The sequence below is a fragment of the Typha angustifolia genome, chromosome 10, assembly GCF_048772165.1.
Source record: "Typha angustifolia cultivar Huaian chromosome 10, ASM4877216v1, whole genome shotgun sequence".
Lineage (NCBI taxonomy): Eukaryota > Viridiplantae > Streptophyta > Magnoliopsida > Poales > Typhaceae > Typha > Typha angustifolia.
In genome coordinates, this window is record NC_133248.1 from 88842 (window position 1) to 345203 (window position 256362).

General features: G+C 37.2%; 31 protein-coding genes, 4 non-coding genes and 2 pseudogenes across 56 annotated transcripts; 19 read left to right on the plus strand and 18 right to left on the minus strand.

Moving 5' to 3' along the window:
- Positions 1–2663: 2663 nt before the first annotated feature.
- Positions 2664–8376, minus strand: LOC140768467 (U-box domain-containing protein 5-like). Of its 2 annotated transcripts, none has more exons than XM_073108746.1 (6): positions 8059–8376; positions 7541–7628; positions 6822–7020; positions 6217–6324; positions 4377–5578; positions 2664–3807 (listed from the first exon to the last, which is right to left on the minus strand). In XM_073108746.1, the coding sequence occupies exons 3-6, from the start codon at positions 6993–6995 to the stop codon at positions 3024–3026; spliced, it is 2268 nt and encodes a 755-aa protein (XP_072964847.1). In that variant the 5' UTR covers positions 6996–7020; positions 7541–7628; positions 8059–8376; the 3' UTR covers positions 2664–3023. The 2 variants fall into 2 exon arrangements, with proteins under 2 accessions (XP_072964847.1, XP_072964846.1); XM_073108745.1 differs by having other exon boundaries at positions 6822–7007; positions 8059–8375.
- A 6427-nt stretch (positions 8377–14803) lies between these two features.
- On the plus strand, positions 14804–16343 carry LOC140768749 (protein RADIALIS-like 3). Its single transcript, XM_073109140.1, has 2 exons — positions 14804–15731; positions 16071–16343. Exons 1-2 carry the CDS (start codon positions 15463–15465, stop codon positions 16093–16095), a joined length of 294 nt encoding a protein of 97 aa, XP_072965241.1. The 5' UTR covers positions 14804–15462; the 3' UTR covers positions 16096–16343.
- A 273-nt stretch (positions 16344–16616) lies between these two features.
- LOC140768330 (peroxiredoxin-2E-1, chloroplastic-like) lies at positions 16617–17351 on the minus strand. The gene has a single exon (XM_073108586.1). The coding sequence runs from the start codon at positions 17349–17351 to the stop codon at positions 16617–16619; it is 735 nt and encodes a 244-aa protein (XP_072964687.1).
- A 1195-nt stretch (positions 17352–18546) lies between these two features.
- LOC140768019 (zinc-finger homeodomain protein 5-like) lies at positions 18547–21866 on the minus strand. Of its 2 annotated transcripts, none has more exons than XM_073108089.1 (2): positions 19146–21866; positions 18547–19066 (listed from the first exon to the last, which is right to left on the minus strand). In XM_073108089.1, exon 1 carries the CDS (start codon positions 21493–21495, stop codon positions 20515–20517), a length of 981 nt encoding a protein of 326 aa, XP_072964190.1. In that variant the 5' UTR covers positions 21496–21866; the 3' UTR covers positions 18547–19066; positions 19146–20514. The 2 variants fall into 2 exon arrangements, with proteins under 2 accessions (XP_072964190.1, XP_072964189.1); XM_073108088.1 differs by having other exon boundaries at positions 18548–18733; positions 18936–21866.
- A 5422-nt stretch (positions 21867–27288) lies between these two features.
- On the plus strand, positions 27289–39174 carry LOC140768785 (phosphatidylinositol 3-kinase, root isoform). The gene is made up of 19 exons (XM_073109195.1): positions 27289–27438; positions 27536–27632; positions 27736–27832; positions 27921–28079; positions 28233–28442; positions 29415–29593; positions 30636–30783; positions 31468–31563; positions 32237–32372; positions 33627–33748; positions 34444–34635; positions 34792–34962; positions 35057–35194; positions 36352–36506; positions 37246–37389; positions 37711–37858; positions 37949–38139; positions 38225–38300; positions 38895–39174. The coding sequence occupies exons 1-17, from the start codon at positions 27330–27332 to the stop codon at positions 38084–38086; spliced, it is 2439 nt and encodes an 812-aa protein (XP_072965296.1). The 5' UTR covers positions 27289–27329; the 3' UTR covers positions 38087–38139; positions 38225–38300; positions 38895–39174.
- A 778-nt stretch (positions 39175–39952) lies between these two features.
- On the minus strand, positions 39953–41151 carry LOC140768832 (dof zinc finger protein DOF2.4-like). Its single transcript, XM_073109259.1, has 2 exons — positions 40954–41151; positions 39953–40791 (listed from the first exon to the last, which is right to left on the minus strand). Exons 1-2 carry the CDS (start codon positions 41011–41013, stop codon positions 40129–40131), a joined length of 723 nt encoding a protein of 240 aa, XP_072965360.1. The 5' UTR covers positions 41014–41151; the 3' UTR covers positions 39953–40128.
- A 2492-nt stretch (positions 41152–43643) lies between these two features.
- LOC140769008 (serine/threonine-protein kinase ATM) lies at positions 43644–105313 on the plus strand. Of its 4 annotated transcripts, XM_073109512.1 has the most exons (80): positions 43644–43933; positions 44023–44131; positions 45168–45311; positions 46086–46247; positions 46336–46531; positions 46682–46838; positions 46926–47065; positions 47145–47232; positions 47325–47428; positions 47539–47637; positions 48500–48556; positions 48790–48868; positions 51132–51215; positions 52247–52288; positions 52358–52428; positions 53645–53693; positions 55198–55269; positions 56284–56418; positions 56538–56636; positions 56742–56929; positions 57796–58411; positions 58489–58557; positions 58673–58837; positions 59226–59312; positions 60224–60349; positions 60436–60563; positions 61934–62090; positions 63871–63917; positions 64017–64080; positions 64413–64487; positions 65153–65275; positions 67476–67661; positions 68827–68948; positions 69032–69101; positions 69190–69317; positions 71141–71282; positions 71378–71518; positions 71675–71773; positions 71853–71899; positions 72010–72205; positions 72286–72507; positions 74831–74902; positions 75037–75106; positions 76599–76707; positions 76792–76912; positions 77017–77145; positions 77233–77331; positions 77430–77477; positions 78498–78602; positions 78690–78776; positions 83057–83359; positions 83534–83649; positions 86473–86539; positions 86639–86713; positions 86799–86921; positions 87937–88101; positions 88186–88287; positions 89068–89219; positions 89297–89498; positions 89575–89622; positions 89786–89869; positions 90207–90290; positions 92621–92701; positions 92841–92930; positions 93011–93073; positions 94081–94221; positions 94350–94406; positions 94527–94586; positions 96122–96216; positions 96294–96402; positions 96854–96943; positions 98424–98503; positions 98587–98665; positions 99070–99116; positions 99199–99298; positions 99504–99635; positions 99736–99870; positions 99952–100017; positions 101759–101902; positions 104939–105313. In XM_073109512.1, the coding sequence occupies exons 1-80, from the start codon at positions 43865–43867 to the stop codon at positions 105014–105016; spliced, it is 9162 nt and encodes a 3053-aa protein (XP_072965613.1). In that variant the 5' UTR covers positions 43644–43864; the 3' UTR covers positions 105017–105313. The 4 variants fall into 4 exon arrangements, 3 of the variants coding, with proteins under 3 accessions (XP_072965613.1, XP_072965614.1, XP_072965616.1); XM_073109513.1 differs by lacking the exon at positions 59226–59312; XR_012105830.1 differs by lacking the exons at positions 96854–96943; positions 98424–98503; positions 98587–98665; ... (5 more) ...; positions 101759–101902; positions 104939–105313 and adding an exon at positions 95971–96034 and having other exon boundaries at positions 96294–96336.
- Positions 105314–106072: 759 nt separating this feature from the next.
- Positions 106073–107966, plus strand: LOC140768715 (small ribosomal subunit protein uS12). Its single transcript, XM_073109093.1, has 4 exons — positions 106073–106209; positions 107051–107206; positions 107314–107440; positions 107684–107966. The coding sequence occupies exons 1-4, from the start codon at positions 106205–106207 to the stop codon at positions 107822–107824; spliced, it is 429 nt and encodes a 142-aa protein (XP_072965194.1). The 5' UTR covers positions 106073–106204; the 3' UTR covers positions 107825–107966.
- Positions 107967–108755: 789 nt separating this feature from the next.
- Positions 108756–109993, minus strand: LOC140768809 (glucan endo-1,3-beta-glucosidase-like). Its single transcript, XM_073109230.1, has one exon. It carries the CDS (start codon positions 109938–109940, stop codon positions 108915–108917), a length of 1026 nt encoding a protein of 341 aa, XP_072965331.1. The 5' UTR covers positions 109941–109993; the 3' UTR covers positions 108756–108914.
- A 728-nt stretch (positions 109994–110721) lies between these two features.
- Positions 110722–115279, plus strand: LOC140768509 (large ribosomal subunit protein uL5-like; annotated as a pseudogene).
- Positions 112593–112686, plus strand: LOC140769420 (small nucleolar RNA snoR1). The gene has a single exon (XR_012105903.1). It is a non-coding gene; the product is annotated as a small nucleolar RNA snoR1 (small nucleolar RNA).
- Positions 113129–113222, plus strand: LOC140769424 (small nucleolar RNA snoR1). The gene has a single exon (XR_012105907.1). It is a non-coding gene; the product is annotated as a small nucleolar RNA snoR1 (small nucleolar RNA).
- LOC140769423 (small nucleolar RNA snoR1) lies at positions 113669–113762 on the plus strand. The gene has a single exon (XR_012105906.1). It is a non-coding gene; the product is annotated as a small nucleolar RNA snoR1 (small nucleolar RNA).
- On the plus strand, positions 114222–114315 carry LOC140769422 (small nucleolar RNA snoR1). Its single transcript, XR_012105905.1, has one exon. It is a non-coding gene; the product is annotated as a small nucleolar RNA snoR1 (small nucleolar RNA).
- Positions 115280–115415: 136 nt separating the features above from the next.
- Positions 115416–118503, plus strand: LOC140768510 (universal stress protein A-like protein). Its single transcript, XM_073108804.1, has 4 exons — positions 115416–115697; positions 115977–116098; positions 116232–116350; positions 118202–118503. The coding sequence occupies exons 1-4, from the start codon at positions 115514–115516 to the stop codon at positions 118308–118310; spliced, it is 534 nt and encodes a 177-aa protein (XP_072964905.1). The 5' UTR covers positions 115416–115513; the 3' UTR covers positions 118311–118503.
- Positions 118504–119811: 1308 nt separating this feature from the next.
- On the plus strand, positions 119812–121921 carry LOC140768331 (UDP-glucose flavonoid 3-O-glucosyltransferase 7-like). Its single transcript, XM_073108587.1, has 2 exons — positions 119812–119931; positions 120788–121921. The coding sequence occupies exons 1-2, from the start codon at positions 119812–119814 to the stop codon at positions 121919–121921; spliced, it is 1254 nt and encodes a 417-aa protein (XP_072964688.1).
- Positions 121922–123881: 1960 nt separating this feature from the next.
- Positions 123882–125849, plus strand: LOC140768012 (scopoletin glucosyltransferase-like). Its single transcript, XM_073108081.1, has 2 exons — positions 123882–124378; positions 124567–125849. Exons 1-2 carry the CDS (start codon positions 124007–124009, stop codon positions 125665–125667), a joined length of 1473 nt encoding a protein of 490 aa, XP_072964182.1. The 5' UTR covers positions 123882–124006; the 3' UTR covers positions 125668–125849.
- Positions 125850–129178: 3329 nt separating this feature from the next.
- Positions 129179–131052, minus strand: LOC140768166 (scopoletin glucosyltransferase-like). The gene is made up of 2 exons (XM_073108326.1): positions 130558–131052; positions 129179–130369 (listed from the first exon to the last, which is right to left on the minus strand). The coding sequence occupies exons 1-2, from the start codon at positions 130927–130929 to the stop codon at positions 129260–129262; spliced, it is 1482 nt and encodes a 493-aa protein (XP_072964427.1). The 5' UTR covers positions 130930–131052; the 3' UTR covers positions 129179–129259.
- Positions 131053–131785: 733 nt separating this feature from the next.
- Positions 131786–133832, minus strand: LOC140768168 (probable UDP-glucosyl transferase 73B6). The gene is made up of 2 exons (XM_073108328.1): positions 133317–133832; positions 131786–133027 (listed from the first exon to the last, which is right to left on the minus strand). Exons 1-2 carry the CDS (start codon positions 133632–133634, stop codon positions 131891–131893), a joined length of 1455 nt encoding a protein of 484 aa, XP_072964429.1. The 5' UTR covers positions 133635–133832; the 3' UTR covers positions 131786–131890.
- A 990-nt stretch (positions 133833–134822) lies between these two features.
- LOC140768167 (UDP-glucose flavonoid 3-O-glucosyltransferase 7-like) lies at positions 134823–136555 on the minus strand. The gene has a single exon (XM_073108327.1). It carries the CDS (start codon positions 136396–136398, stop codon positions 134935–134937), a length of 1464 nt encoding a protein of 487 aa, XP_072964428.1. The 5' UTR covers positions 136399–136555; the 3' UTR covers positions 134823–134934.
- A 790-nt stretch (positions 136556–137345) lies between these two features.
- On the plus strand, positions 137346–144418 carry LOC140768232 (inorganic pyrophosphatase TTM2-like). Of its 2 annotated transcripts, none has more exons than XM_073108433.1 (12): positions 137346–137493; positions 138531–138891; positions 139049–139163; positions 139321–139516; positions 139701–139814; positions 139897–140070; positions 140572–140766; positions 141522–141644; positions 141733–141854; positions 143072–143189; positions 143353–143613; positions 143999–144418. In XM_073108433.1, the coding sequence occupies exons 2-12, from the start codon at positions 138555–138557 to the stop codon at positions 144212–144214; spliced, it is 1971 nt and encodes a 656-aa protein (XP_072964534.1). In that variant the 5' UTR covers positions 137346–137493; positions 138531–138554; the 3' UTR covers positions 144215–144418. The 2 variants fall into 2 exon arrangements, with proteins under 2 accessions (XP_072964534.1, XP_072964535.1); XM_073108434.1 differs by lacking the exon at positions 137346–137493 and adding an exon at positions 137566–137945.
- Positions 144419–145117: 699 nt separating this feature from the next.
- Positions 145118–150579, plus strand: LOC140768233 (RING-box protein 1a-like). Its single transcript, XM_073108435.1, has 5 exons — positions 145118–145408; positions 145564–145614; positions 145732–145791; positions 150182–150253; positions 150345–150579. Exons 1-5 carry the CDS (start codon positions 145273–145275, stop codon positions 150380–150382), a joined length of 357 nt encoding a protein of 118 aa, XP_072964536.1. The 5' UTR covers positions 145118–145272; the 3' UTR covers positions 150383–150579.
- Positions 150580–150801: 222 nt separating this feature from the next.
- Positions 150802–162148, minus strand: LOC140768231 (uncharacterized). 6 transcript variants are annotated; one of them, XM_073108427.1, is made up of 22 exons: positions 161815–162146; positions 159337–159572; positions 158881–159087; positions 157177–157431; positions 156317–156441; positions 156168–156212; positions 155975–156056; positions 155811–155879; positions 155565–155735; positions 155421–155486; positions 154812–154880; positions 154548–154691; positions 154368–154444; positions 153625–153891; positions 152373–152464; positions 152164–152249; positions 151914–152036; positions 151791–151833; positions 151661–151701; positions 151275–151336; positions 151134–151185; positions 150802–151014 (listed from the first exon to the last, which is right to left on the minus strand). In XM_073108427.1, the coding sequence occupies exons 3-22, from the start codon at positions 159049–159051 to the stop codon at positions 150964–150966; spliced, it is 2091 nt and encodes a 696-aa protein (XP_072964528.1). In that variant the 5' UTR covers positions 159052–159087; positions 159337–159572; positions 161815–162146; the 3' UTR covers positions 150802–150963. The 6 variants fall into 6 exon arrangements, 5 of the variants coding, with proteins under 5 accessions (XP_072964528.1, XP_072964529.1, XP_072964531.1 ...); XM_073108428.1 differs by having other exon boundaries at positions 161800–162146; XM_073108430.1 differs by lacking the exon at positions 159337–159572.
- Positions 162149–165424: 3276 nt separating this feature from the next.
- On the minus strand, positions 165425–170370 carry LOC140768872 (disease resistance protein RGA2-like). Its single transcript, XM_073109322.1, has 2 exons — positions 166110–170370; positions 165425–165683 (listed from the first exon to the last, which is right to left on the minus strand). Exon 1 carries the CDS (start codon positions 170297–170299, stop codon positions 166202–166204), a length of 4098 nt encoding a protein of 1365 aa, XP_072965423.1. The 5' UTR covers positions 170300–170370; the 3' UTR covers positions 165425–165683; positions 166110–166201.
- Positions 170371–171084: 714 nt separating this feature from the next.
- LOC140768332 (putative disease resistance protein RGA4) lies at positions 171085–179309 on the minus strand (annotated as a pseudogene).
- On the plus strand, positions 179306–180369 carry LOC140769077 (uncharacterized). The gene has a single exon (XM_073109628.1). It carries the CDS (start codon positions 179321–179323, stop codon positions 180176–180178), a length of 858 nt encoding a protein of 285 aa, XP_072965729.1. The 5' UTR covers positions 179306–179320; the 3' UTR covers positions 180179–180369.
- A 1239-nt stretch (positions 180370–181608) lies between these two features.
- On the minus strand, positions 181609–186622 carry LOC140769118 (1-deoxy-D-xylulose 5-phosphate reductoisomerase, chloroplastic). The gene is made up of 12 exons (XM_073109681.1): positions 186361–186622; positions 185675–185856; positions 185045–185131; positions 184820–184945; positions 184678–184740; positions 184412–184561; positions 184193–184260; positions 183750–183861; positions 183558–183662; positions 183292–183413; positions 182254–182400; positions 181609–182032 (listed from the first exon to the last, which is right to left on the minus strand). Exons 1-12 carry the CDS (start codon positions 186452–186454, stop codon positions 181858–181860), a joined length of 1431 nt encoding a protein of 476 aa, XP_072965782.1. The 5' UTR covers positions 186455–186622; the 3' UTR covers positions 181609–181857.
- A 1832-nt stretch (positions 186623–188454) lies between these two features.
- Positions 188455–193430, minus strand: LOC140768496 (peroxisomal membrane protein PEX14). 2 transcript variants are annotated; one of them, XM_073108783.1, is made up of 9 exons: positions 193271–193430; positions 192281–192501; positions 192134–192182; positions 191731–191921; positions 191404–191590; positions 191150–191308; positions 190035–190066; positions 189328–189372; positions 188455–189126 (listed from the first exon to the last, which is right to left on the minus strand). In XM_073108783.1, exons 1-9 carry the CDS (start codon positions 193317–193319, stop codon positions 188641–188643), a joined length of 1419 nt encoding a protein of 472 aa, XP_072964884.1. In that variant the 5' UTR covers positions 193320–193430; the 3' UTR covers positions 188455–188640. The 2 variants fall into 2 exon arrangements, with proteins under 2 accessions (XP_072964884.1, XP_072964883.1); XM_073108782.1 differs by having other exon boundaries at positions 188455–189132.
- A 1409-nt stretch (positions 193431–194839) lies between these two features.
- Positions 194840–199436, minus strand: LOC140768492 (protein KINESIN LIGHT CHAIN-RELATED 3-like). 2 transcript variants are annotated; one of them, XM_073108775.1, is made up of 3 exons: positions 199349–199436; positions 196764–198802; positions 194840–195383 (listed from the first exon to the last, which is right to left on the minus strand). In XM_073108775.1, exons 2-3 carry the CDS (start codon positions 198737–198739, stop codon positions 195173–195175), a joined length of 2187 nt encoding a protein of 728 aa, XP_072964876.1. In that variant the 5' UTR covers positions 198740–198802; positions 199349–199436; the 3' UTR covers positions 194840–195172. The 2 variants fall into 2 exon arrangements, with proteins under 2 accessions (XP_072964876.1, XP_072964877.1); XM_073108776.1 differs by lacking the exon at positions 199349–199436 and having other exon boundaries at positions 196764–199341.
- A 2831-nt stretch (positions 199437–202267) lies between these two features.
- On the minus strand, positions 202268–206531 carry LOC140768498 (serine/threonine/tyrosine-protein kinase HT1-like). Its single transcript, XM_073108787.1, has 3 exons — positions 205724–206531; positions 203135–203590; positions 202268–202782 (listed from the first exon to the last, which is right to left on the minus strand). Exons 1-3 carry the CDS (start codon positions 206084–206086, stop codon positions 202534–202536), a joined length of 1068 nt encoding a protein of 355 aa, XP_072964888.1. The 5' UTR covers positions 206087–206531; the 3' UTR covers positions 202268–202533.
- Positions 206532–211015: 4484 nt separating this feature from the next.
- Positions 211016–213266, plus strand: LOC140768334 (RNA exonuclease 4-like). Its single transcript, XM_073108588.1, has 7 exons — positions 211016–211041; positions 211729–211880; positions 211961–212091; positions 212218–212435; positions 212525–212731; positions 212824–212904; positions 212988–213266. The coding sequence occupies exons 1-7, from the start codon at positions 211016–211018 to the stop codon at positions 213220–213222; spliced, it is 1050 nt and encodes a 349-aa protein (XP_072964689.1). The 3' UTR covers positions 213223–213266.
- A 1077-nt stretch (positions 213267–214343) lies between these two features.
- Positions 214344–219310, plus strand: LOC140768494 (probable glycosyltransferase At5g03795). Of its 4 annotated transcripts, XM_073108781.1 has the most exons (9): positions 214344–214728; positions 214814–214858; positions 214946–215038; positions 215115–215245; positions 216309–216657; positions 217465–218179; positions 218361–218447; positions 218888–219018; positions 219096–219310. In XM_073108781.1, exons 1-6 carry the CDS (start codon positions 214384–214386, stop codon positions 218146–218148), a joined length of 1647 nt encoding a protein of 548 aa, XP_072964882.1. In that variant the 5' UTR covers positions 214344–214383; the 3' UTR covers positions 218149–218179; positions 218361–218447; positions 218888–219018; positions 219096–219310. The 4 variants fall into 4 exon arrangements, with proteins under 4 accessions (XP_072964882.1, XP_072964881.1, XP_072964879.1 ...); XM_073108780.1 differs by having other exon boundaries at positions 218888–219310; XM_073108778.1 differs by lacking the exon at positions 218888–219018 and having other exon boundaries at positions 219061–219309.
- A 580-nt stretch (positions 219311–219890) lies between these two features.
- LOC140768493 (protein EXECUTER 2, chloroplastic) lies at positions 219891–224182 on the minus strand. The gene is made up of 11 exons (XM_073108777.1): positions 223749–224182; positions 223417–223533; positions 223268–223333; positions 223022–223128; positions 222856–222937; positions 222017–222757; positions 221235–221361; positions 220998–221161; positions 220846–220920; positions 220551–220643; positions 219891–220336 (listed from the first exon to the last, which is right to left on the minus strand). The coding sequence occupies exons 1-11, from the start codon at positions 224067–224069 to the stop codon at positions 220235–220237; spliced, it is 1995 nt and encodes a 664-aa protein (XP_072964878.1). The 5' UTR covers positions 224070–224182; the 3' UTR covers positions 219891–220234.
- Positions 224183–225101: 919 nt separating this feature from the next.
- Positions 225102–229577, minus strand: LOC140768497 (E3 ubiquitin-protein ligase SIS3). 3 transcript variants are annotated; one of them, XR_012105771.1, is made up of 11 exons: positions 229345–229577; positions 229226–229264; positions 229079–229145; positions 228920–228993; positions 228400–228538; positions 228200–228292; positions 226937–227002; positions 226162–226278; positions 225976–226089; positions 225284–225739; positions 225102–225183 (listed from the first exon to the last, which is right to left on the minus strand). XR_012105771.1 is itself a non-coding variant. In XM_073108785.1 (10 exons), the coding sequence occupies exons 1-10, from the start codon at positions 229371–229373 to the stop codon at positions 225350–225352; spliced, it is 1128 nt and encodes a 375-aa protein (XP_072964886.1). In that variant the 5' UTR covers positions 229374–229577; the 3' UTR covers positions 225138–225349. The 3 variants fall into 3 exon arrangements, 2 of the variants coding, with proteins under 2 accessions (XP_072964886.1, XP_072964887.1); XM_073108785.1 differs by having other exon boundaries at positions 225138–225739; XM_073108786.1 differs by lacking the exons at positions 229226–229264; positions 229345–229577 and having other exon boundaries at positions 225138–225739; positions 229060–229145.
- A 3208-nt stretch (positions 229578–232785) lies between these two features.
- Positions 232786–245418, plus strand: LOC140768216 (uncharacterized). Of its 4 annotated transcripts, XM_073108396.1 has the most exons (22): positions 232786–232920; positions 233011–233271; positions 234176–234238; positions 234983–235329; positions 235429–235525; positions 235599–235676; positions 235757–235816; positions 235895–235999; positions 237080–237190; positions 238866–238907; positions 239081–239197; positions 239277–239461; positions 240165–240439; positions 240574–240695; positions 240786–240828; positions 240921–241012; positions 241552–241600; positions 243199–243269; positions 243384–243503; positions 244246–244334; positions 244816–244861; positions 245057–245418. In XM_073108396.1, exons 2-22 carry the CDS (start codon positions 233029–233031, stop codon positions 245102–245104), a joined length of 2403 nt encoding a protein of 800 aa, XP_072964497.1. In that variant the 5' UTR covers positions 232786–232920; positions 233011–233028; the 3' UTR covers positions 245105–245418. The 4 variants fall into 4 exon arrangements, with proteins under 4 accessions (XP_072964497.1, XP_072964498.1, XP_072964501.1 ...); XM_073108397.1 differs by having other exon boundaries at positions 232788–233271; positions 243199–243257; XM_073108400.1 differs by having other exon boundaries at positions 232788–233226.
- Positions 245419–245954: 536 nt separating this feature from the next.
- On the plus strand, positions 245955–248736 carry LOC140768774 (uncharacterized). The gene is made up of 5 exons (XM_073109175.1): positions 245955–246342; positions 246516–247126; positions 247210–247344; positions 247549–247640; positions 247735–248736. Exons 2-5 carry the CDS (start codon positions 246521–246523, stop codon positions 248381–248383), a joined length of 1482 nt encoding a protein of 493 aa, XP_072965276.1. The 5' UTR covers positions 245955–246342; positions 246516–246520; the 3' UTR covers positions 248384–248736.
- Positions 248737–249497: 761 nt separating this feature from the next.
- Positions 249498–255009, minus strand: LOC140769007 (histidinol-phosphate aminotransferase, chloroplastic-like). Its single transcript, XM_073109511.1, has 9 exons — positions 254711–255009; positions 254032–254115; positions 253148–253302; positions 252944–253041; positions 252628–252736; positions 252191–252348; positions 251280–251422; positions 250924–251064; positions 249498–249943 (listed from the first exon to the last, which is right to left on the minus strand). The coding sequence occupies exons 1-9, from the start codon at positions 254918–254920 to the stop codon at positions 249815–249817; spliced, it is 1227 nt and encodes a 408-aa protein (XP_072965612.1). The 5' UTR covers positions 254921–255009; the 3' UTR covers positions 249498–249814.
- Between the last annotated feature and the right edge of the window lie 1353 nt (positions 255010–256362).

The following is a 256362-nucleotide window of genomic DNA, read 5'->3' on the forward strand; positions in this document are numbered from 1 at the left end:
TGCTTATATCTTGATACTAGGCTTCCTTTATCGTTCGGTCTATGTTTCATCCAAATGGAAAGCTTATTGAAGGGGCATCGTTTATCCCTCACTTCTTTTAGTGTATTATGGATTATTAATTTACAGACTTTCTCCGTCAAAAATAACTTTTGCATAACTGAGGAGGTAAATGTGGCACAAAAATAAATTATAGGTACTAAAAATGGGCAATAGTTCTACCTGTAATATCTCTGAAAATTTTTGTATAGTTAGTGCTGCAGGGAATCTGCTCATTTGGGTAAATCAAACAGACAGTTGACCTAGTCGAGATGATAAGGTTGATCTACTCTCAAGAGAAAGTGGATACTTTGTTGATTAGCTTTTCCTTACCCAATTACTCTTTTAAGATTTTTGGACTTGTATGAACAATAGGATGCAAGTTAGAACATAAATGGTAGTGGTAGATGCTAATGATGACAATATAATTGATATAATATCCTTGAATCTTTGGTTCATATCAAAATCTTGCATTAGTTTAGATCCTCTCAAATGGTACCACATTAGTGGAAAACATGCCTTCTAGATTACTGGTGTATTGAAGAGATTCAAACTTTTTTTTTTAATATTTATATATAATCTAGTTCTAAAACCATAATATATAATAACTTGGTAATGGGACAGTGAATTCACAATGTAAAGAATTCAGGAGGCCCCCACCATAATGACTGTTGCAATTTGTAAAGCTGCTTTCAATCACCTTCACAACTCCTGGTTTGATTTTTATTCTAAACATCTCAACCTATTAATCCATTCTTGGTAGTGCTACAGTTATGGCTTTTGTCTGGGCTCCCTTTGTCCTTACTTGTCTTTGCTGCAAAGAAGGTGGGCAAAGAGGATCCCTGCTGATATATAGAATAGAGTGCTGAAAACCACTGTTTTTAACTTTCTTTTTTAATGTAACAGAAGACCCACTAAAATCAAACATACCACATGACTCTACCATTTGGTGGATCACCTTCTCTCTTATCCCTCTCACAGAGGTGCAGGTACAGATCAATGGAGTTTGGAAAGTAGTAGATAAAGAACAAACTTGGTAGTGGGACAGTGAATTCATGTTGGATGACAAGGCACTGAAATGTAGAGCAACAGATGAAAAGTTTTGGAGTTGGATTAGACTTTCTTCTTTGGATTTCATTTGCAAGATAGAAGCATTTCTCTCTTAGATGGAAGAATGATTAAGAAATTTGTTTCTCTGATAGCAGTGAAGAGAAGCAATGCAGAAGGACAGAGGTTTGGAGATTGTTGGGAAGGGTGTTAGCAATCCATCTTGGCATGTGAGTTTGTCCCTATTTCCTATTGCCATGGAGGCCACTCTGCAACACACCCACTCAACCAACTGCACTCAGGTTGATCACCCCCCACCTGGCCCTTGTCCCCTTGGCCACCATTCTCAACTAGTACCAGCTTCAGCAAGAGTTGCTCACCTACCAACCTGTGAAATGATAGCTGAGGGTCATAACTTTTGCCATCTCAAGTTCCAATTCTATGCCTTTTTAATATCACCAATTGGCCACTGGGTCACTGTACAAGAAAAATTAAAACAACAAGAAGCATGTCTTGTGCAAAAAGATTTAAGCAAACCTTAACTAGAAAACTAATGAAATATAAAATTATTTTGAATGCCATGCTTCTGTCTTGTAGACTTGTACATCAGACTGAAATAATTCCATCTTCCATATACTCAATACTTTCACCTAGAAATGAGCTGTTTATCACAATTGATAGCTACACCCTATCATCCCGCAAGAATAATTATGTGAAAGCTATCTTTATGTCTCTTATCTAGTTTGCTGGGTTCCAAATTCCTGTTCTTCTCCATCAATTATCCTTATGGATGGGATGCCTCTGGGCCCTTCACTAGAGCTTTCTACAACTGTAAAGATGGCTGAGATGCAAAAGTTGATGCTGAAATGGGGTTTTGTGGGCTGGCTTTCCAGCTGGTTTTGGCTTTAGCAACTTTCAATCTGCATTCTGCTACTGCTGTCTGTGCTTTGATTGTGACTAAGAGCTTAGATACTCCCCCCCACAAACAAATATTACTACCAGTCTCAGTACTAGAAATAGGAGTGAGAAGTGATACAAATTGAATTCAGTTGACATACCAACTTATCCATAAAGGACAGCTATCATAATAGGCTGCATAGTTTATGGATAAAGACCAAGAGGTACTCTCCACTATTGACATCTTGGAGTGAACTGCAACCTAAAATGACTGACATCAGTAATTTGATCCATTAAGATATTTGAATACAAAGTATGTTTCATCATTCTTTAGTACAGCAGCAGGGATATCTGTTGTTAAAATTTAGACCAATATAGAGCCTCAAAGGGAAAAAAAGAAAAAGAAAATTTGAATGTAAAAATGCATTTGATCATTTTCTAACAAAAATCTAAGCGGAAAAGTGAGGTTAATAATCTGTTCAAAAGGATTTTTTTTTTTAAAAAATGTCTTCTGAGGTTACCTGAAGCAAAGCTGTCGATTTCATTGGAAGAACCATTTGGGTGTAGGATCCCATGTCCATATTATGTAGTATCTGAAACAGGTGTTCTGTATAATACTAAGCAAAGCACAAGTTCCAAATTTCTCTCAATGAAATAGATGTCATCGAATAGAAACGCATTGCCGTACCTATGCTGCTATGCACTCTGATTCAGAAATAAATAAATAAACAAACTATTACATGATTTATTTTTTCGAACAAGTGGAAATACATGTGGATGAACAAAACATCACACCAAGTATTCCATGAAAAGAAATCATTAGCTGAAAATATATATATGTATACATTCATATTGGTCACAAACTAAACAAAATAGCTACATCAAATATCAAACAAATGGAAATACATGTGGATGAGTAAAACATCTCACCAAGTATTCCTTCAAAATAAATCATGAGCTAAACATATCTTCACCTTTTTCCTAACGAGTGTACTACCTGGTCAGGCTAGGAAATATATACACGAAATCTGCAACCAGAGATCTCACCGACTGCTCAGAAAAGAGCCAATGATCCTATGTTTTGAGAAGAACCTCCTTTTTCTTGAGAAGAAGCCAGAAGATTTTGAAATTGGCTGTTCATTTACAGTGTGATTTCGAGAATCCACTGCGAGTTCAGAAATGGGTTCAGATTGGGAACACGAGTCATTGAAGCATTCACTATTTCTCAAATCCCTCAAAAGACGGAGCAGCTTATTCGAGGTCTCTCTTCCTTCGTCATTTCCATTTACTGATATGTCAACTAGAGCTGGAATGACACCTTCTTTCATGACAAGTAAGCAATTGTCAAAACTATGGGAACAGACAGAGTAAAGAATAGATACAGCATGTTCTTGTTCATCATGGCTACCAGTGTCAAGCAGTTCCACAATTGAAGAAAGACACCCGTTGGTTTCAACCATTAATACAGTAGCTTCTTTGTCACAGCTTAGATTCTGCAAAATCTTTAAGCAACACTCTACCAGTCTTTCATCAGTTAAAATGGAACCCAGCTTTGCTATGCACCCAGAGGAAATAATAAGAGATCTCATATCATCCTGAGATGAAAGTTCGCAAAGAATATTCATAGCCAATTCGAGTAATTCTGCATCTTCAGAATCTAGAAATTTTATTATTGAAAGAGAAACACCGGAAGCCACAATCTTAGGTTTGCTATCTAAGTAACATGACAGTTTCTGAAGTATCATCAAAGCTTCCATCGCAATCTCTGAATTCAGAAAAGATGTCAACAGCTGAAACACATCTTCACGCAAAGACGGAATTTCGACTCTGCATAGTATTCAAGAATGAAGTTTCAGAAAATTGCAGATGGAAGGAAAAGTGTTAGAATATTTAACGCCGAATAAAAAATGTTAGCAGTATGAAATGGAAAGAACAGTTCCTAGCTAAGCCTTTTGACACCTTTGTGATCTTGAAAATAATTAGCAATACATCATGTTATAAATTAGAATATGACATACTAAAATTATCTTTCTCAAACAACTTATGCTATTCGAAAACATGGTGAGCTAACACAATATCATTGCAGAAAATCTTGAGTTTGAATCTCATCAAATCTATCTATTGTTAAAATCCATCAAAATGTCTCTAGCCCAGACATGAGGATTGTCAAAATATAAGAGATTAAAGCCAACTTCTCTAATAGCTTAAGCTTTTAAGAAGATGGTATTTTAACACATCCATATAACACTCAAAAGTACACAATCCTTCGCAATTCTTGCTTCTTTAACTAATCAATCACGGCAATAGAACATCATGTGCCCCCTTTCCAAATTACTCAGAGCATCAGTATCTGAAAAATAAAACAAGAGAAGGAAAAGAAAATTATAAGGGTTTACCTGTTTTTATTAAGAAAAGCGAGAAATAATTGAGCGCCAGTTTTCAGTTCTTGAACATTGGATGAATTGCTAGAGTTCTTCAAAAAGCTTATCAATGCTTCTACAAAACCATTAGAAAAAACAACATAGCAAGTCTCATCATCCTCTTCAAGAAGAGTTTTCACATCTTCTATGGCTTCGCCTTGGAGCTCTGGTGGAAGCTCAGAGAGGGTACAAAAGAACCTCAGGAACATATCATGGTCAAAGTTAGAGAATGATTGATGTTTCTGGTAATCGACACTCCACGGGAATAAATGGGAAAAGTTATCCTTTGGATACTCAATGCCTCTGACATGGGATGAATCTGAAAGGTAACTAGTATCAGAAGATATAAAAGACACATTACTATGGTCACTCTGAAGTAAAAAATCTCCAGCCTTCGCATCTAATAGAGGTGCAGAAACATTCTTTAGACTTGATATGGAGTGGAAATGTGAAGGTTCCCATGCGCGAAAGGCTCCAGAATAAGATTCCACACATGGCTCGGAAATTTCAAAGCCATGCTCTCTGCTCCAATTTGATATAAGATCCTTCATGCAAGTATTTGGAACCAGAGAAAAGTTTGCCAACTTTTTCTCTGTCTTAGGGCAGGAGTCATGTCCCTCAGAAAACCATTTCTCTATGCATGCCCTTTCATAGGTCTGCCCAGAAGCAATAACCACAGGATCGTACATTAGGCTCAATGAAATAGGGCAACAGAATTCCTCAGGAGGTACAACAGCTCCAGACATATCAATTTGTTCCTCACCTTTATCAGCAGGCTCATCATTTTTTTCAGGCTTTATGATGCTGGTTGCAGAACATAAATTTGGGGTTGAACATTTGCTATGTGCATTCAGATTCTTTGTGTGATTACCAACATCAGGTTTGATGTCCTTTCCATACTTTTGCAGGAGATACAAAAGAAGGTTCAGAATCCCTTCTTTTTTTGGATCAGTACCATGTATCTTATCGAGTAGTTTTTTTACCGACCGTCTTTCTACTAAAATAGCTTTTGGAGACAACAGATCCAACATTGAAGCTGCAATCCTAAAGGTCTCAAATTCAAGTTCTTCAGTTGAGTCGGTTTGCCGTAGCAGTCCCCGAATAGCTTTTCCAGCTTCCTCTTCGGTAGAATCAATAATAAATTTTGCATTTGTAAGATATTCAATAGCTTCCGCAACCTGTAAGTCACATACAACCCCTATAAGACAGCTTACAAGGAAGCATTCGGATATGGTAAAAGCTAATTATGTCTTTGCAGCACATAAAATAAGTCCATAGCCTTCTAAAGAATCTAAACAAAAAGACACAATAAGAGAAGGACAAAATGGATAAAAGTAATGGAAACCAGAAAAGCCAATATGCAGCATTCAAGAAAACATGAAATACAAGCATAGGTTGGCCATAAACAATGATAAAAATTTTAATGGGAACTAATGAATGGTAAACATACAAGAAGTTGGTGTGTTCAAAGATTAATTAGGATGGCACAACAAAGCAGGACAAAAATGTACACAGAAGATCCCAAACTAGATCGGAAGGATGAAAAAGGAGAGGACCTAAGGGCACAAAGGTGAAGCGATATTTATCAGGTAAGCAGGGTGATCTTGTGCCAACGTGGCCTTAGTATCTTTTACTTGAGACAAGCAAATGTAAAGATATATCCAATTTAAGTCAAAAGTGGAAAGTTCTTTGACTTCTTTCTACTTGAATATAGAAAAGAAAAGCACCATATATTAGAGCTCCAGTTGTCTCCATTACAAATAATCACATTCCATGCAGAACTGTAGAAGTTTGTCATATATAAAGATTGATTAACCTGAGCAGCTAATTGCAGCGGAACCAAATTTTGAATCTGATATAAGCTTTGATTCAATGAGCTTCTTATCCTTTCACATCTTAGTAAAATTGCTTCTCCAGTAATTGCCTGAAATTTGTATACCAACAAGACAGGAAACATTAAGAGAGCAGCCTGAAATGTGAATGTAAAAGATGACCCAAAATTTAGGACGAACTAAGACATTCAACTTGAGTGCATAAAATAAACAGAACTGATGAGCAAAGGCTTGCAGGAGAGGATGGCAACAGCAATCTTCAGAAAGATCTTAAAGAAAGAGAAAGTCTAAAAACATATAACAGCAATCATTCATTTATTCAAACACTTCTGCAAGTAGAGGGCATCACCCTTTGTGAGGCAATCAGTCTTGCCTCTTTGCACCAAAGCGGTCATGGTTTCAAGCTAAGAAACTACCTCTCCAGGAAAGGAGGTAAGTTTAATGTTGCTTATACCTTGTCCTTCCCAGGAGGCCTTTTCTTAAGGATTAGTGCATGCAGTATCTCTGTGTATTCACTTTGAGGAAAAGAACGTCCAAAAGTTATTCTGAGAAAACTTCCTAAGATCATGAATCCAGAGGAATTTCTTACCAAGTAGAGCTTGCTACCTTCAGCACAGTACTGAATGAGTAGCCTGCCTTTCTCAACTGAATTGTTTAAAGAACATAGCTCTTGTATCCCTAATTTGCTTCCCGGTCGTGCTGATTCTATTGCAGGAAGAATAGATGTGATTCTCTCCAATATCTTTTTAAGCTCCAAACACATTGAGCCATGCACCTAATAATGGACACTGGTTAGGAGAAAAAATTAAGTACAAAACTTCAGAAAAGCAATAAATAACATGAAGTGGCAGACCCAAAGAAGCAAACATATGTGAGCCAGAAAACTATGTATTGTATCGCAGACAAATTTCTAGCTTGAAATATTATATGTTTTTCCTTTCCCATGATATATCACAAGAATTGTCCTGGACATACACATTTACAATCTCAGAGACAATCTCAAAAGAATCTAAAATTACAAAGTGTCTGAAAAAAGAAAACAGTAAAGAATTATAAAGAGTTCAAATAATTTTGATAACAGCATGTTCTACAAATTATGTTTTGCCATTCTCCTACAGATACCGAAAAGTTTGAACTAAAATCAGAAATCGGCAACAAAATTCTAACTCTATGTGTCATCAGCTCAAATATAACAATCTTACTGCAAAATCTTCACAGAGGAGGCTAAAACATTGACTGAAAGAAAAAGAAAAATTGAAAACAATGATGGCTTCTTATCCATGACTACATCAAGGCAAGCATATGTACCTTTACAGAAGAAGAATTCTTCACTGCATGCCTAACTTCAGCAACATCGCTCTCCATCACACGAAAAGAAAAGCTCAGTGATCTTGATCTGCAAAAAAGGAAAAAAAAAAATACTTATAATTCATTAATAAATGAAACTTGAATATCTGAACAAAGCGATAACTGAAGGGAAAATGAAAAGAAAAATTTAGTAAGTCAAAGCAATCAAGAACGCTCATGATTTAGAATCGTAAAGGTACCATCCATCCAGTGTTAGAATTTCATCTGTCAAATATAACAGCCCTTCATCGAGTTACAACAGTTAAAACATTCATAGCCAGAATCCCCAAATACACACCAGAAGAACAGTCAAAAAAAAAAAAGACAGGAAACTCTAAGGAGGAAAACAAAATTCACCAGACCCAAATAGGAAACTAATCCCGCGCTCATAAAAACCAATAAAGATCGAATTTTGAGCAGTATAACCAATAGAGCACCAACAAAACCAGCCAAAGATTCAATTTTGAACTAAAACCCACCTCTCAAATCACGAACAGGGCTAACTCCTCTTCTTTCTCGATGAAGAGCGAAGGGAAGAAAGGATTCTCCAAAGGAACCAGTATGTACCGAGAGACAGAGAGACAGAGAGATGAAAGGTATAATAAGCTCGATCCTAGCAGCCCACTAGTAGCGACGGACAGAGGAGACAGAGAGGGCTGGGTTGGGTTGGGTTGGGTTGGGTTGAGGAGGCGACGAGGAAGAAGCGAAAAAAGGGCAAGAGAGGAGAGAGTGGCACCTAACCCGCGGAGCTGACACTAGCAAAAGAAATGAAAGCTCGGTCTTCTTCTCCAGCGGTTAAATGGGACCCATCCACCCATCGAAGGGGGAATTCGAAGGAGTAAACAACATCTTCTTCATACCATTTATTTGACTACCCAATTAACTTCCCCAAACTTTGACACACATCTAGCACCACTTATTTTAACCCCTGTTATCATCCATGTTTTACTTCACACATTCTTCTCATCTTATCTGACCCATTTATGTTACACATAATTCTCCAAAAAAAGAAAAGAAAAACACACTCTTACTATATTTGATATATTAACGAAAGCCCAAACCATTAAGCATACAGTGCCCATATAAACCTTTTATCAAGATCTTTATGGATTTGCTGGCGAATTTGTTTGTTGCCAAAATCTTTTCTTTTTCTCCTAAAGTAGGTGCACACCATTTGCAAACCAACCACCACCAAACACAGAAAGGAAAGGAGCTCGGCAAGGTTCATTTTTTCATGCTTGTTGTTATCTAAGCATGAGAGGGGGAAAAAAAACAAGAGATTTTTCTTACTCTACTTAATTAATATATATATATATAAGATTGTACCATACCATAAAGGAGAGATCAAGACTGTTCATGAAAGGCATGGGCCCATTGATGACTGACTTTAAGAAGTGGATAGGAGAAGATGGCATTAATATAAACTATTTATCAAAATAATTTTCCATCAAGAATGCTCATCTACCAGGTTTTGACTAATCTAATGACTGCATTATTGCTAGATTAAGTTAAGGAAAATTAGTAGATTGAGTTGAAATTACTCTTGTTTCTTCTTTTTTTCTAATGTCAAATTTCAGTGCATGCACTCGAGAGCCCATGGAAAGAATAAGTTTTTCTTTTCTTTTTCTTTTTTTTAAATAGCATGGAAAGAATAAGTCAAGTACGCATCTATGTCTTTATTCACTTCGCCGGGTCCTACGCCCCCTATGTACCCCAAATAATATTATGAATAAATTTTTTGGTGTTTGTTAGCTTGACAATGCGGTTAGCTTGGAAAAACAGCTTGGCAACGCAACGGTTTGGAACAGGTCTTGACAGTGTATTCGACGACGCATATGGCTTGAAGCCTAAACTAGACAACTAAAAGCTCGATGAGGCCTAAAGTGTCTCTGTACTTAGTGAGGGTTAGCCATTTATTCGGTCCATATCTATCCTTAGGACTCATGAATAAAAATTAAAAAAAAAGCTAATGAGTAATAAGAAAAAAAAAACTTTTATAATAGTCTCCACAGTGTTACGTGGAACTTAATTAAGCTCAAACGGAGGTGAATTAAGGAGAGACTCCGATGATAATAATAATAATAATAATAATAATAATAATAATAATAATAATAAATATAATAATATTTTTCATATCACCACTAATATTTTGGTCTTATTGTCAAAAAAAATCTTTTCTTTTTTATTTTTCGCAATGCTTAACATGCAAAATTATTTCCAGAAGGAAAATATAGAAGATCTGGAGTACCTTAAGAGGTAATTATCAGACCAACATCATTATCCTTTAATAGACTTGCCAACTACCAAATCTATTAGGAGAAAAAGAAGGGAGAACTAATGTCATTAATGCAACAGGAGCAGAGCTCATTGTCAAAGAATGTATATATATATATATAGATAGGTGTCATTTATTTTAAAGGGAATATTTTGAATCATTTATAATATCTTCTATGTAACTTGATTAGACCAGTAACTATTCTTCAATAATTATCTACTACCTTTTACTTATGAGTTTATAATGCTTAAAATCTCAATAGCTTCGATTTAATTAGGATACTATTAAATTCTCATTTCTATCTAAAAGTTATTATAATAATAAAAACTATTGTGGATATTATCACCATATTATTTTATTTTCGAAAAAGAAAGTGGTAGGTCTAATCATTTATTAATGGAGCCTTAATATCATGGGGGAGAGAGAAAAAAATATGATAATTAACCCAGTCAAAGGGTCAACGGGACCAAATGATTGACCAGATAAGGCGGCGGAGACCAAATCTGAAGTGATTAGCTGTTCTCTGACCTACAGCAAACACCATAGTTAGAGAACTTTGGCCTGAGATAAAAAGGTTGAATATTTGAATTTTGACTTCACAATTTAATTGAATATATAAAAAAAAATTCAAAAAAAATTAAGTGCTCCTATGAGTGCCAAGTTCATAATTAATAACCATCATCATCTCCATCTATTATATAATGTTTGAATTAAATAAGTCTTGTTATGTTCAACCTATCCTCCTCTTTTTTGTTACATTTCTGAAATATAGTGTAATAAGTTATCCCATTTGGTTAATGCCCATAATTTTGTATCTTCTTCCCCACATAATATGAATGATAATAATAATAGTACTCCTAGCTATTTGACAAATGGTTCTGTGGTCAAGTCTTAGGGTGCATGTTCTCATCTTTGTTAAATAATGTGGTCAGATGGATGGCCACATATGTTCATATTCCTTTCCTTCATTGCTTGTCTTGATTACAATCTACAATGGAAGCCAAATGGTCACATATGTCCCAAAGGATCATCACTTGCCTTACATTTATGATTATATTATAGGGCAATCTTGGAGGTTTACCTTCTTCTATCTTAGAGAGAGAGAGAGTGTGTCCTTATATGAATAGGTCCAAGTAGCATTCCATGGATAGAACATTCTTGGAACTTTATTTGATGAAAGAAACTAAATATTAGAATACTTTTTCTCAAAGACCCAGTTTGGTTATTTCTATTTCAAACCTCTGAGTTGAGGCAAAGGAATGTTGTAGAGGTAGGTCATTGACTTCCACAATAGATTATCCTCAAGCCAAGCAAAGTGATGTTGTAGAGATCTAGAAGAAGCTTCGCTCTCCCCTTGAACAAAGTATTTTTTGTGTGAGAAACCATAGCCCCCAAGTGGATGTTGTTAGGTAAGAGTATGAATCGTGCGTATATATGAAAGATGTAACCACATGTGATCACAAAGGCATCTACTTTATAAAGCACCAAGGACTTTTTTGAAAGAGAAGAAAGTAAAATAAAATATTGCTTTCTGAGGGGGGTGATGGCATAGTTTCCACCAAATAAAATGGTCCTTTTTCTACCACCACTATCATTTAGGGCTGTCAAAACAATAAAGCCGACTCGAGCTCAAGTTGAAAAGATTTGATCAAGCTCGGCACGAAAATAAGTGAGCTCAAGAATGATCTACTTTATAAAGCACTAAGAACTTTTTTGAAAGAGAAGAAAGCAAAATAAAATATTGCTTTATGAAGGATGATGACATAGTTTCCACCAAATAAAAGTCTTTTTTCTACTACCGCTATCATTTAAAGCTGTCAAAACAATAAAGCCGGCTTGAGCTCAGCATGAAAAGATTTGATCAAGCTCGGCTCGAAAATGAGTGAACTCGAGATTGATCTTTTAAATAGGTTCAAAAATAATTATATATAATACGAGTAATATTTTTTATACTACACTATATTTATGTTATGTTTTAAAATTTACTTAAATGGATTGTTATATATTCTTACATTGTAAAGTTTAGTTTTAAATTATGAGCCTACCATTTTATAAAAATATACGGAGATTTTCTATTAGTTTACATTTTTGTAATGTTTATATTTTTATAGTTAAATGAGATTTTATTTTAAACTTAATTAAGCATGAAATTATACTTGAATTGCTTATTAATCGGTTCGTTTAAAAAAAAACATAAATTTAGCTTGAACCCATGCTTCATATGGGCAATTTGTGAAAGATCTGTGATTTCCAAGTGATGGAAGTCCTGTCTCAATTATTTGTTAATATTTTGATCTCGTTGGCGTTAATGTTTACATTTAATTATATCTCACTGCTTGTACTATGACCTAATATTATATAATTTACTCTTAATACTATCTAAAATGTAACACCTGTTGCACCTTTATATAATGATGGTTATTGAAACATTTTAAATAGTTGAGGAGGAGCAAACTATACACTTGTAATTGAACCTAACGTTTACTCCACTGCCCAAATATTTCTTGTGATTGCATCATTTAACCTTCTATATTATATTGTAGACATTTCAACTTTTTCTACCACTCCTACCAATATTTCTTCTTTTATGTGACAATCTTTGATGAAGGTGAAAGGTTGCAGTCAGAGAGAGAGAGAGAGGTGTTAGATTAGTTAATCCTATCAAGTTACCAAATAGAGAGAGAAATTGAATGATTAAACTATTATCACCTAATAAAGTTTCATATCTTCTTAATCTTTCTCCATTTCTTTATCACCTTAGAAAGAGAATAGAACACAAAAGAAAAGAAACAAGATGAGAAAAATATATATATAGAAAAAGCCCACTATGTTAATTGGAATGACTTGACTCATTCCATGAATCATGATCACCAACACTAGTAGATTAAACGGAAAAAGGGCAAAAAAAAAGGTCACCTAGCTTAAATGGACCAAGTCAGCAAATCTATGTCGTATTGTCTTGTAGAACATTATACTTGGTCGTTTCAAAGTAGTGTTGACTTCTTACAAAATAGTTCATTTTGCTATTATGACCCAGTTGTCCAAATACAGTGGGCTCGGAGTAACAGCTCAAGCCCAACCCACAGCCCTTATTCCATTTAAGACCCTAAATATTATTGAGTTTTTATATAAGGCTCCTAAAGTGGTAGAAATTTTTTTAGTGAAATCACTTCGAGTAAATAATTATGAGTTATTAGAGCTTGATAGAAATTAAAATCACTATAAACACTAGCCGTAACCCTAATTCAACCTTCTTCGGCAGGAGATTAGTGACGGCACGGCCAATTATAGTCTGATGAGTTGCTTTTGATTCTCTTTTGCTATAAATTTTGCAATAGAAGTTGTCCATCTTTGTTAATTCCTTAGATTCGAGTTGTTTCTTAGTTTGTTTTGAAATAGTGGATTATATCTACCCCTGATGAGATTATTTATCAAAATCTGAATCCATTCTTCATGTTGTATTTTGGTAGCATTGACCAGAATATCTATCTGAATCCATGCTTGTGGTTTATTAATATAGTTTTGTTCATCTTCAAAGATTAATTATTGTCCCCTCCTTTACACACAAGAATTGCACCATATCTTATCCAACTGACTGTAGGCCAGAGATCCTCTGCGAGTGCATATCTCCTCTACTAAAAGGGAAAATACCTCTCTTTAATTCTAATAGTGCTTCTTTATTATACAGCCATAGAAAGATCCTTGAGCCTTCTCCCCTTTCTTCGAAGAATCAAAGTATAGGAAAATTAGCATCATGCTCTTTGTCTCAAGGATGATTCCTTGTTAATTTTATCTGGCTCTCTTCTTTCTCTTCTTGTGTGTGTGTGAGAGAGATAGATAGATAGATAGATAGATAGATAGATAGATAGATAGATAGATAGATAGATAGATAGATAGATAGATAGAGAGAGAGATAGAGAGATAGATAGGTGGATAGATGCTGTGGGATTCTTCCAAGTTGCTTGGAAAGACCAATAATTGAGAGATGTCCTCCTGGAGACTGAAAGGAGGAGAATCCAGAGTCATTGCTTTACTGGAAATGGACATGAGATGATAAGGATTCTCAATAAATTTCAGCAAGATGGTGCATCTCAGGAGCCACTTTGATATAGAGATTCGTAGTAAAGTTGATGGGTATTCCAGGTCGACGAGTCCTGCCTCTCAACTTGTTTAATGAGGTTGGTCGACAGGTCTTCTTTTCAGTGATCATACTCCAGTTGCGTATTTAGAAGATTCCTATTATTATTATTATACTCTCTATTCTCAAATCAAAGTCTCTGCATTTGATGGTATATCTATCATTGCTTATTCTTGATCAGCTTCTTGTATGGAACCTTCAACTGTTGCTGCAATTATACATTTGATTCAACTCGAGCTCAAGCCGGAAAACGAGCTCTAAGCAAGTTTGAATTAAGGAGTAATTCTTTAGATCAAGCTTGAATCAACTCAGTTTCAAGCTTAGGGTTGAGGACAAATGCTAGTTGGATCACATTATTAAAATTCGTTGAGATCCGAATCAAAGTACATGCCAGCTACATAGGAATTTGGAACATAGCATATTACTTTTGTATTACAGGCTCTCAGAGTCACAGTACAAAGGGAGGAGTAGAAGCCCCACCCATAATTGAGGAATCTTATAGGAAAACCCCTCCCCCAAACCCCCAGATTTGAATAGGTTCTTAAAGGGCGGGCCTTGCCTCCATTAAGTGTGGAAAAAAAAGAAGAAAAAATTGGAGGATAGATTGGTCCATTCCATGAGATGTTTTGTAATAGGACCTATAGATTAACATTAACCTTAGATGTCCATTTCATGCCTAGGACTCTCAAAAAAAGGAAGAAGAGAGAATTGTGGCATAAAGAGCTCTTATCTAGTTGAGTTAAAAAGAGAGGACAATAGCCCATATCTTGATGTTTGATTGGATTACATTGTAGTGCAATTGTTGTGGAGTTCGAAAACTACTGTCATAGTAGATTTCAAAAGATTCCTTTTGAGACAAGAATAGTGTTCCGATATGGCAAGTGAATCTTAATCTCGCTCATATAATAATCTTGAGATATTGTAATCATCCAACTTTGAATGAGATGTAAACAAGTAGTAAAACTTAGTTGTGACAATGGATATGCTAGACACATGCTTACAAGTGGAAGAGGAGAGAGAGAGAGAGAGAGAGAGAGAGAGAGAGCATATGTAAGATAGGGAGGCAAAAAGAGATGACAGCTCTCTCTCTCCCTCTTTCTCTCTAATATTAAGTAGATGTGGTGATTGATTCCCCTCCTCCCCCTAAGTAGATAATGATTCTCCCCTACTTCACACATGCAAAAGAGCTCCTCCTCTTGCTCATTGTTCTCAGCTCCATCTTGTGGTTCTCATGCAAAGCAGTCACCATTTTTTATTCTAACCCCCTTCTTTTCCTAGTAGTAGTATTCACAACCAAGTGGTTCTCTTGGCCTCTCCACACCCCCGGCTTCCCTTCCCCTTATAAGGAGCCAGCCACCCTTTGGCTAACTCCACACTCAAAACGTAACCTCCATAACTTCCTCTTTCTCTCTCTGTCTCTCTCTCTCTCTCCCTCTCTATCCTCCGGTCTTCTTTGAGATCGTAGCTATAATGGCATCAGGCTCGCTCTCTCGCAATTCGAGCTCCTCGTGGACCGCAAAGCAGAACAAGTTATTCGAGCGGGCGCTTGCGGTCTACGACAAGGACACGCCCGACCGGTGGCAGAATGTCGCCCGTGCTGTCGGAGGGAAGTCCGCTGACGAGGTTAAGCGACACTACGAGCTTCTTGTTGAGGACCTCAAGCACATCGAGTCCAGCCAGGTGGCTTACAACCACTACAACCCCGGCGGCAGAGGTGCCACTGCTCAAGAGGAGCAGAGGTAGTAGTTAAATGTTCCATCCAACATCATTGCAGCTGCATCCTCTATACAAACTTTCTTCTGTATTGGGATCATCATCACCATCACCATCACCTTCTCTTCTTCTCTACTGTTAGAAGTTAATATTCAGATCATGAGAGTAAAGATGGAGCAGGTGTTTCCATTTGGCAAAAGGCCAAAAAGAACACAATCTAAGTTCTTGTTTTGTATGACAATAAGGACAACAACTGCACTTATCTTTGTCCCCCCCCGCCCACCAAAGCTCTATCTCATACCTTCTGAAATAAAATTTTGTGAGATTTCTTGAAATTTTTTGTTTTTGTTTTTCTTTGTTTACAGGCTCAGGTACATGAAGCTCCAGTGATGCAAGAAGTGTAAGGCAACATCCTTGTACGTAATTAAGTGATTGGGCCACTGTACTTCTGTGGATGGTTTCACAATATTTGAATATATATATATATATCTTCATGTAAATATTGATCATGGATTATCCAAATAGATATGATTGGCTAAGCCATTTTCTATGTATTAAAGGAAAGCCTATTTGGTGTATCTTTGTTAACTATTTGTTTAAACTCTTTTGGAGATATTTTTTGAACAATATAATTATAGTCAACTCACACCTTTCTTTTGCACTATTTTTAATCAACCCATTTCGTTTTTTATTTTATTATATAACAAATAAAAACACCCAAGTAGAATTCAGGAAAATAGAAACCTTTAATTTTTTTTAAGTTTTTTTTTATGGTGTTCTTCATGTAAACAAAAGGGGTACCCCATTATTTCCCCCTCTCCTTGCCAAAAATTAAAGAACACCAAAGTTAATGCGAGAAAAAGAACCAAAAACAGGGGAGGAGAAGTCATCCCCTTCCTTACTACTCCTCCTCAAAGCAACAATTTGATCACCTCGTCGAATCGAACACCCTCACTTCGACCGTCGTCATCGACGAAGAGGGCTTTGACGACTCCATTGTTGGCCACCATAAGGTAACCCCTCGACCTCACCCCGAACCCCTCGACCCCGCCCCTGAGATCGACGGCGAGGCCTAACGCCCTCGCGAGCTCCGCCTCGGGATCCGAGAGCATTAAGACGCCGCCTTCCTCCGCCCCCAACGACTCCCCCCACGCCCTCATCACGTGCACATCGTTCGCCGCCACGCACGCCACCGTGGCCGCTCCGCCGGCCCTGGCCCTGATCTCGGGGGACCTTCTGATGAGCTCCTCTGGCGAGAGCTTCCATCGGCGCGGGGGCAAGAAGGCACCGGGGACGGCCAAGATGACGACTTTGCGGCGGGTGAGGTCGTGTAGGGAGAGGGTGCGGATGGCGCCGGGGGAATCGAGGTAGGAGAGAGTGGCGGCAGGGAGGCGGTAGCCCGAGGCGGCGGAGGTGGGGAGAGGGGGATGACGGCGGCGGCGGAGGGGGAGAGGAGAAGGGCGGAGGGGAGCGGGGAGGCCGTAGAGGGAGAGGAGAGAGGAACGGTGGGAGCGGAGGATGGAAGAGCGGTGGGGATTCCACGAGGCGGAGACACTGGGCGAGAAGGCGGCGGTGGAAGGAGGAGCGTCGGATATGGAGACACTGGCGGCGAAGGTAGCGGCGATGTTGTTGACGGAGGCAGCCATTCTCTATCTCTAACGGAGCTCAAACCGGGAGGGTTTTGAAAGGTGAGGAGGAGGGTTTAAGAGATATGGATATTGTCTAAAAAAAAAAATAGTACTTTTTTGCGTTAAAAAAATACTTAAGCAATTTAAATATCGTTTCATTTAAAACTATTTCAACATCTCTCTCATTTTCTAATTCGCAATATCCGATTAAAATTAATAGAATTATTAGGTTACAAGTCTTTTATTGAAAAAAAAAAAGGAGGCATGAATATGATTGATTAATAGTAGCAATTTATGTGGAACCACAGGACCTCCAGTGACTTGGAGAACAAGCGAAGGGAAACCCGAGAACAGAGGACATAGTTTGGTATCCACTGGATTCCATATCGTCCCAGGCGTATGAAAGATTACGACGCAAACAGCAGCACAAACGACAAATCATTACGTGGCCGCCTCTAATAGGCCGGAGTCTTCTCTCATGGCTCCATAAAAAGAAAGAAGAATCTGTCTCCTTTTACTAATTTAAGCATGTCTTAAATACTTGTCCCTTCCCCAATTAGCACCCCCCAAAAAATAATAATTAATTAATAAAATATATAAGACGTTCTCCCCACGCTCCTCTCGCTTGTAAATTAAAAAAGCCACAGATTCTTGCCACGTGGCTCCATGCCAACGGATAGCTTTTGTGGGTCTCCCTTTTAGTTTTAAGGCCCAAACCCAAGAAGTCCACTTAAACTTAACGAGTTGGTAGTTTAGAACTATATATATCATATAATCTTTCAATAACCTTAATACCAATCAAAGCAGTCTCAAGTCTCAAAAAGGGTAATGGATTTAATAAAAATAAATAAATTAACGATTAACGTGTTTAAAAACACAACGTGGCTCCTAATCATTGTATTGGAAGGGCAAGGGCAAGGGCAAAGGCAACAAATCTAGGACTCATGCATAAAAAGTAAAAGCTGCAAAGAAAACAAAATATGCAGTAGTGGCCAGTTACTCCACTTGTCGAAAAGGGTGAAGCCAAGTCTGCTGCTTAAGGAGTGTGTTCTTTAATCAGGTCTACTTATAAAAAAGAAGTTGGCAATTAAGTAAGCCAATTAATTAAAGTCTACCTACCAAAAGAAGCAAGTCTAGAAGGCGTCAGAGATCATTTCACTTCACACCAATCTGGATAATTAGCTAAGAGGCAGCTGCATGCATGATGTTTGTTATATATTTATACTTTAAAAGTACAGGAGAGAAAAGCAACAATATGCTGTGTCTCCTGGAAGCTAGCTACCTCATCTGCTCAAATAAACTAATCTTCTATCATTGATAACTAGTTAGTTTAATCTTCCTCTCTTCCTCTCTCTCTCTCTCTTGACACAGTCTACCTTCTCTCTGGCAGTTTCTGAAACCTGTCAGCAGATGAGCAGCACTGTTTACACATCTCACTCCCATGGTGTAATGCATTACAAATTTACAACTTACAAAAGGCTGCAGGGTCTAGAATGGAACACGGAGCAGACGAGAGAGAGAGAGAAAGAGAGAGAAACTTAAAAGAGAGGGGGGGCTTGAGAACTTTAATGGCATACTAATTGTACTAGATGTAGATCTTACCCCCTTAAGTACAAGCACAGCAAGAAAGTGCATCACCAACTTCAATGCACCAAGAAAAGCAGAAGGCATACAGATGCATCAAATGCAGCTTTGTTGCTTGACCCAGATACACTACTTGCAAACCATCAGACCTAAAAAGTGGTAAAAGATTGTAAACAATTTTGAGATATATTAGTAGCAAATAATATTTCTTGGGAGCAGGACTGGTACCTCTCACTGCTAAAGGAGAAACTTCCAAAAAAAGCACCATGATAACAATTATAAGTCCACACCCCTAGCAGTACTCTTCCATAATAGAGATTAGTGTAATATTAGAACAAAGTATTCATGCCTGTACTCAAACCTACAAGATTATTCAGGGACAAGAAGGGATTGCATGCCAAAGGACCATGATTCAGCTCAAACGAGCAGTCTTGGGAGGCAAACAAAGTTGAGTGCGAGATGTTTCGCTCTCACTCCATTCTTATGTCCTCACAGACATCCTCTCGAAGCAGCCGCATGATCTCATGCTATTAATGGACAAATATATGGAATAAATATTACTAGCAAACAACATTTGTTGGGAGCAGCAGTGGTGCTTATCCTTGCTAAAGGAAAAACTTCCAAAACAAAAGACATTATGGCAAAGTCCACATCCCAACACACTCTTTCCACAATAGAGTTTACTCTCAGAGCAAGCAAGTGAACATAGAGATAATGCCCAAGATAACAACAGCCACTCTCATCAAACCCACAAGATAGTAATGTGTGGAAAGAAATGCTTGAGCATGCCATAATGCAATGATGCAGCTCTGACAAGCAATACTGGAAGCAAAAGGAAATTAAAGAAAAGATCTTGTGTGCCCATCTAAGCTGCAAACAACTACTTAATCTCATGCTATTCATGGCCAAATACATGCTCATAGACATTATTAACAAATAATACTTGTACCTCTCACTGGTAATGGAGATAACAGCTTCCAAAACAAAAGCAACCATGATAAGTCGACATCCCAACAGTCTCCCATAATAGAGTTTGGAGTACTGGTATAGTTCTTTGTTCAGAGCTATCCTACAATATAATTAATAATGCAGGAGACAAGATTGCACCATAACACTATGACCATGCATATTTCTAAGCGAAGGGAAAGAATTTTTTTTTGGCTCTCATGGAATTCTTAGCAAGACACCTAAAGACATCCAATATCAGCTCAAAACACCCACTTATTCTCCTGCCATTAATGAACAAACTTCTTGGGAGCAGCAGCGGTACCTCCCACTGCTAAAGGTAGAAACTTCCAAGAGAAAAGCACCACACCAACCCCACATCCCAAAACTTCCATAATAGAGCTTAGAACACAATTAGAGCTAAAACCTAACATGATCTAATGGAGGAGAAGAAGATCATGCAGCCAAAAACAAGCAAATCTTATGGGGGTTAAAAACAAAGTGAAGTGAAAGATCTTCCGGGCCTAGAACACAATTCCACATAATAGAGATTACAACAAGAGAGGAGAGTTAAAAGCCCAAAGATGACCTAGGAACAGAATTTTCATGATGAGAATGGAGTAGAAAGACATTGCATACCATTTCTAGTTACTTAGTCCTCACAAACATCCTCCTCCACTTCTTGGTGGTGTACCTCTTGATGGTGCAGCTGTTGATATAGTTGTTGTTCTTGTTGTGGTTGTGGCTGCTGCTTTCTCAAGGTGTGCTTGTTGTTGTGCATCCACACCTTCAGGACTTGGCGGCTGACGGCGGCCTCGGCGCAGAAAGCCTCGACGGCAGCCTCGTCCTGCTTCTGGATCCGCCACCCGACCCTCTCGGCGAAGCCGAGGAGTTTGTTCTTCTGCTCCGGGGTGAATTTTGTGCGGTGCCGCTTCTTCGGCGCGGAGGCGAATTGCCGCTGGGGAGGCGCCCCCGCCGGCCCTAGATTGCGCTCCTCGCTGGACGACTCCGTCGTCGTGCCGCCGCCGCTGTTGGCGGTGAAGCCAACGAATCCCGGGGGGATCAATTGCGGCGGATGCTGCTGATGCTTTTGGCGGTGGCGGTGGGTGAGTAGCTGGGGAGTAATTGAGTGGTGGTGGGGGTGGGGCGGGGGGAGTAGTAGGGGGACGTTGCTGGGGGAGCCATTGGGCACGACGCGGCCGTGGTAGAAGGACGAGGAGTTCGAGTTGGGGGTAAGGTTACCGCCGTCGGGGCACTCCTTCCGGTGGAAGCTGCGGTGGCATCCGCACGCGGCGCACTTCAGCGCGTCGTCGGCGGAGCTGCCACCCGGCATGAACTCGCAGCACCCGTCGAGCACGTGACCCCCGAGGCTAGCCGCATGGTTCCTAAGGCATTCGCGGTACCTCGTCGCCGAAGCTGCAGCTGCCGCTGCCACTGGGGAGGAGGACGAGTCGGCGGCGTTCTGATTCCCGTCCCCGATTCCTCCATCCCCGCTGCTGCTACTGATAATACCGTTTCCGACTTCAGCTAATTTGCTTACTCCCCCTCTATTAGGCAGGAGAGAGGATGTAGGGGGAAGCAAAGGCCGTGAAAAAGCGGAGCTGTCATCATGATCTTTCCTTCTAAACTCCATGGACTCTAATTTTGCTCTCTTACATCACCAAAACCGACCAAGATCACAAAGGTTTTAGGTGAAGGTCTCAAAGACCCATGTCCCAAATTCCTACTAAAATTTGGAGAAGGTGGGGTGGGGATGGACTATGGAGTGGAGGGAGAGTGAGAGGGACTAAACAAGGAAGTGCAGCACTAAAGGGAGGGAGCAACCAAGAGGGGCATAATGCATGTAAAGGATACCCTACAACTATACCAAGGGCTTGTAAAGGAGGAGAGAGAGAGAGAGGAGAGAGATGGGTCTTGGGGAGAGGTGATGAGGTGGGAGATTAAGGGTTGAGAGGGAAGCCCATATCTACCGACAGGGTCATGTTTCACCCCTCCCACACCCTGCACCTGGCCCCAGCAACCATTATTGTTGCTGCTTTGTTATCAGTTTTTACTCCTCTCACTTTTTGTTAACACTCCTTTGTTTTCTTCTTACTCCCATTAATGCATCCTCTCTTACCTTTTTACCACCGTAGTGGTAGCTGAGTGGTGGAGAACTCTTCATACATAAGCACTTTTGTCTTAAATATATATATTAAATAATAGTTATGACAATTAGGTCACTCGTCTTATTAAACAGTAGCACACAGATTTATTTTAGGAAGCGAAACACCGGCAAGAAATACTCAAAGCTATTATATACCGTCAAGCTAGTTCTTCAAACTAATACGGTGTTCATAGTTAACCATGTAATAGACATCTTTAGATGATGAGTTAAAAAATACTTAAAATACTTAAAATATATAATTAAATAATAATTTGGACAATTAGGTCGTAGAGAGGGATGCTCAAAGCCATTATATAATGTCGAGCTAATTCTTCAAACTAATACAGTATTCGAAGTTAATCATGTGATAAATTTTTTTGGTGGATGAGTTTAATTTCTTTATTATAAGTATATTGAAGTTAATTGTATTTTTATATACTCTTCATTAGTAGTAAGTATATTAAAGTTACTATATACTTGATGTAAACATAAATATTTTTTATACGCTCTTCAACATACTTGTTGTAAAATAAAAAATAAATTGTATGTGCTCTTCCTTTTCTTTTATTCAGAAAATATACTCTTCAATATACTTGCAGTAAAGAGAAATTAATCGAGTATGTTGAAGAGTATATAAAAATTATTTCTCTTCACATGACTTAAATGTTCTTAATTACGTGCTCTTGAGCAAAGTGTGGGAGATAAAGAGCTAACTAGAACACTTCATTCTTCATGATCTAATATTAAGTGGTTTCTTTTTTGTTAATATGGCTGACTAATTACTATGGGCATAGCAACTATGCATCATTTCAACTTTAATTATATAATTATACCTTTACATCAACTCTTTGGAATCCTCTATTCCAACATCTTTTAGAAGGTACTATCGTCATTCTAAAATTTGTTCAACAGGTAGAAAGATGTGCCATGTAAGCATATCATCAACTTATAATAAGGCAAGAACATAGGTGATCATATTGAAAAAAAAATTATATAAAGAAAAAATGTAGGAAACTTTATAAGGCAAGAACATAGGTGATCATATTGAAAAAAAAAAAGAATTTATATAAAGAACAAGTGTAGGAAACTTTATAAAGACAGCATTTTACCTTTATTATCATTCGCTCTATCTTAAAAAGATGTTTATACTCTTCTATTTTACTTTAATATGTAAAAAATATTCAGTATTAAACAATTACTTTCAAAAAATAAATAATTAAATATCTAAAATACCTTAAATTGATAGTATAATTAGTTTTTTGTTTTATTTTTACCTTAATCTTAATAGATTAACTCAAGAGTTTAACTAAGAATATCTATGAGAAATTAAAAGTAAAATACAGTGATCGAATAATGAATGATAATAAAGACAAAATATAAATTAAAAAAAAAATCCTAAAATTGTTTAATATTTTACTCCATGGATAGTAGACTAGTGGGTAAAGTTGCACCCATCTATCTATCTCCTCTTTGATGAGTGTTTCCTTTTCCCTGCCATTGGCACAGCCCATGGCAAGGGTTGGCTAGCCAAAAGGGTATCAAAGGAAGGGCTTTTGTGGGAATTGAAATGATGGACCCATCTCTCCCTCCTCTCCTCCTCCAATACAACCACACCCTTGCCACTCTTGTTGGTGTGTCAGAGTCTCCCACTAAAGAGAAGAAGGGGGGACCCACCCACCTCTCTTCTCCTCTCCTCTCATCTCCTCTCCCTCTTCCTTTCCCTCCTCCTTCTCATGGCTAAATTTCCTATTCAGAAAGCTCCATGGAGGGATATTGGTATCCTATGAACAATAATGTGTGTGTATTTGGTGTGTCTTCTTTACTTTCTGACATGGTAGGTGTAGACTCTCGGCAATTTCAGTTTTTGTTGGGATAACTTTGACTGTTTTAATGCTCATCATCCAACCATGGGTGGTGGATACCCACTATTGACTTTGGTTGTAGTAATAGTGGTGGTGGTGGAGATTAGCTATTAGGACATCATTTTTCCTTAAACTTAATCAACAGAGGATGACCACCATAAGGTAATATATAGATATTTATCTATTGACACCCCCATGTATTTTGCTTATTTAAAAAATACTATGTTTTTAAATTTTCTTAATGATCAGTTACTGTAACTTTGAATAGAGTTTTCTAGATCAAGGGAGGAAAAATAAAAAAATAAAGAACTAGATTTTAGAAATAAATAAGATGTATTTTAGGGAATTTAATTTTTATTTCACTTTTAAAAATAATAACTCATGATGTTTTTGAGCCATTAATGATAAATATTCATATCTTAGGAGGTAGAGTGTTTTTGATAAATTTCTCTAAATTATCTGTATTAAATTTAATCACTAGCAATCTTTATTTTTTTATTAAAATTTTAAAATAATTAATGAGTTATTATGGTATCGGAACACAAGATTATGAGTCTAATTACACAATGATAGGTACTTTTCATGAAAGAAGTAATTAAAAAAGTACTTCAATCAAACTAGAGATAATATAAATAAGTTAGAGGAAACTAATTACTAATTAGATTTTAGATTTAACATTTGGTTGTTTAGGTTGCATGCATCAATCTTATCTTCTACTACATACCTTGTATTGGAAAACTCACTTTCTTTTCGGTTATAGGTGTGACATAAGAACGCAAAGTAGATGCTCTCTCCTTGCATATATTTTCTTAGCCTTTGTCATATTTTGGATGGATAAGATTAATTCTTAGTGTGAACAAATTAGATCATCATTCAGATTCTATGCATCATTTATGGCACAAGTGATAAGGATATAGTTTTTATGGATTTGTCAATAGATGCATAAAATATTGAATTCACGACTCAAAAATAAGTATAGTAATACAAAATACTATCTTTACATCTAGTGGATATACTTTAGTCCATAAAGAGTTTGAAATTTTTATCAAAAATACTTTACTTTTAGTTATATTTATTATTCAAATCCTTATATGTTTCAAAAACACTCTAAGCTAGCTTTAATTCACATAATAGTATATTCTATTATCTTTATTAATATGTCTCTTATTTGACTTTAAAAGCTACTTCTCCTTTCATTTTTTATTTTAGCCTTAAAAGCTTACTCAAGAATATTAATATTATTTTACATCTATAGTTAGTTTGATGCATTAAATGCAGCAGTGGACCATTTAAAAAAACTATTTTAGAGTACTTTTTGGGTATTAAAAGTAAAATATAGAAGTCCAATAATAAATATCTATACAACAATGTGTGAATGGCAATAAAGACAAATTGTAAAATATTTTTGATAAATTTTCTAAATGGGAATTTAATTATATTTTAGCCTATGTCCTCACAAATTAGTTATAATTGGACTATAGGTGAGAAATAAAGACAAAATGGCTAATAGTATTATTATATTATACAAGTCTATGTCCCTAAAAGTCTCCCTTACTATTATTCAAATTCACATTAAAAAAAAAAAACTAACATTGAGTTGACCAATTCTAAACCATTCATTGATTTTGAGAGAAGCCCCATGTTTCCTTGTCTATATTTCTTCTTCTCCTCTTCCTTATTAACAATGATCTCATGGCTTAATTGAACTGGCTAATATGGCCCCCATTCCTCACCTATCCACTCATCTAATTTGACTAGCTAATATTAACAAATTAAAGTATGAAAAGAACTTAGCAACCTTAATTATTCATATCACATGAATTGGCTTAGTTTTTAGGCCACCAATACTTATTAAAAGTTTGAAAAACTTACCTGCTTTAAAATAAATTTAAATATTTTTGGGTAAAAAAAAGTTGCTTCTTTAGATCATAACACTATAATTGATTTAAGATATAAACCTAATATTTATAAAAAAATTAAATTCATGAACTCCTTAATGAGTTGACTGGATCCAATTAAAAGAAATAATAATAATAATAATAATAATTATAATAATAATTATTATTATTTGTATGAGGAGAGGAGACCAAAATGAGCGGTTTCAAAGCGCTACAATTTCCCAGCAATCATATCGTATCGCATTAATTAATGCTTATGAATTAAATTGATCCGATTTGAACATTAAACTAATTACAGATGGGTGTCATTACAGTGGTTAATGAGGTTTTATATAATGTGGTCCGAAAGCCGGGGAAGTGACACGACGTGACAGTAAATCGCACTACGTGGCGCGCCCCCAGCCGTTCAAACCAGCGGCCCCATTAGATTTTGCCGCGCGGAGTCGTCAGAGATTTATGCGGACGTTGCATGGTGAGGTACAGTATAAATATTTATAGGAGATCTCGCATAATTCTCCTCGTGGAAGCAGAGATGTCCTGCAACTCTGACTGCAGTAATTCCCTGCATCCAGGGTACTTGACAGTCCTTAATCACTGCAATATAATTTTTCTACGTAAAATCTTTTCCTTTTTTCAATTTTTCTCAATAAATATGGGCCGAGCTAGATCGAGCTCTCGGACCTTTAACCGGGCTTAGGTCCGGCTTATGGGCTTATTATCATCACATAAACATTATTATTATCATTATTACTATTTAAAAGTTTACGAGTAAAATTTGATTTTGAGAAAAAAGAGAGTATATTTTAGAGTGTCTTAGCCAAGTATACAAGTGACTGCTCCCTCTAACCTCAGCAACCTCAAAAGCTATGAACAGGGAGTACAAAACAGTTACTCTCTCTCTCTCTCTCTCCAATATAGGTTGGTTCTCTATGTACTAAGAGAAATAATTGAAGAGTAGAAGTAAGACAACAATACATGTGGGTTGCTACTTTGTACCAATAATTTATGAAGAAGGTTGAGGCCTTGAGGGAACCCAACATGCAAGCAACAAAGACAGCAAGTACTAGGAGCACTCCCTTTATAACAAGAGGGGTGTTTGTGTTTGTGTTTGTGTTTGTGTTTGTTGGCCCTCCTCATCTCCCCCTTTGCATCCAATGCTTGCCTATAAAGTGTAACTATCCTAGGTCACTTGCCAAGGGATCAGAGTTGATGCTAACTTAACTATAACATGGATTCACTTGTTATTTTTTAAATCTTATAATAAGTAAAGCTTAATCACTAACACGAGTAGTGCTAACCCTATTGTCTAATCTATATATATTCTACGCACGATCTTAAATTATTATAAAGAAAAGGAAAAAGAATTTTTAATTAACTGATGAATTATATTTAATATTTTATTCTGGTAAAGATATATCTTGGGCCCGTTTTATTATTTTAGTTTTTAATATTTTATGGGCTATATGAGTCGGCCCGGTTAACGAAGCGCTTTAAATGGAAGAGCACGGCCCACGTATTCCTCGATCTTCTCTCTCCCATTTCAACTGCTCTTTTCCCAGCCATGGGCAGCAACGAGTTCCGCTTCTTCTTCTCCTGCGATATCAACCTCCCCGTCACCTTCCGAATCGAGAAGCTCGATGGTGTTCTCCCCAAATCTCCGACCCCGGATGGTGAGATCCTCGGCTGCTTTCTTGATCCATCTCCCCTGATATAGGGTTTCCGTTTGTAGTTCGTGAGTTCCTAATCATGGTTGTTGTTGGCTCGTAGATCTCGATTTGTCGGCTAAGAATCGAGTTCCGGAGCTTTTCGTTGAGTGCAAACTGTACATCGATGGGGCGCCCTTTGGATTGTCCACGAAGACGAGGTTTTGTCTTTCATGATCCCAATTGGCGTGGGAAGCAGACCCTAGTCGCGTAATCCTGTTAATTTCTGTTGTTTTTTCTTTTCTTGTTGGTATGGAATTATAGGCTGGAATCTTCTGGACATCCGTATTGCTGGAATGAGCTTATAACGTTGAGTTCCAAGTACCGGGACCTAACTTCTCAAGCGCAGCTTGCTTTCACGGTAAAATTCTTGAATACTTAACACCTTTTGTTTTGTTCCCGATAAGGATACTTAGAATCTTGTTTCAAATTATTCAATCTTCTTGTAGGTGTGGGATGTATCATGTGGTAATGGTGATGGTTTAGTCGGCGGAGCAACTGTTTTCCTTTTCAATCGAAAAAAGCAACTTAAAACAGGGAGACAAAAACTTCGGCTTTGGCTGGGAAAAGAAGCCGATGGAACGATTCCTACTAGTACCCCTGGCAAGGTTATTGGGAAAAGTTGTTTGTACATTTTGGTTTATTTACTTTTCTGTAATTTTTGTGCGACTGATTTAAACTTGCTATCTGATGTTTGCCTAGGTGTAAAATTATATTGCAGCTGTAACCTTCAGTTATTTCTTTGGATGTTAATTTGCTAGGTTCCTAAGCATGAGAGGGGGGAGATAGAGCGTTTGGAAAGGCTTGTGAACAAGTATGAGAGAGGGCAGATACAACGTATTGATTGGCTTGACCGTCTCACTTTCAAGGCAGTGGAAAAAATTAAGGAGAAGGGAAGTAGCCGGAGTGAAAATTCATTCCTTACTCTGGTTGTCGACTTCTGTAGTTTTGACCACAGAGTTGTTTTTCAGGTTTGCATTAACTTTTTCACAAAATATCTTCATATTTCATCGTAGAAATTTCATTTATTTTGCAGTTCTTATTTTTTTAATGATTATTTACTCATGTCAGACAGTTGTAGTTTCCACTTTGCTAATAGCCTAATACTATTTGTTAAAGCTAAAAGTTCTATTGAAGTGATGCTTATAAGTAGTAGATATAGAAACTATTTTGTCGACATAGAAAAGATCTTAGTTATACATTCTTAGATTACTTCCCTAGTATTTTCTTCATGCAGCAGTATTCATGACTCATGAGGACATTAATACATGCAATATCTGCTTAGTGAGTGGACTGTGATAAAATTCAGCCCTATCTCTCTCATTATTTTGTATCGGATTTGAATATTAATTTTCATTTCATTCCCGAGAAACTTTACTTCGTCATTTATTTCTGACAGAAATGAAAAACCTTGTTTTGGTGTACAACTTATGAACGTCGAGGACAAAGGAGCTTATCAGTAGGCTATAAATTTCTTTGACACTATTTTTGTATTAATTTTCAGCATAACTCATTATCCTGCATCAATTATCAATTTTGTTGTTGGTTGCAGTCGTCATTTTTTATTGCTCCAGTTGAATTGATATATTTAAGCTTCTGCTGGTTCCATCTTGATCCATGTTTCATCTGAATATGGCAATTTTATAGTATTGAGTTTTAGTGTTTAGAAATTACTCAATCAGAATGATCCATCAATGTGACTCTGAGTAGTAACTTTTATATTGTGAGGCTATGGTTTTCAATTTCCATTAAAATTGGCTAGTTTGACTTTCATTAGGTTGTGACATCTGACTTATTTCATGTGGTACTTTATCTATGAAGACGAAGTTCTTTTCTGTCTCCTAATCTTAAGCATCTAAGCTGCCAGCTCATATATTATATTTATCCATTAAATATATATTGCCAAGTTTGGAAACTAACGATCTCTATCTTTTGACTTGCAGGAGTCTGGAGCAAATTCTTTCGCACCAATTCCTGTATCATCGACGAATGAACTTGTTACTATATGGGATCCTGAAGTTGGAAGAATAAACCCATCAGAGCACAAGCAACTAAAGCTTGCTAGGAGCCTGACTCGTGGAATAATTGATAGAGATCTAAAACCAAGTTCCAATGAAAGGAGGTGAATTGAAATTGCACTTATTTTCTTTTATCATATTGAGTAGATGTTGTACACTTTCAGCTGTTCTTTTCATGTATTTATGATCCTATGTTGTTTTTGTTTATCTGTTTCCTTCTCTATCTTATTAATTTGTTTTCCTGTCAGTGATCAGTCTAAAAAATCTAGAGAATTTAGGCACTTTTTATTGTCATAAAATTAGTGGAGAAAGAGGAATTAACTAGCAAAAGTAATGTGAGAGATATTTTTTGTGTATACTTTCATATGCCTAATTGTGTTTAAATAGGTCAATTCATGAGTAGGAAGCTGATTAGCTGAGTATTTAGAGTATCCGGCTTAGACTTTTTTGCAACCAGAGCTTCATTGGTAGGTTCGGGAACTGAACCTTAATGGGAATGGTCTGACGAAGCAGTTGTGCAAACTTTTTTTGGAGGATTCCATCTTTAAAGAACTATAACTCAACCTTCAAATAACCAAGGTCCACCCTCCAGCACTTGATCACAGTCATTTGGTTCATTTGAATGTTCTATCATAATTTTCAAGTATCAGCACTGTGTCACCGTGTCAGTAAGAAGTATAGATAGTATCAGTTCATGTCGTTGGACCATTGAAATAAATGTACCCAAGCTAATATAAAATTTTCAATTTTCATATTGTTGTCAAGATACCCATTCTTCTCTTAGACTGATTTTACTGCAGGATAGATTTGCATTTAAATTTAACAATTTAATAATTACGGATAAACTATGAACATCTTTGGCAAAACAATTCAAAGTGAACATCTAGTGATGAATTGGGGCCACTTTATATCTCACATATCAAGTGTAAAAAATAAAAAGAAGTGTTTGTGTTACTAATTTTGCGGGGTTAAATTTGCAAAAAGCTTTTCTCCTTTTGTTCTTTAGGACCAACTGTTTTATATATAACTGGTTAACGTGGTCATACTCTAGGCTATTGTTTCCCCCGTTTTAGTCTGGATAACCCAAGTAATTCTATGTTCCCTCTAATTGGTATATGACATGTAGCTGTGGCTTATCTGTCATAGGTCAATACAAATAATTCTTAAGTACCCTCCAACACGCACTTTGAATGGTGATGAGAGACAACTACTATGGAAATTTCGTTTCTCTTTGATGTCCGAGAAGAAGGCCCTGACTAAGTTTTTGCGCTGTGTGGAATGGAGTGATGTTCAGGTCAGTGGCATTCTATTTTATGTCTTTTCAGGGATATAAACTCCTTTTAAATATGTACATTATCTTGTATTTCTCATGTTTCCGCTACTGGCAAACCTATGTTTAGTATATGTGCCACATGTTACTCCTATATGCACCGCATGTTACTCCTATATTGTAGTTTACTCTTTTTAGCATGCATGAACTTACAGTTTTGTTATTTTGTAAGAGTATTATAGCCTAAAACTAACTAGTATTCCCTTCAAACTTGTAAATGATCAAGAAAAGGAGTAGTGGAGAAGCACTAAAACATGCTATTTTTTTAACACTGAACTGCTAAATTTTTTCTTTGTACTCAAACGATTGTATGGAATGTGGTAACAAAAAATAAAGGGATGTATACTAAAGTGTAAACACATACTAATGCAGCATATTTCAAAGAGCCAATAGAGGGTTGTTCAATACAATGGACTTGAACAGCTCTCCAATTTCCTGAAGGAATGCTCCCTTGACCTAAAAGGAGAAAATGAGAGGGTAAAACGGACCTAAAATTGTGAGGATCATTTCTGCCCTGCAATATTCATATATTATGAATTTATGATATCATTCTTTACATGCTAGCATGATTTAGCAATACCAAAGCATTCTATGTAAGTTTGCATAGGTTTCACATTGTGCCAATAAGTTCATGATGGTTTTGTACAGGAAGCAAAACAAGCTGTTGATTTGATGGGGAGGTGGGAAACCATTGATGTGACTGACGCGTTGGAACTTCTTTCTCCTGTATTTGAGAGTGAAGATGTGAGTCTACTGGATATCTTCTAGTAGTTTCTTTATGTGTTGACTATTTTAGGGTTTTATGTACTTGGATCATATATACAATCATCTTAGTATGTCTGTGTGATCTTTTTTTTTTTTTTTTGGCCTAATCAACTATTGCACTCCTCCCATCATCATGCAAACCTTTTCATAACAAAATTTGCTTCATGATTCCTCAAAATTAGGAAATTGGGACAAAAGAACTTTTTTATGACTGGCTATCGTTTCTTAGGTTGAATTTTTGAAACTCAGTTAAGTTTGGTAGTATGTTAGAGCTATATGTTAATTCATACAAGCTTTTTATTGGCTTTTCATGTCAACCATAACTAGAAAACCCGAGCTTAAATTTTAATCTTCGGGGAGTAAGAATCCTCTTTAGTTTTTTTTTTTTTTTCATTTTACATTTAAGCAGCTTTCTTTTTAGTCAATTCAGGGTTTTGTACTTTTCTGTAATGTAGGCATGATAATATTTCGGGATGAATGTCCTTTTGTTTACACCCATCAAGGTCACATCTTTTAATAGACAGTCAAGAGCACTAATATTTCATATTTGGATATGTAACCTTGCAGCATCTCGATTTGCACATCTCCTGGAAAATCACATATTTTATCTCTACATTTTCTTTTCCATTTTTCACATGTATTTTCTGCACAGGTTCGCGCATATGCAGTAACTGTACTTGAAAGGGCTGATGATGAAGAGTTGCAATGTTATTTACTCCAGCTGGTGCAAGCTCTTCGGTTTGAGAGAACTGATAAATCTCGCTTATCACTATTTCTTGTGCAACGCTGTATGTTTCTTTACTAGTGGTATCTTTAAATACATGTCTAATTTGATATTTTCTTGCATCATTCATATACTTGTTTGACTGTTTAATACATAGTGGTAAATGCTCGCTCCAGATTTTCCCATGTCAAAATACATAATTATGGTTTTATATTCTAAAGTTTAAAGTAATGAGTGCCCTTACAAGGTGCCAAGGACAGTATCATAACTAAATCAAATGCTTAGTGTACACGTAACAGCAATGGTGATAATTCAAGCCTCTTATGGTTGTTACTAATTGATAATAGGGTTTTACTCTGCATCTTATCTGGATTTACATTTCCATCTGTTGATGTATAAACTATAAAGTCTATGTATCATTTGTCAGTACATTAATGAAGGCCTCTTTTGGGGTACCTTTTCTTTATAATCTTATCCCATGCCTGAAGATTCCTTCCTATGACTTTCATTTTATGTTTATTTGGCATGCCAAGGATCTTCAATCTCACAATCTCCACATAAATTCGATTCAGCACATTATCCATGCACCAAAAAAAGTGTTCTTGAAATACTCAATTAAATAATTTATTATGATCCAAAAAAGAATTGCTTACATATCATTAAGAATTTAATGGTTCGTCTTGGAAACCTTAATATGAATATGCAATTACATTGCATCAGTGCTCAAATATTATGCAGAACTTCAACTAAACCTAGTAGAAGGGTATACAAGCAATTGAACATGTTAGTCCTATCAAAATAGGGCCATAACACTCCAACATAACAAGAGAGAATGAAGTAGTTATATAGCCATCTAATACTTACCTATTGCGAGCACTAACGTTGCGACAGGAACTGGATGGCTGTCCTTTGAGCAAACAAAATCACCAGCAATTTAGCTGAAGAATCAGAATTTTGACGCATGGCTACAAAAGAACCCAAGCAACAGACTAGTGAGAGAGAAAAGGCAGCACAACCCCCTATGAGTTGGTTTTTTGTTTGTTTTTGGTAGATGATTCAGTTCCGTATATCAGGAGATATAGTTTTATGTCAGAAAAGATGAAGCTGTCAGTCTCCTTTAGCTTCTATTTTCCTTATCTTGGATGATTATCCATCAGTTGCTTGAATTCAGTACATGTGAATATGTGATGCCTAACTACTTTAAAGACTATATTGGAGCTGGATATTCACTTCCTTTTTTTCCTTTTAGATACACCTATCTTCAATGATTTATGAAGATATTGCAATAACAGTTTGCACCGCTTTCATAAATTTGCAGCATTATCAAATATTGAGATAGCTAGCTTCCTTCGCTGGTATGTGTCAGTGGAGCTTCATGATCCTGCATATGCTAGGCGGTTCTATTGTACCTATGATATGCTAGAAGATGGCATGATGAAAGTATGGTACTCCTACTTCCTATCATCATGAATTTGACTCTCTTATTTCGATTGCTATTTGTGATTTAATTGTTTGAACTACCACATTGACTGTGATTAAATGCAATTGCGACATGTAAAGGCCTTGTGAGCTGTGATGATAAAATATAGGTCTTGTTGGTAGACTGCCCTAGTATTTCCCTTTATTTCTGTGCTAGGGGTTACCTAATTGCAAACTTTTAATCTTAACAGGATGGTTTAGTATAATTAAAGAAAGCAGTAAATTCATTTTCAAAATAAACGTGAATTTGGAATGAATCAGATGTCTAATCAAATCTTCCTTGCTTAAAATTAGGAAAAATTTATACCAAGATATTCCAGCGCAATAATGTATGTAACATTGTCCGAGCCCTAGAGACTAGTAAAGTGCAACAAGTGGGCAAAATAGAATAGGATCTGATTTGTTGTTCATGCATTCAAGATTGTATCACACCTGTTCATCTTCTTTCTTATGTAATAACTGAGCGGGCATCCGTTCTATGATCAAAATGGGGATTTCAAGTAGCATAAATTTCACTCTTTTAACCCTGCTCAATAAAGAATTTGGGGGGATTCTTGCACAAGTTGGTTCACTGCTTAGTTGAACCTTAAAATTTGTAAGCGCACTGTTTTAGTGTAATATCTGGAATTTTATTGGCATTGCTGTTCTTTTTACAGTTGGAGGCTGGCACAAGTGGAGAAGATGGGTTTAAGTTGTGGCAGAGTTTGGTGCGTCAGACAGAACTGACAGCTCAGTTGTGTAAAATCATGAGGGATGTAAGAAATGTACGTGGTGGAACACAAAAGAAAATTGAAAAATTAAGGCAACTTCTCTCTGGGCTTCTTAGTGAGCTTACCTATTTTGATGAGGTAAGTTTCACTCAGTGTTCATCTTTCATGATCAATGCTTAAGCTAGTTTTAGCTGGTGGCTGTCTTGAGTTCCCACCTAGCATTCCACCATCTGACGTATTTGGTTTTCTAATGTTCTCTCCATGTTGAATGGTTTTAATTAAATATTTTTTCAGCCAATTCGATCACCTTTAGTACCTGGTGTACTCATATCTGGAATCGTGCCTCAAGAATCATCTCTTTTTAAAAGTGCATTGCATCCTTTGCGTCTGACATTTCGTACTGCAAATGGTGGTACTTGCAAAGTTATCTTTAAGAAAGGAGATGACCTCCGCCAAGATCAATTGGTATGTGCCTGAGAAATATTTTTATTAGCAATGGTGGCATGATAGGTACTTGGTTTGTTCTATTTGGATTTAGTTCCTCTGTTTTTGTCTGTAGGTTATTCAGATGCTCTCTCTCATGGATCGCTTGCTTAAATTGGAGAACCTTGACTTACATTTAACTCCATATAGAGTTCTTGCTACTGGGCAAGATGAAGGGATGTTAGAATTTATTCCCTCCAGCTCACTGGCGCAGGTGATTTAAATTTCTGATGATAGTTCGACTATCTATTGCATCTTGCCAGTTAAATGGGCATTGGAATACTATGATTAATCTTTTTATAATTAATAAAAATAATATGTGGATTGATTATATTTCTTCCAATCAACACTGTTGCATGTTTTGGTAGGCAGAGTTCAAAATTTTCAATTGTAATGTTAGGGAGAATGGCCGAACTTGATTTCCACTAAGGTAACCATCGAAAGATCTGCCTAAAGTAGTTATCTCATCAATGCCCTTAGTCAACTCTCAAACATGTGACTCGAGTCAGAAACTTCAACACATAAAATGATCACATGCATCAATGAGGCAACCCAAGTCATCAGTAATCTAATTGGCACCTAGAGACACCTGAGGTTAGAGGCACCTAGAATTTGACCTCTTATTACTCTTCTATGTTTTTGTAATAATATTCTTAGCTTTTTGTAGTGTGCTTCAAACTTCAAATTGCCATCTAGAAATAGCCTGTAGCTCATCCACCTTGCACCTGCACTCTGTGACGGTGTTTCCTTCTTCCATCAGATTGTGGAATAGTAATTCCTTATCTATTCTGTTCCTTCCTATAATCTAACACCCTATGGTAATATAATATGGGTAGCTACTGAGATGACAGATGATATTGGTCATCGTGGGTACTGATTAATTATACGATCGAAGATCACCCTCACCTGAATCATTCAATATATCAAGTTTTAGTGACTCTTTTGCAGTCACTAATTAGGATTTTTTTCCACATATTAGAATCAAGAAAGAGCTATTATGATTGTGTTTCTGGAATAGTTTGGAAAAATACAGATATAAAATGATTGTTATATTATTCTTGCAAAATGTTTGGACTGTAAAATGCATGAATGATGCTATTGTTATATTTTTCTTGCTAAATGTTTGGAGTTTGGACTGTAAAATGCATGAATGATGCTTGATATATATTATGAAGTACTTATTTTGTGAATCTGCTTTAAATTTTTTATGAAGGATACTATATGTTGCTGCTGTTTGTTCTTTGTAGTAAGGAGTGAGCCTGCTTCTATTAGTGGGATGTTATCTATATTAATATATTCATGCTTCTATCTTCATGTTCCCACAAAACTGATATCAAGTTCAAGTTCTTTTCCTGAAAATTCGCTTGGCAGATTCTATCGGAACACCGCAGTATTACAAATTATCTGCAGAAGTTTCACCCGGATGAGGATGGCCCTTTTGGAATAACAGCTCAATGCCTTGAAACATTTATAAAGAGCTGTGCTGGCTACTCTGTTATTACGTACATTCTGGGAATTGGCGATAGGTAGGCTGCTTTCCGTTCTCTGCACGTTTACCTTTACTATAACATTCAATTGCCATGCATTTGTTTATGAGGTAACCACTAAAAACGATATTATTCATCTGCCCATATTTGTAATCACAAAAAAGAAATTGCAGTTTTTTCGACTGATAACTAAAGTAATTTGATCATTTCTCTCATGTCATTTTGACTACAAGGAACTTCAACTTGCAATAATAGTGCAAGAACATTACCAAACAAATGGGTACATATATTGTCAGCAACAAATTATTAGCCCTGCCCATTTTATGTTCTCAATTTACTTTTCTTTAAATTTGGGATTTCTCATTATTTTTTGTGCACATCATCTATTTTTAAGCTGGTCTTCTCCCATGTGTAATCCCTACCTTCCATTCTGTTAAACTTGCATCTGGTCACTTGATAATATTTAAGTTTGAGATCTCATTTGCTAAGCTAGTCTACCAGGCTATCTCAATTTTTACTATGCTAATTCGCTTCTTAGTATGTTCATTGACTTTCTTTATTCATTTCTTAACTGGTGGAACATCAGATGAACTTCCATTATGTTATTCATAAGCATTGATTTTCCTGGAAATTTGATTTTTTATTTGCACCAAGAAAGTAATATAATAGAGTTTCTGGATTATAGTAAGTTCTTTTTTGAATTTCTGCTTTGTAACATCAGTTACATGTTGGTTAGTTTCAAAAGATACAGAAGCAAACTGATACTTGTGCGTTGCAGGCATCTTGATAACCTTCTTCTTAGAGATGATGGACGCCTCTTCCATGTGGATTTTGCCTTTATTTTGGGTCGTGATCCTAAGCCATTTCCACCACCTATGAAACTTTGCAAAGAAATGGTTGAGGCCATGGGTGGAGCAGAAAGGTAACACATTTTGGTCAAGTGTCCTACATGTAAATTGTGCATCTCTTTCTCGCACAGATATGCCTGTGAATAATATCATAATATACAGTTTACGAATAAAATAGAGAAATATCACGATACGGCAGGGAGATATTGATTTTCTGTTTTGTAATTGAAAAATGCACCAGGGAACTGGAAATGCATTGTTCCCTTAGCTTTTTTTTCTTTTTTTCTTGAAAGAAAGTCCATAGGCTGTTCCCTTATGTAATATGATTCACTCCTGTTCATCTGTACCAGATGCCAATCTTTGAATGATAATCTGTTTTTTTGCTTGGGCTGCAGCCAATATTATACCAGATTCAAATCATACTGTTGTGAAGCATACAACATTCTACGAAAATCCAGCAATCTTATCTTGAATCTGTTTTATTTAATGGCCGGTTCAAACATTCCTGACATAGCTTCTGACCCTGAAAAAGGCATTCTCAAGGTAATTTTTTTTTCTTATTCAGTTTTGAAATTTCAGAATATATCTGATATGTCCATGTAATAATCAGGAAATATCTGTCTCTTTTTTTAGCTTCAGGAGAAATTCCGGCTAGATTTGGACGATGAGGCGGCAATACATTTTTTCCAGGATCTCATTAATGACAGTGTCAGCGCATTGTTCCCTCAGATGGTTGAAACCATTCATCGATGGGCTCAATATTGGCGTTGATTACAGTTTTTTTGTTGTTGGTTAGACTACTAATTTAGAGGCATAGATAGATAGTAAGTTCAATCAATTTTTCCTACTTGAGATATTCCCTCACTGCAAACTCATCATTTTTTAACTTTATTTTGGTCTTAATAACAGCTGATCTCCTAGTTGACTGCCAGATGTTTTGTCCATCGGTTCTGTTAATTATCACCAACACGGAAAATCTGGCCAGGTAAGTTGAACCATGTTTCCAGCTTATAGTTGATGGTATAACTATAAATCACTGAGCAAATATATTGTCTTGCTGGAAGCATTATTCAGTCATTTATTACATGGCATTTAGAATATTGTCAATTGATTAGATTTATTGGATATAACCATTAACCATTTCAGTGCTTGAAGTCTGAAAAAAGAATCTGGTATTGCAGATTGATCACCGGAGACATCTACATAGTAATAGGATTATTATCATGCTCTCAGCATATGCATTTTATGACTACAAGTATTTAACTAATATTGGCTATACTAACTTAGAAGCATATGAAAGGAATAATTTATTTTTCACTCTAGGAGAATCTCGACTATGCACTGATTTTTCAACAATAGAAGTGTACAAGGGCCCTCAATTTCTTGTGAATGAAATATAGACAGTCTGAGCTCTCAAAGACTTCCCGGTTGTTTTTCTTGCTGCATATATTCTTTATGTGTGTCGTGACTTTAACAGAAGTAGCCAGCTTTTATGTCTATCAAGACTTTCTTTTTTTAGAACATAATTATTGCTTAAAGGTAGTTCTGACATTGTAAGAATTTTCAACTCTTTTGTCAGATCTAAAGTTTGCTGGAGCTGTAAGGCACCTTAATACTGTGACATCTTCTTCTTTTTTTCCTATACTCAAAATTGTAATTAATGTCTAAAAGATGTATACAACATTCTTATTGATATATAGCTAGGAAGAAAGTGGTGTGATAATTATATCATTGTAAACGTCCTATTATTCGTTATAATGTATATATTTCACTGTTCTTTCTCGAACAAAGGAGAGATTATCAGCTTGTTTGGTTGAGCTACTATTAGATGAATACAGTCGTCAGTTTGGAACTCCAAATTATTTTGTTTCTATATATTACCATCTTATCAGTCTGGAGCATGCATGTAAAAGTTTCAAAATTCAAAAAGCATAATAACCTTGAAGTTCTCACTGAGATAGGGACGTTGTGAAAGAGTAGCCTATTATTCTTCTTGTGTGAATCTTTATAATGGGCCCCTCTAGGTGTTTCTTGCCATTTTTTCTTGTCCTTCCTGCTATCTAATCAAGGATCAAATGCATCTAACCCTCTCGAGTGCTTCAGTCTTACCTTAATTTGCATCATAAGTATGGCAAAAATAAGAGACGTCAATTTACTGTCCTTTTCCAGTTGTCTGCTCAGTCAACTACAAATCTCGCATGGAGATCTGCCCATGTTTTTCTTAGCTATCAGCCTCGCTTGGTCAAGTGTCTTATCACGGAAGAATGTCTATTAGTTTTTGACACGAAACAAGTTGCTAGATCTGCTTCTGATTTTATTGTCTGTGACGAGGATAGGATGATCTTATGGTTGAACTGTGCTTCTTTATTGCCTTAATTCACTCCCTAACACGTGTTTGATTGCAAGATGAAGCATTATGGTATAGGTATCCATTCTTCCTCCCCGTTTGAGTTTTAACCTCTCCATGCCTCTTGCGATGAACATGATCAATAAATCCAACGCCAGGTACTTGTATGTGAATTAATGAGTACATAATGAACTAATTAGCTTGTGCAGAGATAACATCATCTTTGGCTCTCAGGAATCTCAGATGTACAAGGAGATGTTTGCTTGCAAAATATTAAACACACGGATGACTTCGATCAACAAAAGGTCATACATATGCTCAGTACTTACTAAAAATTATACCTCACAATAAAAAAAGACTCTCTGCTTCTTTGGTTGATATCACTTGGAGCAAAAACACATGCATTCAAAAGAAACCAAAGAGGTGGGGGAAAAAACTTTCCACTAGTAAGTAGTACTAGTCCATTTTAGTAGGAATTAGTGCCATAAGCTCCATGCCCATCTATCATCCCAGCCCACAAACCGAGGCCATTCGAGTAACCGGTTGATTCTTGGCATTCTAGTGGGGAGAATGAGATCCTCTCTCCTGACTTCACCTCCACCGCATTGGCGAACAACAGCGCGCTGTTATTGCTGTCGGCTGGGAAGCCGTGACATGTATCACCTATGCCCATGTAGTCTTCTAACATTGCACTAGATTTATTAGGATCCATGACACTCTCATCCATCATCAAATTGTACTTGTAATATTCCATGAAATTGATATTAAGAGGAGTGGCTTCGGATGGCGTGAACTGCGGCAGTTGCACCTCAGAGAAGGAGAGGCGGAGATCGGTGACGTCGTCTACCGCCGGCTTCTTCGACACGGGGCGCTTGTTCCTGCGGCAGCCGCCGCCGACGGGGACGTTGCGGAGGGAGCCGCCTTTGGTCCAATACCTCCTGCAGGTCTTGCAGAAGTATCTCGGCTGGGAGAGGCTGTAGTTGTTGTAGTAACAGAACTTGGTGTTGGTTGACTCGCATCTCGGGCACTTCAAGGCCTGCTCGTGTGGCGGCCGCAGCCTTCTCTCGAAGACAGGCGGCGGCGCTAAGCACGACATTGGATCAGCTGCAGTCTCCTCGGGATTGAGGCCCTACGTCGACGGAATTGAGGAAAAAGAAAGATAATATGATCATTAATGGAAGGGAAGATGCTCATTATGATGCACACAAGCTTCAGATGTGTGTTCATGTTATCGATTATATCAGATTGATGATTTTTATAGATGGCCATGGAGATCTCTAGTAGGCTTTACCTTTAGCCAGCGATCGGTGGAGTCCATGCAGGTACCCATTGAAGGAGTAGGAGTAGCCATTTGTGAAAGGAAACAAGAAAACCTAGATATATTACTTGAACTGAGGCAGATCTATATCTTTACTCGATCCACTCATGTGAAGGGAATGATTAATTAGTTTGAGAGGTAGAGCAAGACGAAGAAGCCAGTTTCGGAATGGCTTGGAGGGTAGTGAGATATATATATATATATATATTTTTATATACATAATGGGGAGCATTTTGATTTGGTTGGTGAGTGTTATGACTTTATGACGATGCGAGTATGAAATCTATGGAGGAAAAGGTGGCGGACGTCAAATGAAGAATCATGCTCTCATTTGTAGCAAAGTGGGGCTCACCGTGCCGGATTTGCAAAGAAGACCCCAATGCCTTTCACATTTGAATTGATGATCTTCTGCACCTCCGAATTCATGAATTCGCTGCACCCCCAACTTGGGGGCATGTGATTGGCTGGCAAACCAACTCCATCTTCCTGTGAAATGAGGATTTTTGGGACAAATTAGTATATATATAATTTATTATTATTATTCATGAGTTTAATAGCTATATATGGGCTGGACAAAGGGTCTAATCCTCCCTAGATACAGAGACACTTAGACCATACTGAGCTTTTATTTGTTTAGTCTAGACTTTAAGTCATATACATTGCCGAACAATTACTCCAAATCAAAAACCGTAAAATCTGCTCCAAGCCGTTGCGTTATCGAGTTATTTCTTCAAACTAAATATACTATCGAGTCATCAACCGAATCGAATTAAGCCACGGAACCACCGAATCTATCTACAAGATATGGGAAATTATAAAATTTCCGGTTGATGCAGTGAAACGGGAGTAGGATCAAATTCTTGCAACTTGAGATGTAGAGTAGAGTATCTCAGTGCAGGTGGACCCCACCCAATTCCATTGCTTGTCTTTCTTGGAGTCCTTTCTTATTATTATTCCTTTCGCCTTCCACAAGTAAAGGATCGATTCCAACTGCGCAGAGAAGACCAAAATGCCGCCACCCTCACGTGACACGAATTTTTGCCGTTGAGCGCTTCAAGGGCACAAGTGGACGTTTGTCGCGTAGTGATTCGTCGTCCTCGTCCTCGTCCTCCTCTTACCGTGTTTGCTGTGTGAGGCCAAGGACAGCCTCATTTTCTTGACGACCATTGTCGGCAATATACGGTCCACGTGGCAGTGTGCGAGTTTTTTTACTTATTAATCTTAAAATACTAGTTTTAATATATCCTATACGGGTCCACGTAATTTGGCATAATATTATAACTAATAGTCTATGTTTATATATATATATATATCATATGTCGGGAAGATGAAAAAGAAACCGAAAGTAACGGTTATTACCGGAGCTTAATCGGAAATATAAAAATATAGTTTAAATTATCATAATTTTATAATTTATTTATCTTTTTATCATTAATAATACTGTTTAAAAAATATAGAAAATGATCTATAAGCCAGATTAAGCTTGCATATTCTCTAATAATAAATGTCCTCCAAATTTAAATTCAAAATTGTTTGTCTAACAAGCTTTTTTTTTTTCCGCTATGCATTTCAGCTATTTTGACCATATGACATATAATACCATCCTAACAATAAGAATTATTGCTTAGTTTTGCATTCTTCTGGGCCCGAAACATATCTAAGCTTTGTAAGAGGCCTCTCTTATTGGGCCTGGCCGTGTGAATCGATTTGGGCATTTCGGATGCTATATTCAAAAGGCCTGTTCGCTGACCACAATCTTATTATCACATTAGGGTTATATACTTATAGTTTCTTCTTTATGACTAATATACCCTCCTCATATTAGTCATATACAGCGACGGTCTTCTTTCTCGTATAGGGCTCTATCAATATAAACGAGTGGCTCGGGCTCGGCTAAAGCTCAATTCCAGCTTGGCTCAGTTAGAGATGAGCCGAGCTGCCAAAACTAGCTCGAAATTAATATCGAGCTGAGCCTGAGCTGGAGCCAACTCGCTCGGCTCAATAGGTTCAGTATAAAAGGGGTGAAAAAAACACCGATCGCCAAATCCATTTCCATATCCCTGCCACGGTGCGTTGGTGTCGTCTCGTCGTTCTTCACCAAGCCACCACCATTTGTGCTGCCTCAGTGTATCGGTGTCACCTCATCTTCCTTTGCCAAGCTACCACCACTGTGCCGCCTCGTGCCCTTGTCCTTCTTTGCTAAGTCACTGTTACAGTGCCTTCTCCTCCTCCTCCTTTGGTAATAGCAAGTCGTTGCAATGATGCCTCACCAAGCTACTGCGATGCTAGCCGATCTCTAGTGAATCGAGCTGGATCAGCACCTCCACCACACAGCTCTTTAGTATTTCCTCGGCATTGTCCCACGAGTCCCCATCTTCTTCTTCTTCTTTAGCTCAGCTTGGGCTCAATTTGGTTCGGCTTGAATGAGGTTTGACGATAGACTCATTTTAAGCTTAAGCTCGAGCTCAGCTCGAGTTGAGGTTAAGCCTAATTTTAAAGTCCGAAATTAATTTCGAACCGAGCTGGATTCACTCAAACTCGCTGTTACACGGCTGTTCTTGCATTTGACTTTGTAGGGAAACATAGTAATTACACCAGTAGATGGCCCCACCGCCTCTTGTAAATTGAAATCTTAGTCAGTCGTAGCACACGTTTGGGGAGCTCACACGCGCTCCGTTGGCTTTCTTCAAAGCCCCTCCAAAACCCCCCACTGGCCTCCTCCTCTTCCCTCCGTCTCCATTTCCTCCTCCTCCTTGAAGCCAGTAGCCATTCTTCTCCTCAGCCTCACAAACGCTAACCCTAAACTCCGATTCCAAACCCGAAACCTTCCATGCCGTGATTGTCACAGGCGGAGAGACGTCTGGGACTCGGCTGGGGTGGAATCATGGCGACCTCCCGAGACGTCCAAGAAGTCATCGCCAAGCTCTCTTCAGACAGAGCCAGAGTCCGAGAGGTGATCTCCTCTCCGAAGCCCTATCCTCGGGTGATCTCGTCCTTTCTATTTTAATCCGTTTGCCTTTTTGATCTCTTGATTCATCGCAGGAAGGGGTGAGACTCCTGAGTACGTGGCTGGAAGGCGAGAGATCGATCGGTTTCTGCAAGATTCTCGGTCGGAATACTGCCAAGATCAAGCCTGGAGAAATTCCAAGCGGTGAGATATTTCTTCGCTGACTATCTTTGAGTTTTTTTCCCGAAGTAAGGTACAGGCAAAAAATATTTTCCAAAGTACAGCACTGTTTATACTATTTTCTGAACGACTACAACTTTTGCTAGCTTGGTCACATGTCGGTATGTCACATGGAAAATCTGTCTGGCACCACAATTCTTAGGTGATTAATTGAAACCATTCCTTTCTGGCAAACGTTTTCTTGTATATAAAACCCTCTCCCGAAAGCAATTAATAAATCGCTCTCCCAGAAAGCTACTAATAAATTGCTATACAATAAGGCGATTTACTTGTTAATATACCTATACGCTACAAAACAGTTGTTTTCTATATAATACTCTTTTAGGGAAAGCGACATATAAGTTCCTTATATAAAATATTTGGAAACTGAAATTTGGAGGAGCTATCGTCATGTTTGATGATTTTAAGCCCACCTTCTTGTAAGAAATGGTTGGGCTATTCCAACTTATAGATTTTTGTCATATCTTCACACTGATATATTTCGTGACTAAAACAGATAATTCAGTGATTAGAATGGATAAGTCAGTGCAAAATTGCGACACTCGAAGTTTTTTCTTTATATTTTTGCCTATATCTTTTTCGTATGAGGTTTGATCAAACTCTGGTCAGAATCATTGTATTCGTTTTCCTTTCATCTTCACGACGACATATCATATGTTCAAAACAACTTTTGTTTACAATATTATGCCTTTTCAAAGGTTGATTTTTAAATATATTAGTATTTTGATAAGTAAATCATCTTTTCAGAGAGTGATTTATAAATCACTTTTGGGAGAGTGTTTTACATAGAAAATGATGGTTTGATAGATCCAGTACAACGATTTCCTATGACACTAAGTTGGTAAAAGTTGTAGTCTGGAAAATAGTTTGAACAATATTGTATTTTAAGAAATATTTTCCCCTTGTAGCAGTACTTTGTAAACAAAACTCGCTACTTTTATTCTTGGAGGACATCTTGACTTGGATGGGTTGTGATCTCATACTTGTTGTCTTCTTGCAGTTGAGACGTGGCCTTTCATTCTTAAGTTGCTTGCCAAATGCATAGAGATGGAGATATCTGCAAGCAAGAAACGGCAGCCGAAAATTATAATGGCAAAGACTCTTCGAGCAGCAGTGCAATCTGCAGAGGATCCGAAGCTCTCAGGTTAGTCATAAAATTGTTCCAAATTATGGTCTATATTATGGTCAAGTTTGGGTAAGGGCATATCTTGGCCGAGGAACTGAAAATAGTGACTGCCCAAGTAAGTAAACACGGATAAAATATACCAATTATGTTCATGACATAGTACTATGCCATGATTGCTGACTGTAGACTATGCTGTTCTATCTTGACTGGTAAACTCATATTGAAGAGGAGGGTTTACTTACCTGTGAACTCACTTTAAGTACAATTTCATGCCAAAAGAATAGTTTCCCTAAAAAAAATGGTACTACTGATTGATTTAGCAGCTGCCCTTCAAATGCCTAATCCATATGTTAGTACATAATGTAGTTTTCAGAGTTTATTGTGTGCCATGAGTACCGTACTACCATTTTTTTGGGTGAAACATCTGAGTCAGTTTATTATCTACCCAATGATTCATTTTCTTGTTAAAAAGCCTTCATCAAATGCTTCCTTTATTTTGGTTGCATATAGCCATTTCTGGTTATTAGGAAACAATGTAACATTTGCCAAATGAAATATCATTTTTTTGAATAATTTTGTTGTCATCGATCGAGTATCTTGTCACAAACTTGTATGGCCATGCTCATTCATGTGTAAGGGCCATGTTCAAGTATCTTGTCATAAAACTTGTTATTCTTCAAACTTCCAATCAGTACAGAAGTTTTAGATATGTTGAGAAGTAACATTAACTTTTATGTGCTTATGTGGTTTTTATTGGCATATTGTAATAGAAGAAACTTCCATATCTTGCAGGAAAATCTTTGCATCTGCTTTCTGTCGCTAAAATGCTCTTCAATCACATATGGGAAGTTATAAAAGATGTTTCTAGTTTCCAGTCAGAATATAGTAGCATTCTTCGGCATCTTGCAATGGTCAAAGAGTACCGCTATCAGATGAGGAAGATGATTTATTGTAGTGGGTGTTTCCTTGATATCAATTCTCCTGCTTTAGCTAGATAATGCCAGTCAATTCATACTAATTTGTTTTATGTTACTATAAGCAGGTCTAGTAGTTCTTTATTTAAAAAAGGTTGGAATAAGCATTGATATAAAAACCAATAGTCTGTCCAGCTCTAAAGAGGAGGTCTTCCGTTATATCTTGACACTTCATATTTTATTGGAGAATCCACCGGGTGATTTTCCTGATAATATCAGAGAGGATGTGGTCAAGGGATTTACTGAAATTTTTGCACAAGTTAGGTAAGTAATTTGGGCTAAATGTATTCTTTTGTCTTAATTTTACTTACGAAGAAGATTATATCATGTCAAATCCCTCTCCTATTTGTATTGGTACTTTCTGGCATCTGTGAGTGTTGCTGATTAAATTATATTTTAATCATGCAACAACAGGGATGAGGGTAAGGTTTCCCGCAAGCTTATGGATTGCATTAATACATACTTGTTGAAAGATGGTCCAAATCTTGGATCTGAAGCTATGGAAATCCACTCTGCAGTAAAGGATTTTATGTTTCGTTGTTGGCTAACTACTCATGATCGGGGATTGAAGGTCACTACTGTAGACAATCTCTTTTTGACTTGTCGCCTTTGTAATTTGTAGTGTATTTATTTTCTATATAAATGTTCTTTTTGGCAGTACTCGTTTATTGTTTATGCAAGAATTATGCTGAAGCTCAATATGGATAGGGCAGAAGGAAGCCAGCTTGTGGCTCAACTACTTGATGTAATCGTTAAGGAATTGGATCAGAGTATTAGTGCTGGATCTGGTTTTTTATGGTGATTCTCTTACTTTTTAGAACCACTGCTCTGAACTTTTCAAGCTCTTGGTTCACTTATTGAAAATCAAGCAACTCAGGGCCGAGATTTCTAGAGATGAGAAGGCTGGATCAGCAGGAAGAATTTATGAAGGTCTAATGGAGCTTGCAGCCACTGTATTTTATCAGGTTCTGAATTCTGAAACTTACTGTCCATAATTTGCACCTTGGACTATGGTATCAGTAGATCCGTTACTGATAGAAAGTGAACTAATATTCAGGCTTGCAAGAAGACATCCAAATCATCACACAAAGATAAACGGTTGAAGATGGAGAATGCATCTGTTCTAATCAAAGATGGTCTTATGAAAGGTTCTTGGTTCTGGTGAGAAACATTTACTGAACCAAAATATTATTTGTCATCTTTCAAATTCACCCTTTATGGTGTTAATTTATGGCCTTCGTATTGTTATTTGACTGTGTTATCTATGACAGGAATGGTGCTGTTTCTTTTCTAGTTCGTAACTATGGACATCGTATAGACAAGACTCTGTTGATTTATTGGTTTGAAGCCACTTGTGAAAGTTTAGAAAGGTATTTATTTTTCAGGGACTTTGATTGAATCTGATTGAATGCCTTTATATAGTCATCCATTGCATGTTTGCTACCATCAACTTGTAGAATTGTAAGTTCAAATCTGACTTGATAATCGATATTGTGATTAAATAACCTTGATCGGCATAGATGGTATATTTGATTACTTGAATGTTATTATAGTATTTTATCAGAATTATCAAGGTTTGTTTCATGTGATTTAGTAGTCCCTAAAGTGTGTTAGTTGTCTTGGGATATATATATTTGAATATAGGAAAATTTTCAAATCACACATTACATCCGTCTTTGAAAATTTTGTAACTTGATCTCTTTTTTTTATTCTCTATACTTCTCATTTAATACCTTGAGTTAAACAGTACTAGAAAAAAAATATTTCGTTATAATATATAAAATAATTTATAAATACCTAAATTACCTTTGTCTTCTTTATCTTCGTTTTCTCTTCCTAAAGAAGAAGAAGAAGAAGAAGAAGAAGAAGAAGGAGGAGGAGGAGGAGGAGGAGGAGGAGGAGGAGAGGGGAGGGGGAGGGAGGAAGATGATGAAAGGTGGTGATGGCAGCGGCAACAACAGTGGAGAAGGTAGGTGAGGAAGATGATGGAGGGATATAGAAAATGAGAGGGAATGATGGGAGTATTTTATTAACTTGGTTGACGTTTATTAGTCAAAATAACGTCAGAATGTTAAATGAGAATTATAGGAAAAAAAGAGAGGTCGAGTTACAAAATCTTTACAGACGGGGTGTGAATCAAACCCCATAGAAACTTATGAAATAAATTTAAGATTTAAAGTTGCCAGTGGACTCTAATTAGGTCTAATTTCTTCCTGTCCTTTCCTAATTCAGGATTTTAAATAATGCAAATGCTGCTCAATCTCAAGATGCGCTTTTGTGGCTCTTGCGGTATGTTAGACCTTTACTAAGTTTATTGTATTATATTGCCTAAATTATCATGGTAAACCATCAAGGCATCAATATAATGACCAGCCTTGTCCCCAAGTATTTGGTGATATAATCTTTGAGGTGCTAATTTATTTTATCTTAATGTGGTATTGATTTGTTTTTCTCTTCTGGGCATTTATTTCAATCATCATGGTACTAATTTGAAATAAAATTTCGTTAATTTCACTTTGAAGGGCACTGCACGAATTTTCTGCTGTGCTTCCTGTTTGCGTAAGGGATACTTCTCAATGCTTACCATTGACATTAAGTGAGGTACTCTTTCCACATCTGACACTTGTGTAGTTAATTTTGCTTTATGGCTATCTAAAACTACAGTGAGCATCCTTTTCTTGTAAAGCCTTCTATTAGAAATTGTCATCTTTCTCCTTTGTCTATGGGTCTTTCCATGTAGAGAATGATATTTGGTCCTTTGTTGCTTGAGCCCGAACCATGAGATATACCTCTTGTCTAGTTTCCTTTGGCTGGAAATTTGGCACCGGTTTTTAGAGGGCAGACTTTTAAGGGGAGCTGACATTATATAGACCTTCTCACCTTTTGCCTTGCTTGTGCCTACCACCAGCTTTTTGGAAAATATCTAAACTTTCTAGCCACCATAGACCTTTTTGTGGAACCCTAGTGTACATTTTCTATATATTTAATCATCAGCAACTCAGCATGTCATGGGGATTTAAGAAGATATTCCAATTCAGTAGAAACTTGCATTTTTGCAAAAAGCCAAACAATGGACATTTTAGATCTACATATCGTTGTCATTCTTTTGCTTTCATACGTAGTGCTGTGTGAAGCAGTTCAGAACTTTAGTAGAAGTACATGAATGATAGTTTGCTGCTGGGGAAATTTCAGATGATACAAGAACCTATTACTTGTTTCAGTATACTTTGTGTGACCCACTTGTTGGAATTTGTTACTTTTCCAAGTCTTCATGACATAAGTTTTAACTCACTAAAATCAAGGTTTGAAAAATTGGGATTGGGATCGGGATCGGCCTTCCGAAAAAATGATAAGTATCGGCCGTATCGGTTGCTTGGATTGGATCGGACTTTTTAATTACATAAAATTCTAAATATTTTTTAAGATGCAGAAAAACTTCTAAAAATATATAACAAAGTTTACCAAAAATAAGAAAATAAAAAAAAGAAAAACTATGGTGTAATAAAAATTGAAAAGAAGAAGAGATTAGAAAGAATGTGAGTGAAAGAAAATCAAACAAAAGAAAGAAAAACCATGATGCAGTGAAGAAGAAGAAAAAAAAGAAAAAGAAAAGAGAAGAAAAAAGGAGAGAGTGGAAGAAATAAAAAAAAACTAAAAGACAAATCAAAAAATTAATTAAAAATTATATACCGGAGTTCATCGGAGTTTATTAGAGTTCACTGGAGCTAAATTTCTTTGTAAGAGAAATAATGATTATATATACGGAGAGAAAAAACAGAAAGAAAGAGTAAAAGAAAAAGTAACAGAAAAAGAGAGAGAGAGAGAGTGAAAAGAAGAGAGAGAGAAAGAGAGAAATAGTTCAGATCGGGCTTGGATCGAGATCGGGTTCAGCCGATCCGGCGAACCATGATTGAAATATATCTGACCTAATTATCTCGCAGTTGGGTCAGTAATATAGGTTGTGCAAGTAATTTTTCACTGCTTCCAATTTTATTTAGGTGCACTTCCCCTTTTCTCTTCTAAAAGTTAGATTCCCTAAGCTGTAAGCACTCCTTTTTTCCGCCCAACTACTGTCTGCTGTTTCTCTTTAGTAATTCACATTATTGGGTTCTTTTATTTTCTTCTACAAGCAATTTTTATTGCAGTCTTTCGGCCAACATTTTTTGAATTGTAATATAGTCAGTCTTAGAATTAAGAAATATCAAATGGCATACGCTAATCATGTATCTGTTAATCCTAGACTCACAGGCTCACTGTAATCTCATTATGCATCATTTTGTATCCTGCCCTCTCTCTTCATTTATTCTTATGTAGAAATCATATGTCAAAACTTTTCACTTTAAATTTCAATGAACTGTTCTGACATCCTTCCTCTTCAGTGCAACTTCTCTTCGTCTTTTGAGTCGGTTGGACTTTTTCCAGAAGGGACTATGCTAGCTCTTTCTTTCTTTTCCTCTTAGTTTTGATTATTTGATAAAACTTGTAATAATTATATAGAGGAGCTTGTGCATGGTCTTCACTCTTCAGTGACATTAATAAACAGTGGCTACAGCCTACAGCAGCTTTCTCTGCTGAACTTTGAAAAAATATACAGGGTCATACTATCTTTTCTATATTAAGGATATGAAAAACAAGAATTATATGTGCCTTAAGTATTATAACTTTTTGTCCTTTCTCAGATGTATTTCAATTCATAGCTTCCTTCTCTTGACGTTTCTTTATCAAATTTTAAGATGCTTCTGTCCTGTACTTGTTTTTCAGGAAAATTTTATTGCCTTTTCTTTTCAGTTTTCGCTCCAAAAGTTGATTCTTGATTTTCTATTTTGGTTCATAATTGTTATTGTTAGATGCCTTATATTTGTAGGTGTCACTGGTTAGAAACCATTGGCGAGATATCTGGAGCTCCTTGATGCATGGGTTAGCGGTATTTAGGACAGTAACTTCAATTGTGAGTTTTCTTACTAGTGAATATTGTGATGAATATATTCTGATTTATCTGCTTGCTTTTGTGGATTTCTCTGCAATAAGGTCTATGTTCTATCACATAGAATCTCATAGAACTGTGGTTGCCTATAGGAATCATGTAAATTATTGTATTTGTCCTTGAATGACACTAATATGCAAGAAAATGGCATACTTCACATCCTAACCAGAAAAATTGGTTGTTAACGTGAGATCACTGGATAATGACGGTATTTGGACTTCTAGTCTCTAGTTGGATGAGAGTTCCCATGGAGAGCAACTATTTCTTTCTTGGTCAGAGAAATGCGGCAGCAGACTTCAAAGTTTTGAAGTACATTCAAGAGCTACCATTATAGTTCTTAAGCCAATAACCTACTATAAATTTTGTAGGATCACCAATATCTTTAGTTGTGATAAGATAAATATTTTATCCATTCTTATCCAAGGATGGCCGTGCTGACCACTGTCGGTACGACACGTGTCGCAAAGGAGGGAGAGAAAAAGATAAGGGGCTACTCACCTTTACCCTTCATTGCTCGTTGTTGCTGCTCGCCGATTGTTGCTCGCCGAGTTGCAGTCTTGCTTGCACCTTCGTTGGGTGCCCTAGCCTAAGAAGGAAGAAAAAGCAAAAGAGAGGGATAGGTAGTTTTTAATCAGCCGACCTAACTCGACCCTCTCTCTTGCTCTTTTTTGCTCCTCGGGCTAGGGTGCCAACGGTGAGAGGTGACGACAACTTGGTCAACGACGATCGGCGACGACAAGCTCGATGAGAAAGTCGATTATGAGTGGTAAAGTTGCCATGAGGGGTGCACCCCGCGTGCCATATGTCGGTACACCACTGACACAGTAAGTGTTGATTGGCACGCCCATCATTGTTTTTATCTATATATGGATTTTCTACTAATTTAATTTTTCTTGGATTAAGATTCCTCTCCTAGACAGTTGATGTGCAACTTGATTGCCTACATATTTGCTAGGTTTTCTATGTTTGATCAGGTATTCTGTGTAATTGTGCAGGTCGATTTGGCTTTGATTTTGTTAGGAAATATGATCTTGCAGGTGAATACCTTCTCTCTAGTTCTATTTCCTTTTCTATATATTTATATGCAACTTATCCTTTACTTTCAGGACCAAATAGGTGTAGCTTTTGTGCCCCAAGACGTGTGGGACTTGCGGATATTTAAGCATACACCCTCATTGTATGTCTTCTCTTTTGGTGACATGTTCCTAAATACAATTAAATAATATTCCTGCAATAATTGTTGTGACTTGTTATTTGACCAAGTATCCTGGCCATTCATTCTGCTAGATTTGTAGAGGGATTCTAGGTACCATCTCTCATTGAGTAAAGTACTGAACTACAATAGTATAATTTTCAGCAAATGAATGCGTAAGGCTACTTGAATACTCATAGGTTTGTTGGCAAAAGCCTTTAGTTCTTCACTTCTTTGACTATTGACTGTTAGTACCACAACTTCTCTTTCTCCTATAATGCATCCTAAGTGAGTTAAGACATGTAAGTGGATAGAGTTTCTTCATCTTTCTCAGGAAAAATGCATATAAGTCTAATATCTGTTGGAGTCTTCGATGATTAGTTATCATTTGCATGCTGAAGTTGCCACAATCAGTTACTAGTTTGCCTTTTTGTTAGTGTATTTAATCATAACAATGAAATCCATCATTTAGTATCTACCTAACCAAGAGTAACACATGGTACTATGATTCTCGACACTTATCAAATTATGATAGTAATTTGCTGCCATTTGTATTTTGTTTGGTATCTAATGATGTATTGATGCTTATGGTTGGGATGTTGTTTAATTTCAATAATGGAATTAAACATCGGGGGGAATTCTTTCTTATTAATGGCATCATTTGTGTTAAATTTCCCAATTCAAAGTTCAAACAATGGCGGTACGAAAACGTCAGACATGAGAAGTTTGGATTTGCTTGAAATTGTAGTTAACTATTTATTGACCTAGAAATTAAAATAAGATTGAAAATTTGCTAGTGCTAAATACTTGTATGGACACTGCATACTTCTTTTCTGGGTTGATGAACGACCCTTCATATAAGTTGAAACCACATGAATCATGTTTATTAGAATGTTTTACCTTGCATAAGTGTATGCACCACGGTCATATTAGCTTGATTTTTTGTTAAATATCTTGTTTTGATCCATACCATTTGAGGTTTGTTATCTACGAGGTAGTTGGTCTTTTTTCTTTGGTTGTCTTCCATGATTATTACTTGATCTTTCAACACCAAGATTCCCATAGCATGTCATCTGCAATGCATTGTTTTCTGTTACATATTATGATGCAGCAAGCAATGTATCCATCCCATCTCTTGTAGTTCAAATTTCAAGTGTTCACTACTTTGTAATATTTCTTTTATGTTAAAATCTTGTTATAGGCCTGCTTTGTACTTCATCGCTTGTTATTTCTCAAGGACAGGAATACAGGTATTCTTTTCAATTATCAATTTATTCCTGTATTTTCATTTGTAGTTCATTTTTTCTGTTAGACTTTAATGGGCCTTGAAGTATTCGTTCTTGGTAATTAAGAATCTCTGTGTTCTTTTTTTTAAATTTTTTTTCTAATAACCCAACTGTCTGTCTAAATGATGTAACACAATTTAGATCATTACAATTGGCTCATTTTGATTTGTTTAGGCTTTGTTTAAATTTTGGAGGTGTTGCTACATTTGGTGATATTAACAATGATTTCTCAGTAGCACGGGATGACCCTATAGCCTGTGAAGTGTGTGAACAATGGCTTTTGGTTAGCCCCTGCTGGCCTGCTTGGTTCTAGACTTTTACTATGTCTATATTAAGGTCTTTCCTTATGCTTTTCATCCTATCTCTATATAGTTCATTCTCATCATGCATTGGGTCAACCAAACCACCCCATTATGGTGGCTTGTGCTGGAGAAAGACCCCTTTCCCATAGCTTTTACTGGGTTTTCCTCTATCTTTTGCTCGCTAAAAATGGTCATGTTGAAAAGACCCTTTCTATCTTCAAATTGTTCTTGGTTGCAAGCTTTCCTACTGCTTGTCCTACTGTGACAAAGATTTCTTTTATGTAGAAAATAGAAATCCTTATCAGCAATTATGATCTTACATATGGACAATTGCTTAATGTCTTGTTCATTTGCCACATGATATTTTCTCTGTGCATTGGTAAAAAGAACACATTTTCTTTGTGGGGGTGTGCAATGAACTGGTTTTCAGAAAAGGTTGGAAGATTTGTCCGAATAAGGTGATAAGTGATAACCTTGTTCAATTGTTCCCATGGTTAATCCTTCCCTATAAAATGTGTCATGTTCGAATGATGATCGCTTCTACAAGGGCGTATTTTGATGGAATTTAATTTTCTAATCATAGTATGCTATTGGAGTTTCCTTTGTTTATCCTTTTGTTCAGTTTTATTTAGGTTTATTTGTAACATAGAATTTCAATTTTTCTTATTTTTCTGGTGGTATATAACTGTGAAGTATTTTAAAGGACGTGCATGCAACCATGTGTCTCTCCATTATATGTGCACCTGTCCTTTGACCAGATGCATACCCTGGCCGCTTTTTGAATGGTAGATGTTAAGAAAGCTCTCAATATTGTTTTTTGATATGTGAGTAACCTTTTCAGTATGAGCATTATTGACATAGTTCTTGCTGAGTAATGAATTGATACAGCTTGAGACCTATATAAATTAACAGTGCTTAGGTACTTTGATATTTTTCTTATGATGGTCTCTTTTCTATCGATGGTTACTATTTCAGTTACTCGTACTCGTATTCCCTTTGATGCTTTTTTTTTTTTCTTTTGAATTCATCACGTATTAGTAAACTTTTTCCCTTGCTATTATCTTTTTATGTTCATTCCATTTTGGAGACAGTCAGTTATGTGTTGGGATTCACATATCAAACTTGTGTTTCATTACAACCCTATGCCTTTTCTTTCATTTCTGCAGGGTGATACTCGTGATGTTTTATTCATTAGGAAGAATCTACTAAGATCAGCTCTGGAATTAGTTAACCTAAAGGTTGCCTTTCTGAACTTGCATGGAAATTCATTTCTCTTTATATTTTCTACATGCATGTTAGGCTGCTCAATATCATGTCTAGAATCTGCAATATTTATCATTTAGGACATTTCAAATGTATTGATTCATTTGTTAGAATTCTTTCCTTTGCCTTTCTGCATAAATATTAAGCCTCGTTTACGTGTGGAATAAGAAATTAAGGATAGCCTTATTCTAGAATAAGCCTCTTTATTTTAGTGTAGTAACTAAACAACAACATAGCTTTTTCTGGTATACTAATTCATCACTCTCTCCTTTTATTCCGTAAAACTTTTAAATATCAATTCAATAATAATTTGAATTACTATTTTGCTCCTAGATTATACAACACTTAATTAATACTACTACTACTACTACTACTACTACTACTTTACATCTAATCAAGGATATTTTCGTCATTTAGTTTAAAATGTCACTAATTTACAATACAAATTCACTATCATTTATCACTTTAATATGAACTTTATGTTATATAAAATACAATTAGCTTTCCATTTTGTCGAGAACTGGGAGATGTATCAATGATCTGCACAAATTTCTTTCTCACAAGTTGTAATAGACTAATAGTTTAACTTGTTCCTTTGATTTTAGTATTCTAGTGTTTTTTACTAGCACAATTTGGGTAATTATATGTCTTTTTCTTGTCAATTTTGTTTAGTGTTTTTGTCATTTTTCTACAATTTTGTTGCTATGTGTAAATGATGTGATAAAGTTCTCCTGTTGTTCAGTAGCTACACTTATGATTTCATGTTCTGATTTTAGCACATATCATTTTTGCATATCTGTTATGGAGTTATACAAGGCAAACATTGTTTGGGTGGACATATTGATTGGTTTGACTTAAAATTTGCTTCTCTGGAACGTTTTGTGTGTTCAACCTGATTTTCACATTGATTAATTCTAACCTAATTTTCTGTTATGTAGCGTCCCATGATACTGCCGCTTGCTTTGCAACTGATATATATTTACCTGTAGGACCCACTCCTTTTGAATGAACAGAGTGTCGTTCTCATTCCTAGAGCCATTTTTTCTCTTTCTGCTGGTTCTGCTTTTATGACTTTGTCAGAAGGTACATCAGCACTGTTAAGTTCAAATGATGACCGTGAAAAGGTATGTTTCTAATTAGAAGATTAAAGGCTTCTTACTGGACATGATTAGTTGATTTGATGCTTTACCAAATTGTAGTCCCTGTGGTCTGTGCTAAATACTAGTATAATAATTTTTGGTAGTTGTTGTTGATGGAGGAAGGAGGCCAGGGACTCGGAAGTGAAATTCTAGAATGTTCTGTGGAAGCTTTAGCTGAAATTAAACCAGGAACATCCATTAAGGTGGGTATAATTTTCTTAAATTTGGTTAACATTAGTTTATCACTTTGAATTTATCTGTAATACTCCTGAGTTCTGAGGTCTGAGTACTTGGTGGTCTTTTTGTAGATGAAGGCTGAGAAGTATCATGGGATACACCTTCCCAAGCTGATCAGCAAACCATTAGTTCATGAAATTATGGAGTATATCTCTGGTTTTGTGATTTCAAATAAAGAGTTCGATAAAATAGATCTTTCGGTTCTTATCTATATCTGCTCCCTCTTCTGCAATATCATATGCTCTGCAATATTAGCAAGGTAAGTTAACTGTTGGTGTCTTAGCTCTCAATTTTTATTGTTGTTTTTGAGTTTTTTCTTTCTTTTGTCTTTATGTTAATCATACACTGGTTGAACATTGAGACAGCAACCACTTTTGATGCTACGAGTTACTTTTCAACTGTATTATATATTGTATATTTGACAATCAATTTTACTTTGTATGCGGAAGTAAAGGATCACTTCATGTATAATTTATCTTTAATTTTTTTCTAGCCTTTTTTCCTTATATTTGAATGATTGTGACTCTTGAAATTGGCTAAACTTCCAAATGAATTCATTAGTAAAGAAGAAATACAAGACTTGACTGTATAGTTTTACTCCTCTTCTGTTTCAACTCATCTCTTGGCTGTAATATCATTTTCTAAACATAGTCTAATGAATCAACAGACAATTATTTGTCCTTTCTTCAGAAAGAGTGATATAGTTTCTTGCTTGTGGTTTTTGTTTTACAATAACTCTTGCTTTTCTTTCTACTATCCTCGAGCACCATTTTCATAGGACTTCCACATCTTCTCAATGACTGTTTTGACTGAATATCTAATTTCGGTATGCTTACCAAAATTATCTTCCTTCTATAAGGTGTTTTCTGTGGGACCTGCATTTTTTCAATTCTCGTCTTGCACTATCAATTATCTATCTTATTTTTATGCCCTCTCTTGTTATTGTTCTTTTTTGAAGTGGTCAATTTAGTAGAGTGTGATGTATTCATGTTTCTATATTTTTCATGATTTAAATTATTTTGTCCCCTGTAATCATGCTTAACTTGAGGAAGAAATGTGGCGTAATTCTAAAGTCACATGTTTGTTTAGATGACATGTTTATTTCTTAAATTTCCTTTTATGCAGGCAAAGAGAAGAAACATCTTCCTTCTTCATTATTGTGCTCAATTATGTTTCAGATGTTCTCAATCATATTGTTTCAGTACTCGAGGACAAGTGTAGTGAAATCCAGTGTCATGGATTTTCTAGTATAAGTTCAATGTTTGATTCATCAGGATCTATTTTATCCTCACTTCGCAGTTTGATGTCTTCTCCACTTTTTGGTCTCTTGAAAGTCAATGATGGTATTGATTATGAGATGCTTCACAGAGTCATTCAGTTACTTGAGGAACTTTTGGTGGTTCTTTCTAAACTGTTTGCTGTACTTTCCACTTGTGCAAATAACCTAGATGGAGAGACGGATACAGAGATGTTACCTATGTCTTCTGTAAAATTGATGGAAGAATCCAATTCATTGGTTAAATGCAGGATGCGAATTGTTGATATAGATTTAGATGCAAATGATGGTTCAAGGGATATTGATGCTTCAACTGCTAGTGGAAGTGCTAATATAGTTATCTTTTCCTCTCCTTTGCAGTGGAAGTTAGAATTAGTTTCAATGATAACCACTTTTTTCTCTGTGTCACCTAACCATGTGTGGGAAACCTTGTTTAGTCTGATGGAAAAAGAAAATGATTATAAGGTACTTAACACAGGTTGATGTCTATCTAGTTTCTCGTGTAGATATGTTTCTTCTGTACTAATTTCTTTGCAAACCAGGTTCATGAGAGTATCTTACTGAACCTGTGCAAATATTTTTCTGGGCCTGCTGAAAGTCTCTCTGCTCTGGTATGGTTATTCTAGATATTTCATTCAGTTTCACATTAGTTTAAGAAAAATATAGTTTTGAATATTTCTTGCCTCTAGTTTTCTTATAGTTCCTTTTCTTTTTCTAATTGAGCAGATATGTGTAATGAAGAATACGTTGGTGAAAAGCCCATGTCCGAAGTTTTGCTGTTTTCATATTTTAACAGCAATCCACACTTTATTAGGAACCTTATTGTCTATCTGCTCTGATGGAGGAAATGCCATTAATAAGCAAAGTGTTGGTGAAGTAATGTCAGGCGAGGTATGCCAACTTCACATCCATGCAATCATTTTATATATCAAAGATAGAAATAACTGAACACATACTGCATTGTTAGCTTTTCATGTTATTTTTATTTCTCTTTGTTTCGATTGTTAATGTTTATATTACTACAGAAATTTTATTAGGATACAAACCTTGATTCTCCTACACATTAGTGTCTTACCGTTATAAATATATAATACAAATATACAATATTTTGGTCTGTTGTTACAACGTATTGGAACTTTTGGGCTATGCCTATTCTCCTGCAGACTAGATTGATGCTCCTAGATTGCTTTTTCTAAAGCAAGTATAGTAGTTGAAAAAGATGTTATAATATTTCTTTTGGAAACCTCATTGACTAGCTAGACCCTTGTCTTTCATGCAGCAACATACCATAACATGTGAATTGTATGCAAGCAATCCAACAGATGCTATGGCTGGATATAATGCTCATGGAGGGCAGCATATTATGGTACGGAATAGGGATGAATAATGCCAATGTAATGTAATATATAGGCTAGTTGAGTGGCGTCGCCCTTGTACCATGTCACCATGAGTAACGGGAAGAGATAACTCAATGCATGAACTAGTAGAGCTAGTCAAGGATGGCAATGTAGGGATTTTTTTTTTTCTGCCATGTGAATCTGAGGCCTTTAAGTAGGTTTTGGTTGACTACAAGTGGACTCATAATGGGTTGACTCATCTACCAGGAATACTAATTGGGTTGTGTTTGTGTTTCTAACATCGACATTCTTAACCACTTCAGCCTGTTTAAGTTAAACAAATTGTGTTGGTGGCAGTCTAATAATATAGTCAACCCGGCCCAATTGCCACCCATACCTTCGGTTTCTTTATTCTGTAAATTTGGTATATACGGATGTCCCTGAACTTCCATAAAAATCGGAACTAATAGTTAACATTTTGTTAGCACTCTTAACACATTGTTTTTTACTTGTTCTTCCTTATTTTGGTATACGAGCTACCTGAAATTAGGGTGGTCGAAGTGTTATAGCTTTCTGAGCATAATATTCTGTGGATGTCTTGTTCTTTGATGCTTCAAGTCTCCAATAATGATCATTCTTTAGGCGTGAATTGCACACTTTATATTTTATTGATAACAGTTATCTTTTTTATCTGTATTAAGTAGTCTAACAGGCAACTTAGATCTGTTGCAATGGATGGGTCTTATCTTGTTTGTAATGATTTTGGTCTACATAAGTTCAGCATAGGGATCTTTTTTTGGTGGTGTCAGAACATATATGGTTCCTTTATTTTTCTCTTTATTCATATTCATGGAATTCATTGTATATATCTTCTTTAACTTGCATATAATTATATAGGTGAAAACATGGTTTATTAAGATACCTGCTATCATATATGCAGAACCTGAATGTTCTATCTGATTTGTTGGACAAAGTCAGTGAGATTGGTCTCCCAGATTGGTTCCTTCGTATCGAGCTGATTGATTGCATTTCGTCTTTTATTTCACTTGAACCTTGCAGCGCACAGGTGATTCACCTTGTTGTTTATGGCTATCAGGCCCTGTTCTATTCTTATTAATTGCATTGTTTTGTTCTCTGTCTGGATCATATCAGGTGATGATTGAACGGCTTCTTGCAATGCTTCAAGATACTGATTATCGTGTTAGACTCTTTTTGGCGAGAAAAGTTGGTATTCTTTTCCAAACATGGGATGGGCATAATGAGTTGTTCCATGATATTTGGTGGGTATATCACTTGTTCCATGATATTTGATGAGTATATCACTTGCAACTGATATGAGTATCTCCATTTATATTTTGTTTTGAAAGTTCCTTCATGCTAATCACTATTTGTTTGAACTACGATTATTCGACCCTGTCTGTTTAATGGCTATAGGCAGTAGAAACTAAAAAATCACTAGATGAACTGGAATACTTCAAGTCTTCTAGAATATTCTTGTCATTCCCCTAGCTGATTTCTTGGACACAGATTGTCATGTAATCTAGGCTTTTGCCGTTGTAATATGTTATCGTATAAGATCTTATTTGTGCTACCCAAGGATGGTCGTGCTGGTCTCTGTGTTGATGTGGAGGTATTTTAAATTTTTTTTCTTATTTTTGTCAAATCAAATTAATTTTAATCATTTTCTTAACAAAGATAATATGACATGTGAAGTCCATTTTTTAAAAACTTTTTCTTAATTCCATCAATCATCATTAATCAACTCTAATAATATGTGTTGAGTGTTATTATATGTTCAATTATATTATGTAACATTTAATCATATTATAGTGTTCATTTATTAATATTAGTTTTAATGAATATATTCAATCATATTATGTATTGAATAATATTTGTATTTGGGCTATTGCTTTATCTTTAATAAATAAAATAGGTCATTTACAAAAATAATCTAAAGATAAAACACTATAATATAAATTTTAATACATATATAAGCCAAAAACTAAAGATTGATATACTGAAGACTTGAAAACATCTGTAGGTATTCTAAATTTTTTTATTAAAATTATGTTAAATGTGTGTCGGTCAGCATGCCTCGTGCCGTTATTAACTCTGTCCTTTTCTGCTTGGTTTCCTTGCTTCAATTTAAAGCACAAAATTTGTTCTTATGTTGTCAGGACACATGCAAAGTTTGTCCTGCTTTTCTGCTGTTTCATGAGAATGAGTTCCATATATGGGTAATTGGGTAATAGCTGCATAGCCTTTGTAAGGGCCAGGAAATCTTTGAGTTTGGTTTGGTGCAAATAACTTTTCTTAATGCTCCGTTCTCATCTCAAATTCTCAACTACAACAGGTAAAGCTTGAGCATGGCTTAACATTTCACTTGTTGAATTCCTATTTCTTTGCAAGCTGACGATTCATTAGTGTGTAGATCACTAATACTTTAACGTTTTTCTTCTTCTGATTCATCCCTTGTCCATTTCCTTGGTCTTCTCTAGTACCTTTTGATCACAACTTCCAAGCTAAATTCTAGTCCATTCTTTGTCATTACACGAGTATTATATATTGTTTAGCTATATTTCTGCTAAAATTTCTCGAATATTTCTGAAGGATATAAATCAGCTGTCCTTTCATCCTTTGTCATTTGCAGTTCAAACTTTGGTGTTGAGATGGTACGGTTCTCAAGGGAGAAGTCAATTAAAGCTGGAGAAGTCTTATCTGCTGGCCATCAGTCTGAGTTACTTATGGAGACTGCCCTTATTACTCTAGCACATCTTGCATTGCATAGCGAAGATATTGAAGTTGAGGTATGCACATAGATTTTCCTTTTATATTGTGATAAAATAGAAGTTCTTAACTTCCTATGTTGACCGTTTTGTGTGCCAGTCCTCTTCTGTATAGATGAATATCGTAATGAGTTCATGCATCAAAGTTTCTTGATCAAATATTGGGGATTCTGATGAATGTTTTTGTTTTGATACATATTAGTATGATAAATTGTGTGTGATGTTTTTTTAAATGAGTTTATTGAAAGAGTCTGTAATGTATTTTTTAAATGAGTTTCTCAAGTTGTTACTTCAATTGGCTTTGGCTGCAGACTTGTATAGGACAAGTAGTCGGGGTCTCGCGTTGGACTGTCCAGTAGAGGTGAATAAAGAGTAGAAAAGGTAGAAGATGATGCATGAATAATATTCTAGAAAGAAAGAGACAAGAGAGAGAAATAAACCAGCCAACCTGCTTAAGAAAGCTTCTCTTTTAATAGGTCAATTCATCAGTCATTCAATTTTCCCGTTTTTATGACTTTTATAGGATATCTCTTACTTGCGATTTTTGAATAATAATAGGACCCTTTAAGACTCAGTGTCATTGTAGCTTATTGTTCACATGAACGGTGCTGCTATGTTATAAGAGAGTGCTTTGCTTTGGTACTGTCCTTTATAGTAAAATGTGAAAATAATTGTCAGATGAAAAATCTAACGCTATTAAAAGGCCTGTCTAGGTTTATATATGGAGTTCTATTCCTCATCAGTTACCACTAACATCACGATTCGTAAAGCATGATCGATCTGTTAGTCACTGTAGAGTTCTTTGATATAAGTAGTATATACATCAATGCTTATCACCATTTTAAACAATCTGCTGTAGTTCTTTGAATAATGATGTCATCAAATTGAAGGATAATTTCTCCATCATTGTGCCTCGGTTTAGTAAAATTGAATTTGATCTACTCATGTACTCATCCTTATACCTACCTCCCTGTTCTGCAAATTTCAGATTCTCAGATTCTTGTCCATTCTTCTAATTTAAAAGCTGCCAGGAAACAATGGACACCACAAATTTTTTTTTAGATTTCTTTATTTAAGTCATCTATCTACAACCAACCAAACAAATACAGATGCAATGATGAACTTTGATACAAACCTTTCATCATAGGAGATACTCTCGTTTCTCCCATAAGTATTCTCCCTTGATTCATACATGTGAAATTGGAATGGGAAGAGTAGGCGAACTAGGAAGCTTCTTCATTTCTGGGCTGTTGTTGACTGTTGAGTATTATCCACTCTCCATGTCAATGTTTCTAGTGAATTCCTTTCTGTCTCTTTATTCCAGATTAAAGACAGTGAATTCCTTGGTAATAATAGGACATGCTTTCTATGGTCTAATGAAATTCTATAAAATGTGTACTCCCGTATCAATAAAGAATGATCTTTCATGATGATGCTATGACTTTGTTTCTTACTTAGAGTGTTGAAGCCTCAAGTCAGTTGAAAAGATTATACACTAACTTAATATTGTTTAGCATCTAATGTTGAAGAACAGGCAGAAGGACATCTATGATGATATGCATGTATCCAAAGAAAATGTAATGTTGATGCTTATATTTTTATACATTGGGAAATGCAGCATTAGTTTGCTTTCACTAATTGCATGTGCTTTTGACCTATAGTTTATAAAGAAAATGTGAAACCTTTCTCTTGCCAGAAAATTGACCTATAGTTATATATATATATTTCCTCTTTGTTTTGTCCTTCCCTGCTCCTTATTTTTGTTTTCTCGTGGTTTTTGACTTTTGGTGTCACTGTGCAGTCTGTTTTTATGATGTGTACTGTTGCTGCTACAGAACCTTGTCAGAGGTATGCTAACAAGCAATGGATTCTGTATATCAGATTAGTCTTCAGGACTTCAATGAATGCTCAACTTCTCTTTTATTTTATTACCTTTTTTTTTTTCAGGGAACTGACGTGCGCTTTATTTGATAGTCTTTCAAGACAGCTTAATTATGATTCTAGGAGTAAGGTGACAAACTGATGCCTTTCTTAGAGTTACTTCAGAAAATTAAGAATCTGCCAGAGAAGGTTGAAACTTGAAAGTAGAATTAGGTTGTAAGGCATACGATTAGATCATTAGTAACATTCAGAGAGAGTCTATATATGCATGTATATCATTTGACATACCCTCTTAGGGAAGATAGAGTAATGTTATTTACTTTTTTTTTGTAGTACTCTTTACTGTGAATCTGATGCAGTGCGACCATGTTTATCATTGTTAGATGATGTCTGTCGTTGAAACTTGGGAGTGCCCTATCCTTTATCATGTGTAATATATTAAATTTGGACATCTTTTGGCAGTATTTAGAGCAGCTAATGGCATCAATTCTCGCTCGCTGGGTTGCTTGTGAAGTAAGCTTAGTGACACTAGTTGAGGTAAGTTATCATATACATTCTAAGGCCAATAAAAGTTCATTTGATTAAAGCTTCATCTAATATATGAATTTTCTTTCATTGTATAAAAAATATTCATTCTTCATGAAGCCAGCTGCCAGAGTTTCCTTTTTAGAATTTTATGAGATTATTGGAGAACAAAGAGGGCTCTATGTAAAATTTCAACTCCATTTTGATGAGTTGTAGTGTCTATATTTGATATGGTTTTGGTCATTAAAATATCAAACCCTTGAATACAGATTGCTTAGAATCAGTATATTTTTCTATGTTGATATCGTCATTCTAGAATCTAAGTATATCTTTTGTGCTATCTAGTTTGTGATACCACATTCAGTAATTAGAGAATAAACATTCTTGGAGTCCCTTGTGAAGCGATGATATGATGTATTGAAATGTTGACATTAGTTCAACGGGGAGAAGCCCTTTTCCTTTACTTACAAACTTAGTGCTAACTAGTAAGATTCATATGAAATGTGCAGGGTCCAGTTAGTTAGGATCTGTCATTAAGAATGATTTCATATTCATTCCGTGGTGTACAAGTCGATAGTCATTAAATTTTCTGTTACACATTGCATTGAATAATTCATCTAGCTTTCTTTAGATATATTTCCGTAGATTCTATATTTTTTAATGTGAAAGTATTGCAGGTGCGAAATATCTTTAATCTTAACTCATCGGATGCTAAACATTTTGTGCAATATTGCTGCCCCTGGCTACTTCCTCCCCTTGTTTTGAGAGGAGATGTGACAAATCTTAATTGGTTATCTAAGGTGAGCTTTGTTACAAGTTCTTTAGATGATGTACTTGGTGAACTATCTATGATATTAACAAATAGGTACTTTGTTTGGTGATATTGTAGTGATCTAAATGTCTTCTACCTCTTTTGTCTTAATGTTCTATACTTGTGTTCAACTATTTTGTATGTTACCCTTTCATTATGTTAACTGGCATCTCTTACTGTTTAGTACTATCCTTTTATACTTGTCTTGCATTTTCTTACTGTGCAGGCAGACTTGAGTCAAATGCTTTCTCTGCATAATCGTCTTGTTCATGAATTCTCTAATATTGTCCATCCCACTCTTCTTTCCATAACTCTTATACCCCCAATATTCTTGGTATTTAATTGCTTGATGTGTGCATTATGTGGAACTGACTCTGGTATATTTCCAATTTGCTATCATGAGATTTTCTGTGCTCTAGTTATATAAGTGGTGGATTCTCTTCTGTATTTTTCCTTCTTTGCCTAGGTTAGAACAGGTCATGTCCACTGTCCACCAATGCCTTGTTTATTATTCCACATTGGGAAGTTTATGTCTTACCAAATAAAACTTTTTACAGTAAAACTATATTCACTGATCTCTTATGACATCTTTTTATATGATTCTAGTCAATAACATGCAGTTTGTTCTTCTCTGACAAATGCAAACACTTGTTTTAATTGTGGTCAGCTACTTATATCTTTTTATTTCAAGTTATTTCGCCACCAATACATATTCACAAATTTGAAATGTCATCTATCCAAGTTTAACATATGTGTTAAAAACTTAAAATCACAGTCAAATGCACAAAGAGTATCAGTTGCTTACATGTTGATTTTTGTTTCATATAATGGTGAAGTTGGAAGACTTGTTCCTTCTGTCTTATGTCTAAGCAAGGATGCAATTGTCTTCCAGAATTTTTCACAAATCTGATATTGGGGTGGGGGTTTGGCTAAGAATCTCGACTAAAAACACAACTGCTTACATTTATTTCATTTTTCACAAAATGTCCTTACTTTGTTGAACACAATTTTAAGTTGTTTTGTTTATGTTGTTTATCTGAATCTTGGAGAAGCTTGGTTTTGTTTGAGGTGCATTGATAACATGGATTTTGCCTTTCTGGTCTATTATATTAAGGTCTCTCTGAACTTAGTTGATAAACCTGTAAACTATTATCTGAAAATATTTGCTTTTTTTGCTTTTGCTTCTTGTGATGAAAATGAAATCCTTCATGTAACTCTTTGTTACTCCTGGTTCATGTCCCAGATTAGCAAAACAAAATATCATGTAAGTTCTGAGGTTTCTTTTCTTTATTGTTTAATTTTTTATGGAGTCTTTGTTGGATAAGGTTCTTCTAGCTTGGTGGAACACAGAGGAACATGGTGTTTGGGAAACTGACATTATTACTTAATCTGCTCGAATTTTGTTCTCTTTATCTGAATCCTTAGAGTATAACATATTTCATGTGTTATAAGGTGCTTTCTTATCTCACTTTAATTGATATTTTTCTTTATTATAGATAATCCACACCTGGAATCTGTATATTACCAATTCAATCATAATTGTGGAACTCTTGAGGTTAATAGGTACTGACATAGTTTAGGACTTTCAAACCATGTTGTTACCTAAGGTCTTGTTTGCTTTGAGTTTAGAAACCCCCTCAACTGGTCTTGAGACTCATAAACTGGTTCAATAACCAAACATCTTTTTATCTTTTTTATATCTAATTTAGTTTACTCTCTACAAAATCAAAACTAAGAAATGAGACTAACTAATCGAGTTCGGACTTAGTCCCAAATCAAACAAGGTCTAATAAAATGGAGTTTAGATTTTACAAAAATTTAAGGTAGGATGTGCTGAAATGCAGATTTGTTTTCATATCTTACCGATAGGTTTCTATAGAAAGCATGTTTAGTGCTGGAAAGAAACTTCTTTTGCTGAACAAGCCCTTTGTGTTTTCATACATATAAGTCCTATGTTATGATAGCATATACTAGGACATGTTATATGCTTATATAGTGCACTTTATTGCAATGGTGGTAAAATATGTGTGCTAATCAGCATTTGTTTTCATGGATGGTTTGTTTTCTCTTTTGGTGGGTTGGTTTGCTTTATTATCTGTTTCTTCTATCATATTACAATATAAATTTCTCTTTCGTTCCTTGCTTCTCTGTCTATTCTTAGATACTTGATTCCTATACAATTTGTGCAGGTTTCTTGTCAGCATTTGTCTATTCTCGTGAAGGATTACTTTGTTCCTATTTTTGCAACGTGCATGGCAGTGCATTGCAGTGGAAGTCCAGATAAGGAAATTGCTGGAACTGCGCTTTGTGAATCACTTTTGCTTTTTGCTGAAATTACAGAGCTTGAGCGAGATGATCTTATAAAGAAGCATATGGTATAATTTTAGGGTCATCTAATAAACAACCTATGCAGTATTCTTTTTGCTTGATAGATTACATTTTGATAATGCATAAATTGTCATACCGATTAGCTTGGATGACACAAATCGATATGGATCATGCCAGTGAATTAGTAGTACCAATACTGAGGAAGAGCATTGATAGTTGGTACAAAACTACCACCCCATGCATACCATGCCAATTTTTGTCTGTCCCTATGCCTATCCCCTTGTTGACCTAAAACCTTTTGTACTTTCTCCTTTATTTTTGTCACTTTTCCTCTACTTTCTTATTCCCTCATTGCTCATTTTTTTTCTTTATTCCCTCCTTGGTTGTTGGAGCTTGTACTTGGGTGAGGATTAAAGCTCGTCGCCACCAAAATTGCCACTATTGATGGAGGTGGTTGGTTTTGGGCTTCCTTAATAGAGTTAGTGGCTGGGAAATAGCTCGATGTTCCCAAGTTATCACAGTCATTATATCAGTTTGATGGATAAACTATCAGTATTGCCATAGCTATGCTGGTTGCCTGGTACTGTTACTCCAATGTCTGAGTTGGAAGCCACTTCCTCCTGGAAAGACCTTTTGTCTCTTCTCTACTTTTGTTGCTTGTCAGTGTCCTTCGTCACTTATTCCAGGAGTTTCGATCAATTGCTCAGCTATCTTTTCAATTCTTTGTATTTTAGCTTGATCGCTGGTGGTCTAGCCTTCTATCAGTTTGGGCTTGCTAGAGAAGGAAAGGCTAGATTAGGCTATGGAGACATAGGGCCAAGCTTGCCTTCTTTCAGTACATCTTGGTTGAGCAGTTGAGCTCGCCATGAACCTTTAGTAGCTCTTAACGCGACCTAAAGTAGAGAAACTTTTGCAAGAGTAAAGTGCAACTTTATAGTTTCAGAGATATTTAAGTTTTAAACTTTAAGGAACTTAATTAAGAAAGATTGCTTCCAAAGAATGACGTTGAACTCAAAAGTCAAAATAAATACTAGGTTAGTTGATCAAGAATATATCATGTTTATCAATTATTGATGATATTTTCATTATATAATTGGACACCTTCAACAGGAATAAATAATCAGCTCATCTAGAAATAGATAGTAAATATTCTTTATTCCTAGACTCTGCTATCATTTTGATATCTAATATATATTTATTTTCCTTTTCTAGGTAGCAATAGTCGGCTTTCTTCTCTCTCTATCCTCAGCTTCTCCTGACCCAGAAGTGCCTTATTTTACCAAGGATGTCGTTGTGCTTTCAGTAAAAACAGTTGTTGATGGTTTTGTGGAAATGTATGAACTTCCTTGAGCCTTTTATCTTTTCAATGGCTTATACAAGTATTAATACATTACGTATACTTCGACTGGTGTTTCAGGTACGACAATTCTTACGGTATATGCATAGCGGATAAAGTCAACATCTTCCGGCCTGATAGAGTTTTTAAGGTATCTATTTTTGTTAAAATGTCTCCAGAGCCTTGTAGTTCTGTATTGATTTCAAGAAATTGCATAAGTAGTTCAAATTATACTGCAGTTTCTAGTAGAAATGCATTACCAGATTACAGCTGCTAGTCATCCCCGGCATATGTTCCAACGACTATCTGCATTTGAAGTTCTTATCCACATAATTGGGCACAGAGCTCTTGTTCCTAGCACTTCCTAGTAAGCATTTAATTTCAATTCTTCTGTAATTTGTTCATTTTTCTCTCTATTTTTTCATGCTGCCTCATTCTGGTATTCAAGGATGTGGACTTGCAATATTGTGCAAATAGAGTGTCTGATTGCATCACTCCAATTTTTTTGCCCCTACATCTAGTGAGGACTATCTCTCACAGTCTAACATTTCTTCCCAACAATGTGCTCATGCATCAGTATTTATTGGATATTTAGGTAATTCTTTTGATGAGGATTTCCATATTGTTGTGTTACAAACTGACTAGACTCTACGCAACAAGGGTTTTCTCTTATACCAAATTGTTATGGATTGATTGAGTTGAACCGCAAAAAGGGAATTTAGGCTTCAGTTAGGTGAATGATGGTTGATGGAGATGATAGAAGGTGGTGGATTTCAATTATAGGAGGGATGAGGGCTGTGGTGATGGTGGAGGAAGAAGACGGGTGGCGATGGTGGTGATGAAGACATATTAATTTACTTCTACTGTTAAGTTATTTTACTCTTATTACTAAGATAAACTCAAGATTAAAATAAATTTTCAATGCTTGGATGATTAAACAAAGGAGTTTAACCCCTCTATATATAGAAGTCGAATATAAAAAGTCTTACAAGAACTAGCTCTAAATGCTTATATGACTTAACTGGATTTGCCTTGGAAACTTATTTGACTTAATTAGACTTACCTTAGGGGCATATGATTTAATTGGACTTATCTTAAGTGTTAACATGATTTAACTGGACTTAACTTCATGGATTACATTACTTAACTAGACTTTTTTTTAAAAGCTTATATCATAAATTAATTAAAAATAAATAAATTTGATCCATCGAGCTCAATGTCCCCATTAGTCGATCCGATCGGACCCGGATGACATCATGTTGTGACAAGAGAAGGTCAAAATTTGATCACAGAAAGTGGATGGCAGCTTTGTATTAGAGCGATGAAGGGTTCAGTTTTTATCAGATATTCTTCTTAGGCGGAGCATAAATAAAACAAAATAAAAAAGAGGAGCTAGTTTGATGTGTTGTTGGAGTGTGACCCTTTATCATTGTCTAGGTCTTCAAAAAAAAGTATTGCCTCGTCTATCAAGGTTGAGGCCTATGAAAATTGTGTATGTTTACTGCTGCTTGTTAACCTGAAATCGGTTCAGAATTTGTAGATAATATCCTGCTAGTAACTTCAAGAGATGGCCTTGGGATGAAATAGGTTATCCACTATCCTCATTTTTTTTTTTTGGATAATGCATTGTAGGGACTGAGATAAATTCATCTGGAAAGATATTTGGATTATCCAGATTAACTGACAAAGTAGAAAGATGTGAACTTTTAATTTGGGCACAAATAGCCACTGAACTAAGTGAAGCTTGGCTTTCCATAAATGTTTTATGATTAACTGACAAAGTAGAAAGATACATACACTACTCTACTTTGTCCTCACAAAAATGTTTTATGATCTCATGCGCAAAGATGTGCAGCTAGCAGCAAAACATTGAGTGACCTTAATATTACCTGTTTAAGATTCGTCATGCCACATGACATAATGAGTGGTTCACTGTTCTTGGTTTACAAATATTATCAAGTTTTCTACAGTAGATTGCTTCATCTAGATCTGCAGGACATTTGTTAATGGAAATTTGAATGACAGATTGCAAATCATGATGTACTATGTACTGTTTCTGTTTCTTGATTATTGCAGAAATTGCTTCTGCATCTTCTTGATTTTGTCTTAATTGAGGCATATTGATTGTTGCATACATTACTTCTGCATCCTCTAGATTTTGTATTTATTGAGTCATGTTTCCTCTTTCAGCTATATAATGAGTATTGTGGGACACTTTCTCCTGAGTCGACCTTTGCAAGAGCAGTGTTGCGTTATTCTATCTAAACTGATTGATACATATAAAACAAATCCTCCTAAAGAAATTGCTAGCGTTCTTGGAGAACAGCTTCAGGTGCTTTACCCCATCCTCTAATCTATTTTTCATACTTTATGGAACTTCCATTTTCTACCTTTCCTCTTTATTCTTTTCGTCATGCATCTCTGCAGTTTTTGGTTTCCAAGTTGGTTGCTTGTCTCATACCTCCCAAACACCAAGATGAAACAGCTATTGAACATTCAGCAGGAATTGTATCTCTGCTTCATCAGCTGATTGTGGATGCTGATCCATCACTTTATGACTACATAAAGGTATGACCAAGTTTTTTCAGTGTATATCCTGATCACAAGAGTTCCTTGTTCTTGCCATTTATTTTTGTAAACAGTATTATTTACTGTATTTGTATTCCATCACCAATTGCTCCTCTTTCTAGATATGTTATTTTTGTGACTTTAATGCGATTACAGGACTTGGAGCCATTTCCTAAACTTGATTGTTTGAAGAGCATACGTAGTTTTCAAAGTGACCTTTGCATTTCCTACTCTCCCAGAGATCACTTTCTGAAGGCAAAATTATTTCTCTTAAGTTTTTTTATTGTTATGTTTTTTATCCTACTCAGCTCACACCTTGCCTTTGATCTTTTAGTTTGTTATGAGAGCTCCGTACCTTCCACAAAGACTGCGGTTGTTGAGGTAGTCTTTTTGGCTTTAAGTCAAGTGTTCATGCATGCTTCTGTTCTTATTTTTATCATATTCTAATCAATGAAGGTGACTGTTTTCTGAATTATTTGAACTATATTTAGTCTAGAAACACTGCGAGCGAAGTTAGTCTCGGGAGAAATCATCCTTAGAGAAACAAATACTGTGGAGGGGACACGGGAGAGCAGCTGTTCGGGTGGCGATCCTGATGTTGTTTCTGCTATCTGGACCCTTGTTGGCCTTTGTAACTCAACTGAAGCAAATGATATGAGTGCAGTACTTGCTGATTTTATATCTAGGGTTGGTCTCAACTCTCAACTATTCACCTTGAGACACAATGATGCTATTATATTTATTTTATTTATTTGTGATTTTCACAGGTTGGCATTTGCAATCCTTATCAAGTCGTGTTTCATTTGCCCGAGAGGTTTTACCAAAAGTATCCTGTCCAGTCTTCAAACAATGTTTGCTTGAAGGAACCTAAATTTTACACAGATAATGGTGTTACTGAAGAGCTTTTGGTTGATCTCATAAAACTGCTAAGATCTTATTTGTTGGATGTTTCTGTGAAGATAGTGGATGTGACTTCACAAACGCTAAGAGTAAGTGTTTCAGATTATGCTATCTCTAGCAACGTAGATCTTATTATCTGTCAATATTCGACAATATTAAAGCTTCTAGCATTGAAAATAAAATATATTAGTTTCTTGCATATGTTTTTACTGGACCTTCATATCCATGTACTCATGGCATAGACCAAAAATGCTAGTCACATTAATCTTTGCCTTTTAATGATGTCAAGTGATCCATCCATGTAGAAGTAGAAATTGTTACATTGTTAGAACTTAGAACTTATACTCGCACTTTTTGGGACTCTTGTATCATCTGAAAGTTAGGGCAGATATGGTGATCCTTAACTACAACCATACTTGGAGGTTGCAGCCTCTAACTGCATTATACGGACCCTGGATTGTCAATATTTGGGTTTAGTTGGCCACACCAGTTGCTAAGAAGCCTAGGCATTGTGAGTTCATTACTGTAAGAAGCGTGTGACATGTGGTGTTGGCTTAGTGTGGTTCATCACATAACATCTCCCACTGTGTTTCTGGCTGAATTACATGTGGTTAGGAATGTGTCCGTGCTGTGCTGTTTGATTCCTGGATTTACACTTCAGAATCCAGATTATGTCCCATCTTTGTTAAGCTGATTGAAAAAGGGGTCCTCCTCCAGGTTCATTTGGGCATTAACCATGGGTTGGTAATTAAATGAAGACCTTAGGAATTAATTTCTCGTTCAACTCATTCATGACTTGATATTCAACCATTATTACGTTGGTTTCATGTCCTTATGAGCGTGTAATCACCTTATGGAATTGCGGCTGTTCAGTATGTTGACTAGACATTTTTGACTTCTTCAAACCTGCTGAGTATTTAAACCAGAACATCGTTGCTTCCATTTCTCAATAGGTTACCTTGTGAGTTGTGACATTCCTGGCACACTCATTTCCTCCTCTCATACTTTCATTTGTTCATTCTTCTCTTCCAACGGAAATGAGGGATAAGATAGCTTCAGTTTCATGGCTGATGAACTTTGCTGAATTATTTTCTACTTAGTGATATACTAATAGATCAGAAGCAAAAGTTTGCTATATCACTAATTTTCTAGTTTATGCATTATGATAATTTCGGTATGTTCATACTTCATAGTATTTCTGCTAATATCATTATAGAATTCACATTCATAAGCATATTTACCTTTTATCATAAATTCATAATAGTGATCAGAGACATTTCTCTGCCATTTTCTTTTCTTTTCTTTCTTATATACTGGTGCTTCCTGTATAAATAATAGAAACTTTAGGAACCGTATATTATTCGTAGGTATGCATTAGTATGCTTGTTATGCTCAATGGATTTAGATAAAGAGTATGCACTTCCATTTAACATATGCATATTTAACTTGGAACACATTAAATTTCAGAACTCATTGGGGCCATAGATGTGTATCGTATGTAGCGTGTATTATTCAAATTTCAGTGAAGTGATCATTAGTATCCCTTTCTCAGGAATATGGGGAAAGACTAGTCTACAAATTTCAATTAAGAAGGTTACATGAAAGAATGAACAAACACTTTTGACCACATAAATGTGTAACAGCTTTTAAAAGTTGATAGTTTGATACCAACTCCCTAGCAAGAGACAAGTCTATTTAGGTTTGGTTTGCCATGAAACACACTGAACAGTTAATGAGTTGAATTGTGTTCAGCAGTGGTTCAATTCAAATTCAGATTAATATTATGTGGGAGAAGTTTGAGCTTTTTGCACCGTAAATCCAGTTGATTATCCTTTGGAAACCGGCCCACTTTTGACTTTTGACTTTTTTGGGACAAAATGTATCCCCTCACTATTTTTTTTTCCGTTTGTCACGTCGTCAATAACCTCCTTCCCTACCATCATCAGAACTTTCTTGATAGCCTATTCCCCCTTACTCCTTTCTTCCTTCTCTTCTCTTCTCTTCCCTTTCCTCTCTCCCCACCTCCCCTTGTCTTCCCCAAAGCTAACTAATTTGTTTTTAGCAAATGCTTTGCTTAAGAGTAACTTTGTCTTGAAAAGTATTATTCATCAAGGACAAGAATTAGATATAAAGGACAAAATTAACGGTCTGTTTCTAGTTTTTATTAGTATGATACTATGATGTAAATCATCAGTCTTAGCCTCTCAGGGGACAGGGACACTTAATTATAGCTAGCTTAACAGGAAGTTAATCATAGCTTGGCACCATGGTACATGACCTTCTTACTCTTCATTTAAGTTTAAAGGCTGGTTGGAAATTTTAATTATTTTATGCTTCCTGATTCTCTTATGCTTCTTAGCTTACATTCATGAATCAGTCAATTATATGTGTACTTCTGTTGGTCATGCTCAGGGGATTCTTTCGACGGAGAAGGGTCAGAATGTGCTGCAGTGCCTTGATTCTCATGAGAGGTCCTTAATTGCGGTAATTTTGCTATCTGCAACTGATTGTGGTGTTGTGTGCAGATTTTCTCTATCTCCTGCTCAATTGGTTGCCTTTTCTGGCATAAATTTTGTTTCCACTTTTTGGCACATGTTTCCTTTTGCTTTGATATGCAGATTCACTCCAAAGGTGTTAACTTGGCAATTGTTGAAAAGTTAGTTTTGGATTCTGGAAATAACTCTAGTGGTAAGTTATTTCTTAAATATGAATTTCCTCATCCTTTTTTCTTACCTTGATGCCTTCTATATTTTCTCGGAAATTGTTGTCAGCATTGCATCAGCAGTAATTTGGAGCTTGCTATTTTATTTGTTTTGATAATTAGGATACTGCGCACTACACTTTAACTTTCTGTGTTCCTTTCATTTCCAATTGGTTGTTACAACTAATCAGAAGTAATTCATTTATAATTGTAATCTTGTTATCCAGTATTTGGTTTCACAAATCATGCAGCTGTATGCTCTGTCTTATGATTCTGTTGCATTATTTTTACTTTGACCAAGACAAGTAGTCTAAGAATAACTAATCTGAGATTTTTAAGGCTTAAAATGAAATAAGGAACAAAGAGAATCCAATCAGTTTGCCCGGTAGCAATTTAGAAGGTTTCAGGCTAGAGATGGGAAAGCTGGTCAAGATCATGATCAGAGCTCCAAAATCTAGATGCATAATTGATGAGTTCTTTCTACTGATAGTTACGCCCTAGGATGGCTGTGCCGTAAAAGAGAAAAAGGAAAAGATGAGGGAGACTACCCTTTGGTTGCTTGCCGTCGACCTCGTTGTCGCTGCTATTCGCTGATTGTCTGAGCTCGAGCCGTTCACACCCATCACGGTGTCCTAGCTCGAGGAGGAAGAAAGGTAGGTGGGTCAGGTCAGGTTTGAATAAAAACTTATGTTTCGGATCCATTGGGTCCAAGCAGCTGGAGTGTGGATGATCGGCGAAGAGCGGCGACGTCGACGGCGAGCGGGTTGCTGCTACGAGAGGTGCCGTGCGACACCGTTCATGCCACATGCCGGTCATGCCCCGTGCCGATTGGCACGGCCATCATTGAATATACTGTCAGTCTTGTAAGGGTGTTGTCGAATATCTTGTGTGAAGATGTTATAGAAAATTTGCCATTATTGTGGTGACTTCACCTAGATAGTGATGTAGTTACTAATTTGGTGACACTTAAGTAGTCTGAATTCTGGTCGATGTACTAATTAGTTGTGACAGACACAATTCGAAGATTATGTAACTTTAGGGTTAGTTTCTTTGGTTTACTAGTTTAGCTGTTATTTAAGTCTTATAAGTCTTTTTTTATTATTTATGATCTTTGGTGTGTTTGTACTTTGTATATGTATCCTATTAAGCTTGGAATATTTCGGTTGGGAATGCTTTTGGATCCTGTGATTTATTGCTGGATAGTTTCAGGAGTTCGTCTTTGTTTTACTGTGTACTTCTTAGGAAAGTTTGGAGAGTAAATTAGGAGCCCACCCTGAAGTAGATTATTGATACTTTGAGGCTGACACTGTGCCAGGTGGCACGAGTGAGTTTGTTCAACATGGCATTTTACACAGCATGTCCCCTGCACGTTCTAAGCTTGTCCACAGCCTCAATATGGCAATCCTTGGTTATGACAACTTAAGGTATATATCTTATGGTAAAATTAGAAAATGATTTTGATGTCTTTGGTGTATGCAGTTTCGCTGGAAGATTCTTCCTTGTGGCGCACAGAACATAAATCCTATGATACTTGGGTGTGCTCTCTTGTGCATGCACTTATTAGTCACTGTGATGATACAATTTTACGGTAAATGTTTTGCTGCAATAACTTAGGCAACTAAATATTATTCTAGATGGGATGCTAATGTACTGTTTTTTATTGGATTTCTAGACTCTGTCAAAATATAGTTCTGTTGAAAGCCGAGGCAGCTGAGCTTTTGCTTGCTAGTGTGCTGGTGAACCTAGCAAAGACTGACTGTAGTGCTGTCCTTTGTGATTTAATTTCAACAAAGGTTTTCTGATTGACTTTCAGTATCTCTTATCAAATGATGTCATCTTTTTGAATGTATTTTGATCTATTCATGTGATACTCTAACTCTACTTATCCTTTTGGCAGGTCCAGGAAAACATTTTTCTTGAATCCAATGATTCGTTGAAGTCAATCCAGGTGCTATTGGATGCATTAAATAAGCTCAGATCCTTTTATGTTGCTGAAAGGGCTGGCTTAGTTGCAACTCCACTTAAGGTAATGATGTGTTAATATGAGGAAATTATAATATCATATATTCTATAATTTGGAACATTATATGCATATTTTTTGAACATTTTGCAGAAAAGCAGATCCTCTACTTCTATAGAAGCTCGATGCACATCCGAAAGATCAAAAGGTCAAAAAATTAATGTTCTCCTATCAACTTCCTTTTGGAAAAAGGTATTACCATCATTAATTTTTATGTCATTTCAGCCTAGTTTAGTACATTATTGACAGCAACATATTTCACATCCTCTTAACAAGTTTCTTTTTTAAAGGTTTACTGGCTTTCGGTTGATTATCTTGTGGTAGCTAAAGCGGCACTTGTGAGTATAGCTCCTAGTATTTTATGTACCTCTATTTTCTACTGGTTAAAATTGAGAGTTTATATATCTAAAATCTAAATTAAATGTTTCTCTTTTTTTGTTGAAACTAAGGGTAAAGGAGAATGGTATTGAATCCGATGGTAGCAACTGGAAACACGATCAATTTTTTTCTAATTCATCTTCACGATATTAAATTTAATCCAACCTAGTCTATCTTGAATTTATAAACTTCCCTCTGTCTTCTTATTTGATCTTTGAAACCTTAATCTCCTCTTCAACCATTTCTTATCATAATGGTGAATGGCAAAGGGTAGAATGCCGATGAGGGAGAGCAGATGCGATGAGTGACAACCATCTGCATGGTTCATGTTGGATGCCGCAAAAGTTCTTGATCAGGAAACTTTAGAAGCAAACAGTGAATACTAAAGTTAATAGCCAAATTATTAAGATTTTGTGTGAGAGATTGGCTTTTCTCTTTAGGGTTCTTACATGTATACCTAAGAGTTTCCTTATTTGCAAGTACACCATTTTATATGTATGTGTGCCTGTGTGTGTGCATGTGTGTGTGTATCATATTTTGCATGTGTTACATCAAATACTTGGTTCTTGTAATAGGTTACCTTCATGTTACTTCTTTGGCAATTTAGAGTTAATTTCTGAGTAAGAGTAAAATTGAACTATTTAAGAGGAAAAAGACAAATACTTTTAGCTATAAGATGTATACATGTAAAATGAATAAGGGCATTGCATTAAATGGTTCATGCTTTCATTTCTTATCGGTTAGTTAGCTTTGACGGGTATCATAAATTTTGAGGGGCATCCACACAAAACACAATGTTATGAGGATATGGTTGTGTACATGAGGGGGAAAATAACTTGCCCCTTATATGAACTGGACGCGGAACAGCCTTACCATATACAAGCAGATAAAAAAATTGTGTATATATGCAAAAAACATTCTTTCTATTTTTTGCTTGAAATTTTACTTTGTTCCTTTGACATTTGTTGCTATCTTTGCAGCGTTGCTCATCATACTTCAGTACAGTAATGTATGTAGAACTTTGGTGCGAGGAACATTTTAATTGTCTAGCACTAGGATCCCCTGATTTCTCGCATCGAGAGTTGGTTAGTTTATCATTTATCTCTTTTTCTAGAATAAATATTGTTGCATTTTAAAATGCCATGACCAATCCTTTCCTCTTTCTTTGCCAGTTGCCTCAACATGTCGATCTACTGCTTGCAGCATTTACCCAAATTAATGAACCTGATGGCATATATGGGATCATTCAGTCCAATAAGGTTATCTACTTGTAACAATGTCTACTCATTATATAGTCTAGTCTTCTTAGATAATGTTTTGAGTAATTTATTTTCTCTCCTTATCTCTTGTACTTTGTGCATATGTTGTACTGGTTACTTGTAGGAGATCTCAGTGTCTAGTTAGAATAGCACAAAAAATTTTCTGTATGTTAACAAAGTTATAATATAATGGAAACATGTCATTTTTTTCTTGTGATAAAGCTTCCTCAACCAATATATTTCTGTCCTACCATATGAATTACATGATTAATGGGAACTTTCTTGTGGTAACAACAAACCCTTAGCTGTTTGTTCTTGGTTTGATGAATCCTTGTCCATTGTTCATATTTTATCTCGAGCCATTTTAGAAGTCTACATAGCAACTTTGTCTGTTACCAATTCTTCTACTTCAGTTTGTTTTTTTTTTGCTTGTCTCTTACTTCAACCCCACTTGTGATAAAATGCAATTTATACATGAAAATATTTCTGGTTATGAAGAACTCAAGAACCACAATCATGGACAACCATAGTCACTATTTAAGTATACATCCTATGCATCCTTAGGATATTGCATCCTTGTTTTTAGGATTTGTTCTAACTGCGTATTTGTATTGTGTCGTATTGGTATCAGTATTTGTATTCAAACTTCATAGAATTTAATGACCTTAGTTTTTTCCTTCACTAAACTAGGTTTCTTCACAAACTATTATACCTAAATAGGCTGTCTTCCAAACTTAATTCCAAAGTATGGTCATGTAAACTACGTACCACAATCTCAATAGTGGTTCCAAAAGACCATCACCCACATGTGGTCTATCTGATAGTACAAAAATCAATCGTCATGTGATTTTCATATACCAATCAATAAATGAATCATTATATTCAATTGCTATGTCCACCAACGTCTCATCTATTAATATGTCAATGTAAAATACATGGTGATTGTAAAGCCCTCGCTCGACGGTCACGTGCTTGTCCACGCACCCACGCGTCACGCGGGACACACGTGACAGGATAATTGGGTTTGTTACACATAAATAAACTTGTACTCATATAATTCATCCTAGTGGTAAATCCTGCTACAATTCAAATAAATTAGCATGAGTATTTAAATCCACAATAATTATACTAGACTACTACATAGTATAGTAGGATCACACAGATCATGATAAATTATCAAGTTATGACTAATATACAAATAAAATAAAATTCAATTTGTATTTTACGAATCACAGTCTAATATAGTGGAAGATATAATTATACATCATCTGTATAACCCAATTTTCACATAAACTATCTTCTATACTACTTCTAGCTTATTTTATTTTTGCTCTAAATGTCTCGTCAATAATATCAAGTTGCTATCAGTACTACCTATTTGAGTGTGAAAAAAAATAAATAAAGGGTCATGAGTTAAAGGCCCAATGAATAGATTTATCTTTTGTGATATAATCATACTATAATCTCCTCAAATATAATAACATGATGTATGACAACCATGACCATATTTTGGCAATTTTCAATGCAACCACATATGACGCATGATAACCACTCGATAATCATTTATATTAAATGATAATTAAATCAATGCATTTTTTAATATCTCAGTCATTATTGTCAACTCTAAATAACACAATCATATTAGGCCAATGAGCATAGCCACACCCAGTATTTGGTTTATTATTCTATACAATTGCTCAAGTCATATTCTGTCATTTATTAAAGGTTTCAACATTCATCCAGGCAAGGTACCCATTTAGCTGATAGAAATCATATGATGATAACTCGATATGTCTTAGCGAATGACGTGTGTCTAATCGTCTGTGCGCATTAGACTCAATTAACCTCGAATATAAGTCATAATGCAGCCCTAATCTTGCCGTCTACTCGGATATCTTCAAGGTTTTACTATTAACTACTTATATAATTTCCAAGGTTCCGAAACTCAATATCGAGATCGGTCGTCCGAAAAAACGATACGATTCGGCCTTATCGGCTATCCGTATCGGATTAGACTATATTTTAATTAAATAAAATTTTAAATATTATTTTAAATATTAATAAATTTTTAAAAATTTTAAAAATATATATAAGAAAATAAGAATAACAATTACTAACATATAAAGTCAAAATCTCTCTTCTTCTCTATCCCTCTTATTGCTAGTATGTTGTATCCATTACTCTCGCCCTCACTCTCTTTCTCTCTCCTTCTTCCTACTCTCTCTGTCCCTGCTGTAGAACACCTCTGTCTCATTCACTCTCTTTCTCTTTCCCTCTTTCTTTCACTCTCTCTCTCTCTCTCTCTCTCTCTCTCTCTCTCTCTCTCTTTCTCTCTCTTCCTGCTCTCTCTCTCCCTCTGCTGCAGCAGACCTCCGTCTCTTTCTCCGCACTCTCACTCTCTTTTCCTTTCTTTTTCCATCTCTCTCTCTCGCAACGACCCGCAGCAAGCCTGTAGTTGCAACAGAGTTGCTGTAGTTTCAAGTGGGATCGGCTGATCCTAACCTGAAACAGATTGGGTATCAACCGATACAGTCAATGCCCTAGTCGAAACTAGCCAATTGGCTGGTTTCGCCCCGAATCGGTATTGACCAAAACTGGAATCCATGATGATTTCATAAATTTCTTTTTAAATGATAAATCATATGTATTTATTTAGTATTGTAATAAATCATGCATATCAGGAATTCACATGGTAAAGAGATGTTACGTTCTTGGATTACGAGGAAGATTATGTTAGGTGTTTGGATTGAAAGTAGCTTGGTTGGTGATGGAAAGGAGTGAAGGAGAACCCGTGGCTCTGATACCATTGTTATGTTCTTGGATTATGGGGAGGATTAGGTTAGGTGTTTGGATTGAAGGTAGCTCAGTTAATGGTGGTGGAAGAGAGTGAAGGTGGGGTGCAAAGGATGGTGATGAATGCGGCTTAGGAGAGAGATAGGACGAGGAGGGAGAAGGGGTCGCTCCTAGGAGAGTTAGGGTCGCGACAGAGGAAGGGAAAGGTCTAGCTTGCATCGGCCAGGGGTCGACGGGAAGGCTAGGGCACGAGGAAGAGAGAAGAGAAGAGAGAGGTAGAAAGAAAGAAGATCAATCAACCCTCCTCCAACTCAGGTGCACTCCATAGTACCTAGAGGCTATCCAATTGACCAAATGACTCGGGTGACCTCGTCTGATTTGGCTTTGTCTAACCTATTGGCAATAAGTAAACAAATCTAACTAGCTAATAAACCAAGCAACTAACATGAACCAAACTCCTAGATTGGATTCGTAATAAGAAGTCAAAGGAAATATAATGCATTGCAATCTGCAATCATATATCTATCACATGCCTACTTATACTAGAGATCAATTCGATAATAAAGTATGAATAATATATCCATCTCCAATCATATTTATATATTTTTGCATATTTATTTTCGAGATCAATCTAACAAATAGATCATTAAAATATGTTTATCTTTAATCATCTCTATATAGGATTATATAAGCATGTTGAAAACCAAAACAATATGTGTATATGTAAATATGTAATATATCCTAGTTTGGAAAAGTTGACTAACAAATAAGACTATTTACTATCTAATCAGAATACACAAAATGCATATTCTCACGTTCGTCAACCAAACATCAGCTCATTGCTAACAAGATCCTCAAGGTCTCAAATAAGGAGTTCGGGATTGGCAATGATAGTCTGGCATGATAGAGGCAGCAATTGTCTGAGATGGTCAACATTGACAACAGAGAGAGAGAGAGAGAGAGAGAGAGGTGCTGGGACGTCGACGACTAGGCCTACTGCGTCCAACTAGCCCGACCTTGTTGGCTGGACCATCAGCCACACGCTCCCTCGGTTGCATGCCACAAGGTTAGCCACATTGCCGCGCCATGCAAACAATTCTTTTTTTGTTTTAATTTTTAGGAATTTGTTTTTATAGTGACTTTGCAGGTCAATACCTAATACTTGGAAGTACGGTCCTTAAATAATGTTCTCATGTTAACTAAAAGGATATATGGAAGCCATGGAATACATCTTCCATATCTGGATCACTGTTAACCATCACTATGACCACCAGTTTGCATGGCTTCACGTTGATCCCATATGGCAATGTACTCATAACTCAAAGGATATACGGAAACTATGGAATGTCTTCCTTTTAAATATATCAATGATCTTCCAATTGTTTTGGAGAACTTTGCTATTAGTTTTATAATTTTATCTTTTATTTATCTAATAACTTCCTCAGCTGGCTTATCTTAATTCCTGTGCTTTTTTACGTTTTCATCAGATGACATCTCAGATTATCAGATTTGAGCATGAAGGGAACTGGAGTAAGGCTCTTGAGTATTATGACTTACTCGTAAGATCTGCTCCAATGAAATGTATAGAAAACATATCAGTAAATTGGTCTAGAGATGGCTCTTCAAATTCTTTCCAAACAGAGGAAAGAACGGTAAATTGGGAACTACACAAAGGGCTAATGAGGTCTTTGCAGAAAACTGGTTGCACCCATGTACTTGATGTGTATTGCCAAAGTTTAACCAACCGCAAAAGCTATCTTCAACATGACTCACAACTTACAGATATACAGGTCTTCATTTCTTCCAGATATTACCTATGTCCTTTATTTCTTTGATTGTATCAATCAATTTATATCTCGCCTTTTTGTACTTTCGAAATAAAATCATGTTTTGAGACTGATGTAGTTTAGTTGTTCTGAGTTCTGACTATTTATTTTTCTTACGAAATATGGTGCATGCTGAAGTATGAAGCTGCATGGAGGACTGGAAACTGGGATTTTTCGTTTTGCACTCCGGATGCAAGTATTCCATGTTCAACACTAGATACAAATTGCTGTCTGTTCAATGAAAATTTATACAGGTTTCTGTCTTTAGAACATTCTTGATGCCATTGTGTTGCTATAAATTCTGGCTGCACTTCATAAATTCATTATTGCTAGCAGATCTTCATCCCAACAACGGTTGTGCCTATCAGCATGCCCCTACGTGCTATTGGCATGCATTGACATGCCTAACACACTTTTAATAAAAAAAGTTTAGTGTATATAGATATGCTTTTGAGTCGGTCGTCAATCCTTAGTTTTTTGTTAGGAATATATATATTAAGAAGTACACATTAGAGTCGTTCATCTTTAGATTATTTTTTGTGAATGACCTATTTTATTAAATATATAATAAGAGTTAAATAGAAATATTATTCAACACATAATATGATTGATTATATTTATTAATTGATAATAGTTTAATAATAAAAACTAATACCTAATTAAACGTAGAATAGTGGGGGGGATCAAAGACTTTATTTGTCAGTTCAAAAATAATAAAAGAATGTTGCGTCAAATACTGTCGATAATCTTCAAAACTAATTCACTGATAGTATTGCTCTTTGTAATATCTCATGTAGTCTTCATACAAATATATATTTTGTAATTGTAATCTGATGTGATATGCATATTAAACATGTGCATAAATGACTAGTATCGGCATAGGCACATCATAGGGATTTGCAATTTGTGGATATGGGTGTGATTGATATGATAACAATGATGATGATAAACTCATATCATCTTATGAGCGCACATTCTCTAATGTCCTGTTACCTATAAACTCAAGTCTTTCGTTCATTTCTTCCATCTTTTATTAATTGCATGTCGTGCGTGTCTAGGTTTGATCCTATGTAAACACAATGCCTCTCTAAAAAGATTTGTGTAGCAACGATGCATGTCCCATCCCCTATCATCACCGCTATAATTTTTAAATTGAGTCATCATCATCATCTCTGGTCTCATCATCATTAATTGTATTTTAACCTTCTAAGGGATTCATTGGTCGTGAAGATGATCCGGCTTAGTAACCGATCGTGAAAATCTAGGTCAGCTAATAGATCATCACCCTCGTTCACTACCTAAATGGCCACTCTTTGTCTAGCTTTGATGAGCTCGACCTAACATGAGTTGGTCAAACTCCTAATCTGAGTCTTCTTAGTATTCCACCTTAGTATCCCTATGACCATCCTATACTTCCTAGCAATCTAAGTTCCTCATGGGTGCTCTATAGCCCATCCTCTACACCTATAACTCTCAACAATAAATCTAAGGTCAAGGGGGATCTCCCTCCTCATTAAGCAATAGGTCTTACTGATTATCAGCAGTCTGCATTCACCTCATCATAGGATTCTCCTCATATTGAGGAAAACCAGCATCCAAGGGGGGAAAATCTACCTCATCTCTATCTTAAACATCTGTTATTATTATAGATATAACCTCATATTGTGGTGACATATACCAATTTCTCCAAGCGTGCATATGAAAGATGATTTCTGATTTTGGTACAACTTAGTGCAATAGTTGACTTATTACGTTCACATTCATTAGATGAGGTTGTCTAGGAAAAGATGCGAAAAACAAACTTCTTAAGATTGACAGCCCCACATGATATATAATATTTGTCACATGATAAAAAAAGAGGGTCACATAGAATATTTTAGATTTGCCATGGATCTGTTATGGATTAATAAAACTCATTTCAAGTCAATAAAATCTGTTTCGGGCCTCACGTGACTTATGTCAATCAGCACAGGTCAACACACACTCATGCCGATGGGCACAACTCAGCATGGCAAGCAATTTAGAGAATCAAATGGCTCTCATTTATTTTGACTTCCATCGTTCACAATTTTCCTTCCAAAACTACTACTTTCATTTGTTTTTAATTCTTTTGTTCTTGACCTTAATTTTGTTTTGAGTACTTTTCAACATGGATGGCCGTGTAGAGAAAAAGAGAAGAGACTAGTAGTGCTTCGTTGTCGCTTGTCGTCGTCGTCGACCTCGCCATCGTATGTCGTGCCTAAGGTCGCTGATCGCGACGCGGATGCCTTAGCCCTTGCTGGCTTGAGGAGGAAGATGACCCGAGTGGGTCGGGTCGTCGAGATCCGCAACTTAGGTTTTTATTTGAATTTGACCTGACCTATGTAGGTCATCTTCCTCCTCGAGCCAGCAAGGGCTAGGGCATCCGCGTCGCGACCGGCGACCTCTGGCACAATGGGTGACGACGAGCGGCAAATGACAACAAAGAGTCTTTAGTGAAGCGCTGCTAGGAGGCAGCCCTCGTGCCACGTGTTGGTACGCCGCTGGCACGACCATCGTTATTTTCAAGCTATGCATCTAACGCCATGTTTAGCAGGGTTGTAATGTCCTCCTTATTCTCCTCTATTTATTCTCTTTCTTCTTTCACTTCAACTTTTTTCATTTGGTAAAGTGACTCCTATACTTGATCTGAGCTAGGTGACATGTGGTTGGTATGCAGTCAGGCAGCACACGTGTGTGCCGAATGGCACGGGGCAGTGCTAGTGGCACACCACACCCCATGCTGGGTGCCATTTCCTCATCGGCAAGGCCAACCTTGATATCCACTAATATCTTTAACAAGTTTCAGTTATAGCATCCTTTGTAACTAATAAACAAGCATGACTAGGTCCATAAACAAGTATTTGCCATTTTGATGAACTAAGTAGGACTCTTTATTTCCTGAAGGTCGATGTTCTCATCTGTTCTGTTGATTTAAACTTTTGGTCAGTTTTTCTGAATGCTGCTGATATTTTATTAAGTGTTTTCTTCTTATAGTTATTGACATCTTGATTTGTTTTTTTATATCCAATCTTCTTATTACTTAAATTACTGTTTAGTTGCCTGAAATCTTTGCAAGAGGGTGATGCTGGTGAGTTCCATTTGAAACTGACAGATGCCAAGAAGGTACTAGAAGACTATTTTATTAGCTTTCTCTTACGAAAAATTTATCATGTCATATTGCTCCTTTTTTGTCAATTCATTGTACTGAGATTTTTCCTTCAGGATCTTGTGTTATCTATCTCTAATGCAAGCAAAGAGAGTACTACATATATCCATTCTACTATTATCAGACTACAGGTATTGCTTTTTTTCCCTAAACAATAATCTGCACGATTTTAATTGATTTATAGCCATAAGTTCTTACCAATTTCTTTATCGGCAGATGTTAGACCACCTTAATGTGGCTTGGAAATTACGTTGGAAAGCCCATCCACATCAAGAATCAAAACCTTACCACAGAATCAATGATGTTTTTCCTGAAGCTGTTGTTCCTGCAATGAGCCAGGTTCACAAACTTCCTTTTCTTATCATCAGTAGGCTTTCAACAGGGTCATGCATACCAAGTACTTCCTCTTTACCTTGTATCGTACTTGATTTTGTGGTTATTTGTTTGCCAGTACGCTATGACAGACAACTAATTTGAACATCAACCCTTTCTTTTTCTTGTATTTTACATGCTTTCAATTTCTCGATCTTTCTGTGCACCAAATTGTTTTTCCTTTTGACAGTCAATAATCCTTTCTTAAAGAATATTTCTGCTAAATATACTTTTGTATGCATTGGGTCTTACCAAGAGATTACATTGGAGTGCTGCGATTGGCACAATATGTTCCAGATAGAACAACTGGTGCTTGACAGACCATCTTGTCAACTGCATGAAACTAATTTAGGTCCGATGGAGCAGAAGTGTGAGCAGCTAGTCAGTATCTTCTGCGTTTCACTCAGAAATAGGATGACCTTTTCTGTGTCACATTTCAGGTGTAAAAGGAGATTCATTGTACAGCCCAACCTGACAATTTATACACAATATTTTGCTCTGATTTGATCTGTTCCATTTGATGGTTCGCCTCTTTGATATTCAGAGTTACGTTTGAAACTGTAATTCCCTTTTCTTTTCTACCATCTTGTCTAGGAAGACTTTCCTATCTTCCCTTCAGCAGTCGTGGTGAATGGTGGACCCAATCAAACGACAAAATAGAGGCACATCCTTACATGTGTTCCACTCCAACAATATGTCAAAAGGATAGGTGGCATGGGATGCTAATTTAGCACTTAAATTCTTGCATTCGAGATCTCTCTTTCTATGCTTGCTGAGGTGTCATAGAGATGAATATTTAATCTAATTTTAGAACTCATGCTCTACAAAAGCTGCAATTTGTTAAGTGGGATATGTCAGCCCTCTTTGTGAATGTGCACTTTTATCAAATTAATTATGCTCAAACTTGGAGACTATTTGCTCATTGCTAAAAGTTCGTCGTTATCTGTTCTGGTTACCTGATTTCTTCAGTCTTCTATTGTAGCTGGAGTCTTTGAATGCGGAATGGAGCTTCATTTTAAAGCAATCCCAACTACACCTTGATTTATTGGAACCATTCATTACCTTCAGACGTGTGCTTCTTCAAATTCTAGATTGCAAAGAATGTACAGAAGAACATCTGCTGCAATCTGCTTCCACACTCCGTAAGGTCATTGTCATCTTTGAATTCCTCCTCAGAAGCCTTTTTCAGATGGTCTTCTGATATTTATTACCTACATTTTTATGAATCCAGGGTACTAGGTTTTCGTTGGCTGCTGCAGCATTGTATGAGCTGAAGGAACTATGTACACAGACAGAACAGCAAACTACTTCTCATACTTATTTTCTTGCAAGGGTACATAATTAGACATTCCACCTTCCAGCAAATTAGTGCAATTTAACTTAATAACTGAGTTGCATAGATTAGAATAAATATTTTATGTCAGATCTTGCTTCTCCTTCCAGTCAATCTACTACATAAATAGTATGAATGATTTCCGTTAGTTCTTCTCTGGAATTATTATACCATGGCTTGGGTAGTGTTCTTCACCAAAAGCAAATTTTTTTGTCTTCAGCTAAGATCACTTGTTATATCTGGCTACTGCTTTTTCTGTTATAATAGGAGATTGTTGCATAAATCAATATTTGTAAGAATCTGGTTTTTGTTTGCAGGTTTCTTTTTCAATTTCTATCAAGTACTAAGTCGTAGTATTAATCTGGAAAGTGCAATATCATCAGTCCCTCCATCTTCTCTTCTTTTGCTCAGTATTAGTAAAATCCAATATTAGGGGTGACACCATGACAGGAACTAGTATACATTATGCAATGCCTTGAGTTCACAGTAATGTTTCACATTACGCAATGCCTTGATTTCACATTAATGTTTCGCGTTACGCAATGCCTTGATTTCACATTAATGTACTGTGTACATTAATGTTAATAGTTCTTCACACAAGCAGCAAAATGAAACTTAATTTGATTTTCCTTCAGCAGATTTAGTCCTTTTAATCTTTATGCTTCTCCTCTTTAATGTGTTTCTCTTCTGATTGATTGCATATATAGTATTATTCTCCATGTTTTGTATCTTTCATCGTAATTCTTGTTGAGTGTCCATCTATCCAAATACTTCTCCCAGCTTGAAGAAGCTAAACTATTGCGGGCTCAAGGTCTGCATGATATGGCTATAAATCTTGGAAGATATATACTAGAGAAATATCCGAAGGAAGAGGAGATCTCAAATGTTTACCGATTAGTTGGAAAGTGGTTGGCTGAAACTAGATCTAGCAAGTAATATATAGTTACTATTTTCTACAGAATGCATTTATACAGTGCATTGGCTGAATCACATTTTCTCTATTATGTAGTTCAAGAACTATTTTGGAGCAGTATCTGAAACATGCAGTAGAACTTACCGAAGTAAGCAAGAGTGTGGATAAAAACTTTATATCCAGACGGTGTCAGACATACTTCCATCTAGCACATTACACAGATGGTCTGTTTAAAAGCTATGAGGAAAGACTAGCATCTAGTGAATGGCAAGCAGCTTTGCGGTTGAGGAAGCACAAGGTAAAGAAAAACTAACTTGCCATTTGGAAGTTAATTTACTCTTTCCTTTTTAATCTTAAACCATTATTGGATGCAGACCAGGGAGCTGGATGCACTGATTAAAAGGCTAAAAAGTTCCTCCAAGGCAAGTAATATTATTATTTACCTATATTATAGTATTTTCTTTCCATAGTCTGTCATATGGTTTGTTTGCCTTATCTGATACTGATATTAAGCGGTTGCTTTCTCTCCAAAAGTCCAAATTACTTCTTTCTTATTTAAGTTATTGCCTGTTGGAGTCCTTTTAGGGTGAAAAGACAGACTATTCAGTAAAAATTCAAGAGCTGCAAAAACAACTTACAATGGACAGGGAAGAGGCAGAAAAGCTACAGGTATAAGGTGTTACACATGCAGTTTTGCATGACAAAACGGTAGATCTACTTGAGCCATAAATTGATTTGATTTAAAATTGATCATTTTTCCCAACATTTATTTATAAAATTTGAAGTGTAATTTATATAGACCAACCATCAATTCATATCAGCAAGTCTGGGCAGTGTTGATATTTCACTTGCATAATACATTTCCTCCATGTATTTCATCATCAAGTAGTTTATCATGACCATTCAGTTCATGTCTCATTTCCTAATTTTTTTTCCTATGAATTTTAGAGCTGTATGACTTCATTTGATGATATTTTTGTTTCTTTTTCTTTTTCCCTCTTGTTAGGATGATAGGGATAATTTCCTCTGTTTAGCTCTGGAAGGATACCAGCAGTCTCTTGTCATAGGTGGAAAATATGATCTAAGAGTGGTATGTATGTGCTTCTGTAAGCATGAAGTATTAGCAATCTTTACCTCTTGCATAAAACAAATTTCTTGTTTTCAGCGGAAAGGATTTATGCTTTATTCTCTTTTCAAGTACTATTTATAGATTAAAATTTCCTGAGAAGAGGTTTTGCTTTAGTTTAGACTGCTGATTTTCATTATATATAATATTTAGCTGTGAATACTTCACATTCCTAAGTCTAAGTGCAAATATAAATATCACAGAATATTATATCGAAGGAGAAAGGACGGAGATGGTGTAACTGAAGATCCTTGATCTAGGAAACTGTGTCCTAAATAATCTTTGACCATTTTGATTGTAAGCTGTTAAATATATAGTCTCTCTTGGAAAACATGACTAAGCAGTTAAATACTCTCTCTCTCTCTCTCTCTCTCTCTCTCTCTCTCTCTCTCTCTCTAGGAAAGGAAATTGTGAAAAGTGATGATGAGACTCCTGTTGCTTCAATCGTTGGATCAAAACCTACGGAGTATGTTCAAGTTTACTTTGCCGACAATGGCTTATCAAAAATCAATGTGGTATCAGTTCAACTGCTTCAATCAGTTGATTTAGTCTAATTTAGTCTACGGTTAGAGTAAGAGCAAAAGTTATGTCTGGGCATGTAGACATGTGATAACTTCATCTTTCAAGAATTCTGTTCTTTTTGACTGTGCAAGAGCTTTTTAGCTCAATATGTCTTGAAGTGTGGACAAGCTTTCAGAATTAACCGTTATTAATCTTTGATAGTATAAAATATAAAAGAAATTGTAAGGAAACATCATGCTCACAGTTCAGAGTTCAAATTTAATGAGTAGCACGAAGGAGTCTATCTTAAGGATGTTTGGGTTGGTCCATGTTTCATAGTGGCTTGCTCTTTTCACACACCCTCCCTGAGATAAAGAAATCTAGAGAAGCAGTAAAGTAGGACAGCAGATTTATCTTTTTTTTTTTGTGTTGATTTTACATTTCCAGGCTGCTGTTCTCGATTTTCATTCATTTAGGAAGTAGATGAAAAAATGTAACTTATTTCCGTGTCTGTGGCAACATTTGCAAATCATTCAGTTAAAAAAAGTTCTGGTTTTAACCATGTTAGCTTGGCTTTAAGAGTATAAAAGGAAATACCAACTCATTATTTTTGGTTGATATCACTATTATGGATATTGCATTACTTGGAAAAAAATGAATATTTGATTATAGTGTTGTATCTAACGATGGCCGTGCCACAGACATGGACCATGCCGACCACCGGCCGGCACGACACATGCCACGCACTTGTCGGCCGTGTTGTAAGAGAAGGAGAGAAAAAAGTAAGGGATACTCACCTTCGCCTTTGCAGTTGCCGTCGCCATCACTCACCGTTCGTCGTTGCTATCGCTTCGTCGGGCTCCCTAGCCCGAAAGAGAAGAGAGATCGAGAGAGAGAGAGGGGGGATTAAAAACTTAAGTTGTGAATCCGGATTCGGTATAATTCTCCTATGATATGATATAAATATTAAATATGCACGGGAATAAACGGCACCAGCATAAGCACAGACACACTATAAGCATATACAGATTGTAAATATAAAGTATAATAATTGTGTTCTAGTTTTGGTGGGTGTGATTGATTTGATGGTAATTATAATGAATTCATATTATCCTGTGGGTTCACCTCTCCTAATGTCCTACTACCTACAAACTCAAGTCTTTTGTAAAAAGATTACTTATCTGAGAAAGTTGTGACAGGGACACATGTCTCATTTTCATTATCACCGCCACCAGATTGAGTCTCGTTATTATCACTATCACCATCATTATTATCATCATTATCATCAATTTTATTTAAGCTTTCTAAATGATCACTTGATTAGTTGATTTGATAATGACCGATAAAAATAAAAAAAAATAAAAAAAGGGCTTCATATGGCACAATAACTGGCACAGGGCTGTGCCGAACGGTGCACAGCCGTGCCAGCCCGGCACAGGTCGGCACGAGGTGTACCGACCAACACGGCCATCCATAGTTAGTGCGAACCAACATTTTGTCATCTTGTCTAGAATATTAACCGTGTTGACATAGATAGACAATAGAGTGGTTCGTGCAATGAAGTAGCACACAGCAATGGCATTAGAATTTCAGCTTTTGTATTCTGTTCATATATTAACAATCCAATATCCCTATATCTCTTCCATTTCTCTTTATTCTTCTGAAAGAACCATTAGGAGCTTGCTTTAGATCAAAGTGATTTGATACTATGATGTTTCTTTAGTGTGTTTTGTTAGACCAGTAGATGCATCGGTTATTAGTAGTGACGGCCAGAAAAAATCAATGTGCTTCAGGTGTTTCGGCTTGTCTTCTTGTGGTTCAGCCTTTCTTCAAGAGACCATGTTGTGAAAGCTATGATTAGGACAATAAAGGAGGTGACTCTCTTGCTTTGGTTTTTTCCTGCATTTTCCTGTTAATAGTTTTAAAGTAATTTTGAAATTTTCCCCATGTACACTTCATTCAATTCCATATTCCACCGATTTGCTGAAGGGTAACTAGTTATTGAATATGCAGGTTCAATCATACAAATTCATACCACTTGTTTATCAGATTGCTTCGAGGCTTGGTAGCTCAAAAGATGCTCATGGATCAACTAACTTCCAGGTTTGTATTCTACGATCCCATTGGCTTACTTATTAGCTAATGTCAGATGTCCTTAGTACAGAAATTTTCTCCATCTACAGGTTGCATTGGTTTCTCTTGTGAAAAAAATGTCCATTGACCATCCATATCATACTATTTTTCAGGTAATCATGATGACATACTTTTGTTCCAGTTGTTTCTTTTATTCTGAGTTTATAAAGGGGATTTGTCTTTCTTATTTACATAATTGCCACTTAAAACTTATCATAATTGTCATTATATTCTTTAAAATATTATAATTACCACTAAATTCATTCTTTTAACTCTTTCAGAATTGCCATTATGGTTAGTTGGTTACTTTTTAAACAGAATGTTCCTAATAAATTATTGTTAAAGTTAACAAAGACATGTAAATGACTAAATTACCCTTCTTTCTTGAAGTTGAGTGTAGAATCTTTACCAACTATTTTTTGTTTCGCATAAAAGAAAATATTTTTCATTATATTATGGTATAAGTATAAATATTAGAAGCTTTGAAAAGAGTTTGAACAATTTATGCAAGGGCAAAACAGTTTTTTTAATCTAACCTTAATTTTAATCATGATTAATTAGATTTAACTAATGGAATGTTACTTTTGAAAGATCACAATAATTTCGGATATTTTGAAGAATGTAGTGGTAATTATGATATTTTGAAAGTCTTCAGTGACAAATATGTAAAAGTTCCTATTTTTATTGATCTTTGAGTTAATGAGCTCTGAGAAGAAAATTACTTTACTCTGCTGCATCAATATTTATAGGATGCTTAGAAATTCTATGCACAATATAATCCTAGAGGGGAGGACAACTTCATATACATGAACAAGATTTAGCTATAAGAATCAACTTCATAAGATGAATAAACCTATATTTGTTATGATCCAGAATTTATGGGAGTTCTTAGATGTACAGAATGTAGGTTAGTGTAGTTCACATAGTTGTGAGAATATTCAAACTTGTCAGACTTCAAGGAAGCATGACTATTCCATTGAAGAATTAGGTATCCAGTTCTGCTGCCATAGTTTTGCTTGCAGGATATTAGGCATTTAATGAAAATTTCAGCTGCTGAGTTTATGTCCTCTTGGCTCTCAATGTTCTTTATTCATTAGTTGGTGCTATTTTTATGTCACAGCTTCTGGCTCTAGCAAATGGTGATCGTGTCAAAGACAAGCAGCGAAATCGAAGTTCCTTCATTGTGGATATGGATAAAAAACTTGCTGCAGAGAATCTCTTGAATGAGCTGTCTTCACATCATGGAGCTTTGATTCGGCAGGTTCATCGGTTTTCTGGACCTTATAATGTTCTACTTTGAAACTTATATTGTTGAAGATGGTAAACAATCCTCTAAACATAGAGGCTTCTATATAGACTGAAAAAAGTGATGATGTTCTCGTCTTGTAGATGAAACAATTGGTTGAAGTTTACATCAAGCTTGCTGAATTGGAGACGAAAAAGGAGGTTAGTGGAGTTCTGTGATATGATGCATCAAGTTCTTTATGCGCATTAAGTAGCAAGACATGCTGAATTTTTTTCATTTTTAATTATTACTGATGTATTTTCCGTACATTCTATGGTCAGGAAACTAATAAAAGAATTCCATTACCAAGAGAAATCCGGAGCCTTAGGCAGCTTGAACTTGTAAGGACATTCCAATTTGCTATTTTATGCCACTTATTCAATTAGTATAAAAAACCAAGCATATTAACTCTTATTCTAGAAACCATGCATCCACTTGATGTTGCATTTCCTCTTTACAATTTCTGAATGAGCATCAAGTATTTCCTTCTTTTTGACTGTTCTAATACCAGTACTTTATACATCTCATAACATAATTTTTCCTTCAATTGATTTGCATATTTTATCATAATAGAAAATTCTATTTCAAGTCAGGAAAGTTTGCTCTAGATGTTTTGGGATTTATTACATTTTGACTCGATACCACTTTCACTTCCTCAAGAGAAGAAGCAAATAAATGCAAGGATTGACGTATAAGTGACACGTGTTGTGCACGCACATGGTGTGCTAGCTCAACACTTCCTAGCATGCCAGTGGCACACTGGCGCACCTACTTGCACATCCACTGACACATCTCTATATATTTTTTAAGGTTTTTATACATGTTTTTTGTTTGAATATATAGAAAGCTTACATTAGCCTTTCATCTCTAGATAATATTGTAAATGACCTATTTTGTTTAAGTATAGCAATAATCTAGTACAAATATGATTTAATAAATAATATGATTGAGCTGCAATAGTATAAACTTTGAGTTGCAATCAACTCCTATGAAGTTAATCTGACATGCTCCTACATCAATTTTGAACTAATTTGAAGAAATTTGACATATTTATTTATTTTTATTTTTTTAAATTTGGAAGAAAATTTTGGGGAAATAAATTTTCCTATTGATTCCTACATTTTGTAGAGTATTTTTTATAGATCTAGCACTAAAATACTGAAAATCAGTTAGAAATAGCTATAAAAATGTAAGTAGCTAAATCTCTTCCCTTTTCCCTCTATTTTTTCTTCTCTCTTACCCTCATTTCTTCCTACCTTTTTACCTTCTAGTCTTTCTCGCTTCTCTTCCCTTCTTAAAGTGGAGATTTGGAGAATATTAGATATGGGGAAAGATTGAATGTGGGTTTCGAAGGAATTCGGGGAAGGGTTGGCTATGGTTGAGTATCTGGAGAAGAAGTTGCCATAGAGCCATGGTGGAGGAGATGGACGAAGAGGAAAAGGCAAAGGGGGAGGACAATGAGGTGGTGGACATTGGTATCCTGGAGAACATGGATTGTGGGATAAGAGAAAAAGAGGGAGGAGTAGAAATGAGAGAAGAGAGAGGGTATTTTTAGGAATTATAGCTTCCTTTGATCAAGTTAAACCTATGCCCATTGTCATATTATCCTTGAGTAGGGGAAGAGTTATAATTTTATGATTCTATTAATGACATCTAGGGGATCGTGGAATCCTAGTAATTTAAGGAATTCCAGTAAGGGTTGCATCTGATCACTTTTTATCTTAGGGGGTGAAATGATATAAACTTATAGTTCATGGGGTCAAAATGTAATTAACAAGTTTTGTAACAGGTAAAGCTCCCCAACCCTAAACCCTAAACTCTCTTTTCTCTGTTTCATTGGCTAACCTATCAGTAATTGAATTGGCTGACCTTTCAGGTTCCAGTTATAACAGCTTCTGTTCCGGTTGACCCTAGTTGCCATTACGGCGAAGGGTCCTTTCCACATTTCAAGGGTCTCGCTGATTCTATTATGTGCGTTAGATGTGACTTTTTAATCAATTATTGATGTATGAAAATTGTTGTTTATTTGTTAATTTTGTTATTTTCAGGGTAATGAATGGGATAAATGCTCCCAAAGTAGTTGAGTGCTTTGGCTCGGATGGTCATAAATATCGACAGCTAGCAAAATCTGGGAATGATGACTTACGTCAAGATGCTGTATGATTTTGAACCATCATTCATACTGCATCTTATGAATTGATGTCCATTGTGCATGTTATTTGTTATTTGGTTAGAAATCTTCTTGTTGCTTTAGAATGCCATACATCTTACACTCTTGTTATTCACAACCAGCATAATTGAGCATCAGGCCTTACTCATCCCTAGGTTCGAAATTATTGTTATGGATAATTTAGTGTAACAGCCTGGGAACTAGAAGCATTTACTGTCTGTTTATTGCATGGCACCATAACAGATTATCTTTAGTTAACTATTCTTCTAAAGGATTTTTTCTGATGAAACAATCATCAAGAAAGATGACTCAATTAATTGTAGAATGACGAAATTTCTGACCTTCTAGACGTAAGTTTTGAATGTTAATTCCAACTCTTCCATGAAAAAGATGGTTATATTGTTTTTAGATGGATTTATAGAAATCCCTGTTTTGCAGGTCATGGAGCAATTTTTTGGTCTGGTAAACATGTTCCTACAGAATCACAGAGATACATGGAAAAGGAGATTGAGGATACGAACATACAAGGTGTCTTCAAATTCCTTATCGTCAAATATTATATGATTATCTCCTGACCAGTTCTTCATATTACCCATACGGAATATCTTGTGTTCTTCATGTTTCTACAGATGTATGCCCCTTGCTTGGCTGATCATGTTTTCCTTTTGCAGCTATGGCCTTACTTATTTTAGGTTGTTAATAATAGATAGGTCCACATTAGGGGATCCTTTTTCTTATTTAAAGCTTGTAAATTTTGATGTCTTTCTTTGTAAAACCAGTACCTGTGTTCTGCCAACACTTCGTGGTTTAGAGAAAATGTGAGCATGTCGATTTAGGTGTTCCCTCCATGCCCAATTATTCAAATTCATTTGTCCATGGGACAAAACAGAATTATTGGAAAGGACTTGCTCCAGATTAGTTTATCACTTTATCAATTTCTGACCTTCTAGATGTAAGTTTTGTATGTTAATTCCAAATCTTCCATGAAAAACTTGTTATATCTGTGAGGCAGTTCTGATGATACTGACATCAGATCTACTTCTCTTTCATCTCCTCTCCTTTTTTTGTGTTTGATTGTGAATGGAGAGCTGTACCTTGTATTTTGTAGAATGCCAGTCTTGAAATGCTAATTCTTGATTTTGTTAGAACTTAGAAATATATACTTGGCATAAAACCAGTAGCATTTCCTCATTTTTGACGTCAAATATTACTTGCAGCCTAATATTTACCATTCTTTATCTTTCTTGAAAACAAAATATAAAAAAATCTTTGGATGTGATTGATCAGAAAAAGAAAAGAATTCCACAAATTGCACTTCTAACAAAGTTTTTGTTTGCATACTTTCTATCAGCTTATACACCAAAAAGTATTAAACATTTCTAAACAAGAATTACATCATCGTCCTTCATCATCCAATGAAAGGTTGTATCAAGAATTCAGGTTCCTTTAAGCTATAATTGAATATGTGGAGAATCACTAGAAGATCTTACTCCTAGTTGTCATAAAAAATTCCTAAAGTCAGCTGTTTAGAACTTGGTGACAAGTTCTTGGAGAAATTGAAATCAGGTACAAGCTAAGCTGGCGATGCAACCTCTGCCCAGCTACTTGGTAGTGCTTCCTTGGTTATATCCTGGGTCCATGCAACCAACAATCAATGCTCCAATTATCCCTCTAGAAATGGAATGTTCCTAGCTAAGTAAGAAAGTGGTGTGGGAAGTGGTAAGCTCGATATTTACAGGATCTCAATTTATCAGTACAGATAAACTATTGGCACAACAATCCTTGAGTTGAAGTTATTTATTTACCCTCAAGATTTAACTTGCTTATCTTCTTTAGTGGACAATCAACTTAGCAATCTATAAACTTGTATCCTTTTTTTGTAGTGGCATTTCCTTTCTTTCACTTTTTATGCTAGCAGGAGAGAGTTTAAAATATTTTCTCTTGTGAGCTTTTCAAGGTTAAATGCTCATGCACATAAATTTCACTGTAGTACTACTCTGCTTGATAGGTGGTTCCCTTTACCCCAAGTGCTGGCATAGTTGAATGGGTCAATCGGACTATTCCTCTTGGTGAATATCTTTTGGGAAGGTACTTTATTTGCTTGATGCTATATGAGAAGTCATTCATCTGCAATTTTGGTATGCATCAACCATTTTCTCCTGCTTATTTAGTACAAGAAATGGTGGAGCACACGGACGTTACGGGATGGGAGATTGGTCATTTCTTCAATGCCGGGAGTACATGGCAAGTGTAAGTCTCTATATGTCGATCTTTCATTTGAAACCTCCATAACGACTTCAGTAGTCGAATGTATCTTTGCGATGACGTAAAATAATAATGAGGATGCTTTCGCTAGATGCATGATTTTCTGATGAACTTGTTTACAGAATTAAATGATAGTCAGACAATAGCATAATGAGGATGCTTTCACTAGATGCATGATTTTCTGATGAACTTGTTTACAGAATTAAATGATAGTCAGACAATAGCAACAGGTAAAAAACTGTTGGATGGGAGATCATCCATTTATATCTCTAAGCTGCATCTATTTTGATTAGAGGTTGCTTATAATATCTTCTTTTAGTTAGATTACTAATAAATAATCAGCGTAATGTTTTCTGCATCACTTGAAGATTGATTCCTTTTTCTATCAGGAAAGGGACAAGAGAAGGGCATTTCTGAAAGTTTGTGAGAAATTCAGGTCTCCTCATGATCTCTTGTTTTATTTCTTTTAATTTAGCTATGGAGATTTTGCTTTCATCAACTTTTTCCTTCGCAATCAGGCCTGTGATGCACAACTTCTTTCTGGAGAGATTCTTCGAGCCTGGTTATTGGTTTGAGAGCAGACTATCTTATATAAGAAGTGTGGCAACAAGTTCAATGGTAAAGGATTTCTTTTGCTGTGGGTACATATAACTTCATCAGACATGTATACACATACATATGTATATGATACACACACAAAGATAAATGTATACTGTACTGGTCCGATGTGCCACATTACTTGATTGTATTCTCACTAGGTTGCGTAGCATTATGGTGCACTAAGATGAATTCATTTCTGGTGTTTTTTTCATTTTTATTCCAGGTTGGATATATTGTAGGACTAGGAGATCGACATTCTATGAACATTCTCATTGATCAAGATACTGCAGAGGTTGTACATATTGATCTTGGTGTTGCCTTTGAACAAGGCCTCATGCTTAAGACACCTGAGAGAGTATGTCTCTCAATAATTTCTCTATATTATTATTTGGATGCACTCGTCCAAAGAAAACATATCTTCAAATTATTTCTTTTATATTTCTTTACAATGGTAGGTTCCATTTCGGCTCACAAGGGACACCATTGATGGCATGGGTGTTACCGGTGTCGAGGGAGTTTTTAGAAGATGTTGCGAGGAAACTCTCTCTGTCATGAGGACAAATAAGGAAGCACTTCTCACTATTATTGAAGTATTACAATCCTTCGAGATGTCCTAGTTACAGATTATTCAGCTCTTTATTTCTATAGGTGACATTCTATGTTATTTGCAGGTTTTCATCCATGACCCTCTCTATAAATGGGCCCTTTCTCCTCTGAAAGCTTTACAGCGTCAGAAGGTAAATCTGATTTAATTATAGATTGTGGTCCAAATATACTTTTTCTACTTCATTAGATGTATGGAATGCTTCATCAAGATCAGAGATTTGTAGTGTTACACGGCATAATCCTTACCACCCAGCATGTATTGTGTGGTATGGTATTGTCACAACGAAGTATCATCTTCTGTTCTTTGCTCTTTGTTCTCCAGTTTCTTTCTTCCTGAATACATACCCTAAACCTTTAATTCAGGGTTTTAAAGATATTTAGCCCTATAAATTAATGAAGTTCAGTGTCAGGTTGCCCCAGATCTTTTGAGTTCTATCAAGACCTTCAAATCTTCAATTTGACACTTTTGAAACCTCCTGTTCCTTGTTACTCTATGCTTCTTTTTTCTTCTTATTTTTGGATGAAACATATGGGATTTGCCCAGGTCTTGAAAGTTGAAACCTATTCGAAACTTTTAAGGTTGCCAGTTTCATTTGGTTCTAAACAGCAATTTCAGTGGTTTCAGTCACCAATTTCGTCGGTTTAGGTGACTTTGATCGTCAGTTTCAATGGTCTTGCCAGTTTTGGTGCAGACTACTAAAATGGCTAGATTGTTCATAATTACAAGTTTGATTTCACATTTTTTGGTTGGATTTCTTGTTCTTTTTCACCCAAATTGGACCCTAATTCAAACTAGAAAAAACTAATTAGCCATTATTGGTTTCTCAAACTCTCCTTCCTTCTTACTTTGTTTGGCCCTCATCCTTCTTTCCCTTGTAATTACTAGTTTCATTGGCATGATATAACTCAAGGTGGCCAGCATGACATGTGCCACAGCACTTGCCAACCATGTCACAAACAATATAAGCTCTATTGCCAGCCTAATGCAAGAGAGGGAGAGAAAAAGTACCGTGTTGTTGTTGTTGCCCTCCTCTCTCTCTTGATCCATCTGGGCCCTAGGTGATTGGAGAAGATGATAGATCATTCGCTACTCTAAGTTAGATCCACCTTTTGGATCCTTTTATTTCTAGACCCGTTTCCATTTCTCTATTTCCATTGTCTTCTCCGATCACCTAGGGCATAGACAGATGAGAGGAGAGAGAGCAAGGCAATAACAGTTGTCTGCGATGGTGGTAGGTAAGTATTCTTACTAGTGGATCGTCTTTCTTGTCTTGCATCATCGGTCCCTTATGTTGTGTGTCGCGCTGCATCCCTCGTGCCACATGCGGCATGCCTCATGTTGGTCAGCACAAAAGTCATTGGTATCACTTGCCATTCAAAGCAAGGACGCATGAAGGCAGCCACATGCTTGTAGACTGCGAAGACTAGAGATTGACACTAAAAGTGACTACTATCTAATTCTTCCACAGCTGGTGTTGGATATAAATTGTGAATCTTCATAAATGGCCTAGAACTTGGTAGATGACAATAAGAATAAAGAGGGAGATGGACATTAATTTTGGACCACAATGGGCTAAAACCATTCTAATTCGGCTTAAAATATTTATTTTTTCTAGAGGTCAAAACTGAAACCGAAATTGAAACTTCGAGCCATAGACTTAAGTCATCACTTGTTCACCCTGTTGTGTTCAGCTATATATTTGACCATTTTCATTTATTTAGTGTACACACTTTTCCTTTTAAAGCTAGATAAGTTTATTTGCTTGCTTAGTGTCTAATTGCCCTAATGCCCTTGAGAGTGCACTTAATTTTAACTATGATGAAACGTCTAATGTGAGTGTCACTTTCCCATAACATGTGTTCCTCTTACAGGAAACTGATGATGAAATAGAGTCATGTTTGGGGAGCTCACAAGATTCTTATGAAGGCAACAAGGATGCAGCCCGTGCTACACTGCGAGTCAAGCAGAAGTTGGATGGATATGAAGAGGGTGAAATGAGAAGCGTGCAGGGCCAGGTAATTTTCCCGCAATACATAGTTAAGTTAACTGAATCTTTGCATGCTCTGGTACTTGATGCAAATGCAACATATGTAGTCTTGAGATATCTGTTTTTATTGCCAACTATTCTCATGGTCGCCATATAATTTTGTTACATTAATTTTGGTGTTTTTAGTTTCATAGGCTAGCATTTATGTCAAGTGTTGGAATAGGAAGTTGATATTATTAGATTAAGGTTGCATTTTTTTCAGTTTCTCATTCCACTTTTCGACACTGTCTGCTTTGTCTTTGATATTTACAGTTCATGCTCAAGCATGATCGTCTGCTTAGACTATTAAAATACTGTACCATCTTGAGTAGAGCATTACGGGATTATAAAGCTTGAACTAGCATAAGAATGAAAATAAAATCATCTAGATCAAAGCTCGATGTTAAGAAGGTTCCCTGGAAGAATTGATGGGAGACGCAATTGTCAGTGATACAGGTTAGCTGCTTGTAAAGGTCCAAGGAAAATATGGGTTTGATTCTCCTCATGGAGAGATTTTTCTAGCTCATTAGCAAAATGTGGTCACAATTGCTCTTGGCTTGGCTTGCAAGTGATTGCTTTGTCACAATCACTTTTCTGGCTCATGCTGTTCTTGCCATACTGACAGGTTTGGGTGGAGCAGATGCAGTCACTCTGAGTCAGGCCTTGTCAACTGACCTTGAACTAGGTCCGACTTGGTTAGACCTTGAGCTGTCAGCATTGGTTGATTATATCCAATCAAATGCTGTCATCATGAGTGAAGCAACTGCTATGTTTAAGTTGGGCATTGCTTTGCAACAGTGTTCATTTCTGTCGTCATGAAATCGACTGCTACAATTAAGTAAGTTTCAGATGGGCATCGCTTTTAGGGGTGGCAATCGGGTCGGGTTAGCCGGGTTCGGGTCGGGTCAGATTCGGGTCGGGTTAAGATAGTACTAACACGAACACGACCCGTTTAATAAACGGGTCAATTTTTCTAAACACGAACACGACCCGTTTATTAAACGGGTAACACGACACGACCCGTATAACCCATTTAATAAATAAATTATATTTTTTATATAACCTGTTTAACCCGTTTAATAATATATTATATTTTTTATTCAACTCATTTAACCATCCGTTTAACCCGTAAATACAACCCATTTAAATTTACATCCATTTAACCCGTTTAGAGTTAATCGGCGTAATACATCACCCGCAGGCCGCAGAGATAAACTATCATAAATTTACACAAATCCAGCATAATTTACAATATTGTAGGAAAATTTAGTAAAAATAAATTCAAATGTCTCAAGCTTCAACGTTGGTGTTGACAAAGCAGCAGCGGTGGAGGCAAGGCTCTAGGAGCTGGCTCCCATGGCGCGAGCTCCGGATCTGCCAAGGAAGACGAGGTGGTCGGTGCGGCTAGGGACGGAGAGGCGGTTGGAGGAGAGTGAACACATCAAAGAGAGGAGAGGAGGGCAGGCGGAGACGGGGAAGGGGATGGAGGCACCGTGGCAAGCAGATACAAGGACGGAGGCACCGCGGCAGACGGTTGCGGCAAGCGGAGAAAGAGCGGGGGCGGCAGGCGGAGATTGCAGCACGGCGGCAGGCGGAGACTGCAGCACCGCAAAAAGCGAAGACAGGGAGAGGAGGAGAGGAGACGCGGCAAGCGGAGAAAGGGAGCGGGGGCGGCAAGCGGAGAAAGGGAGCGGGGGCGGCAGGCGGAGACTGCAGCACCGTGAAAAGCGAAGACAGGGAGAGACTCGGTGGTGGGCAGTAGGCGGAGACAGAGAGAGGAGACGGCAGGCGGAGATGCAGGAGATGGGGAGTGCAGATGGCAGGCGGAGACGCGGGAGGTACGGGAGACGCGGAGTGGAGACGGCAGGAGGCAGGCGGAGATGCGGGAGGGGGCAGGCGGAGACACGGTGGCAGACGATCGCCGCTGGGGAGAGAGATTAGAGATGGGGGCAAATATTTGGAAAGGCAGAGGCGGCTGGAGTGGAGAGTGGGGAGGGTTAGCCGGTTAGGTATATATATATATTTATATATATATATTTGAGAGAGAGGGTTAGGTTATATATATATTATATATATATATATAAACGGGTTGGCGGGTTAACCCGACCCAACTAGACCCGACCCGTATAATTAAACGGGTCAAACGGGTCAAAACGGGTCAGTTGTATAAACCCGAACACGACCCGTTTATTAAACGGGTTAGACGGGTTGACCCGTTTATGACCCGAACCCGATTATACCAAACCCAAACCCGATTAAATGTCGGGTTATCGTGTCGGGTTATCGGGTCAGGTCAAATTTTGCCACCCCTAATCGCTTTGCACCAGTGTCAGTCCCATCTGGTTCCAGTGTCAAATCATGAGGTGCTACCACTTAAGCTCAGGACACATTTGTGACGGCCGCCCTGTGATATCGAGACAACTTTTCTAACTTTATGGCTTCTTGGTTTTAGTGATTGTGCACATTTGACCCTGCCAACCTTCTCTCCTCCAATTGCTTAATTCTGAATTTGTTATGAGACACCAACTTATAAGTTTTCTGAATTTGTTATGAGACACCAACTTATATGTTAAAATGGTACTGTGAAGCCTGAAGGTTGTTTAGCATAGCTTTCGAAAGGAATCTCATAAGTGTGCACACCAGAGATTCGGATTATAGTATCAAGATAATAATTGCCTCAATCCTTACAAGTAATGGACAACTCACTGTCTTAAAGAGCTTGCCCTTACTCACTATAAAAAAATCCTGCAGATAGATCAGTTTCTAGAAAACTACCTTTTCAATCTTAGGCAAGTCTGATCAACTGAACTTGAGAACTTCATAACTTGGTGTGCATGAAGTAACAAATTTAAGACAGGAAATGCTGCATCGGATAATTTGTTATCCGGTGCAATATATTCCTCTGCAATATGACATTTAGATTGTAAGTTATTAATTAAGATTAAAGGAAGTAGAACTTTGGTTACATTTTATTTGCTTTATCTGTCATCCTAAGTTCGCATTGTGGCTTTGATTGTGTTTGCAGGTCCAACAACTGATACAAGATGCAGTAGATATAGATCGTTTGTGTCAGATGTTTCCAGGTTGGGGAGCTTGGTTATGAGTTACGACACAGAAAATATATCAAGTTCTATGCAGTTCCCTTACCAACATATTCTACAGGCAGCTTCATTTTTGCTACTTTCACCAGATTCCTTCAACATGAGTTGTGTCTGTAATATCAAATTGTATAGTTGTAACAGTCCACCATTCATCCAAAAATTGTATGCTTTTCACAGTTTTTCTTTGTCCTGACAGTTATACCACCAGATTCCTACAGCCTGGGGTCTAGTATTGTACATGGAGGCAGATAGTTGGTATTAATACTACATGGGAATGTAAATCCTCATCCATTTTTGTATACCTCATAAATTTCCATTACAGGGTATTTATTTATCAAACATACTGGTTTTCTTTCCTTGTGCAAAATTAGTAGGTTATTATTGATTTGTGGTGTTCTTTCTTCCGATTATCAACTGAGATCCAGGCTTGGTGCATTAGCTAACCAGGGATTAGATCTCTCATTTGTTGCACTACCCAACAGCTTAGTAAAGTGTATCACATCAAGAAGGTTATACACTCTCGAGAACCAAGGGACTACCAATTATTCAGTTGATTGAGATCTACTTGTTATGCCAGATCTCTATGTAACATGAATCGTAACCGTAACCGGACACATCAATGTGTGTCAAAATTCATCGTCGCCGCTCTCTCTTTCTCTCTCTCAGACAAGTTTGTTGTTGTCTCTCTGGAGCTCACTAATTCTAGTTTCAAGATCTCCTTCCTATAAATTCACCCTTTTAAATTACTCTACTCAGAACGATGAGAAAAATATCCCCAAAAAATACGTCATTATTCCACCTCTCATTCTAAAGTCTTTCTCTAAGCTACATCATGCATCGATCATGCAAATTTGATAACTAAAATTGCACTCAAAAGAAATTACACGTAGTATTTGACTAAGCGAACAACCGTCATACATGGGTGTTGCAAAGGAAGTGGCCAAGCTTGACCAAACTAACTCAAGTCCAACCCGACCTCAATTAATCCTATCAGCCCAAATTATCGACTCCAGTTCCAGTATTATTCTATATATGCATAAGGATTTTCCAAGATTTACTAAACTACTCTTTTAGTCCAGTTGCAACCGCGGCATATACATCTATATATATACAGATAATGGCTTAGGGTTTTCTTCTCCACTCCTCTCTTCTTTCGCCTCCGCGTCGCCGAGCAAATTCCTTCCAGAAAGATGGGGTGAGTCCTCCCAAGAACCGCAGTTTGAATCCTATTACTTTCTGTCGAACTTTTTGGATCTCTAGGGAAGCCCTCTCGATGAGACAAATTCTTATCTGTTCCTTTCTAGGATTTTATTTATTTGTTTTAAGTGCTAAATGAGACTAAGGATCGAGCTCAAGGTTTTGAAACTGCAAAACTGTCATTTTCTGTAATGTCGACGGGGTATACTTTGTAGATCATAGATAAAGTTCTGTGGATTTATTGTATGACTGGCTTTCTCAATCAGCTTTTGTTCTTTTTTTCTGGAATTATGTGAACTTATTACATGTTCTTAGGTTGCAATGCCGAAAGTACATTTATCCTTTTAAGTCTCAAGATAGAAGAATGCGATTACAAAACTAAGTGTGAGATTGGCATAGCTCGCTCATGGTAGTTCTTGTTTAAGTGTGGAATTAAGCATAAATATATAAAATTATCAGTGTGCATTTTATTTTACCAAATATTTACTATCCTCGTTGGGTATGTCCATCTTTCTAAGCGGTATGGATGCAGTTTATTTCAGCAATTAGTGATCCTATCCGGTGTCAGCTAGTTCTCTCTTTCAACAAGTTTTGTTTTGGTAGACATCTGGAAGGATTTTCAGATTATGGCATTCTAGTGGGAGCTTGTAACTAATGCATTGTATTCATTTATTTTCCTGGCTTGAGGCTTGTATGGTGGAGATTGTTTGTAAATTATATACCTAGAGATGAATCATCTACCATATATAACATATTTCTGGGTATCTGAGAGATAAATATTCATAGATGATGAATATTTTTGCTCCCTGATTATGATGAAATGTTTTGCTAAATAATAGGAAGACACGTGGTATGGGAGCTGGGCGCAAGCTGAAAACCCACAGGAGGCGGCAGAAGTGGGCGGATAAATCATACAAAAAAAGTCATCTTGGCAATGAGTGGAAGAAGCCTTTTGCTGGTTCTTCACATGCCAAGGGCATTGTCCTTGAAAAGATGTAGGATATATATGGTGTTAATTTTCACCCTTCATAGTTTATGTTCTCCCATTTTTGTCCTCTTTTGATTTTGAAATTTGATAATCTTATATGGATCTATCTTGCAGAGGTATTGAAGCTAAGCAACCCAACTCTGCTATCCGAAAGTGTGCTAGAGTTCAGCTTATAAAGAATGGGAAGAAAATTGCGGCCTTTGTTCCAAATGATGGCTGCCTGAACTATATTGAGGAAAATGTGAGCTTTGGTTTCACTTTAATCTTTATTTTCAAATTTTGCTGGAGAAATTGCTTTCATTTAGTGTGAAGACAATGCTCTCTTCCTCCCAACATATAATATCAATTATATTTGCTTTTATGATCATCACCAAGTACAACACTAGTATGCTCCAACTCTGGTCACTGTGCATGTGTATATCATTTTTCTTTGTCATTATTATTTTCTTTGTGGAGATTACTGCTGACATCCTGTAAATTACAGGATGAAGTATTGATTGCTGGGTTTGGACGAAAGGGGCATGCTGTTGGTGATATTCCTGGAGTAAGGTTCAAGGTTGTCAAGGTTTCTGGTGTATCACTGCTGGCTCTATTCAAGGAAAAGAAAGAGAAGCCTCGATCTTAGAATTGTTTTGTTTTATTTATATATTCAGATGTGAGCTACTTCGATGTTCTTATAGGTCGGTATATTTTCTTCTATTATGTATGCCAATTTTCAGTGGACATGCAATTGAGAACTTCATGACACACCATGCAGCTCTTTTATCTTTTCCTTGTGCATCTATTTTTCTTTTTGAGAAATTATGTTATTTTATTTAGTATTTCGGTTCAGGAAATATTGAATATAGTAGAGATATTATTGTTTTCATGTTGATGCATATCAATATCAGGCCCATATTGTGTGGTGATGTTATATATTAGCCCATATTATCTTAGCCCAACACAAATTATGAATGAGATGTATACTATATGAGATTCGCTAACAATTTTCCTTTCTTTATCCCCTTAATTTGAATTTTTACTTGGATATCAAGGTTATTGTGCCCCTAGTATTGGGTACAAGAAGTCTATTTATCTTTGTGCTGCATTACTCTTGATACTCAGTGAGGTCCAAATATTTATGTTTACCAAGAGCATAGCCTCATTGTTTTTGTTAAGTCCTAAGTTGTTAAATAATTATGCCAATAATACCAAATCAAGTGCCCTATTTGTTGAAAAATGCAACTCACTTCTGGAACAAAGAAGAGAGCAACTTCTAAACTACTTATCAACAACACTTTATTTATGGAGAGAGTGCAATTCACGTTTAACAACTGTAATCTTTATTTTATTCCGTCAATCTGATTTTTTAAATCTGCAACTAGTTTTCAAAGATTAGTTGGTATGTATGTATACAACTCAAGTTTGTCTATTGCTTCATAATAGCAAGTTTTGACTTTTGAGTCTTTGGTGTTGTTGGTTCTGTTGACAAATCTCTGCTAGTTGATGCAAAAAGCAAAACAAAAAAAGTTCATCCTTGCTTATTGACATATTCCTAATAATGTTACCACAGAAAATAGAATATAGTTTTGCTGATAGATTCTTCTCATGAACAAGCTACAAATTGTGGTACTTTTTTCCATCAGAAATATAACAATTTAGGCAAGCAATCCGAAGTAATAACTCGGCAAGAAGATTAAGCATCTGAATTGGTGGTCAAGAAAACCATGCCAATTCTATGTGAAGTTGATGTTGTAGGCTTTGGTTCCATCCAGTTTAAAGATCCCAAAATGCTTCTCAAACTCTTCCCCACTCTTCCCATTCTCATCATACAGATCAAACAGGTAGACCTCCACCGGAGTTCCTGGCCTCCGCGGCGTACCGATGCCACCTGCGACCCGTTCGACGATTTTCCCATTATAAACTGCCGCATTCTCCGGCGTCGCAACCTCGTGCCCGGACGTCGGCCACCCAGTCTCCGTCACTGCCACCGGCACGCCCGCAAACCCCTCCCTCTCCATCGCCGCCACGATGGAGTCGACAGTGGCGTCGAAAAGGTTGGTGTAAGTCAAATCTCCATCAATAACCGGAGTAGCATCGGACCCAAACATCGCATAGTTCAACGCAATGTTGGTCGGATCATTGACGTAGCTAATAAAAGGATACGTGTTTACCATGAAAGGTGCATTAGTTTGTGCTAAGAACTCAAGCATTGGTTTAAGAACTGAAAGGGTACTCGGATCGAACGCCCCAGCAGATGGTGGATACGATGCTGCAAGGATCGAAGAAGCGTGGGGAGATGAAAGCTTGATCTTTTGATCAAGACCCAAAAATTGTAACGCTTCGTAGAGGTTGTTGATCGCCGGCATGAGGTGAGGCGAGTAGAATTGGTCCTTGTACAAGACCTCATTGCCAACGGCCAAGTAGTTGACTTGGTCAGGGGAGAGGAAGGCCAAGATGTTTGACTTGATCCAGCTCAGGGCGGCGTCGCGGCCGCCGGTCGAGATAAAGGTGAGGTTCTCGTTCGGGACGCCGACCATGAGCTTGACCCCGGTGGCGTTGAACGCCGGGAGGACGGCGGGGTCCGGGAGGAAGAGGCGAGCTTTGGATATGTTGTTGAGATAGAGGAGGTCGACGACGGTGGCCGAGGAGGGGAGATTGTCGCCGACCCGGCCGTGGCAGACGCCGATCTTTTTGGGGTCGGCGGCGGCGAGGATGGGGAGGAGGACGAGGAAGGAAAAGGCGAGTATAGTATGTGTCATTTTTTCTCTCTCTCTCTGGTGTTGGATGGGTTGTGGTAAATATATAATGAGAGGAGGAGAGAGTCGGCTTGGCTTGTTCCTTTTTCGCAACGGTCATTGTTCCTGCTTTTAGGCCTTTTCTATTCTTTTGAGTGCGTTGCCGTTGATATAGCCGTTGGTTTTGACTGGTATTCGAATCACAGATTCACAACTCAATTCCACCATCTTCTGATCCATCACATGAATTGGGTTTCTAGATCGACTCTCTAATGACTCTGCTCTTATTACTCTTAATTGAGATGGAACCTTTCTTGAATGGGTCCACAATTGATACCATAATTAAAGATTATATTTTATTTTTTCAATCAAACTGTAGATTGAGTTGATAATTTAGGCAGATTATTAGGTATTTTTGGTGTTCTTAGGAAGAGTTTTTTCCGACTAATTTTACTGTAGTTTTTGACCTTTGATTTGAGTTGTGCTTTCTGTCCTTATGGAAGCTAATTAATCTATCTTAATTTCACTTTAAAAGAACATCATTGCTTGAGGATATTGGAGACTTCTCGGTGGAATTTGTTTATGCTATAAGCCTACATGAGAGAGGTTGCTGATGATGACTTTTAACATCATAATAATAATAATAATAATAATAATAATAATAATAATAATAATAATAATAATAATAATAATAATAATGGTGACGATAATAGCTATGGTGATTATTTAAATATTTGATGATGACCTATATGGGTTTTAATTTAAGCTCGAAGGTTGTAACCTGAGAACCGTTCGTTGCAGATCCGACGGCTTGAGTTGAATCTAAACATGATATACTACAGCCATGGCGTATCGCTCTCCCTCTATAAATGTTCCTCTCCTCTAGGGTTTAAGTCGTCGCGCTTCTCGCTCTCTATTGCCCCTCGCGAATCTTTTGGCGGCCATGGTATAAATCCTTCTTCTCGATCTCTTCTTTTCTTCTTCGTAGTGTACATCCTACTATTGGATTCTTCTGTTCATTGTAGGCATCGGAGAAGAAGCTAACGAACTCCATGAGGGATATCAAGGTGCAGAAGCTGATGCTTAACATCTCCGTCGGTGAGAGTGGTGATCGCCTTACGCGTGCCGCCAAGGTGGATCCACTTCCTTCCCTTTGCTTGCTTTTGATCTTTCAAAGCTGCTTAGAGATTGGATATGTTGTTCGTTGTTTTCTGGTATAGATTTGATGGTTTAGATACATTGTGTGGTGACTGTGTATATCATTGTATAAATGGATCTTTTATCCTTTACTAGAGGTGTTGTAATCTTATAGTAGGCTTTGAGAAGTGCTTTTATGTAATTGAGAGGGAACAACTCATGGTTTCGTTTAGCATGCTATTTGTCGAAGAAGTTTGTATCTTGCTGAAGATAGGAATTATGAATAGGGTATCATATTGCAGTAGTTTCCGTCCATTTACAAGGATTATTTGTTCTATGATTCATGTCGTACTTTTTGACATCGGTGGTACCACGAACAGTAAATCAAGCTTGCAGTTTTACTTCTCCTGTTTTGATGTGAAGTTGTCCAGGAATAAGTTGCATTGTCTTTTTCTATCAAGTGTCAGCTATAAGAGATTTACTAGATTTGGTGAAATGATACGAGATATGCCTCAAACTCTTGTCACGTAAAACATGGATAGTATTATTTGAAGTAGTCTGTTGCTATTCATTGTAGTTGGTATCAATCAGCTTGCATTTTGTTGGATTTTTTGGGGCTGCAGATCAACATATAGGATTGTATGGTTTTGCATTGTTCTCATCAGTTCCTGCTTCCAGTTTCTAATATGTGACAGTATATTTGTAGGTGTTGGAACAACTGAGTGGTCAAACTCCTGTCTTTTCTAAAGGTCCACTAATTAGTGTCATAACATTTTTTTAATTGTAGACTTTTGCATTTAGTGCACAGTTACATGTGCATACTTAAATAATTTTTATTTCCACAGCCAGGTATACAGTGCGGTCTTTTTCAATCCATCGTAATGAAAAGATTGCCTGTTTTGTTACGGTTAGAGGTGACAAGGCAATGCAGCTCCTTGAGAGTGGGCTGAAAGTCAAAGTTTATATGAGTTGCTAAGGAGGAACTTTAACGAGACTGAGTATTTTGGCTTCGGCATTCAGGAACATATTGATCTTGGAATCAAGTAAGATACTTTCATTTATCTTGTTCAAACTGTTTTATCCTTGTTCATGTGCATTCCTTTTTACTTTAAAATTGCCGTATTGCCATATTGCCGTATTGCCATATTTACAAATCCTAGGTTAACATTAACACAATCTTGATATGAATCTATGGCGAGTGTACATGTGATTGGGGATGCCTTGATTGGCTTTTTTTTCTTTCCTTATTGATAGCATCAGTAAGTGTTTCTTTCTTCTTTTTCTTTCCATTTTCTTGTTGGTATTTTTGGTGGCGGATGAGAAATGCAATTTCTGACATCTCTTGTTACTTGTATGAGAAAGGCCTATAAGCCTTTCTTTGAATGGAGCAGTACTTATTCTGAGCCCTCTATTTACCTCACTTGTTTTCTTTCTCAGTTATTTTGGTTTCTTTTGTAATTTATAGTGAACAGTTTCTTTCAACTGTGGAGTCTTTGGACTATGTTTTTGTCATACCTATGTGAAGTTAGTAATACAGATGACTATGATGAGTATTGCTTCCTTCTGACACCTCTTGTATGAGAAGGGATTTCTAGGAATCCCTTCGCTGAGCAGATTAGCAACTCTCTGAGCTCTCCCTAAACAAGCGGCTTTCTTTTATTTGCAGTATTGATTTGTAGTAAATTGGTGTTCTACTATTTACTTGTATATGGTTTTGGTTTTGTACTGAATCTTGTTTAAGATGAAGCCCCTTCAATCTCATTCATGTTTTGAGCAAGGCGCTTCTAAGCTCATTTAGTAGTATATTAGCTTTTGTAGCTACCAAGTTCAAGTCTAATTTAGAGGATAGTTTGTGTGGGGCTTAAGTTAATTCCAATTATCTTTTGAAGCCCTTGTTAGCTTCTCTTTCATATTTGAGTACTAAGTTCAAGTCTAGTTTAGAGGTTTGTTTCTGCTGCTTAAGTTCGTTTTCATGTGAAGTTAGCTACTTAGTTCAAGACTCTTTCATGTTTCTTTTGGATGTGGAGTTTTGGACTGATGTTTTTGTCATACCTATGTAAGTTAATAATATAGATGACTATGATGAGTATTGCTTCCTTCTGACACCTCTTGTATGAGAAGGGGTTTCTAGGAATCCCTTCGCTGAGCAGAATAGCAACTCTCTGAGATCTCCGTAAACAGACAGCTTCCTTTCATCTGCAGTATTGACTTGAACCAGCGGTATATGGTTTATTTTTGTACTAAATTTTGTTTAAAAGGAGAAGCCCTTCAGTCTCATTCATGTTTTGAGCAAGGAGCTTCTAAGCCTGTATAGATTTATATACAATTGTTTAGCTTTTGTAGATATCAAGTTCAAGTCTAATTTAGAGGATTGTTAGGCTTAAGTTCATTCCAAATTATCTTTTGAAGCCCTTTTCAGTTTCTCTTTCGTGTCTTTCAAGTTTTGAGCTTTTGTAACTACTAAGTTCAAGTCTAGTTTAGAAGATTGTTCCTGCTGCTTAAGTTCGTTCTTATATAAAGTTAGCTACTTAGTTCAAGTCTCTTTCGTGTTTCTTTCTAATGCAGAGTTTTGGACTATGTTTTTGTCATACCTATATGAAGTTAATAATACAGATGACTATGATGAGTATTGCTTCCTTCTGACACCTCTTGTATGAGAAGGGTTTTCTAGGAATCCTTTCGCTGAGCAGATTAGCAACTCTCTGAGCTCTCCCTAAACAGACAGTTTTCTTTCATCTGCAGTGTTCATTTGCAGTAAATTAGTGTTCTACTATTTACCAATATATGATTTTGGTTTTGTACTGAATTTTGTTTGAAAGGAGAAGCCCCTCAGTCTCATTCATGTTTTGAGCAAGGAGCTTCTAAGCCCATATAGTGGTATATAAATTTGTATTAGCTTTTTGTAGATACCAAGTTCAAGTCTAATTTAGAGGATTGTTTGTGATGGGCTTAAGTTCATTCAAAATTTTGAAGATTTTCAGTTTCTCTTACATGTTTTGAGCTTTTGTAGCTATTAAGTTCAAGTCTAGTTTAGAAGATTGTTCCCGCTGCTTAAGTTTGTTCCTATATGAAGTTAGCTACTTAGTTCAAATCTCTTTTGTGTTTCTTTCGAATCCGGAGTTTTGGACTATGTTTTTGCCATACCTATATGAAGTTAATAATACAGATGACTATGATGAGTATTGCTTCCTTCTGACACCTCTTGTATGAGAAGGGTTTTCTAGGAATCCCTTCGCTGAGCAGTTTAGCAACTCTCTGAGCTCTCCCTTAATAGACAGCTGTCCTTCATCCGCAGTATTGATTTGGAGTAAATTATTGTTCTACTATTTACCAGTATTTGGTTTCAGTTTTGTACTGAATCTTGTTTTAGGTGAAGCCCTTTAGTCTTGTTCATGTTTCAAGCAAGGAGCTTCTAGCCCCCACTATAGTAGTATATAAAATTGTATTAGCTTTTGTAGCTAACTAAGATAAAGTCTAATTTAGAGGATTGTTTACACCGGTTCCGAATTATCTTTCGACGCCCTTTTCAGTTTCTCTTTCATGTTTTGAACTTTTGTAGCTACCAAGTTCAAGTCTAGTTTAGTGGATTGTTCATGCAGCTCAAAGTTCATTCCAAATTATTATGATAAACAAATTGCTCATGGACATCTTGTTTAGGTATGATCCTTCGACTGGCATATATGGAATGGACTTCTATATCATCTTGGAACGCCCAGGTTACAGGGTAGGCCGCCGTCGTGGCTGCGAGTCTGGCGTTGGGATTCAGCACAGGGTAACTAAAGAGGACGCCATGAAGTGGTTCCAGGTCAAATATGAGGGTGTGATCCTCAACAAGGCACAAACAATTACTTAGACATACGGAAGCATTTCAAGTTTTGAAATTAATCATTCATTATAACCATTGTTTCATGGAAATAGCTTTTTTTTATTAGTCACAAATTGGTTTGGGTTAATTAAAGTGATAGTGGATTATTCCTAGCAACTTAAGCGAGTTTTTGAAGACTTTATCTATCCCTCAGCTCCGGTCTTCGTGCAATCTTAATCTGTAAATATTAGCAATTGAGAGGGTTTTTATCAAGTTTATAAATTCTTCCTATGGATGAATATATTGGAATTGATGTTTAATTATTATTATTATTATTATTATTATTATTTATTATTCTATATCGGAGTGGACAAACTTTATTATTTTGGCTATATCTCAATTAAATATTTTCGTTTTGGATAAAAGATCTCACTAATATAATATATTCTCTTCTGTACTTATCCTATCCATTGTCGATGACGTGTCCTGTGGACCCCACTTAAATTGCTAAAATAGTCGGTCATCCATCCTCAGACGAAGCTACGCGAACAAACTCAAATAAATCTCCGCCTTAAAAGGAAACGGGAAACGGGAGACAGGAAACCCCAGCCTCAAGTTCACGAGAGCAGGAGAGGAGAGGAGAGGAGAGACGGAGATGGAGGTGGATGGCGACGTGACTCGGATCTTGATGGGGGTGAACGAGTCGTCGATGAAGGGCTACCCGCATCCCTCCATCAGCAGCCGCAACGCCTTTGAGTGGACTCTCTCCAAGATCGTCCGCTCCAATCTCGCCGGATTCAAGCTCCTCTTCCTCTACGTCCAGGTCCCCGACGAAGACGGTAACTTCCCCCCTTATTTGGACGAGGATTTGTAAATTGCTGATGGAAAGATGGTTTAGTAAAGTGATTGATTCAAAAAGTGAAATTTATGAAAGACGAATTTGTGGTGATGAAAATGAGCATAAATCATTAGTAATCCTCTCCCAACGATGCTTATGTTGTACTTGTATACTGCAATTAAATTGGATCCTACTTGCAAACCGTGAACTTATTGAAGTTTCTGGCATGATGGCGTAAGCTCTCTGAGCTCCGTAATGTGGTATTTGCTGTCTCTTGAAGGGTTCGATGACATGGACAGTATATATGCATCACCTGAAGATTTCCAAAGCATGAAAGAGAGGGACAAGATAAGAGGGCTTCACTTGTTGGAGTACTTCGTAGGTCGCTGTCATCAAATTGGGGTAGTGGAATTTGGCTGAAAGCCCTCAAAGCTTCTCTTATTTTTTTTTTGTTGTCATCTCTTCAACTAGTTCTCATTCAGAGACATGATACTGATATTTACCTTGCTTTTGCATACCTTAATTGATGCAATAGATAAGCTGTGCAGCATGGATCAGGAAAGGTGATCCAAAAGAAGTTATCTGCAGTGAGGTTAAAAGAGTTCAGCCTGATATGTTGGTCGTTGGGAGTCGTGGACTTGGACCCTTCCAAAGGTAATGTACTATTTGTATGCTGTTTAAAATGCATATCTTATCGACCTATATGTGCTTCAGTCTTTACGGTGAATATACATTTATCTTTCTCATAATTTAGGAACACATCATTGGTAGCTAAATATAGGCTTATACATCCACCTCAATTTGTTTAGTATCTAGGATGGATTTATTTTGGTTATGAGGAGAAAGTGTTAATCTAATTATGAAACTATTCAGCTACATTTATTTAGTAGTTGGATGAATTTTAGTGTTTGAGGGCGAAGTGGAACTACTCTACTGATTATTTTTATCCGCAGAATCTTTTATACCAAATGTGCTGGTTATGAAGAATAATTAGTATGGAATCCTTAATGACATTAATATGTTACAACAGGAGATATATAACTTGATGTCAAGTAATTCATGTACTCTATCCTTTTCAAAACACCTATCATATCCATATGGCATTTACTCTCATCAAGGGCTATTGGATAAGCCCTTGGAAATTTTTTCAAGATTGCTTGACTACTTTTTCTGACTTTGGGTAGTACCTTTCTTAAGCTGGTCTCCTTTTCTCCCCAAAAATTCATCTATTCTCTTTTTCTCCAAAAAAATAAACAATCTGGTCTCTTTCTTTATTGTGCTTGGCTTTTCCATCATCCCCCATGCTGTGTAGGAATAATTGTAATTCAACATTAGTTCTGATGCACTTAATAATAACTTGCATGCTTGATCCACTGACAGGTAGTTCACATGACTATTTTGCATGTAGTAGAACAAATCGTTAAGCCCTTTAAACTTGTTATCTTAGACGTGATGAAGCAACTCTATATTAGAGGAATTTGAATTTCTCAATTGTGGTCTATCTATTCTTTGTCGCTAGGCTAAAGTCAAGTGTTCCATCTTAATCAGATAATCTTAAATCTCCTTAACCCTAGCTTTATCTTGGACCAAATCAGAATTGAGCTCTCTTACAGCTTCATTTATATAAAACTGATGTTATATGGTTTACTCTATTCTCTAATTTTGCTTAAGGTTTTGCATTGAGCCAGCTTCAGATTGTAAAACAGAATTAAGGAAAGTATTCTATGTAATTGATTAATTTCAGGAATATTTAGCTTCATTGACTTATAAGATGACCTTAATCACAGAAAAAAAAATGAAGAGACAAGGGGAAGAAGAATAATAATAAATACACAGATAGAATAGATTAATCAATAAAAATGCAGGAAGGTGAGAAACAAAAATTGCCAATCAACTGTCCTTTCCAGTTTGGAGCATTTTCACCATCATTGTATCATACTTATCTGAGTTTTCCTATATGAGTTTAATGGATCAAATGAAGCACTGGTGTCACATTTCATATTGGAAAATGATGAACCTGAACTGGCATACACAAGTAGGATAATAAAAGAATTGTTAACAAGAAGTGAGATCCTGTTTTTAACATGAACTATGAAGCACAATAGAAAGAGAATTGTTGGAAAGACCTAGAGGGCTTTAATTGCAGATGTATAGTCAGGATCATTATCCGTTCGGCTTGAGAAATTCCTCTTTTCTCCTTGGCATATATTTGGTAAAGACGGTGAAGCAAATGACTACTTAAGACCAGCAACCTTGATAGAGCATATCAGGTTATTGACCAAGATTGGCCTCTTTCCCACAGCTTAATTGTCATGTTGTGTTGCGCTCAATTTTACATTCATTTATGCATGTAGAAAAGTGCTTATCATCTACAAGCATCTATAGGCTAATGAATGAAATGATGGGCATCTTTTGAGTTTGTGTATATTGTTTTACATCGTTTTGATGGCCCTGCTCAATTGACAATTAATTTACATTATATACCTTAACATGTATACTTTTCAGGGTTTTCGTGGGGACGGTGAGTGAATTCTGCGTAAAGCATGCTGATTGTCCTGTGATCACCATCAAAAGGAAGGCTGATGAAGCTCCACAGGATCCCATTGATGATTGATTGACTCTACCATGATTAAAACCTGTCCTGGAATTGGAAGTTGAAATATCTAGTGTTCTTTTAGCACATCAGCGAACCACAATAAGAGGAGAAACAAAACAGCTTTCATGGATGAGTTGTGTGTTGTATCAAATGTGATCTCATGTTTCCTACGATGTACTTGTTTTTGCATATATATACCTTTTAAACTCTATTTTGTTTTTTTATATAGATACTCTTTGAAGTTCACTAACTAGTATAGATGATGGTATATATATATATATACATACTCTTTGAAGGTATATGTATATATCGTCCATGCCTTATCGTCTCACTTTTGGGAAAAGAGAGACTAGCAATACCAAAGCAAAGAGCAAAGCACTAGTTTTTGACCAAACTAGATAATACCTAAATTTAAAATTTATTTATCAAAATAGATAATACCTAATTTTAAATATCGGAGTTTATTTTACTCTAGCTTTAATTAAAACGTTTAACTGTTTAATATTTTAGTTATCTAAGATTAAAACGCTAATAATATCAATGCTTTTCTAAGTAAAGATCTTAGATTAACATAAGGACTTGGTAAGGAATATCGTTTTAATAAAAACGTTAATTTTATTTTTAAAAGAATATTAATCTCATCAATGTTTTACTTTTAGATAAGTAAAATATTTAACAATTATTTTTAGAGGAGTAAAGTATTTAACAGTTAAACATTTTACTTAGAATTATAGTAAAATAAAGTCATTATAGTATTTGAATTTGGGTGTTATCTATTTTGATAAATTTATTTTGAAATACAACTAGTTCGGTCAACAACTCTGGATTCTTGATGGTGGAACGTATTGGTTTTGTCTGGTACAATAATTGTAGCCACTTAGTTTAATGAGACCTCCAATTGACTCGTGCAAATAGTTGGATAATTGCTGCCAGGGTCTGCGTCATAGCTACTACTTTGTTTATTAACTTATTCGCAATTGCTAACTATGAGATCACAGTGGTCTTTGTTCATGCATTAATTTTCAATTATAGCAGAGAGTAGATGGACAGTGTGATTGCTTTACTTATCCTGGAGCTAAGCCCTGGTTTTTTACTGCAGAAACTGTTGGCTTGTCTCTCTTCTTGGGCTCTGTTACTTCTCAGAAGAGCAGAGCTAGCTAAGCTCTTGTAGGTGTTTGGAGACTTCAACATAATCAACTTTTTCTGGCTCAAGTTACCAAAGTGGCTTAAATGACAACACGTTCCTAGCACACAACGCCTAATCCAAAATTAAAAAATAAATAAAAACTCAATCAGACACACAGAGAGAGATTTGAAACCAAATGCCTCAAGAATGTTTGGTAGAGATAGAATTACAAGATCATGCAACCTAGCAAATATATAATTGCTCTACATATATATATATATATATATATGCATGTATCTCCAGATAGAACATGGACAACAAGCAAGGATCAAACAAGCCTTCTTAGTTGTGCGTAAATATTGCTCAGAAGCTCACTAACTCAAGAACTGGCCCATGTTAATTCCACAGGTGACGGTGCTGGTGGCATCAGCGGCGGTAGTGACGGCGGTGGCGGAGGAACAGATTGAAGCCCAGGGGTATTTCCCTTCGGTGGAGGTGGACTGCCGCGTGATGGTTTTCCAAGATTCTGCGAAATAAACCTTCGGCCGATCATCGAGGAAGCTACTTCAACAGGAATTACTTGTCCTAGTTATGTGATCATAGAGTATTCATAGTTAGTTGAAAGTTGAAACAGATGCAATCATGAACAGCTTCAAATGAATTGATCAACGAGGGTATAAACCGATGAAATTTGTCTTTCGCATACCTTGTGCGGAAGTTGCCAAAGAAGGAGCAATAAGGAGTGATAGGACAAAGATTGCTACTAGAATCCTTGAACACAACTTAGAGTCCATTTTTTCTTCTTCTTCTTCTTTCTCTTCTTCTATGGACAGTGGAGAGAGAGAGAGAAGAAGAAGAAGAAGAAGAAGAAGAAGAAGAAGCTGGCCAGACAAACTTAGATCTAGCCCCTTGTATGAAAGGGAGGGGAAGCTTCGTTGACTTTTATAGCCCATCATGGATATTACAACCTAGCTACTATTGTATTCAATCCAGTTCAGACAAATGCATGTGAAACGTGATCCAGTGGATGTAAGAGATTTCAATGCTCGTGTCTGTAGAGATTGGTCAAAGTTGTTAACCGTAAGAGGAAAGATCTTTTTGCAACTAGGTACAGTCTTCAGAGTACGATGCAAATGGCACTATTGAAAACGACGTGCTAACAACCTGACCACGTATCTGTCACTACTACTGCTCACCACACCCTCAGGCATGTTATTTTTTTAAGAGGACTTTGTTGTACATCAATACTATCAACAATTCTGATGCTGTTTCTTGGTGCATGCATTCTTTATTACATACATCAGTCACTCCTTAAAGTACGATCTATCTCTTAAACTTATAAAGGTAGATACTTGTATTCATAACACAGGGTCCCTTCCACCGTCTCCTCCTCGAGCTTCGACCCGACGTAGTCGTCACCGACTCCTTCCTCCCATGGACCCAAACAGTCGCCGAATCCCTCAACATCCCGCGCCTCGTCTTCCACGGCACCAGCTTCTTCGCCCTATGCGGCATCGAGTCCCAACTCGCCCTCATCTTACTCACCGACGCCAATACCAATATCAATACCGACACTGTCATCCTCCCCGGCCTTCCTCATCGCATTGAGATGCTCCGATCTCAGTTCCCCGTCATGACCAAGAACAGCAACGCCTTCAACGAGCTACTTGATGCGATTGCCAAAACCGAGCCAAGAAGCTACGGAGTAATAGTCAACAGCTTCTACGAGTTAGAGACCGACTACGCGGCCCATTACCGTAACGTATTAGGCCGCAACGCTTGGCATGTGGGCCCAGTTTCTATTTGCAACCAGGAGATGGACTCCAGAAAATATCTGAGAGGAGGACAAAAGAACGCGATCGACCAAAACGAGTGCTTAACCTGGCTAAACAGGAAACAGCCTCGCTCCGTCGTCTACGTGTCGTTCGGTAGCTTATACCAGTTCAGCGAGGCCCAGTTGCGCGAGATAGCCTTGGGCCTCGCGAAGTCCAACGTCTCGTTTATTTGGGTGATTAGAGGGTGCGAGAACGACGACTGGGTCCCGGAGAATTTCGTGGACAGGATCCGAGAGAGGGGATTAGTCTTGAGGGCTTGGGCCCCGCAGACTCTAATACTAAACCACGAATCCATTGGTGGGTTCGTCACCCACTGCGGTTGGAACTCGAGCTTGGAGGCGATCAGCGCAGGGGTGCCGATGGCGACGTGGCCGCTGTTCGCCGAGCAGTTCTTGAACGAGAGGCTGCTCGTGGAGGTGGTACGTATCGGCGTTCCCATTGGCTCAGAGAAGTTCGCACTGGCGCCAGAGGATAGGCCGGTGGTGGGATCGGGAAAGATCGAGATGGCGATCCGACGGTTGATGGACGAGGAGGAGGAGGCGGAGGAGAGAAGGAGGGCGGAGGAGTTGGGTGAAATGGCGAAGAAGGCGGTGGAGGTGGGTGGGTCTTCTTATGCCGACGTGGGTAGACTTATCAAGGAGTTGATTGATAGGAGGATCCAAATGTGACGAACTGAGCTCCAAATTCCTCCATTGAGCTCCCACGGGGACTTTAAAATTAGCTTTAAATTTGGAGCCTCACCATCAAAATGCAACCCGGCTCTGTTTATCATTTCAATAAAAATACCAAAATTATCTAATAATTATTATATTTAGTAATTTTAATTTTATTTATATCTTTTATTTAGACATGATCATCGGACGAGCCGAGCCGAGTTCGGGCCAGGCTTTTCGGACCAACCGGGCTTAAGTATTTGTTCACGGCCCGACCCACCAATCACTCGGTCGGGCCGGGCTAGAATAGTCTAGCTCGTTACCGCCCGTCGGCCCGTAAGAAATCGGGCTAGCTAGCTATTTTTAGAATTTTTTAACTATTAGCTTATTTAAAAAAAATATTTATATTCCTCCATTTAAAAAAAATTAAAGTAAATTAAAATTTTTTAAAGGTGTGCTTAAAATAATGCAAAATGGTATAGTACGAAAAAACTTTTACTGTAGCAATGGTAAATTACTGTAGTAGAACGAGCAAAGTACTATAGCAGATGGGCGGGCAACTGTAGTAAAATGGGCGGGCCTAGTTGCGGGCCAAAAGGGCAGGCTTTCGGGTGGACAAAGGGCTGGCCCGTGCCGCCCATGGGTAGTTCGGACTCAGGCCGGGCACGGACGAGCTGGACCATTTGATCATGTCTACTTTTATTAAATAATTTAATTAGTTAAGCCGAGTATATAATTAATTTTACTAATTATTTTTTAACAAAAATAATACAATTTAAATTAATTTTGAGTTAATTTAAATTAAATTTTTTTATTATTTATAAAATAAGTCTAATATTAAAATTTTTTTGAGTTAATTTAAATTTAAATTTTTTTATTATTTATAAAAATGAGTCTAATAAATTATGTGTCCTAAAATATAATTACTCAAAATTATTCCTAATATAAATATTAAAAATTAAAACAAAGAGAAGGTGACTACGGAGATTACTTACGAGAATATTAAATATTGCTTTTATTATGTTTGGTTAATTTTTTCTTATTTTATATAATGTAATTAAATAATTTAAAATAACTAATATAATAATATATATTAGATTATTATTTTAATATATATAGAGTCTGATATGTTGGAGTGCACAGTGCTTTTGCTCCGTTTTTGGCTCCATATTTGGAGCCTAGCGTTGGAGATGTTGTCAGGGGTGTTGTTAGTTGAAGTAGTTGTTATTTCGTTTTCCACTGCACGAATCATCGATATCGATATAATATTATAACTCATCTAACTCATTAATTTAATGCAAACTCCTGGAAATAATTTTATTATATATCACTTACGATTAGTGATTCGTTTGGAGATATAGGAGTTAATTAATCAACTATATGTCAGTATTGATTGAGAAGCAATCGAACCCTACACGTCACGAATAACTATGACATGCTAAAAAGTGATGGCAAAATTTTATGAGTTAATGAAAGGACATTTAAATAAATGTGAAATCGCTATCAAGTAATATTCAATTCATCAAAGACACATTTTTTGTATAGTGAGTATGAAGGTCTCTTGTTCTCCATTATATAAAATAATAATATATTTTATTTGACACAAAATATGTATATAAGCATGGAATTGTAGTGAGAAATAATTTATATATGAATCCTGTAAATATCAATCTTTTTTTTATTTCCTTTTTCTTTTCTTTTTTAATAAAATTCTGTTTTGAATTTTGTAAATATACTCTATATGCGGATAAACGACAGGCTGATAATATCGCCAAATATTTTATCATGTCTCTGTCCCCTCTTTCTAGAAGACTTAATTAAGTATTCAGCACACCATGTGCTTCTAGAGGTTTCATTTTATATAGGGACAGACATCATAGCGTCCTGTCAACTATTTAAGGATACGTAGGATTTATTACCAATAAGTTACCACATCCTTCTACTTATAAACTCATGTATCTAATTATTGATCCAATCCCTTAATTAGCAGCTCGAAAGGACAAGGCCACCGCTCGAACTCGCGACAACATAAGGGCTGCAACCGTAAGCAATGACGAACATTTTCTTTTGGCCATATATATGTAGCTCGTTGATGTTCTAATGAGTGATCGTAGCGAGGTAAAGAGGCACACAAAGTGTTTGTGTGATTGTGTGAGCGACAACCACCTCATGGGCTTAGAGTCCAAACCAGTCCACCTCCTCTTCTTCCCCTTGATGGCCGCCGGCCACATGCTTCCTTTGGTGGACATGGCCAAGCTGTTCGCGTCCCACGGAGCTAGGGCGACTGTGGTCACCACCAAGTCCAATGCCGCTTCTATAGAGCCTGCGCTGCGCTCCTCCGCGATCGATCTGTTTGTCCTCCCTTTCCCCTCCACCGCCGAGACCGGCCTACCAGAGGGCTCCGAGGATCTCGCCGCCTTCCCGGACCTCGAGACCAAGTCCAAGTTCCTGGCCGCGGTTGCCAAGCTCCAGGTTAATATTAACTCACCATCTTCACTAAAAGTTTATTGCTTTATTTTTCAACGTTCGTGCCGCCACTTGCGTCTTGTCGTCAGATCCTTATGTGAGACTTGATAGTGCAAAGAGTCCACAAGAGAAAGAAAAAGAAAGAAAAAGAAAAGTACAACAGAAATTGATAGATCCTCTGTATTGTAACGCAGGCCCCTTTTCGCCGCCTCCTCTTCGACCTCCGCCCGGATGCAATCGTCACCGACTCTTTCCTCCCGTGGACACTATCCGACGCCGAGTCCCTCAACATCCCGCGCATAGTCTTCCATGGCATATGCTTCTTCGCCCTATGCGGCAGCGAGTCCCAACGCTCCCTCCTCTCACGCACCGACACCAATACCGACACTGTCGTCCTCCCTGGGCTTCCTCATCGCATCGAGATGCTCCGATCTCAGCTCCCCGTCACGAGCAAGAACGGCAACGTCTTCAACGAGCTACTTGATACGATTGCCAAAACCGAGCCAAGAAGCTATGGAGTAGTAGTCAACAGCTTCTACGAGCTAGAGCCCGAATATGCGGACCATTACCGTAACGTGTTGGGCCGTAGGGCTTGGCACGTGGGCCCAGTTTGTATTTGCAACCCTCTGAGAGGAGGTCAAAAGAATGCGATCGACCAAAATGAGTGCTTAACTTGGCTAAACACGAAACAGACTCGCTCCGTCGTCTACGTGTCTTTCGGTAGCCTATCCCAGTTCAGCGAGGCCCAGTTGCGCGAGATTGCGTTGGGCCTCGAGAAGTCCAACGTCCCGTTCATTTGGGTGATTAGAGAGTGCGAGAACGACGACTGGGTCCCGGAGAATTACATGGACAGGATCGGAGAGAGGGGATTTGTCTTGAGGGGTTGGGCTCCGCAGATTCTAATACTAAACCACGAATCCGTCGGTGGGTTCGTCACCCACTGCGGTTGGAACTCGAGTTTGGAAGCGATCAGTGTAGGTGTGCCGATGGCCACGTGGCCGTTGTTCGGTGACCAGTTCTTGAACGAGAGGCTACTCGTGGAGGTGCTACGTGTCGGCATTCCCATTGGATCGAAGCAGTACGCCCTAGCGCCCGAGGATAGGCCAATGGTGGGAGCGGGAAAGGTCGAGATGGCTATCCGACGATTGATGAGTGAGGAGGAGGAGGAGGCGAAGGAGAGGAGGAGGAGGGCGAAGGAGTTAGGTGCGATGGCGAAAAGGGCTTTGGAGGTGGGCGGCTCTTCTTATGTCGACGTGGATAGACTTATTGAGGAGTTGATGGATAGGAGGGGATAATGTTCGTAGCAGTACGTATTGTTATCGGAGTAGTTCTCATAATATTTACTAAGATGTTGGCGATGTTTATTATCTTCTCGGTGTCATATATATTTGTTGGTAATTTTATGTATTTGATATGAAGTTTTAAATGTGGCCCACACATTATTAATGATGATTTAATGGTAGAATTAATTTAGCTCAAAGAGTATTTTATTGTCATATATATTCATTTAGTCAAATTCATGAAGAGAAGTGAATAAAAATTGATTCTAAAGTGAGTATTATGGTAATGAAAAATAAAGAAAAGTGAATTTAATACCATATTGGATATTTGAGAAATGTTAGTATAGTATATAAGTAATAAATTTCTTACGAGCTTTGGGCCTCAAAGGGGGTACATATTTTGTGGGTAAATGTTACTATACAACTTAACTCACACACGCGCCGTTCAGCCTGGTGCATTCATTTGGTGATCTTCTATAAATAGGCTGTTAGTTTGTATAATTGAGATAGTGTCAAACACTAGACTCGACTATTCAGAATTTTATATTATGTAATCTGTAAGTTTATCTAATTTATTTATTTTGGTCAGATTTTTTTATGACTCTTTGGAATCAGATTGTTACCAGTAACCATATCAATCTCTTTCACTAATTAAGCTGGAATTGACATTTCATTCCTCATCTTTTTTTTCTATGTAACATAATATATAAAGTAGTCCACTGTCAGACGTGGTACCATTAAATTGATGGGATGCTGTCCTTTTTTCCAACCACATGCTTAATACGGATGGGGCTACGACGAACGAGTGTACTAAGGGGGGAGCCGGGCTGGTGATTCGAGATGAAAACGGGTGTCTCATTGTGGCGGCAACGGAAACTATAGCTAAGGGTTTATTGATCTTCAGCGAGGCGATGGCCATGGTGTTTAGGTTAAGAGAGGCTTAGGTCAGAGGTCATCAAATAGTGGTGAAATCTTATGCGAAATTAATTATTAGAATATTACAGGGTTAGAGAGGAATGTTTATTTTGCCATGTATCCCACGTCAAGTGGGATTTAGTTGAGATAACAAATGAATCCATTACTGTAGAAACTGTCGGCTTGTCTCTCTTTTTGGGCTCTGTTATTTCTCAGAATAGCAGAGCTAGCTAAGCTCTAGTAGGTGTTTGGAGACCTCAGCATGATCAAAATTTTCTAGCTCAAGTTACTAAAGTGGCTTAAATCACAACACGTTCCTAGCACACAACGCCTAATCCAAAATTAAAAAATAAATAAAAACTCAATCAGACACACAGAGAGAGATTTGAAACCAAATGCCTCAAGAATGTTTGGTAGAGATAGAATTACAAGATCATGCAACCTAGCAAATATATAATTGCTCTACATATATATATATATATATATGCATGTATCTCCAGATAGAACATGGACAACAAGCAAGGATCAAACAAGCCTTCTTAGTTGTGCGTAAATATTGCTCAGAAGCTCACTAACTCAAGAACTGGCCCATGTTAATTCCACAGGTGACGGTGGTGGCGGGGGCAGTGACGGGGGTTGCACAGGAGCAGATTCTTTGTCAGGGATATTTCCCTGCGGTGGAGGTGGACTGCGGCGTGATGGTTTTCCAAGATTGTGCGAAATAAACCTTCGGCCGATCATCGAGGAAGCTACTTCAACAGGAATTTCTTGTCCTAGTTATGTGATCATAGAGTATTCATAGTTAGTTGAAAGTTGAAACAGATGTAATCATGAACAGCTTCAAATGAATTGATCAACGAGGGTATAAACCGATGAAATATGTCTTTCGCATACCTTGTGCGGAAGTCGCCAAAGAAGGAGCAATAAGGAGTGATAGGAGAAAGATTGCTACTAGAATACTTGAACACAACTTAGAGTCCATTTTTTCTTCTTCTTCTTTCTCTTCTTCTATGGACAGTAGAGAGAGAGAAGAAGTAGAAGAAGAAGAAGAAGAAGAAGAAGAAGAAGAAGACAAAACTTAGATAGATCTAGCCCCTTGTATGAAAGGGAGGGGAAGCTTCGTTGACTTTTATAGCCCATCATGGATATTACAACTTAGCTACTATTGTATTCAATCCAGTTCAGACAAATGCATGTGAAACGTGATCCAGTGGATGTAAGAGATTTCAATGCTCGTGTCTGTAGAGATTGGTCAAAGTTGTTAACCGTAAGAGGAAAGATCTTTTTGCAACTAGGTACAGTCTGCAGAGACTGTACCTATGTGCCCTTCGTGCTCCCAGGTCTGCCGCACAAGTTCTTGGTGGGTGTTGTGTAGATCGGGGTGCCCGTGGGGATGAAGGCGTGGAGCGATAAGGAGGAGGAGAGGGAATTGGTGGCGAAGGAGAAGGTGGAGGAGAGTCATGGGTGAGGATACCGGGGCACGAGAGCTCGGGAAGACGGCGACGAAGAAGGTTGAGAAAGATGGGTCGTCGTATGACTTGACTGGGTTCATTGATGAAATCGTTGAGATCAAACGTAGAGGCAAGTTTGGAAATGAGGAGTAATGGGATATTTTATTACTCTACTGCATGTTATTACTGTTCCCCCAAATATTATGTTATGGAATAATTTAGTACGTATAATCTCACTTAAAAAATTAAGATCATTTTTATAAACTTATTTAATTATTATTATTTTAATCACTTTTACTTCCTCAGGCCTCAGCCCACAAGTGGCCGGATAATCTTAAAAGAAAATAATTATTAAAAAAAGAAAACTATGGCTGCATAGAACTATGCATGGTGGAAATTTCTGGAACCTCCACTGCAGCGATTGCCTACACGCGTGGGCCACGTCTGAGAGTGAAAGGAAGAACCGGTCTCTCTTTTCAAAAAAAATTACTCCACTTCCGTAGGACCTGTGCCCACCTAACTTATACAAATGATGATAAAATCATTTAGTCCTACCCTGCCGGAGAATTACCTCAACTTCCAGAGAGAATTTATTTTACTAAACATTTCTACTACCCACTATCCTACCTTACTTCGCAGCCCAATTTCTCGCTCTATTTTCCTCCCCGTGTGTGTGGCAAAAAAAAAAAAAAAAAAAAAAAAACACTACTAAAGAACTTTAGAAAATCCCGACAATTCTCTATGATGCCTTGCAGTCGCCAAGACATCGCACTCTGACCCTGTAATATTCTAATAATTAATTTTGCATAAGATTTCATTACTATTTGATGACTTTTGCCCCAAGCCTCTCGTATTGCCTCGCTGAAGATTGCTGACACCTTAGCTATAGGTTCTGCTGCCGTCGTAATAAGACACCCGTTTTCATCCCAAATTACGAGCCTGGCTTCCCGTTTGTATACTCGTTCGTCGAAGCCTCGTCCGTGTTAAGTTTAATCCATTGAATGGTACCTCTAGCATGTGGTCAGAAAGAGAAGTTTAATCCATTTAATGGTACCTCTAGCATATGGTTGGAAAAATGACAGCATCCAATCAATTTAATGATACCACGTTTGACAGTGGACTACTTTATATATTATGTTATATAGAAAAACAAAAGAAAGGAGCAATGAAATATCAATTCCAGCTTAATTAGTGAAAGAGGTTGATAAACATCGCCAACGTCTTAGTAAATACTATGACAACTACTCCGATAACAATCTCCTATTCATCAACTCCTCAATAAGTCTATCCACGTCGGCATAAGAAGAGCCGCCCACCTCCAAAGCCCTTTTCGCCATCGCACCCAACTCCTTCACCTTCCTCCTCCTCTCCTTCGTCTCCTCTTCCTCCTCGCACATCAATCGTCGGATCGCCATCTCGACCTTTCCCGCCCCCACCACCGGCCTATCCTCGGGCGCCACGGCGTACTGCTTCGATCCAATGGGAATGCCGACGCGTAGCACCTCCACGAGTAGCTTTTCGTTCAAAAACTGGTCACCGAACAGTGGCCACGTGGCCATCGGCACGCCTGCGCTGATCGCTTCCAAGCTCGAGTTCCAACCGCAGTGGGTGACGAACCCACCAACGGATTCGTGGTTTAGTATTAGAATCTGCGGGGCCCAACCCCTCAAGACAAATCCCCGCTCTCCGATCCTGTCCATGTAATTCTCCGGGACCCAGTCGTCGTTCTCGCACTCTCTAATCACCCAAATGAACGAGACGTTGGACTTCTCGAGGCCCAACGCAATCTCGCGCAACTGGGCCTCGCTGAACTGGGATAGGCTACCGAAAGACACGTAGACGACGGAGCGAGTCTGTTTCGTGTTTAGCCAAGTTAAGCACTCGTTTTGGTCGATCGCATTCCTTTGTCCTCCTCTCAGAGGGTTGCAAATACAAACTGGGCCCACGTGCCAAGCCCTACGGCCCAACACGTTACGGTAATGTTCCGCATATTCGGGCTCTAGCTCGTAGAAGCTGTTGACTACTACTCCGTAGCTTCTTGGCTCGGTTTTGGCAATCGTATCAAGTAGCTCGTTGAAGACGTTGCCGTTCTTGGTCATGACGGGGAGCTGAGATCGGAGCATCTCGATGCGATGAGGAAGGCTGGGGAGGACGACAGTGTCGGTATTGGTGTCGGTGCGTGAGAGGAGGGAGCGTTGGGACTCGCTGCCGCATAGGGCGAAGAAGCATATGCCATGGAAGACGATGCGCGGGATGTTGAGGGACTCGGCGTCGGATAGTGTCCACGGTAGGAAAGAGTCGGTGACGATTGCGTCCGGGCGGAGGTCGAAGAGGAGGCGGCGAAAAGGGGCCTGCGTTACAATACAGAGGATCTATCAATTTCTGTTGTACTTTTCTTTTTCTTTCTTTTTCTTTCTCTTGTGGACTCTTTGCACTATCAAGTCTCACATAAGGATCTGACTACAAGACGCAAGTGGCGGCACGAACGTTGAAAAATAAAGCAATAAACTTTTAGTGAAGATGGTGAGTTAATATTAACCTGGAGCTTGGCAACCGCGGCCAGGAACTTGGACCTGCTCTCGAGGTCCGGGAAGGCGGCGAGATCCTCGGAGCCCTCTGGTAGGCCGGTCTCGGCGGTGGAGGGGAAAGGGAGGACAAACAGATCGATCGCGGAGGAGCGCAGCGCAGGCTCTATAGAAGCGGCATTGGACTTGGTGGTGACCACAGTCGCCCTTGCTCCGTGGGACGCGAACAGCTTGGCCATGTCCACCAAAGGAAGCATGTGGCCGGCGGCCATCAATGGGAAGAAGAGGAGGTGGACTGGTTTGGACTCTAAGCCCATGAGGTGATTGTCGCTCACACAATTACACAAACACTTTGTGTGCCTCTTTACCTCGCTACGATCACTCATTAGAACATCAACGAGCTACATATATATGGCGAAAAGAAAGTTGTCGTCATTGCTTACGGTTGCAGCCCTTATGTTTCCGCAAGTTCGAGCGGTGGCCTTATCCTTTCGAGCTGCTAATTAAGGCATTGGATCAATAAATTAGATACATGAGTTTATAAGTAGAAGGATGTGGTAACTTATTGGTAATAAATCCTACGTATCCTTAAATAGTTGACAGGACGCTATGATGTCTGTCCCTGTATAAAATGAAACCCTCTAGAAGCACACGGTGTGGTGAATACTTAATTAAGTCTTCTAGAAGGAGGGGACGGAGACATGATAAAATATTTGGCAATATTATCAGCCTGTCACGGTGTGGTGAATACTTAATTAAGTCTTCTAGAAGGAGGGGACGGAGACATGATAAAATATTTGGCAATATTATCAGCCTGTCGTTTATCCGCATATAGAGTGTATTTGCAAAATTCAAAACAGAATTTTATAAAAAAAAAAGAAAAGAAAAATCAAAGATTGATATTTACAGGATTCATATATAAATTATTTCTCAGAACATTTCCATGCTTATATATATATATATATATTGTGTCAAATAAAATATATTATTATTTTTATATAATGCAGAGACTTCAAATAATACAAGAGAACTTCATCCTCAGTATACAAAAAAAAGTGTCTTTGATGAAATTTTGCCACTTTTATTTAAATGCCTTTTCATTAACTCATAAAATTTTGCCACTTTTTAGCATGTCATAGTTATTTGTGATGTGTAGGGTTCGATTGCTTCTCAATCAATACTGACATATAGTTGATCAATTAACTGCTATATCTCCAAACGAATCACTAATCATAAGTGATATATAATAAAATTATTTATAGGATTTTGCATTAAATTAATTAGTTAGATAAGTAATACGTTGTAAACAATATAACAGCTACTCCAACTTAACAAAACCCCTTACAGTCACACTTGGATCCTCCGATCAATCAACTCCTTGATAAGTCTACCCACGTCGGCATAAGAAGACCCACCCACCTCCACCGCCTTCTTCGCCATTTCACCCAACTCCTCCGCCCTCCTCCTCCTCTCCTCCGCCTCCTCCTCCTCGCCCATCAACCGTCGGATCGCCATCTCGACCTTTCCTGATCCCACCACCGGCCTATCCTCTGGCGCCAGTGCGAACTTCTCTGAGCCAATGGGAACGCCGATACGTACCACCTCCACGAGCAGCCTCTCGTTCAAGAACTGCTCGGCGAACAGCGGCCACGTCGCCATCGGCACCCCTGCGCTGATCGCCTCCAAGCTCGAGTTCCAACCGCAGTGGGTGACGAACCCACCAATGGATTCGTGGTTTAGTATTAGAGTCTGCGGGGCCCAACCCCTCAAGACTAATCCCCTCTCTCGGATCCTGTCCACGAAATTCTCCGGGACCCAGTCGTCGTTCTCGCACCCTCTAATCACCCAAATAAACGAGACGTTGGACTTCGCGAGGCCCAAGGCTATCTCGCGCAACTGGGCCTCGCTGAACTGGTATAAGCTACCGAACGACACGTAGACGACGGAGCGAGGCTGTTTCCTGTTTAGCCAGGTTAAGCACTCGTTTTGGTCGATCGCGTTCTTTTGTCCTCCTCTCAGATATTTTCTGGAGTCCATCTCCTGGTTGCAAATAGAAACTGGGCCCACATGCCAAGCGTTGCGGCCTAATACGTTACGGTAATGGGCCGCGTAGTCGGTCTCTAACTCGTAGAAGCTGTTGACTATTACTCCGTAGCTTCTTGGCTCGGTTTTGGCAATCGCATCAAGTAGCTCGTTGAAGGCGTTGCTGTTCTTGGTCATGACGGGGAACTGAGATCGGAGCATCTCAATGCGATGAGGAAGGCCGGGGAGGATGACAGTGTCGGTATTGATATTGGTATTGGCGTCGGTGAGTAAGATGAGGGCGAGTTGGGACTCGATGCCGCATAGGGCGAAGAAGCTGGTGCCGTGGAAGACGAGGCGCGGGATGTTGAGGGATTCGGCGACGGTTTGGGTCCATGGGAGGAAGGAGTCGGTGACGACTGCGTCGGGTCGAAGCTCGAGGAGGAGACGATGGAAGGGACCCTGTGTAATGAATACAAGTATCTACCTTTATAAGTTTAAGAGATAGATCGTACTTTAAGCTAAGATAGGACATAAATAAAAAATGTTAAACTTAAAATATTTTCAGATGCTTGCGTTTTACTTTCTTTTTTCCTTTCTCTTGTAAACTTTTTCTTCGATAGAGGCCTCTCTCTCTCTCTCTCTCTCTCTCTCTCTCTCTCTCTCTCTATATATATATATATATATATATGTGTGTGTGTGTGTGTGTATAAGACCAAAGTGAGGGCAACGCCAGTGAGTTAACAATAACCTGGAGCTTGGGAGTCGCGGCCGCCAGGAACTGTACCGTGGTCTCGAGGTCCGGGAAGGCGGCGAAGTAATCCGAGCCGTCAGGTAGGCCGGCCTGGAGGACCCAAAGATCGACGGCGGAGGAGCCAATCGCAGACTCAATAGACGCGGCATTGGATTGGGTGGTGACCACACTCGCCCTAACTCCGCGGGACGCGAAGAGCTTGGCCATGTCCACCATCGGGAGCACGTGGCCGACGGCCAGGAAGGGGAAGAAGAGGAGGTGGGCGCGGTTGGACTCTGAGCCCATGAGCTGATGATGGTAATTGTATGTATGCATCTACCCCTCTATGGTCTTCTCTTTTACTTTGCTATAACTATTCGTCTATTCATTAGAGGCGAGTTAGTTTATGTATATATGTACATGGCCAAAACAAGTGCTCGTCAATCGTCATTGCTTACGGTTGTAGACGGGTGGCGATGTGCACTTAATATATGTTTGCCTATATTGATTAACCCGCTTAAACTATGAATTCTAAGTAATGCTATGCGTGACTGGGAATAACCTGAAAATATTACTCATCGTGTCTATTAATTAAAGTGTAAGAAATCCTACTTGCCAAATGTCTCGCAGCTGCTAATGTAGAATATTATTATTCTTCTAGAAGGAGATGATAGCTATGGAACAAGGCGGCTTTACTCGGTAAACCGGGAAATTTTGACTAAACTAGTCTTCTCTCAAACTCTATTTATTCAAATAGACTTCATTTTAAACTTAATAGTAAACAAGTGGGACATACTAACACCAAAATAAAATTATATATGTATGAGTGTCTTCATTAAATGTAAAGTGCTGAATAGTTCAGCATACCTTGAGCATACCTTTTCTAGTTTTGTTGTAACATTTCCTTGAACCTATCCCTCTCTTCTGTTTGTATGGGTATATCTCAGATGATAGTTTGATACCCATGCAAACACAACCATATCGTCATTTAAATAAATCGAGCTATACAGGATCACTTTTAAGAAATTATATTTTACTTCTGTGGTTAAATTTAAATTACTCCTGTAATTTTATTTATGTCACTTTACTTCTTATAAATATATTAAAATTAAATTATTATTATTTTCATTATATTTAATTAATCTACCAGTCAAATTTGAAGATACTCAACATCTATCATCCACTGGATTTTCCGACCACGAGCCTCTCTCCGGCACCAGCTCTTACTGCTTCCAGGAACAGGAACAGATGAGAGGATCTATCTTTGTTTCTTGTTGGTTAAATTTTAAGAGGGTGTAGAGGATTTTCTAGATTCTTGCTTCCATATTTGTATATTCCACTAAATAATCAAATAATTCTAACACAGATTTATTAACAGCCTTCAACACTATTGCCATGCTCCCTTAATTAAATGGGCTCAAGTTATACTTTGTTTAATTACTACTCAGTTCTAGTGTATTTAGAGATAGTCGAATATTAAAAGCTAGATTGAAATCGAAGTAAAGTTTAAGCCTACGAGATGAAATATTAAGGGGGACGATATTAAATTAACTAAGAAACGTGGGAACAAGTGGATCAGAGACAAACCTGTTGAATCCAATTAATAACTAAAAAGGACAAGGTTACCATTATATAACTAATTAACCTCCTGACTCTTATTAACTTCTCCAATTACATTCTCTTCCTTTCCAACCTTTCCCCACCTTGTCTTGATCTCAACCATCTCCTCCAGCAGCTTCGTCAGCTCGTTATACGACGACCCGCCCTTCTCCACCGCCTTCTTCGCCGTCTCCCCGAGCACACGCGCCCTGCTCCTCCTCTCCGCCGCCTCGGTATCCTCACCCATGAGTCTCCTCACCGCCTCCTCCACCTTCTCCTTCCCCACCAACTCCCTCTCCTCCTCCTTATCGCTCCACGCCTTCACCCCCACGGGCACCCCGATCTTCGCAACATCCACCAAGAACCTCTCGTTGAAGAACTGCTCCGCGTGGAGCGGCCACGTCACCATGGCCACACCGGCGTTCACCGCCTCCGTCGTGGAATTCCATCCGCAGTGCGTTACAAAACCGCCGACCGCCCGGTGGTTAAGGATGCTCACCTGGGGGGCCCACCCGTTGATAATGACTCCTCTGTTTTCTCTTCGGACCCTCTCCTTGAAACCGCTTGGGAGCGCGGCAGAGATATGGATGTCCTTCTTGACGACCCAGACGAAGGGATGGCCGGCGGAGTCCAAGCCGCGGGCTATCTCTTGCAGCTGGGTCGTCGTGAACCTTCCCATGCTACCGAAGCATATGTATATGACCGAGTCGGTCTCCCTCTCGTCCAGCCATTGCAAGCAATCGATTGCGTCTTTGGATGCAGCTTCGCCTCTTTGGGAAAGATCACGATCCTTTGTTGTGGGGGACTTCCTGCAAACTGGGCCCACGCTCCAAGCCTTGCAAAACTGAGTCATTGAGGCGGCGTATTCCGGCTCGAGCTCCAGGAAGGTGTTCATCACCATGCCGTAGATCTTGGGCTGTGCGGCCATCATCCTTCGGACGAGATCGGTGGGGGTGATGAGGTGGCCCGGGATTTGGGATCTGGTGAGGTAGATCTTGTGGGGGAGGAAGTCGATGGTGAAGGGCACGTCGTCGCCGGTCACGCTCTCGTGGTCCTTGAAATGGCTGATGGCCGCGGCGACGGCGATGGAGAAGAAGCCCGTGGCATAAAAGGAGAGGAGCGGGATGCCGAGGGTGGCGGCGTGATCTACCGCCCACGTGAAGTGCACGTCGGCGACGATGCAGTCGGGGCGGTGGGAGAGGAGGAGGCGGAGGAAGTGGGGCTCGAACTCATCGGTGGCAGCGATGAAGGCAGGGGAAATCTGTGTGTCCCGGAGGCCGGCAGCGGTCTCGACGCCGTCGGGGAGGCCGGCGGCCCTGGAGTTGAAGGGGGGGAGGAGGAGGACGTGGAGGTTGGGGTGGTGGGGGACGGCGGCGGCATTGGTGGGGGTGGTGACGACGGTGGTGCGTACGCCGCGGCCGGCGAAGAGGGCGGCGATGTCAAGCATGGGGATCATGTGGCCGGGGGCGAGGAAGGGGAGGAAGAAGACGTGAAGATCCATGGAAGGAGGAGATGGAGTGGGAGAGTAGAGTAGCTACCAGCTAGAGAAAGAGAGATAGAGAGTGTGTGTGTCAGTCAATGCTTTGTTAGACACAGCGCTAATATTCGTGATGCAAGGCCATTATCAAGAATTTATAATGGACCGAAAAAATAATCGAAGATGACGACTTGATCGACCATTTAAAATTTTATTAATTAAAATATGTTTTCACTCAACCGCTCGCTCACTCTGGTCACTAGTTGGATAAATATTATCTTAAGCTAAAACACAATAATTTATTTAAGTTAGTATTTTAGTTGTTTAAATTAAAATTTTATTTTTATATAAAAGTACTTATAGTGCTACAGTTAATAATAGACTCAAATGAGTAACCTAAAAATCGAAGGCTTCTGTTCTGCAGTTTGTAATTAATAAGCATCGAGATCCACAATAGCACCTTACATAAATATAGGTAAAAAGATTTCATTGGAAGTCGCACTATTGCTTTGCTGTGGTTCAAATTAATCATATATTTTGTTAGTAAGAGTATACTCTCATTTGAGGTAAGTTAGATATAAGCATATATGTTTATGATGCCAGTATCAAGTATTATGGGATGATCAGAGCATCTCAATGCAACGTAATTTATTTATAATAAATAGTAAATAGATAGAAGATTATCTAGTAAAATTTTAATTCTTGTTCCAATTATTATTAAAATAATTAGATGAAAGAAAAAGAAAAGAGAGAGAAAAAAAATAAGAGTGACAGATGAAAAAATATCTCATCCGCAGGAGGACTTCTTGACAACAAACAAAGAAAACAACGTAGAGAGATTAAAATTTGAGAAGAAGTCAGAGTGTAAATTGTAATAGATACATAATGCAGGGTGTGAAATAGAAAAATCTCCATGTAGATAAAATTAATGGAGCATTATATTAAAGATAATAATTTCCGTAAGACTATGTCACACTATTGTCGGATTTCAAATGAACGGTCCGGATCCTCTCTCTCTCTCTAGATAGAGAAACCCTCTTCTCCGATCGCCACCGCAGCCACCGGCGTGGCCGTCGCGTCCCCGCCGTCACCTCCCGCACCGGCAAATTTCATATCTAGGTATATACCCTCGTAGAATGGAAGAATTCGATCTTTTTTATGGATCATAAGGTAAGGATTGCTATTTGGGAGATTGGAATTCTGGTATGAATTAGGTGAGGCAATCTTGGGTTAATTTCTACTTGCCCATACCGTGCGGTGCCTAATTTGTTGTGGATGAGAGATATTTCTACTTTGTTTGATCGGTTTGTTCTTGTTAATTGGAATTTTCACTCTGCAATGGGAGTATAGAAATGTGTGGGGTTTGGTGCTTCTATGCCATATAGAGTTGTCATTTATGGGATCAAGAGAAAAGTTCCTAAATTTTGCTGCTCTAGTGTGTTGCTCTGTCTGAAGAAGTGTAATCTATTGTGTAGTATCCTTATTAGATTGACTTGTTGGGTGGAAGGATTGGGTCTGACTTCTGGGAACACGCAGAAATGGAAAGAGTTCAAATACAACAATAAGAATATGTACGTATGGATATTTGCATTTTTTATGTCAGAATGCCCTGGTCTATCTATATATACATGCTTAATGTGCAATGGGAGCTTAATGAGCTTAAAATAGCTAAGTATTTATAGGTCCGCAAACAATATTTTGAAACCATTAGATAGGAATATTTACAACTCCATTTAGAAGGAGAAGCAGTAGTATTTATTATCATTATTTTCTTGATGATCGACGATAATAAAAAATTAAAGTGAGAATGAGAGAGGAAGGTGAATATCATCATCATTGTCCAATAATTACTGACCAACTGGGAACCTGGTGTCAACTCTTTAGAAGGTGTCAAGTTCTGACCAAAGTGGACCCGAGCAAGAGAGGAGCTTGTGATGAAGCATGACACAACTCTTGGTGCACATTATGGCTTTTTTATTTCTTAAATATTAATATCTTGAAACTCAAGGCAATGATGTTATTTTGGAAAATGTTCTTTTCATTATAAGATTCTGAAGAATTGTAGAGGCAATGTATTCTCCGTTCCTTTTGTTGATTTTGGTTTTATTTTGATTATTTATACAATATTAGTATACTGGCATATTTTGTTGTAACAGGCACAGTCCAGATTTCTTTTCTTGATGGCACAAGACAGTTCTTATGCCGAATCACCACGGCGAAGGCAAGGTCTCCTAAGAGATCAAGTTCAGTTAGTAAAGAAAAAGAACTCTGATCGACATGAAATTGTTCCAATTCAAGATCCCTTATCTTTTGAAAAAGGTTTCTTTGTCGTAATTCGTTCTTTCCAATTGTTGGCCCAAAAGAATGATGGAATTATTTTTGCTGGGGTTGCTGGTCCTTCTGGGGCTGGAAAGACTGTATTTACTGAGAAAGTGCTGAACTTCATGCCTAGCATTACTGTCATATCAATGGACAATTATAATGATCCAAGTCGTATCATTGATGGAAACTTTGATGGTAATCTGCTCCCCTATTAAGTAAATTTTCTTGTTTCGGGACTATTCCCTTTTCTTTATCTGTGTTGTTTCTCTGGTGTGGATTTGTTAAGAACCTGTGGTTCTTCTGTTTAGAAAGTATGTGCAACTCACCAGATATATCTGCAATGTCTGAACAGACCCGCGCCTAACAGATTACAACACATTGTTGGAGAATATCCAAGGTTTGAAAGAAGGGAAATCAGTTCAGGTGCCAATATATGATTATAAGTCAAGTTCCCGCACAGGTTACAGGTATGTATTCTGATTTTCTCATTTCTATTGGATTCTTAGTCTGCTATCACATGCACTAATTTGCTTTTCTTGAACATATGAATCTTTGATTCATGAAACAACACTAATGCTTCTCAGGTCATGTATAATTATATTGTTCTTCCTATACTGCCTACAGGACAGTCGATGTCCCAAGCTCCAGAATTGTGATTATTGAAGGCATCTATGCTTTGAGTGAAAGATTGCGACCTGTACTGGATCTGCGTATTTCTGTGACAGGTGGTGTTCACTTTGACCTAGTGAAAAGGGTTTTGAGAGATATACAACGTGCAGACCAAGAACCGGAAGAAATAATTCAACAGATATCAGAAACAGTTACATAACTTTTTTATCTTTATTTCATTTCCTTGGATACTTGTAATTATGTAAAGATATGATATGTCTCATTTCCACTAGCTAGTTCTATGATATCTGACTATTTGCTGGATGATTTTATTGTTGCAATATTCAGTCACATTCAACTTTATATACTTGACATGATCAGATCATATTCTGCAGGTGTATCCAATGTACAAAGCTTTCATTGAACCAGATCTGCAAACTGCGCAAATAAGAATCATCAACAAATTCAATCCATTCTCAGGGTTTGAGAATCCTACTTACATTCTAAAGGTTAGATCCTCACCTTTGTATTTCTGTTTTGGGGTTGCATTCACTGGAGGCAGGAGAACCTCTAACATAAGTGTTTTTTAAGTCATCAAGACCCATAACAGTGGATCAAATCAAGGCTGTTCTTTTCCAACAACATACAGAAAGCAGGGAGGAGACTTATGACATATACCTACTTCCACCGGGTGAAGATCCAGAAGTATGTCAATCCTATTTAAGAATGAGAAACAGGGATGGAAAATACAATCTTATGTTTGAGGTTCGTGTTACCTTCTTAAATACTATTGAATACAATAATACTATTACATGTCCAGCTCTTTTTATTCATATGTGTGTCATCCCTGTTTGATAGGGCTCATGAAAGGCAATCAAGCATACTTAGACCAACATAGCCTGCAAGAGCAGTTATGTACCGTAGCTTATATGCATTTGGATACTCTAATTCTCAGCTTGACTGCAGAAAGCCAGAAAGTATTTCAAAATTTTGATTAACCTTCAGTAAAGAATTTCAACATATTGACTGCAACTTCAGACTGCTTGCCCTCATGTTGCATTAACCTATGAGGTTGTAACCTCATGCGTGTCTTTTGATTTTACAGCTCATCTAGTTATTTTATGTTCTGGATAGCTTGAATGCTTGGGCATCATGAGTTTCTTTAAATTTGCTGATCAATCAGTAGTTCATTTATGTGAAATTGGTTTGTTTCATTGTCTACAAGTTTGACAATTCTAGATAACTTAGAATATTTGTTTTCTTCAGGAGTGGGTGACAGACAACCCCTTCATCATATCACCAAGGATCACTTTTGAAGTTAGTGTGCGACTTCTTGGTGGGCTAATGGCCTTGGGATACACAATAGCAGCTATTATGAAAAGAAGCAGTCATGTATTTTCGGATGAAAGGGCGACTGTTAAAATTGATTGGTTGCAACAACTTAACCGACAGTACGTCCAGGTATGGCGATAAATCAACATTCAAGTTGGCCTGCAGATACCTACTATTGTGCAATATTACTTACTCTGGTCTATAATTGAAAATGAATGAACTGAAATGAACAATTTGTTGGAGCCATCCTCACATACAAGTAATATTATGATAGCTTTGTCACACTAGTATGCCACAATAGGTCAATCCTTGGCCCCTACTATAAAGTGAGGTCCCCGACAGAACCTTCCTCAATTTGATTTTTTGAGCTAGAGTTGCTTCATTGAAACAAAAGAACCTTGTTGATTTGCTTTTAAATGTCTAAGCCTTTGCATGTTAAATATAAGGCTATTAATACCAAGACTGTAGCATCATCTGGTATGCTGTCTGTGTCCTAGTTTGGGCTGTACCAGTCTGTAGTAGATCCTATGCTCTTTGATCTTAACTGGATATCATAAATATCTTATTCTCCTAACCAGCTTAATTGGATCCTTAGATTAAAAAATAATAATAAAAAGTAAAAAGCCACACGTCCGCCCATCTTAGGGTGAAATTGGTATGGTCTTTTCTTGATAAGATCATTCGACCCATCTTTTATATTCGTATCCATCTCTTGGGGCAAAAAAGACTGACAGTTTTGTTTCTAATCTATATTCTGTCATTTTATATTTTTTCTCTACAAGATTCCTACTCATGTCTTTTGCTAGAAACTCCTTTGTGCATTCTTTCTTGTACTTGATTGCAACTTCTGTCAAAATTTAAAAGCTTGCAATTGTTTTTATAAGGTGCAAGGAAGAGATCGGCTATATGTTAGGTACATTGCAGAGCATTTGGGCTTGGAAGGCTCTTATATTCCTCGCACTTATATTGAGCAAATTCAACGGGAAAAGCTTGTAAATGAAATCATGGTACGAAATCCTTATCAATAGGCTCTTTTGGTAACTTTTCATTGGTTAGGCTTTGTGGTGGTGCATATTAAATAAGTTTAAAATGCAGGAACTGCCAGATGATTTAAAGACAAAGCTCAAAATACAAGAGGATCTGGTTTCTAGCCCCAAAGAAGCACTTTCTCGAGCATCTGCTGATAGAGTGGCCATGAGAAATAAGCACCTCCAGAGGTTCCTTTGTTTCATCTTCTCCTCTTTCTCTAATAGAATGTTCACAATATTCAATGTGGTCAAACAAGCAATCGACAAATGACTACCTCAAATTTCCATGCTGTCACAGGAAGCATTAAAACATAATCATGACTTTTAACTGTCCTTGGTCAATCCCTTTTTCATAAGAGTTGCTAACTTCTACAACTAGCAAGTTCCCCATCCTAAATGACCAGAGTGAGCTGAGCCCAAAGAAAGATATTTCTTAAATTTCAAGAAAGTAACTGTAAGATGGTGTGGTATGTTGAATTTTTGAGTTGTCAATATCTATTGCCTACATCTTCTGTAACATTGGAAACTTTCTCTATACTTAGATATCTATGATCTTAACAAATAACGACAGGGCTTTCCATAGTGGTTACTTACTACTCAAAACTATCTGCACGATCCACTCTATTGGCTCTATTATCAGAGTAACGCCTTGACATCTCTTTATGTGTTTTCTTAGACACCTTATGACAATTTCTTTTATCTGAGTTATAGGTTGTAATTCCCCACCATCTAGCTAACTGCCCAAAGGACATGCTTGTATGCATTATAAATAGTTTATCTTGCAGGACTTCTTTATGGAATAGTATAAACATATATTAATATTTTAGTTGTTGAATGGTAAAATTCAAGAAACTTATGAGGTCCATGTCACATTGATTTGTGAAATCGACTGATGGTAACTTCCATAGAGGTTCCTCCCAGAGAGTTGCTTCTAACTTGATCTTACTCATTTCCTTTGTATTCAATGTTGCTTTATCTTCTGCTATTCTGAATACTAGTTTAATGCAAATTTTCCTCCTTGAAGGCATAATATTGTAATTGTTATACACATTAATAAATGTGTTTTAATTAGTTATTTACTCAAGTATTGTTTCTTTAAATTTTGCAATTTGAAATACAATGGCCGGGGCTACCTTCTAGAGTGACAGAAGTCACAGAATGGAGATAATATAGTGTATGAAGTTTAAATTTTTTTGCATATTGATTATCAGAGTTGCAATATATACTTATTTTGTATTTCAATGGGCATTGGCTCTACTTTTCTTACGTCTGATTTTATTATTCACATGCAGTTATTCATGTGCAGTATCCTTGTAGTAATAGAAATCTAGTTCTCAGTTTATGAAATAAACATATGATATTTGAATGAAGAACATTTTGGGTTTTAAGTATAATTTGGTCTGCAGTGGTCTATCGCAGTCCTACTCAACACAAGCAGTTAAAAATCGAGTGAAGTTATCTGTAATTACAAACAGCAACAGAAGATATGAAAGACAAGTCCCCGATTCACCTACAATTAACCAGGTGAGTAAATTTGTAGGACCGTTGGTCACACGAAGATTATTTAATGATGTTATTGTCTTCAAGATCTTGTTGATACAGTATTTGCTGATGGTAGTTTACAAATGAAGAATGATGGAGCTAATGTGGTGTGTTGCTTGTTGTCTTATCTTCTAATCTTATATAGGGAGCTATCACCCAGCTTTCAGAGCAGATATCAACTCTGAATGAAAGGATGGATGAGTTCACTTCCAGAATGAAAGACCTGAATTCCAAGTTTAATTCGAGGAAACCTTCTATGAGTCAACAGAATTTATCTCTCCAAGGAGAAGCCTGTAATGGCTCAGTTCCTACATCTTTATTTGTTTCTAACTTGGGGAATGGTACCCTGATACCCCATTCATCATCCTCCAACCAACTGGCTAAAGAATCTTCATTGATGGAAGAGGTAAAGTGGTAAACCATGATTCATTCACCTCTTTTTTTTCCTTTCACTTGCCTTACCCTTTTAGTTTGTTTTCTGACAAACCCTGATAATATAATCATGGCCACCTAATCTTCTACTGGTTAATCATAGAGTTATGTTTAAATGTTAAATACTTTTGTCTAGTTTAATTATCCATTTCTGTCTAAACTCCTGGAACTTGGGTTCTGGTCAAAGTCAATGATTCCTGAAATTTCCAACTTGGCTGGCCTGACACTATTTTGCCTCATATGCAGAGGCCAGCATATAACTAATATGCACTGCAAATATTACTGATCAAATAATCTCTTACCTCTAACTTCTTGTTAATTAAAGAAAATGCAATCTGATTTTGAATTATTATATATAGATTGTGCTCATCTCACGAGGCCAGCGTCAGATTATACATCAGTTAGACAATCTGTCCAACTTACTTCATCAGAAAGTGGATGAGTTAAGCCGCCAAGAAAGATCGGTGTACCGATATAGATTGTTAGATGTCGACAAGATGGGGAACCCACTGATTCTTATGCTTGTATTAGGCGGCATTGGGAGTTTTGTGCTCAGGAGTCTCTATAGAAACTGAGCCAGATGAAGAATCAAGCTGCATTGGAATTCACAGGCCTTGAGAACTACTGCAGGCTGATCTTCTATGGGTTACTAGTATGCAGTTTGGCAAAATTCTGCTTCTTTAGTAACAGGTTCTACTCACCTCTCAGCCATCACAAGGATACCTGTCTCTCTCTCTCTCTCTCTCTCTCTCTCTCTCTCTCTCTCTCTCTCTCTCTCTCTCTAGCATATCTGAAAAATGTATATATTTAATGTTGTCTAAAACTTAAAATATCTGACCAATAAATGTATATATGAATACTTAAACCTTGTATAAGAGAATTACCTTTTCTTTTTTCATTTTTCTTTGTGCAGCAGTTAGCCAATCTATCTCTCATCTTTAAACAGAAGTCAAATATCATTTCTTTATTGGATTATGCAGAGAAAAAGATAAAAAAGAAGAGGAAGAAAAAGCACACAAACCCTACCATTTTGCAAGTGGAGGCTTGAAGAAAAAGTCTAAAAAAATTGTTGGTATTGAGTCATATGTTTTCTAAAGCCAAGTATTTGTGTGCTACTTTGTTTATTACCACTTAATTTGCAATTACTGATAGTTAGCTACATTACTTCCAAGGGTCCAGGAAACATAAAAATAATTCTTTAGGTTCCTCTTGGTACTCAAATTACTATGTGCTACTAATCAGCTGGCTTTTAATGGGGGGGTATTATCCATGCATAAGTAATAAGTGGGATCCCTATTCATAACCCAGTGCAGCATTTCTTTGTAATCTAAGTTGAAGAATATTGTAATAAAGATAAAGTTAGGATATTTTGGCCATTTCGGCTTTGTTATCCTTGCTTATCCGGATATTTATCCGAAAATTTATCCGGGATTCTTTATACATTATTGACTCTTATTCCTCGTACAATCTATCTATCTTTAGTCCATTGTTCTGTTTCTTTCTGACCTCTCCTGTGTATATATAAACCTCCTCGCCGGTCGCCATTCCTCTATACTTCACTCCCTTCTAAGGATTCGTTTTCGAAACCTCTCTTCCTCTCTTTTTCTCTCACCCAGGGTTTCCATCGGATTCCATGGCGGCGATGGAGACTGACCTCAACGTAGTCCCCTCCGGCGAGGGATCGAGCGCCGCCGGCCTGTCGTCGTCGGCCAAGAAACCGAAGCGATTCGAGATCAAGAAGTGGAACGCCGTCGCCCTCTGGGCCTGGGGTATGGGATGACCGCTTGAAAACCCTAGATATCTCCGACTCTCTTGCTTTCCCTTATCTTTTTTAGTTAGGATTAGAGTTTCGATTCTTGACTCTATCTTCCTCATTCTTCGTGGATCGTCTTTCTTGATTGATTAACGGGTTGAATCTCTGCAGATATCGTCGTGGACAACTGCGCCATATGCAGGAATCACATCATGGATCTATGTGAGTGATATTTCCTCTTCTTCCTTCCATTTCTTGAGGTTAGGGTTTCAGTTTTCCTTTTTTGTGCTGATCATTCTTTTTCTGTATTGTTTTGTTTTGATATCGTGATCTGGTTAGGTATCGAGTGCCAGGCTAATCAAGCGAGTGCAACGAGCGAGGAGTGCACGGTAGCTTGGGGTACGTATAGATTTGATCTTATACGCATTACAAGTTGGGTTTATTATTATTATTTTGAGTTGAGATATGTTCCAGCTTGATTAGGTGATAGTTGAAGGCATGTAGAGTTGTAATGCTCGGCTTTAAGATTTTCCTTAATTGAAATTCTTATTTTAGCTCCATGATGTTCTAATTTCCAACAAGTTTTTGCTGCAATTTAAGGGATATGTTCATATGTGGTTTGCATGATTCTTCAAGAAGGATTTTTTTTTTTTTTGCTTCTCTGATTGGACAACTTACGATTATGAGTGACATAATTTGCCCAAAAATATTGATGCTATTAATGATCTGCCACAAAATTGCAATTTCAGTTTTGTGAATTCAAACCGCATAAGGCAATTTTGTGATATAATCAAAGAGGAATTATGAGATAGGTACTTCAATGAATTTGCACCACTAAATTAGGCTTGCTATATGGAATATCAAAGATAAAATAGGATTGAAAAAATAAAAATATTAATCGAATTAGAGTGCTAGTACTGACGAAAACCAAGTAAAGTTTTTAAAAATTATGTGAACTTTTATTTTGATCCAGTAACAAGGATTTAGTTCCTGGACATCAAATGATGATCCTGAAATGTTGGAGTAGTTAAGAGCCTTTTCTTATTAATGCTGTCTAGTTAAATGATAATTAATAATGGTATTTTTTCTTTTTTCAATATTTAGCAAGTTTTAAGACATGTAAGGTAATATCTCATTGTGGAGCTTATAGATGAGATGAAAGTCTTTTCGATGCTACTACATTTTTCCATCAGGAACACTCAATAGTGGAGATTGGGGTCTTGAAATTTAAAGGTTATGACTTATATTCTATTATATCTGGGTTTACTGGGTCGAGTTAATTGACTCATTTTTGGCAGATTTATATATATGTTTGTTGTCTTTAGATGATACTTATTTTGATCATGGGATAGATGATCGAGTTTATTCGATTATATAGTTTTGCAGAAATTCATTCTAGCACTCTGGTGAAAAGTCCTATTGATAGAGTTGTTTGTGATTGCTGGTCATAGTTATTTTTAGTTAACAATATTACTCTTAATTCTCTTGGTTCTTATAATAAATCTAATTTTGCATTCTTAATCTATTTGAGCTGTACAACTTGTTTGTCACTTAGCGTGGCATGTCTTCATGCTATTTCTCACTAGGTATATCAAATGAGCTTGCTGGCTTGCCAGTAGTTTTCCTTGCCTCATTTCTCCTTGGGTTGTGCTCCTCCCTTGCTTATTAAATGAGCGGACCTCAGGCTCTAATTATGAGATATTTTAATAAACAAGGGAAACTCAAGCCTCCCTTGGTTAGCTCGAGCCCAGCTCACATTTTCTTGTGTAGGAAAGATATTTATTCTATTCATTTCTTTTGATGTATTTTTGCTAGTGATATTACCTGATGGCTCTTGGCTGTTCAAAATTTAAGGTTAAACTTGCTACACAAATGTTTTTTTTTTTTCTTTCTAAGCCGTGCAAAGCTTTAGATGGAGAATAATTAGCCAGTCTTGATCTTGTGACAAGTTCAAGTTTGGCTTCTAGCAATTTGACGCAGAGCCAAGTCTGGTTCTAGTGAGCTTCATAGTTCACACTGAGCTTCGCTTGTTTACACCCCCATAACTGACATTATTAAGTCTTGCCAAGTGCCAACTGATTTTTGGAAGATTCTTGTGTAACTAGTGGACATAGAAAAATGTCTTTTATATGGGCCTATTTTTTCTAATGAGTTTAGCATTACATAGATACAAAAGGAGATGCATGTTTCTTTTTAAGTGCCATCCTCTACCTCCATATCTTTCTTAGAGCTTGATGTTAGTTTCATATATATTTAAAATTCTGCTGTAGTTCCTCATTGCGAACTGACTATATTAAGGCTGGTTGCACCGAGCATGATCTTAAGGCTTCCTCATTGTGAACTGACTTTATTAAGCCTGGTTGCACCGAGCATGATCTTAAGGGCTTTTCTAGGGGTTTGACTTTAAAGTATGCTCTCTAATTCCTCCTGAGTAACCCCTTGTCTTTTCCTTACCACTCAATTTGTTTGACTGTCAATTTGTTTGACTGTTAGATGAAACCAGACCATTATTGCACCTTGTGTAAATTGAAGTCTTACAATATAAGAATTTCAAATTAGGATATGCATTCTGGAACCAAATCTGCATACAATTTGAATACAGTTTAGGGAAGTCCAGTTACATTAGAATTAAATTTAACTGTTTCATATAATTGGAAGGTAATCAATTTTAGTTCAATTCAATTTTGTTTGTTGCCAGAAATTAAATGTACTTTTCAATGTGTTTATTTTCCAACATTACCCTAGCTTTTAACCTCCCTCATTCGGAGGTCAGGACTCCTTTTTCTCTCTAAGGATTTGCACCTTCTTGACCTGGAGCTGTCATATTCTTCTTGTGTTAGTAGCCCCTTTTTCCTCGCTCTGTCTCTGAAGCTAGTCATGACTGTCAATACAAAAGTTACCATTAGTTTTAGATCTTACCTGCAGCTTTTCATGTCATGTCTATGTATTAGCTCCCATCTTTCCTCATTTTCTTGGAAGATGGGCAGCAGATAGTAAATAGCTACCATAAGTTATCATAGGCAGATGTTCAAATATCTTTAGAAAGGCATTCAATATCCTGAACCCAATTGTGAGTCATGTTTGCAAATTGTGCAAATTGTAAAACAAGATCCAATGATATAGGATAATTTGTTAAGACATCATCTCATTATCCATTTGGAAGAGAAGAACAGGGTTCATGCAATCCTATCAAATACTCCCAAATCAATTAGAATCTAACAAGTTCTTTCAAAATATCAGAGTTGAGAAAATTTAGAAATATATATGATAGCATTCCAGGATTTCATGTTCGGTGGGCAGACTCTTAGGAATTCTTTTCCCCTATCTTACGCATAATATAGACCCAGTTGCTTGTGTCAACCATCTGCAAGGCAGTCTGATTTATTTGTAAGCTGAGCTTGAGTGAGATGAGCTGGGCTCAAGTTATTTGACTCTGCTTGAAATCAGTAGAAGCAGAGCTCAAGCTTAAAACCAACTTGATTGAGAGACTGATTGAGCGCCACTTGCTCAAATATTTTTCTTGAGCTCTGCTCAGTCCAGAAAAAGAAATTAGAACTCTATTTGCAGGCTTGTAGCATTTTTGAGCTACGTGCAGTTCCTACAACTTTTGGACTTTGTCAAGAGAGGATAATAAGTCAATGAAAAGATTTTTGTTTCTCAATGAGAGACTAAGGAGCATAGGCTAGAAAAATGAGGAAACAGTTCACAATATCACAACTTTCATGATTCAATAATTATGCTGCATTAGTGCAGGAAGGACTCTTTATGATCTTACCAGCTCTACTTTTTAATGTAGTATGAACTTGTTTGATATTCATGTGCATAGGTAGGTTCTTAAAGATATATATACACATGATAGAATGCGGATATGCACCCGCATCCTCATATGACCGCCAATAATCGCATGCCTTCATCTGCATACAAAAGAAATATGATGTAATATTGAGATATTTATACCGCTTGTAATATTTTTTGTTGATTAAGTTTATTGCTGCAAATTATCACACTTGAAAATATTTATTGAGTAATCCTATGATTAGAAAGTAGCATCCCTTTGTGGATGGTATACTATGAAGATGATTCTCCATATATTATATTGCAAATATATTTATTAGTTTATTATAATAAAATATTCAATATACTAGAGGTAAATTACTTATAATATTTTGCTAGACTACATATGCACCATGCGGTGGATGCTTTGCATAGCATTGGATACATATAAATTATACATGTCCATTTTTCATTTTTCATTATACATTATACATTATACATCTTACATGATTACACTTTACACTGCACTGTGCACAATATGCATGATACACAAGATGAACTATACATCCTACATACTATACGTACACCCTCTGTATTATAATCTGGACAAACTATACATTGTACATATTGTACACTGTACACTAGATAATATACATTGCACAGATTATACAGTATACATTATACTAGCACTAGACAAAGTACACTTCACAGACTACAATATACACTAGACAAACTATACATTGTCCAGACACTACATTATACACATTATGCAATATATAACTATATGCACTATACACTATATAGTGTACACCATGGACTTCACAATATATTATAATATGCTATATGAAAACTAAACAGTAATTATACAATATACCTTCAGTTTGGGTTTTCTTGCAATTTCGGATGGCCTGCTTAATTTCTTCCGGGTGGTTCTTAAGCAAACAATGGTTTATGTTTTCGCTGCTGCTTAATTTCTTCCGAGTGGGTCTTAAGCTGACATGCATAATTAAATCAGGTGTTTGCAATCATGCGTTCCACTTCCACTGCATTAGTCGGTGGCTGAAGACACGACAAGTGTGCCCTTTGGGTAACTGCCCTTCTTACCTCCTGTTTTTTTTTTTTTTAATGAAATCAATTTTTTAGGTCTTTCTGACTTCAGCTGACTACTGACTCTCCAGACAATAGCGAGTGGGAGTTCCAAAAGTACGGTCATTAATTGCTCAAGGGTGCTTCTATGCGACAACTATCCATAACAAAAAGATCTGAGTCCGGATTATTGTTGCTTTAAGCATGGCAATAGCGATGCTTTTTTAACTTGGGTTGACTTTGTAAAGTGTGCGTTCTCTTCTTTGGTGATCCTGTCCTTTCTTTTGCTTTGTCTGCGTTAAGTTTGATTTGCTAAAAACGGTATAATGCTAGTCGTGTTCTCAATCTGCAGTACTTCATCAAATCGGTTGCAAGCATCAACTGTTTATACTGTCTCAATCTGTAGTACTTCACCAAATTGGTTGCAAGCATCAACTGTTTACACTGTCCAAGTCTGAGCTGAGTATTGCTGCTCTGCTTGGAACTTTTTTGAGTATAATACAACACCTAGAATGAGTGTGCTCTTGATTATTTTCTGTGTGCTTCCTCTGATGGCAAGCCAGGAAAATACTGTACAAATAAATTAATATATGGCTACATCGTCTACTGATCAACTTTACAGAAGGCCATTCTCCACGCAACACCAAAAATTGATAAAATAATAAGCATAAAAGATACGAAGCCTCCAAATACACGTGTGATGGATAGGCCTCATTTATGAGGATATCCCTTTGTTGTCCTCTCTTTAATCTGCCGTTCTAACTGAAACACAAGAAACCAAGGCGTATTTAGTACCTTCAACATGAAATTAAAAAAATAAAAATTATATTATGAACATTAATCCCAATAGTACTCAATTACGAAATATTTCCGACGACTACCTGAGCATTTTTCAAGTTTAACTTCTGCACCTCTTCCGCAAGTTTTGTGTTGCTAAAATTGCAGCAAGTTTCAGACAACTATACAACAACAACAAAAATAAAAAAGTGACACGCTTGATTGAAAAATAGAGCATTACGTACCTTTGTTCCAGATGAGCAACATAAGCCTGTAGTTCCTTCTCGTTCACGGAGGCTCCTGACGGCTGTATATGAATAGATCAAAGTTACTGTCTGTCCAAGCTATTCAATTGAATTAATCAATGAAACAGCCAAGTACAGTAAATACTATTGACTATCTTTTGCATCTGGTATTCCTAATTAAAAAACAATGTACTTAACACTCGTGAACTCTTAAAAAGGTTTAGGTTATTTCTTTACCTAGATAATGCCATTTAATATACCAACAAGGTTAAGGGATCCTACAATATAGACTCATGAGACTACAGCAGAATTTACGATTTACTAAAGACGCTCCTGAAGGTTTTTGCACCAAATAAAACAAGGGGAGAACTGTCGAAAATACACACCTGTGATAAATCACTAGTGCCAGGAACTTCTGTATGCAAGCCTGCCTCGGACAGTGTTGAATAAGATAGTCAGTTTTAACAAATTTAAGCTGAATGATGGGAGAAAAAGATATCCTGCCATGATACGTACCAGGTGTTTGCTCAATACATGTGATCAAATTATTCAGTAATTCCTGCCAAATGCAAAATATAACAAATAAAAAATATAGCCAGTAAATATCAAGCAAAATGAAAGAAAGCTCTGGAAACATACCTGCTGCAAAACATTTTGCTGTAACAAAAATTGCAATGAAGGAAGAAGTGACACAGCACTGACAGGATGTTTTCTTGGTGCTCCAACCACTTGGTTCGATAAGCTGGTTCCTGCTGAACTTATCTAAGAGATGATAAAATATAAGGTTCTACATGTAATAAGGACTTCCATATTATTCCAAAAGATAAGATTTTTTATGCCCTAAATTCTGTTTACTATTTAAATGATATCAATTTGAGTAACTAAGTACCTTTCTATTTGCTTCATCCGAAGTAACTTTAAACCGCCCCTTACGTTGGACAACTTTTCCTTCTGTTGATTCCTCTTGTGCTGATACTGTAACAACAAAGCAATTGTGATTGATAGAAAAAAAAGGAGAGAACACTTAAAAGAGTGCCCGGTGGGGAAGGACAAAGAGAAGTAGATATTTGCAAGAGATAAATGTTAATAACACCATACCTGATGAAGAGTTATATGAATCTCTCTTTTGACGGAACAGTAGAGGGCCACTATGGTTCCTCTCCTGTTGATATTTCCGATGCAAATCACCCCTTTGAAATGTTACAAAACATGTATGAAAATGTTGCATAAATAGAAAAATTATAGAGGAACAGGACAATCAAGAAACTAATAGACCAAGAATAATAGGCAGAACATTTAAACTATCTTTAGTTTCAGTTTACATGATATCAATAAAGAAGATCAGCATATCATGATTCCTTTACATTGTTGTTTGCAAATTTCTTGAAGCACACAAAATTACAAGAAACCACCAGACCTGTGTATATGGACTTGGGCTACAACCTTTCTGTTATAACTTCCAAACATGTTTTAAGACTTTTTACCCATTGATTCTGCCTTGAGACAATGAAGAGATACCCCAGAGAGAAAAAAGACAAGAAAAAGAAAAAGAATTAGTAGGGACCAGCTGCTATAGTTCAAGTGCTGATCCCCCTTTCTCATCATTATGTGTCTCCAACCATGATCATTCAAATCCAATCAGAAATGTAAGAATGGAAAAGAGAGAGAAAAGGAAACCAAATGTACAGCAATTGTAGCTGTAACTAAATAGGGCGATAGCCCACACAACCCCTCCTAATTGTTCAATGTCTCAACAACAAGAGGAAAAACGAGAGAAAAGAGAGAATCTGAATGATTCCTCTCCTCCTAATTGTTCAATATCTGGACACCAAGGGGCAGTAAGTCCCTCCTCTCTAATTTGACCAGTTTCTCTTTCTTCTCTTAACCCAGGATGATGAAAGAGTTAGTTTTGCCCAGTGGTCAAAACTGTTTGGTTTCAGCAGAAACCTACTGTAGCCCACCAAATCTTATAGGTTTATTGGTTTCAGCCTATTCTTTTGGGCCGGGACTGGCTGACCAATCTATATTGTCCGATATGGATCTGCTTTAACCGATTTCCAAAACTAAATTGCATTACATATACCCCTCTCATATATGTCATAAATACACTGTTTCATCTCAAATGAGCATCAGCAGCTTGGTACTTTCACCAAATTGTTTGGTAGTATCATAACTTTTGATATCGCGTTAAAGCTACTTTGCTTTACATTCTGAAGCATGGAATGTAAAGGTTCAAGCTATGAAATAAATGACTAATCATATAAACTTTAAAGCAGATGAAACAGCATTTAAAAATGGTCATAGTTTGCAGGACCTATGACACGAAGAGTTTAATAAGTAGAATGATTACCTCTCAGTATCCCCAGCATTATTCCTGTAAGGAGAAAGAACATGCTCTGGGAGAAGAGAACCACTTGAAAATTTTTGGCGTCCAAGAGAGTTCATATTTGAGGGCACAGAGAAACTCCTTTCCATATCTTCACCATTACACTTAACAGATTTTAATTCCACCAAATCTGATGATTGATGAGAAGGAATCGGAAGATCTGAACTTGCCTCCCTCTTCCAATTAGGACTGGTAGAATTGGCATCATCATCACAAACATCAAAACATTCTCTACATCAATTGAATCAGAAATGAAATTAGTACAATTTAATAATCCTGCTTCCTATAACATTAGTTTCTAACCAGTGATTCCTAAGTCATACTTTCATCACAGAACCGTTAAAAATGAATGACCTAAAAAAGCTATATATTTAAAATGAAGACGAGTATCAAAAAGTTTGGTACTCTCATATTACGTTTTATTTCTAAAATTAACGAACAAAATATTACAGCAATTCTACGCAACCTCAATCACTTCATTAGATACTCTCATGTAGAACCTTGATGTTTTTATGAATACTGGAAACCTTACTAGTTGACGGACATCTGCATATCTATAATATTAATTCTTTCTTTGCTTTCAGCAAAAAGGCAATGAGAAAAGACAGAGTAAAGTCCAGTTAGCCTTGCTGGACGGAATCACCAAGAAGGGTTTTTAATATAAAGAAATTTTGATTAGTACTTTTGAGCAGCTGAAAAGGACATACTTGAGTGCCTGAAGAGGACGAGTTGGAAATACAGAGGCAAATGGACCCTCCAAATCCTGAAGTTCCTGTAGCTCCTCCTGAAGAAGAATAAAAGGTGATGGAATGATCTACAAAACAAGGGTTGGAAAGGAAAACAATTTTAAGACAGTAGGATAAAAATAATAATAATGAGATTGATACCTCCACACAACTTGCAGCATTACTATGGTTACATCTTTCGGAGGAGGGAAATTGCTGTTGAAAATCAACATCTTCAAGATCATCCATTAACTTACGGTTATATTCTACATCTTCTGGATGGAAGATGTCATCTGAAGTATCTAGCTGCAAAAGCATGATTTTAAGGGAAAGAAGACTTAATCATTGTCTTTTCCTTCAACTGATAATAACATAAGCATGACAGCCTTTTAATTTGTGTTAAAAACTGGAAAGGGACCTCCTTACAAGTGCAGCCTGAGCTTTCAAGTCCTCCAGATTAAAATTCCAACCACTGATTCCCCTTATGTATTCTTGCTGCAAAGTAACATATTTAACACCATCACCAAAAATATCAAAATAGAAAGCATAAAAGTCCGACATGCAATTCTCGACTGATACAGAAGAATTCCAATGGTTTTTCATACAGGTACTTAAGTGAAAAGCAATCAATTGCATCACAAATGTAACACGAGAATTGCAACAAGGTTATAATGCAATATCACTGGTACAGAAGAATGCAGATCATAAGTGTTGACTGGAAAGAGCCAAATGCTTTGCTGATGACCAAGGGAAAGATAAGCAGAGGAAAAGTGGCAAAGGAATATATGACAAAGATAAGCAGCTTTGTGAGCCTTTCGTAAAGGTATAAGGACAAATATGCAGTCTAGATGCTTCATTTAGTATTTAACAAAATAATAGAATGGGAGGAAATGTACATACTTCATAAGTAACCATGGTTAGATGCTTTGACCAAATGGTGAATGCCATGTAACAAAAGACAACCACATGAAAGAAGAGCAAAATTTCCACTCACAGATGGAAAATAAAGATAATAGTGTCATGTAGTAACTTCACCTGTGACAGTTGTTCCTTATCTCCAGACAAAACCTTGTTTTGCATAAGAAATTCAGCCTCCTTACCCTATAAATGGAAGTCCAACTGTGATATATGAATATAAATAAAGCAATAGTTCCAGATCAGAGGTTCATAGATAAACACCTTTAGTTGCCTAAAACGATCACCAAGTGGAGAAAGGCCTTGAAGGATATTTCGTCGAAGATACTCACTTGAACGAGCATGCTTAAAGAAAGGGTGCTTCATAAGCTTTTCTGAACTGGGCCGCTTCTTTGGGTCCTTGACTAAGCATGTAGCCACCATATCTTTGAAAGACTACAGAAAAGATAGCACTTCAAAAATCACAGTCAAAAGTTACTTATGCTGTAAGTTTTCAATGTAGAAGAAAACCTTTGAAAATCGTTTATCCCTTTCATAATCAAGACCTGGTGGTGCATTTTGCAAGGTCATAAGCAACACCTACAATAAGAAAAAGTAATATGTATCTTTACAGACATACAGGAAAAATATTTGACATGCTTAATGCCTCTATATGGTTTCTTATTTAGACTGACCTTCATTGGAGGGTACTTGGAAAACGGAGCATGACCATGGGCAAGCTCTAATGCTGTTATGCCAAATGACCAAATGTCTGCTCTGTTTACACAAGATAGTAGAGGAGGATATAAGGTGAAAATAGGAACATATATCAAAGAATATGTAGTTAAATGGACTTAACATGTCCCAACTAGATCGTTGTCCACTCACTTAAAATCATAACCATGTAATTGCTGCATAACTTCAGGAGCCATCCTGCAAAAATGTAAGAGAAGATAAGGAGGGTGAGCTTCAATGTACTAAATCAGCACTATTATCACATTGCCAAAAACAAAATGGAGTAAATTTGAAAAGCTCACCAACATGGAGTCCCAACAAATGTATTTCGTGATCGTTGCCTATCACCAGTATCAAACATGCAAGCTGAGACTCCAAAATCTGCCAGCTTAACATCTCCATTAGCATCAATTAAGATATTCCCAGCCTGAAAAAAAAGGGTAGAACAACCTCAATATATTGGGAAAAGCGGTGCATAAATGTATATATATTGTACCCATATGTAATAACCCAATTGTATATGGAAGATGGATAAACAGTTAATATAGTAGACGAAAACAACCAAACATAAAAAGCTACTACTATAATTGTCATCAACCATGAAGTCTATAAAGACAATTTCTTTGCCACACTCATTTGAAACACATATTTACCCAGCAATGTAAAATATCTAGAGTACCAGCTAATTATACTTGTCCCAGGAAGGCAATTTGACAGGGAAAAAGAACTTGGAATGAAAGCTACTAGATTGACTTCCAGTTGGCAACCTTCCCACTAATAAGCTAAACATGAGTGAAAAATTATTAGTTATGACATCTGGCATTTCTTCTGGGCAAGAAAATATAAGCTCTCTTTAGTATTAATACCAGCTGACAACTTTATGGTTATCAGGTTATTAGGCCAGCAAGTTATATACGAATAAATGAAAAGCAAATGAATAATTCAAGAAGAGAGGATTTTTTTATTCTCTGAATTGAAATACTCAATCTTTTGTGCTTCACAATGGCACCTTGAGCCCAAGATAGACCACTAAATATGCATGGACCACAAACAAAAACCATAACTCAATTTAACCCATTTGGCACGCATTTGGTCATAAAAGGGTTAATCTGTAAATAGAAAAGACAACGAAAGACAACAGAGTCAAATTTTACATAATTACCTTAACATCTCTATGAATGTGCCCATCAGAATGGAAATAAACAAGAGCTTTCAGGACCTCACGTAACAGAGTTGCTATAACTGCCTCCTCAAAACCTTCTGGATATGAAGATTTCATAATATGAAGAGCAGATCCTCCAGCCATGTAAGGCATCACGACCCAAAGATTATGCTCTACTATGAAAGAGCAATGTGCACGAAGAACGTTTGGATGATCAATCAAGATCATTGTCTGTACTTCCCTTCTTATTCCATCCTGTAAAATTAGAGAATCACAAAGAGATTATTAAAAGATACAAAGGATGCGCCACCTTTGAAAAATGATATTTTTAGCACCAGATAATAAAGATTCACCTTATACCAGTGGAAGAAAGATCCACTACCATGATTCTCAGATGCATCTCTAGATATTTCATATTAGAGTAGCAAACAATCAAAGAATTAGATACTTTCTGCTTTAAGCATCCAGAGAGGCTACAAAAAAGATACAACTGAAAGTTTCTCTTCTTGTAAACATATTACCATTAGAAGATAATGACCTATCAGGAACAACAAAATCCATGAAAATTATCAAATAAAGAAATAATATATATACATGTGGTTGAGACCTATTCAAGGCCTCCCATGTTCCTCAATAATTGCTATTTAATTTTTCTCCACTTCTCCGTCATTGTTGGAAATTGTCTGATAGAGTAATCCACTAATCATCAGCAGTTACAGGAACCCTTCCTATTACCATAACAATTCCTTAAACTCTTACACTCTTAGCTGATATCATACAGCAACCTTAAAAACAGATGTCTTACTGTAATCATGTGTTGTTCTCCAAGATAAGAGACCTCATCATCCCCTTGGCAATGTTTCAAACAGTCAGTGGACATGTCTTTAACCTCCTCATGTTCTAAATCACCATTTTTGGCAAAGAAGCTCTAGTGAATTCCCTTCACCCAAAGAGTGAATTTTAAAGAAATAGCAACTTCATTACTTGAATTTTGAAAATATTTTAGCCTCGACCTTTAAATAAAGAATGTACCCAACCTCCATACTTTTGCAGTTTCTATATCAAACTTCAGTTGATAATATCTTTAGCCTTTCTCCCCTTACATTTTGAAGATATTTAACTTATTTCCTTTTCTTAATGCACAATAACATATTCTGATCTTGTTATGTGATTGATTTGGTCAGGATGCATCTTGCTTTGCCATTGCTCCTATGATCCAGTAGACAAGCGACATGTATTAAACCTTTACTACCTTCCATACAAGGGAAGATATATATACAATTAATAGTTAAACCCATTATTTGATATATATCACATTGAGGAAATCCACCATTATTAGCAAATGCAAACATAGATGAACAAAAATCAAATTTGCAGCAGAGGAACAAAATGAAAATATCAATCCATGAACACATTGTTGCCTACATCTAAAGAAGTACTTGGATGCCACCCTGAGAACAGAGCTAGGAACAAAGGGAAAAAAGTCAACAAGGAAAAGAAAAATAACTGAGTCCGGAAGGACACCGGGTAGAAGTAATGGAGCACGAAATTATGTGGGCAAACATTGTGGAGCAGTGAGTACAAACAAATTGAGAATGTACACGAAAGAAAAAACAAGCACATGAAAGCAAGGAAATCTAAGCTACATATCTACCAAAGCGAAAAACTCAAACTTCTAATAATAATAGGAAAAAACTAACTTACCAGATCATTATTGCACTTCTCAAGGTCAAGAACTTTAATAGCAACTATCTCATTTAGTGGAATACAGAGAGCCCTGTACACTGTAGCACTAACACCTTCTCCAATTTCCTCGTACAACTTGTAATCTTTAGAATTGACCGGAAATCTCTTCTCAAATTCATGTTCCATCATTCTCTCTTACAGGACATCATTAACGATCTTCATGCCCTAAAATTCCCATGATGCATAAATAAGTTAAAACTAGAAGGAAATACTTAAGAAAAAATAAAATCCAGTTTGATAATCTTTCTTCTCCCTCCAAGATGAGATCCCAAGGTAGTTTTGGCAATTACATGGAGGTGAATGGTGCCTCAGTTTTTTCATGCATGTGGACAGAGCTGAATTCAAAGATATAACTGCACATATTTCTACATATATAGTATGTTAGCAAAAATCAAAAGTAGTTTCAGTACTAACAATTTTCATTTTGCTCTTCAACAGTGACTGCAGCTTAATGATTGAGAACTGCATCTCTAGAGCATGGCCATCAATAACTATCAACATGAAAAAGAGGCACCTTACTGGAACCATCTAATATGGAAAGAAAATGGATATCTATGACAAGGACGAATCAAAATCATCTCATGCTGTAACTCTGAACTTTCAACTAATTCAGCACTGAAATCAAGCACTGCTATGGCACGACAATGTATCTGCAAAAATTAAAAATAAAAAATAAAAAAAAAATGAACCAGTATGCTATAATAGCCAAGAATCATTAAACTAAAGTCATCAACTTTTACTCGACGAAATAGCAAGGAACAAAAGAAACATAAAAAGGGTACAAAACTAAACCAAAATTAACAAAAGAGAAGGCACTTGATATAATGCGAAATTCAGGATAAGTTAAGCAAGAAAAAGACATTCTATGTTGATTGGTAAGAAAATAAAAATATTTATGACACAAATTAAAAAGAACATGAAGAACTAAATAAAAACAAAGACCGAGAAAAAGAATGAAGTAGGAGAGAAATGCTCCATTAAGAGACTTATACTATATCGTTATACTTAGGGGTGTAAACGAGCCAAGCTTGAGCGAGATTTGAAATTGAAGTTTAGCTCGAGCTCAAGACGAGCCAACCCCGCACTAAACAAAACATACAAGCAGGCAATTAATAAAAAAAATTCAAGGAATAAAGGGTGTTCCTAGTGCATGAGACTTTGGCTTACATGGTCCGGTGAGGGGAAATGTAAGTAGCCGTACCGTCATCTCTAAATAAGTTGTTTCCAAGGCTTGAGCCCATGATCTCTTGGATGCGAGGGGCATATCTCACTGCCACACTACACCCTCAAAATTCCCAAGGGATATTTGTCTGGATGCGGCTAATTGCAAAACCTTATGATGGAAGACGATGCCGCATCAAAGAAATGTAGCTCTTCGAATAAAAGGCACTTGCATTTAGTCTAAAAGTCCATATATTATGATAATGAACTTTCTATCGATCTTGCTGGAGAGGAAAGGCTCACCTATTAAGCTTCCTACCACTTTTTAACAAGACAGAATCTGCTATTAAACTTATGCACTCAGGCCAGGGTTTACAACTCACCAAGGCAGCAAGGCCTAGTGTGCCTAATTACTTCTTTGCTTCTCCTAGTTGGTTTGCTTACTCAAAAAACCCACAACTTAATAAAATCTTGCCATAGTCAGACGACCTCCTTTCTATTAATCCCTTACTTATTGAGCTTAAAAATAAGAAACCATATCTAATCAACCCAAATTGTACACTAATTAGCATCGAAACTAACAAAATAAACAAACATCGAACACAACCAATGTAGACTCCTATGGACTTAGGGCCTTTTGAAGAATGAAGACATTTAAAATTAATTCAGACATCCATCTAATGTCTCCAACACATCCAAGTGTATCATTTAAGAAACTAGGCAGCACTAAATCTTGCCTCTAGTTAGTCAAAATGACATTGCAACTAATAAGGTAAGTATTAGTTTATTACCAATTATTGCCATGCCGTCCGGCATGATATGCATAAGATGGCAGAACCTTATGGCACATGATTTATGCAATTTAGCACAAGGCAGCACAAGGTCATTACACTTCATACCAGATCAATATAGGGAAACATGTGTCAACACGGGATTTGGCAGTTGGCATGGGTTCACAAACATACGGCACTACCATGCAATAGTGGAAAATTTTCTGTCGGCATGGTAAGTGTCGAGCAGCATGCCTCGTGCAGCTCAATATAAAAAACCATAATTGTATCAAACAACTGGTACTGGTGATCTTATGAGTATCACCTTTCCTGGGTACTCTTTATTAAGTGAAGTGGCCTCAGATTCTAGAGGTTATCAAGAGTTATTGTCTGAGAGAAATTTCACCAATATATGATCTTCAACAGTAATGTCGAGGTTACAGAAAGCTGTAGCAAAATATAGTGGATCATTATCTCGATTTGTAGCTGAAATCTTAGGATATAAGGGAAGATAAACAATAGGTCAAGTACAAACATCTAAAAAGATAAGAAGGTATGCCATTGGTTTAATTTTGATGTCAAGCAATAGTACTCAACGATGAGATGATTCGTGATATAGACAGTATAGGACACTGATACATCAACAAGGCAAATGTAGGCATGCATGAACATCTATATATATATATATAGACAAATACGCAGAGTAAACCAAAATGTTCAGTTCTCTTTCACTGAAAACACATGACCTGCCCAATCAACTCATGGCATTCTTCATCAACTGCAATCAAACTTCAAGAAAGCCCAGGAAACGCTCAAATTCTACCCAATCAACTCAACGTATCATTCATGAAATGCAACAAACCAACAACAAGAAACCTCGAAGCACCACAAAAGTAGCCAAGAAATCAACTCAGATATATGTAAGGAAGAAAAGAAGAAGATTCACCATGGGGATGCGCACCTAGGGTTAGGGTTTCCTTCAAGAGTCAAAGAATCGACGACAGGCGAATCGAGCCTTGACCGAGAGACGGAAAAGATGACGAATCGGAGCTCCGAAAAGATCAAAAGATCTCCTCCCTCCCTCCCTCTCTCTCTCTCTCTCTAGAGGAGGGTAGATGAGATCGCCGCTTAGGATCTGGCCTCCTCCTTCATCATCACCCCCCAAATCTCTCCCCTCTCTTCTCCCTCCCGGCGCGATCGGGATTTTTCTCTTTTCCTTTTGGTTTTCTCTCTCTCTCTCTCTCTCTCTCTTTTTCTTTTTTCCTTTTTTTTTCCCCTTTCTTGTTGTAAGCGGAAAGAGATTAGCCTTTTTTAAGGGGGGGCCTTTTCGCCTTAATTTCTCTCGTGGAGAGGAGAGAGAAAAAAGATCAAACCCTCGTTTTAATTTCCAGAGAGGCGGCAGTGTGAGATGCCGGTCCCTGGTTGGATCCTCCCCTATCTTAGCTGGAACGGGCAACAGCTTCACTTGCCTGACGTGGTGTGGGCCCCCCGCATCCCCCGTAAAATGCTTATAGAATGGCGGCGGCACAGTAAAGAGAAGGGTTAATTACATTTTTGACCCTATCACTTTCACCTCCCTAAGAAAATAACATACATTTACTGAAATTTAAGCACAAACGAGCCCTCTTATTTAAGGAACAAATTTTAATATAAAATTAATTAATTAGTTAATAGATGGATAAAAATATAGTTAGAAATAGAATTTATTTTTTAAAAAAAAAATTAGAGAAGATCAATATAAAATTTTATCTTAAAAAATTATTACAAAAAACTCCGAAATAGAATATGAAAATATATAGAAAGAAGAGGAAGAGGGGGATATATATATTTTTTCTCCAATTATTGATTTAGTCAAAAAAAAAATAAAAAAAAATTATTTCTGTTGGAATTTTTATTAAAATATTGTACAAGTAGCCTTAATGATATATTTAAATAATTTAGAGAGTTTATATATCAACTTCTTCTTCTTCTTTTTGAGCTATCCTTATTCATGATTAGCCCTCGACAAAACTTATCTATAAATTTTAACAATAGTTTTTATTATTAAAATCCTATCTAACTATTACTATATAGAGGAGATTTTTATCATTAAAACCCCAAACATTTCTTCTAATTTGCTACTCAAATCCTTTTGTGATAAGCTTGCTGGATCTCTCCACTTGTTAAGGAGCGACCAACAACTGAGCTGAGTCATGAGTCAAGAGTCAAGGGTCAAGATCCGCCCCCCCCCCCCTGGCCAAGTGGGGCCCAACTACCAACCGGTCGACAAGAGTGGGCCCACGAAGCAGTATATACTTTCTTTTTGTAATAAAACGAATCGGTATATACGCAGAACGATTCCTAATCCAGACAGTGTACTAACAATTCTATATCCTTCTTTCCACATCCACAAAAGCTTGGCAATTGGCATTTGCGCACTCCCATCTTGCAATTGCCCCAATTGTTCTTATAAACTCTTAGAAGAAAAATAATAATAATAATAATAATAATAATAAATAAGAACAATAAACTTGTAGCTAGCTATATTTTTTTAACTTTTTTTTCAATTTTAGCGTGACTTTTGCACCGTGAGTTGATGCTTAATCAATCATAATCAATAACGTGCTGAGTGACGTGGTGGCTCAGTTTAATTCAGTTATTTAGGTTTCACTGAGCTTTTAGCTATCTAGTTTAAGTTATATATTGTTGAATAATTGCTTTGAATTTGAGACATGCTTCAAGTCGTCGTTAATTTTTCAAACTAATCTACTGAACCATCCACTGAATTAAACTGAGCCACTAAATTATTAAATAATTTTTTTATAATATTATTTGATGTTAAGGTTGATTATGAGCAGAGTTAGGTTGGTGGCGGCAAAATTTGGATGGATGGATGGAAGAAAAAGTCTATGCGTTTGACTCCTCCAGCTGATCGCGTACAAGCCCAATTGGGTCAGCGCGTCAATCCGGGAGACGTGCACGAAAATTGCTGCACACGTGGTGGACGAGACACGAAGTATTGGGTATTGAAACTGTTGATGGTCATTAAGGCAAGATTTTCCCTACAATTATGTACTATATTCCATGTCGACTGCCAAATTTGGCCTTATATAAATTACAAGACCTAAATAAAACTACATTAATTCATACATATACTCTTCAGCTTATTAAAAAATTATAAAAAATAAATAAATAAATTTCAGACTTGGAGGCCAAGGATTACGTTTGTCGATTTTGTCGTATCATACCTTCCTCGTTATTTCCTATTTGTTTCAAAATTCTTGAAGAAGTGTTCAAACGAATATTGATTCCTTACAAAGGGCATTCTTTTGGAGAGGTAGAAGTGAAGCTTTCTAGCTTTTTGGGGACTGTTTGCAAGGGGGAAAAAAGATGGTGGCTTATATCATCCTCTCATACTGCTCCTTGGAAGTCTTTCGTCTGAAGCTTTTATTACAGGCATTGTTCTCCTTTTAAAAAGAGGTCAAATCTTTGACGTTGTCAGCTAAGTTAGTCAAAAGACTGTTTTAAATGAGAACGGATACATTTCATGTTCTCTTCTCCGGAGGCGTGGAATTAATCAGAGAATCTTTGGAGAGGGACAACGAGGACCTATGTTTGGATACAGTATACATTTTCTTCTTGGAGTTTTAACACCGTGATAATTAAATGATGCATATCTTAGATATCATGTTGTCTAGATGAGCTTTAAAATTTAAAAAAAAAAAAATAATCTTGGTGGGCTCTTATCCTCGTTCATCATTTGAAAGATAAAGATTCCTATGAAGGTTAAAAAAAAATTATTTGGCTTGTTCTTCAGTCTAAAATCGATTCAGGGTGTGTCGTCTGTAGATAGACAGATGAAAGTATCAACCATGAGGTATTCGATATGAATTCTTCGCCATTTTTACTGCTCATCTCTACTCGGATGGCTTACCTGCATATGTGAAAGGATAGTTGCCAGGCTTTGAAATCTTCTTTGCTAAGTGGGTGGGATATGATATCACGTCTAATTTTGGTGGCAACTTTGAAAAGAGAGGAACAGAAGAATTTCTCTCAAGCAAGCCATATCTCTTTCCGTAGAGTAGAAAGTATTGAAACTTTTGCATGTCCAAACTTATGACATTTGACGGATATGTTCTTGATATAGAGTAGAATAATTGTAAAATATTTCATATATTATCAATGCCTAGATCGTTACTGTACGTTAGGATCTTTTCTATGGTATAATTTCTGGAATAACAGGTTTAGAAGTTTATAACTTTTAATTCGCAAGTTGAGACTCAAAAGAACCTTTATAGACATGTTATTGATATAGAGGAGAATCATCTCCATATAATTTTATAAGTTATCAATGCTCAAACAGATCTGTACGATAGGATCTTTTCCTATGTCTGACAATAATTTACAGCAGGTCGTCTAGGATACCAGATTTCAAGGGCGTATAACTTTTTAACTCCCAAGCAGGAGCAGGAGTCAATTGTGAAGTAAATCTACAATTCCAGAGCTCAATTACTCATAAGAAGTGCATGAATTAATTGAACCCACAATAATTCCATAACTTAGCATAGCAAGGTATATTTCATTGTCCACAGATACCAAATACATAACATCAATCAACCATACAATGCAAAAGTGTAATAACTACTGATAGACAGTTTGCATTAAACCATTATCTCTATAATAACCCACTGATATGCCAAACATAGCAGCAAGATTGCTTAGCAACTCCATTATCGTACTCCAGGTCGGTATAAATCTCATAGAAACCTCGACATCAAGCTAAAGTTTTTACTCAAGTGCTCCATAAGTGCTGCAATGGTCTTGGATATATTGGAAACTCTAAGCCGAGAACTGCAAAACAAATAGGACTCGGATGGATACTTTGAACTGCCGCAAGAAAGACCTTTAATTTACTTGAAAAATAAGTATAAACAACGGAATGAAGATCAAGAGCACTATATTTTTGCCAAGTCTTGATGATTATCTTGATCAACTGCAAGTTACTTAATACTAGAGAACTCTTATGGAAGTGCCCCATCTTTTACCAGCAGAAAGCACACGAACATCAAGTAATTTGTAGATATGATATGGATGAATAATTAATCAAGAAACTTATTTAGCATGAAACTTGATGAAAATGTTTAGCTTACATGCAAGAAGAGAGTAGTACTCAATTAAGAGAGGAACTAATTAAGCATGCGGCAGTAGCATGGGAATAAATAATCAATGAAGGAGGAGGAGGAGGAGGAGATAGTGGTAGGCTGGAAAATGAATTACCACACCACCGTGGCGAAGTAGCATCAGCGGTTGAAGAAGAAGAAGAAGAAGAAGAAGAGAAGCTTCAAACATACTTCTTGGATCTATCTGTCTCACCAGATAGATCTCTGAGTAGTACGGGCGACCTTGGGCCTATCGTTCGGTTTTCGGCACCACTCCTTAGAGATCCATCCAGTTATTTGAATATGCCTTAGTGATTCAGGCCAATATGGCGGTGGCAAGATACGACCGCAACAGTAAATCCTTAGGCTGATGAGCGAGTGGGGCAGATGCACCGGCAATGATGAGATAGGGCAAAATTTCAAATTCAGCACACGAAGCGACGCAGGCAGACCGGATAAGGACGAGATACCAGGGCAGTTCTTCAAATGTACTTCTTCAAGCGACTCAGGCAAATTCGACGACCACGATGAGATATCTGGGCAGCTGTCTAACTGTAGTGTCTTAAGGGAGGAGAGGCTTTTCAAGCTCCTTGGTAGGGACTGGACTTTGCAATTATGCAAGCGAAGATTCTTGAGGGAGGCGAGAGAGTTGAAGGCCTCTTCATGGAAGGATGCTTCAGGGGAAGAAGACAAATACAAGCTCCTTAAAACTGCAAGAAAATGACTACTACTTGAGAGCAGCATCGTTGTGAGTGTTGCAGAATTGCTGATTTCAAGCTCCTTAAACAATGACAAGTCGACAGCCTCGGAGAGAGAAGAAACTACCACGAGTTTTGGGACGTTTAGAATTGCCAACTTCTCCAAGGAGCCAAGTGCGCCTTGGGAGCATTTCAGTGCAGAAAGCTCGGGGCAATTTATGATCACCAACCTCGTGAGTGCTCTCAGGCGAGACAGTGAAAGAGATGCTAGGGATCGACACTTATCCAGGCGAAGAGTGACGAGGTTGGGTAGATCTCCGGCGACAATATACCTCATGCTCATGCATTCGTAGATAATTAGGCATTGAAGAGAAGGTGGAAGGATGCCCCTACCACCACCTTCAGAGGGCATCATTATCTCCAACTCCAAGCAGGGACAGGAGGAGATTTCGAGTTTCTTCAGGGAAAGCAGCGCATGTAGACCTCCCAGCGATTTAAGCCAATGGCAGTGACGAATTTGTAGATCAGTTAATGCCATCAAGTGATGTAGGATCTCTTCAGATGGAAGGGTTGTTATTGTCCTGATGCTATATAACTCCAATGATTTGAGAAAAGTCAGCTTTCCTAGGCATTGAGACAGTGCCCCGTCTGTGATATTGCAGTACCCTATCTGCAAACTTTGAAGTGACGAGGGCAAGATTAATTCGCTCTTCTCACGCCTCCCAAAGATAGCTTCTACTCTTTGCTCTTGACAACAGCAGTAGGCCTTCCAAAGATGATCCACTTCCATTTGCATTGACAAGTCTTCAGAACTCTGTAGGGCAGTTGCAAGCGTCATGAAATCTTCTGCTACGTCTAGCTTCTCAAACTCCATCGATCTCTTGACTTCCAAACAATCTCTTGCGAGCTCTTCTCTTATATAATGGTTAATGTCTCCCATGATCTCCAGTTTTCCGCTGAGTCGACAACTTCGTACAATGTTCATTAAAGATTTCTTTTTGTCATTACTCTTCTGTAGCTCTTCCTCCGAGACAAATATTAGTGACCGACATCCATCTACCACCAGACTCTGAAGACTCTGAGGAAGCAAAGGAAACGTCCTGAGGTTGGGGAGATCCCAAATTTCCAACTCGTCGCAACGAAGAAACAATTTGTTCATGGGTGGAAGATCTTCTAATAAGGTGCAACTTATAAGCTTGAAAGACCTCAGTTTCTCTATGCACCCCCTTCGTAGCAACCAATTCGGATACCTAGGAGACGTGTAGCCTTTGATAGATAGATTTATTAGATCGGAATGTGGTTGGAGGCCCTCCAACACCTCCATATCCAAATTCATCTTCCCACAATCTCTCCCATGATGATTCTTCCACTCCAAGGACAAACTCTCGAGATGTTTCTTATCTTTCAGATTGGCTTCAATAGCCTCATCCTTGCTCTTAACATTGTCCAAATTGGAGATGTTTAGCGATCCTCGGAGCTCATTTAGGTTCTTTAGCTGATTTATTTCATAACCCTCCTCCTTCTTTACATCAAACTGGCATAAATTTTGGAGAGAAATTAACCTCCCTATATCACGTAACGGTAATCCCATGGGCTCTACATGGGTTTGCTCGAAATACCGCAGATTGACAAGATTTTTCAAGCTTCTTGGTAAATTAGCATAAGGACATTTGAGTAGTTGTAAATTATAAAGCTTACCCAATGATACAGGCAACTGAATCGTATCACTACCAAAGAGATATAAGTAGCGCAGATGCTTTAAATCTCCTATATATTTGGGTAATCTTTTGATTCTTCTGAATGATAGGTGAAGAACACGTAGTTTCTTAAACTTCATTATTGCTGCTATAAGCTGATCGATGACACCATCCTTGAGTGGATCACGAACTATGAGAGTGCGCAAGTTTTCTAATTTATTGAAACTCATGTTGTCTTCTGTCACACCTGCACCTGAGACATACAGACGGCGAATTGTCAAAGGAATTTCTTTCACCCGACTATTCTCTATTCTGAAATAATCTTCTTCTGAAACCCTTTCTGCTAAGTCGTGAAATAAGTCATGCATATTACAATATTCGGTACTGCCCTCAACTGGTTGCAAAAATGAACGAGATAGTAACTCAAAAAAGTAATCATTTCCTATATCCTCCATTCTTGTACAACCGTCCGAGGTATTGATGAACCCCTCAGCCATCCATAGGTGAACCATCTTTTCTCTTTCAAATCTATAACCTTTAGGAAACAAGCTAAAATAGGAGAAGCAGCGCTGCAAGGGAGCATCTAGGTGTTGATAACTCCATAATAGAACTTGTGCAGTGTCACTCAAATTGTCTCTCTCTAAAGTAGCTTTCCACACGTCGGTTTTCAATCTCTTGCTTAATTGTCTGCCCACTGCTTTCGCCGCCAAAGGAGATTTATGTAGCTTTCGCACAATCTTCTTTCCTATCTCTTCGAGATCTCCCCGTAGATGTTGATCATCTAATTTCGTACCACCAAAAGCATGATGCATGAAAAGTGAGATAAATGCATCCTCTTCTAGATCCCTCAATTGCATGATGTTTTTTGGGCATAAGACCTCTGGCATATTCTCTGTTCTCGCAGTCACTAAGATTTTACTTCCCCTCTTCCCATCAATAGTGAGAGGATCAACAAGCATCTTCCATCTCTCCGCCTCAATAACTGATTCATCGTACCAAACATCATCTAAAACAAGTAATACTTTCTTTAATTTTATTAGATCTCGAAGAGTGCGTTGCAGTGCTTCAAGACTCTCGAGGCGAGGACATTTGCTCATGGTAGCAGACTCTATCATCTCCCTCATGTGCCTAGTGACGTCGAGCTTGCGTGACACACAGACCCACATTTTGATTTCAAAATGATTGATTACTCTTTGATCATTATAGACGAGTTGTGCAAGAGTAGTCTTGCCAGCCCCTCCAATGCCAACAATAGCAACAACGTCCGAATAGCTTCTTCTAATAGTGCTCGTTTCAGGTTGACAAGCTTCAGATGTGTCCAACAAATATTTGTCTATTAAGTCGTCACATTCTTTGTCTCGCCCAAACACTTGAAGTGGAGGTAGGGAGGTGGTCACATTTGATCGTTCTCCGTTGCTCAAATCAAAGGTTATGTTGTTTCTAAATGATATTCCCAAGAGTTCACGAAATGTCTTGGCTTCAACAACAATCTTCTCTAACTTATTCAAACTTTTTCTTAGCTCAATCTTCAACAACCCTTTCTTTACATTGCCTACGCATTTCATATAAAATTTAGGCATGGGATGAGAGAGGAGATGCACCTTCTTCTCAAGAAGCTGATATTGGTACAAGTCCAGCACATCTTCAGCTTCGTACATAGCATCTTTGAGCTTCTTCAGCCATCGCTTTAGCTTGATCTTGTGCTCGCTCTTCTCTACAGCCTCGATCACGAGTTGGAATTGTGGAAGGACGGTTGTCTCCAAATTCTCCAGTCTATCCGTGATGCTAATACCACCGAGGCAAGAGAGGCCCTTGTCGTCGAGGTAAGAAAATCCTTCATTGAGTAGCCTAGTAACTATGGGAGATACCACCCACCCTGCACCTGCGAGCGCTGCCGTCTCAGCCATTGGCATATAGCAATGAAAAGGTGAGGATTGAGAGGGGGAGGGAGAGAAGATTATTGGTTGAGATCGATAGAAACAGAGAGATGATGAATCAGAACAACGTTTGGCTCGTCTTCATACCTCAACGATGAATTATTGAGGATGAGTAAACGTGTACAATTAATTAACGATAGACGTGTACAATTAATGAGCTGCCATGAGTGAATTAATTAAGGGCATATGTGGGCGTGCGTCCTCACCCTGCATTTGCTAGACATCAGTTATTAGAACCGTCGTTCTCAAACAGCACAGGATTTCAAAGTCAACTGCTCATCTACCTTTAAAAAAAGAGAAGCAGCTTATCTAACAACATCAGTTACGTATTTCATCACGTCTGTCGAACGACTCAAAACACGCCCAATGGAGAATACGGACACTTCGACATACCATGGACATGGTAAGATCTTTGCCGCCGCTAATCCCTGGGATACAATGGAAACAGCTCACTGGATTTGATTCTAAAATCTTTTATAACACCAAATCCATCTTTCTCTTCATAAAAAAAAATAAAATAAAATATAAACATAAAAAGAAAGAGCAGCAACAATGTTTTGATCCTGTCAGCTCGTGGGGTAGGTCATCGTCATGACATGGTATAAGGAAAAATAGAGTTAGGACAACAGAATAAGGGTAATTATTTCTTTCCCAACAGGATCATGACTAGACCACACACTTGACGCCCTAAAGCCATGCATAATAGAATAATGAGAAACCATGATAACAAGCACTAGAGGGTCTTTGAATATATTGTTTTCTAGCACGAGTAGATCCTGAACCAAATCATATTTTTAAGCATAATTAACATCAAGTAACTTGTATGATCTTGTGGATGAATAATTAATCAAGAAACTTATCTAACAATATAGAGAGGGACAGGGACAGGGACAGGGACTAGATTCGGAATAAATAACAAATTAAGGAGGAGGAAGTGGTAGGCAGGAAAGTTAATTACCACTGTCGCAGAGCAGCAGCAGTAGAGGAGGAAGAAGAGAAGCTTCAAACGTGCTTCTTGGATCTATCCATGTCTCACCGGATGGATGGATCTCTGAGGAATACGGGCGATCTTGGGCCAATCCTCACCGTTAGGTCTTCGACATCGCTCCTCCAAGACTGGGCATTCGGCTATTTCAATACGCATGAGCGAGTCTGGCAGATCCGGCAGTGATGAGATAGGGCAAAATTCCAAATTTAGCATACGGAGCGACATTGGCAGATCGGATAAGGACGAGATGCTGGGGCAGCTTGTTAGAGAGAGTTCTTCGAGCGACTCTGGCAAATTCGACGACAGCGATGAGATTTGTGGGCAGCGATCTAACCCTAGTGTCTTAAGGTAGGGAAGGCTCCTCAAGCTCCTTGGCAGAGACTGGACTTCGCAATCCCACAAGACCAGAGTCTCGAGGGAGGTGAGAGATTTGAAGGCACCGTCATGGAAGGATGCTTCGGAGGAAGAAGACAATTTCAAGCTCCTTAAACCGGGAAGGAAGTTACTACTACTTGCGAGTGTTGCGGAATTGCTGATTTCAAGCTCCTTGCACGATGACAAGTCGACGGCCTCGGAGGAAGGAGAAGAGATTGACACGAGCTTTGGGACTTTTAGAATTGTTATCTTCTCCAAGGAGCCAAGTGCGCCTTGGGAGCATTCCAGTTTAGAAAGCTCTGGGCAATTTCTGATCTCCAACGTCGTGAGTGCACTCAAGCAAGACAGTGAAAGAGATGCTAGGGATCGACAGTTTTGCAGGCTAAGGCTGACGAGTTTGGGTAGATCTCCGGCGACGATGTAGCTCATGCTCATGCATTCGTAGATAGAGAGGGTTTTGAGCGAAGGTGGAAAGATGCGCCTACCACCACCTTCACCTGGCGTCCTTGTCTCCAACTCCAAGCAGGGGCAAGAGGAGATCACGAGACTTTCCAAGGACAGAAGGGCATGTAAACCTCCCAGCGATTTAAGCCAATGGCATTCGTTAATTAGTAGATCAGTTAATGCCGTCAAATGATGAAGGATCTCCTCGGATGGAAGGGTTGTTATTGTCCTGATGCAAAATAAGTCCAAGGATTTGAGAGAAGCCAGAGTTCCTAGGGACCGAGAGAGTGCCCCATCTGTGATATTGCAGTACCCTATCTCCAAATTTTGAAGGGATGAGGGCAAGATCAATTCGCTCTTCTCACGCCTCCCAAAGATAGCTTCTACTCTCTGTTCTTGACAACAGCAGTAGGCCTTCCAAAGATGATCCATTTCCATTTGCGTTGGCAATTCGTCGGAACTCTGCAAGGCGACTGCAAGTGTCTGAAAATCTTCCATTGCATCGAGCTTCTCAGATTCCATCAATCTTTTGACTTCCAAACAATCATTTGCTAGTTCTGTTCTTATGAAATCCTCCATGTCTCCCATGATTTCCAGTCTTCCGTTGAGTCGACAACTTCGTACAATGGTCATTATAGATTTCTTTTTGTCGACACTCTTCCTTAGCTCTTCCTCGGAGACAAACACAAGTAACTGACATTTACTTATCACCAGTCTCTTAAGACGCTCAGGAAGTAAAGGAAGCGTCCTGAGGTTGGGGAGATCACAAATTTCCAGTTCCTCGCAACGAAGAAACAATTTGCTCATGGGTGGAAGATCTTTCAAGGAAGTGCAGCAATCAAGCTTGAGAGACCTCAGCCTCTCTATGCATCCCCTTCGTAGCAACCAGTTGGGATACGTAGGAGACTTGTAACCTCTGACAGACAAATTTATTAGATTACGATGTGGTCGGAGGCCCTCCAGCACCTGCATATCCAAATCCGTCGGCCTACAATCCCTCTCATTGTCATTCTCCCACTCCAAGCATAAACTCTCGAGATATTTTTTATCATTTAGATTGGCTTGAATGGCCTCGTCCCTTCCTTCAATATTCTCCAGATTGGAAATGCTTAGCGATCCTCGGAGCTCGTTTAGGTTCTTTAGCTGACCTATATCATACCCCTCCTCCTTCTGCACACCAAAATAGGATAAATCTTGGAGAGAAGTTAAACTCCCTATATGAGGAAATGGGAGTCCTATGCCTTGATTGATATACCGCAGATTGATAAGATTTTTCAGGCTTCTTGGTAAATTAGCAAAAGGACATCTGAGCAGTTGTAAATTGTAAAGCTTACCCAATTATATAGGCAACTGAAGTGTATCATCACTACCAAAGAGATACAAGTAGCGCAGATGCTTTAAATTTCCTCCAAATTTGGGTAATCTTTTGATTCTTCTCAATGATAGGTGAAGAACACGTAGTTTCTTGAACTTCGTTATTGCAGCTGTAAGATGATCAATGACACCATTGCTAAGTGGATCATGAACTATGAGGGTACGCAAGTTTTTTAATTTATTGAAATTGATGTTGTCTTCTATCACACTTTCACCTGAGACATATAGTCCACGAATTCCTGTGGGAATTTTTGTTACCCGATCATCTTCTATTCTGAGATAATCTTCTTTTGAAATCCTTTCTGCCAAGTCATGAAACAAGTCATGCATATTATAATATTTAGTGCTGCCAAAATAACCCTCAGCTGGTTGCAAAAAAGAACTAGATAATAACTCAAAAAAATAATCATTTCCTATGTCCTCCATTCTTGTACAATTGTTTGAGGAACTGATGAATCCCTCAGCCATCCATAGGTGAACCATCTTTTCTCTTTCAAATAAATAGCCTTTAGGAAATATACTAAAATAGGAGAAGCAACGTTGCAGGGGAGCATCTAGGTATTGATAACTCCACAATAGAACTTGTGCAATGTCATTCAAATTGTCTTTCTCTAAAGTAGCTTTCCACACGTTGGTTTCTAATCTCTTACTCAATTGACTGCCCACTAATTTCGCCGCCAAAGGAGATCTATGCAGCTTTCGCACAATCTCCTTCCCTATCTCCTTGAGATCTTCCAATAGATATTGATCATCTAATTTTGTGACACCAAAAGCATGATGCATGAAAAGTGAGATAAACTCATACTCCCCTAAATCCTTCAATTGTATGATATTTTTAGGGCGTAAGACCTCTGGCATATTCTCTGTTCTTGCAGTCACCAGGATTTTACTTCCCCTCTTCCCATCAATAATGAGAGGATCAACAAGCATCTTCCATCTTTCCGCCTCAATAACTGATTCATCGTACCAAACATCATCTAATACAAGTAATACTTTCTTTGATTTTATTAGATTTCGAAGAGTGACTTGTAGCGCTTCAAGACTCGAGAACTGAGGACATTCTCTGTTGGTAGCAGACTCTATCATCTCTTTCATGTGCCTAGAGACATCGAGCTTGTGTGATACACAAACCCACATTTTGATTTCAAAATGGTTGACAACTCTTTGATCATCGTAGACGAGTTGTGCAAGAGTAGTCTTCCCTGCTCCTCCAATGCCAACAATGGCAACAACGTCTGAGTAGCTGCTTCTTCTAGCAATGCTCGTTTTAGGTTGACAAGCTTCATATGTGTCCAATAAATATTTTTCTATTAGGTCGTCACGATCTTTGTCTCGCCCAAACACTTGAAATGAAGGTAGGGAGGTGGTCACATTTGGTCTTTCTCCATTGCTCAAATCATTGGTTGTATTGTTTCTAATTGATATTCCCAAGAGTTCACGGAATGTCTTAGCTTCAACAACAATCTTTTCTAACTTATTCAAACATTTTCTTAGCTCAATCTTCAACAACCCTTTCTTTACATTGCCTACGCATTTCATATAAAATTTAGGCATGGGATGAGAGAGGAGATGCACCTTCTTCTCAAGAAGCTGATATTGGTACAAGTCCAGCACATCTTCAGCCTCGTACATAGCATCTTTGAGCTTCTTTAGCCATCGCTTTAGCTTAGTCTTGTGCTGGCTCTTCTCTGCAGCCTCGATCACGAGTTGGAATTGTGGAAGGATGGTTGTCTCCAGATTCTCCAACTTATCTGTGATGCTAGTGCCACAGAGGCAGGAGAGGCCCTTGTCGTCGAGGTAAGCAAATCCCTCGTTGAGTAGCTTAGTAACTATGGGAGATACCACCCACCCTGCTCCTGCAAGCGCTGCCACCTCCGCCATCGGCATATACCAATGAAAAGGTGAGAATTTAGAATGAGAGGGAGAGAAGTTTGATTAAGATGGATAGAAACAGAGAGGTGATGAAACAGAACAAAGTTTGGCTCCTTCTTCTTTCTTTTAAAGATGAATTGTTGAGGATGAGTTGACGGCAGGTTTTTTTTATTTTATTTTATGAAACAAAAACGAGTAGACAATATAATTAATTAACGATAATGAGCTGTCATAATAGATCTGAACATGGCCATGAGTGAACTAAGGACATAAGTGGGCGTCCTCACCCTGCATTTGCTAGACATTAGTTATTAGAACTGTCATTCCCAAACAGCACAAGATTTCAAGTCAACTGCTTACCAAACTTACGAAAAAGCTTATCTAACGATATTGGTTACCATTTCCATAGATGGCGGTGCTGGTCAACACTTGCCGTGTCAGTGGCATACTGGCACATGGCACACTAGGGGTGCCACACGGCACTCCTCATAATAGTTTTGTCGCTCATCATCATCGAACTATCCGTCGCCATTGCTATCGCCGTTGCCCAATCTCTTCCTCTTCATTGGGCTAGAACGCCCAACGCGAGATTGGGCGGCGGCGAAGGCTAGCGATGATTGGCAACGGCAACGGTTAAGAGGAAGGTGAGTATTTTTTTTTTTGCGGCACGTGTTGTGCTGACCAATAGTCCACACGGTCCACTTCTGTGGCCCGGCCATCACATTTCATCACGTCTGTCAAAAGACTCAATATGAAATATCTCTCTTCCCTATCAAATGTGCTATCGTGCTTAACACGTTCACTTTTAACACCAAAAGAAAAGCTCAGTGTGTATTAAAAATACGGACATGTTGACATACCATGGACATGTAAAATCTTTGCCGCTAATCCCTGGGATATAGTGGAAACTGCTCACTGGATTTGATTCTAAAACCTTTTATAACATTGAATCCATCTTTCTCTTCTTAAAATCATAAAAGGGAGCACCAATAATGATTTGATCATGTCAACATACTCTCTCTATCAAGGTCTGAGCGAAAGGAAACACCTCAGCTTGCGGGGCCGATCATCGCCATGGCATTGTATATTTTCCTCTCTGAAGGAGAATAAGGAAAGACAGAATTAAGACAATAGAATGAAGTTATTATTTTTTCCCCTTAGGATCATGACCAGATCACACACTTCATGCCCTAGCGCCATGCATAATGCAATAATGACAAACCATGATGAGTGAGACATCATGACATGCAAGATGATTTCAGCCAAGATAACAAGCACTAGAGGTCTTTGAATATAGATAACATTTTAATTGTGCTCCCCATGTTGCTTTTGTGAATTGGTGTAACTTCTAAGTTATACATCATCAGAAATTACCATACAAACAAAAGCATTCCTATATATGTATCTCTCTCTGTATATATGCATATACAGAGAGAGATACTTAATGCAAAACATAGATGGGGACTAGCAACAAAGTAAGCAACTCCATCTCTAGAATCATTTAATGGTGAAAATGGACCATAAATTGATCACATAGCGGTAAAATCATATGCATATCCTCTCTCTTTTTTTTTTACTGGAAAGGGACCCGTCTTCTACCTCTAGTATAAGATTGCCCAATTATCGTTGGCATTTCCTATATCCTCCCACTGCAAGCCCCACATTGGCAAGGACCTTGTGCCTTTGATGTCATTTTTATTTTAAGTAAAAAACTAGAATATATACGTATAAAAAATCTATCCATCTCATAAATCATAAATGATTCAGTTTCAAAGCCTAGCTGCCAATCAGCTCATAACAAAAAGAAACATGCTTCAGTTTCTATTCTTACTTCTCAGAGAAACATAAAATCATGTTATGACACCTATTACTTGACATAAGATCTGGATACACCAAAACCTCTCTTGTGGGTCTGAAGTTTGAAAGAAGGCTGCTTCCTTTAGCAATGCAAGTGTTGTGTAAATTGATGTTTGAATCCTAATAGGATTAGGAAAAAGGTTTCCTACTTGTATGCGTTGCTATAGATGAAACAAAAATTATTTGGAGGTGGAGTACTATTGTGTTTATCTCCTAATACAATATGACTTAGAGGTGAAAGATACTTAAAATAAAAGTCCTATCATGATCAGGCAATAGCAGGTCTACTTTGAGAGAATTAAGAGAGAGAGGTGTTGTGCTAGCTAAGAAGCACGCAGTAGTTCTGCATACTGTGTCCGGAAGCTGAGGGATTACGAGATGAAACTAGGTGATTTTGCTCTTACACAAGTTTTCTTTTTCACTGGATTTGAGGATTACTGAGAGGGTACACAAGGGATTTAGGCATAGATTTTGAGTGGGGTTTTACTCAGGTTTTTTTAGTAGATTTATTTGTATCGGATTTTTGCCTTCCTCATAGTAAAAAAATAAACAGTCGCATGCCCACGCAATCTTAGCAACAAGCAGGCCAATATCCTAGTAGTAAAAGTTATCCTATAAAATGGTATGCCTACTGTCCCATTGATTCATTCAAATGTTGATTAGGAGATTTGGGTGAGAAACTGTGGATGCCAATTGATTTTGAATTTTAAAAATAATTTAGTATCCACTGAAATATAGAATATCAAATGGCATATAATTTTCATTATCTATGAACTTATCCTTGTCCCAACTCTGTTTTGTTTTAAACAGCATGGATTTAAAAACTTAACACTCTTTCTTATATCTATGTGAGTGTAAGTCAAACTACAATACAAATATGTCCTAAACTGAAGAAGTTACATCAACTCTAGTTCCAGTTAAAAGAGTAAATTCAAGCACTAAACAATTCAATATTATCCAGCAAACTTGAAAGGCTTACAGACAATGTTTTGAGAAGTTTTTTAAAAATTCAGAAAAAAATGTAGGAGCTTAAATGTTAAACTTGTGACCTTTACTCCTGAACTTTAATTAAATTGTAATATCCTCATATATGTATGTGTAGATACCCAAAAAATATCTCTGCATAAACACATGGATTATTGCCTTTAAGCTCAACTCTAGGCATCTAATCTCATTAACATAGCTTGTCTCCATAACTCTAATAAAAACAACTCTGGACCACCATGCAAATTTCCATCTAGTAGAATGGCTGAGGAGGTATTCTTGAAATTAAAATCTTAAATTTCCCACTAAGAAGGCTTCATCATCATATACCTAATTGATTTTGAAGGCAATGATCTAATTTGCAAAGAAGTTGTTCTGGGGTTTGCTGACTCGCGAGGCTGTACAAGTTATGTCAAAGCATGACTGTTTCTAGACATATTCCAAGCAATCTTCTACCAACTAATGTAATCTGTGGTCCCTATAGAATATGTACAGCCTAAATAATTTCACCAACCACCTCCCAACAACTAAAATGGGCAAATAGTCAATGATCAAGTAACTCAACCTGAACCGATGTATTGATAACCCAATAAATGCACCTAAATTGATATTATCTTATCTACAACCAGATAGCATCCAAAATGACAACTCAATAAATAATCTTCTCAGCCATATGCAATGAACTAATAGATATCTCATGTAATTTAAGATATGCATTGCTTCTATAGTATTCTGGATGTCAATCTACTGCATTAAAATAAAACCTATAAATATTGGACATTAACACTTACGATTTCAATAGGCCTTATTGGATTATGGGTTCTAATCTAACTTCAATAACGCATGGATGTCAACTTCGGTGAAACCGAAACCATCCATTTTGGGCATCTGGATGGTAGGTTGAATAGTATATTAGTTTGGCTTTAGTAGTGTCCTCTCCAAGAAACTCCTAAAAGACTTGTTAAATCTGACCTTCGAGAAGATCTTTTCCACGTGCTAATCGAGCTTGGTAAACGCGAAGTTGCTAAGAAAACTCAACGCCAGTGAATACGTCAACGTCAACAGCAGCGTCGCAGTTCATCTATATATATGTATCTCCCTAGATGGAATATTCTTATATAAGCAACACGAAGATTTCTCTACAATCTAATCCAAGAATAGGGAAGAGAGGAGAGGAAGAGGAATCGAAAAGATCCATGGAAGAACACGGAGAGAAGCCATACCTTATGAACTGCCCAAGCTTCGGAAGCCCCACCTCGGACGACGTGATCGATCGCGATCGCTTCATCTCGGCCGTCCATCCGGAAGAGGAGGAGGCTGTCGTCGACGGCGACGACGACGACTTCGAATTCGCAATCGTGGCGAGGGAACCGGACGGCGATCCATCCATCACCGCCGCCGGCGGCTGGATGTTCCCCGTCTACCCCGTCTTCAACCGCGACCTCCTCGCAAACGACTCGACGAGTACCACCAGATCCGGCTCGATCTCCTCGACCTCATCGGAGGCCGACGAGCTGGCTGCGGCGGCGGAGCACTGCGTCTGGTCGCCGCGGCCGGCGGAGCATTGCGACTGGTCGCCGCGGCCGGCGGCGCAAGCGCCAGAACGCTGCCAGAAGAGCGCCTCCACGGGGTCATCACGCCGGTGGCGGATTCGTGACCTCATGGTTGGGAGAAGCCATAGTGATGGGAAGGAGAAGTTCGCCTTCTTAGGATCGCATTCACAGGAGAAGGAAAAGAGCCCAAATCGTAACCCTACCGCTACGGCCGACACGAAGGGGGCGAAGAAGGGGAAGAAGGGGACGACGGAGATGGATATGGTCACCGCCCACCGGCTTTACTACAGTAAGGTGGGAGGAGGACAGCGTCAGGGTGGGAGGCGGTCATTCTTACCGTATCGGCAAGATCTGGTCGGGTTCTTCGCCGGTGTGAACGGGTTCAGTGGGTCACAACACCCCTATTAGAGAATATTCCCTTTTTTTTTTTAATTTTCCAATATTTTAATTAGGCATATGCAAATGTTAATTTTAAAAGAGAAAAAAAAATTGTATAAAGATTAGAATTTTTCTATTTCTTCTTTATAAAATTGTTGCTTGTTAATTTGTAAAGCATAATATTGCAATGCAAGTTCTTCTTCATGTTCAAAGCTATTTGTTGACTATATTTAGTTTTGCCCCTTTCCTATTTTGGTAATATTATCAATCTTTTCATTAAAAAAAATGATTTGTTGACTTGCTTGCTATGTTCAGCTTAAGCTTCTAGAGAGAGTAACCGATAATTTATCAATCTTAAAATTATAAAATTATTTAAAATTCTTTTATCAATATATTATTAATATAGTTTTCAATTTGATTAGTAAGTAAAATTATCTTAATTTTTCAGATTAAGATAATGCTGAAAACTACATTTCTTTTGGATTATTTTTAATTTTTTCAGTTTTTTATTTATTGTGAAAGAGGAAGCTAACAGCTACCCTCCATAGATTTGCTTGGAGGGTGAAATAAATTTTGTTTGAAGATCATGATGGAGGTAAGGCTAAGTTGTTTGGAAATGGCTGGGGACAAGGAACTGATCATTAATGAGAAATAATAACTAAGTCAGCCTGCAAATAAGATAGTGTTTTATTTGCTTTCCAAATTTCTTACATCATACCAACTGTTGAGACAATTTTTAGAGATGCCCTCTAATCCAAGTAATGCAAAAGATAAGTTTTCTTATTTTATTTCCTACTTGACCTTCTTGTCTTCTTATTTTGCCTGCAAGTTGGAGTTGGGATTCAATTTAAAAATATCCCATTTCTCCCTAATGATGCACCAAAGTATGTTGGTCTTTGTTTCTTATGTCTCAAACTCTCATCTTCTCTTTTGCAAGTTTCATCCTCTTGTAGGCATATTAAATAGATAATATTTATTTATTTATTTATAAAGTTTTTCTTTTTCTTCATTTAATTTCAAACAATAAATAGGATGATAAAAGATTTCCCCCAAAAATTTATTAGAGCAGTGATTTAAGGTAGAGTTCTTAAATTTTATTGAAAGAAGAGGGCATATAAAGCTGCATGGAAACATCCAAGAAAATGAAAGTTCTTTAGATCCTTTCACCTTAAATGCTTGAGAAGGGGTGAAATCCAAGTGCTAGTTGTGTAAACAGCTGCAGCATTTATTCCAGGCAATGATTTCTAAATGCAAAGAATAATACGTTTAAGCTATCAATTAGACTTGCAGATTGTCATCTTGCAAGAAGTAAGATTGTAGTCAAACAAAAATGAGTCTGGTAGCTCATTTCTAGAAGAGAGATTATCAAACTAATTCTCTCGTTTCACATATTTGATATTTTATACTTAGATTCAGAACTTAGTGATTATAACTTGTGTGCTGCATAACCAGACTGGAAGTAGAAAACAGAGGGTCTAAATTTTGAGCTTTTTCCAAGATTTTTATTGATCTGATATCATGCCATTGATATTTTAGCTGAAAGATTACATTAATTGAAAAGTTGATATACATACTGGTACACCACTTGTCGTGGTGTGCTTTACGCAGCTTCAGAAAATATTTTGCACCAAGGGATGCAAATAAATCAGACTAACCATAGGCGTTGTACGGCCATATGACTGCGTCGTCTCAGTTGATAAGCCAGATCTCTATACTGGAACTGGACTGCGGCCAGATGATAGTTGCAAACTGGCACTGGCAGCATACTTTCGAGCCCATAGATCGTAATGTATGATCTCTTCAAGGGAAGGGCTGACCACTAGGTCCTTCCTATGCGCATCACAAGTAAGCTCCACGACCTTGAAGATATCCAGGTAGCTGATCCTGGAAAACAAAAGCAGATGATATTTTACAATTTATTCATCTCATTTATATGAAAGAAAGTTACTTCCTCGCTCATAATACACACACACACACACACAACGTGCACATAAGAAGACTCATATTAGCCAATAAAAGGAGAAAGGAAAAAAAATGATAATGATAATTTTGTCAGCTGAAACTTTTATGATGCAAAATCATCGAAGGGAAAAAAAAATGCATACTTCTCGTCGATAAACAACTCAACAGCCTTCTCATTAGCAGCACTTAAAACTCCTGTCATGGTGCCCCCAGCGCGCCCGGCTGCATAGGCAAGATCCATGGATGGGTACTTCACATTATCAGGAGCTTTGAATGTCAATGAACCTAGCCTGCATCAGCCATTTGGAGACAGCATTGAACAAAGGGAGAATAAGAAATAAGATCAAAGAAACTCTAGTTTCCTGCACGATATCATCTAAATTATCAATATCTAGCATCAATACTACAATTTATCATATGATGAAAAAGGCAAATATTTCTGGATAATGAAAAGATATATTCAAGAAGTCATGAATCAACAGGACTCCACTGGCTTTTATAATGGAACAAGCTTCAAGGTAAATCCTGTCCAATAGGTGCAGTATGTTTCTGAGATTGGAGCCGAGCAACCCATTGAGCACTCCTCATTACCTATGTCAAAACGAAACTACCCTAGAAAATAGAAGAATATATGTTGTTGGTCAGATATGTGAGTCTGAAATCAGAATTTCTCCCGTAAAATTTACTTGAACATTGCCAGCATTTTCCTTCTCTTCCCTGTCAATTTCATGTTCTGTTCCACATTACTCTCTCGCACTGGTCCCTATTTATTTTCCACCCCCACAATGACAGCCATCCACATTCACAGGCACATATCGCTTTCCTGCCTATTGTTCCTTCAAACCAAAAACCAACTACACCAAGGAGATTCAACTTTATCATCAGGAATAGTTTTAGTATTTTGACTTACTACCATGATTTTCAAGATGTTCAATAAGATGCATAGGCAACACACTGCAAAATTGGCAGCTATATAATAGAAAATAGAAAGAACATATTACACAACCATTATCACAATCATTTAACTCTGTTCCTAATCTTCCATCGACAAGGCGTTAAGGGAAAAGCTATCAAGTTATAATGTCCTACGGCATATTATATTTGAAAGTCAAACTTGAACAGTAAATTTGCTCATGTTATGATAGTAATAGGACAATGTATCAGAGGAAAGAACTCCATACTTGCAAAGATCAAGTCGGGGCCATGTAACCTCAGAGCAGTAAATTCTGTCTGGCCAAGATAATGTGTAAAGGATTGGTAATCGCATATCTGGCCATCCCAACTGAGCCAAAACAGATGAATCCTGCAAAAGCAACACAAAGTATTAGACTATACATAGACAAGCTTCTTTGATCTTTCAGAAGTGCCAGAAGAAACAAACATAGGCACCTTAAAGTTTACTAAACCTGGGATAAAGAGGGTATCAGTGAGATAATTATAGACTAACCTGTGTCTCAACCATGGAATGAATGATTGACTGTGGATGAATCACAATCTCTATATTATCATATTCAGCACCAAAGAGATAGTGTGCTTCAATAACTTCTAGGCCCTGCAGAATGAAAGATTTACCTTTAGGCCTTGAATAACTAGAGACAGGGAGAAAAGAAAAAGATTATTGAGAACATATTACAGATACCTTGTTAAATAGAGTAGCAGAGTCAACAGTGATCTTCTTTCCCATATTCCAGTTTGGGTGCTTCAACGCGTCAGCAACTTTCACTTCTTTCAAATTCTCAACTGGCCAATCCCTGTAAGGAGCATGAGAGAAGTTTCAGTTGCAAGTTTTTTGTTCAACCTGCCGAGAAGACATCCTTCTTGACAACTTATTATTGGACCTAATAATAAGTTGCATCATTGGTAGCATCAGAGAAGATATAGTAAACATAACTAAGCAAAAAATCATTATTGGACCTAATCCAAATTTTCAACTATCAAGATTCTGCCACTGGAGGAAGGATAATAATTAATAGCTGCATAATATGTTACAACTAGTACCTACAATCTAGTCATCAACTCAAAACTAAACTTTGAACAACTAAGAAACAAAAAATATATTCTTGCTATTCTATTACATCACACCTGAAGGCTCCTCCAGATGCAGTCAAAATTATGCGGCGAAGTGCACCCTCTGGCAACCCTTGGATACACTAGACACAAAATAACATCTCTAAAATCAAAATAATTCATTAATCAAGTGACCATGAGGCAAATGAATAAAATAAGCATATGAAGATAATTTCCTTCAATTAACTAGAAACAAACATTGAGATGCACTCCAAGAGAGTATCAGTCTAATACCTGGAATATGGCAGAATGCTCAGAATCAGCAGGAAGAATCTTCACTTTATGCTTGTGTGCAAGAGGAAGAACAAAAGGACCTCCTGCAATAAGAGTCTCTTTATTTGCCAATGCAATGTCCTTTCCTGCCTCAATTGCCGCAACAGTCGGCTGATTATAAAGGAAAAGGAGACCATCATCAAATGAATATGTAGCCACCAATTTACCATACAATATGAGCATGGGCAGTATTCCATTAATAGCTACATAGAAGATTCCTTCTTTACCTTTAATCCTGCACACCCTACTATTCCTGTAACAACTGTGACAGCATCTGGGTGGCGAGCAACCTGACAATTCGACTCTAAATTTGTTATAGACATTAATGGGAAATGCTCCAGCAATTAAGAAAGATGCAGAATGGCTGACCTCTATAACACCTTCCTCCCCAGGAATAATTTCAGGTTTAACTTCACAGTCAGCTAAAGCTTCTTTGAGTTCACTGAGCAATGACTCATTTCTTACGCCAACCAACCTAGGCTTGAATCTTTTTACCTGCTCAGCAAATGTAGCATTCAGCTCTAGTTAACAAGATTGAAGAACTAGATAACCCTCACTAGCTTCGGCCAATCAATGTAAGAAATTTATGCACACCTGATCAGCTAAAAGTGTCACATTAGAGCCAGCAGCAAGTGCAACAACTGTGAACTTATCTGGATTCTCAGCAACTATGTCCAAAGTCTGCAATAAAATTTGCACAAATAGGAAAAGAAATAAGATACTATTTACTTATTTCTCAAAATAAATTGGATTAATAATATGATTCCAGTTTCAGCTCAATGAAAATGATATGAACTTCTATTGACAACCCAAAACATCTTTTTCATATTAAAAAAGCAGATAGTTTTAGTCTTTTAGAATTTTTGGAAGTCAATGATTTATTTCACTGATTTTCAAATTATTCCTTGTTCTTGAAAATTATGCAGCACCACTGCTGCTGCCACCTTACATGGATATTTCTCATAAAACAGTGCTATCCTCCTGCCACCATCACCTAGGTATCAAATAAACAACATTTTGCTGCTACTACCAACCACAGAACATGTCTCCTGCTTTCAGTTTATGTAGCACTTCCAGTCTAATAAAAGCCATCAAAGTATTCTATATCAAGAAATTGGACTTCCCACAATATTTGTTGCCAAATAGATCCACTTTCACATATAATGTCTTTTCAGATACATATTAACCAAGTTGTTTCTTCCTGTGATCTTTAAAACTCCATACCTGAGTTCCAATTGATCCAGTAGAACCTACAATCGAGATAGGTTTGGGGCCATCCCACGACTTCCGTCCTTCTTCCACCACAGCTCGACCTGGCCAGGCCGGCGGAGGCGCCTGCTGCATCAAGCAACATGCTCTCCTTAATGAGATTGCTTTCTTCTCCCTCCTCTTCAATGGAAAATCCACTGGCAAGAGAACAGATTAATAGAAATATTAATGTCAATATTACCGGAAATAAGGGCTATACATGTTTATAACCATGGCCAACATAAAAGTGCACTAGAACCCCAAATTTCTGTTAAAAAGATGGGAGTAATACAGCTTTATAAGAATTCTTATTATACACGCAGAAACACTCAAAAAGTAGACCAGAGGATTTACAAATTCTAGACCTCCTTTCTCCCACTCTGTTAAAAAGACTAATTTTCATCTAAGAAAAAAAACTTGATGAACTAGATATCAATCCAAGAGCAATTATATTATAACTACAAAAGAAGGTAAATTTAAGCTAAAAATGACAGCCGACAAAGAGACACCTAGAGAAATCACCCCCCAAAAGTAATCAAACAGCGGGTCAATAAAGCTGTATCCTTTTCACGTAATCCCCTACTCTAAAAAAAATGAAAAAGGGCATAAAAAACGGATTAAAAAACTCGATGTTTAAGTCCAAAACCCCATAAAAATCCCACCTTTAGGCTGGCGGAAGGTCCAGGTCCCTCTCCTGGAATCCAAAAAGGAGACGCCTCTACCAATCTCTCCCGGAACTGCAGTTCTCAGTGCCATCTCCCCCACTTCTTCTTCCTCCTCTCCTCTACTAGATTGTGAACAGACACAGCGAGTGAGATAGATCGATAGAGACTTACTCAAGTAGTTCTACGAAATGCGAGGGGCTTTAAGAAGGCGAGGGATAAGACGAAGGGGAATCCAGGAGGCACATGGATGGAAGTGGAGAGCTCTTATGCCCAATTATGCTCCAATATTTACTATTTCCAATAGGATAAGTGGGGTATGATGTCATAAATTGCCAGAACTATAATGATATAAACATTTGCAACTATGAGTGAGTTGGAACACATAGTGCAATTTGATCAAAATGGGCCTCTTTACAAACTCATTCATCGAAATAGTTGTCATTTTATGAGTCTGATTAAAAAAAAAATACTAATTCCTTTAGCTTCTTAGAAATACTAAATCTCAAAAACAAGTTTAATATCATTTTGCCGAGCTTATGAGAAAATGATATTAAGTGTGAAGAATAAACTATTTAAATAAATAAGTTTTTTAAGGACGCCTAGTTTGGTTAACAACGCTCTAATTGGGTGAATAGGCATGATATCATTTTTCACATGCATTTCAAGTTGATGTGATACTAGAGTCCAACGAGGAGCACGAGTACTTGACTATTTTTACAATAAACACCTTGCATATTATATAATTAGATTTAGGTGTTTATGAGCAAGATTTGCCTTACAAATCGTCAAATATCGATGGGGGTAGATGATAAAAACGCAGTTAGCTTGGAACATTCTGTTATAACTTTTTAAAATATAGGGTTCAAAATGTAAATAAATCTAGTTTTTTTTTTAAACTTCTTTTCAAGCGAGTGATAAATTTAGAAGTAAATTTATTAGATCAAATGGGCACCAAGATAAGATGTACAAGTATTTATGGTATGTATGTGAGATTTTTCAAATATTGGTGGGCTTAGCTGCTTAAAAAATCCCAATGGTCTCAAAATCAATGCAATTCGTCTGCATTAATAAATACCCACTTGATCACAAGTTCATTGCATAACCCTAAACGAGTAGATGTTACCATCATGTGTAAGGGTATTTAATCCACTTCAACTAGTTGCATTCTAACGATTTATTTCTTCTTTAAATTCTTCATAGACAGTCTTGATAGTGTATATTTTATTATAACAAAATATGCATTGATTAAAAATCACATACAAGATATTTGCAATAGCACTGTGTTGATAGCCCTATTTTTATATATATATATATATATAATTTATTTGTAATCTAGAATGAATAATCAAAGTGTTGGTAGACATGTCAATTTAAAATAAATCAACATTAATTCCAAGAACTGCCTAAATTTGTTGATAACCAATATGACAAGTGACAGCAGCAATTGAGGGGAAACCTTTGAAATGATTCCAGTCAACCACATCTTTTGAAAAGAATTATATAAGGTGTATGGTTGATCATAGTTGTATATGATCTTATCTGAAGCTTTAACCGACCAAAGTTGTTGTAAGTGGAGTACAAAGATCAAAATTATCTCAAAGTGGAGGGTGGCAAAAAGCAACCTGTATGCTAGTGCCACATTGCAGTAGGAAGTTCTCTACCTTATCCTATCAATCAAGTTATTAAGCTCATTCAAACCTCAAAGTTGTGCCACTCTCTATAACAAATGTCAAATGGTGAAGTTTTAGTTTTTATATGTCGAAAGGGGGGTAAAAAGAGTTGGTAAAAAGACTAAGAAGAAAGAAGTAGCAGGTATGTCAAACATTCTATGGTCTAGTTAAAGATGCTGCCCTCTTTTTCTTCAATTTTCTGAATAACTCCTCTGGTAGTTTGTTTATTGTCAAGAATAAGATGAAAGAATCTCTTCCACTCTAGTCTGCAAATGTCCTCAAACAAGTAATCCAAGGCAGGCCTTGCTCATGTTGTTGGTCATGCACAAACTTCAAGTTAAGAGATCCCAAAAAAAAAATCATAAAGAAAGGTCATATAACAATTTTCTTAGGCTAATACACATATAACATTGACCCCGAGTTATATGCCAATCTTTTCTTCATTATTTTCTCATATGATATCCAAAGTTGTAGTATATATTATAAAATTACATAGCAGAAAAAGAAGAAAATGAGATCTGGTGTAAGCACTTGTCTTTGCTATTTTACTACCAAGCATGGTTGGATAGTGAAAGTTTTATAATATTGCTAACACATATGGGAGATCTCAATTTACTTCAATGGCATCAGATCTTTCTTCTTGGATCTCACTGTAACTTCTATCCATGACAGTGCTAGCAGAGACTTCCACCTCATTGACAACAGAGTCTGATGCTTTTTGCATTCCAGTCTCTCCATCATCGGAGCTCGCTACTGACCTTACATCCCCAGATTGCTGCTTATGGATAGATGCTTTTTGGTGACGAATGGCAGTTGCAGCTTCTGGCATAGCAATGGGCGGTGATTGAGGAGGAACCCATCCTCTCTGGATGGGTCTCTCATTGGTTATAGTAGTATAGGGAAATTGCCGTGGCTCCTCCACTCGAGGTTCTGTTTCATTGATCTTCACCACCTTCTTTCTCCACCAAGGTTCTGAATTCTGAGATAAAGCACCATAACTATCTTGAGCTTCAGAAGTCAAATTTTCATCACTTGACTGTGATTGGGTAGCATAGGTAGGCCTTTTCTGCATCTGCTGAGCCACTTCCCATGGCTGTATCTATAGCAAAGAAGTCAGATATCAATAATTACAATCCGTAGTGTCAAATTAGCTAAAGCGCAGATATTCCACATTAGATGTAAAACAGTAAATATAGTTTGGGTCATGCAAAAGGACTTGAAGGAGAAGGATAAGAAGCAATTAAAGTGGTTCAAGAAGGATCGTATGCTGAGAATCAGAATATTAGCAATATACCTTCATCCCAGGAGGTTTCTCCCCTGTTTGTCCTGTAGACATTACCTGCACATAAAACGACAAGGTAATTTTAGTTCCTAATTAGTTGTTGACCCTAGCAGCTTATGCTTATTTAAAAACTAAACCTAGCTTGAAAGTGTTCCACTATGTATGCCCAGTGGAATGCTAAAATATTCTATAGATAACTTAAAGATCCAGTAAATCATGTAACCGAGCTGTGCTATAGGCTACTCGACAAGCTGGATGATTTCAAATCATGTAAAGCATATGCTTAAGCACACACATCATATATGTCGAGTAAAGCATAGGCTGGTTCCCCATTCACCTATCTCAAGTAATTGCCCGATTAAGTTTAAGTCGACAATTCGACATAATACAGAGAATATCAAAGTGCTGCAATAAAGGCATTACTGTTTATACTATTCACATGAATGGAAAGTGAGAAGGAGACTACAGAATAAAAAGGTTAAACTTGCAAATAAAAAGAGAAGAAAAGAAGTCAACAATTCAAAGACAGCCTGAGATGAAGTCAGTATTCGGCAAGCTATTCATCCATATTAGCTAGCTAGAAAATATAAATAAGTGAGTAACCCACTAAAAACTGAAGTTGAAAACTTTAGATACAATCATACAATAATTGACTCAGATATACAACTACCAATGGAAATTTAACTTGTAAACCAGAAAGAGACATCTAATTCACTTACTCGAGAATTGTTCCATGGGTTGCTGACTGGGCCTGAACATTACATAAAACAAACATTAGGGAAGTTAGCAGGAGGAATCTGTTTGTACTAGCTATAAAAATGTTATAACTTATAAGTACATCATCCACATAATGTGTAATTAGGTGACATTTGATAAGGATTTCACTGACAATTATTGAACAAAATTCAAATGTACTAACAGTGGCAATAAAGTCCAGAAGATCAGGCAAAGGTGACAGCTTAGACAACTGAATCCGAGACACTAGGATAGCTAATAAGAAGTCAATTTTCAGATTACAGGGAGAGAGACTCTTGCAGCCATTATAATTAATTAGCATAGGTTCCTTCTAGTTGAATTGCTATTCTCTGCATTTGCTGTCATATTATAGTGTGTTTCCAGGTCAAAAGCATGGAATTCCATATAAGCCACCAAGTAGGGTCACTGTTTCTCAGCTTCTTCGCAGCCATATTCTGTGATGCCAAGTTAAGCACATGGAAGGCTATGTCAATGCTGGTCTATATATGCCAGCACATAATTCGCAAGCAAGATATTGCAATGGTGTTGTGATGAAAACAGTTTCAGGCACGATAGGCCATATTAGCTTCTACCTCAGCATAGGTGATACAGAATCGTAATGATAGGGGCATAAGATCTAACTGCTGTAAACCATATCAGATTCTTCAAACTCAGCATAGGTAATACAGAATTAAAATGATAAGTCCTAACAAAGGATCTAAATCTATGGAGAGCAGAGATCTTGCAACTCATCTCGATGGCAAGACCGATGCTTGTAGTTGTTGACTAGTCCAATAATAAGAGATACTCGGCCTCACCTATAGTTCATATAAATAATCATGGGATGCACCGGCTAAAAGTTACCTAATACTTTTTTGAGTTTTTCTGGTCGTGTCAATTAAACAATGATCCATAGTTTCCATTTGAAAAGGTTAACTTAAATGGAGAACTGTAAGACTGTCCTATAATCACATTAAGATTTAAGATCATTACATTGTAGTGTGACCAAGTTTAAAAATATAACCTTCATAAAGATAAAGGTAACAGCACTTAAGATAAGTGTCATTTCAGAAGAGATAGACAATATTTGATGACTAACCATTCCTTGCTGTAGACTGGACGTGCTCTTCTATCAAGTTGTTCTGAGAGAAACTATCCTCTCTTCTACTTTCCAACTTTCTTATGGCGTCACTCATGGATTTCATCTCCTTCACTTGGACATCTAGGGCTCCCATGAAAGCCTCGAAGTACTTCCTTTCTAACAATGACAAGGTGGAAATTCTTTCAGTATGGTTAAGTTCAAATGATAAAAGTAGAACTATTAATTGGAAGGACGAATTTTATGGCTCAGACCTTCATGTTTTGTGCTAAGCAACTCCTGACTTGCTTTAGCAACCACAGCTGCAGCTGAGGCAGCTGCTTTAGCAGCTTCAGCTGCTTCTTCATTGAACCTGAAACTAGGTTTAGCCTCCTCCTCAGATTTCTTTCCTTCTGCTACAGTCTTACGGATCCAAGCTTTCACCCTAGGAACAAATATATTCTGTAGAGCAGACAGGCAAACATGTCCGAGTCTGAGTGAGTGATTTCCAACATAACTCAGAAAACACAACAAATCATTAGTTGACCTGCAATTCTGTATACTGCAAAGTAGGCAAAGAGTGAAGAAAACACCGAAGTTACCTTGAAAAGAACTGCAGTACCAGCTCCAGAAGCAGAAAGCACTCCAATGGCAAGAAGTGCATGGTACCAATGAAGCTTTGACATCAGTGTCCTTGGAATCATAGGGACACCACTAGAAGGAGCACCAGCAGGTTGTGGTGCATGTACAGAGGTTTGAGGCTGCGTGCTGATAGATTGTTTTGGCTGTGAAGCTGATAGCAATCAGAGCAAAACAACATTTAGAAATCTTTTGTTGAAATCAACATTACAAGAAATCTGTCTTATCTTTATAATTCTCAGTATTCTCATTATAAGAGTATTATCCGGCAATTCTGAAGATCTTCCTTTGATGTTGTACTTTCTAGTTTTTGTCAATATTTATGATTATGTGTTGTTCCATTCCTTAAGTTTAAACACCACTTACCCTGACTTTTCACAGCAGCCTCAACACTTGTGACATTTGATGGTGGATCCTGAGATGAAAATTTATCGCACATATTAGCTCTGGATGTTTTAGAAAAGAACTTAAAGCTAAAATTAGATTCAGCAAGAAATGGTGAAAGAGTCTTACAGGTACACGGCGAAAGGCTTCATCAATTTCCTCCTTAGTCAGACCCTTATTTTCAAGAAAAGAACGCCTGTGAATGATTGGGGAACCCCTTACTTTTGGATGTGATAGAAACTTGACAGCATTTTGTATTTGGTCCTCCCTCATTGGTTCTGGGTTTGCAAAAACTGGTTTTTCTGATGATTCACTGACAGCCTTCATATCTACATCCCTTTTATCCCCCTCTGCTTATTTGAATTCACAGGAGCAATGAAAAGATTAAAATATAATAAGTTGTCTAAAAATTAAAGGAGAAAAAGTAGGAAAAACGACTTAATTGCCACCCACTTTGTCTTAGACAACAAGTTGCAACTCACAGTCACTAATCTAAACAAAGAAATCAGCAATTTTACTTTAACACAAGGATGCCACGAGAACCAATCTTAGTCAGTAGAGTTTGCTAAGTGGACGGAACCGATGGGCCACCCTGTGCAACAGAATTGCCATTCCATTTCCACTTAAAACTTGCCATTATGATTTATTATTTATACAGTTAATTTGTGACTCTCCCAAACCCTAACCTCATCTACTGTATTGACATAAGCTTTTCCAATTCATCAACCAAACATACCAGAACTGAGCTGAACTAACTAAACGTAATGAAACAAAAAGGAATCATGTAGCCAAATTGAAACCAAAATTTAAAATTTTGAATCAATTCCAAGCTTAATTCCCGTTTCTAGATCTAACATTTTAACCCCTTTTGCGCCCATTAAACTACAATATGAGCTGAAAACACCAAACACATTAGCATCCGATCGGGGATAAAGCAAACCCAATTCATAATTACAAAAAAAAAAAAAGCATAAAAGATCCAAGAACGACAGCAGGAAATAGTAATCGGTCATTCCCTAAGACATCAAAAATTGAAACTTTAAGCTACAAGGGAAGAAATTGGAGGAAAAGGAGGGAGAGTAGAGAGAGAGTAGGGATCGCGAGTAGAAAATCTATCACCTGGGTTTTGGGGATTCTGAATCGGAGAAGCCGTGGATTGGGTCGCCATGTCCAAACAAAAATCCGATAAGGAAGAGGTCTCTCCGCGGTTAAGGACCGAGAAGCCACAGGAGTGGAAGACGACGACGAGGAAGAAATCTTTATATCATCTCGGACGACTGTAAAAGGGACCAAACCATATGCAGGAATTTCCTTGCAACCAAAAACTTGGAGCCATTCAGCAAGTTCACACCAATCACTTCTCCGACAAGTAACGGGTGTACGAAGTTCCTACATTCGTGAATACAGACGACCTCGTATTAGTTGAGTCACGACTCGTGTGTGCGGTAACGTGCGCACACCAATGTGAGTAAAATGCACAGTAGTCGAGGCGTGCAGAGAGGTTCCTTTGAGGTTAGCATTATTTTTAGAGTTTTTTTTAACCAAACTAGGTTATCTTTTAAAATTTATTTATCTAAATAGCTGCCCCTCAAACTTAATATTAAAATAGATAAAATGCAAATTAATTTACTGCTTTACCAAGCCAACCCCTAACATTGAAGAGTTGAGTATTTGATTGTAAAAATTTAAAAAAATTAATTTGGATGAGCTATGGTCTTTTTTTTTTCCGATTTCCGGCGCAGTTGGCTACAGAAAATAATTCATATTTCAACTTATGGATATTTTTATATATTCACGACGATATATATTATAACTAAATTGGATAACTGAGCACAAATTTACTATATCACAAACTTTATTTTAATATATTTACTTATGTTTGAGATTCAATTAAGTTTTGATCAAAATTATCACAATCATTTTCTTTCATCTTTATAGTGACATATTATATGTTCAAAGTGAATTATCTGCTAGAAAGTTATAATTTACGAAGTGAATAGTTCAGTGTCTTAATAATATATTATATAATTATTATTTTTAACAATAAAATACTTAACTTTTTAATATTTTATGTATATTCTGTTTTCCTAGTAAATCACTATATTTTTTAGTATTTTTGTTCTCAATAAAAAAATTGACTATATCTACGTTTTACTTGAAAAAAATGATATGATTAATGTTTAATTTTTTGGCAGAGTAAAAAAGCTTCCATTTATAAAATAGATTCATTTTAATATTAAATTTAAAGTATAATCTATTTCGATAAATAAAATAAATAAAAAAAGTCTAGTTCAATCAAAAACTCATTTTTAAGTCAACAAAGAGAAAAAGAAACGCAAATCACGGCCCAGTGTTTCAAGCCTAAGGGGCTTGGTGTAAGTTTAATAAGTCCTATTCTTAGCCCATACCTTCCAAGCCCCTCAGTTTGATATTTATTATGCACGTTAATACATAGATTGTGTATATTATTGCTTCTATATATTTTTCTAAATATAATTAAAGTGTTGTTGAATGTGCGCGATCGATACATACATGTTTATATATCAGGAACTTTCGGACCTTACCCTTGGTATAATCCAACTCACTATGCTCAATTTGCAGGACTCATACATTGATACAAAGCCCCTGTAAAGGTTCAATAGGCATAGGGATGTGACCACTTTCACCATCTAGGTTGCCATACAAATGTAGGTTTTAATCTTGGCCAGAACTAATCAAACAATAGATCTGTAACAATGCCAAATGAGGCTTAAACTGTTCACAATATTAGCAAGCTCATTGCTTTTTGAAACAGATTAAAATCTTAGGCCATGCCAATACATTCTGATCTTATATTCCATTGACATAAATCCTATCAACAATTGGGAAGCAATGGAATGATCTCCACAAGAATAATAAATACACATCCAATCAACCATATTTTGCAAATCTTGAGCCCTTCTATCCTCCTCTACTACCTCCAAACCTACAAGAATCTAATATGCATACATGCATATGGATTCATCTTTCTTTATGAGCAACTCATGCATCAGCAGCATCTTCATGTGTAATATGGGGGTTGACTTCAAGGAGAGTTGCCAGTGATCTGGTCTTCCTGCTCCTGGCCCTGCCAGCCTCTTTTAGTAAATCAGCCAACCTCCTCTTCTCATCATCTACATCTGGGCCGGCAGTTCCTAGCTTCTCCTCCCTCATCCCAACAACATATTCTAAGATCTCTATGGCTTCATCCAACCTGAATAAAAAAAAGAGGATACAAGAATAACATGTTAACATCCTTACCACCCATAGATCCATTAGAAAATTGATGCACTTTTGGCATCAGACTACACATTTCAATTGTCGAGATCAAATAAACCTTGGAGGCATCTAAGGCAAATGGCGAAACTAGGGAATCCAGGAACCTGTGTTAAAGTGCATCGTTTATCTGTACTTCATTTAACAAGAGATATTCTTTTCCTAAAGTATGATTCCCCCTTAGAAACTGTGAATCAATGGATTTGCAAGACTTCAGACCCTTTTCAATGGTTCTAAAGCAAAGCTTGAGCTTATCTTTGCTACTGTATGAAGAAAAGAAAAAAAAACACTGTCCTGTACTTATTAATTCCATATTATATGCATACTGAGACTAACAGGTACTTAACAAAGTTGATGGACACATGCCTCCAATGCTAGTGGGAAGATTCCAAGAACAACAAATAAAGCACACAGAAAAGATAAAGCAAAACAAACCAAAGGAAACCAAAGTGAAGAAAGAAATCATAAGTAACCGTGTGATTATACTTGAATAAATAAGTGAACCATGTACAACCAATGAAAAGAGTGCAAAAGTTTGGTTATTGAGAAGGGATCCTGCTTTAAATGGTAACAACTTTATGAACATGGAAGCAAACCATGATACCCAACATGTCTGTCCACTTTCATTCAGATCTAGTTGTATAAAGCTGGTACTTAGAGTGACTTGGTATACATGCCAAATTACCAGAAAGTGGGTAAAAGTAATATAATTACTTGCGACAGACATCCTAGCAGCCATTCAATGAGGAATAGGTTATAAAAAAAAGAGAGGCAAGTTTCATTAAACAATATGAGAGGCCAAACAGTTCCATCACTGTTAGGCTAGCAAAGATATATCACTTGGTACTTATGCTCTTCTACGAGACAGCCTGTAAAGAGTGTTTGTTATCCGAATCAGATTGAAAGTTCACAAGGAAAAAAAAAAAGCTACACCGACAAGCCACGATGATATTAATAAGCAGAACATCTCTACGTGAAGCATCCTTTGGGAATGAGGTGTGCATCCAATATTTTACAAAATTGATAATCAACTCATAACTTTAAGTCAATAATCTTAAGCTGTTAGAAGGTAATAAATAAACGTTACTGGATATGAAACAAAGGATTCATGCAGCAGAATGAAAAAAGAAGAAGAAGAAGATTCCTTTATGAACGATTTCTTGAGGACCAGAGGAAATGGCAACAAGCAAAAGTAAAATAATTGATTACTGAATGACTGTAGAAATGATTTTTGGAAAAAAGAAATCACAGGATTGAGAAAAAATAATTCAGGCATGTAAGACACAAGACAGGCAGACAAAGCAAGAGGTGCTCATACCTTCCCATGGCATCATAAGTTCCTGCAAGATTGCTGTATACTCCGAGGGTATCTGGATGACATGGTCCATATTCCTGCTCAAGAATACTTCTGGCTTCCTTAAAGTGATCCGCTGCCTCATTAATGGCACAGCGCTGAACACATGCAAGTCCCATCTGGTTTAGAGCAATGCCAAAGAAAGCAGACTTCTTCTCCCCACAAGCCCGGAGTTTACTTATAGCATTCTTGAAAAAAACATAAGAATCTGCATAATTCTCTAGGATATAATATAGCACCCCTATCTGTGCCTCAATTCCAGCAATTGTGCTCTGCTGACCAGCAGAATTGTTATACATTTTTAAGGCTTTCTGAAGTAACTTTAGTGCCTGTTCATGCTCGTTCATGGATTCATATATGGCAGAAATATCAGTAAATCCAGCGGCAATGTCCTCAGAGGATGAACCCAGAATTGGTTTTCCGTAGATCCGAAGGGCATTTTCACAATAAGACTTCGATTCCTTAAGCTTCCCAGTCTTATTGTACAAATCAGCAAGACGAACAAATACAGAGGCCACATTAGGATGATTCTCCCCTTTGCTGGTTTTGAACACCGTGAGGGCTTTCTTGTAAGCACATACAGCCTCATCGTATCGAGCCAAAGAGAGGTATATGTCACCTATGCTGCAGTCCAAAGAGGCTACCTCTGTGTCTTCGCCATTGGCCACCGTGGCCATGCTAGCCAAGACTAGATGCTCAAGAGCTGCTTCATGATCACCCTTGCTATCACGAATAAGACCCATCAACCTCCTGTCTGCTGCTTCTTCTAGAGAAGATAGTTCTCCATTCTCTTTGTGGATGTCAAGAGCCATCTGGCACAACCTTTGTGCCTCATCAAATTGCAGTGCCTGTACATGAACCTCGGCTATGTACCGACAAGTCTCCCCAACTCTTGGGTCCACATCACCCAGTGCCTGCTTCTGGATTTGCAACCCTGTTGTATAGCACTGTAATGCACTTCCAAGCTGACCCAACATGGCATAAGTGTCTCCCAGTTGCATATAACCAGAAAACTTAGCGAGAGCATGCTTTTCCCCTTCTTCAATTACAGGAATCTCAACAGAACGCTGAAGCACTGGGATAGCATTACTATACTGTCCTAAGTTGCAGTATGTAGCTGCCACAACATGTAGGCTCATAATCAAGTCCAAGCTTGGTATCCCATCCCCACATTGCTCGAATGATTTTGCTGCTCGAAGAGCAAATTTGATAGCTCGCCGTGGGTTATTGGAAGCAATCAAATCTCTTGCACGCTTAAGAAGAGAATGCCCAAGATCCGGATTATCTAGTTCAGCTTCAGCTGGATCTTCAGTTTCATTCTGCAAATTTCCCTCTCCAACAGGATAGTTCTTCTGCTTCTGGCCATGACCAGCTCTACTGCTAGGCACCTTCGCAGTAGTTTCGCCTTTCCCAGGGGATCTTTTTTCCTTTAGGCTCAGTTTCTTCGGTGCATCAGATTTCAGTTGCAACCGAGAGGGCCTCTTCGGCTTTTTTGATGAATTGGAAGACAAATCGGGAGATTGGGATTGTGCAGGAACTTCATGATGTTTATCAGCTGAACCATTTTCAATTTTCATAATAACCATATCGGTCACACTCTCAACCTCTTCTTCTTCTTCTTCTTCTTCTTCTTCTTCCATTAATTGTACAGCTGCCATCTCCCCACCAGCAAGATGGCCGAGTTCTGAATCTATCCTCGACTCTGCAACATATGATTCGAAGCTCTTCCGAGAAGGGGACCCATTGCTTGAGCTCTTCATGTCATGTAAATTATCATACAGCTGCTCAATTGAGGGCTCAACAGGAACCTCAACAGGGACATCGAGAGTCTTGTTTGGAGAATCCCTTGGGCTTGGAGAAGCCCCTGGGGATCTGGAAGTAGTAAGAATTTCATCCGATGCCGGCTCTATGCCATCTCCGTCCATCATAATTCCCGGCATTGTAGCAGATGAGGAAATTTTCCGAGCCAAATGGTGAATTCCAAATCCAACAGAAAACTAAAACTACAAGATATACAAGTACCGCAAGAAAAAACCAATTGACATGTTAGAAAAACTAAAGCAGTTCACAAAGCTCATCAACACCATCCAATCCAAAATAAACAATCTACAAAACAAAACTACAAGGAAAACCTTGGAACTTCGGTTCTTATTTTTGGTAGAGCAAGTAAAGTCACCAAATTCCACATACCCAAGTTAGAAAAACTGAATCTTTTGGGAAAGACCAGATAAGCAACAAATTCCACAAACAAACCAGCAGTCAACAGCACCGTAATAGGGGGGGAAAGATAAAGGTAAGGTCGGTGAAACCGAACTCTGCGGATCATTCAAAACCACTAACTCCAAAACCAATTCTGCAGACGGGTATCCATCGAAATCCTCAGAGGTAACTCGTCCTCTAATATTATATTATCGAAATCATTCGAACCGACAAAAACCAACCCAAAATTTCAATGAATTCGGTACGCAATGATCGCAATATTAGATTCAATAGCTCTTAGAATCCAGAAAGAACTGAAGAAGATTAAGAATTCAATTCCTAACGAGTACCTTAAAAAGCCGCCATTGGTGAAAGCTTGGAGCTTTTGCCCTCCTCGAGGAAGAAACGAACAAGAGGAGGACACGAGGCGTCTTGCTGCAATCTGTTGAATATTTATACGCAGGAGAAGGACATAAAGGAGAATTTAAGAGCGCAATGAGGGCACGTTTGGAATTTAAGATTATACTCTTTTAATTAGAAGGCGACTTCTTGCCGACCATTTCTTTATTTTCTAAATTCCCAAAAAAATTAAATGACTGATTTGCCCCTAGTGTGTGGCTGAGTCTTCTAGATTCGTGCGCTTCGTATAGACGGTGGCGATTAAGGTAGGAATTTCCATATTGACTAAAATGGGCTCCAGAAGTGGCATAACGACGAATGTGTCCAATCAAAGAGAGGACAAGGATAATCATTAACCTTGTCTCGTGATATGTGCATCAGATCTAATTAGAATAAAAGGATTAGTATCCAATCACTGGGATAAGGTATTCCTAATCCGTGAATAAGGATCTTTTTATTCTTCAACCCAAGGTACTAATAACTCTCCATTAATTTTATATTGTTATGCTATAAATGCTTCATTTATATGCCTATAGATAGTAGGTTATATTTTGCCAATAAGTCCTTAATTTATTGTTTATCCAAAAAAATATTAATTTAGCAGGGTACAGAATGACAATAATAGTCAGAAAAATAGGTTTTGTGATAACTTTTGTTACTGCTTCTAAGTAATTCTGCTATAAACCATTGTAGGACAATAAAGCCATTTTTAATTAGGTTAAATTACAGTTTACTTTATATGGTTTAGCTCGATTTTAACCTACTCTCGTGTATTTTAAAGGTAAACACTTAATTTATACTGTGATTCATACCAAGTTGCAACCGTTAGTCAGCTATTAAATATGAACGTAAAAAAAATTAATTATCTTCGTAAATTCTAATTATCTTCGTAAATTAATTTGATCATTTTATAACTTTGTTTATTAAAACTTAGACTGAGTTAGAAGAATTAAATATTTAAGTTTGAAGTATATAAGTGTAAGTTCAAATCGAGCCAAACCACACGAAATAATTTATCATTTTCCCTTTGAATTATATAGAACTAATCAATTGAGTGGTGCATGTTTACAAGTATACATTCTCTCCTAATATGCCTCATAGAAGGAGAACTTTAAGATTATTTTGTAGCTTGATGATATTTATGATGATGGAATAATTGTCAAAATGATGCATATATAAGATAAGGATGAAGATATAAACAGCATAAATGATGAAATAGACATGCCAACCTCAACTAATTGAATTAAAATACAAAAATGCCTTCATATTTTTTTTTTAATATCCCATGCTACTTGCCAGATATCATATTAAACCCAAGTATAATTGATATTTTGTATAAATTGCCTTTGCCCATCAATCACCATCCAGAAGATAATGTTACACTCTTATTTGATACTATTGTTAATCTGGCTTTCAAAAGGAATTAAACTCCCAGATTCTTCTACATGTAATAGTGTCAAACAATGGCTATAAATCACTATCATAAGCTAAAAACTACCCATGTTCTACCTTAATTCCATTATCAAGATAGTTCATGGCATCCAAGTTATAATTTAATAAATGATTTCCTGCAACAAGTAAGGCCATACTCTTTCAACAACAACAAAAAAGGCCATCCTGGTGCATTTTACTTTATTTTATAATACATTTCATTAAAAAAAAGTGCAGGCTATGACTATCTGAAATGCCATTGATCTATGAATAATCATCTGAAGAAACCAAAACATGATAGGAAATAACATCAAAGCTAAAATTATATATAAAACAAACTAGAATTCTCCCATATAGAGCTCCTATAAATTTGTAATTAGTATTTTTCTTTTTTGCATGGTAAAGATAAAAATATAATATATGAGAAGATGACCAGAATCATCCTATGCAATTACTATTCATTTATATACATTTACTTTATCCTATATTATATGGGTGCGTTATTAATTATCGGCGAAAAATAAACTTAAAAAGGCTAAAGAATTTTTTTAAAAAGGTTAAAGTAATGAAAAAAATAAAAGGCAAATTAAAATTTAAAATCAAATAAGAGATTTATTTTATTTTATTTTTTAAGATTTAATAGAATATTCTCTTATGATTGGTGGTGGCATCTCGTAATCCGATTTACGGCTAATATCTTGTCGGTCCCGTGATCGCAAGCTAAAACGAACCTACTCCATCGAGATTCGTGCTGGGGGGAACGTTTTGGCCGTTCGTTAAGGATAAAGCAAAAAAATGACGGCCTGGATTCTTTTATGGAGGAGTACACGAAAGGGACTAATCATTATGACATAATGAATGGAATATACTCTACTTATCCAAACTCTATATTCCGATTGGCCGAGGAACGTGTGGGCGGAAATGCCCCTGACAGTTCGGCCATCGCTTTCTCTATCTTGAAGGGCTTAATTGTCATTTTACTTGATATTGGATTTTTTCCCCCTTCCTTAAGGTGAAAAGCCAAAGATTTGCAAGTTTCTGGGGATTTACTAGCAAGTAGCAACAAGGTTCCGGTTCAAAGGACCAGTTTTATCTTAAAATCATATTGGAAGCAAAAGTTTCTACAGATAGATTCTAATGATATCTTGACCAAATAGTTAAAGAAACTCATGTTGTATAAGTATTGACTATCTAGATGCAATATCATCGGTTTAATAGCGACGTCGTTTAAAGTTTTGGTTTCTCTCTCAAAGAGGAAAAAGAAGCAAGAAAAACAACTAACAAGGTAGATTGTAAATCTTACATAGTGAAGGTATTAGGCCGAGTTACTGGCTTTTGCCTTTTGCCCGTTTACATCAGCTTACAGAGTATTTCAGATCATTAAAGTTTGACATCATCCAACATCCTAACCTCAAACTCATAGAATTCACTAAAAGAGATTCGACACAAATAGAGATAAATTTTCTTCCATGAGAAGTCAGGGCGAATATTTCACCATAATTCTGGTAGCTCTTAGCTGATTTACTTTCTTATTCAAGTTTCCTTTGTACTGGAAACATTAGAAGAAACCATAAGAAACTCTAGATAATAGAGACCTAGAACAGGGCCATGCCTTCGCCTTATTTTAAGCGAGGCCGGCATATAGATAAAGACTGACATGACGGTGAACATATGATACACACTACAATGCACAAGATGTCGGAAATTATGCTTTCAGAGATGCAGACCTTCTAACAGCTATGCACCTTCGGAAGCATGTGAGAAAACTCTGCTGCTGAACTGGCTTATAGGATAGGAAGAAGGCTGGATCTCCTTCTAGGGACTCTTTGTAGCTTTCAAGGATGGTAACAATATCCTCAAACTGAGGTCTTTTATCTGGGTTGGTTGCCCAACACCGTTTGATGAGATGGCTAAATGCTGGTGGACAAGAAGGGGGCAGACGTGGTCTAGCATTCTGCACAAATGATCAATAATAAGGCTATATAGTTGAACTATGAAAGGCAAGAAAGAAGGAATTAAAGAATGAAACAAAACATAGAACATAAGTATCCTCAATTCTTGTTATATCATCAGACTTATGTTAGCTCTTTTTTATAATATCGGGCAGTATATGTAGTTTAGTACATATAAAGCTGCAGAAGTGACCAACAAAGACGAATTATGATATATTTCAATCTTAAAATTGGTGCTTGATAAGGCATTCAGTAATCAGCCGAGATCTAATCAAAACTAATCTAATTAACAAGAGGTGGTTACATGAGATGATAATTTCAATTTGAAAGTGATAACCGCCTATATTATCATACCTTCTGAGCAACAGCAAAAGCAGCCTGCTCTGGAGTCATATCATTGAATGGAATCAGAGCTGTTAAGAGTTCCCAAAGAACAACGCCGAAACTGTATACATCAACTTTCCTTGTATGACTTTTTTCTTTGATCATCTCAGGAGCCATCCATCTATACGTACTAGTAAACCCCTTTCCACTGCCACACTGGGATTCTACACAAGAAATTCCAAAATCTGCTACCTTTACAGACATATCTTCCCCAAGAAGAATATTTTCTGATTTGAGATCTCTATGAAGTATTCCTTGAGAATGAAGATAGTTCATCCCACGAGCAATTTCAAGGGCTAATTTCAGAACCAGCTTAAGTGGAACTGAATTGGGCTCTTGCTTGTGGAGAAACTTTCTAAGAGAACCACCTGCCATATATTCGGTGATGATGCAGAAGACAGGGGATTTCTTGCATGCCGCAACAAACTGCAAGTGAAACCAAAACATCTTTTACATTAGATTGTAAATAAAGGAAGATGATGGATCAGTTGGAAAAAGATACCAGCGTGATGTCCACATCTAATCTAGTCATGAAAAGGCTGTTACATACAAGAATGAAAAATTAGAGCAAACATTGATATAACAGAATGAACATTCGAAAACACAGTTCACCTGAAGGCTGGAGTAGATAACATACGTTTCTCTACTTCAGATAATGTCTTTCTTAAACCAACATCAAAGAGAACTCCTAATCTTGATCCTTGACTAGAAACTTTAAGCTTGCACATACTTGAGTTATAAAATGAACCATTTGAGTTGTTTAATAAGTGACTGTACCTCAAAACTCATGTGGCAACAATGAATGTGGTGTTCATGCCAATAGTAGTTGGGCGTATCCATTTGCTACTTTAACACTTCATCCTAGGGTGCATGGCATGAGAGCTCCAAGTCATCTTTCGGACTATAGATAGTGTTAATGACCTTGGGAAAGAAATTCAAAAGAGTGCTCTCGTAGACAGACAGATGGCTCCAAGAAAGCTTACAAGAAAATGAAAAGGTCACAAAAACCATCCAGATCCCCATCTGCATCCTGATAGTCAATTCCAATTCTTCTTGTTTCTTACCTCACCGCCAATTAATAGAGAATATTGTCAGTATAAACATGGTTATGAGTTTGGTTGCTAGCCTATAGAATTGCTGTTAAGCCTTTTCTCTAAAACTTTCTGTCATACAGTAAGTGATCAAGCTGAGTGTTTAATTACTCACAGTCGGTAACAATGGGTTTTCACAGCTTCATGTTAGAGATATCTTTTACTTTGCCCCCAGCAGCAGGTGTTCTAGAGTTACAATTGTAAATGATCTCTAATTTTCATCTGACTCTCGTGTTGCGGTATTTTTGAAATGGTCATTCTCTTAATTTATAGAATAGTGTATAGTGTTCTTTTTCTTTTAGTTAATTCAAAATTATTGTATTACAGATCTCTTCAGAACAGTTTATGGTCATATTATGGTAGGTCATTAAAGAATGTTCTCATTCTCTTTTCAATTCTCTCTTTGACATGGTCGACAATTTCTGACTGTCGAATGGTGTTCCTTTGTTGATTATTGTTTTAATTAGGAGTAGTCTCTTACACTACTTAAATGCTCTTAATTTTCCTCTGGTTGGGTTTTATGATTGATGGCAATTTCATAATCAAGTTCGCCACTGGTAGCATAGGTACTACAAACTTCCTTCCAATCATTTTCTACTATTGTTCACCTTAGATAACTATATAGAACATTAGTCAGTGTGACACTAAGTCTTGCTCTTAGAATCCAAGAGGTTCGTGGGTTCAAGCAGTGAAAAGATCTCTCTAGTAGTGGGCAGTCAGTTTGTGCATCATGTTGCTCTATTCAGAATTGCATTAATGAAAATCTCATGCACTGGAAACCATTAATAATTTAACACTTACTTCACTTTGAATTACGCACAAAAAAAAAAGAAAAAAGTTCATAAGACAGTAGAGACTCATAAAGCGAGGTGAACTTTAGACACAGGAATGAGCACATGAAACAAAGAAAGTAGAATTAACACGACGAGTTATAAATCAGATCTCACATGATGATTTTTTTTCTTGTATAATTCACGAACTATTCTCCTTTCCTTTGTAGCTTCAGTTTATAAACTTAGTCTTGCTTCTTCACATGTGTATAACTGGAAAGGGTGGTGATATCTCCACTTTTCTCTATCAAAACAGAAGGCCATGCTGCTTCAGAAAAGGACAGATAACAAAGTTTTTATTGCTTACGAACTTAGCAGCTACCAAGCTACCAGATCTAATATAAAGTACAATCTAACAGACAAAAGGAGGATAGCAACCATATCTATCATCATAAATGATAAAAACATTCGCTGGCCAATTATGATGTCACATTTCATCAACGCATCTACCTCCATATATCATCTATTAGATGCAATTCTCCAGAAAATTATTGAATGATGCAATTAGTTAAGCTTAATAAAACTTCATCAATCTATGATATAAGAGTTGCATGCTCTAACATTGTACATTACACAATATGCAAATAGTAAGAAGTATATAAGCTGTCAAAAAGTGAATCAAGCTACGATTTAATTACCGTAATGATGTTAGGATGCCGGAGGCGAAGCAGCAAAGCAACCTCAGAATCAAACTGCTCTTCCAGAAAAGCAGCGAGGGTCGCGTCCTCCTCGGGTTCGCTTATTAGCTTGATTGCCACTTCCTTCTCCTTGTAAATCCCATGATAAATCCGGCTATGCCGCCCGGAAGCAAACTTAGTCCCGATGAGCAATTGCGACATATCGGCGCTCCATTCGTCCTCTTCCCCTCCTTTAATCTCGCCACCAGAAGATACCAAATATTTAGACCAGGACACCGACTTCTTATACTCTCCAAGAGAAAGCCTCCTCTCCAATTTGCTTCCTCTATTCGAGTTCTGCTTAAAGCAATGCAAGCTCTTCATTGATCCAAGATCTGGTGTACTCAAGGTAGGATCAGGGGAAAAGAACTAAGAAATCCATTTTTCTCGAGTTTGGGCAAGAAAAAGGTGATAAAATCCCGATCTTGGAGCTGAAACCCTCTCAAATTCACCTACATTTCGCTGGTTATCAAATTCTCCGCGGAAAAACTCGAAAATCATCAAGAACGCTCGGAAGGAGTAGATATCAGATCGGGATAGAGAAAGAGAAAAAAAAAATCGATAAAAATCCTCGAAAAATCTCTTGCTCGGTCCTCTTTTGTGCTCAAATGTAGCAGCTGGGAAGCTTTGTAGGTACTGATCCAGTAAACGAGAGGAGTCGACGTCTCTATCTCTATCTCTCTCTCTCTCAGCTAGGGTTAGGGTTGGGAGGAAGAGGAAGGAGAAGAGAGAGAGAAGATGGGGAGGTTGGGGGTGGTGGGGAAGCGTATTGGGTAGTAGAGAGAGAGAGAGGGGAAGTTAGCGGTTACATAAAAGAGAGTAACGTGGGAGGTGATGCTGAGTTCGGTTCCTGGACCAGCCGTACAAACTATGACCAGGAAGTTGGATGAAATATTCAGATTGCCATCCAAACTAGCTTATTTATTTTCTTCATATAAAATTAAATAAATAAATAAATAATAGAGAGTGAGCTTATTTATTTTCTTCATATAAAATTAATTAAATAAATAAATAATAGAGAGTGCACACTCTCTCTCTCGGAAACCAGAGATTTGTAGTCTTGAATATCTCAGCCTCTACTAAGGGTAGATTTAATCAAGTCAATTTCTAATTAGAATTTACTTTTGGTTATATCTTAAGAAATTTAATCGCCGGAGTTTATAGATTTTTACTAGATCTATAACTAGTTAAAATTAAATATAAAAGCATATTGCTAAGCTAAGCCAGCAAAAATATTGTACATTAAATAAAAGGGAAAAAGAAAAATAAAAATAAAAGAAAAACCAAAACAAAAGAATAGATAAAAGAGGTGAGTGGCATTTCCGTAGTTAAAGAGCTGGGGAAGGGCATTCCACAAAGAATGGCTGGGCGTAGAGACAGGACGTTGGTGAGGATGGAATTATTTATTTATTTGGGGGGGGGGGGGTCTTTTAAATGAAAAGGAAGTGGGGGTTTGGGCCCCACAACAGCATGCATCCCCTGAGGACCTGTCGGACGACCGTATTCCTCCTTCCGTATACGGCTACGACTCCTTGCCCAAACTATCAATGTAACTAAGCAGATTATAATATCAACTATAGTTTTAAATAATTATTATAAAAATTATTTTAATAATTTAAATTTATAATTTAATTAAAAGAAGTCTTTTAGTTCGATAATACACACGGTAAAATAAAAATATTTCTGTATCAAAATAGGGTTAATTATTTATAACTTTAAACTCTTAAATAATAAAATAATAATGAAACAACCATGCACGTCTCCCTAGGCGGGTGTCCAAGTGGGTGCGGAGGAGGGGAAAAAGTACTTTCTGTACGGGATGGTATGTAAGAGGGGTAGAAAGAGGACAAAGATTGATGCGGTGGAACCGACACGTCATCCATCGGTTGGTGCTAGATTTGGGTCCTCCACCATCTCTCTCTCTCTCTCTCTCTCTCTCTCTAAATGGACTAAACAGAAGAAATTAAATTCAATAAGATAGCTTAATTCGATTAAAAAAAATATATGGTGTTTAATTATAAACTGGTTTAATTGTGACATAAAAATAAAAATAAATTTAAGATATATTTAATTAAATAATTAAAGTAATAAAGGAGAGACTTTTGTAGGGGCCAATTATATTTTACTTAGATTTTCTATATTATTTCATTTGTGCTGATTAGAATATTATTAATTAACTTATGGCCGTGATATTGTTAAAAATTATATAATGGTTAAGTGCTTAAGATTAAAGTTGAGGAGGAGGTAAGTTAAAATAGAGCTAAACTAGATGAAAGACAGATAATGGTATTCTACTCTTAATAGATTTGATCTTAATTAATACCCTAATTGGATCAACATCTAGCTAAAATGAAAGGGATTGAGGTGTTGGGATATCATATCTGTCACAAAAATGAGCAAATTAATGAAGGAGCTAGGGGAGTGGGTGATGCAAGTGGTGAGAATAATATGGGGGGTGGGTGGGGGACCCACCAATTAGATGGGTCCAAATGAAAGCAACTGTGCCAGTTCATATTAATACCTTATCTTAATGTCAAGTGGAGTGATTTCAAAACCCACATTTAATCAAAGCAATTTGAGACTTTAAAACTCTTTAATTATCTCTTAAGCAAATCTTAAGAAAGAGGTGGCCCAATGGAAAGCCTCCATCTTTGTTGTACTCTTGTCTTATCCTAACAACCAAAGTTGGAGATCACTTTCATCATGTGTACCATTTACATGCAAAGTAACCTAGGTGGGCCTTGGGCCCAATGAGTGGGCCATAGTCCTTGGATTATTAGGGCCGGCCCAACAAGTAGGGCATTTTAAGATCATTCCCTAGGGCTTCTTTCTATGTGTAGGAGGGCCGGTTCTAATCCAGTTGTCTCAGTCTGAACCAGTTAGGGCATGCCGTCCAATGCACATTGACGACTACAATTATGTAGAAAGCCAATAGGATTTGGTTCGCACATGATCATGATTGTCGAACGTGTGAGACTGGTGACACTTCGGTCAAACTGATCTAGACCGGAATGTTAAGATCTAAACCAAGTGCATACATAGGGAAAAATAAGAGAAAGAAAACGAGAGGGTAAAGTGACGTTTGCTATTAGCTCAACAACTTTTCTAAATGCTCACGCTCGAATAATTCACCCATCTCCTTTACTTTGATCAAGATTCATATTTGATAAGTAATTAATGTTAAATAAATATTTTATCAAAATTATAAATTTATGAGTCGACATGGTAGATAGAATATTGATCCACACTCTTTGTAGATGGAAGTGACTATCTTTACATTTTGAATCTTTACGCACTTAAGATTACTATGCTTCCTCTCTCTCTCTCTCTCTCTTATTTAACTCATTGGATGCGATGTTAGTGATAGGATATAGACTATCTATTAATAAGCGAGGGAGGGGCGAGATCTCTTATCATCACATAGCATACTCATCGTAGATATGTAGAAAATTCCTCAACAGAATATAAAAATAATAACCAACTCAAGTTGATCAGGTTTAATGAATGTAGAATAGTGGGCCATTAAGAGATACATGAATTAGTTAATAGATTATCTTGTATAACATATGAGATACCCTCCACTAACTGTTAGATAGAAATTTCAAAACTAAGCCACCTCTAACAATTTATAAGTCAATACCTTATATTGTGATACGAAATGCTACAATTCCAAAAGAGTGATGGGATATTGATGGAGCCATAGAACCCTACCTCAGCTGAAGAATCCACACATTATTGGCTGGACTGAAGGAGACATCCCACTTCAGTTTGAAGGGAATTAATAAAGGCCATGTCCTTCTACCTCATTTGATTAATCCAAACTATGTTGGACCTGCGGATGCCAAATCCCAGGAGCAAATTGAAAGAATCTCCTAAAAAAGGAACACCAATTATAGTCTCAATGCACTGAATGCTCATTTCTTATTGTGAAACTCAAAAAAAAAGAAGGCAAACAAATGTGATGGATAAGAGCATCTGTTTGATGGGCTTGCTCACAGTGATTGGTTTGAATTTTTCAGCATACCAACTTGCGGAAATTAGAAATGTGTGGCTAAAATCTAATTGTATCCATTGGATTGCTCTCAGTTGTTTCTATGTTATTCAGAAATGCATGAATAATGATAAATGATAGCATAATTATTTTAAAACTAGTTGTTTTATAGGAAGTACCTCTATTGCCTGATTTTGTTTGTCTGAAAAAATGTATCAATGTCTAAAAGGTTGATGCCACTCAATTAATTGATTTGGAATCTTACATTATTCAGAACTATGACTTGCAAAGTTTGACTCATGCAATTGACAAGAAGGTAAAGGTGAAAGATTTCACTTTATCTTCTATGCTAAGTTTTCTCTCTGAATGGTTCATCTACCCTTTCCCTGAACCTTTATTGGCAATGAAAGCTGCATGACAGTTAGAGTTAGAGGTGCATTTTGTCCCATGAAGCTAAAGTAGCAGCAGTCTAGCATCAAGGATATCTACATAGATCCTTGTGTTATTGGTTACTTGTAGAAGAGAAATCACTGGAAGGTCGTTTTGTCTTCCAGTACTCAGAATCAACTGAAGTAACCACTTCATCTTTCTGTTTGACATTCGGATAGACAAGCTTTGTTTGGTCAGAGAGATGTAGTTATCATGAAGACATAGAATCCTAGATCTTTGAAAGATTATTCAGTTTATTCTCTTTCAACAGCCTCTTTATTGACTGGGTATCTCTCTTTACACAAGAAATAGAATCTAGTTGGGATCCTCTTGGACAAAAGGCTAGTCAAGGATGGTCAAAAGATAAATACTGTTTCAAGAAAGAAGCCCAAGTCAAACACCTTATCCTTTTCATATCTCTAACTCAAGACACTATTTCCTTCCATCTCTTTTTTTTTACTCACTTTCTTTCTTTAGAGAGAGACCAATGTCCATGCAATACAAGCATAACCTCTTTTTTTTGTGGATGAGCATGGTCTTGCTTTCCTCTAGGAGAATCTTCTAAATTAAGCACAACTTATTAGTACATAGCTAACTCCAAAGATTTAATGTTTAGCCACATTGATATCAATCAGCTCAAGAAAGGTCAAACACTAACAATTTACATATTTATCAGCAAGTAGTCTCTACTGGTGAAGGTTTAATGTCGCGATACGGAATTGCGAAGGATCAATGCCGACCCTTGTGTATAAATACCCATCCACACCCTCTTCCCTTCATCAAACTTGCATGTTCTTGTTTCTAGGATACTATACAAGTTTGAGTCAGAAAGCATGGCTGAGTCCTCAGAGACTCTTAGGTAGCTATTATTTTCTTCTGAATTCTTTCTCTAACTATAATATGATGTCTATATGTCTGTGATAATATGTCTCTCTGTAGCATTATACAATTAAATGAACTAACACAGGGATGGAGTAAGGATATCTTTCCTCAATATTCTCATGCAGCTCTTCCAAATTTTATCATCTTACTACTCTCACCATATGTTCTATTAGTTCAAATTAAACACCTGTACTGAAGAATTATTCTTCCTGGTTATAGCTTGTTATATTCAGAGAAGTAATTTCCTAGAGTTATTAGTGATACAGGCTGCACTTAATTATACCCTGTTGCATCTTTTTTGAATATTCTAATTCAAGGCAATCTTCATCATGAAGCTTGCTTCATCAATTTAATCTTTGAAACAAAATGGTTATGGTCAAAATTATTTACTCTAAGCATCATGACTCTCCTTAGAAGATCAAATCCATCAGTTTACAATCTTACAGTTACTATAATAACATAAAGACAATTGCTTTAGTCCTATATAATCTACTCATGACTTTGAAAAGACATGGAAATTCACAAGCTTGCCATGATTCTACAACACAATTCGAAAAGCGAATCTTGAATATTACCTCCTTAGTACTTCTAACTATCACTAACTCCTTTTATGAACTCATTAGTTTTTTTTTTCTTTAATTTCTAATTGCATCACCTCCACCAGGAACAAATGTGCAGCATGTTTCAGGCAATACAACAAGGTGGAGCATCTGATAGAACATATGAGGGTCTCATTCCACTCAGTCCATGAGCCCAAGTGTGGTGTATGTCAAAAGCACTGCAGATCATATGAGTCACTCAGAGAACATCTCATAGGTAAGCCAGAAATCAAAAGATAAAAGTACTGCATCTTTCACTTATTCTGAATTTTCCCTGTCTTCCTGTTTTACTTCAAGGACCACTGCCAAAGATCGAATGCGCACGCATATTCAGCAATCGGGGCTGCAACTTGTGCTTGAACATCTTTAACAGCCCGCACGCTCTTCGAGTTCATCGAGGATCATGTCAGTTCTCTAGGGCTGCTCCTGTAAGTAATCTCACATTACATGTTAGTTTCTATCTTTTATCAGCATCATACAGTTAAGGTCTTGGCATTACTGTAAACGGATTCAGAACCTTCTTAATTGCCTTCATTTTATCTATCTACTTGCAGGGCTTAGCATCTCGAATGTCAAGGCTGAGTTTGCAGAATTCTTCTGATTACGAAGGGCGAATGCAGGCTATGAAGGTGGTGGCTTTAGGCTGTAAGATGGTCGGAGGAGGCAGCGACGGTTCATTAGACCTCTGCGCAAGAATTTGCCTCATTGGCGAAGATGAGAACATCATCTTCTCCACTTACATCAAGCCTCAAATTCCAGTAACTAACTATAGGTGAACTAATCATTTATTGAAAAGCAATTGTATAAACTACTTTCTATGATCTGTAGCTAAATTTTTTAACTTTGTACTTACTGTTATAGGTATGAAACAACTGGAATAAGACCAGAACACTTAAGGGATGCAATGCCACTGAAGCATGCACAGAGGAAGATTCAGGATTTCCTCTGCAATGGCGAACCAATATGGAAGATAAGATCAAAGGGAGCAAAGGCGAGGATCCTTGTAGGTCATGGCTTGGATCATGACCTTGAATGCATAGGAGTTGAATACCCTGCATTGCTTATCAGGTAGGTGCATGGATAAGTTTTAGCACCTCTGACTACTTATTCTTGGATAAAGCTCTTGCCTTATAAGCTGGTGTACTATTAACTGATCACAGGGACACTGCAAATTATCCACCATTGATGAAAACAAGCAAGCTCAGCAACTCACTTAAGTATCTAACACAAGCCTATTTAGGGTAAGATTTCTAATCTTTAGCATTGCAGAAAAAAAAATGAAAATTTGCAGACTGAAGTACAGTTTTCCTTCTTTGTACTGCAGATATGATATTCAGACAGGCATTCAAGATCCATATGAAGATTGCGTTGCCGCAATGCGACTCTACATGCGAATGCGATCGCAAACTCATCCACGAGACAACTCACAGGGTTCAGGCGATGCGCAAAACCGCAACAATTTTCCATCTTGGAGGCAGAGAGAGCTAGAAAGGATGACACCAGAAGCCTTACTGGAACTTTCAGCATCTGATTACTACTGCTGGTGCTTAGATCCTTAAGCAGACAACATAGCATATATATATATATATATAGTCATATAGTATCAGTGATTGATGTAACTTCCATATATGGGAATTGGTTATCATAGTAAATGAGTATATGATGAGATTATATTGCAGACAAGAAGAATGAATATATGATGCAGTTACTTATATTGGCCACTATAATTTCCAGCTTTGTGTAGAAATCTTCAATATCTGGAGCTTGGTACAATGATTAAATGCAAGCCTCAAGATCATAAGATTGAAGGATTGTATTACTGCAGCAATTAGCTGCAACACTAAAGAATGTAATAAGCAATTAAATCAAACAAAAAAATAAGGTGAAAAGGAATTCAAGTAGCCTTTGCTGGGTCTGCAAAGAACTTAAATACATTTTATATCCACCAAAAGTATTTTACCTTTTGAAATTTATTTTGTATTATTAGGCCCTCCTGAACTACTACTCCGTATCACTTTCACCTCTTAAAAAAAATAGACACTTAGACTCCATGAATTATTTAATTGTATCACTAACCTTTGTTTGTTAAAAATTCTATTAAAAATTTATTAAAAAGATTAGTTAACTAATTAGATGGACAAAAAATACTCTTATTTTATCTTCCGCCATCCTATTAGAACTTAAGAGTAGATATCGAAAGAATTAGATAAGATCGATTTAGAATTTAATATTTAAAGGAAATGAAAAAATTATGAAAGGAATAAGGGAACATTTTTATCCATCTACTAGTTATATTTTTAAGATTATTTCTATGGAAATTTCTAATGAAATACTTATGGATGGAGCTTTGTGGTATATTTAAATATTTTAAGTAGTTTATTGTAAAATATATATTTTCTTAATCCATATTTTATTTTGTAATAAAAAAGAATTCGATTTTCGGGGTAGTTATTGGGCAGTTACTTCACCGTCATCTCTCTTACAATTTACCCCCTAATTCTCACTAGGCTCTTAGCTCAGGGTCAACCAGTGTTGACCAAAAATACCCCCAATACTATTCGATATTTCAAATTTCTTTTTAATCCATGGTCGAAATTTTGCAAGATTCCATGGGTAATGGAGTCATTATAAACTGACCACCGCTTTTTTTTCCCAATCCCGCTCCTTTCTCCCTTCCGACTTCGCCTCTCTCTGTCTACGAGATCTCACCGCCGCTGCCAATGCCGAACACTAACCTTGGAAAGGTGGCTGTTTCGTGGCGGCGCCACATCATTGCCGCAGCCATCCTGACCTCCGTGGCTGCGCTTCTCCTCTTCTTCGCAGCTCCCGAACGCGACTCTCTCTTGTTCTCCGCCGCATTTCCCTCCCGTACTTCCGACGGCCCGTATTCCTCCTCCGAGGATCCGCTTCTTGCTCCAATTTCTACTGAGAAGTACTCCAATTCGTCTTCTACTTCTTTGGTTCCTCCTTCTACTGCACCTGCTCCCTCCCCATCTGAGAATTTCGACGATACTGTGGAGGAGTCCAGTAGTCGGGACCTGAAGTTGCCGCCTTTTATTACGGAGGTAGGTGTGTCTGCTAGAAATCCTCGTCAATCTTTGTCCGTGAGGAAATAATGTTATCTGTGATTCTGTTCTTCGATTCCTGTAGCCGAATTCGATCTCTCCGGCCCCTTTCGTCCCAGTGCTGCAAGAGGTACAGATCTTTCAGATTTTTTAGGTGGGTTTTTTTTACTCTTTTTTTTTTCAAAGGAGATTCTGTGATTTGTCTACTTGTTTATAGGCTGTTTCCAACTCTTCACCGATTGGGAATCCTGGTGCCTCAGAAGTGGAATCTGCGAGTGCTGATAAAAAAATACCCCCTTTACTGTCTGAGGTGGAGATTTTATCTGCTTAGTTTGTTGAATTGGTGAGAAAGTTTTAAGAATTTGATGCAGTTGTTGCTTTGTCAGATGCCAATTTGGTCATCACCTGTTGATCAAGAACTTATGTATGCTAAGAGAGAAATCGAAAGTGCTCCTGCTGTTTTTGGTGACCCGGATTTGCATGCACCGCTGTTTCGCAATGTGTCTGTTTTTAAGAGGTAAGAGTGAGGTAGTTCTCTTTTGATACATGAATTGGGCATGACTTTTTCTTTTTTTCAGATATATCTTGACTACTCAACTGTCTAATCTTTCATATTTGGAGTTTATCTGTTGAAATAGATCATAATGGCACATTTATTTTCAAAAAAATAACTACATTAGTTAATCAATGGTTCAATTTGGATTGCGCTTATGAGTCAGACTAGCATGCTTGCTGTCCTATATATATGACCAAGGATGTAAACTTACGGGAAAGAAATGAGGAGGAAGTGACTTCGTGATACAGTCAGTTTGCATTCAAGAAAGGAAGGTTGATAGGTTATCATTCTATTCTAGATTTCTACCATCATTATTGTGTGGTTGAGTTAGTTACGAAGGTAAACAAACTCCAGGTCCACGAGCTCTATGATTGGAAGGAACAGATTCTTAGTGGTCTGAGAGCAGTTTATCAATCTAAGTTTTATGCTTCTAGACAAGGGTTATTGCAGGCCGTAAATGACCGGACATGTGCTTTAATGTACTTATTGCTTAGTGTGTCCAATTTTGCATTTTACAGAATTGTTTACTTGTAAATATCCCTTCATTATATGCATAACTCATGTGGTGTTACAGTTCCCCAATTTATCCAAGGATATTTAACAGAATAAAGTGGTAGTTTTGAAATGATCAATAGTTAGCCCTGTCACCTATCAGCTAACAACTTCATATTCAGTTCTTCACCATTATTTATTCCTGTAATGAGGCCATCATTCCTCTATATTATAGAGTTCAGAATCATTTTCAAGTTCAAATTTTAGTCTCTCTTTCAAAATTATGTTGTGTATCTTATTAAGTTCACCGGAATCTTAACAGGTATCTGCTGATGTATCTAGAAGAGGATACTACTTGTATTAGGTTTTTATCTAGTTGTTCTATAAGCGGTTAAGTTTAGTTGCATCCTTTAAAGGACTTCAGATAGAATATCTTAAGCTTCAAGATTTACATGTCATTCCTGTATTGATGCTCGGTAGCCATATTCTCGCAAAGATAGTGTATTGAACTCTTCAAATTACATATCTCCAGGAGCTATGAGCTGATGGAAAGAATTCTTAAGGTTTATATCTACAAGGAAGGAGAAAGACCAATTTTCCATACACCAGAGCTAAAAGGCATATATGCTTCTGAAGGATGGTTTATGAAACTAATGGAGAGAAGCAAGAAATTTGTTGCCAAGGATCCTGGCAAGGCCCACTTATTCTATCTTCCATATAGCTCACGCCAGCTGGAATACGCTCTTTATGTGCCTGATTCGCATACTATAATTCCATTATCAATTTTTTTGAAGAATTATGTGAACATGCTCTCTGCTAAGTATCCATTTTGGAACCGGACAAAAGGAGCTGATCATTTTTTCGTTGCTTGCCATGACTGGGTATACTTTTACATTCCTCTGTCTTTCTATGTTTACTTTAACAGATCACTGATGGAATTCCAGATTGAACAGATGACCGACCTACAATAAGACGAAAATCTCATTCCGTCTTCCATTCTCTAAGACGAATTAAGGGGATGTGGTTAAATTCTTGCTGAAAGCACAGCTACGTGCTGGCATTATTAAGAAAATGAACAGACAGTAAATAAACTTTTATACTTTTAACCTTATTCTGCTGACATATGAAATAATATTCTTACAGCAACTGCCATTTTCATATGGAATAAAAATATCTCTTTCTGTTAGGTTTTTAATGTGTATTATTCAAAAGAGACTAAGTAACTAAAACTTTTTTTTTTGCTCATGTCATAACATAATACTAATGCTGATATTTGTCAAATCAAGCAAATGGTTTTAAGAAGAAAAATTTTCCTAAACCTTTTCTGCCTATGACAAAGTATGTTGGATATCATTTAAATAGCAACCCAAACATATGAGATAAGTGTTCTCTCCTCAAAGAAGGAAGGGTAATAAATTAGTGAGTCTTCATTGATAGGCATCTAATAGAGGATCATTTGGCATCTTGCATCGATAATGTATTATATGTTTGATTACTTTCAAGCAGGCATCTCCCTTGAATTTTTTTGCAAGGTGAAATTTTCTCATCAGATCATAATAGTCAGTTCATCCATTTTATTTTTCAGTTTATATCATCTACAACTTTTTATTTCCATATTATTTGCATTTGCTATTTTTTAATATCTTCTCTCTTTAAATATTCTCCACTTAATTTTTCATTTTGTTTAGGGTCCTTACACAACTAAATTGCATGATGAACTGCGGAAGAAAACCATCAAAGCTCTGTGCAATGCAGACATTTCTGAAGGTGTTTTTATCCGTGGAAAAGATGTCTCTCTCCCAGAAACATTCATCCGAATACCCAAAAAGCCTCTTAGAGATATTGGAGGAAAACCAGCTTCCCGGAGATCTATTCTTGCTTTCTTTGCTGGACAGATGCATGGTCGTGTCAGACCTATCCTTCTGCAGTATTGGAGTGGGAAAGATGAGGATATGAGAATTTATGGTCGCTTGCCAAAACACGTTGCTGGAAAACTGACCTACATCCAACACATGAAATCAAGCAAGTTTTGTGTGTGTCCTATGGGCTATGAGGTAAACAGCCCTAGGATTGTTGAAGCAATCTATTACGAGTGTGTTCCAGTAATAATAGCAGATAATTTTGTGCTTCCATTTGACGATGTGCTCAATTGGGGTGCATTTTCAGTGGTTGTATTAGAGAAGGATATACCCAAATTGAAGGAGATCCTATTGGGAATTTCTCCAGGACAATATGTAACCATGCAGATGAACGTTAAGAGGTTGCAGAGGCATTTTCTGTGGCATGCAAAACCTGAGAAGTATGATATCTTTCACATGATACTACATAATATTTGGTTTAATAGGCTGAACCAGATTCAAGTTCAGCAGTAGCACTCCTTCATGTGGCTCCGTCATCTTATTGGTAAGGGGTGAAACCACAGTTTTATGGTTCCCATCTGTCATCAATTAAAAACTATCTCCAAGTTAATTTTGAATTGAAAGAGGATACAGTTTGTTTTGAAGAATGTTATCTACAATAATATTGACAAATAGTTGAAGTGCTATTAGTTTATCTCATCTAATTCGCTTGTTCACTGCGCTAGGTTGGCTGCCAAAATTTAAGGTACATTAATCAACTATGAGGAAGATTCAACAAACTGTGCAGTCAAATTATCAAATGTTACTCAGAGGTATGAGGTCTACTATATCGAGTTCTTAATAATCCATCCAATGCTTCTCATGTTAAATTATGCTGAATTTATTTAAGTATCAGGTGCGAATCTATTATATTTGTCTTCATTGCTAGATTTTCCATGCCTTGTAAGTCATGATTGATGTTTTCACTCTTTTGTACTTGTCTTGCAACTAATCCCACAATGCCGAACTCAAAGGCATAAGGAAGAAGGTTCCCTTGGGACCGAGATATTTGACAACGTTGAAAATGTAAATGGAACATCAGAATCATTATGCAATTGCTTCAAATAATATTCGTCTGACAGAATATCCGAAGTTGGGAAATTTGTTAAGCAATTTTTTGGATTTATGAGAAAGAAAGAAATTAAATTATAAAAATATAGAACTTTCTCTCAATGTAACTAGTCATAGGAGTGACATTGACAACTACTTACAGGAGTCAAAATATCTTATAAATAACTCCTGGGACTCAATCCCTTCAAGAACTCTTGAGAGCCGAGAATTTTGGATTGGCATGAAATAATTACTGCAGCTAAACCTTTTACTAGCTCAACAGCAACAGTAACTGTGAGTATTATGCCTAGTGAGCTTTCATGTTTGTCTTTTCAGGTCACATCTCCGAAATTTTTTGTGTTCTTTCCCAGGTAAACATGAAGAAAATAGTAAGACGAAGGAATCAGGATCCGGCCGAGTACTCGTGTAGAGCTTTTTGTAGTTCTGTAGCATTACTTTGTAAAACCGTGTATTAAGTTGTACACAATAAACTAGCATGTAGAATTGAAATTTCTGTAGAACTTGATTAATAAAGGTGAAAAAGGAAATTTCAATGATCATTTTCAGTTGTATCTTGACTCTATACTACACCTCTCCAATGCTTTTGAAGTAAATGGTGTTAATATTTTACTTGACACTTTTGACAGTTTTACTCAAGAAATATCAGTTGACCAAGCAGTGCACTTTTAGCAAATTAACTGCATTGAATTTTTCTATTTTTCTTTTTCTTATGGAGATGGAAATTATTCTTCTGATTTATCATGCGCCAATTTCATCAACAATGGCAAATCTCAATCTCTCCTCTCTCTCCCTGCACTTCTACACATCCTCCATAGATCATCCAGTGCCCTAAGTTGCCCACTTTGGCATGAGGAATAAAGAGAGGACGCAATGTTCAACAAATATGAGAATAAGTGTACAGGAAAGCAATTTCTCTTTAGAAATAATGCTCACGAACAATTGGCTTTTAGTTGTAGAGATGAATTAGATGTACAACTTTTATTTTCCTAAGTTGATCAACAACTACAACTGCAAGCTTCCCCTTGTTATCAGACCAGATAGTTTTGCTGCCAGTCATCAGAGCTCCGAGTCAAGATTTAAGATTGGAAGTAGCCCGAAGTGTCACATTCCTTGCTATCAAGAAAAGTGGAGAATGCTATAAGAACTGGACCCAATGATACCCTATTTGCAAATTAATAATATGATGTTAAAATCAAGCATCATACAAAGACCGGAATACTATTACTTACAATCCGGGAGCGGAGCACATAAAATTTTTCCGTAGTTATGTTCAAAGACAGGAAAAAAAACCAAGGATATAGATCTTTTCAACATGAAATATATTTCCACTATAAACCTCTCCGATTGGGGAAAAAAACTCGGGGACCGAAGGAAGACAAGATGGAAGCTAGTCGGGTATCTCAACCCAGCCTCCTCACAGGTCAGGTCAGTCGTTCTCCAGGTGCTCATGCAATTTGAAGACGAGCATTACTTCATTTGCATAATAGAATCACTCTGGAAGTTTTAATCTGTCAAACAGCACCAGGAAGCTCTGTTCAGGTACAATGTATAGAAAACCAAGCTCTGCGCCTCTGACATGAGGACCCATGCCCTGCAGAAGAAATATTGGAAGTCAAATTGCTAATTATTTGGGAAGATTACATGTCTCATATATCCTGGTAATAATGAAAGAATATTCCCCTTATGCAACAAGTATAACTGCAATTTAGTTATCAATCCCATCACAAGGGGACTATTCTTTCATTCACTACAATCACCAGTAACTGTAAATAATCTGAAACAGGTAAATGCAAATCAAACTTTACTTTGCCATTGAGCTGGAGTAGTTCACCATCAACCCACTGAGGGTTCTTAAATCCGGTTTGTGCTATTCTTCCTTGGCCTTTGTAACTGCCAACCTGCATCAAATTTTGAATTTGGTAACTTGAAGCATATGAGTATTCCTCAGTACATAGTTTCATATTTATACAGGATCCATGATGTGAAGTACCAATGTTTTCTTGAAGTTTAATAGATATTCTCCCTAAGAACATGACTCCGAAGCCTTATAATTTGATTTTGCAGATTGGAGAAAAAAAGAAATGCAGAGGCAAAAATTACCACGCCAAGTTCCTCTGGATAAATACCACGATTTAGGAGACGGTTCCCTCTCCCAATTTTAGCACGAAATGTGACCTGCTCAAATAAATCTTGTGAGAAACAAAGGCATCCCATAATCAGCACCAAAGAAAAAAGTATATATTGTTATATGCCTGTCCAGCAGGAACATTTAGATCGCCAGTCAACTTTACTGCTTCAACATATTCAAAGAACTCTATGTCTGCATCTGTCTCATCTGAACCACCCCAATGACCATACTTACGCCGCAGCTGTACCACCTCAGGGCCATATGGACCGAAGGCTCCCACATATAGACCTGCATATGAACCAATATTGCAATCTCTAAATCTAATTAATTATCAAAAATCAATTTCCCAAAACAAGCTTACCATCAAAGGGATCTAGGCCATTATTGTCAGTGATGATCCGATTAAAGACAGTAGTGTTTGACAGTCTGTTTCTTCTCTGAGCCTGGCTCAAGGCAAGCTTTATAACCTCTTGAACATCTTTAGTAACCTGATATAGTTAATGATAGATCAGTCAGTGATGATAATTCAAGATACTCCTAGTTAAAGCATCAAGTACTACCACTGCTAAAATAGAGCTTATGAACCTATAGGTTACGCACTGAAAATCCATTCCAAATTTGGTAGCGTCAATTGCTTTGCTTCCAGATTTCTGGTTTCACCCCCCATACCACATACATAGAGTAATGACTAAAGATTTAAAACATTGTTGTGCATATGTTCCCTGGGTTCTTCCGAGACAAATTTTGATACTATCCTCACAGGGCTGTTCAGACTTCAGTTGAAAAATGTAAAGGAAAAGTACAAGAAAGTAATGCAAATAAGAGCCCAAGATATAATCACAGAAGTAATATATGTTCTTGGTCCTTTTTGTGGAACATGAATGATCAATAAAGTTCCTCAAAAAAAGTCTGATTTGCCGGACATGTGAAAAAGAAATAAAGAATGAAGAGAAAAGTAAAGAAATAACAAATTAGAATGAGCAATTATCTGCAGTAATATCATATGATTATAACATACACTAAATTTCTCTCCAAGTTTTGCATGCAGTTATAGCAAAATTTACATAAGACATATATATAACCAGAAGTAAATTAGTAATTGTCTTTCTTGATAAAATTTTGGACTAACAATTTATAACACACCTTCGAGGTAGCCTTATTCGTACTCCAAAATGCCTTGGCAACATCAGAAGGCATAAGATCTGAGGCTACTTGAGCAGCAATAGCTGCAACTTTGATTTTTGCTGCCTTTCCTTCTCCAATATCTGGATCATAATTTTGTCCAGGAATATGAACTACAAAAGAATCCCTTTCCATATTCTTCATTTCTGCTGGTACACGTACATATGATTTTGACAAGATATCCTCCTTGTTATGAAGCACTCCACCGAGAAAAAGTTTCACTGCTGAACTTTTACTTCCTTCAGCTTCAGTTGGATCAGTACTACCACCCACTGGAAGTGCTTCATGTTCAACATTTTCCAGGTCAGTGGCTTCATCCCTTGAATCTTCAGGAGGGGCAGTCTTTTCATCATTTTCCTGCACTACTTGTGATTCTGATTCCACTTTAATTTCCTCAGGCACCGTGACATTTAGTACTTGAACTTTAAATCCAGGAATTCTATCCTTGAGAAATTTTATCACACTTTGCAATCCTTCCTCATTATTATCCTTAGCATTTGGGACATCGCCTACTTTCTCTACACTACCTTCATTTCTTTTCACCACTATGTCTTCATTGCCTTTTTCTCTAGAATCTTCATTGACTGGACTACTTTCCATGGAAGGACTCTCACTGTCGGGTTTAGCTGAACTTCCTGTAGTTCTTGGTGGTGATGGAGGGGACAGGGATGAATTTCCTTTCACTGCTTGCAAGGATACTACCTGTCTAAAGTTCAGTCATCAGGGCTAAATGAGAAAATTAACTTAACTGACAGTAAAAAAATTTGGAACACAAAAAACTATCAATTGTGTCAACCGACCTGCATCGTATATGTCCCATCATCATCTTTGACAAGAAAGATTTCAAATAATGGGGTTCCCGGAGATTCAGTGAGCAGTTGTCTGATAAACAGCATTTGAGTAAGTTACAAAGGCAAATCTAAGTATTTAAGGAATTAATTTCCATTTATATTATATTGCATGTACCTTGGACTGTAACTCTTAGCCACATATCTACCAACTCCAGGAATTATACGTACTATTCTGCCAAAAGGGTCATCAGAATCCTTCGCATACCCTACCCACCAACCTACCTGGAAAGTGAGATGATTGAAGCAATGCAAATTGTTCCAAATTGAAGCACATGGTTAGATGTAAAATTCACCTCCTACATAAGCTGCAAGATATTACTGAAATAAAGCATGGTGGAATGAATTATATGAAAGGAGTTACCAGCCCAGTTCCAGCAAGTTTACTTAATTTTGACGCATCATGGTATCGTTGCTCTTCTATAGCATTCTGTTAAAATAAAGAACATCATATAAGGATAGAAATTGTAGTCAGATGATATTAAGAAAAAATATATATACAATGAACCAGACCTTCAATTCAGTCAAAACTTCAGCTACAACATCCTTCGATGTTGCTTCGGCAATAGCTTTCTTCAACTTGGAGGCTTCTGAAAAGTCTTCATTCTCAATAGCTTCTTCCAGTTGAAACTACAAATTTTAAAGAGAACTAAGAGGACTGAGATAAGATGAAAGTAATCCGACAACGATAAAAATCTCAAGTTTTCCCCAGACACCTAAAAGAACTATAAAGAAAGAAGAAACCTCCACGATCCAATTCACGGAATCATCTCAAAATTACGGAGACTCCAACTCATAGATCGACCGAGGTAGTTTAAGGGATGGGAGCAAGAGAGAAATCAAACCTTGAGCACCGACGCGTAGTTCTCCGCCTGGTCGGTCTCCGAGAAGTGGCGACTCCAACGGCTCCAATCCCACCCAGAGAAGCCGGGCTCCGCGGCGGCGGAGGAAGAGGAGAAGGTGCCACTACACCGGCACGACACGGCTTGCTGGCCCCTCTCGTTTCTCACCACGACGGCGCGCCGGATTCCCCCACCGCCGACGCTGACGTGGCCGCCCGCCGCCTCCTTCTGCGGCTGCTCGATCCTCGAGGAAGGCCGGAAGAGGGCTATCGCCGGAGGCGGCGCCGCCGCCGCAATTCCCCACGCGTTCGCCGCGGCGGCCATGGATATGGTTCGGGAGAGAAGTGGATAGAGTTGGGGGAAAGAGAGGAGAAAGAGAGAGAGAGAGGGGGGGGTCAGCAGAGGCGCGATTGATTTATTAGCCACAGGAGCTTCTTTGTGGTGGCCACTTGTTAAATTTGTAAGCCATTTGGGAATTTATCTATACTAATATTAATATAGGGTTAGGTTAGATTGAGTTAATTTGGATCTATGTAAATGTAATGAGGAGATGATGGATGGATTGATGGGTAATGAATCTAATGATGAGATTGGGCATTCCTTAGTTCTGGATAAAGGGGATTTTTTTTTTTTTTTTTGTTCTTTTTTTTAGAGAAATAAAAATTTAACAGTTTTCTAATTAATCGATATAATTAAATCCGAAATATTCATACAATATCAGTTTCTTTAACCAACTAATCAATATTAGTAAAAAAATTAAGGACAAATAATTTAATAAAAATTACTAAATTCTCTCTTAGAAATTAATAATTTAAAATTAAATAAAATTAATCGAAAGTAACGATCAGACTTTTAAATAATAAAAATAAATTAGTAAAATTTTATTTACTAAAATGTAATATGGTCGGTGTCGAGGGCCACATCAAAGAAGAGTATTTGTGGTTGCTAGGCAAAAATTAGAGTATTTTAATAATAACTAGTTGGAAAAACTATAGCAGCACAATAATAAGTTTTGTTAGGGGGATAGAAGAAGTGACTATAAATTTTCTTTCTGGAATCTGTTTTAAGATTATTATTAGAAGTTTAATTTCAACTTCATCTAAGGGTGATCATTATGCCAATTCATCTTACCCTTCAAAACAAATATTGATACAGAATGTATTGCAAGGATCGTACTTCAAACTTCAAGTAAAATTTGTCCCCATTGACTCACTTAAGTCGTGACAGATCCACTGCTAAACGTCATCCATGACCCATGATTGCTTGGTCTTATTTTAACGACTTTGATTAGAGAACTATAAACAGGAACATGTTGTCTGGGAAAATCAAAACAAGAATCAGAAGAGAGATTGCAAATAAATAAAGTGCGAGTGTCAATTTAATCTGTAGATCTGAACCCGAATCTCAGAACTATACCCACACAATCATCTGCCAGCAACTGCAGTACAGAACAAAAACTTTCTCATTGTTATAGGAATTGGAAAGGGGAATGAGAAAAATACACAACAAAGAGAGGATAGGAGTGAGATTTTGCATACCATGTGGTCCTCTTGTCGAGGAATCAAACCAAAAAGATTACATTATATATACGAATAGATCAGTGATCAGGTAGTTTGGCGATCAACCACTATGCAGTGCACTTCAGGGCTCACTGCACTTGCTGAGCCCTGAGAAACCACAATTGTGTGCAACCCACTTTCCAGGCTTGTCTCATCTTCACCACCACTGATGGAGTTCTCGGCTCGAACTGGGCGTAGCAAGCCCTGCAGCCGCAACAGGTAGCTCTGCCCAGCCGGTTGAGACCTAACATATCTCGTGGCTGTCGTCACATCGCTTGCAGAAGGCCGTTCAGAGTCTGCCCGAAGGTTCGACAGGGCACTGAGGTCCAGATTGGGGAACACGGAACATCGGCATCGGGGACACTTTACATTAAGCCGTAGCCACTGGTCAATGCATTCCACATGAAAGTTGTGGGCACATGGAAGGCCACGAACCTGCGGGGGTTGCAGAAGTATTGTATCTAAGTGCCTTATGCTAAGAGAAAGCAAAGGAAACTTTTAGTTTTTCATAAAATTATACTAAAGCAAATAAATTGAGCACACTGAACTGCAGTACTGAAGAGCAAGGATCAATGCATCAAAGGAACTTTCAATTGTTTCTAAAGTTGTGAATATCCATTGTTACCAAGTTCCTATAGCTTAAAGTTATTACAATATGGGATTCCTGTTACCTCATTGCCAACACGGAATTCTTCAAGGCATATGGGGCATTCACTGCAGTCAGTTGGAACAGCCTTCAGCCTGAATTTAGGAAGTTCTTGAATAAGTGCCTCAACTGCTTCTCTCTGTGCAAAAGAAAGCAGCATGTTAGCAAAGGTGCTTATGTTAGTAAGCAAGCATTCTCCAGAATAAATTACCTGGGTTGTTGTCAAATAGAGACCAGGATGATATGCAGTATCTTGGCCCATCCCTCTCATTTCCTGTCCAGCAGCTTCAAATGCCCAACCAGGCACACGGACCATGTCAACCAGAACCTGCATAAAATCATCATCTCAATAAATAAATTTCCAACTTCCATGTATAACATTGGAGAACAGGGATTCATCTTCAATATTATTCGGAACCTATCAATTTTCCATTTACGATGTAAATTGTAAAGTTGACAGCCAGTTGGGAAATTCTGTCGATTGCTTTGGAGTTTGGAGCCTCCTATCTTTGAGTTATGCTCTTACAAACATCATAATGGGTAAAAGGTTTAAATGATGATGCATGTTGTTCTTGTACAACTTCAGTTTGGTCATTGAAGTTGTACATATTCAGAGAAACTAAATCTTGATTATAGGTATAATGGCAGCAACTTCACCACTGTACTGCAGGGTGATTATATTTGTGACTTCACGATCCAACCAAAAAGTAGAAGTGAGACGCTGCCCTTATTTACAAATAAAGGAACAGAAATACTCTAATTTGCAGCAATAGAACCAAAAACAAAGAAAGAACAGAAGAAATACGTGTAGTTAAGTTTTACAAACTGCACCGACACAGTAAAGGCATTTACACTGTAGTTTATACATAACCAAACAAGGATCAAACATAAATTCTAATTTTATAAGGAGTCCCTGATAACGATAAAGCTGGAGAACATAAAGTACCTGCATTGGTAATTGTCCGAGGAAAATTTAGAAATCTTACCCCATATTCTGAAATTGGGATTCCCTGCTGTGCCCGCTGTAAATGTGCATGCCTTCGGGTAACCCACTGCAGAAAAAACAGATATATAAATAGCCTTATGATTCTAGTTTTTTGTATGTATTTGTTCATAAATTGTTTCTATTTATATGAAATCATGAGTAAGTTAAAAGATAGCAACATCAAACCATTCATCCATTCCTACATGCCAATCTATGAGGATGATACTGTAATGTATTGCTGCCTGACAGCATTACTATGGAAAGTTGTGCACATTGCAGGAAGATGCACAAGGTGCACTTAGATTTGTAGGCTAATCATTAATTTCCTTTTTGATAAATATCATCTACATTTCGATACTGAATTACTGATAAGTGATAAACAGTACTATTGTACAAGTCTTGATTACATACAAAGAATGCTAACCCTGACTAATAATCTGTCTAGACTACTAGTAAGCAGAATGAAGAAGGTAAAGTACACCAAAAAAAAAAAAAAAAAACACACACACACACACACAAACATTATACATAGAAGTATCAGACTATAATAAACTAGAAATATTTGGTCTAGAACTATAAGTTGCAAGGCAAAAATGAGAATTAACTAGGTTAGTAAAACATTTAATATGAATTCAAGGAGTAATTTATATGGATTAACAATAGGGTTTATGAAGAATTTCAGAGACTTCCAGTTGTGGCATCACATACTAATTAGCAGCATTTTGATGAAAAAGAACAATAGCATTACAATGTTGATTCTGCACAAACTTGGTGCATATAGTACAACACCAAAACATTTCAAGTTAAACTTCAATTTTGGATAGTAGGGTTAATGAAAACAAAGCAGGACATCAGATATGGCATGTAAAGTTTCTATTAGTGGCAATCTCTATGCGATACCATGTAGTGATTAGTGAGCTCAATGCAAGTGACAGCAAAACAACAAATGTTAGACAATCATAAAGAACTAAAAGAGAAATTAATTTCATATCTCAGTTTCTCCAAAATTAATCTCATCCCTATGATTATATAATTCTGAAATAAGCTCCACATCATGTCCCACAATTAGGTTTCCTCGAATCATGAAGGAACACTTCAACTGACTACACAAAATTGAAAATACCTAAAGACATTCCTGGAAACTTCTTACTACCCATACAAAGTACTGGAAACAAAGGATACCAACAAAAGAAATAGCATGCTATCTAATATAATATAGAAAAATCATCTGCATTTCAATTGGCACCTATAAAGGATGACAGACCTTTCCCGCAGACATGCATGCAATGCAAACAAGTCCACAGTAGCTGAAAAGCAACCATATAAGAAAGCCCCACTTTTGACCTTCCTCTGGTAGCTGCAAAAAATTAGAACATGATTAAGTGGTTATTTATAAGAACGCATATTTAATGCTCTGATAAATGCACATGGATTAAAACAAAAGGAGAAAGAGAAAATACATACACAGCTTCTTGCACTAGTGAACCATAATGTTCCAATCACCGTCCAGACCCATAGAAAAGGATAAAGAACAAGAACAAGAACTGAGAGTACAACAATTCTTCCACGAAAACGGACATATCTTTGCTGCCATCCGAGATCTCTGGATATACATTATCAGAGAAAGGGAAAAATATCATTACATGTTTTCAGCATCAAGCACAAACTTGTATAATTGCTAATAAGAGAGTAGTACTCTATATGAAAATAGGTAAATTAGGCAAGCTTTATGATCCTGCACAACCATATATCCTTCAAGCAGCAGTACCTTTCCAAGCAATTATATTGCTTATCAACATGTCTGAATAACTTATTCTATTCTTCCAAACTCATAGTCGACCTAAACAAAATGCTAAATTTCTATCCTCTCAAGTCTCAGTTACGTAGTGAGGAGGCATTTAAGCATTGTAAGATAGCATTAGGTTTTAATCGAAACACTACCAGCATTACAGTGAGTAGAAATGACCAAAATTGGATTACTTACAAGCCCATTCCTGCAGCAAGTCCATTGTCCACAAACATCAGCAGCCGAAAAATAAACACAGTAGTATAATCAACCTGGAACCAACTCATCCCTAAGTTTACTACCACATAACAATTAGAAAACTTCAGTAACATGCTTACCAACTGCAGCAGAACTCACCACGATCCATATATGCAACGGATGCGTGCAAAGATGGTACCTCTTCCAGTTGATCGAAACGATAATTCTAACAAAATCGAGTCAAGAACTACAACAAACCAATGATTCTTCCAGAACTTTAAAAAAGAAAAGAAAAGAAAAGGATACACACTAGTCGCAAGCATCGACAAGAAGAACCCATCGTACCTATACACAATCAAAAGAACAACACTCACATTCGAATTAGGGTAACGAAGAGCCAAGAGGAAGAGATCAATCGCACTCACCACTTGAAATCGACTCCTCTCATCGCCATCGGACCTAGGGCAGTGGGGATTCAGCTAAACCCTAGATCCAGTCCAAGAGACGCCTCCATTCGAGATCAACTACCGATCGAAATCAAAGTAGCAGCCGCAATCCTCGATAAGACCACCAAATCTAGTGGAAGAACGCGAGAACTCAAATCTCATATAATCGGGGAGAGAGAGAGGGGGGGGAAAGATAACGCCTTTAACGGCCGTTACTGGAATAGATAGGATGCTTTAAGAATCGTGGTAATAATGATTCGAACCATAGGAGGGGGAATAAGGAGGATAGGTAATAGGTGGCATTTTGATTGGCTTAGTAACGACGCAATCCACATTCCTTGAAGGCAAAGTTTATTTATTATGTAATAAAGCTTATTATTGTATAAGATTAGGTGCATGAGGAGGATTTATTTATATTTTCCGGGTTTGGATTTGTATAAAAATTCTAAATTTGCACACTTGTCATAGCTTATAAGGGCGACAATTTTTGCCTCGACATGAGTCCGAGATTGATATATTCGGGTTCGAGTTATAAAAATATTTATTCAATTAACCTAATTACAAAGCAATCTGTGTTTGTGTTTATTACTTCAACTCATTTATGTTCGAAGTAATCCGGCTATGATCCAAATAAGTGACCTATTTATTAAGCATGTTAAACATATGATTAAGTTTATGCTAGTTTAAGTTTAATCTAACATGATATTGGCTCTGCTAGCATGTCATATCACCACTAATTCATCATCTTTCGAAGGAATTGAACTTAACACTCGGTTTTCATTACCAAAGTATTTTTTTGGGAGGGTTAATCCAATGTCTAATTTTATAATATTAGAGATATTATTATTTGAATTAAATCTAACAACTATGTCCAAGTTGAGTGGTGTCCCTTGCTTTGCATGATGAATTATTGGATAATTGGAATTCAAGTGGTTGGACCACCTAAGATTTAGCCTTGTTAGTTAGTTCCATATGTAGCATAGATTATGAAAATAAAAAGGGGTTTGTGTTTTCTAAAGCATAGAGAATATGCTATGATGACTAAGATATTATATTATCTTAGCATAAAAAAAAGGCATATATTTTCATTGAAAGGCATTCATTGTCTACTGAAGCAATCCATCATATATATATATATATATATATATATATATATATATATATATATATATATATATTACTTCTCATCACTTTTTCTTTCCTTCAACTTTATCACCCAAATGAATTTTAAAAACAAATATTCTGGCATCAAAATCATTTGGTGATTGCAAATTGAAGAAAAGGGTCCAAAGATCCAAAATCATATTAGTCAACAAATTGAAGATGTCAATGGCAATCATTTTATGCTAACAAATTTGTGTCACTAAATTTACTCTCACAATGAATTGTATATAATCTATTTTTGTTCCTTTCCAATTATTTGCCAAATATACAATAATAATCATAATAATTAATTACAGTCATATTTGACTTTAAAAAAACTAAACAGGCTCAGTTCCATTTACAAAACCTCCAATATTGAATCTATCTGAGATAAATCCAGAGCATGTCACAATTTTTTATTTATATCAGTCACAAAAGAAAGCAAAGATTAATCATCCAAATTAAAAGCTTTATTCTTCTATTTAGTCTTAGATTTTTTTTTTAAATATTCTACTTTCTATATATTTTTTCTATCCTAGCATTGTTTGTTTTGAGTTTAGGGACCGCTCTGAACTGATTCAGGAATCCTTAAATTAGTTTTAATAATTAAACATATTTTTATATTTTTTATATCTAACTAAGTTTACTTTTAAAAAAATTAAGACAAAAAATAATTTTAACTAATCGAATTCGAGACTTAGCCTTAGACCGAATAATATTTTTTTGGTTTGAAACTTCAGCCCTAGATTCGATTAGTTAGTCTCATTTCTTAGTCTTAATTTTTTTAAAAGTAAACTTGATTAGATATAAAAAAGATAAAAATATGTCTGATTACTGAATCAGTTATTAAGGGTTTTTGAACTAGTTCAAGGATGCTCACTGCAAAGCAATCCTAGTCATAAGCACCGTAATTTAGCAAAATTAAACTTAAAAATAGTTGCCTGCTAGTCTGAAATATATTTATTTATTAGTGAATATGTATAAAAAAACTCTATGTTAGATTTGAATTAACACCGTCAAATCATTCCATTAAATAAATATATTTTTAAAAAATAACTAAAATACCCTTAGTATTACTTAGTTGATGATATTTTCATAATTTTTTTAGTTTAGTCAACTTAACTTAAATACTTTGTTAAGTTTAACTAACTAATTTAATGACACGATGTTTTCTGCATATATTCACTAAATCATATGACTCAATTTATAAATAATAAAAATATATGATGTAAACTATAATTTTATTAAAAGACAGTGTTTTATATGCAAATTTTAGTCAAGAAAAAACGCCAACAAATGAAGAATTTTTATAATTTTGTTACCCAACTAATGTCGAGTCCAACAAATAGTCCAAAGTCAGCGCTAATGTCGAGTCTCAACGCGGCGGCATTACTAGATTCCGCTGACCACGTCAATATCCACTAAGATGGCGACACCTGCCTTGGGCCCCACAGCCACCACCTCCGTCAACGCCCAACGGTCCAGATCTAACTTTAGTTCCCGGGACGAAGCTTCTCCAATCCTTTCTTGCATCGGACGGTGAGGATTAAATCATCAGAAGCATCGCGTGCTCCGGACGTCTTGATTAAGTCCATCCTCACACCGTTAAGGAAATCTTATTTTCTCAAGCATGAGATAAATTTCGATTATTTAAATAGTAAATATTAATATTAATACTAATAATGTGTTCTATTTTATTTATAGGGATTAATTTTGCTAATATATAAACTCAATATTTTTTGTTAATTTGCCTTCAAAAGAAATATCATAATTCGTTTAAAATTTGATTATATTAGTTTAAGATTCGATTATCTATCTAAAAATTATTTAATTTATATTAAAAATTTATCAATATTTGTTTAGTTATGATATAATTTTAGATTTTATAATTCATCGTTCGGATCAAAAATATAAATATGGATATAAATTGAATAATATCTGATCCGTATATAATCCATTTTCACGGGTAGCTAGAATATAATACATCCAACGAAATGCAAAATGGACACCCGACCAATCGACTGCCGTCAAGTGTTGTGGTGGAGTGCGTTCATGCAATCGGGCCTGCATGAGATCAGATCTCACACCGACACGTCAAATTTAACTCCTCCGTTTGGCAAACCTCACGTGTCTCCCACCTGAGAGTATCTTCGTTCTCCATCAGTGGCATTTCCGTGAATTCCTTAAGTTCTCGTGGCGTTCTGCAAAGAGTAGACGAAAGTAAAATAGACGAAGAAAAATGAAAAGAAATCAAAGATCTCTTCCTCTCTTCCCCTATCTCTCTCTCTCTCTCTCTCTCTCTCTCTCTCTCTCTCTCTCTCTCTCATAAGAAGAGCACGGAAGCGCCTTCAAGAATTCGAGCTGTGGATTAACTTCCCCACGAATCCGCTCCTTCTCCTTCTGGATTTCTAGGTTTTCCAGTTCCCCTGCCGATCTCTTCTTCGTCTTAGTCTCTCTCTCTCTCTCTCTTAGCTCGATCTTTTTGTCTCCCTCCTCGCCAAGTTTCTTGATCCGAGTCGCATGGGGGCCTACGATTCGAACCCTAGGAAGGAGCCGCCGCCCCCGCCGCCCTACGGACGCGGCGATTCGAGGCCGCCGTGGGTCCCACCAACGGATGTGGCGCCCGGCGGGGGCGTCGGCGGCCTCGGGGTTAGGAACCTGGCCGACCAGTTCTCGGGGATCGGCGTCAATGACTTCTCCAACGATAACCTGTTCCAGGTAATGAGGGCGGTGGAGGATGCCGAGAACACCATCAGGCAGCAGGTCGGGCTGCTTAATCCGATATCGCTAGTCTTTTTGCGATCTTTAGCTGTAGTTTGCTCAGAAATATGTTACCTTTGACACTTTCGTTAAGGACCAATTAATATATTTGGGGGTTCTACGGTTTTCTGAAGTAAATTGACGTTACCCTTGCTGGTTTGAGTGTTTTAGGCGAACCATTTGCATATATTAGCAGATCTAGGCGTAGTATCATGCTATTTGGAAGAAAATATGCTAATATTGACACTTGTGTAGTTCTAGCCGTTCCTTCTGGAAGGTTACTAAGGAAATTTGGATTATTTCAAGTTTCTCAGAAGTAAATTGATGTCATTCTAGCTCGTTTGGGTGTTATAGTTGAACCACCTTTATGTATTAGCAACCCTACATTTTGCTTCTAGATATGCCATATTTGACACTTGTCCTCAGTCTTAATGTTTGTTTCTTAAGGATTAATAAAGGGAGTTGTTTATTTTAGAAATAAATTGACATTATGTTTTTGTTTGGATGTTTTAGGTGACTCATCTGTCTATATTAGCAGTTGTGGCTTGACATATGGTCATACCTCTTCAGCATACATCTATTAGTATATTTTGGATTTTTTTTTCTTGCACGCCACTAGGTTGAAGAATTATACGGTGATGACAATATTGCAATCGTGTTAAACTTCTTTGTTCTTTTATGAATTCCTTTCCATGATGAAGGTATCCTATTCCTCTGCCAAATTTTGAACTTTTGATGTCCATTGAATGTTGCACACCATTTTGCACAGAAGTATCTATTGTAGAATTTACTTGAATTGTGATTCATATATTTTTTAAGCTAGTCAATTTTCCTCGACATTTGAAATGATCTATTTAGGTGATCATGCTATCAGAACTAATTCTGGTTTGGTGCAACTGAATTTTAGTTGGAGGAGAATAACCAACTGAAGGATGAGCTCTTGCAAAAAACACGAGAACTAGAAACATATGTAAGTTTTCATACACATTCTCGTGCACTTCAATATTATTCGTGGTTACTGTTTGTAATATTTTCATTTTTCAATAACTTTCATCATTCGTAATCACAATTGTTATCTTCTTTTCTTATTCTATATCCTACTTTTGTTCTTGTTGATTAAATATTCCTAGTAGATGCCTAATTGCCCATCAAATGCCTTAAGTTTGAGCTTCTGGAGAATTATGAGTCAGAAAAAACTAAGTCATGCCTTGGATTTGGGAAAGTTGAGTATATTTTGTTGCTTCTTATGTAGAACGGTCACAGTTAGTACAATTTTATTATTTCTGGATTTTTGTCAATTAGTAAATGTTTGCTAGGCAAAAAAGAAACAGCTATCACAAAACTTAAAGCACTCTGTATGCTTTTATAATTTATACTTTATCGTAAATTTGAAAATTGAGATGATGTAGTAATATTCCATTGAAAGACCATAGAAGTGAGTACTGTTTATTGCCTTTCCACGATATAGAAGCTGTGTTTTGGTTGTCAGCCATCTGTGAATATTGCTCACATTCTTGTCCAGGAAAAACAGAAGCAGCTATGAGTATACTGTTTATAAACCTTGAAAACTTTGTATATGCTTTGTACGCCATCATAATCTTGAAGTATGATAATCTGGTAATCTATTTTCAGAAGACCTTATAAGTGGATACTAATTTTGTTACCTATCCGTGGCAACTTCATAGAGCTATGATATTTCTTCCTTTATTGGCAGAAGCTAGAGGCTACATCTCTTCGACCTTCTGCTGAAGTCTTAAGGGATGGCCATAAAATAGAGCCCTACAAGTCCCATCTCTCGAACACTCCAGTTGGAAATGAATCAGATACAAACAGATGGCTTGATTATAATTCTTCAGTGAATCCTCAAAGTAGTCTAGTTCTTCATCAGATGAGAATATCTGAAGGTGATGAGCCTTCTTTACAGACTACAAATCAGCACTACACTGAGAGCAGGAAGATGGATGGAACTTTGAAAAAGTTACCTGGAGGACAAACTGGCTTTGACAATGGTGTCCCATCTCAGTTATCCACACCATCTACGAGATCACTTTCTCCGACCAGGTATCTTGACATGGCACATTTCACACCACATCTGCACTCTAGATTCAGATTTTTCTTGATGAAAATATGATAAAATGCAAGCTTATTTTATCCTTATAGGAACATGAAGGAAGGAGATTACAATCCTAGGTTCAACTTATCTGCACAGGGACTGATGCCAGTTTCTGAAATTAACTCAAATGTCCTCTGGAAGCAGGTAAACTACATATGGTTGGATCACAGTCATCTATGTAATTTTTTTTCTTAATGAAGATTGTTTCCTTGTATAGGATCTTATTAGTAAGGTAAGAGAGCACGAAGAAGAAATTGCTCAATTAAGAAAACATCTTTCTGACTACTCAATGAAGGTGAGAGAGCCATATGAAGAGTGTATATGTTCTTTCCACCTACTTTTTTTCGATTCAATGTATTGTTAATTTTTTTGTAGGAAGCTCAAATACGTAACGAGAAATATGTTCTAGAAAAACGCATTGCTTATATGCGTATGGTAAGAAATCTTTGCTACTCCAACATTTCCATGTTACTTGATGGACAATATTCTGTTCTAAAACAAACTTGTACTCAGGCGTTTGATCAGCAACAGCAAGACTTGGTTGATGCTGCATCAAAAGCGTTATCCTACAGACAAGACATAATTGAGGAAAACATTCGTCTAACATATGCATTGCAAGTAATATTTCTTGCTCTTAATTAAGTTTTTCATGATCTATGGACTGCCAGGGAAAATACTATTATATACTAACTCTGGAAGTCCATTGAAACTTCGAAAGCTTAGTTTCTCTAATTATCTTATGCTAGTGCATACTCCTATAATGTTGAAAGTTGGTAAAAGATGCATTTAGGTCCTATTAGTTTTATTAATATATATTTGTCATAACTCACAAGTGGTTATCGTATGGCTTTCTTATGCATTCATCCTTTATTATAAATCTGTTATTATTTATCCATGCTGCTCCTCTCCTAGGAAGGCTATCTTTTTTAATTTTCCTTGCCACACATATCATATATTGCTTTTAGGTGTATTAGCTGCTTAACATCTGGTTCATTTCAGTGACCCTATGCAGCGTACTTATTTCTTTCATATTTGTCTCTGAATCATACATCTTAGGATTTAACAAATATTAGCAGCAATTGGCATTCAATGATGCTTATTTACAGCCTACTAAAAATCTGAATACACCTTTTGTTCTGGGGTTTATATTTATTTTTATTTTTCTGTCAATGTGTATGTTGATGTGATGGGTGGATGTTGCTGATAGGGGGTTGATCATCTTCCCTCCTTTTGGAATGTAACAATGGAGTCTAAAGCATGTCGTCAGGCATGATAGATCTAGCTCACCAGAAAGAAACCCAAATGTGACATCTTTGGTCTTTCGATTTATGACACTACACTGTTCTGTTTCTATCATTCGAACCCAATTAGAGCTAGTCAGGTGATCGTTTGAATTAAAATCTGATAATTAAGTCCATTATGCATTTGCTTGGTGAATTTCTTGGGTTGGCATCTTAAATGGTTTCTATTGACACAAAATATCCATATTACACATCCATTTTGACCTGAGTTGTATTGTATACACTTTTTGCATTCTGGTAGACTATCTTTAGTCTTCATACTTTCCTTGGGTCATACATGTAGATATACCTGTCAGTAGTTAAAATTATTACTTTTACCTTTTCAATCATGTTCATCTCTGATATGTAGTTATTAAGGTACAAGGGAAATTCTGAGTTTTTCTTCACTTCTCTACAGGCAGCACAGCAGGAGAGGTCTACATTTATATCTTCTTTGTTGCCTCTTCTTTCAGAAAATGGTCTCCAACCTTCTGTACTTGATGCTCAATCCATCGTCAGTAATTTGAAGGTTCGTCAACTGATGTGTATGCAAATGATAGAAACTATTCTGACATTTCTTTTGGCCCCGTAAATGATAGCACATGATTCAATGTTATTCACATTGTATATGGTAACACTGAGCATTCATGTTCCTTTATAGTGTGTATAATTACATTTAAAAGGGATGCTATTTCCTGAGCTGATTAGAGTCTCTAGTTTCAAATGTATGCACATGCTACTTGGCAAGTTAACGGTTTATTTTCTAGTCTACACTTCTAATCAAAGATGAGGCTGATGCTATCTATACCGTCTTGGCTGACCAATTGCATTTGTGGTGACTTAACTTCTACAATTGATTTGGTTCTCCTGAATCTTAAAAGTTATTACATCTTCCTTTTTTCCTTGAAACCTGTAAGAGAAAGGAGAGGAAGGGTGAGTTCTTTTCTTTCCTTGTGCATGTGCTGGTGTGCTTATGTGTGTTGTGCAAGTAGGTGGAGATGTTGGTGGTTCGATCTTAGGGTCTTAGGGAGCAGAAGCATTAGACATGACTGGCTTCAAGTTTCTAATTAATGCAGCTTTGGATAACCAGAAAAAGCCTCTCGATACATCGAGATTAGGCTGTCTAGAGTGTACATCTTACCTTGACACATCACGTCCTGTTTAACTGTGAACAAGATTTCAAGTTGCTGGTTTTGTGTAGAGGAAAGATATATGTGGCTAAGCTTTTATGGGTCATTTGGTTACACATGTTTCAAGATGCATCAGTTATAATGTTAAATGAGAAACTAATGTAAACAAAAGTATTATACCTATCCTTTTTTCTTTTCATTAAAGGTTGAGAGAATGCATATTGACAACCATTTAATTGAAGTGGATGTCAAGATGCTGCATGTGAGTCCATCTTAGCCTCTAGAAAAGATATTTTCTAGAATCCATAAGCTAACAACAAATTTTTATGTTACACTTTATATATGTAAACGCAGTTTTTCCAAATATATGAAGCCAAACGCCCCTTAGTGGTTTTTCCAGCTTTAACATGCATGGTGTGAAGTAGACAGCTCAGTGTTGGACAGTAGACTGTTTGTTTTACATGGACTTCTTATAGTCATTGATTATCTTATTTGTAAGTCATTCATCTGACCTTGAAGCTACTGATTGCCAAATTTGTAAGTTCATTTGACCTTATACTAATCTCCTGATTATCAAATTTTTATGGGTTTTTGTACTTAACTATTTCCTGTTTTTTGCTTGAAAAAACGAGTTCTCTCTATGAAACTTCCATAGTTTTTCAATGTCTCACTCAAACGTATATGCCATGCGATAAAGATTGCTCAGTAGTCTACCCAGTAGGCCTTTTTTGCTATGCTTATATTTTGATTGAAAGTGGTGTTTTCAAATAGTTCTCTAGTATTACATCAAAAAGGAATGAGCATCCGGTATTCTTGTTTAGAGGGTTCTGTCTGCTTTCTTCTTGTGTAAACCTTGGGAATTGGTGAAATTGTTTCAAAGAGTTGGATTTCACATAATCCTCGACTTCTGCTCAAGACAATACATGTGATCATTACTTTCTCTATGCCTTCGGTGGCTTTCTTTAATGATAAGAAGTTCAAATATTTGAATCTGTGTTTTAGCTGTAGACCTGGAAGAAGCTTTTTGTCATTGTAATGTGGGTTCTTTTTTTTTTTTGCACTTTCTTCTTCCAGGTTTTGTTTAAACATTTGCAGGAGAGGCTCATTATAATAGAGGTACCTTATATTGATCTTTTTGTGTTTGGAAGTCATGTGTGCTAGATTTTCTTCTTTTGGAACTGGAATACGATAAGCCCCCGATAGTGGGCTTATTATGATAGCAGAGCTTACTGCTGATATTTTCTCACAGAACTTTGAAGTTGCCTTGTATGCAAACTTGGATGGTGCAGGAGAAATTAAAGGAGTCTCAGTACCAGATAGCTCCATGGCGTACGGAGTTAAATAATAATACAAGCTTTCCTTCACAGTCACCTTCTCATCCTCTCGGGACAGCACTGATGAACTCAGTATGATCATATATAACTTTTTTTTTCCTTCTTTTGTTTGAAATCTATTCTCTCTCCTAATATTTTGTCTTTGTATCAGAGCAAAAATAGCCTTGATATTGTGCCTACTCATGCACAATCTCCGATCTCTTCTCCTTCAAATGTTCAAACTAGAGCTGACTGGGATTTATTAGAGAACCAAAAGCAGCAAGCTGGTTCAGGTGGAGTTGCCATGAGGAATCTGGACCATGATACCATGGGAAAGAACTCTCCTTCAACAAGCAGGTAAGTGTTGTAGTTACATTACACTTGCAGAGGCCTATGCTTTTGAGTTACTGTTCCTATCTCCTGCACTAATGACAGTCAAATTCATTACGCTATTATCTAAATTGCAATTAACACACCTGGACATTATATGGTATGGAATATCAATCAAAGCATTGACTGGAACACAAATGGACCTTCTGAAACAAGTAATTTTCCTGTGTTAGATCCTTTCTTTAAGGTCCATCAAGATTTGGTAGTTGCCTGTTGCCACTTTGTTCCTTCTTTCTTTTTATCCAACCACCATTAATTATGATTAAATATGCTGTGCAGAACAGGCAAACATCCTTGGTGCGTCTATCTAATGAAAACTATACTGGTGTACTGTTAAGTTATGGCTTATGGCTATTTTTACAGCCTTGCATGCCCTATTCCTCAAGGAGGACATCTTCTCAAAGTACAGATGAAGAGCATGTCTCATGCTTAAGACTAAGAAGCCTAACATAGTAGGTTTTAGCTAATGAGGCATAAGCCTGTGTATATCTTGATACTTTAATGATATGATTATGTTACTATATTAAGTGTGGTGACAAGTGCAGATTGACAAAGATCTTAGTTCATAAAAAGTTACTTCTTTTGAATTTTGACTTGTCTAAAATTCTTGTATAATGTAGCAATTCACATTACCACTGTTTCACTAAATGAGGTTTGAATACCTTTCCAGGAGTCCTATTGCCCAACATACTTCAGCTCCAGTAATTCAAGATGATCCTCATGTACGGTTTGTAGATTCCAAGAATCAAAATCCATTGTTTAAGGACTTGGTTAGAGGCGGTGAGCAGGAAGATTCTGAGGGAGCTGGAATTCCACAAGGAAGTGAGCCTTCTGCAAATTGGGGTTCTGGAACCTCACCTAATATGACATATGGACTTGATGATCCAAATTCCTATCCTTATCTTCCAACAGTTCAAGAGGAGCCTGGTTCTTCATTCTCTGAAGGTGTTGGATCATTTGATAGTTATATTCCTTGAAAATTTTCTTTGATGATTCACTCTTTTTTTTTTCTGTTGAGGAAAGATGATTCACTCTTATGTTTGTAATTTTGTATGCCAATTATCCTGGAAACTTAACAGCTGCAGAGGATGATCCTTTGCCAGCTATAGAAGGGCTTCGAATTTCTGGTGAAGCTTTTCCAGGAAATGAACTTCAAGCAAGTGGATACTCAATTAATGGAACCACCAGTTGTAACTTTGAGGTATGTGTACATTTACTGTTTCCCTTAAAATTTTGAAGAACAATATATTTAATGCCATTTGTTTACAATTTTGTTTTATATAATATGTAGTGGGTACGATTCTTAGAAGATGGATCTGTGAACTATATAGAGGGTATGTAGTTTCTTCGAACTCTCCTTTGGTGCAACTCACTTCTTATTGTTATCTTTCTGAAAGTTGGGAATCAACAACCTTTTCTGTGAAAGGTGCAAAGCAACCGGCATATCTAGTTACTGCTGATGATGTGGAATGTTACCTTGCTATTGAAATCCAGCCCCTTGATGACAAGAAACGAAAGGTATAATACTTTTGTAATTTTATTAGATACAAAGTTTCTTGGAGTACAGACATCACTGGGTGAAAGTTATCAAAGCAAGTCTGCTAAGCTCATTCTCATTTAAAACATAATACTTGCACCTATACACATTGTACTGGCAAAAATGTATTAAAATAAATATAGTACTTTAGAAAAGAGCAGGTCTCTCATGTCCAACTAAACAACTTGACCTCTGGATTCGGAAACGAGTTGCAAGAGTTGAGAAAAATGCCGAACTGTTGAAGGTAAAACCATAAAACAACTAAATTTAGCATGAATTGGAAAGAAGCAGTATGGATTTTTAAAAGAAAATGTTTCTGCAAAAGGCTTCTTTTGAATATTATAATTATGAGCATTCTGGTATGTAAATTCAAGCTAATGTATGAGAAGGTTATGATACTGAATTAACAAGGGAAGGTACTAGAGGAGCACCGTACCATTAAGGCACATGGTTGGCTGAAAATTGATTCTAATCCTTTTTATACTGACTTTATTTAAATTTCTTTTGTTCCTCACTGTAGGGCGAACTTGTAAGGGTATATGCTAATGATCAAAGAAAGATTACTTGTGGTAAGTTGAATGATTCCATATGAACTGAACATTTCTATGTTTAGTTTACCGATTTTGTTCCTAGGTGATATAATTGCATTTGAGTTTCTGTAAACCATTTTGTAGCCCTCATGTAACAGCTCTTTGTTGACTTCTAATTTGAGCCTAACTTCAGGTAACTAGTAATGTAGGAATGAATGTTTACCTTTTATTTTGATCTGATTAGTAGTTAGCCTAGCAAACTCCAATTTGAGTTAGTCTAGGTATAGTCGATATGGAAAGGAAGTAGATGTTAGGACTTAGGACAGCCTTTTGATCAGAAATTGGCAATGATTTGATTTAGTGATGAATCCTCTTCTCATTCCCAATTAAGATTTCTATTGATTTCCAAATTGAGCAATAGTTCTTACCAATTTGAATTTCGAGTTGTTTCCTAATCAAATACCTTGATGGTCTTCCTCATGGGTTTTGGGCCTTTGGAGGTCTCTAATTCCTAGGACACAGTATTAACTAATACCTACCTATACCACGAGACGAACTTTTGAAAGATAATACAGTAGCAATAAAGGCTTAGTAAGTGTTATCAGCAGTTTGGCATGACCTGCAGCTAAATTTTACAGGGACAATCTTCCTTGTACTAAGGCCCCATGAGATAATTGATGGAAAATTTACACCATTTGGTGTGGAGCACTCAATGTAAAATCAAGAGGATTCAAGAGTCATCTTACTATCCTCTTTGAGCAATCAAGATTTGTAATCCTAGATATATGTGCTCTCACTTTCTTGTTGGCTTTGATGTAAATGTTAACTTTGATGCCTTTTATTTCAATAGACCACAAATGAACTTCATGACTGTTCTGTATCTCAAACACAGATTTGCTTTATTTTATCTCTATCGTGTATTTAGGCTTTGATTGCCCTAACTATGTCGTGCTGTTTTAAATTTATACTTATAGTTGTTCTGAAGATGAGTTTTGGGCTTCTTATGAAAGTTGCAGTGGCTGATACTATGAAAGTGCAATTTAGGATTATTTTCCAATAAGAAAGTAAAACTGCTAAGAAAATGAGTGTAGCTGAGATGAGAACATTATTTGTGTCACTGCAAAATTGGATCAGGAAATGGTAGTCTGCTTGACAAGTTGAAGCAACACTAGCTGAGTATTAACTAAGTTGAATTTGATCAAGATAATTTTAATATTCAAACTAAGAGAATGTAGGAGCAACTCGGAGTCGGAGGTGAATGTTGCCACAAGCAGGACAGGAAAACTGACTTTGGTTAGAAGAAACAAGAGAAGATTACTGCTGCCTAAAAAGTTAAAAGACGAAACAATTCATGTAACCAAGTAGCCAACCACATATTTGGGACATAATGATTTAAGGTTGTACTCTCCTTACTGAAGTAGTTGATTGTTTTTTTAATTTCTTGATGTCTCTTTCGTGATATTCTCTTATTTTAATTTATTTCATATCATTTTACCCTACTGTTTGTTGTTAATTACTTACTATCCCAGTTTTGCGGAAAGATTTTGACAAATTATTCTAATTTCTCTGAACCTGAATCCTCTCTTTGTTGCTCTGTTGAGCTTCTGCAGTATGACATCCTATCTATTTTTGTGCAGACCCTGAAATGCAAGACCAAATAAAGAGAACTCTTTCAGTTGGACATGTATCTTATGAGGTTATGTTACCAGTATGTTTTCATCTATCTTGTTTCATGCCTTTTCATTTTCACTGTAAATCTATTGTTTTTTAAGCGTTGTTTATTCTTGTCCAGTGACTAAATGTTGAGCTGCTCTGGTTGTAGGTTAAATATATAGGTATATGGGAGCCTGCTGTTTTGGCAATCAAGCGGGAAGGTTACAGCATCAAGTGCTATGGGCAACTTGGTATTGTTGTTACAGAGAAGTTTCAACAAGCTACTACTGTATGATTCTTATCTCATCGGCAGGCGTATGAGAACTATCATATGCCCGTTCCTATAGTTAGTTAATTTGTCAAGAACCATCTTTTCTATTCATCTTTGTTTGGGATAATAATGTTCATTATATATATATTGTGATGGCTTTCAGCAGCTGGCAATGTAATATCATGTCCATACGTATAATATATGTCAATAAATCAATCATCTCACAGTAATTGCAGAGCAAAAATCATGGTTTGCAAAGATTTCATGAAATAATTGACAGATTTTTAAGTCAAAACAAAATAGCATGATCAGTTGTGCACCCATGAGAAATAAACAGTAAAAACAGTTACATCCTTAAATATCTAGAGGTTAATAAAGCATCCCAGTAGATATTAATTACTTTTGTTGGAACTATGCTGCTACTTATTTTCACTTATACAGAGCAAGCTGTTCTTCAAAACAGCCAGGTGAACACTTGATTTTGGTTGAGGAAGAGAACTAGTGGTAGTGACTGTAAGCATGTCATATAATTAGTAGGTTTAAAATAAAGCAGTTCGAGGCATGATGCTTGCGCATGATTTAAGACTTTGATTTTAGTCATGTGGAATTATAATCATCTTATCTTATGTTGCTATGGAATGCTTCAATACTTACTGGACCCTCTTTTATTTGGTTCTTAGAGGTCAACATGTTTGCAATTTTCGAACACTCATGTTACTTACCAATTACAACAGTTTGCTAATGATGCATACTTCTTCAGATTAAAATTCCGTTTGGAAATCCCACTGAGTTCTCAATTCAGTCTGCTGATGGTGTTGATCATATCTTAAAGACATCAGAGGATGGCCCGTAAGTTTTAAGTTTGCCTGAGGCTTGCTTTTCTATTTCTAATGGAATACAAATGCCTTAGAATCCAGGAGAAATCAAGTATGCTGCTACATATTTCTGCTAAATTGGCAAAAGTGACATTTTAAAATTTTTTGCAGACATACTTTTTGTGCAACACTTGGTTTTTGTTTTAGCAATCTCAAATTATATTTGTGCAACTTTATGGTTTTAGTACTCAGGGTGGGTTTTGGCCATCTTTAGCAGTACTTCTTGGGATTTAGACTTTAGTGTTGGTGTCAGCAGAAGAATGGGCTGTAAAACATTAAATCACTGTTATTCTCTTTCTAGATGCTTCATATGTCAGATACGAGTTAGAGAAATGTAATACTTCTGACTCAGTACTTGTATTGTATATTTTCCCTAAGCTAGCTTTATTTGCATGGTTAATATTAAGTGTAAGACTGTAAGTGTTACTAATGTAGCTCCTTTTCTTGTGTTGCAGCTTACGGGATACCATTGTGCTTACACTGAGATTGTTTAAAATGATGGTATGAACTTGTTATCCTTGTTATCTTGGTGCACTTCAAAGTAGCAACTGTAACATGCCACACCCACCCACCCCTTTGTTGTGCAACTTTGCTGGAAATTTCTTCTCTTTATTGGTTACTTGTTCATCTCTCTTTTATTCATTTACGATCAAAGAAAGATGTCTCACTGTATTTTACTACAATATCCTTTTATAGGCTGTGGAGAAGAGGAAAGGGAGGAGAAAGGGTCTGTTCTTCAAATAGATGTTGCCACAAAATTTACTTCTTGGATTTGTATTTATATGTTAGCTTTTACACATAGTGATATCCTGCAAGAAGGTTTCATTGGTTGTACTCCATGCGCTTTAAGGATCGTCACCATCGGATTGTATTTTATCAGCTGTAATGATCATTGCGAAAGAGCCTTTTTTGTTTTGCACTGATGCAAGCCATTACAGTTTTCTCAACTAAATTTGTATTTATCTTTTTTCTTGAGTCTCTCCATCATTACTGGAGATTTGAGTAGTACAATATACCATTGTATACATTTTTAATATATGCTTCAGGAAATTCACTTATCTTGTATGTGAATTATTGGGTCCAGTTGCAAAATACATTGTTGGATCCAAATCAGCTTTGGTGCCAAAATTATGCCCGAAGCTGTTCTCTCTTGTAAATATAGTCGAAAATTAGCAGGGGTGGTTATTATTATGTTTGGCTAGGAAGCAATATACTGAAATTTTTCCTAACAATTGCAAGGTAGTTAATTTTAGAGAGTTTATGAATTATTCAGTGATACATATGTAATCATCATTATTAGAGAGCAGATGGATGCCATCAATTTCATGTTGGGCGGAATCATCAATTAGCCCTGTGAGAAATAGGGATGTCAAATATTTCGATGGGCCCAAAAATAGAAGCTCAATTGCTCGACGATTCATTTCTAGTGTTTATATTTAAAGAAAAGTTTCATATTTGTATCTCAAAAATCATATTTAAATTTCAACATTTTAATTTTTATAAGAAGATAAATCGCTAAAAAGTTTAGCATAATTTGTTGTATGTGGTGTGCAGACACAAAATAAGAAGACTCTTTTCGGTCTATACGCAAAGAACACTACTACTACAAGGGCATTTCCGTCATTTTATTCCCGGTTCAAACGAATTAAAAAAAGTGGGGGGAGAAAAAATTCGACCGTTGCCGAACGTTCCGAATACTCGGAGAACTTTTACAAGCCTCTCCCGTTTCTTTACCGTTGGAGCGGGCCCAATATAGGAAGCTCTGTCTTCTCTCGTCTCCTCGAGCACTTAACCTACTACCACTCCGTCCAGAGAGAGCAATTCTTGAGAAATCCAGCCGAATTGGGTTTTACCTCCAGTTCCTTCAAATGGGTCCTTCCCAGATTCAGAGACGTATCTGTATCTGAATTGAAGGCGGCTCCTTGAGGCTTCTCCGTTGATCTTTTGAGTTTGGGTCCTCTCCATTGATTCAAGAACTCCAGGTATTGTGTTATGTCACGGCTATCCAAGAATCGCGGCATCTTTCCATGCTATTCTTGTTGATTCTTAAGATGGGTTTTATAAATTGCTGGATTTTCTTAATCTAATGGGCGATTTTAGTCGACTAGGCAATTATACGATGGTATTCTTGATGGGTAGCTTCTTCTTTTTGCAGAGACAATGGCGGCATTGGCGCCGGGCATTCTATTGAAGCTTCTCAATGGCATGAATTCTGGCGCCGCGAAGCCGGTTGGCGAGCACCGCACCGCTCTTTTACAAGTTACAGACATCGTCCCTGCCGACCTCGACGACAAGGACCTCTTCCCCAAGCATGGCTTCTACATCAAAGTCTCCGATTCCTCCCACTCCATCTACGTCTCCCTCCCATTTGACCAAGATGACCTCGTCCTCAGCAACAAAATTCATCTCGGTCAATTCATAAACGTCGAAAAATTGGCACCGGCGTCGCCAGTTCCCATCCTTGTTGGTGCGAAGCCGCTCCCGGGAAGACACCCATTAGTCGGCACCCCGGAACCGCTAAGCCGGAATAAATCGATGACCAGTTCTGCCAATGGAAGTCATAGAAGAGGGTCTTGGGGATCCGAGCATAAACCTGTTTGTGGTAATGCCTCACCGAAGGTTGTGAAGCCTGTTATGTTGGATTTTGATGAGAAGACGCCAGTTAAGGCGTCTTCCTTGAGAAAAAGCTGCGCCGCTCTGAAGTTCTCAAGGAGCAAGAGCTTGTCAGAGCGTGACCCAAAGATACCGAAGAGCCCTTATCCAACTGTAGGTAGATTAAGCAAGCACTTTTTTTTTTGTGAGCTGGATATATGTTTGTGATGGTATTTGATTGTTTTCTTTTGTTGTAGGAGAAGAGTTCAGTTACTTCTATACCCAGATTGAGGAGTGCTGCAAGAATTGGAGAATCTTCTCCAACAACCGAATCCAAGCAGAGCTCCAGTGATCGGATGGCATTGCCCGGGAAGCTCAGTATGCTTGGGAAAGTATGTAGTCCTCTCTTCTTCCTTCTAATTCCTTCTAACAATTACTACTATAGACATTGTTAGATAACCAATGAACCCAAAAGCTTCAGCCGTTTCGGTAATGCGACAACAATGTGTATCATGTCAGAAGCGGCCAACAATGTATATTATGTGTTAATAGATGCTACTATCACTCGCAATAATCAGTTGTTTGAAATATTTCAGGAGGCTATACAACAAAGGGAAGCAGCTCAGAAGGTAGCACTTCAAGCTCTGCGCGACGCATCAGCCTCCGAATCCATCGTTAGAGTTCTCAAGTATGATCTCCAAACATCCTTGCTGTGCTCCTCTGTGGCTTTACTGATTTTGGTAGTTGATCAAAAGCTTGATCTGTTTGTTGCTTTGTTGCAGGATGTTCTCAGATTTAAGCAAAGCTGCAAGGCCAGATGCTCCTGCTGCTTGCTTTGATCAGTTCCTAACCTTCCACCAGGAGACGGTACAGGCGGTGATCGACATGGAGACAATCCATGCAGCTACTTCAATCGCTGCGACGGCTGAAGAGCCGACAAATGATCCATCTATCCTGCAAGAGATAGTTCATAACACTATTAACCAGCAAGGAAAATCATATGTGAGCTCATCCAAGAGAAGAGCCTTATCAGTGTCCAAATCAGTGTCCTTTGCCCCCGATACAAATGAGTTAAAAGTGGAGGTCAGTAAGCATAGGAATTCAAATGCTACCTCCAAGGCTTCTTCTTTGGACGATGAGAACAGAGTTCCAACATCGCACTTAGGTGGATCAATAAAGTTGGCAAAGCAGATACAGACTGAAGCTGGGCATTGGTTCATGGAATTCTTGGAGTTGGCATTGGAGTCGGGTGTGAAGAAGGCGAAAGGATCGACAGGGGATGGTCGGAAGTCGGGCTGCTGCCCGCAGTCGCTGATACTAAGAGTTATCAACTGGTTAGAGATGGAGCAAAGTGATAGCAGCAAGAGGCCAGTTCATCCAAGAGCTGCACAAATAGCAAGAAAGCTCAGGATAAAAGCCAAGAACCCCTGATTTCACTTTACATTGATTGATAAAGGAGAGCTAGATATATTACTCTAGGTTTGGATTACTATTGTCATCCAGTTAATGTAGTTGTTGATTATACATTCTTTTCAAGGATTGTTGTAAAATCTTCATCCTATAACTATCCAAAAACTTGTTAGTGTCATAAGGAAGAAATCAGCAAGAAGAGTGAAAAAAGCATAAAAATAAATTGTCCAGATTGTTTTCATGACTCCGAATCCTTTTTCGCACACTCAGACGTGCCCCGGATCAAAGTTTGCCAAGAGAAATGGAGAACAGGAATAAGTGCATGGTGGAGAGATTATGCAGATCTAATTAGGTAACATATTTTCTTTGCCCCCTCCCCTCCATGGAGTTTAGGTACAAATCCTTTAATCATATTAGTAGAGTTATGATATTTTGAGTTTTCTTGGTCAGAGTCTAATATACAATTATACCAAGCACTATTAACATTTAACTCTTTTCAGAATCAGTCATTTAGTGACATATTCATTAGACTGTGGAACATTTGAATCCCATGTTCTCTCTTTCAATAATATATGAGGCTTGGCCTACTTTTCTCAACTACAAAGACATTGCTGAGTACCAGTGGTAGATGGTACTAGGTAGTATACTTGTGAGACTGGTGCTTGTTGATCTCACAGTTCTTAAGCCACACAAAACTTTGTGCACCATTTCTGAGACGGTCTAATATCATATGGAGGTAATAAAGCTTTGAGTGGCTTATATATTCTGTTTCAAAATATAAAGGCTAGGATAATTTTTCAGAGAGCCATTTGAGTTGGAGAAAAACAACTTTGGAAAAAATGTACATAAACCTTCTATTGTACTAATAGCTCGAAAATATTATACTTCCCTTGTAACTTCTTTTATATGGGTAAGAATTTCTGAGTGAGAAGTGAAAATTGACCCGTCAAACAATATATGGGATTATTCTCAATATATTTGATCTATCCTGATCTTCTTTTATATATGGGATTAATTCTGACTATTTAAGATCAGCTGTGGTTACTTTAACCTTCATTCAGATCTATCTATTTGGTGCAATGTTCACTATTGAATCAAGTGTTGTCATATCTTTGCCAATTTAGAGAAAGAAGAATAAAATAAAAAAAATAAGCCTACTAATAATCCCTGCAATTATTGGAACACAGAGAATTGTAACAGATGAACTTCCGAGCTTCGGAAAATACAATTAATCCTTTTCCCTTTTGTTCTTATTGGAAAGAAATACCTAGTTTTCCCTTGCATTTTTTTTTCTGGGTGAATCTGAAATTTCTGTATCTTTTCGTACATATGGAGATACAAAAAAGCTCATTTTCATGGAACATTGACTCAGCTGATACTCTTTGAAAGTTTGGACTGAAGAGCTTTAGCATGTTCTGGTGAATGGAGGATGTGTTGTTGCAGCAGAATTCCTCATAGGAGATTAAGGCATTGCATTAGGGCATCTGTATGTTCAGGCTTCCCAACCGATATACGAACGTAACCCTGCAGTTCTTTCTTACTGTAGTGCCGGATCATAACACCCATCTTTGCAAGTTCTTCCTGAAATTATTTTTTGACTTGTGAGTAATTGATTCAACCAGATGAACAGAAGAAACAGACACATCTCTGTATCTTCCACACAGAATTAAAAAGAACATCTGTAAATTACTATAATAAATGATTTTTGCTGCTCTTGCCATAGTTAGCACAACCAAATCCTGAATACACGGTGAAAATATCAAAATTAATATAGGTCCTACACTCCTACATTCATACTAAAACAATCATCATTATTGTTAATGTTACATTGCATCACTATTGCTATGCCATGCTTCAGCCAGCCCCTTAATGATGAAGTTAATGAGATCAATATATACTTAGGTTTATCTCCCATCATCTCATGGAGGAGGTAGAAATGGAGTGATGAGTCCTTCAGCACAAGGTACAGTAGAAATAGAGCTTCTAAAAGACAGGATATATACATAGAAAACAGAATTGCCAAAAGCCTAAAATATTATAATATCAAGTAATCTCAAGTCATGGTGACTCTTGTCAAAGGTAAAGATGGATTCGATTACCTTTTAAGTTTTTACAAGCTAGTAGAAAGTACATGTTGTTAACAAAATCTCTTATTGGGTGTAAAGGAAAAAAAATCAGCAAATAATTTGGAGCATGCTTGTGGATATTAAGAGATATCTAAATGATTCTGTCGTGCGACTGTATTATATTTAAAAGGTATAGTTGCAAACATCATACAGTTCAATCAATAGGTAATTGTTGTATATGTCTAACAGGCAATATCTCGAAGGAAGCAGCTCTTCATCGCCAGCGTGGTGCTTTACAATGACCAAACTTTTCTAATCAGCGGGGTAAGGAATCAATGGAACTTATGGAAACCAAGAAATTGATTGACACAATTGACAGCAAGGTTGTTGCCATATATTAAACAAATCAACATCCTATTATTATAAGGACATAACAATATGTAAACAGCAGAATTGAGAGATCAATAACTACATAAAAATAAGATAAATAATCACCTTTATGTTTTTCGCATCTTTTCCTGATGTGACCTCACAAAGAATGAAGTTGGAATAGCTTGGGTACGGCTTCAGGTAGGGCACTCCTTTTAGAAGATTAAATAACCTTTCCCTTTCTTGCACCAAGGAATTTTTCACTCTCTTTTGAAAGTCCAGAACAAAATTAATAGGCAAAGTTAACTTCAATTACAGTTTAAAATAGAGAAGTTCAAAGATCATAGATTCATGCACTGTGTGGCACCAAAGCCTGGCAATACACAAGGCATGCAAGGCCATGAAGATAATTCCATGTTGCCACGGGTTGCACTGGTGGAATATAAAACCTTACAGGAGATAATTTGTATTATTAGACGTACCTCCAAATAAGCAGGGTTCTGCAGGGCTGCACAAGCAGAAACTTCTGCCGCTACAGACACATTATATGGCTGTTTTGCCCGCCATAAAAATTCAATAATGCTTAGAGGAAATGCACCATATCCCACACGAAGCCCAGCTAAACCTGCATTCATTTATCACATAACTTGGGTTGACAGAACAGATCATGGGAACTACCGATGCTGGATAAGTTTTACTTAAGTAATAAATGTTTTACTAAGTCATACATGTGGTGCAGTGGCTTTGCTCAGTGCCCAGATCATAAATGGTCACTTATCTGCCTATCGCTTCACTTTAGGTAACTCTTCTACATCATATACTTCACCTATCGTAACCTTTAAATTATATATCTTAATCAATTGCCAAGCAATTTTCTGGTGGCCTGTATGTCAGGTTGTATCTTTTCAAAGTAACTTCACTTATTTCAAGCAGGCCATTATCAGTCTGCATGGCTTATGGAATAAGCCCGGAATCCATCATGGAATGACCAATTCCTTGATCAGCCCTCTGTCTATTTAATGAGTGATGAAGTCAATAAATACACAACTTTGGGCAAGAGAGGCAGAGCAAGCCAGATATATAAGGATTTCTCACTGCAAATATGCATTTGAATGAGATAAGGGCAGAAGAATGCAATCCACTTTCTCTTGGTTGATGAAGCAAATGAAGTAGGTAAGAACAGCCAACAGACAATAGCAACACTTATGTGGCCCAATAAGAGGGACATTTTCTCTTCACACAATATTTAGCACTTTAGCAACAAATGAATGCTTGCACTCTACATAGGATGTCTTTAAGGGAAGTGACTTGAGAAAATTATAGACTATCATTGCCATAGTAGCTTCTAGATAATAGTTGTGATACAGAGGACAAAATAATACAAAATCCATACCTGCTCTTTTGCTAAATGTTCGAAGAACAATCAAGTTCTCATGCTTCTTTACCCATTGCATTCTTGAATTTAAATTAGAGAATTCAATGTACGCTTCATCCAGAACTACTAATACTGGAAGATTAAGTACTTTTAGGAGATCCTCATCATTGATTATGCTGAATGAACAGGAAAAGTACATCCTCGTTAGAAACAACAAGATAGTAGCATATATATATGGCAAGCTAATGACATCAGAAATAATTTGGCAAGAAAAGGGTTATTCCACAAGCATGCATAATACAAAAGGACCTGTATAATATATTCTGTTCAAGCACCTCTTGTGACCTATCAAATAAATATTTTGATTGCTTTCTTTCTCTTCTTGATTTCTTTTATAACTAAAGTAATATCTTTAATAAAGGAGAAGTTCTCTTTGAATGAAAAAAGGATTATACCTTCCATCCGGATTATTTGGTGAAGTCAAGAAGATGCATTTTGGCTTTTCCTGCTCCACAACTTCAATAATGCGAGGAATGTCTAAAGAAAAATCTGGTAGCCTCGGAACTGTGAAAAGAATGATGATGATCATATAAGAAGTTCTTGACAACAAAGATGCAGAATAAGCAACCTTACATATAATCAGAATAAAGGTTTAAAAAATTTCAACTTATATACGTTTAAAAGAAGGTTAGGATGTAAAGTAACTGCATTGTACTGTGTACCAGTCTTCTGAAGTAAATAAAGATCACCTTGAAGAAGCCAGTGGTATACCTTTAATGACCAGAGCACCATTTACTGCTGCATCAAACTCATACATTGTAAATGTTGGAGGGCAGTCCACAATCTTATCACCTGGATCAAGTACACATCTGTAGGATATCATTTGCAGAACAACAGAAAAATTAATTCCTGTAGATATTTGAAGAAATAATATCTTTCCAGCAAAAATGTAATGACTGTAATTTTATCTGTAACCTCATGATTAAGTCAATCAGCTCATCTGCACCACATCCAGCAAGTATGTACTCAGACTCGAGGTCTGAATCTTCAGCAAGAGCAGCACGCAGACGGCGGCTCTCAGGGTCAGGATAAACATATGGAAATTTTAAATTCCCCAAAGCTTCAGCTACCTAAAATATCATCCATAATTTAAGACTACAAAAGTGCACATTAGAGGATCCAAGAAGCAATATGTAATGCATGTTATCAGTATGATTAAGTTTATAATGACCAGACATAAATCAAAAGGAACTTCTGGAGGATAATTATCATATCAAGTATACTTTTGGTAGTTATTTTTGCATATTTATATAAATACTACATACTTCTTGTTAGTTGTTCCATTAAGAAACCATCATTTCTACTTATCAAACATGCAATTATGTATGCTTTCAAAAAGAGAAGTGAATTTACATACATATTGCCTTTTACTGTTTTAAAAGGGACTACAAGTTTTTGTGTTCATATGGATATTTAATTCTCTCAGTTCAGGTACCATCACAAAGTATCTAAGTATGACCATTACTAGTTAGTCCAACAGGAAAATGAAGAGAATACCAAAATCTGGCAGATAAAGCAACTGAAGATCTCAATACGTTTCTGATTTTTTATACCAGTAAATATGAGAAAAGTTTATGTAGCTTTAGCAAATATAAACATTTTGTAAGTTGCAATAATCTCTTCAAGTAAAAATTCCTTTTCTCCTATTTTATTAACAATAAAACATCCGATATGTCAAATCTCAAAATTCGTGTAACCAGTATAAGTATAATTGATAAGAGAAATGTGCACTGATTGTCGTAGCTATTGGTGTTATTCCATCACAAGTCTTTTAAGGAAGGAGAGAAAGACCAGCTTACCTCCGGTGGTGGACCATATGGATTTTCATTTGCATCAAGCTTGACTATGTCCTCAGGCTTCCTTCCGAGCCGTGTAGATAATACCTATGAGATCTCACAATGTCATGAAGCAACCGATGTATTGCTAATCTTGAAATCGTAACCACTTAACAAGATTATGCATTGTACAAAAGATTTGCAATCAATAGAGGTATTCTGACTAGCACTAGAACACCATAAACAATCAATAGCAAAATGGAAGTGCATCTCACCATGCCTCAATAAGAAATAACTAACATCCAGCCACTTAAACAAAATATCTGAAGTGGCACATTTATTAAATGAGATTTCTTTCTCATTTTGCAAAAGCAATGTAATCTTTCTACATCTCTTAACAAAAGCAGACAGCTTTCCGGACTTTTTATACCTAAACTTCGATAGAGATATATGCCATTGTGAAAATCGAAGAGAACACCTGATAAACACAATAAAGCTTCAAACTTTTGTCAAAAAAGCAAGCAGTTAGATAGCTAAAACGCGCACTAAACCAGAAACAGAGCAAGCACGCAGCTTTCTACACTTCCTATACCCAAGTTCAACAGAGACGCATGCGATAAGAAAAAAATGAACAAACACCTGGTAGGCACACCAAAGCTTCCAACTTTAAATAAAAAAACAAGCGACCATTCGAGACGAGTACCTCAAAAGGCAAGATCGGTTGATAGGGAGACAACTTTCTGAGGTGGAGACGGATGAAGGAATCGCCTGTCAGACGCCGACTCTTGGCCTCCTCCTCCACCGGAAGCGCCGAAGCCATGAAACGACCAGGATTCCTTCGCGGCCGCTCGAATCCAAGGTGGGTCTTTGCAACGGATGGAGAGGGGTTGATAGAGATTCGAATCGAACCCATCAAAATCTAGCACTAGCCAATTGTACCGCTCTCACCTCTCACTGCTCGTTATAAGGAGAGAGAGAGAGAGAGAGAGAGAGAGAGAGAGAAATTAGTTAATAAATTAGAACGCCCAAAAGTCCCAGTTTTGCTACTCCATACCTGTGAGAAATAAAACCCTAAAATGGTCAATTCGGTCAAGGAGAAGAATCTAAGACATTGTCTTTTCAAAATGGGTTGAAATGACTTTAATCATTTTCCAAAATGAGTTGGAATGGCTTTAATCATTTTCCAAAATGAGTGTCTTCTCAATAATATCAGGTGGTTGGAGATTTGAGTTCTTACATTGGACATGAGATAATACTTGTGGGACAATAAATTATGCTAACTCTATTAAAGGATGGTTTAGGTGCCTAATTTAATTATTAAAAAATTTAGTTTAGTATTTACAGGCTGTTGAAACATCAAAAATATTTTTTTTAAAAAAAATTAAAAATAAAAAGGATTAATTACACTTAGACTCTATGAACTATTAGTCTATCATCTTTTTTTTCCATATACTTTATATAAATATTTTAATGATACATAAATATATTTTCTTTCGTTTAGTTTTCATTATCTTTTCTATCCATAAGTTATCACGTGCAAGCCATATGAGCAGTTATATGACATGTTTATATCTTACATTTTGAACGCGAGAGGAGAGCAAAATTTCAGTTTATCAAAATAATCTTACCTTTCTGGTATAATTTTTTTTAGCTTTTTCGTCTATTGCATCGAAGGGCAAGATATTTTCAATAGGTCAAGAGTGGGTCTCCATGTCACAAAATAAAAAAAAAATACAAGACTTACTAGGGTTGAAATGTAATTATTTCAAAATAAAACTTCGGGAAAAACTTTTATTAATAATTAAAAGCTCATTAAAATAGCCATGAGAATAATGTTAGAAATTCCTCAATAGAAAAGTAAAGATGTTGTGGCCCATAATAAATGCTTTGTTATATTTATGACTATCTTAACTATGAGCTTGTGCTAATCTAAGTTATATGCAAGGAGGAAGGTGAGGAATTGATGTAGATGAGACCTAGGAGAAATATCCCTTTCTTATTTAGGGTCCATGCATCCATGGAGTAGGGACCTCCACATGCATTCACACATTCAAGATCCACAATAGTGCACATACAAACATACATAAAAACATTTTTGGCATTGTATATTTTGAATGGAGAGACTTTTTATTAGTGTTTATTAATTAAATTTTTTTTTTAACCAGGACTTTGAAGGGCTAAAAGAATTAGATATTGTAGTGTCATTTCCTTATCATTAGCTTTTTTTTTTCTTCTAACCTACAATTATGCGGTCAAAATAATTAAGCCAGCTCGATCAATTGAATCATAAATATATATATATATATATATATATATATATATATATATGAAGTGTAGAAGTGACTTGAAATTAGG

Coding starts and splice junctions, on each gene's coding strand:
- LOC140768467 (XM_073108745.1), bottom strand. CDS start 7,597: ATGGAGAGCGATGTTGCTGAAGTTAGGCATGCAGTGAAGAATTCTTCT. Junction 6,325..6,821: donor AAGGTAGCAAGCTCTACTTG/GTAAGAAATTCC, acceptor TACAAATTTCAG/GCAATTACTGGAGAAGCAAT. Junction 3,808..4,376: donor GCTTTTCTTAATAAAAACAG/GTAAACCCTTAT, acceptor AATACTATGCAG/AGTCGAAATTCCGTCTTTGC.
- LOC140768749 (XM_073109140.1), top strand. CDS start 15,463: ATGGCATCAGGCTCGCTCTCTCGCAATTCGAGCTCCTCGTGGACCGCA. Junction 15,732..16,070: donor ACTGCTCAAGAGGAGCAGAG/GTAGTAGTTAAA, acceptor CTTTGTTTACAG/GCTCAGGTACATGAAGCTCC.
- LOC140768330 (XM_073108586.1), bottom strand. CDS start 17,351: ATGGCTGCCTCCGTCAACAACATCGCCGCTACCTTCGCCGCCAGTGTC.
- LOC140768019 (XM_073108089.1), bottom strand. CDS start 21,495: ATGGAGTTTAGAAGGAAAGATCATGATGACAGCTCCGCTTTTTCACGG.
- LOC140768785 (XM_073109195.1), top strand. CDS start 27,330: ATGGGCAGCAACGAGTTCCGCTTCTTCTTCTCCTGCGATATCAACCTC. Junction 32,373..33,626: donor ACTATTTCTTGTGCAACGCT/GTATGTTTCTTT, acceptor ATAAATTTGCAG/CATTATCAAATATTGAGATA. Junction 36,507..37,245: donor ATTCTGGGAATTGGCGATAG/GTAGGCTGCTTT, acceptor TGTGCGTTGCAG/GCATCTTGATAACCTTCTTC.
- LOC140768832 (XM_073109259.1), bottom strand. CDS start 41,013: ATGGCTACTCCTACTCCTTCAATGGGTACCTGCATGGACTCCACCGAT. Junction 40,792..40,953: donor CCACCGATCGCTGGCTAAAG/GTAAAGCCTACT, acceptor CCGTCGACGTAG/GGCCTCAATCCCGAGGAGAC.
- LOC140769008 (XM_073109512.1), top strand. CDS start 43,865: ATGGCGACCTCCCGAGACGTCCAAGAAGTCATCGCCAAGCTCTCTTCA. Junction 51,216..52,246: donor TTAGGACAGTAACTTCAATT/GTGAGTTTTCTT, acceptor GTAATTGTGCAG/GTCGATTTGGCTTTGATTTT. Junction 64,081..64,412: donor ATTATGATTCTAGGAGTAAG/GTGACAAACTGA, acceptor ATCTTTTGGCAG/TATTTAGAGCAGCTAATGGC.
- LOC140768715 (XM_073109093.1), top strand. Junction 107,207..107,313: donor GGCATTGTCCTTGAAAAGAT/GTAGGATATATA, acceptor TCTATCTTGCAG/AGGTATTGAAGCTAAGCAAC. Junction 107,441..107,683: donor TGAACTATATTGAGGAAAAT/GTGAGCTTTGGT, acceptor TGTAAATTACAG/GATGAAGTATTGATTGCTGG.
- LOC140768809 (XM_073109230.1), bottom strand. CDS start 109,940: ATGACACATACTATACTCGCCTTTTCCTTCCTCGTCCTCCTCCCCATC.
- LOC140768510 (XM_073108804.1), top strand. CDS start 115,514: ATGGAGGTGGATGGCGACGTGACTCGGATCTTGATGGGGGTGAACGAG. Junction 115,698..115,976: donor CCAGGTCCCCGACGAAGACG/GTAACTTCCCCC, acceptor TGTCTCTTGAAG/GGTTCGATGACATGGACAGT. Junction 116,099..116,231: donor GTCGCTGTCATCAAATTGGG/GTAGTGGAATTT, acceptor TTGATGCAATAG/ATAAGCTGTGCAGCATGGAT.
- LOC140768331 (XM_073108587.1), top strand. CDS start 119,812: ATGTTAATTCCACAGGTGACGGTGCTGGTGGCATCAGCGGCGGTAGTG. Junction 119,932..120,787: donor AGGTGGACTGCCGCGTGATG/GTTTTCCAAGAT, acceptor TTCATAACACAG/GGTCCCTTCCACCGTCTCCT.
- LOC140768012 (XM_073108081.1), top strand. CDS start 124,007: ATGAGTGATCGTAGCGAGGTAAAGAGGCACACAAAGTGTTTGTGTGAT. Junction 124,379..124,566: donor CCGCGGTTGCCAAGCTCCAG/GTTAATATTAAC, acceptor ATTGTAACGCAG/GCCCCTTTTCGCCGCCTCCT.
- LOC140768166 (XM_073108326.1), bottom strand. CDS start 130,929: ATGAGTGATCGTAGCGAGGTAAAGAGGCACACAAAGTGTTTGTGTAAT. Junction 130,370..130,557: donor CCGCGGTTGCCAAGCTCCAG/GTTAATATTAAC, acceptor ATTGTAACGCAG/GCCCCTTTTCGCCGCCTCCT.
- LOC140768168 (XM_073108328.1), bottom strand. CDS start 133,634: ATGCATACATACAATTACCATCATCAGCTCATGGGCTCAGAGTCCAAC. Junction 133,028..133,316: donor CCGCGACTCCCAAGCTCCAG/GTTATTGTTAAC, acceptor TTCATTACACAG/GGTCCCTTCCATCGTCTCCT.
- LOC140768167 (XM_073108327.1), bottom strand. CDS start 136,398: ATGGATCTTCACGTCTTCTTCCTCCCCTTCCTCGCCCCCGGCCACATG.
- LOC140768232 (XM_073108433.1), top strand. CDS start 138,555: ATGGCACAAGACAGTTCTTATGCCGAATCACCACGGCGAAGGCAAGGT. Junction 139,517..139,700: donor TTCAACAGATATCAGAAACA/GTTACATAACTT, acceptor CATATTCTGCAG/GTGTATCCAATGTACAAAGC. Junction 139,815..139,896: donor ATCCTACTTACATTCTAAAG/GTTAGATCCTCA, acceptor GTGTTTTTTAAG/TCATCAAGACCCATAACAGT.
- LOC140768233 (XM_073108435.1), top strand. CDS start 145,273: ATGGCGGCGATGGAGACTGACCTCAACGTAGTCCCCTCCGGCGAGGGA. Junction 145,409..145,563: donor CGTCGCCCTCTGGGCCTGGG/GTATGGGATGAC, acceptor GAATCTCTGCAG/ATATCGTCGTGGACAACTGC. Junction 150,254..150,344: donor ACGACAAGTGTGCCCTTTGG/GTAACTGCCCTT, acceptor CTGACTCTCCAG/ACAATAGCGAGTGGGAGTTC.
- LOC140768231 (XM_073108430.1), bottom strand. CDS start 159,051: ATGATGGAACATGAATTTGAGAAGAGATTTCCGGTCAATTCTAAAGAT. Junction 152,465..153,624: donor AATGCTGGGGATACTGAGAG/GTAATCATTCTA, acceptor AACATTTCAAAG/GGGTGATTTGCATCGGAAAT. Junction 151,834..151,913: donor AGCAAAATGTTTTGCAGCAG/GTATGTTTCCAG, acceptor TGCATTTGGCAG/GAATTACTGAATAATTTGAT.
- LOC140768872 (XM_073109322.1), bottom strand. CDS start 170,299: ATGCCAATGGCTGAGACGGCAGCGCTCGCAGGTGCAGGGTGGGTGGTA.
- LOC140769077 (XM_073109628.1), top strand. CDS start 179,321: ATGGAATATTCTTATATAAGCAACACGAAGATTTCTCTACAATCTAAT.
- LOC140769118 (XM_073109681.1), bottom strand. CDS start 186,454: ATGGCACTGAGAACTGCAGTTCCGGGAGAGATTGGTAGAGGCGTCTCC. Junction 184,946..185,044: donor TGACACTTTTAGCTGATCAG/GTGTGCATAAAT, acceptor TTTGCTGAGCAG/GTAAAAAGATTCAAGCCTAG. Junction 183,862..184,192: donor GCATCTGGAGGAGCCTTCAG/GTGTGATGTAAT, acceptor TGCTCCTTACAG/GGATTGGCCAGTTGAGAATT.
- LOC140768496 (XM_073108782.1), bottom strand. CDS start 193,319: ATGGCGACCCAATCCACGGCTTCTCCGATTCAGAATCCCCAAAACCCA. Junction 190,067..191,149: donor CCAGTCTACAGCAAGGAATG/GTTAGTCATCAA, acceptor TGTAATGTTCAG/GCCCAGTCAGCAACCCATGG. Junction 189,133..189,327: donor AGAAACCTCCTGGGATGAAG/GTATATTGCTAA, acceptor TCTTTGCTATAG/ATACAGCCATGGGAAGTGGC.
- LOC140768492 (XM_073108775.1), bottom strand. CDS start 198,739: ATGCCGGGAATTATGATGGACGGAGATGGCATAGAGCCGGCATCGGAT. Junction 195,384..196,763: donor ACTTATGATGCCATGGGAAG/GTATGAGCACCT, acceptor TTTTTTATTCAG/GTTGGATGAAGCCATAGAGA.
- LOC140768498 (XM_073108787.1), bottom strand. CDS start 206,086: ATGAAGAGCTTGCATTGCTTTAAGCAGAACTCGAATAGAGGAAGCAAA. Junction 203,591..205,723: donor GGCATCCTAACATCATTACG/GTAATTAAATCG, acceptor TTTCACTTGCAG/TTTGTTGCGGCATGCAAGAA. Junction 202,783..203,134: donor CTTTTGCTGTTGCTCAGAAG/GTATGATAATAT, acceptor TCATTTGTGCAG/AATGCTAGACCACGTCTGCC.
- LOC140768334 (XM_073108588.1), top strand. CDS start 211,016: ATGGCTGAGTCCTCAGAGACTCTTAG. Junction 212,436..212,524: donor ATTCCAGTAACTAACTATAG/GTGAACTAATCA, acceptor TTACTGTTATAG/GTATGAAACAACTGGAATAA. Junction 212,905..212,987: donor CTAACACAAGCCTATTTAGG/GTAAGATTTCTA, acceptor TTTGTACTGCAG/ATATGATATTCAGACAGGCA.
- LOC140768494 (XM_073108780.1), top strand. CDS start 214,384: ATGCCGAACACTAACCTTGGAAAGGTGGCTGTTTCGTGGCGGCGCCAC. Junction 215,246..216,308: donor AATGTGTCTGTTTTTAAGAG/GTAAGAGTGAGG, acceptor ACATATCTCCAG/GAGCTATGAGCTGATGGAAA. Junction 216,658..217,464: donor TCGTTGCTTGCCATGACTGG/GTATACTTTTAC, acceptor CATTTTGTTTAG/GGTCCTTACACAACTAAATT.
- LOC140768493 (XM_073108777.1), bottom strand. CDS start 224,069: ATGGCCGCCGCGGCGAACGCGTGGGGAATTGCGGCGGCGGCGCCGCCT. Junction 223,129..223,267: donor AACTTGCTGGAACTGGGCTG/GTAACTCCTTTC, acceptor CTCACTTTCCAG/GTAGGTTGGTGGGTAGGGTA. Junction 222,938..223,021: donor GCTAAGAGTTACAGTCCAAG/GTACATGCAATA, acceptor GCTGTTTATCAG/ACAACTGCTCACTGAATCTC.
- LOC140768497 (XM_073108785.1), bottom strand. CDS start 229,373: ATGGCGATGAGAGGAGTCGATTTCAAGTG. Junction 229,265..229,344: donor AGAGGAGTCGATTTCAAGTG/GTGAGTGCGATT, acceptor GATTGTGTATAG/GTACGATGGGTTCTTCTTGT. Junction 228,293..228,399: donor TCACTAGTGCAAGAAGCTGT/GTATGTATTTTC, acceptor AATTTTTTGCAG/CTACCAGAGGAAGGTCAAAA.
- LOC140768216 (XM_073108396.1), top strand. CDS start 233,029: ATGGGGGCCTACGATTCGAACCCTAGGAAGGAGCCGCCGCCCCCGCCG. Junction 240,440..240,573: donor TGGTTCTTCATTCTCTGAAG/GTGTTGGATCAT, acceptor GAAACTTAACAG/CTGCAGAGGATGATCCTTTG. Junction 241,013..241,551: donor TTGATGACAAGAAACGAAAG/GTATAATACTTT, acceptor TCCTCACTGTAG/GGCGAACTTGTAAGGGTATA.
- LOC140768774 (XM_073109175.1), top strand. CDS start 246,521: ATGGCGGCATTGGCGCCGGGCATTCTATTGAAGCTTCTCAATGGCATG. Junction 247,127..247,209: donor CGAAGAGCCCTTATCCAACT/GTAGGTAGATTA, acceptor CTTTTGTTGTAG/GAGAAGAGTTCAGTTACTTC. Junction 247,345..247,548: donor AGCTCAGTATGCTTGGGAAA/GTATGTAGTCCT, acceptor GAAATATTTCAG/GAGGCTATACAACAAAGGGA.
- LOC140769007 (XM_073109511.1), bottom strand. CDS start 254,920: ATGGGTTCGATTCGAATCTCTATCAACCCCTCTCCATCCGTTGCAAAG. Junction 254,116..254,710: donor AACCGATCTTGCCTTTTGAG/GTACTCGTCTCG, acceptor GAGATCTCATAG/GTATTATCTACACGGCTCGG. Junction 251,065..251,279: donor AGAACCCTGCTTATTTGGAG/GTACGTCTAATA, acceptor GACTTTCAAAAG/AGAGTGAAAAATTCCTTGGT.